This window comes from Rhamphochromis longiceps, linkage group LG7 (genome assembly GCF_057381845.1).
Source record: "Rhamphochromis longiceps isolate RC_006_pf linkage group LG7, R_longiceps_female_GT1.1, whole genome shotgun sequence".
Taxonomy (NCBI): domain Eukaryota; kingdom Metazoa; phylum Chordata; class Actinopteri; order Cichliformes; family Cichlidae; genus Rhamphochromis; species Rhamphochromis longiceps.
Window position 1 is genome coordinate 44,072,661 of NC_140563.1, and position 226,556 is coordinate 44,299,216.

The 226,556-nt window shown below is 40.6% G+C and overlaps 8 protein-coding genes and 1 pseudogene across 11 annotated transcripts; 4 read left to right on the top strand and 5 right to left on the bottom strand.

Moving 5' to 3' along the window:
* Nucleotides 1-24,784: 24,784 nt before the first annotated feature.
* On the bottom strand, nucleotides 24,785-80,382 carry rai14 (retinoic acid induced 14). Of its 2 annotated transcripts, XM_085413784.1 has the most exons (21): nucleotides 80,090-80,382; nucleotides 78,777-78,858; nucleotides 53,149-53,279; nucleotides 50,709-50,797; nucleotides 50,449-50,513; nucleotides 49,079-49,136; nucleotides 48,765-48,835; nucleotides 36,698-36,804; nucleotides 36,360-36,544; nucleotides 35,848-35,873; nucleotides 35,398-35,484; nucleotides 33,681-33,770; nucleotides 33,376-33,501; nucleotides 32,759-32,860; nucleotides 28,412-29,119; nucleotides 27,718-28,196; nucleotides 26,915-27,083; nucleotides 26,637-26,804; nucleotides 26,403-26,561; nucleotides 25,972-26,037; nucleotides 24,785-25,734 (listed from the first exon to the last, which is right to left on the bottom strand). In XM_085413784.1, the coding sequence occupies exons 2-21, from the start codon at nucleotides 78,810-78,812 to the stop codon at nucleotides 25,648-25,650; spliced, it is 3,009 nt and encodes a 1,002-aa protein (XP_085269910.1). In that variant the 5' UTR covers nucleotides 78,813-78,858; nucleotides 80,090-80,382; the 3' UTR covers nucleotides 24,785-25,647. The 2 variants fall into 2 exon arrangements, with proteins under 2 accessions (XP_085269910.1, XP_085269911.1); XM_085413785.1 differs by lacking the exon at nucleotides 35,398-35,484.
* A 4,063-nt stretch (nucleotides 80,383-84,445) lies between these two features.
* Nucleotides 84,446-104,498, top strand: scarb2c (scavenger receptor class B, member 2c). Its single transcript, XM_085413786.1, has 12 exons — nucleotides 84,446-84,655; nucleotides 86,758-86,915; nucleotides 89,540-89,684; nucleotides 90,818-91,015; nucleotides 91,125-91,216; nucleotides 91,985-92,104; nucleotides 93,157-93,335; nucleotides 94,121-94,239; nucleotides 96,269-96,342; nucleotides 99,164-99,215; nucleotides 100,007-100,159; nucleotides 102,415-104,498. The coding sequence occupies exons 1-12, from the start codon at nucleotides 84,533-84,535 to the stop codon at nucleotides 102,451-102,453; spliced, it is 1,452 nt and encodes a 483-aa protein (XP_085269912.1). The 5' UTR covers nucleotides 84,446-84,532; the 3' UTR covers nucleotides 102,454-104,498.
* Nucleotides 104,499-105,965: 1,467 nt separating this feature from the next.
* LOC146665977 (liver-expressed antimicrobial peptide 2) lies at nucleotides 105,966-108,294 on the top strand. The gene is made up of 3 exons (XM_085411256.1): nucleotides 105,966-107,300; nucleotides 107,400-107,539; nucleotides 107,813-108,294. Exons 1-3 carry the CDS (start codon nucleotides 107,235-107,237, stop codon nucleotides 107,844-107,846), a joined length of 240 nt encoding a protein of 79 aa, XP_085267382.1. The 5' UTR covers nucleotides 105,966-107,234; the 3' UTR covers nucleotides 107,847-108,294.
* Nucleotides 108,295-109,810: 1,516 nt separating this feature from the next.
* On the top strand, nucleotides 109,811-127,490 carry LOC146665978 (AP-4 complex accessory subunit RUSC2). Of its 3 annotated transcripts, none has more exons than XM_085413789.1 (10): nucleotides 109,811-110,085; nucleotides 116,915-118,313; nucleotides 118,611-118,827; nucleotides 118,918-119,925; nucleotides 122,195-122,271; nucleotides 122,379-122,553; nucleotides 122,635-122,740; nucleotides 122,831-122,877; nucleotides 123,527-124,200; nucleotides 124,323-127,490. In XM_085413789.1, the coding sequence occupies exons 2-9, from the start codon at nucleotides 116,970-116,972 to the stop codon at nucleotides 124,192-124,194; spliced, it is 3,642 nt and encodes a 1,213-aa protein (XP_085269915.1). In that variant the 5' UTR covers nucleotides 109,811-110,085; nucleotides 116,915-116,969; the 3' UTR covers nucleotides 124,195-124,200; nucleotides 124,323-127,490. The 3 variants fall into 3 exon arrangements, with proteins under 3 accessions (XP_085269915.1, XP_085269913.1, XP_085269914.1); XM_085413787.1 differs by having other exon boundaries at nucleotides 123,527-124,190; XM_085413788.1 differs by having other exon boundaries at nucleotides 118,918-119,826; nucleotides 123,527-124,190.
* A 10,983-nt stretch (nucleotides 127,491-138,473) lies between these two features.
* LOC146665979 (uncharacterized) lies at nucleotides 138,474-143,054 on the top strand. The gene is made up of 6 exons (XM_085413790.1): nucleotides 138,474-139,899; nucleotides 141,424-141,585; nucleotides 141,827-142,001; nucleotides 142,133-142,215; nucleotides 142,326-142,414; nucleotides 142,626-143,054. Exons 1-6 carry the CDS (start codon nucleotides 139,291-139,293, stop codon nucleotides 142,705-142,707), a joined length of 1,200 nt encoding a protein of 399 aa, XP_085269916.1. The 5' UTR covers nucleotides 138,474-139,290; the 3' UTR covers nucleotides 142,708-143,054.
* A 1,537-nt stretch (nucleotides 143,055-144,591) lies between these two features.
* rnf208 (ring finger protein 208) lies at nucleotides 144,592-153,020 on the bottom strand. The gene is made up of 2 exons (XM_085413791.1): nucleotides 152,140-153,020; nucleotides 144,592-146,740 (listed from the first exon to the last, which is right to left on the bottom strand). Exon 2 carries the CDS (start codon nucleotides 145,723-145,725, stop codon nucleotides 144,949-144,951), a length of 777 nt encoding a protein of 258 aa, XP_085269917.1. The 5' UTR covers nucleotides 145,726-146,740; nucleotides 152,140-153,020; the 3' UTR covers nucleotides 144,592-144,948.
* A 3,485-nt stretch (nucleotides 153,021-156,505) lies between these two features.
* Nucleotides 156,506-166,984, bottom strand: LOC146665981 (sodium/glucose cotransporter 1-like). The gene is made up of 15 exons (XM_085411257.1): nucleotides 166,804-166,984; nucleotides 165,870-165,941; nucleotides 165,488-165,592; nucleotides 165,256-165,315; nucleotides 165,008-165,112; nucleotides 164,813-164,918; nucleotides 164,284-164,364; nucleotides 163,998-164,206; nucleotides 161,615-161,750; nucleotides 161,034-161,141; nucleotides 160,794-160,944; nucleotides 160,542-160,710; nucleotides 159,615-159,830; nucleotides 158,279-158,384; nucleotides 156,506-158,182 (listed from the first exon to the last, which is right to left on the bottom strand). The coding sequence occupies exons 1-15, from the start codon at nucleotides 166,948-166,950 to the stop codon at nucleotides 157,974-157,976; spliced, it is 1,980 nt and encodes a 659-aa protein (XP_085267383.1). The 5' UTR covers nucleotides 166,951-166,984; the 3' UTR covers nucleotides 156,506-157,973.
* Nucleotides 166,985-168,867: 1,883 nt separating this feature from the next.
* LOC146665982 (sodium/glucose cotransporter 1-like) lies at nucleotides 168,868-190,063 on the bottom strand. The gene is made up of 15 exons (XM_085413792.1): nucleotides 189,888-190,063; nucleotides 189,057-189,128; nucleotides 185,766-185,870; nucleotides 185,521-185,580; nucleotides 185,308-185,412; nucleotides 185,109-185,214; nucleotides 184,533-184,613; nucleotides 184,232-184,440; nucleotides 178,269-178,404; nucleotides 178,044-178,151; nucleotides 177,810-177,960; nucleotides 177,556-177,724; nucleotides 176,297-176,512; nucleotides 170,923-171,028; nucleotides 168,868-169,609 (listed from the first exon to the last, which is right to left on the bottom strand). The coding sequence occupies exons 1-15, from the start codon at nucleotides 190,032-190,034 to the stop codon at nucleotides 169,401-169,403; spliced, it is 1,980 nt and encodes a 659-aa protein (XP_085269918.1). The 5' UTR covers nucleotides 190,035-190,063; the 3' UTR covers nucleotides 168,868-169,400.
* Nucleotides 190,064-201,165: 11,102 nt separating this feature from the next.
* On the bottom strand, nucleotides 201,166-224,110 carry LOC146665983 (sodium/glucose cotransporter 1-like; annotated as a pseudogene).
* Between the last annotated feature and the right edge of the window lie 2,446 nt (nucleotides 224,111-226,556).

Genomic DNA, 226,556 nt, shown 5'->3' on the forward strand with positions numbered 1-226,556 from the left:
TTTTTGCCTTCATGGCTGATTTAATTGTTCATGGCACAGATTCAATAAAGTGCTGGAAACATTCCTCTGAGATTTTGCTTCATATTGAGATAATATTGCAGCTGTTGTTGCAGCTTTGTGACATTCTGCATTCTCCTACTCAAAGCAACCAGTAGAAGATGGGTACACTGTGGTCATAAATGGTCACTAACAATAATCAGGTGTTCCCTGTTAGCTTGTAGCTGTCTGGCCATTCTCCTCTGACCTCTGACCAAGGCGTTACTGTGCAATTGAACACGTCCTGATGAATTTATGCCTCAAGTAACCTAAAGGCATTAGCTTTCAAGTCACGGGCATTGCAGACAATTCCCATGAGCCAACACTACTTCAGGATAATGGTCATCTGAAACAATCGTGTTTTTGCACATAGCACCTTGAACTGACAGCCTGACAACCACTCAGCCATTCTCCAATTGTGGACTTTATAGCTCTGTTGAGTTTGTTCCAATATTTCATATATATTGGAACAAACAACCAATGTGACCGTTTACACAGAAATATCAGATATATATATATATATATATATATATATATATATATATATATATATATATATAATTTCATATATATCATTTCATACTTTGGATTCTTTTTTACATATTTGATGTATACATGTGAGATTTACTTGTTTAAAGGGCAACAGGGTAATCATAGAAAGTACATTATTGGAGTCCTTAGTCGCTCTCCCACTGAGCCTAAAACAAACACACGTGATTTCATGACTACTCAACCTTTCAGTGGTGGAGACTACAGTGCGCTGTCCCAGTGGGCTGCTGGTTTGAAACCTCATTATATTGTGTCTGGTTATGGATTTAATCTCAGACCTGACATTGACTGGTCCACTGCACCGAGACAAGACTTCCGCTGTCTCAACAGGAGGGGCATGAATATTAGTCTCACATTCAGACATTTTTTCACCTCTTTCCACCAGATGATAGGCAGCTGTTCTTCTGATTTATCAAAGTAACACTTTTACCTAACAAGGACATGTAAAAAATTTTAATGGCATAGTTTAAAAAAAGAAAAAAGAAATTAAATTTATTATAAAAACGATGCCCATGTCTGTTTAGAAAGTCAAATGCCAAGGAGGTTTGCAGTGAACCCAAGTGTGACATTGGTAAATCAGGCATTCATGGAAGGAGGTTAAAGCAGAACAGTAGAGTCAGTGGAGGAGGAGAAAATGTTCAGAGCTTTTCCTCTGCAGAAAAAACTTTCACATAAACACAAAAAAGTAACAAAATGCATCTAAAAGCCTTGATGGGCATCTCTTGGTGTTTTAAAGAATATGGCCATCATATGTTTTCTCCTGAGTCTAAACTGTGCAATGCTCTTAAAGCAAGGATTGTTACTGAAAGTTTGATTGCTAATCCTGAAAAGTCACCTGAGCTCTCAATGGCAGCATCAGTTGTGAATTTTTTGTTTCCACCCAAAGGACTCAGCCTACTAATGCCTGCATCACATGTCATACATCATCTCTCTACTGAATAATTAGTAATCAGTGAAAAAAAGGAAAGACTGAGAAAATACTGTATTTTGCAAGAAAGATATGCAACACAATCAAAGTCATGGACAAATCATTTTGTCTTGCTTGTCTTGAACATGAAGTCATATGGGTCCTCTACACAAATAATGGAATTCTTTGGTTAACTAACAAACAGTGCAGGTGTTTCTTTGCTCAGATCGAATGCATACACACAATTTCACATTACCAAACTTGTATTGTGAGTCTGAGACTGAGCTTTTTTTCATCTTACTGTCACTCTCCAGTTTTCCATCCTCCCTAAAAGGGTCTGTTTTTCCACTCTTAAGAACTTTTTGTTTTCCTTGCTGGCAGTGAATTTTATCCATTTTTCTGTATTACTCTAGCAGACAGAATTGAAAATGCTTGTCAGGGGCAAGTCATGAATTATGTTCCCCTCTGGTGAGTGGTTGAGGTAAATTTCTGTCTATGTGCACGTGTTTACCAATCAGGATTGTTGTGGGTCTTCAGTGATTTGGTCACGTCTCTGCAACCTGCAGACAGAGGGAGCCCGGACCCTGTGTTTTGTGGACATCTGTGGCACAGGGCTGGAAATGCTCATTTGGAAAAATGCAAAATAAGTTAGATAACGCTTTTTGACTGAAATCAGACTTATCGCTCAGATGCATTGTTATACAGCTGCACCCCATTTATTTTGATACTAAAATGTAAAACAGCAAGTGCATATTTGAAATGAGCTTCAAAGTTATCTGGATTAATAATAGCCTAGTATGTTGCTTTTGTTTCTTTTCTATATACATATTTTTCATGTCCCTAAAAGGTTACAACAGCATTGTTTGGAAGTGGTGTCAAACTGCCAGCCTTAGTGAATTCAAAGATACTGGCGTACACACCTGTTCCACTGTAACCCCAGCAGATGCGGTGGCCAGTGTGGTGGTAAATCTGTCAGTGCGTCTGGCATCATATACGTCTGTCCGAAACTTCTAGCATATCCAGCCACTAGCGTGAAATCAAGAGGAGTCTGCTTGATTTGGGGAAGTGGGAAAATGATGCAGATGATAGAGAATTCGCAATCTTGTGAATTTTTATTTTAATCTACAAAGTTACCGTTAGTGAACTCAGATCCAAAAGTAGGAAGCAACTGTTTGATCTCAGGTGTAAGTGAATACAATGGGTTATTCATGCTGAAACATGGCATTATTATTATAATCATTACTATTATTTCTCATTTAATCACTTGATTGACACTGCAACTTTTATACAGTGTTTACAGATGCATCTATGAGCATATAAGGATCTACAGGCAATTTTTTATGGAGTTCCCCAGTTTCAGAGGTTGGAATTCACAATTGCCTGACAAACCAAATGCAGCCTGGTGAGGCTAGTTCCCCAATGACTGTGGGGAAATAATTATTTGATCCCATGCTGAATTTGTAAGTTTGCTGACTTGCAAAAAAATAAACTAGACTAAGTCTGTTGTTATAGGGTAGTTTCATTTTAATGGCAAGAGAGCAAAAAAAAAGATTACATAAAAGTTATAAATTGGTTCATTTCTTTGTAAGTGAGGAAACTTGGAAATTCAGTGGGAGATCAAATACTTTATCCGTCCACTGTATTCCATGACAAATTAAGAAGATAAAAAGATCTGGAGCTGATTCCAAGTACTGAACTTGCATTTGGTTTCTGTTCACTGGAAATCTCAGTATGAGGTCCACATAGATGTTGATGCAAGTGAAGGAGGCAATCATTAGGCTGAAAAAATAAACCTATCTGAGAGATAACAAAAATGTTAAGAGTGGCCAAATCAACAATCTGGTACATTCTTAAAAAGAAGGAAGGCACTGGCGAGCTCAACAACACCAAAAAGATCTGCAAGTGTGATCACACAGTGCAGTTTATAGCAAGATGTGAAGACACTACTGAGGGTTGTACTCTCTGGTCAGATTTAGTCAAATGCTGCAAAACTGACCTCACAGTGAAAATGAGTAGCGAGCCAAAAGCAACCCAAGAGTTCCTCAAGTTAAGTCAGTCACAACTCAACAGAGCATGCTTTTGAGTTACTGAGGAGAAATGACCAGTCACAGTCACATTTATGGGTAATTTACAATCTCAAATTAATCTAACCCCACTAACTGCATGTCTTTGGAGGAAGTAAGAGTACTCAGAAGTACAGGGTCAAAACTATAAGAACTGTATTTCTGCACATAACACATGTGCACATCTGGCTTGCCCTTTTCTGTGCCAGATCATTGTATTTGACACCACACACAGAGAATGTCATTTGAAAACAACTTATTTGTGTAATAATACTGTAGTAGTCTCTTTTCTTATTTGAAAGGTAGAGGCTGAATATTGTTTTGGCAATATGTGGCATTTGATGTAGACGGTGATGTCACATTTCATCACATACTGACCATAAATACAGGTGTATGGTCCCTTCTTTACCTGCTAGGAAGATGAAGTCACCCTGCTGCTATTTTTCTTTCTTTCATCTTTTACTTTAGTCACTCAACAAGATACGTTTGTGCTCAGGTAGCTATTTGATGAGTGCTTTTTAGTTGTGACTGCGCACATATTTTCACAAACACGAACTAACAAGGATGAGAAGTGATACTGGGCAATGAGCTGAAGCTTTGGGGATGTCAGCTCTCGGGGCTATTTGTGCTAAGAGGGGGAGTATCGAGATGAGTGGGTGGGCTGTGATATATGAAACAGCGAATGATGTCATGGCAGCAATTTGTCTGGGAGATAAAGACAAGTGGTGAAGCTGTTACCAAAGAAAGATGGGGGAAGAGAGAGAGAGAGGTTAAATGACAAATACATCACCACTGAGATACATTGTAAGAAAACCTCAAGTCAATACTTTATGGGCCGAGAGGAAAAATCCATGTTTTAGAAAACCCGATACAAAGATGGTTTTGGTTTTCTGGGTTAATTTTTCTGCTTATAATCCGTGTGTTTGTTAATAACGTCATCGCTATTAATAACTTTTGTCCTCCAGTGTTGTATATGGAGACATGTCATCAGTGCTCTGCAGATAATGCCGCTGCCCAAGTGCTTTTCAAACTGTTGCAACACTACAGCACGCTCCTGCATTTCTTCGTTTGCAGAGCAGAGAGTTCTTGTAAAAGTCCAGCTGTGAAGACAAATTCCAAAGCTTCCAGGAAAAATGCTATCAGACAGCATAAGCCGAAATAACACTGCTGATTAATCATTTACTAACAGACTCTGACGTCGCCTCATAAGAGAGACATCCAAAGGCTAAGGCATTACTCACACCGCCTGGTGTTTCTGGTAACACACACATACACGCACACATACATGCATGACATCCATGAAGGAGCGCACAGAGCAACAATAACACCACTTTCGAGCTTGTAGGTGTGTGCGCGCCGCTCTCAGGCTCTTTTGGCCTGTTACCTGACTGCAGCTCGCACACCAAGTTTGGTTTGTAATTCAAACCTAAGCAAATCTCCAGCAGGTGACAGAGACAGAGAGCGCAACGTGGACAAGACGCTGATTTGAGGTGGGCTTTTGTTTTTTTCCCCCGGTGAGAAATAAACTTCAGCCAGATAAACGGTGATTAATTTAACTGATCAGAAACACATGCTTAAGCTGCTGTAAGCCTCTGATGAGAAGTGAAACTAAGGGCCAGATACTCTAGATCCAATTCATTACTGTATATACATCTAAATTCATTCCCTCATTGACATGAGCGGATCAAAGCAGCGCCGTATCTGCAGATTGGATTACCTGATTTACATTAATGATGATTGTTTTTTACAGCAAGACAAAGGGGAAAAGGTAGGAGCTAATAAACAGCAGAATTTGATATCTCTGCCTCAGTAATCCTTTGTCTGATGACATTATTTTCATGCTGGTGTTTCCCACATTACAGTAAACCAGAACATATGTACGTGGTGTCGTTTGTTTGTGCTTGTAATTAAAGACCTGTCACTTAGCGACTTATAGGCCAAGACACACACAAAGGGAGATGTCTGTTAAATAATAAAACTAAATGAATCATTGTAATTATTGTCAGACGGGGGCTGGAAGGAAGCACCTCAGAGGCCAAGACTGTACTGTCATAAAGCCATTGGCACTGCTTTAGTATCAAAGCTCACTCCAGTAGTGGAGTGTGAATGTGTGTGGAGAAGCGCAGGTACCAAGCAAATACAATCAAGTTTTGAAATACTTGTATAAAATAAAGACATAGTGCAAAAAACTCAATATTTAGGTTAATAAAAATAATTTGCCATGAAAAGAAAATCTGAGACAAGCTGAGTCATTCTGAAGGAAAGATCAGGATCAGGTCAGCACACTGAGGAAAACAGTAGTGGAGACCATGGTGTTGACCAAAAGTGTACAATGAACTTGTAATCTTGTTGCCTTTGCAATGGTTGCTTTAGACATGGAGACCAGGTTTGCTACCACTCACAGCAATCTTCAAAGCAACTTTGGTATGCCATGATGGTAATAAAACAGCAATAAGATGAAGTCATTGGGGAGACCCAAACATGTGGAGAAGATCTGTCGAGAGCAAAGTGAAGGCCGCTGGAATGATGTGGACCCAGCTGAAGAGAACGGCCCAGAACAGAGTCCGTTGGCGTGGTGTTGTTGCGGACTTATGCTCCACCAGGAGTCTACAGGAAAATTGATTGATTGAAGATGAAGTCATCTGCTCTCTGCTTGCAGTTGAATGGGGTCAGACTGGCAATTGGAATGCAATCTATTTACAGTAATACAGTAATTAACGGATAAACTGGCAAAAGACAAAAATCTCTTTTCCTCTAGATACACAGAAATTCACATTAACTACTTAAATTCAGAGTCCAGCCACAACTTCATAAATCTGAATTCCTCCGTGAACAGTGATGTAGTTACGGCCTTGCTTTTATATCGAAGGATAACAGAATACAACCAGCCGAGTCGAGTCTTCTACCACAAAGAGACACCTCACAGATTTCACTCACCAGCACACACTGACTCAGACTCATTCCCAGTCTGTCTGTGTTGATAATTTAGATGGCAGTTACCTGCAAACCTTTACCAGTCTGACAGAGTCAGACAAGTCGCAGGTTGAAAAGTTGTGAAAGCTTGTTGTGCACTTAATCTCTGGGTAACCAGTTGATGGTCTGGTCAGTGGAACTACTTGCTATTGGACCAAAAATAAATTCTGTCCAATCACCCCGAAACCACCAGTTTTTCCTAGTAACACGGAGATTGCTGTCCTATTTTTACTCTGATGTGACTGAGCGATTAAGGACTGTGTGGGCAAAACTGTAAACAGTTGGAGGTTTTAATTATCTACATGAAAACATAATCAATGATTACAGTCAGTAATAAAATAAACAATGGCAATGGCCCAAGCTAAAAGCCATGATTAAATGGCAGTGATCTTCAGTGCCTCAGGTCACACTGCATAAAGCACATCAAACTATCTAACTATCTATCATGCAAATAAAAAATGAAATTAAATATTAAATTACAAGTCTCTGAATACCTTATTAATAATCAGTGATATACATATGCAGGTTCTAGACCAAGCTCCATTAGCTTTCATTTCAGCAAGACAATACCAAAGCACATTCTGCTCACATCCCAACAGCATGGCTTCATGGTGGTGAACTGGCCTACCTATAGTCCAGTTCTACTAGCTATTAGAAATATTTTGAGCATTATGTAACAGGAAACAAGGAACGGGGGAGGGGGGGATGCGACATGATTGTAAAGGTTTATGTCTATCCTCACATTTCTTGTGATTGTGGCACTTTCAGTTAAAAATAGTGTTTAAATATCCTACATACTGTATTTATTTACATTTTAAAATGTTTCGCAAGTCATTTGGAAAAGCATTTTCAGCTGAATACTTTGAACTCCGTGCTCTGCGTTGTCTTCACATACCCTGCTAGCATGTCATTACACAAAACAAATAGTTTAAAGAGCAATGAAATATGTTTTTTAACTGTGGGGGGAAAAGAAAAGACCAAAGGGCCGTGGGCCAAGTTGATTCAGCTACAAATTACATTTTCATTTTTTGGTGCTGCGGTTGGGTAAAATCCTCAGTGCAACTGCTGCAAAGCCATCTGTCCAACAGGAGTGTAATCAGTGTCAGGTGAAATAACATGGATGGACTATGAATCAGTGGAAATTCTAAAGCTGATTAAAAATCTGTTCGGGAAGTATAAGCAATGTTTTGGACTTTCTTCTTGGACAAGTGTTTTATTTTTTTCCAGGGTTCTAACATCGCTTTTCTGTGTGATCTGACTCCAGCTATTGTCCACCTGTCGCTGTGTGCAGCTCTCTGCATGTGGCTTAAACACCGGGAGTTACCTGAGGTCATGCGTTTGCCGTCACAAGGTTTTCCATTTACATACAGCACATTTATGGATATAAACTACACATTTACACTGTTATAGTTGAGTTTAGGTGGTGCAAACCTCCAGTGCTTTATTACTGCCAGAAGCTTGATCTGTAACTAACACTGGAGACCAAAAAGGTTTTTTTACCTGACAGCAGCAGTATCAGAAAATATGAATCTGTCTCCTCTGGGTCTGGAGTGTTTAGTCTGAGAGCTGCAATCTGCCATCTGCTTTACAGCTGCCTGTCAGAAGACCTAATTGCAACCATGATAATGTCCAATTGTCTATGTTATATTAAATTAACATCTAACACAACCAATCAGAAGGTCAGTTTAAAACTCACCAGAGAATCAATTACTGTCATGTTTTAAATGAACAGTTTTGGATACTGATATAAACTTCTGAAAACTTTTTCTTTTGTTTTTGTCATTTTATTGGCGACTAAGTATTATTTTTACTTTTGCTAATGTGAGAAGTACATAGGTGACATGTCTAATGCTCTTTAAGTGTCCGTAAAGTAAGGTAAGGTCAAAACTACTCATTCTAAAATTATTAGATTATTAATTGTCTGGCTCTTTGATTAACTCCTGATATTCTAGGCCATCTAGTAGATTAGATACAAGGACAGACAATGTAGTGTTGGGCTAAAGGATCACCAAATCCATTATACAGAGAAATCTTGGGTGCACGTTTTTGTGGGAATTTGGATAAAAGATCAAAACACTGACCTGCTGGTTGCATTAAAAAAAATAGAAAGACTCCAAAAATCACTGGGATTATGAATGTCACATTTCATGCCAATCCACCTATTAGTTGTTGGGACAGTTCTCTTATCTAATGTTCATCCATCAAATATTTACTTTTAGCAATCCCATTACCCAAAAAATACACCAGGATCAGCTACAATGCGTTACCGCTTTTACGCAGCCGTTGGAGCTGATAGCAGCTGCCTACAACAATGCTGTACTACAATGCAGTTCCACCAAATGAGCTGCTATTTGTCCGCATCACTCAAAAAAGCACCGGGTCTACTTTTGACAAAAGCCATGCTGGTCCAGGGCTCTGTTTGAATTACCCATCCATCCATTTTCTTCACCACCTCTGACTCTGAACTGGAGAAGCTGTGACAATCATGTCTTTGAAGGTTCTCAGTCATCCAGGTCATCGTAGTCTAAGGAGCTTGGAAAGAAAAGCGTCTGGACTTCTTTAAGTTGCTTGAAGACGTTTCACCTCTCATCCGAGAAGCTTCTTCAGTTCCAGGGTCACATGGTGGAGAGTCCCAGATTTAAGCCCTATGGGAGTATATCCCCAAGAGGGACATGGACCCCCTGTTGATCCTATTGTACGATCTACTGTAAAATATAAAGCGCCTTGAGGCGACTGTTGTGATTTGGCGCTATTAAAAATAAAATAAAATTGAATTGAATTCTACCTAATCACACGAGACAAGGAGTGAAAACGGGTGTGGGTCCCAATCAGCCAGGGTTTCGGATGAACCCACTGTGAAACCTGGCCCCGCCCTATCATGTGATTTCCTGAGGTCAGTAGGCCCAGGATGTGAGTGGGCGTTAAGGCGTCTGGGAAGGGATCTCAAAACTGGATTATAGATGGCAGAGAGTTGGTGTCGTAAACCCCCGCCTCTGTTCAAAGATGGTCGCTCACAGTGGACATAGATGGCTTCTTTCACTCCTCTTTCAAACCATCTGTCCTCTCTGTCCAAAATGTGAACAATGGCATCCTCGAAAGAGTGACCTTTATCCTTAAGATGCAGATAGACAGCTGAATCTTGACCCGTCGAGGTGGCTTTTCTATGTTGTGCCATACGTTTATGAAGTGGCTGTTTGGTCTCTCCAATGTAGAGGTCTGAGCATTCCTAGCTACACTGTACAGCATACACAACGTTGCTAAGTATGTGTTTAGGAGTTCTGTCTTTTGGATGAGCCAGTTTTTGTCTGAGTGTGTGGCTGTGTCCGAAGTACACTGGGATGTCATGCCTGGAGAAGACTCTCCTGTATAAGCTTCTCAGATGAAAGCTGAAACGTCTTCAAGCAACTTAAAGAAATCCAGATGCTTTTCTTTCCAAGCTCCTTAGACTGTCATGATCCTTGGTCATCTGACCCAGTGTTTTGAGTTTTAATATATTTTGATGTTTATGGTTTATATTTAAGTTCTTTAGGTTATCTAAGTTCATTTCTATTACGCCGAGGTTGCCATCATAGTTCTTAGGTTTATTAGATTCCCCTTGTGTCCTCACTCCCCTGTGTTTAAGTCTCCCTCGCCCTTCATGTGTTTCATGTCTGCGTGTACCTGCATTGTCAAGCTCGTGTTGTCATGTCTGCGTCTCCTGTTTCCTGTTTTATTTTGAAGAGGTCTGGCGTACCATGTTCACTGTTTTTAGTTTCAGTTCCCCTGCGACGTCATTATGTTCATTCATATCAGCTGTTTCCCCATCTGTTTCTACTTCCCCTGATCGCCTCCTGTGTTTATTTAGTCGGTGTGTTTTCATTCATTCCTTGTCCGATTGTTATCCTACCTTGTTTCCGCTTCATGCCATGTCTCCAGGGTTATGAATTCATGTCAGGTTTCTATGTCTATGTTCTTGTTCTAGGGTTTTGTTATGTTTAGATCACCCAGTTTTGGTTATGGTTTAGTTTTGCCTTTGCCTTTTCTGTTTCACCAGCCTTGAATAAACGGCTCCTTTTGTTGCACTCAGGTTTTGTCTATTTTATGTGTCCGCACTTGGGTTCACCTCCTCACTCCACACAGCCAGCCTGTGACAGAAGCTGAACAACATGGATAGATGGATGAATTGTGCTTGAATTGTCACACACCAACAAGCAGTGTACAGAAGCTGTAAACTGCATCCATCAACAAAGCCCATCATGCATTACAGCCCGTCTTTCTGTCTTCTGCAGAATGGCAGCTAGATATGGAGCTAATGGGATTTTGTTACTGGTGAGTCTCAGTCTCAGTCGGACACTGGCTCGTCTTTTGAAAAGGAAAAAAATACAAATAATTAGTTGTTCTGTCCCATATGCACTTTTAAGTTGCATATGGGAAACAAAAGTTGAACATTACACCTGAAAGAAACTTAACTGGAGAAGATAACAAATGTGCAAATGTGTCAAACGTGCTTTAGCCAATAATCTGACATGTTTAAAAAAAACAACAACATTTAATCACTAATGTGTGATGATGTTTTGTGCAAAGTTTTGCTCACATTGGCCCACCCATTAAGGAGGAGGTAGGTACCCTACCTCCTCCTTAATGGGTGGGCCAATGTGAGCAAAACTTTGTGTAATCCATAGTGACAGCTATGACAGCTGCAGTCAGAATTAAAAAATCTGTTCCGACATATAGTTTTACAAAAATGGCAAATGTGGCCATAAATGTGCCACAGCCATCAGTTTTAGTGGCAGACAGTTTCGAGCAGCCAGAAATAATTGTGCAGGAGTGGCACATCCCAGTAGATGTACCAGTGGTTCGTACTTGTTTTGGACTTGCAGAAACTATTTGGTGAGTGAGTGAACAAGAAGACAGAGCCCTAGTCTTCAACAAGTGATGAAAGCACAGCAAGCCCTCCATCTGAGCAGTGGGTCTCTAAATTTTTCTAACATGCAAATTGATGATATAGATTCAAAAGAAAATCAGGATTTTGAACTTAAAAAAGCTAGCTTAAATATTCAACTCTATGTTTTTACCTAAACATTCACACTCACCTGCAGTGGCTCTTTCCCCGAGTTTAAGAACCAGTAAGTGTCATGGTGCTGGGTCGTTGACCCAGCGTTTTGTGTTTTATGATTATTTTCCTCTGTTCGGGTTCTAGATTTCCTGTTTTATTCTGAAGGTCTCTGTCTGTTGTCATTGTGTTCAGCTTGTGTCCTCCAGTCATCATGTGTATTAGGATCAGCTGTTCTTCCCTCCTGTGTGTGATTACCCGATTACCTTGTGTGTGTATATTTAGTGGGTGTCGGTCTGTGTTTGTTGTTGGCTCGTCTGTGTTTCTAGGTATCCTGTGTTTCATGGTGTCCTCGGCCTCGTCTCGCTGCCTCTCACCCCGTTCATATGATCTCCGGTTTGTTATTTAGCTTTCCCAGTTTAGGTTTGTTCTGTAAATTCTCTTCCCTCACTGCCTGATTTTGCCACTCCACCACTTGTAAATAAACGTCACTCGAATCATCAGTCACTGCCTGCATTTTGGGTCCTCCTTTTCCTCCAACACCACACGGCTCGCCCCGGCAGCTTTGACAGTAAGCTTAAGAATGATATCTCAAAACTACTGTCAACATTGACCTGGGAGACCTTTTATTGACTGCATATAAATGACAGAAGTAGCAGCCATGATGTAACATTTCTGGTCAACTAGAATCCTCAAGTATGGCACTTTGGCTTTTCCATCTTGATTTTTCGGTTAATTAATCAGAACATATTTGAATGGGTGGGCAGCTAATGAGTTATCAGCTAAATGTAGGTCTGGGTGTTAATCTGTGCTAATTTTGGCTAGGAAAAAAAACAGCCTTAAATGAAACATACTTACTAGAGAAACTGATCAGCTGAGTGAGTTTCTATAATATCAAAATGCTGAGGAAGCCCCGCTGCGCCTGTCTTCAACCAAACAACAGGTTACTTCAAAGCGTTGAATGCTAATTTTTCTTCTCATTGCTCCTGTTTCTTGATGGAAACATCTCCTCTTTACATTCTTTCCTCTGATTTTCCAAAGAGCCTCCAAACATATCTGAAAATCGTGTCTAAAAACATCTAAGAGAGGTAACACTGAGCAGAGATTGATTTTTTTATTGGTTTTTTTAATTAACTGTGACTTTAAGGGGTTTTTTGTCCTCAGGGAATTTCAAAATGATTGGTATAACCTCTGTCCTACGAATTCCCCTAAACCTCCAACATCAGTTACTTTTTCTTTTTTTTTCCTTCCTCCTCTTCATCTTCATCCTCTCACTCCTCTGCCCCTCAGCTCTGACACCAGCCTCGCTTTGAAGTCCTCTTTTAAGAGCACAATTAACCCCCTCCTCCAGACACCGAACTCACTTCTCACCTTCTTAATAAGGCACTCATAGACAAGTGTTGGACCTTTTTATTCTTGCTCGCTGTCTCAGACGCTGTCACACACACACGTGCACATTTACGGCCACAGGTTCATACAACGCGCCTGTAAATTTTTGGTCACTTGGCCACAAACTAAGAGACCCCTTCCTGTGTGCATGCAGAGGTACTGTAAGCATGTGAGTGTGTTTGTGAGAGAGTAGGCAAATGAAAGAGAGACAGAGGTGGTTCCTGGAGGTTTGACTCAGCGTTAATGTAGTTTCCGGTGCTTTGATACAAAGTGAATCAGAAGTGACCGGGGGTGAAATAAGTCATTAAGGCAGTGGACCACCTAATTGCCTCTCAGCATGTGCCCTTTATTTTTGTGCATAATTTGTGTGGAGTTCTGTTCAAGACAGATCATTTGTCTGTTTATTGCACAAACATACACAAAAGTATGTGGATACCCAAACATTATTCCAAATCGAAATCAAGCTACCCCCACTCTCGCAATTTGCCCCCCACACCACCACCACAATCTGTACTTGCTCAGTGTTTCCTGCTCTGGTGAGACACACAGCCTTGGGCTGCTTGAGTAATTTGGTGCAGGTGAATCTGGACTGTGTGACTCAGCTTCTAACAGAGCTCAGCTTGTTTCCTTTGTAATCCAAAATCAGGGCACTGAAGTGATGCACTGCGTTTTAGCCACTTCTTCTCGATTGTGCAGAACTAACAGTGAAAAGTGTGATCAGTAGGTTTTTTATTTTCTTTCAATTTACAGTACTTTGCCTTATGTTTGAAAGCTTCCTCTGTTTACTTGTGGTGCCTCCATTTTTCCCACAGTAATATGCATCACCTGATAGTTTGAGACATAGTCAAACAATATCAAAATGACCTATTCTTTATCCTCTTTTTGTTTTCTGGCTTTCATTGTTGTGTCTCCAGTTTGTTCAGGAAACTGAATGGACAAAGATAGGGATGCATCAAAAACCACCAGCACTGGGAAACAACACTTTTGTTCCAGCACCTTTGTTCCTCGGGCATACAGTCCGGAGGCAGTTTCACAGAGATCCAAGCTAATCTCTGTGAAACTACCTTTTAGCCACACAATATTAATATTATTATTGTTCTTTAAATGCATTTTCTTTCTTTCTTTTTTTGTAAGGCTATGGTGGCTAAATGCGCTCACCTCAATAAACTAAACACCTGACTCCTTTAATGGCTCAGTCACAATTGACGGAAACTTCTTTGTGACTGAAAAATGTGCGGTTGCTCAGTGATTGCACTGATTTATTTTGCTTTGCAGTTAGTTGTAGCAACAAAGTGGTGATCCAGAAGTCAAGCCAGCAACACCGTCAACCTCTGTTTGACCATTCACCAGGTGACTGCAAGGTGATTTCCACAATTTACCTGGTGGGAGGCAAACAATTGCTGTCTATCTTGAACTAATTGCAATCACTCTCAGACAGTTTGGTGAATTTTTGCAAATAACTGTCATCTAATTTATAAGTCTCCTTGCAATGAGGGACTCAACTAATTATTTTATAAAAGCAGGGTTGCTGAGCAAGGTTTGCAGTTAAATTGCCATCCTGCAGCAACTACATCACTATTTATTGAGGAATTTTTTTTGAATTTCTGCTGCAAATCTATCAAACTCTGACTGTTAATGTGAATTTCTGTATATATGTAAAAAGCGAGAGATTAGAGATTTTCACCAGTTTGTCACAGTTAATCACTAGCAGACTGCATATAATTGCCTACGCATTTAAACTCAAACTGATAGCAGCATGACTCCATCTTATTGTTGTTGTATTGCTGTCCTAGCACATTGCACATTCGAAGACGGCTGCAAGCGGTTGCCAACCTGATTCCTGTCTTTGAAGCAACCATATCAGAGGCAACAAGACTGGAAAGTCATTATACTGCTGTCTCCATTTACCAAGTCCTCTAGTGCGACTGCAGAATGATTGCCTGTGAGTGCAACCAGAAGGCGAACAAGACAAAGGTTTTGAGTGAAAATGGCCAAGCCTCTAATTATGCATAAAATAACAAATTTTTTGTTTTTGTTTTTGCTTTTTTGTTGTTTCTTCTTAAAATTTGGATATTGTAACACTGGAGTCTGAAAAATAGCCCCTTTTGGAGCCAAATTCAAGTGGCCAATCGAGGAACTGCAGGTTTTAAATGTTTTTTTGTCTTTAATTTGCAGCACAGAAAGTTGTCACTGACAGTCCTTTTATTGAATCCTTCCAAAGTCACTCTCTGAAGCATCAGCTAAAAGATGTCCATGTTACGGGCCAATAGAGCATGTGCATTAGCTGCCTCCTCAGCTAAGCCATCTGACAGCATCCGTGCGCTCTGCTGGCCGTGTGTGCTCACTTTCTGTTGCTTTCCCCACCCACTTGAAAGAGATCAAATAAAGTGACCCTTTGAATTTACAAAGTGGATACAGAACGATTTGTATTCAAGTGTCATTTCTCTCAGGCACACACGTAATTTCACTGAAAAATAGATGAGCTCTACAACAAAAGTTCAAAGAAGGCTACATATATTTGAAACACACACATTTTCCCAAGTCAGTGCATGAACCAGGGTCCATCCAGAGTTCAGCTGCTTTATAATGAGTGACACGGGGCTAAGCCTGGTGAGCACTGAGTTAAATTGAGAGGATATTCCATATGCAAACACAGAGGTGCTCTTTTCCTATAATAACTTCCTCAGAAGCGTCAGCAGCTCAGCGTTGAGCTATTTAAGACCAGAAAGCCTTTGAGGAGGGTGGATTTTCCTCCTCCACTCCCCCCACCCTGAACACCACCCCACCCCACCCTACCTCTCTTCCTCTCTCTCTCTCTCTCTCTCTCTCTCTCTCTTTCTCTGTGTCATTAATAATATGATTATTGTCCCATCTGTCGGGGGAGCCAGCGTGGAGCACGTGTTTCCAGTTAGACTCATCAGAACCTGATGTGTGGAGGCTGGAGTGAGCGAGAGGACCTGAAACTGGGAAGCCTGGTCTAGAGTGAGAATGGCGGGGCAGAGCATGACAATTAAATCACCAGGCATCCAGAATGTCAGTGCATAGGTGAACACTAAAGGGACACGTACAAGCTGACAGTCCCGTTGGAGAAAAGCAGCCGATGGGCTTCAAAAGGTGATTCTCCTGCTTTCAATTAATAGTTGTTACAGAAATGTTGTAATTGTGTCCTCTTTTACAATTTGAAACAGCATGCTGCACTTTTTTTCCCCTTTTTTTTGCTGTTGTTGTGGCTCCTTACCAAAGTTTATTTGCACACATTTTTCATGACATACACACGATCATGTGATACTCTTGTAGGATTTGTTTGGTTTTAAAGTGTAGGTGCCCTGGGACACACTCACTATTAACATATTTGTAAGATGCTTTAATGTTCTTGGCTGCTGCCTCAAAGCACACTGTGCGCTGTCTATCTTGCGTGCTGCACAATATCGTTTATTATTTAGTAAATATTGATATCTATGACTAGCTAGTTTATTGTGATGGTGCTTTGTTTTCTCTATTATTATGTTGCTCTTTGTTGTTTGCTGTCTCCTCTGTTTGTTTTTTTTGTTTGTTTGTTTTTTTTTCTCCATACAGGTGACCCAGGAGTTCTTTTTTTTTTTCTCTCTCTTCCCCCCCCTTCTCACCGTCTCTTCTCCCCTTTGGTTTTCTTTCTTTCTCTCCCCCTCTTTCTCTCATTCATTCCCCCTGTCCTATTTATTAAAAAAAAAAAAAAAAAAAAAATGACAAAGGATGAACTGAAGCTCTGCCATCACGTAATGTCGCATACTGCTGTTTCTGATGTCATTTAGAAAAAAAAAAAAAAAAAAAAGAAAAAAAAAGATGCTTTAATGTAAAACATAAACATGAAAATGGTCTGATCAAAGGCCTTGTTCTGCCCGCTGCTATTACCCCACCTCCAGACTGTATTGCTGCAATCATTCTGTGCTAAATCAGATGCAGAAATAAATATCTCGAGGGGTTGCATCTGTAGCCAAAACTTGCTCAGATCAGGGAACTCATCCAACTATCCCACATCTATTTCAGAGGAAAACAACATGTTTAATCTGTGATGCAGCACAACGATTATGGCTTAAATACTATCAATATTTGAATATTTACTGTGCATACACAAACTGGTAGCTGACTTATGTTTTCCTGAAACACAGCGCAGTAAATGGTATCTTCTTCCTTCTCATGTAACTTCAGTGCTAAATCAGAACAGGCACCTTATCAGTAGCTCTTCTTGTGTTTGCAGTAACTTAACCATGGCTTCTATAACCACTCGCAATGCACTGCTTGCAGTGTTTCCGTGGTGGACCCTCCTGCTGAACTTCTCTGTGTCTGCTGTGTTGCGGTCTCCCATAGTGGTGAGTGTAATTGTACCTCAGTGACCTGGGTTGCCACCGCAGTGAGCGCTATGATGTCAGGGAACATCATCGACGTGCCCAGAGATGGTGTAGCATTGTAAAATCCTCTTTTAAGGGACCCAACTTGCTTTTCTCCGAGAGCAAGAAACCAAAGAGTCAAGGACGTAATTTGTGATGTCATTCTAGCGTGCGGCCTGGAGCAACAATCGAGATGATGTTTTTCAAGTCTTCAAATGTACGTTTTTTGTTTGTTTGTTTTTCTCCTCCCCATAGGAAATGTTCCAGTGAACAGCTTTTCCAACTTTCCCAATTGATTCTTTATGGAACTACATGATGGTCACACATTCTTTATCGTTTTTCATCGGCGTGGGACAGCACTAAATGTTCACATGCTGCACCGTATCAGCTGTCCTGGAAATGTTATATTGTAATGGCTTAATTTAGAGGGGATCCCTGTGGTTTTTAAAACTGCTAAAGATCAAATCAGGCCTCTTTCCTGCCTCAATCCCCTCCCATACTGGTCAGCGTTTCTACTCAGTAATGCTTTGTGGGCTTTTATGAAGAGCCAAAAGGAGACTACTCCAAAGAATCTTTGCATTAATATCATCTTTTATCCATTAAACATGGCCGTAAGGAAATGCACGACGTAGATTTTGGATGGGTTTGGTTTGGTTTCAGAGAGAAGTGCTTTTGAGTGTTCCCCATCAAAGGATGGCCTCTTGTTGAATTAAAACCTTGCTTTTCCACAAAAAAAAGAAAGCATGTGAACCCCCTCCTCCGTTGCCATGCTGTCACTTGGTAACACACTTAGACCAGTTTGTGTTTCCTTCAGTGTGTTTTCTACTTGCACACATGCTTGTGTGTTTGTGCTGGCTTTCACATGCATAAATGTGTGCGAGTGTGTTTGTAGGCCGCGGGCTGCAGGCGAGGTTACATCTTGCAGCAATTAAGCTGCATGCGTCTCTTACGCCCCTCCATTCGTCTGCTGCGGGGTCTTATTTCAAGGCCAGCCTGTGTTAGACAAACTGAGAACATTTGATGGCTTGGTGGCTGAACACAGCAAACATGTTCCACACATCACTTAATTATATGACAATAAAATGCGGTTGTATTAGATGGAATGCAAGTTGGCGCACAGCAGTGACAAACCGTGGAGATGTACAGCAGGGCTCAGGGGTGCAAATGTGAAAAATGAGGAGGTTGGAGATAAATGAGATAAAAAATTAGGTGAAGGATGTAAAGTGAAGACAGAAAAATTGGGACTGGAACCGAAAAAGCAGATTGAAATGCATAAAAATGTCAGACGTGTTTTATTTCACTACCATCAGACCTCCCATTAAAATACACATGTAAACACCCCTGTGGTCTCCATGTTCTTCCAAAAAGAGAGAGAGCGAGAGAGAGAGAGCTACAGATCAGTGAGAATTACTCTGGGGGGTTTTCACCGAGGCCGCTGATGACTTGAAAACATGCAAGTAGTTATCATGGCCGAAATTACTGACATACCGAAACCTTTAACTGTTGATAACAGGCCGGATGCCAAAAGCCAATTGTGCCTAGCATTTCTGAGAGGCACTTAACACAACTACATGTCACAATAGAATGGCTGGTCACTGAACTCAGCAGATGAACAACAGATAAACAATCTGTTGGAGGTGTAGAGTCGCATAAGTTGTTTACGGAGACAATGCATCCACCGAGAAGATAGCTCTATTTTTTCCCCCGGAAACTAGTATATTTAGCAAGCTCTGCTAGGCCTGTAGAAGATGGCTGTAAGATATTCAGTCAGGAGATTCTAATAAAAGTAAATGTAGCAAATCATAAACTACAATTAGAACCTGGAATAGGTGGACAACAGTGCCACATGTATAGACAGTACAAATAATGAATGTAGCCATCACCGTAGCCCCACCCTCGTTAGTTTTTGACCCCATCTGAAACTTTACATCAGCCAGCTTTAGCAGCAAATTAAAATCCCCTGTTCGTGTTATGTTTTTGCAAGCTTTTTTTTAAAGCTGAATGCCAGTTGGTGACAATCACTAAAATTACTCCTAGGAGATTGAGAGAGACACAAGATATGATCGGTGTTCTCTATGCCTGGCACCACTTATTCATTTTCATTGTTCTGGTTGCATATATAAAAATATATTCTTTGTTAGGAGTAAAATAATCTGTCCATGGAGACTGCAGTCAATGAGAAATTGTAAGGGCTATTGGGGCCTGTTAGTGAGCCAAACCATGTAGCAGGAGGCACACAAGCAAATAATGAAGTTAGGAGTCAGAATTTGCTTGTCAAGCTAAAGTTCAGTTTTTCTTTTCACTCAGTAGAGTTTAGAACAGTTGAGGACCAATCCAGACATAAAAGTATCCCCATACTGTTGATCAGATACCTTTAACCTTTGCCTTTAAATATCAGGGGAGCAAATCAATATGCTTTCAGATGTGTGGCTACATGTTGGTGACCTTTTCCTGGATTATTATTTACTCGTTCGTTTTTTTTTTTAATTATTACTATTTCTCTGCTAATATACAGTACATGCTGATAAATATGTACCAAGCTAAACATAAGAGCCTGCTTAATCCCATTTAATCACCCTTAATTGTTGCTTTCAGGGTCACAGGAAGGCTGGAGCCTATCCCAGCTGCCATAGGGCAAGAGGCAGGATACACCCTGAACAGTTCTCCAGTGTGTCATAGGGCTAACACAGAGCAACAGCGAACCATTCACACTCACATTCACACCTACAGGCAATTTAGAATCACCAGTTAACCTAACCCCACTAACTGCATGTCTTTGAACTGTGGGAGGAAGTCGGAGTACCAACAGAGAACCCATGTAAACATGAGGAGAGCAAGAAGACACAGAAAGGCCTCAGCCAGATGATGGATTCAAACCCAGACCTTCTTGCTGTGAGGCAACAGTGCTGCTTACACACACATTACTGACCAAAATATTTTGAGCCCTGTAAAATTACAGATATATACAGCAATGTTGCTCTGCACACACTTTTACATGTACAGACGACAAACTGTGTGCATCCTGTCTCTTTAACACTGCATTTTCACAAAGCAGAGAGGTTGATAGCAGACAGAAGAACCTCTAAGCACTCACGGCATCAGATTTGATTAGGGCAGACTGTTTTGCACCTGGCGAGCAGACACAACAATGCCTGTAAATAAATCTTTCTGTAAACTCACAGCAGTTCAAAGACAGGCAAAAAGAGTCCCGGTCCAGATGTCATTATTACCAGCCGAAAATATTCGGAAATAATTAAGTAGGAGAACAACAGAAACAAATACACGACACTTACGCTGACATTACAGGCCAGCTCTCTTAGAGCAAGCATGCGAGTTATGACGCACGTTAGCAAAAAGCCATTCAACAATATTTACTAAGAACACAAATCCTGATTAGCCGGAAATACAGAGTTTAAACAAACAGCAAAAAAATCAACAAAAAAACAGAGGACATTTTAAAAAATGTGACAAGGTGGAAGATCAAAATACACGACTTTATTGCTGCCATTTTTAATCACTAGTAAGTTATGGTTGTCAAGAAAACTAACAAGAGGGCTGACCTCTTCATCAGCAGCTTCCTCTCCTTAGCCTGCTCCTCTCATGCCTTTGGCAGCTGAGTCGAGTTTGTACGCTACTTCAGAAGAGAGTCTCAGTGGTGGATTAGTCATCCTCCTGGTGATTCAACATATACACTTGTCCCTCTTGATCTGCTGCTCTTGCTTCTCCTTGGGTTTTTTTGGTATTTTTTTGGCCACAAACTCGCCTCATTTCCTCCCTGAATGGGCTCCTTCAGCAACGGCCTTCCTCTCCTGGGCTTTGACCTTCTGGTATGATTTCTTCCCTTTTGCTTTACTCTGTCTCCTCACTTCTGAACTCTTTTTCACAAAACAGAGTTGTTATTTATTTGTTTGTTTTAGGAAATCTAGATAGTTAGGAACACTATGTTGTAAACACATGCTCAAAATATATCCAGGCTTGGTTTGGAGTTCCCCACGGTTCACCCCTGGGTCCCCAGAGATTTACTGTGTCATGGCTGAATCTTTCAACCTCTTAAATTTTAGTGTGACAGTGGTGTGTTTTTATTGTCAAAGAGTGAGTTTTAGGCATGGAAACATAACTGACAAAATTAACGTCCATGATCACACTTTGATATCTTTTTTTTTTTTTCACAAAAATACAGCTTCTGGTTTTGAGTATTTAAATAAAGATAGTATTGCAGATTAACAGATTATTTCCTAAATAAACCAACTATTAAAAAGGATGAAACTCAAAGTTTTTTTCAGTTTTAGCATATGAGATAAGTAATAATAAATGGCAAATTTTCATACTTAAACAGCTGCAACCATTAGCAGCAATAACATTGGCAGGATTTCACATTTGGCAGTAAAATACCTGAAATATATCTAATTATTTCATGTTTTATTTCCTGCTTTACCTACACTTGAGTCTTTGGAATAAGCAGATAAAGAAAAATCTACCTTTGTGGTGTCTTTATTCAAAGTTAAAGCTTCAGGAAAACTGAAAAATCTGTTGAACTGTAGTCAAGTAACCAAACACAAACTCGTAAAAGTTGGGCTCTACTCATCATAAACCATAGCCTCGAACTTTTAGCCAAGTTCATCCTGCCACTCACAGACTCCAGACTTGGAGAGTTTTCTGCAGCTGTGATGCTTGACAAACATGAGTCCTAACTGGATTAGGGCCCACTAACACCCAAGGCCTGAGGACAGAACGTGTGTGAAAGCAAGATTGAGAGGAAGTTGTCGTGTAAAGGCAGAGGTGTGTGTGTTTTTGCATCCTTATGTGGAAGTGTGTCTTTGCCTGCGGGCAGAACACAGGGCCAGGGCAGGAAACGAAGTAGTTGTGCCACCGGTTAGAGGAAACAGAATGGCAGATACATTACTCAAGAGTCAGACTGGCAGGACTTCTGAGAGCCAAAGCTGAGAGGACATTGAAGGAGGACAGAGTGTTGACATGGAGGCTGGTGGGCCTAAACCAACAGAAAAACAAACAATACATCCTAGATTATTTTTTTTAATTCCCTTGATATATTAAACTCTGAAGTGGAGATTTGTGGATATTTATTTTTAGGAAAAAACAATCTAATGGTGATTCAAAATGGCCTCACTATATCACATACATACACTAGATGCTCTTTAAAACTCTACTGAAGTTATATAACACCAAAAGACATTCCCTTTTGTTTCTTGATGGTGTTGTTTGAAAGTCTTTTCCATACAAAGTGGTCAGTTTGGTTGAGATCTCAGCCTGCTTTGCAGGGTATCATTGTAAATTTTATCTCACTTGGTTGTCCCCTGTTAGATAAAGATATCTTTGTAAAAACCACCTATTAGGATATGAAAGATCTAGTGTTAGTGATGGCCGCCATCTAGTGGTCATACATTACCTGTCCAGTAATTGTTGGCTGGTGATCTTTGCCAAGCATATGTGTGAGTTCATGTTTTAATGACTCTGAGATGAATGAAGAAACCTTGTGGCTGATTCTCTCAAAGTTGGATCCAAAACGTGTGTTAAATCTAATTTTGCTAGAATGACTTGGTGTTTGCAGAGGAGTATTGTGGCCTGCGAATATTGAAGTTGGTCAATACTGGTAAATACTTATGAGGCCAGTGCATCCTGTTAGTCGAGTCACATATACAGAGGTTTTTTGTTTGTTTTTGTTTGTTTTGTTTTTTTTGGGGGGGGGGGGATTCTACCAGAGGTGCTTGCTGACTAAAGTGCCAGATCCTTAAAGTGTTCTGGTGTACAAGTTCACTACTTCTTCTACGCAAACCAACTATTGAAGAAGGTGCAACTCAACAACCACTTCATTAGGTACACCTTGCTAATAGAATATTCACATGACAGAATCACACAGTAGCAGCACTGTGGCATGATGGTTAGCATTGTTGTCTCACAGTAAGAAGGTCATGAGTTTGAGACCTTTCTGTGGAGCTTGCGTGTTCTCCCGTGTCTGCATGGGTTCTCTGGGTACGTAGTGGGGTTAGGTAAATAAGTGATCCCCCCATACCATTAAACCACAACCAGCACCCTGAATTGTTGATACAAGCCAGGATCGATCCATCTTTCCATGTTGTTTACGCCAAATTACGACATTGCTTTGCAAATTTTATAGCAGAAATTAAGACTCCTCAGACCAGGCAATGATTTTTTTTAATCTTCTGTTGTCCAGTGTTGGCAAGTCTGTGCAAATTGTAGGAGTCCATTTCAATAAAGGTTACTTTTCTCTATAAACCCTAGAGATGGTTGTGTGGGAAATCCCAGTAGATCAGCATCAGTCACCATACTACATTCAAAATCACTTAAATCACCTTTCTTCCTCATTCGGACTCTCTGAACTTCAGGGGGTCGTCTCGGACATTTCTACATGCCTGTTGAGCAGTTGAACGTGTGTACCTAATAAATAAACCAATTATGTATTGTGTTATGTAGTGTTCATGTATGATCCCCAATCATATGATTTACTGTTACCTTCCTATTAGCTATAAGCACTCAGTCATCACTCATTTTCTGGTTAAATGCTACTCTTTCTTAATCATAACAGAAAACAGATAAATGTGCAGTATCTTCAAAATTTATTATGTGGATAAAATACAGTTGTCAAACAAGTTTCTCTTTTTACTACAAAAGTGTTAGAAAAGAAACAACCAACAGGACAAGCTGCTTCTTTGTTTCCCTTTCTTGGTAAAAACGTTTCAGTCAAGGCTTAGAGAAAACGAGAAGAACTGAAGACAGGCATACGATCAAACAATTCTCAGACGGGCGATAAAGACCTGGTCAGTGAGAAACAAAGGTCAGTCACTTAGATACAATTTAATTCAGTATGACTCCAGTTAAACAGTGAACGGGTTGTGCATTTTAAAAGTGTCCAATAGAGTACACTGTACAGTGTTTTCCTGCACACACACAAAGGAGCACTGAGAGAAAGAACAGTATTACAAACTGAGGGAAAGGGGAGAAAAATGCAATTTCTGGTAAAGATAAATAAATTAAAAGATGGTACAAAGAATCCTGTTGAAGCTGCTGTAGAACCAAAAAAAAAATACTGTGTGATTACAGGCACATGATAGGAGAACTTGTGTTTTGTTTTTACACAACTCAACCATCTGATATCAAGCAATATATTTTACATGCTTTTCATGTAAGAGATTGCAACTCTTAGAAGAGTAGAGGGAATATAAAAAGTAAAACTCTTATCCCCCTCTGTGTCAGAAAGACAAAAATATTCAGCCCACTGCTGGACTTTTGTTACAATTCAGATTTGTTACTTTTTTACTACAGTAAACAGTTAACCCCTCATATGTAAAAATAATAATAATAATAATATTAAGAGGAAAATGTTCTAATTCAGGTGCCACTGGAACAATAGTGCGTTGTTATATTCGAGGAAAAACATTGACACAAAACAAGGACATCTAAGATATCAACCCTTATCATTTAAGTACAGTTATTTAAAAAAAAAAAACAAAAAACACGACAGGGTAAAACGGCTCAATAATTATTATTTTTTTTACATTTTTTTTTTTTAACTGATAGGAAAAAATCAAACAGCATTTTGCTTTTTCTACATACAAGTCCAGCAATTTTTGAGCTGCTGTAGAGCAAAGACTCATGCAATTGTTAACACAGCACAAATGATTTTAATTCTATCGGGAAATTGTGGACAGTTAACATTTTACAGCAAACTCAGATAATACTAACACTGCTGTATTATAAAATAGACACTTGAACAGAAACGGACTCACTGTTTTCACTGGGCTGATGGGTGCATGTGTGGAACTGCATGTGATTTAGGGTTACTGCACATCTTCAGTGTAGTGTTAACATGTACACACTTTAAATTTGGCTGGTACACACACGATAAACACCTGGTTCCTCTGTTTATCTGAATTATCAGTGAGCTGATGAGCACAACCCTGACCTGACAAACATGCTAACATTAACGCCCCAATTCCACCTGGTATGAACATGCACACTATATCTAGATCCTGACAGCCGGTCCATGAATGTTTGCATTCATCCTGGTATTAAAACAGCCTCTCATTGTCTTGATTGTGCATGCAATGTGATTAACAAGAAGATGAGCTGGGAGGACACGGCCGACTTCAACTACATGTGCGTTCACATTACAGTAAGCTACCTAGACATGTTGATACCAGGTGTAGGTTAGGTAACTGGGTCAAAATGACATTAGGTAAAGGCAATGAACACCTGATTGTAAACCAGTTCCTTATAAACAAATCCTCAAGCTTCATCCAGAGGCACCGTGTGTCTGACAACATGCTTTTGGTAAAGCACTCCCTGCTTGTCTCAGGAGGCTTCGTTGGCTTGGCTTGGCATCTTGCACATCATCAGGATCTGCTTCAAGGCTTTCTGGACGTCCTCGTCCATCTGACCCTAAAGGTCCAAGACAGACGGTCAGTTAGTCAACTGACTAAAAATAAAGAAAACAACTGCTAAAGTGATTACTAGGTGGATAATATTAAGTGACATTCATTTGAAAAACCTTCCAACGAATCACAAACAAAAGTATCTGAATGCCTGACTTAAAGTTAGTTAGGGTGACCTGATCCCTTAAAAGTGAACATCATTAAGCTGTAGTCCAAGAAGACATAAACAAATGGATGGACTTACCTGAACAGCATAGAGGAGGTGCATTCTGTAAACTGACACTACTTCACTGTGTTGCTTCTTTGACTCCTAAAAAGACATGAGGCAAACCCAAACTTAACAACTGTACTTTATTTATATCAAAGCTAGTGTAAGTAATTTACAGAGCCCCCAGAAGGTTGCACTGTTGTGACTCCAGTAAGGAATAAGCTCATCAGATCTCTCTGATTATAACTGAAGCCTGGGGGTGGCAAACCTGGGAATGTGGCTGTTTCCATGGCTGTTATACGTGCGTGTGTGTGTGTGTGTGTGTGTGTGTGTGTGTGTGTGTGTGTGTGTGTGTGTGTGGTGACAGATTGTGCTGTAACTTATTACAAAAGCAGTTTAAGGGAACATTTCTGTGACCTTTGTGGAGCTTTTAAACCGATTCGCTAATTATTAATGAGAAATCTTACAGCAAGCTGGTACTGCAGTTGTTTGATTTGCTGCTGCATCGTCTCGAGTTGCTGATTTTGCTGCTGTCGTTTGGAGGGGGAGCAGGAGCTGTAGGAGAGCTGTGATAGGCTGTTTAAGGCATCCTTCAGTTTCACCACCTCTCGAGACAGGTCATCTATCTACAACAAGATAGAACAAGTTGAACAAGTTCACCGTGAAATGAAAATACTTTTAGCTGCCATTTCCTTACTGACCCTCTTGTTCTTTTCTCTCTCTGATGCAGTGTGATTCTCCACCAGCTGTTTGAGCTGACACACAGCATCCTGGGACTCGGCCAGTTTGGAGGTCAGCGTCTGGTTCTCCTTCTCCTTTGACATAACTAGCTCCTGCAGGGCTTCTCGCTCTGCACCATTATCCCGTGCCTGATGGATGGATGAGCGGTTAAGATAAGTGTTAAGAATAGATAGTACTAAATGTTAGAGAGAAAAGAGCCTTTGGAAAGTGGATATGTTGTTTTTGCCTATCCTCCCACCTTCTGCCAGGCATCAGCAGCCTCCAGGGCCATCTCATCCTGCTTCCTGAGGGCCTCCTGGAGGAGGTGTGTCAGATGGTTCACTTCACCTTCCAGCTGCTCCCGCACTGTGTCATGCTCCACGCGGGAGACTGAGTCATCTGGGGTGACATCCTTCTCAGCTGTCAGCCTGTTTGTGAAGGGGACACATGGTAGTAAATAGAAGTACATTTTATTCTAGCAGGGAGGAACATTTAATGGAAATGGATAAACCCAGTAACCCTGTAATTGATGTGAATATATTTTAATATCTTTTATTTTTTTCATTTTCATATTTTAAAAAAAATGAGATAAATGTATTTCTCTAACAATCAAGATTAGTCAGCTTGTTTTTTTCTTTCATTAACTTGCCATTCTACAGATATACATTCCTAAACAAGCCAATTAGTATTAGCTGATAACACTAATACTAGCACTCTATTACCTCATTATGATCACTTTTGGCATCATTATGCTAAACTTGAGGCTGCTACACCACAAGACCTATCGGTGATTTTGTGGTACACTATGTGCATCCTTCTTTTATATATAGTCTGTGCCTTAATTTTATACTCATTTACTGATAATCATTAGTACAATATTAGGTTCTTTTACTTGTTATCATTTCACATTATCCAAAAGGTTATTTATACAGGTGCGTCAATGTATAAGTAAGATTTTTGTTGTAGCCAACCAAGGTGGAGCTCAGTAAAAAATAGGAAACATGTTCATCATCAAAATTTGACATATTTAGTTTTGTGTTTGTGTTGCTATTTTTCACTCACCTGTGTTGAAGAGCCTCCACCTGCGTGGTCTTTTGATGTAGCTCCTCTTTCAAGGCTTCCACCTCATTTTCCAGCTCTTTGATCGCATTACCCAGAGACGACATCACCTGCATTTGATCAGCAAGAGCCACGGAGCTCTGTGCCTGAACCTCTGCCGCCTTCCTCAGTAGTGAAATCTCCTCTTGAGCAGATGAATATTTCTTCTCAGCCTCAGCTAGCAGCCTCTGCAGCTCCTCCACCTTACTGTTTAACACCTGCACCTGTTGTTCCAAAGTTGGAGAGGGGGAGGTACTCTTCTCAGCTTGAGCTTCAGCCAGCTGTTTCTGAGTGGCATTGAGCTGATTTTTGGTTTCACTGTAGGAGCGTGAAAGTTCCCTGCAGCGGAGCTGCAGTCCAGTGATTTCCTCATCTCGGGCAGCCTTCATCTCTTCAAAGTCTTTGGCTGCAGATTCAACAGGCACTGTGCCCTTTAGAGCCTCCTAAGCAACAGAAAGGGGATAAATTGCAGGCCATAAAGATGAATGATATGTGGCGAACTGCATTTTAAAAAGCAGTCTAAAGAAAAAAAAAAAAAAAAAAACTCTGCTCCTCTGATATCAGCTAAATCTTGAATTGTCAGCCTCAAGCAGAGATGAAACAGACTACAAAGGTTGGACAAATCAATTTTGTTCATATAGAAGAACCCTGCATTTACCTGGAGCACCCTGACTTCCTCCTGTGCCTCCTTGTACAGCTCCTCAAGTTGTGCTGCCCTCTGTTCTTTCTCTTTAGCGCTCTCTCTATCATCCTCCGTCTTCTTCAGTGCCTCTTCCAGACGTTTGATATGTTGTGTTGCTTTATCTACCTCTGACTCTGATTGGGCGAGCTGGGCCTTTAGCTGCGTTACTTCATGTTCAAGTGTGGATGATGTAAGCCTCTGGCTCTCTCGTTCTCTCGTTCCCACCTGTACTCTCAGATTCTCCACTTCCTCCACAGCTTGGTGGTATCTCTCCTGAGTGTCAGTCAGCTTGGCTTGCAGCTCTGCTAGACTCTCCATCAGCTCTCTCTCTCTTCCTCTCTCGCTTTCATTGTCCTCTCTTTCCCTGCTTCGCTCTGGCTTCAGCTGAGCCTGAAGCGACTGGTTTTCCTTCCTGGTTTCAAGCAGTTTTATCTGAACTTTCTCTAATGTCTGCCTTAACAATCTGATCTCCTCTTCGCCTCCTCCTCGTAGTTTCTCCCTCTCGTCTTCCTCCAGTATCACAGAGTCAGCTCCTGGATCTTCCCCTTCTACTTGAGTGGTGGAGGGGACTTGAGGCAATGACTCAAACTCATCCTGGGTAGAGTGGAAAGATGAGTTGGAGGCAATGCTGTTTGGACGACTCCTCTCCTTCAGGTTTTCATTTCCTTGGAGGGATGGATGTTTCTGTGGGATGAGGGAACAGGCAAAAGTGAATGAAAGTGAGTGAGGCTGGAAATACAAAAAGCTCAGTAATGAAACTGCAGCTATGTTTTTCTCTCACATTCGCTTGGATTGATTAATTACAAAGAAAAAAACAGAGGTATTTATTAGACATGACACGATACCACTTTTTATGTCTGATATCGATATCATAAATGTGGATATCTGCCGATACTGATATGAATCCGATATAGTGTATTTTGTAATCAATAAAACTGTTTTTTAATATCTTGCTGCATTTTTTATAAGTTCATACTCAAGTTTAAATAAACAACAACACTAAAGCTATTCTGTTATACCTGTATGCAAAAAATACACTGCACCCAAAATATTTCATAGTTCAGCAACACTGATCAATCTAATGCACTTAAACCTGCTCCATCCTCCCTATTCTGGTGTTTTAAAGAGTACTTAGCAGAAATATTAAACAACCTAACTAGCAGGGTTGCCAACTCCCAGCAAAAATATTAGGGAACCACCCCCCACCTCACGATGCTTAATCGACGTAATCAACTTTAATTTAATGTAAGTGTAAAACAAATGCACAGAAATCAGTTATTTTTCTGCAATAATTAAATAGATTCAACATCTTTCTTCAATTCTTCAATTGCAGACTGCACAGATGGTACCTTCCCAAATGAAAAAGTACTATAGCTTACTAGGGTATATATTAGGGGCGACCGTGGCTCAGGGGGTTGGGAATCGCATCTGTAACCGGAAGGTCGCCGGTTCGATCCCTGGGCTCTCTGTCCTGGTCGTTGTGTCCTTGGACAAGACCCTACCGCCTACTGGTGTTGGCCAGAGGGGCCGATGGCGCGATATGGCAGCCTCGCTTCTGTCAGTCTGCCCCAGGGCAGCTGTGGCTACAACTGTAGCTTGCCTCCACCAGTGTGTGAATGTGAGAGTGAATGAATAGTGGCATTGTAAAGCGCTTTGAGGGCCCCGAAAAGCGCTATATAAATCCAATCCATTATTATTATTAGACTTGTATACAATTATGGATTTCTAGACATTTAATCAGATGACCACTTTGGTTGTAAGATTCAGATAATTATTTATTAAAAGTTAGTCATTTTAAATGAAATAACAAAGAAAAGTATTTTTTGTGCCCCCCTCTCCCTGTTAATGCCCTGCCTAGCCCCCCTGGCAAAACTTTGCTAGACCCGCCCCTGCACAGTTACCAGCTGTCAGCTACATAAAAAAGGATCCTGGTGTTATTTGTCTCTCAGAAACAGTTCATAACTTCCCTTCAACTCATTCTTGTCACCTAAAAGGTAAACCTGTTTCTCCATCACTGTTCAGCTTTGATGATTCAGTAACATCAGGACATCTCCTGGTTTCATCTTCATGTTTCCCTCTCACCACATATCCAAACCGATATAATGAGCAGTAGCTTTTACAGCCGTGGCTCCAGCAAACACCAGCGAATACTAGAAAGTAATATTAAATCAATTCTAACAACAGCTGACCACGCTTAAACGTGCTACTGTTGTTTATCCGCTGGTCTCCTCTTTCTGGCGCAAAGTGGGCGATAAACAAACAAGAAAAACGGGACTTGCGACAGAAAAGCCGACCAGCTGATCATTGATCAGTTTCATGGTTGAAGTAGCAACAGGGGAGGAAGGGGGAGAGAATGAGAGAAGAAGAGGCAGCTGTGCAGCAAAAACAGAATAACTCCAGCTTTGTGTCTTTTTTCCATTCTAGCTGAAGTACGAGACAAATCGATTCCTTTTCTCCTCAATATGAAACTCCGATGGCCAGTCCAGCTGTGGCTCCAAATATCAGTTGTTTAGCTTAACGCGGAAATACTATTCAAACATTCAGAGATGAACTTATACACATTTGCTTTACTTCTCTGGGATAGTTTTCTTCGAAATTAAATGCCGCGGTTTGGAAGCATGTAGTGAGGCTCCAAACGCTCCACCAGACCGCCGACAGGTCTCGAAGAGACAGCCGCTCTATCACGTGACACATATGATACATAATATCGGATTGGTCCATCTCTAGTATTTATATAGCTGTGGGTGTCTTAAGAATAGGAGTCAAATTTTTCATATAAAATATTTTTTCCAATTTATATTTATAAAAAAAATTATATGAATATGAAAATACACTATAAACTTTCACTTTTCTATTCTTACTGAACACTTAGGGCACTTCTTACTACAACCCACAGCCAGTGGCCATGTTTTCTTTTTATCACACAATCTGGTGGATTCAATCTCAGCCACATTTACACAATTTTAGGGCACAGTCACTTTATGAAAATACCACAAAGCTGGGTCAACTGTTTAATTTGATCAGGATTGGCAGATTAATTAATAATGCACACACCCACTAAATTAACAATTAAATATAAGATATTACACAAATGGATTATTGCTCATTTACTCAAGTGTACTGAGCAACACTTAGCAGCATTAAGGGAGGACAGGAGGGATAATTAGAGTGTCAGCTTTATTTATTTAACCTCCTAGGACCTGGCGTCCACATATGTGAACATCACATTTTGAGTTATTTAGACCAAAATATTTAATTTTGCTCTACTAGGGCCTGATATCCACTTATGAGGACATTATACTGCTACTGTTTTATCAAAATTTTAAACGAATATCCTCATATGTGGCTCTCGTTTTTCTTAGGAACAAAAAATCAGGTAAAAAAAAAAAAAAAAAAAATCTGGTGATTCTTTGTTTTTACACTCATTGGGTCCCAATCAGCCCAAATATCAAAGAGAAGGTTAGAAGGTTAAACAGAAACCAGTGTTGAGTAATATTACGTTTAAAAGTAACATTAAATTAAAACATGTAAAAGTTGGACTACGTTTTGGTTACCAGAAATAAACACACACCGTTGCACGTGACACATAAGCCAGTAAGGTCATTGCACTGATGCATATGCACACTATAGGTTGCCTTCTTTTAAGAATGTGCAGTTTGCTGGTAATCCTGTTGTTGTTGTTGTTGTTAGGCTGAGTTTTTCTGCAGTTTTCGTAGTGCTCCCAGGCATTCAGCTAACCATAAAGAGTACACAAGTTATTACCTTTTTAATATGCTTTAAATAAGCTCTAGGACAAAACTTAGAATGGAAACACAAACAAAAGTGTAATTATTCTGTGTGTTTATTAATGTGAAAAACGGAACAAAACAATAGTATACTTGTAAACTGAATCCTGTTGTTCGAAGTCTTAAACGCTTTCAAAAACAACCGCAATCGTCTTCGTAAGCTTTTCAGGCTCCGGCTTAAATCACAAACAAATGTCACGTAATCTGTAGTTAAACTGACACATTCCTATTTCCTAAGTGTAACGAGCACGCTCAGTAAAGAGGCATTCATCATCTTCATGATTTCCCGCCGGGCATAAAAGGATCAAACACCGAAATACTGTAAGCCGACTTCTTCTGTGCTTCTGTTTTTCTCTACTTCTACTACATTATTTGTGGTTTGTTAAAAAACAGAAAACATTTTTTTAAAAATCTATCACTTTAAACAATCTGCAGTAGTAACCTGGCTTAAACAAGCAGTTTACTGTTGTTTCGTTGATTGTTTTTGGTTGTTTATTTCATAGCTAAACTCCTGAGCATGAATGAATGGGTTACATACCTTAAGTTTGCTTGCAAGTTGCTGGTTTTCCAAAGTGAGAGCCATAATCTTGGCTTGCAGAACAGAAACCAGAGCAGCAGACGCTGTGAAACTTTGCTCGGCCTGCCAGGACATACGCACACATACATTCACATACCAGACTGAGGCATAAAGACAACGCTAAGGACCACTACCTGCCTACTGAAAAACAACACGAGTCGTGGCACGTCTTAAGCTTAGTATAGACCTCCTTCAAGAATGCTGAAAAGCTGTTGTGTTTGTTTAGCACTAAACTACAAAAGCAGGCTGGCTTCTTTGTAAACATATTATACGTAGAAAACTGTTTAAGATTAATCTAAAGTTAAAATATTCAGTTAAAAATATGCACAACACAAACATCTCTGATTCAAGTTTTTCCTAAATGCATGAAAAGAGATTAACTTTCATATAAAATACATATAAATGCAGTATATTGACTCTATGTGGGGTACTCACATGAACAAGGCATGCTAATACTTATTATTAATTTAATTATTTTTCTCCCGATAATTTGGTCTAGTCAATACACCCGGTTTAAAAACCTGCATATATGGAATTTAAATAAAGCACCAAAGTGTTGTCAACTATATATTAGTCACCTTTGTATCCAGCTCAGGACCCGTCACCGTCTCCACCGTTTGCTTCAGGTCTTCGATTGTTTCCAGCAGCATGTTTCTCTCCTTGTCAACCTCCTCTTTCAATGCTGTTCCTCTGATCTCATCTTCCTGTGAAAAAAAAGGGGAGGAGAAAGGAGTGACGAGTGGCAGAAAAAACTGGGAGGAAAAAAAACATCATATGAAGGCTGATGGAAAGAATTTACCCAAGTACTTAAAATGGAAGCCTAAAGGCTAATGCAGCTTTTACTTTCATATTTCTTTTTTAATACCTTGTGTTTTTCTGTTACCTTGTAGTTGAATCTTTTAGGAGTGTCACTTTTGTTGGATGCTGGAGTGCCAGTAGATGTAACAATTGAAGGGGAAGAGGGTCCAGAGCTCTAAAGGAAGATTGTTGCATTAATTTTCCTGATAAATTACTATCATTGATTTGTCCACTTTTAATGTCGCTACCATCTCTCAGACATTTTACAATCCCTAAGGATGTCCTGTACTGCACTGACTGTTTATAGAAACAGCTTGCAAATGCAAACGCCACACTTTCCACAATTTTTTCCTTTGGCCTCTTAATAAAAAAAAAAATAAAAAAAAAGAGAGAGAGAGATATTAAATGCTAAAAGAGTTGTAATCGCTAAACTTTTAATTGAATTTGGATACAAAAACCTTACAATTAAAGCTGATGGTGTGCACTTTGAACCCATATGTATAACATAACTTACTTGAAATGTTTTACTAAACAACTAAAATAACATAAATTATGTCAGTGCATAAAATATACACACTGGCCACGTTAATAGGTTACCTGTTAAACTGCTCAGTATACCTAATACTAAATACCTAATCAGCGAATCACATGACATCAACTCAATACATATAAGCATGTATACTTGGTCAAGACAACCTGCTGAAGTTCAAACTGAGTAACAGAATTTCTGATTATTAAAGAAACTGCTGATCTAATGGGTTTTCCTACAAAAAACATCTCTAGGGTTTACAGAAAATGGTCAGAAAGGGATAAAATATCCAGTGAGCAGTAGTTCTCTGGGTGAAAATTACTTGCTGATGCTAGATAACTGAGAAGCATTGCTGGACTGCGTTAAGCCAATAGGAAGACAGCAGTAACTCAAATAACCACTTGATACGATCGAGGCTTGCAGAAGAACATCTCCAAATCCTCCAAGAACAGGAACGCGAGGCTTTTGATTGGCACAGACTCATCAAAATTAGACAATAGAAGACTGGAAAAAATGTGGCCTTGTCTAATGAGTATTGATTTCTGCTGCAAGATTCAGATAGCAGGGTCAAAATTGTGAGTAAGCATGATGAAAGCATGGATCCATCCTGCCTTGTGTCCAGACAGTCCGCATGTGTAATAAGTTCAAACTGAACATGAGAATGGAGAATCTGATGCTTGGCATATATTCTTTTTTTACTTTGCACCTATTACTAACAACTTAGCATCACTTAATACCTGGGTATTGTTGCTAACCATGTCCTCTAGCATAACATGCCACACCACAAAGCTGAAACAATCTCAAACTGGTTTCTTGAACATGACAAGGAATACAGGGTACTCAAATGACCTCCAATGTCACCAGCTCTTCAGGATGTGGTGAAATGGGAGACTTGCATTATGGACATCTGATGCTAACATGCCAATATGGACCAAAATCTCTGAGGAATGTTTCCAGCCCCTAATTAAATCTGCCATGGAGACTTGTGGCAGTTCTGAAGTCAAAAGAGGCTCCAACCCAGTACTAGAAAGCTGTACCTAATAATGTGGCCAGTGATTATACATGCACATCAACAGAAACATTTGGCTGATATTTTCTCACCAGAAATCAGTTAATAGTTTGTCGAAGAGACCTTTACAGATAGTATGTAAATAAGCAATCGCTGATTTTGTTCTTATATTACTTTGTATGAATACACTACAAACATGCATTAATATTAATATGGAGAGTGGCACACTGGTACAAGCTGCCAGACATAGACACATGCATTTACCTGAGGTGGGCTAATGGGAGGTGGAGGTGCTTTTCGTTTTTTGGGAGTTATGATCCGTTCATCACTTATCTTAGCTACTTGATCATGCTGAAGAGCCAGCAAAAGAGGCAGAGAGGGAAGGTGACCAAAAAAAGAGAAAGAAAAGTGGGATTCAGTGCTGGTTAGTAAGAGGAGTCAATCGGTGGGTGCTACAGTAAGAATTAAGGTTTCTTTTTCAAAAACAGCAATTAAAGTTTTTTTTTTTCAAAGCTCGGAATTATGACACTAACACATGAGAGAAACTGAACTATATTATTTGTAGCTATGAAACTGAAATTAGTCTGAAGTTGGTTTTATTCCTTATTTTACTTCCTAATTCTATAAATCAGTTGGCAGTGCTAAAATGTTTATTCACTGTCATCCGCTGTGGAATTTCACATGTTTTAGTACTTTTGATGGTCGATATCTTACCTGGGGACTTTTAGGAGACTTCGTATCTGCCAAAAAAGATGGACAGGTATTGTTAGGTACAACACACTAAACATCTAAGAAAAATTCAACAGTAACAGGAAACCAACTGCAGGTGGCAGTGTTAACTTGTGTTGAACCCAGAGCAGTATGGATCTCTGTCTCACAGGGGCAGTATGTGTGTTTTTATTGGCACTGATCAGGTTTTGGGAGGGCAAAAAAACCCTGAAAGCATTAAGACTGGATCTCACATTGTTTTTGGTTAGGGTTAAGACTGAGATTAGGTACAGAGTAAGTTTCCCTGGAAATGTACTGGTTCACTGCAATGCCCTTAAGGGGGGAGGGGGAAAAAACTAAAAACAAATATGCCTGCCTACCGCAGCCTGAGTGACATTGTCCGCAAAATTTACATACAAACCTTTACTGAATACTTCCTCAACACTTGCATAAAGCCACCTGCACTCACTTCCTATCTTTCTCTGAACTGTAGGTTTGTGTTTATGCACAACTCTTACCTGAGACCTGATGCTTGTTTAGTGCAGCTGAAAGGGCAGTTTTGGTTTCAGAGCTGCCTGAGACCTTAGCGTAATGTAAAACCTCATGGCCTTCTGCATCTACAGCTGACAAGTCTGCTCCTCTCTGAACCAACACTTCAACAACAGATACTGCGTTGGACTCGGTTGCGAGCATCAAGGCCGTCCTACAACACAGACAACACAGCATACTGATCACCACTTCAACATCAATCAAATATCCTACAATGAGCAACAATTTATTTGTAATTTTTTCCCTGTGTCTTATTGTGTGTCGACTTTGTTGGGGTCTTTTTTTGTTGTTTTTTTGTTTTGTATACCTGCCACTGTTGTCAGAAGTGTTGATTTCAGAACCAAAGTCGAGCAAAGTGCTGCATACTTCTGCATGACTGTGTTTGGCTGCCAACAGCAAGGAAGTGAGGCCATCCTATAGGAGAAACAAACATAAAAACGAGAAAACAAAATGACTAAAATCATCCTATAGAGAAAAATAAAAGACAAGACAACATGACACAGATTTAAATGGACGCACACCCACAGCAATATAACTAGTCACAGCGTGGGCCTTGACAGACTATGGTAACTGTGTGTAAGGTGAGAAAAATCTCAGGCCTGTGTGAAAAATGAGTGAATGTCTGCTGCTCTAAATGAATTCCCCAGCAGATAAACAGAAAAAATTCAGATGGTATGTTTAAGATGAAAGAAATAAGAGCATGGGAAAATCCCCCAAATCATATTACTGATTGAGCTCAGCAGGTTGCAGAGAGTTGGTGGATGACTGCAGTATTTCATAAGACAGGCTATCCCATTTTTCTCCAGGACTGTCAGGGTCTGACCCCAAGTGTAACCCTTCACTTAACCTCAGTCTTGTAATGCTCAAGCATAAATATTTGACTGCCTAAGATGGATAAGGGAAATTCCCAGTCTAGAGAGAGCTACTTCATCACAGGCATAAGGGTATACAGTGGCTTGCAAAAGTATTCGGCGCCCTTGAACTTTTCCACATTTTGTCACATTACAGCCACAAACATGAATCAATTTTATTGGAATTCCACGTGAAAGACCAACACAAAGTGGTGCACACGTGAGAAGTGGAACGAAAATCATACATGATTCCAAACATTTTTTACAAATAAATAACTGAAAAGTGGGGTGTGCGTAATTATTCAACCCCCTGAGTCAATACTTTGTAGAATCACCTTTTGCTGCAATTACAGCTGCCAGTCTTTTAGGGTATGTCTCTACCAGCTTTGCACATCTAGAGACTGAAATCCTTGCCCATTCTTCTTTGCAAAACAGCTCCAGCTCAGTCAGGTTAGATGGACAGCGTTTGTGAACAGCAGTTTTCAGATCTTGCCACAGATTCTCGATTGGATTTAGACACCAGACAGGTCAGGGATAGTTATTGAGAAATTTAAAGCAGGCTTAGGCTACAAAAAGATTTCCCAAGCCTTGAACATCCCACGGAGCACTGTTCAAGCGATCATTCAGAAATGGAAGGAGTATGGCACAACTGTAAACCTACCAAGACAAGGCCGTCCACCTAAACTCACAGACCGAACAAGGAGAGCGCTGATCAGAAATGCAGCCAAGAGGCCCATGGTGACTCTGGACAAGCTGCAGAGATCTACAGCTCAGGTGGGGGAATCTGTCCATAGGACAACTATTAGTCGTGCACTGCACAAAGTTGGCCTTTATGGAAGAGTGGCAAGAAGAAAGTCATTGTTAACAGAAAACCATAAGAAGTCCCATTTGCAGTTTGCAACAAGCCATGTGGGGGACACAGCAAACATGTGGAAGAAGGTGCTCTGGTCAGATGAGACCAAAATGGAACTTTCTGGTGGCCAAAATGCAAAGCGCTATTTGTGGCGGAAAAATAACACTACACATCACTCTGAACACACCATCCCCACTGTCAAATATGGTGGTGGCAGCATCATGCTCTGGGGGTGCTTCTCTTCAGCAGGGACAGGGAAGCTGGTCAGAGTTGATGGGAAGATGGATGGAGCCAAATACAGGGCAATCTTGGAAGAAAACATCTTGGAATCTGCAAAAGACTTGAGACTGGGGCGGAGGTTCACCTTCCAGCAGGACAACGACCCTAAACATGAAGCCAGGGCAACAATGGAATGGTTTAAAACAAAACATATCCATGTGTTAGAATGACCCAGTCAAAGTCCAGATCTAAATCCAATCGAGAATCTGTGGCAAGATCTGAAAACTACTGTTCACAAACGCTGTCCATCTAACCTGACTGAGCTGGAGCTGTTTTGCAAAGAAGAATGGGCAAGGATTTCAGTCTCTAGATGTGCAAAGCTGGTAGAGACATGCCCTAAAAGACTGGCAGCTGTAATTGCAGCAAAAGGTGGTTCTACAAAGTATTGACTCAGGGAGCTGAATAATTACGCACACCCCGCTTTGCAGTTATTTATTTGTAACAAATGTTTGGAATCATGTATGATTTTCGTTGCACTTCTCACGTGTGCACCACTTTGTGTTGGTCTTTCACGTGGAATTCCAATAAAATTGATTCATGTTTGTGGCTGTAATGTGACAAAATGTGGAAAAGTTCAAGGGGGCCGAATACTTTTGCAAGCCACTGTAGTTTCTAAAAACTATGAGGAGCAATAGATAATACTCTTCAGCACTGAGTTGTTTAACAGACATTTCCACTGTGAAACATGTTTGGGGGAGGGGGATCCAAGTCTTTCCTGAAAAAAAAAAAAAAAAGTAGGAAAACGAACTTCAAGAAGCACTAACGTCTGTCAGCATAGTTTTGTGTGTGTTTTATATTACAAGGCTGCTGCTTTCACACACCACAGAGAACAGAACTATGCTCTGGGTTCCTCTGAGCTCTGCTAAACACTTTAACAGGCATGTGTCTGTGTTTGCCCTGTCTGTGTTTTATATTTCTCTGGAATCTAAAAGACAGAAGTAATTTTGTTCTTCTCTGGGTAATAGGTTCAATGCGTGTGTATAAAGGCATGTGGGCGCACAGGTGTATTACTGCTAGTTTGCTGGCATGTGTTACTCGCTGTGTTTCTAACTTGCTGTCATCGTGTCTGACATTTAAAGCCATATTACCCAAATATGGGCAACAGTGTAAACGCTGGGCAGAGGTGATGCATGACAAGTTAACTGTTAGGACAAGGTGTTACAGTCAGAGAGGCCTGTCAATCAAGACAACTAAAATAAAAACACAGCTCTGCTTAAACCTGAATACACTCACCATGCAACAGTATTCTCAGCATTACCATTATATGTTCATTTGCCACCTGAAAACTGGTTTAAATCCAAATAGTGTCTTTGTTTGTATGAACAGGATCCTAAAACCGTCAGTCTGCTGGTTGCATGTACAGTCAATGGCTACTTAATTAGTTACACATTGCTAGCACTGGGTTAGACCTCCTTTTGCTTTCAGGCCCACCATAATACTTCATGGCACAGATTCAACAAGGTGCTGAAAATATTTCTTTAAAACATTTGGTCCATATTGACATGACAGCATCACATAGTTCCTGAAGACTTGTCAGATGACACATCCATGATGACAATCTCCTGTTTCACCACACCACAAAGGTGCTCTGTTGGACTGAGATCTGGTGGCAATTCGAGTACAGTGAACATATTGTCATGCTCAAGAAACCAGTTTGAAATATGAGTTTGGTGAAATGGGGCTTTATCCTGCTGGAAGCAGTTAACAGAAGTTGTCACAAAGGGATACACATGGTCAGTAACAATGCTCAGGTAGGTTGTGGTGTTTTTTTTAACAATGCTCAGTTGGTACTAAGGGACCAAAGTGTGCCAAAAAAATATGCCCCCCAAATATTACACTGCCACCACAAGCCTGAACTGTTGATACTAGGCAGGATAGATCAATGTTTTCATGTTGTTTCCACTAAATTCTCATCCAACCGTCTAAATATTGCAGCAGAAATTAAGTCTTGTCAGATGAGGCAAACATTTTTCCAATTTGTCCAATTTTAAACTGCAATCTCAGTTTTCTGTTCTTTACTGACAGGACTCGCTTCCAGTGTGGTCTTCTCATGCTTTTTATATTTATAATGTAATAAAACTGAGACACACAGTTGAAACTGCGCTTCTTTTTCTGAGCTATTTCTGAACTATAATAAAGGTTTAATTAAATTTCTTTACACTGACTGAAGGGGCACTTTCACTGGTCCGGCCCACTTAAACTCAAAATGTGCTATATGTGACCCAGAATATAAAATTTGACAGTTTAACTGTTCTATAGTGGTGGTTGTGCAGGAAAATCCCAGTAAATCAGCAGTTTTTAATATACTGAGACCAGCCCATCTAACATCAACAAACATGCTAAATTCAGTCACTTAAATCACCTTTCTTCCCCATGCTGTTTGAACTTCATTGTAATTTTAATATGTTTGTCTGAAACAGGTCTTGCTAGTAAATGAGACATTGAGACTCAGTGGGGCTACCTCTATAAATTAACCTCTATAATTAAAATAATAATAATAATAATAATAATAATCAGGTAATCTATATCTTAAAGGCACTGAGTTTCACAACAAGCAGCTGACCAGCTATACCTAATGAAGTTGTTGATTTTGGTCATTAAACATAGAAGATAATGGACCAGACATCTTGGAGCCTAACAAAACCAGATCATTTACAAGTAGCTGCATACTTTCATTTTCTTGTTTCATGTACACACTGATACTGCACATACATGCAGGCCTCTGCATGTGACTATTAAATGTAAGAACAACACCTCTTACTCATGAAAAATGGCAGGAAAATGAATCAGTGGGAAGAGTCTCAGTTCTCAGGTAGTTGAGCGCCATTAAAGACAACAATCATTTTATGTTGTAGAAATATTTATCTTTGTTTCCAATCTTGCACTCACCCAGCTACTTCCTTGTATACTGTATATGGATGTTCTCCACTATACGAGCCAAAATTTGACTCATGCTTTAATTTTAGCCATGCTGCCAGGAATGCACACAAATGCTGTAATTTTGCCATGTAGAAATGTTTGAGCTATGACTCGAAAGCAGGGTACACGTATTACCCCAACGCAGATCACAAACTGTGTTTAACATAAGGAAAATGAGCAGTTACACAGAGCCAGTCATTATAAAGACAGGACAGCTGAGCACCTTGTGATGTGAGCTTTCAAAAGGACAGTTCACTTCAAAATAAAATATAAAATTTTTTTCCTCAGTTTGGTATAATTGAAATGGATCCTAACTGCGCCCACCAACCAAATGAAGGACACAGTTATAGTCAATTTCTACAATTCAAATTCAAATTCAAATTTTATTTGTCACGTACACAGTCATACACAGTACGATATGTAGTGAAATGCTTGGACAACTGCTCGTGACCTAAAGAAAACAAAAAAGGAAAAGGCTATGAATAAGATAGGAAATAAATATGCAAAATTAAAAAGGGTAAATTTAACTAAGAAGGAATAAAATATAAATTAAGGTTAAAAATGAAATAACTGTACAACACAAATTAGAATGAAGGGTAAATTTAACTGGGAGAATAAGATAAAATATATAAATTAAAGTTGAAAATAAAATAACTGTACAACAAAATACACAATATAGAACTATATAAGAATGTATGAAGAAATATAAATAAATATATACACAATAACAGCAGCGTGATTTAAGTAATGAAGTGAAACAATGTCCAGAATGTCCAGTGTGTGTAAGAACTGTATGTGTGGGTCAGTACTGTGTGGTGGTGTGATTGAGAGACCGTATCGCCTGCGGGAAGAAGCTCCTCCTCAGTCTCTCTGTGTTGGTCTTCAGGGAGCGGAATCGCTTTCCTGACCTCAACAGAGAGAACAGTCTGTTGTTGGGATGGCTGAGGTCCTTCACGATCTTCCTGGCCTTGGTCCAGCACCGCCTGCTGTAGATTGAGTGCAGGTCAGGGAGCTCGGAGCGGATGGTGCGCTCAGCTGACTGCACAACCCTCTGTAGAGCTCGTCTGTCCTGCATGGTGCTGTTCCCGAACCAGGTTAAGATGTTTCCCGTCAGGATGCTCTCTATGGTGCAGGAGTAAAAGTTCCTGAGCACCTTGGAGGGCAGTTGGAAGTCTCTCAAGCGTCTGAGGTGGTAGAGACGCTGACGGGCCTTTTTCACCACGGTGTTGATGTGACAGGACCATGACAGGTCCTGCGTGATGTGAACTCCGAGGTATTTGAAGCTGTCCACTCTCTCCACTGGGCACTCGTTGATGACAGGGGTCTGGTAGTTCCTCTCCTGCTTAGTGCTGAAGTCCACTATCAGCTCCTTTGTCTTACTGACGTTTAGAAGGAGGTTGTTCCTCTGGCACCAGTTCTCCAGATTCCTAATCTCCTTCAGGTAGGCCGTCTCGTTGTTATCAGAGATCAGGCCCACCACGACGGTGTCGTCAGCAAACTTGATGATGGTGGTGGAGCTGGTAGTGGCCACACAGTCATATGTGTACAAAGAGTACAGCAGGGGGCTCAGAACACACCCCTGGGGGGCTCCAGTGCTGAGAGTGGTGGAGGCTGAGACATGTCCGCCCATCCTTACTGCCTGTGGTCTGCCAGTTAGGAAGTTGGAGATCCACAGACACATAGATGAGCTGAGTCCCAGATGCTCCAGCTTGGTGGTGAGTGTGGAGGGAATTATGGTGTTAAATGCAGAGCTGTAGTCTATGAAGAGCATTTTAACATAATTCCCCCTTCTAGTGTCCAAGTGAGTGAGTGATGTGTGGAGGAGATGAGAGATGGCATCGTCTGTGGAACGATTTGGACGGTAAGCAAACTGTAGTGGGTCCAGTGTGTCTGGTAGTGAAGAAATGATGAAGTCTCTGACCAGGCGTTCAAAGCACTTCATCACTACTGAGGTGAGGGCTACAGGGCGATAGTCATTGAGAGAAGCAGGGGTTTCTTCGGGACAGGAACAATGATGGACTCTTTGAAGCATGTGGGGATCACCGACTGAGATAGAGAGATGTTGAATATCTCAGTGAACACAGGAGCTAGCTGGTATGCGCAGTCTCTTAGGATACGACCTGGGATGCCGTCTGGTCCTGCTGCTTTCCTGGTGTTCACTCTCTTGAAGGCTCTCCTTACTTCATGCTCGGAGATGACGAGCATGTTTCCGGTGCTGGCAGTATCTTCCTGTCTGCAGCCGTTAGCGCCGCTAACACTAGCATTGTTGGAGTCCTTAGCTGCAGCCTCGAAGCGAGCATAGAAAGTGTTCAGCTTGTCTGCCAGAGTCACGGCCGCGTTCGTCATACCGGTTGTTGGTGCTTTATAGTCCGTTATTGTCCTTAGTCCCCGCCACAGGCTCCTAGAGTCACTCTGTTGGAGTTGTGACTCTAGTTTCCTCCCGTAGCGCTGCTTCGCCTCTTTCACCGCCCTCCGCACGTTATATGACGCGGCTTTGTACGGGTCCATGTCCCCCGTCATGAGTCCCGTGTTGTAGGCAGCGGTGCGGGATCTCAGAGCGTTGCGGATGGTTTTATCCACCCACGGCTTCTGGTTGGGAAACGTTGTGATAGTCTTTGTCTCCACGGTATCATCCGCTAGTTTCCCGATGAATCCCACAACCGCTTCCGTAAACACGTTGACATCATCATCGGAGCTGTTTCTGAACATGCCCCAGTCTGCGTCATCGAGTGCGTCCTGTAACGCGGCCACCGATTGATCCGTCCAGCGCGCGACCTTCCTCTGAACCAGAACTTCCTGTTTCAGCCTTTGTTTGTATTTTGGGATGAGGAAGATGGCGGCGTGATCAGATTTGCCAAAAGGAGGGCGGGATTGTGCCTTGTAGCCGTCCTTGACTGTAGTGTAGCAGTGGTCCAGTGTCCTTTCACCTCTGGTGGGGCAGGAGATGTGTTGATAAAAGTTCAGCGCTGCGCGTTTGAGGTTGGCGCTATTAAAGTCCCCCGTCACAATAAGCGCAGCGTCCCGGTGTTGTGTCTGGTGCTGTGTGAGTGCCTCATGCAGCTCGCATAAGGCGGTGACCGTGTCCGCTTGTGGTGGAATATAAACGGCACTTATAATGACCGATGTAAATTCCCGAGGTAGATAAAAAGGACGACACATGATGGACAGCAGTTCCAGATTTGGTGTGCAGGAGCGTGTGAGAGGAACAACGTTCGCACTGTTGCACCAGTTGTTGTTCACCATTAAACACACGCCGCCTCCCCTTGACTTCCCCGAGTCCCGTGTCCTGTCCATGCGGTGAACCGAGAAGAACTCGGCCGGCTGGATGGCGTGGTCCGGCACCGCTGGGTTCAGCCATGTCTCGGTGAAGCAGAGGAGATTGCAGTCCCGAATGTCTCTCTGGAACTTTACCCTGGCCCTGAGGTCGTCAAGCTTGTTCTCCAGTGACTGGACGTTGGCGAGCAGGATGCTAGGCAGAGGTGTGCGGTGTGCACGAGCTCTCAGCCTGTTCCTGACGCCGGCTCGCTTCCCTCTAGGCCGCCGCCGCTTCCCTTTGTTCTCCCTCAAGATCTCACTCGGCCAGCTCGGATCCGGAGTTAAAAACTTCGAATTGTGAGTACATTGTAAACCAATAGAAACAAGAGTGTCACTGTCATACCTAATGTACCCAATGGTGGTGATTTTGCCGATTTAGAAACGCTGAAAACTAACTTAAAAAACAAAGACAAAGAAAAAGTGGTCGGAGCAGTCGTGACGGCAGCCGACCTCACCGGCGCCATCTTTAAAAATTTATGATTATTTCACAAGCAAGACTCTACGATTATGCCCTCCTTCACATTTTTTAAAGCCTTCCTGCAGTGATAAAGTTGGCAAGTATATCACAGCTCAAAGGGCAACAGTTCCTACATGAAGCGGCTAACAACTAGCAACCAGTTCATGATTTCTGTAAAGAGACACCGCTTTTTCTGACTTTTTCAATGCATTTTCTTTTCTTTTGCTTTGAGCACCACACCTCTGTCTTCAGCAGGTAGCTCCAACATTTAGCAACTGAATCCTAAGCAATCTAGATGAATAAACAACACTACAGCTCAGGGGAACTTGTACGTTTATGGTATACTACAACCTCAGATGAAGCTTAATTGTGTTTGCAGCATTTCTGCAGTCTTAGACTATTTCAAACATATCTTACTACAACACTGTATTGCAGTAGTTGCTTGTGTATGATCAAGTTTATTCCCAGTTGCTCCGTTTAAAGGGGCTCCTTCAGTTATGTAAAAGTAGTGCAGAAATATTACTTTACAAGTAAAATGTAAACATACTTCATTACTCAGGTAAAAGTAACTTAGTTAAGATTTTAAGTGACCACAGTGAGCATACTCTATCCACAGTTGCTCTCTCACTGTGTGATAATTATACATCAGTGTGTAAACAATTTACTGCACTACTTGCTCAACCTAACTGTTTAATAGATAACAGCTGAATGTGTAATACTACATCATATGAATATATGAGCACATCATATCAATGTCAAATTATAACAGGCAATAAAAAAGTATCTAGAAATGCCAAGAAACGGAGAGTAAATAGTAGAGTAAAAAATCTCAACCCACTCAAATCCAAATACACGGATGCTGAAGAATTATGAGGGCATAACAATGAATTGCGCCAAAGCTGAGCTTTAAATATTATGCTAATTTTCAGCTCCACAGTTTTATTCTTGGACTCTTCTACAGCTTTGCAGAGTTCAAAAATAATCCTTATTATATTTTAGTCATGTCTTAATCTATGAATATTTTGGGAAGAGATATTAAAGGCACTTAAAGAGGTATTCCACCAAATGATCTGAAGATGCCACTTCTTCAGATGGGTCAAATATTAGAGGAATACTGATGAAAGAGCTAAATGTAGGCACTAATCAAGTGTAGCACAGTTAGAGAGCTTAAACCTGAGCCCTTCATAGTATACCAATTAGATCAAGAAATAGATATCAGGTGGAACCAACAACATGCTCCCTTAGACTTCAAAAAGATGTCTATCAAATGGAGGTGTCTGACCATGGTGATCATGACTTGGTGATTAGATCTGAATTCAAAACAATACAAGTATTGTTTAGTCCATCTTCTCATGCATACACACAACAGCAGGATTTTCGTTTCTTTCTTCTTTCCCTCTCTTACCATTACTTTTGTTTTTGCTGTTATTTATGTATATTTATTTTAATTTAGTTTATCTATTTAATTTTATACCCATTTCCACAATCTGTGTATTTACTTTACCAGTTTTGTTAAGATTTCAAGCTATGGCACACATGGCTCCAAAACAGAAAAGCATGAATTTGTATTGCACACACTTTAGTGCAGTCCTTCAGTTCATCTTCTGAAATAAGTCGTTTCAGCTATTCTAAGTTAGCCTGCCCTTTAAGTTAGCTTTCTTCTGATTGGCTGCTGCTCTGAAACACTTTTTTTTTTTTTTTTTTTTTTTTTTTTTAAAAACAGCAGGTAGATGGGACTGCTGCACTCACAGCCGGAACTGTGTGCCTGAGACGACCATACAAGGACATCCACTGTCAATGACATCATAGAAGAATCAAGAGTAGGAAAAAACTTTGGCTCACAGAGATTACTTGTACATATCCTGGCCTCTTTATCTGAAACTTTAAAAATAAATGACAGAAATCAAGCAAAGGTTTCTCCTCCCCTTTCGTCCAACAGCAGTAAGGTTTCATATTACAGTTTACATTTACCTCTTCTCCTCTATACACATTCTTTGACACATGTCAGGCCTAGCAGCTGTCCCTCTGTTTCTTTCAAGATATTCCTGAGGTCATCTGGATCCGGTCTTTTATCAGTTCCCAGAGTCAGAACCAGACACGGAGAAGCTGCATTCAGCTTTTATGCTCCTTATATCTGGAACAAACTCCCAGAAAGCCTCAGATCAGCTGAAACACTCAGTTTATTTAAATCCAGGTTGAAGACTCACCTATTCTCAGCTGCATTTGAATAAAGCACCAAATCCACACTTTTAAGCTTAAATTTCAAAACTTACATTTAACTACTGATTTTATCTATTGTTGATTTTATATACTGTTTTGTTTGTTTGTTAATTAGTTTGTTTGCTTGTTTTAATCAATTTTAAATCATGCTTTTTATTTGTTTTTGTTTCTAATGTCTCTGTAAAGCACTTTGAATCACCTTGTTGTTGAATTGTGCTATACAAATAAACTTGCCTTGCCTTGCCTGAGTGTTTGTTTAAGTCACAAATATATAATCAGGTACAGAGTTACTCCATAGTGTATTGCAAAGCAAAACATCCCTGGTTAAATCCCAGGAGGAAACATCCCATAAGGCATCCGGCATTTAAAAAAGTAAATAAATACACGCACACACGTGCATGGAGCTACCTGCTGTGGTGACCTCTTGTGAATAAGAGAACAGCTGAAAGTAACTTATATAACCAGGTACAGATATATATTACAGCGTATGCCCGAGGCTAACAAGCCGGCCTGCATTCATGCATTCACAGTCTACATGTCCACAAAACAAAGAAAGAGCTTTGCAAACCTCACATACAGATTTTCAGATTTCGCTGGCTGGACCACTTTCATTCAACAAGAAAATATGAATACCAAAATTCAAATTGCACCACTATTTACAGTTAGATTCTCACCAGTCCAATATGCATCAAGAAAAATGTTTTGTCTATTATTTATTGTCTATTATTGTCTTACTATTTTATGAAGAATACAAGTAAAAGTCACAAGAAACTGGCAGGGCCAGGATTTGAAACTACACTTAAGCTACAACTCCAAAAAGCACACGGTACAAAGTGGTCACAAGAACCAGTTTAAGAAGCTTGAACATACAAACTGCCATTGATTTAAACATGAAAAATTGCTAAAATTAATTTTAATCGGAAACAACAGAACATCTTTTCATATAGGCTGACAGACCATCAGTTTCTGTTGTACACAAATGCACACACACAAAATTTCATGCTCACACAACCCCAGCCAGACAGAAACCACAGGCATGGTGCGTCACTGCAATGGAGACCACATGTCTGCGGCTTGCATTCCCACAGTACGCTGATTTTTTTACCCCACACACACACACACACACACACACACACACACACACACACACACACACACACACACACACACACACACACACACACACACACACACACACACACACACACACACACACACACACACACACACACACACCAATATTAATCCTCAAGCAGTCAGTTAATGAGGAGCCTTTATAATGTGGATTAACAACTATTTGACATAAAACAATCAGAGTCAATAAACGGACAATGATTCCTCAAACAAATTCAATACATTCCTCCCTGGAAATGGACTCATTGAAGCATTTTTGTGGTCTTTCTTCTGTTTCAGAGCCCCCCAATCTATTGAGCCAGGAAAAATAAGTCTGGGGAATGGACGAAAGAATGGAAGTACATACTGTGTCTTTAAGGTTGATGGGGCTTTTGAGTTCACACAGCAGTTGGACAATCTGGATGTTCCCGCTAGCAGCTGGAAGGGGGTGAAACAAAACAAGAGAAATTAAAACAAGAGAGTGAGGAAAAATAGGATTGTGTTTAACAGAAACTAACTGGGCTAAAATGCATTTTAGTCACTTACGACCAAATATGATGATTTTATTCAAATAAAATTAGAGCTTAAAACTAGTAGATATTATTCCACATCCCCAAAGCATAGCAGCCTTTTTTTTTTTTTTTTTAATATCAGTGACTCTCAAGATCTTGATATACTTACCAGCGTGATGCAGAGCAGTCTTTCCTGATCCATCTACAGCATCGATAGGACATTTACTCTGGATAAAGTGGGAAAGTTATTAGTAACAATAGCATACAGTATACGCATACAGCATATGCAATGACTATTGTTAATCAAGTGAAATCATGAAAGGCCCCAAACAACTCAAAATATACGTTTTAAATTTGGTTTGAAGTATCTGTGTGTTGCTTGCTTAATTTCAATTTTTTTTATAAACTGTGTATACACACTGGAGTTTATTATCTGAGGAACTGATGCCACAATCTGTTTGCCAGTGGTGCTTCAGGCAAATGCAATTTCATGTAATATTAGGTTATACCATAAATTCATACATCTGCAGTAAACAATTGTGGCGCGGGTGTGGTCTCTGGCCCGCTGCAGAGGAGGGCTGGCATGATGAGCTCCCGGGCTGGTGTTGGGGTCCAACGTCACAACAATATATGACTGAATGTTTTTGGTTCTTCTCTTTTTCACAGTACTGTGTTTTGCTATATACAAAAAGACTTGAATGACTATTTGATCAGCCAGGTGCATGTTGCAGAGATGCTGCCGACTATCACGAGGAAGTGAGGTCAGCAGATCAGAGCTGGATGTGTGTGTGTGTGTGTCTCTGCTAAGATCTGCTGACCAAAACCCAAACACGCACACACAAGAATCAGCAGATTGAAGAAATGAAGCAATAACATTTTTTGGTTTCAGGCATCTTCACTGAACAGTAAGATGATTCAAGATGTGGGTTTCACACACTGTTATTCATAAACAAGAACAAGTGGTCCTGCTGGGTGACACTGACAGTCACAATCAAAACAATCTTAAGTTAATATTTATATCAGTTCTTTGTTGTATAACACATCTTGAAGTCATGTTGCCTAATCATTTATACCCAACATAATTTATAGCCCTTATATTAAGAACTATGTCAGCGGTCCCCAACCTTTTTTGCGCCATGGACCAGTTTATGTCCGACAATATTTTCACAGGCTGGCCTTTAAGGTGTCGTGGATAAATACAACAAAATAACACCAGTACCAGTACAAAAAAGGGAAGATTTATTCATAACACACAGGAAAAGACCCAGGGAAATTGAGTTAACGTTAAAAATGCTTAAAAAACAAACAAAAAACGATAAAAACCCTGAAAACCATAAATTTCACACCCAAGCCTCAACTCTCGCGGCCCAGGGTTGGGGACCACTATGTCTCATCTTAACACTGAGAGACCAGGGTATATGTATTTTAAATATCTGGCTTGACAGACTGAATCAATTTCTTTTTAATTCAAAGGCATTTGGGGAGGGAAATTAAATCGTTTTAACTTAATAAAACCCAACTTCACTTCATGAGCTTTACCTGAATGAGTTTTCTGCAGCATTCGGTGTGGTTGTTTTTGGCAGCCAGGTGTAAAGGACTAAAACCTACACAAAGGGGAAAAAAAGAGAAAAACATGCACGCAGCAAGAAGACAGGCAAGTTGAGATAACGTATGTGAAATCTTATGTATCAGTCCAGACAGTACATTACACCTGTTCATGTTACAGTATTTATAGAGGGAAACTCTCAAATTTATGCAGAAACTATTTTTTAAGTTATAGTGAATATAGCTATACATACCAGCAGCATCAGTGACTGACAGGTCAGCTCCATGAGCCAAGATGAAAGAGAGGCAGTCTATCTGACCACGAGCAGCAGCTACATGAAGACTACACACACACACACACACACACACACACACACACACACACACACACACACACACACACACACACACACACACACACACAATTAAAAGAACAAATTACACACACAGTACTTTGTTGCCAGTAGTTTTACAGCAACACAGATGCTTTTAACAGTTTTACAAATATTATAAAACATGGTGCAGCTCTGGTGAGAACCTTATGCTGCAGCAGTGAGTGCAAATAAAAGATTAAAAAAATAAATAAATAAAACGTTCATCTACTTTTCTGATTGCTCGGCCACACTAGTCCTCCATCTACGACTCTAAATTACACTGAAGAGTGATTTCTTAGTCTCCAATTAAAAGTTTTCACATTTTAGGAAATAAAGTTATTTGCTCACTCGCCTAAGTTTAGATGAGAAGATTAAACTACTCCCATATCTGTTAAATGCGACGCTCTGGTCCTTATAATGTAATACGCTTATGCTTAGTTTCTTTAATCCCTCTCAGCAACTTAGCCGACTCAGCGTCTTCCTAGAGCCTCCTCTTGATTTTCGTTTCTTTTTTCTTTTTTTTTTAAGCATGTGTGTTAATTAGAGGCTGTTGTATTTAGAATTCATAAACTTTGGACAGACCCAGTCTAGCTGTTTCCTTCTGCCTCTGGTCTTTATGCTCAACCAACTTTATATTTAGCAGAAAGGCATGGGAGCACCTCTTCTGCTCCAACTCAACATGAAACAAAATACGTGCACTTCCCAAAGGGTCAAACTATTTTTTTTAAAACCGTGTAACGAGTATGAGATTTGATCTTGTTGATACAAAAGCCAGTATTAATTATGCTTACAGATCAGATCCTTTATTGAAAGTAAAATATCGATTTCTTAATTAATATTCACCATGAAGAAGAAAAAAGTAGGTCTTCAGAGCTTTTTGACTGTCAGTGTTTCAGCCAGTCTTACAGTAGAAGAAGGTATTCACGTGACCCAGATATGCAAAAGCTCCACTGCCACTGTTTTGCAATATGCAACTGCCAGAAAAACATGTCAGCACTGATAAAAGCAATGGATAAGCTTGGAAGTGATAGTATTTTAGGGAAGCTTTAGCTATAGCAAAACTAAATAAGTAAAAGAAGTTATTGGGCACAGCTTCAGTTCTTGCAATAAATACCCATTTACTGACCATTTCTAGAAAATCTGGTAAAGCGCTGACTTGTGAGCAGGAATGCTGTAAGTCGATATGACTGCGTATGCAAAAAAAAATTGCCCTGTGTATGCACTGTGTGCGCAGGTTTGTGCATATGCATGCAGCAAATGATCAATACGACCTCTTTCCACCTCAGTAAGATGAACGGGGGGAGGGCAAGCTCAGCCTTCCATCAGTGTGTGCGTAGGATACACATTCACACACACACAAACACACAAGTATGTCTACATGCCTTTCAGTCAGGTTTTATCACCATAGAGATACTGTAGACTCCCCCTTCGTGCGTGCTGAAAAGATCGGAGCATTGCGATTCCAAGCCCACACATTTGCCATGACTTACAAAGGCTTTGCATGCATTTGGATGTGTGTTTCTGTGTTCTAGCAGCACACAGAGGAAAAGGCCAAGGATGTGAACTACAGGTGAATGGGAAAATAAATGAAAACCTACATATTTGTTTTTCACTGCATTTATTCCTGAGATTTGATTTTCCTGGCTTTGTGAGAGCTGCTCTACAAATCAAGGTCAGAGGTGTTGAGTTTCAGAAAAAAAGAAAAGGGTCAAATATTAACACAAGCCTCTGCGTTATCACTAATACTAAGCGGTGACGCAACAGTAACCTCCACTGGCTCTGCGGAAGTGAACTTGCTTTCAAAACATAGAATCTCAGAGAGGCTGAATGAATGTCACCGTTTCAAGAAAAAGTAAGAGACATATTTTTAGATTGGCCATTCATTTTTAAAACTGTGCTGTGGAGCATGAAAGCAGTTATATAAGGCCATTACTTGAGAATCTGAGCATATAGTATAGACATATGTTTAATCTTTGAATTGAAAGGAAATGAGAAAATTCACTGTGCTTTGCTGGATATTTATTTTAAAACATGTGCAAGCTTGCCAGACAAAACCATGTTGGTGTCAACACTTAATGCATTTCTCTGGTTTGCAGCCTCAAGTCAGTTTGCTTCCCCCATGTCATCCTCATTCTACAAAAAGCACTGCAGACTGTGATCTCTGTGTGTCTATATCAACAAATTAGTTTTTATTTTAAGCAAAAGTTATGCTTTGACTTTATCGTCACCTCAGGAAAATCAAATGGAATTCTTGCACTGGAAACATAAACATTTAAATACCATCAGAAAAAAGTAAGTGGATAAGTCCAAGACCACTTACGCTGATTTGCCTTCACTGTCCAGCTTTACAGGATTGGCACCTTTCTTGGCAAGAAGGGATGAGACTTTCTCAACCTCGCCATGCTCCACTGCAGCAAGCAAGCGTTCATCGTTTTTGTTCCACTCATTTGTCTAAAGACAGAGGACAAAGAAGGAGAATAAAAGGTGGTGAAGAATATACGAAGACTACACAAAATATAAATATACAAATATATAACCCCATAAGGTTACAGTTAGGTGAGACGCTGTTAAATGGCAAGAATTTCATGTCAGCAACACATCTCAAAAAAGTAGGGACAGGGCCATGTTTACCACTGTGGAGATGTAGCGTTGACGTTGCCTTTCCACAGGCAATGATGCACTCCTGTACCATCAGAGATGGATGGTCCCTCTCCTCTTTAGCCCAGAGGACATTCTGTCCAGGTTTTCCAAAAAGAATTTTAAATTTCTGACGATAAAACTATGTTTCTGGAAGTGAACCCAAACAGTGACTTCCATGAAAGAATCATGCCTGTTTTTAATGCAGGGCCACCTGAGAGCCTAAATAATATAGACATCAGATACTGATTTTTGGCATTGTCACTTGCACACATAGATTTTTCCAAATTCATAGGATTTATTGAAATTATGTACTGTAGATGATGAGATATTCAAATTTTGCACATTTTTCCACCATTTGTAAATGCAGCTTTTCAGACTGGTGAACCTCTGCCTATCTTTAATTCTTTAAATCTCTGCCTCTAAGATGTTCTTGTCATACCCAATCATGTTACTAACCTGTTGACAATTAACCTAATTAGACAGAAACTATTCTGCCAGCTTTTTCGTCTTAGTACCGCTTACTTTCCAGCTTTTTGTTGCCCCATGTAAACTTTTGAGATGTGTTACTGCCACCACCTTTTTTTTTTTTTTTTTTTTTTAAAATGCTACACTATCCCAGTTTAAATATTTTCTTATTTTGTTGTGAATAAACTATGGGTTTTATGATATTTGCAAATCAGTGTGTACTATTTTTATTGTATTGCATACACTGTCCCATATTTTTTATATTATCAAAGACTTTTACTGACTTTAAGACTTATCTCCTATCTACTAACTTATCAAATAATATCAATAATAATGTGAACAAATGGTATGCTCCATTTGTTAACACTCATATCAGCATGTTTACTTTGCAGTCAAAGTCACCGTGATGCCCAAAATGTGAGTAATGTTTCTCACAGGGAGGAATGTTTCTCGGCTCTGCTGTGGCCCACACAAAACATTTGTTATCATATGTGTACAAGAGCACACACTCACAGTATCCAGTCTAGACACACTCACCAAAGAACGCATACACAAACCAAATCGTCCTTTATACCACTGATAGGCTGCTCACACAGAAAGAAGTCAGCTATTGGAAAGCTTCTAGCCTGATCTCATTCAAACACCATCTTGCTACAGAGCAGTTTGATAGTACAAGATACAGCACAGCAAGCTTTAATTGCAGGATACAGCTATGAAATGAGCAAGATTTGGCATAGCTGAAACACTTCTATAATGACCTACTTTATTAACAGGAAATGTATTTAAGGAAACCTTTACTGGGGAATATTGGAAGAGGTTCCTTAAATCTAATAGCAGAATCAGGGAGAGAACTGAATCCATGACCCCAAACATAACAGCAAACAAGTTCATGCGTCAGCTATTCCTACAAACACCTGTGCATATTAGGATGCAGTACAGTATTAGATCTTGACCTGATAGCCCACTGACCTACACGTGACAAGGAGGTGAACTCTCTGACTCTAGAAATACCTGTGGTGGTAGACTGGATGCTATTTTAGGAGCGCAATAAGCAGGCAAAGCAACACCGAGTGTAAGTAACCTCTGTGGCAAACACCCAAATGCAACCACTGCAATACATTTTGCACAACTGGTGGAAAAATGCTGGGCTATAAAAATCCTGTCACTCCTGTCACCGAAAGAGCAAAGATGACCACTGAGCTCTGCAGCCTAATAAGCCACAAGGTAATTAACAGATTATTGAGTATGAAAAAATATTAAAATGTGTTTGTGTTTTCAAATGTAATGTGTAAGATGGCTGAGAACAGAGGAGTATTCCTGCTATTTTTTAAAAGCTAACTCTGGAAAAGCAATTCTTATCCAGCTGTAACTTAATACCACCCCCACGCACACATGATATCCATGTGGTAGCACGAGAAGGTTCTCTGACAGACTGGAAATAACAGATTGGTTAGAAAAACATTCAGCTAGACATTGAGAAGACACAGGAAAAAAAAATGGGGGGGGGGGGGGTAAGATTTGAGGTGTGCAAGTTGAAGATGGGCTCTATCAGGCACATGTAATACATCCAAGAACCATTACAGATTTGATTTTAAATAAATTACAGAGAAACACTCCCTTAACACACATGGTGTTAAAATATAGCAACGTAACAAACAAGACTGGAAAACACCTGCACACATGCTGTACATGTGACAAAACATTTAATAAAGGGCTTTTAAATGTTTTATTAATCTCACCACACCACATACAATTATTAGTTCTTTCATTTAACCAAGAAGCCCCACTGAGAGCCAACTTCTTTTAAAAGGGAGAACTGTTTAAGGTGGGAGCCATATAAACTCAAAACATGCACAAAAACAAAAGTGCACATTATATGTTAATAGAAAAAATACATGCAAATATAACTTCTGTTTGTTTACAAGAATACACAGGAACCTTTAAATTAACAGGTTTTTACAGCTTTCGGGTTTTATTTCCACCAGAGGACTAAGATTTACAACTAAACCCAAAATTTTGGGAGGAAAAAGCAAAACAAGGCTATTTTCACACATTAACTGCCATATATGTCACATGTTGGAAATTATCTGAGACATGATATTAATTAATTATTAGTTAATTAACTAAAATTGCTTTTTACTTTTACATTATTGTAAGTCTGGTGATTTCCTACATGCAGAATGTACTTCAATCACTCATACAACATAGTTGTGCTTGGGATTGGAATAGAAATGACAAAAATGAGGTTAGAAAATAGAAATTAATACCAACTCTGTGCTTGTTTCCCCAAAACTTTGACTAATATAAACAAACAAATATAGTTTATTTACACAATTCAAGACATTTAATTAAACAGGGACAGTACTTGTTTAGTGTGGCCAGTGCTTTCCTTATCTTGTTTTGTGGAAACCAGGAAGGGCAGAACCTACTGTGGTAATTGAGTGCCTTTGTAATCCAGAAATAGTAGCAAAACAAACCCACCCCCTTGGATGACAGACTGAATATCAAAGCAGTCAGAGACACTTATTACTTAATTATAAATACTTGCAAAAACCCACCCTATGTGCTCTCTGGGCACTTTTTCAAATTCTTCATTTCACATTTACTGGAGAGTTGAACAAATTCCAGTATGAATGCAAATTTGGGTGAGTGTTAAAGTTACATTTGGTTGACATACGCTGAACATGTGACATGAATCAAATGCAAATGGAAAATGTAACAATGCATTTGCAGGGTTATGATGAAATGAACGTAATGTATAGGAAACTCAAAAGAGTTGGTATTTATAATAAACATGAAAACATATAGATGTATGGAAGCCCCAAACGCAATTTCATTGTTCTTGACAATGACAATAAATAAATAAATACTAAATACTAAAGTACATAATTGCTATATGCATGGCGATGTTTGTGCAAAGTTTCATTCAGATTGGCCCACCCATTAAGGAGATAGACTAGGCTATTTAATACAAGCTGAAATTAAACTAATGCCTTTTCCTTGAAATGTGATCACACCCAAGGAGGAATAAAGCTCCCCTTAAAGATGGTCGGTCATACAAGCCTAAGGATCGGTGAGCTGAAGTGATGTATTTTTTTCAGTCAGGAGTTTTACTCCGCTATAATAAACGCCACTAGTACAAGCGTAGCAGCACCCTGCATATTTGCTTCAGTGGACATTTTTTCATGCTTTTGTTGGTTGTCAGTTACTTTGTTTCAAAGAACTTCAGAATATTTAGGTCAAAAGAACAGAGTAGAATGGCCCACTATCCCCATCTTTTAATTACTGCCTACTTCACAACATCTTTCACTTTTAGTACACTTCATCTAAAAGCCTACAATGTCTACAGTGTAGGGCGACACTTTAAATCATTTTTACCACTTCGCACTATTTTCAAGCAAGTCTTCCTTCCTGTGCAATAAAGTACTATGCTGGTTCTTAAACACCTACACAACAGGTGATGATATAGTTGGGATACAGTGGGATAGTGAATGCTGTGGTCCCATTAACAAGAACTGCATGTTGGGATAAAAATTGCCACTAGCACTGATGTCTATTATAACATGATCGCTCCTAATGGCCTACAGTATGTGGCTTTGCAAAGCCGAAGAAAGAATGAAGGGCAGTCGGATCAGAGCAGCATGACAGCAATAGCGTTAGACTACATTGTATTGGACAGATTTAAGTGGAGCGGAATGCACTGCTCCACTTTCAGCCACATACACAACCAGTGTCATCAACGGGAGGCTGATGAAATAATCATGTAGTGGCAGAGGTGATGTAATATCAGCAAAGATGTAAGCTCCAACAAAAAGGTTGAACAAGAAGTGTATTTTCAAGTTTTTCTACAACAAAAAAAAATGTATACAAATGTAAGACAGGCTTGGGGCATCGGGGGATTCCCCAAGAGCATCTTTCTCGGAGGGCTCAACCTGGGGTTGCGGTCATGGCCTATTAAGGGCTCTGTTGGCTCTTAGGTGACGGTTTTCTCGTGGCTGCGTGCAGCGGGGCCAGGGGAGGGTCTGTGCTGACGGTTACTGACCTGGTAGCCTGGCTGCCCCTGGGTGGGTCCGGGACGGGCGTGGGGTTCTGTGGGTGCTCCGTCTCTGGGCTGGGGCCCTGGCTGGGCCTTGGGGGCTTGGGTCCTGGTTGGTGTGTCGCCGGGATTGTGGGCGGGTGGGTGTATGGGGGCCCAGCCCTGGCGCAGGGTTCCGCCAGTGCATCGAGCCACCTGGGGGGCTCTTCAACTGGTGGGGGAGGCTGTTACATCATGCAGGAGGTCTCCTCTCTTCAGGAACTCACTCTGCAGGAGGGGGAGATATAGGAGAGGTGGAGGAAGATCTCAGCCTGGGCGTCTATTGTCTTGTGTAGTCTGGAAGCTGAGTGGATGACGGGGTGGGTGCAGTTTTCTCTGTGGTGGGGCCGGGCGGCGCTACTGAACTGGGCCCCGGTCCGAATGGGCCTGGGCCCCCTTTCCCTGGCGGGTTGCGAAGTATGGGGATGCCTACTGGGGTCAGTGGGGGAGCTGGCCCCAGGGAGGGGTCACTTGCCCCTCCCTTCCTTCCCTCCTCATCTCTACAGGGAGTGCAGAATTATTAGGCAAGTTGTATTTTTGAGGAATAATTTTATTATTGAACAACAACCATGTTCTCAATGAACCCAAAAAACTCATTAATATCAAAGCTGAATGTTTTTGGAAGTAGTTTTTAGTTTTAGCTATTTTAGGGGGATATCTGTGTGTGCAGGTGACTATTACTGTGCATAATTATTAGGCAACTTAACAAAAAACAAATATATACCCATTTCAATTATTTATTTTTACCAGTGACACCAATATAACATCTCCACATTGACAAATATACATTTCTGACATTCAAAAACAAAACAAAAACAAATCAGCGACCAATATAGCCACCTTTCTTTGCAAGGACACTCAAAAGCCTGCCATCCATGGATTCTGTCAGTGTTTTGATCTGTTCACCATCAACATTGCGTGCAGCAGCAACCACAGCCTCCCAGACACTGTTCAGAGAGGTGTACTGTTTTCCCTCCTTGTAAATCTCACATTTGATGATGGACCACAGGTTCTCAATGGGGTTCAGATCAGGTGAACAAGGAGGCCATGTCATTAGTTTTTCTTCTTTTATACCCTTTCTTGCCAGCCACGCTGTGGAGTACTTGGACGCGTGTGATGGAGCATTGTCCTGCATGGAAATCATGTTTTTCTTGAAGGATGCAGACTTCTTCCTGTACCACTGCTTGAAGAAGGTGTCTTCCAGAAACTGGCAGTAGGACTGGGAGTTGAGCTTGACTCCACCCTCAACCCGAAAAGGCCCCACAAGCTCATCTTTGATGATACCAGCCCAAACCAGTACTCCACCTCCACCTTGCTGGCGTCTGAGTCGGACTGGAGCTCTCTGCCCTTTATCAATCCAGCCACGGGCCCATCCATCTGGCCCATCAAGACTCACTCTCATTTCATCAGTCCATAAAACCTTAGAAAAACCAGTCTTGAGATATTTCTTGGCCCAGTCTTGACGTTTCAGCTTGTGTGTCTTGTTCAGTGGTGGTCGTCTTTCAGCCTTTCTTACCTTGGCCATGTCTCTGAGTATTGCACACCTTGTGCTTTTGGGCACTCCAGTGATGTTGCAGCTCTGAAATATGGCCAAACTGGTGGCAAGTGGCATCTTGGCAGCTGCACGCTTGACTTTTCTCAGTTCATGGGCAGTTATTTTGCGCATTGGTTTTTCCACACGCTTCTTGCGACCCTGTTGACCATTTTGAATGAAACGCTTGATTGTTCGATGATCACGCTTCAGAAGCTTTGCAATTTTGAGACTGCTGCATCCCTCTGCAAGATATCTCACTATTTTTGACTTTTCTGAGCCTGTCAAGTCCTTCTTTTGACTCATTTTGCCAAAGGAAAGGACGTTGCCTAATAATTATGCACACCTGATATAGGGTGTTGATATCATTAGACCACACCCCTTCTCATTACAGAGATGCACATCACCTAATATGCTTAATTGGTAGTAGGCTTTCGAGCCTATACAGGTTGGAGTAAGAAAACATGCATGAAGAGGTTGATGTGGACAAAATACTCATTTGCCTAATAATTCTGCACTCCCTGTAGCTGCCTCCCTCGTCCTGCTCCACCACAATCACCCACACATGCAGGGCCTTGGGGTAAAGGTGTGTCACCAGGGTGCAGGGGAGGCATCCCCCCCTCTGTCCCCTTCTGGCTGCCTGTGCCTCAATTTTATCCCACAACTTAAAGACATTCACATTATTCACACTCTCATAACACATACATATACGATCTTGGGGGTGGGCACGCTACACCGAATCCAAAAGACCATCAGGGTGTACAACCTCACCCCTGGCGTTGTCGCCCTCCTCTCAATTTTAAATACACGTAGACATTGAGGGCTATCAGGAGGGGCTGTGCGCTTACCAGCTGCTCTCTGGCAGGTAGCTCCATGCCCTCCTGGGTTTTTAATGCACCTTAGAACACACATGCATCAACACTACATATGAGCGGGCGGAGGGAGGTTTGGAGTCTTCACACACCCCTGTTCTCTATTGCCTGTTGGAGCGGGGGGTCTGTGAGGAGGAGTTGGCTGTCCGATTGGGGTCTGGAATGTGGGGCCTCCCTGCTGCTGCCGAGGCACCTTGCCTCTACTCTCCTTATGTATGGCCTTATATAATCGCTATTACATTAACTGTGAGTCTGATCTCTCCCTTTCTGTTCCCACCAGCCAGCCAAACGTCTTTCATGTGGGTTGTTTGTTGTCTCTATGCTAATCTTTTTCCTCTATGCTCACCCTGCCCCAACCAGTCATGGCAGATGGCCAACCCGTCTCACAGCCTGGCTTAGGCCTATAATGCCTGAGGTCTTCCTGTTAAAATGGAGTTCTTCCTCACCACCACATCCAAGTGTTTGCTCACAGGGGATTGCTGGATCACAGGGGCTCTTTCTCTAATATTGTAGGACCTTGACCCTACACTATATGAATGTTTTTATCTACACCAAAAGGCAGACCAGTCCAAGTTTTTCTCATTAACCTTGAAGTGCTCATTAGAGCTGAAACAATTAGTTAACAGATTAGTCAACAAATATGATTTTACAGTGTTTTAACATAAACAATTATTAATCTGATCAAAGTAAAACTTGGCAGATTAATTATCACTGAAAAACAATAGATTAGCAGAAGTTTTGTTCCTTGTTATGTGTAAGCTGGACACAATGAAGCAAAAAGCAAAACAGATTTGAAAAACACTGACATAAGTGAGTGCACAACACATGAACCCTGAATAACTCTGAATAATATACACGTGCTTTGCCTAAGCAACATGTCACAGGTCACTTATTCTGAGATTATTAACTAGTAAGACCCCGCCATACTGCTTCTACTATGGGTTGTTACTTCCTCTCTCTCTTGGTTTCAGTCAGTTTCCCCTGCCTTTGGCTGTTTGCCGGTGTTAGTTTTAAGATCCCCCTTCTTTCTATTTCTAAGTCTGCATCAAGTGTTTACACTGCACTCAGAGTGTGTGTTCCCTCTCTGTCTTTGCCCTGACGCTCATTAAGACACACAAAGACTGTGCTGATAACACTAAGCGATTCCTGTTTGTCCAAGCCTGAAGCAGGCAGAAAGGGCAAGAACAAGAGAGCAAGAAGCCAGCATTTAACAGTAGTAAAGACCCAAGAAAAAGGAACTACCGGTACTGTGTTAGAAAAGATACTGAGGGACAGAAATACTAAAGTGGCATAACTCTGACTTCTGTTAACTTGTACTCTTTTCAAAGACTCACTCTTTTTCTACATGTGTTTCACAGGTATACATTTCTCTGTCAAGCTCTGAAACTCCTCTGCCCTTCTAAAGTAAATAGCAAACAGATGCCTATCGGTTGTGTGTGTGTTTGTGTGCCTGTTTGTTAACCTAAAGATCTGTGCATAAACAATTTGTGTTTTCCCTTCTTAGTTCTCAGAAGGAAAAATAAACTAATATCAGGAAGTAGTAATTCCTACATCAGATTCTGTATGTTTGTAGAGTTGCACTGCTAAGAGCAGATGTAGTTTAACACATAAACATTTACTTTCGGAAACCCAATAGTATTACCCTCAAATGACATTCATGTTGATCTAGGAATGAAAAGGTGTTTGTTCTACTTTCACTTTTCATGTAGTTCTGTTTACTTTCAATATGCTCTAAATCACTCAACCAAAAGAAAAAAAAAAAAAAAAAAAAAAAAAAAAAAAAAAAAAAAAAAAAAAAAAAAAAAAAGAGAACAGGACATCAACTTCTCTGAGCCAGCTGGTTAAGATTGACCCAAGAATCAGAAACACCAGAAGGCATCTGAGACGCTATTGTTCAACAGATCTATGCAAAACTTTTCCCAGGAATTCTAATGTATATCCATGGTAAATTTCATTGAAATACAACAATTGCTTTGCCAGATGTCCTGTCAAGGATTAGGGAGTCATACAAGGAAAACTCATAAAAAGCAACATCTGTGTCTGTATAAGTAGGTAACAGACAAGATAAAAAAAACTAGACATTAGAATTTAAAAAAAAGAAACACTGTGCCAGACAGGTAAATTTATTTAGTCACACACACACTACACTACTCGATTTGAAACTTGCACCAGTTAACTCACCTACATTTATCTTCATTATGTTTACTGGAGATAGAATCTTTTTAGCTTTACTCACATTAAAAGTAGGTCAGACACAGATACAACAAGGTTTAACTGCAGTGGGGAAAAACACATCTATACAAGAAAGGGTATTTTCAGCTTGAGAACAGTTGAGATTCAGAAGAAGGCAGGACATACAGGAAGTGGTCAAGAGGATGTAAGAAAGAACAGTGTACAAAATAAAAGGAAAAGAAGCAGAAGAAAATACAGAGATTGGTGCATCAACAATATCTCTGCCCTTTGATCAAGCTGTGGACGTTAACTTCAAACCCCTTATCTGTAACAAAACAGATCCTCAAATGTCCTCAGACAATACATCCTTTCTCTAAGGCCACAGCTGAAACTGCTTACTGCCCTCTGTAGTACAAAAACACACAAGCACAAGTCCACACATACACATCACAATGGTTTAATAGACTCTGAAAGCAAGAATAGAAAGGGTTAGCATAGAACTGTCAAACAAAGACCAGATGGTTGCTTTTGTAAGGAAAGATGCTGCCACATATTTCACAACACTGCCGAATGTGGGCCGCACGTTTAGATAATCAGACAAATTTACATCATGAGAGTATTTTCTAGTTTAACGCTCTTGTTTATAAATCTCCAGCAACATTTAGCACCACCCTTTCTTTACAAAAGATATTCCGCTCTAAAACTAGAGCATGCTGTAGTGCCCAACATAACATGTTTTGTGCACTGGACCATCAGGAGAGAGATCAGCACAAAAAAGCTCATGTAATTACTTTTTATGCTTCCATCTTAATCCATAGAAGCATAATTTATTAGACTTATATTTTCTATTACCAATCCTAATATGCAAATTAATTAGTAACCTAAGCTTTAAAATGTTATATAGACTCAGCTCTGCTGCAGGGATCACCAAATCAGCAGTGGGCAGGAGCAAGTGAAAAGATGTCTTTCATTCCCATTTAAATGGTTCGATGAAAAACTTTTATTCAATTATATTCCATTTTTATTAATATAGTGCCAATTTACACCAACAGTTGCCTTGAGGTGCTTTATATTACCAAGTAGAGAACATATAATATTAGAGAGAAAACCCAAACAATCAGACGATCCCCTGTGAGCAAGCACTTGGCGATGGTGGGAAGGAGAAAACTTCCTTTTAACAGGAAGAAACCTCTAGCAGAACCACGCTTAGGGTGGGGCAGCTGCCTGCCTGGTCCAGCTCGGGGTGGTGGGGGAGTATATAGAGATGAGGACAAAACACAAACTGGTAGACACTAGAGCAGGGTGATATGACCAAAAATATTTATCACGATATACACTTGAAAATTTGCGATAATGATACATATATACACACACACACACACACACACACACACACACACACACACACACACACACACACACACAAATATAAAAGACACACTAGACAAAATACTTTACAACTCCACAACTTTATTAGTGCAAAAAACCCCATCAATGTATTTTCACTTAAACAAGCAGCTGTTTTTTTATGTGCATTAAAGTTATATAAAAAGTTTACAGTGCAAATGCAAATTCCTTGCTGACAGTTAAACCAAAAGGCATTTTCAGTGGAAATTGGCCGACATATCCTCAGCATAACCATGTATAATATCCACAAAACTTGAGTTATACACATACAATACCGTAATATTATGTTGAAGCACAGTATGTATCACTCAGCGAGGCTCCTGCCTACGATAGCCGTAATGCTCCGACAATCCATCAAGCGGTGCGGGTTCGTAGCTTAGCAAAGTCATACTAAAACATTTGACAGATTTTTGAGCGCCGTGTACGACATAAAATCATTTCGAGGTCAGTAAACACAACTAGAATTCATACATAAGGCACACAGGATTATAAGGGGCACTGTCGATTTTCAGAAAAATCAAAGGATTGATTTTAGGTGTGCCGTATTTTCCAAAAAACATGGTAATAATGACGGCCGGCTAGCATGCTCTACCAAAAATAGTACTTTGTTGTGTATCTGACGGACGAAAGCTAAACCAGTTCCACACCACTGAAGTTGCAGCATTTTTACAAACCAATTCTGGTTCATCCATTTCATTCAACGATCGGCTTTCGCCCTTCTCATTCTCCGCCATGCTTTTTCCGCCATGTGCGTATGAAAATAAAAGGCACTGCACATGCGCATTTTACCCATATTCTATTGTGAGATTTTATTTTCTTATCGTTGCCCAACATTATACCGGTATTACTGTGAACGGTATGATATGGCCCAGCCCTAGCAGACACATTTTTGTTGAAAAATAAATAAATAAATAAATAAATAAATAAATAAATAAATAAATGTAAGTGAGCACTCAGCCAGCTTGCTTCACAGGTGACTGTGAAAAACTGCCTGACATACTTTACTACTGACCGTTAACTAACATTAGTTAGCTGTGTAGTTACAAAGACTACAAGATTCACTATAGTATATCTATAATACTGTCCAATTCCTGGTGGACAGTTTTTGGAGAATTAGAATACAAACTAAAGAAACGAACAGAAAACACGAGGTCTTCTTTCTTGTTCAAACCTGGACCTCACACTACAAGTCAACCGCTAATAGTTGCATCACAGATTTGGGTGTATTACACTAGTGGTGGTGACTAAAGTGGTCAGAAGCCAACAAAAACAATGACCTAGAGATTTTCTTTAATATGTTGAACCTACCCATGCTTATTTAATGGATTACTTACATCAATTTATCAGACTCATCAGCTCCCTCTGACGCAACAAAAAGATTACACAACTTCCTTCCCCCAAACGTATACAATATTCACCATGACCTGTAAATAGACTCCATTGTATAAAAATAGTGAACTTAGTTAAATGGTGCTCTCATTAACACCTGATGTCGGCCAATGAAGATGATTTATTTATTAATTTGTGCCAACGTACCCAAAAACCAACACTGCCATGCAGAATATCTGTCTTGGATTCAGTGACCAAACATACATTTCAAATGCATTACATCTGCATGACTATGTTGGCCTGCCTCACTGTTATATTTCCAGCATTTTAGTACATTTCTGTTTCAGTCATAGAAGTCATTAAATTTCCACAGTAAGTAGTGAATGCTCTGTTCTTTGCATTGTGTTTTACTGCATAACTTTTTGTTAATCAGAGGGAAGTAAATAAAGTAGCTGACTTGTGTTAAAACAAGACATGACAATGGTTGACATGTTTGCTTTTCTTTCCATCTTTCCCAGTTTTTTTAAAATCACTAGCCAATAGGGCTGGGCCATATTATACCGTTCACGGTAATACCGGTATAATGTTAGGCAACGATAGGAAAATGAAATATCGCGATAGAATGGGAGTAAAACGCGCATGCGCAGTGCCTTTGTTTTCATACGCACATGGCCGATTGTTGAGTGAAACAGATGAACCAGAATTGGTTTGTAAAAATGGTGCAACTTCAGTGATGTGGAACTGGTTTGGTGTTTGTCCGTCAGATACACAACAAAGCACATTTTTTTGCAGAACATGCAAGCGGCCGTTGTTATTGTCGTATTTGTCGGACTAAGATGCTCTTAAATCTGGGAGTAATCTGGGTCCTAAACTCCGTATGCTTCAGGTCAAACAACACTGCAGCATCACTTAGAGTTAAAAAACTGTCTAAATTCTTTCATCTTTAATAAAACGATCAGCATTGCTGCTTTACCAGGTGTAACTATAAAGTTTAACTTCCAGGCATCCATGAAAACAAAAGTTATTACATTTAACGGAGTTAGAAGTTAGCAGGAAGCTAGCGGAAGTTAGCTCGCTAGTTTCGCTAGTTACCTAAGCATGATATTGCATGTTCTGACTGAGAGATTTCTGAAAAAAATCAAAGGTACAGCTCTGCTATCACTTCCAACATAAATGAAGACAGGAAACTAAACAGCAGTGACGTTTGTAGGGTTACTGAAGTTGGGCTAGCTGGTATATAATGATGTGCTACGTGATCGCTAGCGACACAGCTATGTTAACATAACATAAACAGTGAAGCTGGAGGACGAACACTAACACTTTTCCACTTATAAAAGTTAACGTGAAGGTTCTTCATGGTTAGAAACAAATGCAATCGCATGGCAGGATGCTGTAAACGGACCAAACTTCAGTCAGGAGAACAACTGAGATAATCCATCCACAATACGAGGTTAGTCATTACTATACTGCAACAACATGGGAATAGAGCAGCTGCCAGAGAATTCAACATTAATGAATCAATGGTACAGAAGTGGAGGAAGCAAGAAGAATGAGTTTAATAAAGTTTGATTTATCTGACTGCTTTGTTTCGCTTAATGTGCCTTATAATCCCGTGCACCTTATGGTCCGAAAAATGCGTACTGCACACTGCAGTTTAATGTTGCAAAGCACCTCTTTTTAACTTCAGTGGATATTATACATGGTTATGCTCAGGATATGTCAGCCCATTTCTACTGGAAATGCCTTTTGGTTAAACTTTCAGCAAGGAATTTGCATTTGCACTGTTACATTTTTATAAAGCTTTAATGTACATAAAAACCAGCTTCTTGTTTAAGTGAATATAAATGGAAGGTTGTCTTTTTGCGCTAGTAATGTTGTGGAGTTGTATTTTGTCTCGCATCAATTATATCGTCGGTTATATCGTTATCGCAAATTTTCAAATATATATCGTGATAAATATTTTTGGCCATATCGCCCTGCTCTACTAGCCAACACTGCAGTACACATAAAGACAGGAAAAAAAACTAAACAAAAAACAAAACTGTGAGCACATCCATAAAATCCCTCCATTCTTTTCACTTCATCACTAAGCGCTGTCTTATTAAAACACACACACAAATTAACAACACAAATTAGTTAACCTTCCTAATTGCCTCTGCTTTTATAGCTTTAATTGTGCTCCTGTCATAAACAACTTGTGCAGTTACAGGAACAATAAGACCAACTGTTGAGCAAAGCCCACTGTAACTATGTGCTCATTCACATCTGCTGTGAATACAAGGATCAGCTAATTGTGTACAACCTAAAGCTTTAATGAACCAACTGTATTACAGACTGCAACCTCCTTAGACTATAAACAGGCAGTAGATCACTTGAAACCCATTAACAATTTTTTTTTCAATAAAATACACTACTTCGAATCAATTTTAAAGCCAAAGGACTGCATAGGATGTCCAGCATGGGGGCTTTGTGTGTGCAAGGGGACCTCCAGTTAAAAAATAGTTCTCGTACAACACTTCCTCCTGACACAAATAGCTTTTCCTGCCCTATAAATAAACACTGCTAGACTTGGAAAGCGACCAGCCTCATTACACTAGAGGGCTGCTCATAAAGTTGAGGGAGTATAAAAAAAATACACAGTTCCACTTCAGTCAAGATAGGAGCCAGTTTAAACACACTCAACTGTAGACTCGCATGTGTATCAAGTTTTGGGGGTTTTTTTGTTTGTTTTTTTAAAAAAGACATTGTGTTGAGCTAAAAGCTAGAACTCTTTGCGCCAATCTTATACATAAACCTGTCTGTTGCTTCACTTAATTTTAAACCACTACACAGAACAAGAAACACGTCTCGCAAACTGTTCTCAGAAGTACAATGCCAAAAGTCTCTTAAAAAGGAAAGTCTCAGTTTTTTCAGATGAACTGTGTCTAACCCTCCCTCCATCCATCTCCTAGCATGAACATTGTTCCAGTTGTTCAGAGAAGGCCAAACTAAACAACCCGTCTGAACTGAACTGGGGGCAGGGAGCCTAAGTACCCTTCTCAGAGAAATAGGCTTTTTCTTACACACTTTCATCCTTTCCTCATCATTTACAATCACTATTTCTTTGCTCTTGTAATATCATCTTTTTGTCACATTTTGCTCAGGATGACTTCATCGCAGTATTCATTCCCTACTCCCCATTAACTGAACTCCTTTCACTCACTTTATCGGTTTCTGTCTGTTTTAAAGGTTCCGCCATTTTTATCAGTGATTTGTTGGGTCTTACTTACTTCATTACTTCATCTACATGTAGTGCAGTCATGCTATGCTGGATGTAACACATGCTTTTTCCTAAACCCAGTCTGATAAATGTCCTTTCTCTCAGACATGATTACATCAATACTCACACAAGGGAGCCAACAGGCTAACCTTACATCACCACTGATGTCTTCACACCCACATGAGACAACAAACTAGCCCATGCACAAACATACACCCACACATAAATGAGCATGCAAACACATGCAGGCACCAGGTTCGTCATACCCGGCTCTTCTTTACACGCTCTGCGTTTCATGTATTTGCTGACGAGCAGGTTTTCTAGCAGTGTGTCTGCAGTTCATGTGCACAGGCGATAAGAAATAAAGGGATCCCATGGGAAAGTCCTGTTTTAATTGGATCCATGTTTAAGCAGACCCTAAGCTATTTTCTTCTGCCTTTCCTTGGATTAATTGAAACTAGTTCAAGGCTGTATTCTTTAATATTCTTGTGGAGTAAATCTGGAATGATGAGAGCATTGCAAGTGCTGTCAGCAGTTGACTAACTCCAGCCTATAAAGAACCAATACTGGTATACTAAACATGCATCTCAAAGGCTCACTATCCAGCTAGATGACCAATTTTCAATCAATTAAATGGTTAAGTGATGAAAGCTTTTAGCTCCATTTCATTGTTCATGCTGGTGAGCCGTACCAGGTTTCTAAAGCTCCTGTGACTATATGGCAAGTGTTTTGAACCTATAATCACCATTACATGTGCGTTTTGACATTTTGGAATATTCTCTCAACTGATTCTAAGATACAATATTTTCAGATTGTATGCAGCAAGTGTCATAATTATCTGTTAGAGTTGTGTACTCCCTAATCTCCTGCTGACAATTGACACACACACAGACAGATGCAAACCCTTCCTCCTAGTCTCCCAGATTAATGCCCGCCTGTCCCTAAGGGTTTACTGTCACTCTCAGTACTAATACCCTTTTCACTACACCCAGCCAGAACAAACCATTAAATGCCAAACCAACTTAGACTGGGCCTAATCAAACACTGCCAAGTGCAGTCTATGGCTTACTTACAAGGAAAACTTCTTTAATTGAAGAACAAATATATTACAGTGATTCTTACACTTTACAGGGGGGAAAATAGAATGTAATGTTTTTCTAAGATTTTCCTTGATGTTCTGCATTTATAACCCAGTAAATTCTTTTGGTTCAATGTTTAACCACCCAGTGCAAAAGGCATTCTTTTATAAATGTTTTCAGATGATCAGCATGTGATTATGATTGCATTGTTGCACCAGTTAACACAGTGGACACATTTCATCACTCCTGATAAGGACTGATGAAATGGACATCCATTCCTCCCGTTTTTGCACAACCACATACAGACGCTACATATTCTGAATATGGCAAAAATACAGCAAAAGCTACGTGTACAGTTTAGATTCTAGCAGCTCCGTTAAATTTATGCTATGGAACAGCTGTGCCAAGTGAGAGGAGACCGCATAATCCACACATGAATTAGACACAGAGAGGCTGGATGATAAGGCATGGGTATGTGTGTGTCTGATAGTGGTCTTTGCGCATGAATGTGAATATATGCATGTGTTTGAATGTGTGTGAGTGTGTAAGCCTTGAGTAATCCTGCTTAGTCCAGCAGCTGGGGGAGCAGGTTTAAGCAGTCTGGCAGTTTGAAGGGCTGGAAGAGGATATAACACCAGGACCACTGTCAACAATAATTGAATACACAGACAATAACATGCAGTCAATCAGTGTGTGTTTAAGTATGTGTCTGCATCTCAGTCCACAACTGTCCAGCTTGTGAAAATGTGCTTGGGGGAGGGTAGTAAGACGCTGAGAGTCAGATAACAGCTAAAGCAAGGTAACTCATTTATAGAAGCTTTGCTCAAACCGCAGGGACCAAGCTGTTAATGCGGCCTCAAAAGGTCGAAGCACACGAGAGTCAGTGAAGATTTCTCAAACTATTGACACAATCAAGAAAAAGTATGCTACAAAAATGTTACATGACACTGTAAAAAGAAAATTACGCTGTTTTGGTGAAAGGTTAAATAATTAAAAGAATGCCTTTGAGGAAGAAACAATACTGACAGTATGCTACTGTAACTTTTAATGCCATATAATACAATAGTTTCTTTCTTTTCCAAGCTTTAAAACTGATGGAAACACTGTTCTTAGAAACCATCAAAACGGTTTCTAAAAAGAGTGTTAAGGTTTAGCTAGTAATAGGCAACCAGACTGGCCAGCAGCTGTCTTCAGGATGTTTGTTAAAACAGCAGCATTATCATAACTCTGCAGTGCAGGAAATAGGCCAACTAGAACAAAGACGATTTCTTGGACAGTACACCAGTAAACAAGCTAACTGTGCTAAAACGGTTGTTTTAGATTACAGATTACAATAGACAGAGTGTAAAATGAAAGTGAAAAGCTATCAAATCTAGCTGCCTGTAATTTACAGTTTAACAGGGAAATTGTGTAGATTACCTGGTGCACAATAGACGTGATAGGCACTTTTTATACAACAACCCAATGCTGCGTTCAATTATATTTCTGTTGTGCATATGCCATGTACATCGAGTATTTTTATGCAAGTTGTTTTTTTGATATGTGGTTATGGTAGATACAATAGATAATGAGTGACATTGTAACACTCAGGAAAGTGACTACAAAAATGTACTTTTCTAATGCTAATTTAACAGTAACAGTTTTGATCAAGCACTGCCAATTCCTACTGTGTTTGCAGTAGCTTCAGAGTTTACAGCAGGAATACTGTAATTTTATTTTTACAACAGCAACAAAGCTGAGAGTATTAGACTGTAAAGTCTATATTCTAGAGCAAAGTACTACTTTTTTATAGTAAGAATCTGTTGCCATAGATTTGAATAGGTACGCTGTAAAATAACAGTTAAAACCTTGTAAATGTAACCGTGTGTACTGACAGTTTTTAACTGTGACATTAGTTAGAGTGTACATGTTTTTAGAATAGTGTTCATATCATATCACTGTAACTATGTATTATACTGTAGTAGCATTTGGGAGGTGTTCTGAAATCTCAATTATTTCTGTTATCAACCAAAAAGTGTTTGCACGACCAAGAACTGAAAGAAGCTACTCAGTGCTGGAATTAAATACTTGTTCTCTTCCAAATTAAAAGCCAAAAGGCTGCTTTCTACACAAAATATTTAAATCCAAAAAACAGTACATAGTTTAAGCTTAGTTAAAGAGAAAACAGACTTGCACGAAACAATCATATTAAACACACAGTAAGGAAAGCTTACTATTGGTATGGGTGGAGAAATTCAAATGTGATTTTGCAATACTCCCATATTGAGTACTTCCATATTCATCTACACTAATACAGAACTAAGATAATACTTGCCAACACATTATTTCAACACAATATATAACACATGTATTAAATATACAGATTATATGTAACATATGATAGAAGTGTTACCACATATGGTTCTGAGCATTGGCCTATATTCTACACTTAATTAATCTTCGACAGTTCAGCTTAGATTTAAATTAATTAAAAGTACATTAATATTACATTGCAAAGCTGGTTATTAATAAACTGAAAGGCGTTTACATCCTTAGGGTACCTTACTTTAAAGAAGGTTTTGGGCTTCAGTTTTTTGGTTTTTTTTACATGTTTAAATAAAGTAACATTGACCTAACTGAACTTAAATTAAATTAAATTAAATTATGTTTTAATTCATTTTAACAAGACAGTTAAAATATTTTTTAATAACACTGCCAATGCACAGTTTTTGAAAGCTGACTGTTCAGACATGGCTGAAGCAGAATGCTTTAAATCTCACTGTGGCTATTTGCCAAACTCATTCCCAGAAACCAGATTACACCGTCTGCTTTTCTTAAACACAAGTCTCTCTCCAACACACACACACACACACGCACGCACCCTCATTATACTGGTTGTTTGGGTAAATAGGCTTAGCTGAAATGATCCATAAATTCCAAAATGTCAGTAGCATAGTCCAAAGAGATGCTCAGGCACAAGGACTACAAGGCAGACACAAAGTCTAGCAGACAAGCTTACAGCTACAAACATAGTTATTGTGATATTTCTCCATTTAACAGTAAAGAGAAATTCTTCTGATTCACTGACCTTGCATAACTGCACACCTGCTCGCAGATTCTGATAAAGCAAAAATGGCACCACTCCCTCTATATCAAGCATTGGTATGCACTGAATTTGTGTCAAAAGACAGAGCACAGCTCAGCCATGATGACCCCAGTGCAGAAAAACCCATGTTATTATCGCTGCTGTATAATCTGTGACAAAAATCACACATTTAGCTGTGTTCGCAGTCAATTCTTTGTACAGCATTAACGCTGTTTAATATTAAACTTGGAAATGCATGATCACCTCAAGCGTAGGAGGCATTTTCACACTACTCAGCCTCACAGTGCATTCACAGCGCAGCATTTGAGGAAGCTGATCTACTTAACCTGCCTGCATATTCTGCTGAGTGTGCCTGGCTGTACAGTTTTGAGCTGGTTTCTACATTCATGTCTATTATTTCATCAAACCTGTTGTTACATGCTGTAAAATAATTCAAGTAAATGATACTGGATTTGCTAAACATAATGGGGAAAGAAAGCCCTGGTTTCTGTCATGGATAATAGAGATGATGACGCCAGTTTAGTAAAGCCATAGTGGAAAATGGCAAATGTTGACTTATGATAGAGGTGACATTTCACTCAAACAGTTTTATATGCCACAATATCAGATTTTAGCTGCATTAGTAACCAATTACAATGTCTGGGCTCTATACCCACTGTTTCAGTGAGTCTATATAGCACAAGGATGGCAAAAAAAAAAAAAAAATCCTATCACACAGGGGCAATGGTTTTTTCCTGTGTGGTTAAAAACTGATCAATTAACCCCAATGGCTTCTTCCCATCTTCTCTTTCACAAATAATCACACTTAAGCCTGAAGGTGACACACCCTGCCACAGCAGCCTAAACATTAAAGCAACACACCACAAAGACAGAGGTGTTTTAACTATTCGTGCCAAGTTTGACGTCATCAAAACTGTTAACTTTTTATTCAAGTAAACACAAGGTCAAAGAAAGATCACACTATACACTGGTCCCTCGCTATAACGCAGTTCACCTTTCGCAGCCTTGCTGTTTCGCAGAATTTTTTTTTGTGTGTGCAATTTTGCATGCTTTTTTTGTAAAAACAGCATGTTGTGTTCTGCGTCCTGATTGTCTGTAGACCATTGTCAATCAATCCTGTGCCGTGTCTCCTGTACAGCACAGAATGCATTCAGCTTGTCAAATTTACATAAATCTTCGATCGCTAGCAGTGTGACTCTGAAGTGCTGTAGCGTATGTTTGTAAGTTTTCTCCCCAACAAACACAAAAATGTCCACAAAACGTTTTGCACCGTCAAAGGCGCCTGCGGTAGCACCCAAAAGGCAGATGAAGATGCTAACCATCGCACAAAAAGTTGGACTTCTGGACATGCTAAAGGAAGGTAAAGTTACCGTATTTTTCGCACCATAAGGAGCACTGGATTATAAGGCGCGAATCAAATCCGTCCGTTTGACTTATCCGTCAGATAAGTCAAACGTTACTCAACTTGCTTCCTCTACTTCCGTACCATTGATTCATTAATGTTGAATTCTCTCACAGCTGCTGTATTCCCATGTTTTGGACCTGAAAACAAGGTTTGATCTTTGGTTTCATTCTATAATACTGGACTTATTTTTCTACAAAGGTTTGAACTTTGAGAATGTTTAAACAAGAGAGAAAAGTGTGAAAATGTTCGTGCCTGTCTGAGAAAAGTGTATAAAGTGTGTAGTGAGGGGTTTTAAAGCCTTAAAACATCTATAATAATTGTAAAAAATAAAGCTGGGTACTTCGCGGATTTCACCTATCGCAGGTTATTTTTAGAACGTAACTCCCATGATAAACACATTTAATATTCACTATTCATGCAAAGTGTTTGTGTCCGTGTCTTTATCGCAGATTAAGTTGTGCAGGGGCAACTGGCAAAAAGGGAGTGTAAAGGGTGATCAGGTGTTATGTCATATAAACATATTAGTGTTACTGTATACTAGGTTTAAATATTAAACTTTAAGATTACACTTCTAGTTGTTATGCTGCACTAAATGGAAAATTCTGCATGTCACATTTGCACAATTTCTGCAAGTAAGCATGAGAAGAAGGAAGAGTAGCATAAAAGGGTTTCACTTATTGATACAAATTACTTAGCTTTTTTTAAATGGGGTTTAATTTGTTTATAAAATACAATTTTGTATATAAAATAGCCAGAAATAATAGGAAAAAGCACAGCTTTCTCTCAAGTGAAAGCCTATTTTGAACATTCAAATTCTCTCCTCTCTGTAGATACAGTTGGTGAGAAAGAAACAAATAAGTTTATTGCCCCAATCCAGATATCATGTGAAACAACACATGAAACAGCTTGAGAGCATAGCATTTGAATGCATTCTTTTTTTCCACTTCTTCACTTGTTTGAGCAGTTATATATAGTTAATAGTAACTTTAATAGTAATAGCAAGTTTCATTATTATTATTATTATTATTATGACGGTAAGGAGGACAGGACGTCAGAAAAAAGCAGAGTGCAATCCAGTAAATATTCAAAATAAATGACCCCAGTTTCTAACAATGCAATGGTTAGAACAAAACTGAGTGGGAGACGTGGCATTAAAGACACGAAAAGGGTGTTTTCCTGGTTTTAAATAGAAGTTTAATTTTGGTAAAGTAATCTGTTTCACGTGCTTTTCCTTATGTGAATAAAATGTGTCATTACAAAGTTTACAGGTCATATACAGCTACGCTACGGCTTGAATAAATTTTCATCATGAACCCTTCTCAAACTGGAAAAAAACATGTATTCAATGTGTTATAATTGACCTTCTATAGCTCATAAATCACACTGTGACATTAACACAGGCTGGTCTTTTCCTGTTAAGCCTCGTGTTGTAGGCTTGTTTGGCTGAGCTGGAGAAGGATCGTTAAAGTGAAGCATTTATTTAAGATTTGACACTGAACCACAGTTTCCATTGCACATTGTCTGGAAATACCTTAATGTCATAAAAAAGCTATTTATAAACTTTCTGTTACTATTGTTTTTTGATTTTCTCTTTTAAAGGAGCCTCTGTTTTTCAGGGAGACATTCCTGAGCATCTGTCACTGCCAGACTGAAATAGTACTAATGGCTGTTAAGGGTTTCTGTAAAAAGCAATGGAATGACTATAGGCTAAGGTAAACACAGCAGCCTGTGAAACTTTGGTGCCGCATATCCTAATCACGACCAGTAGGTTTTATCACTCTGTGTGGACTGAAGTCCTGGTACTGTTTCAACCAGTTTTCTACAGCATAAAAACAAGTGTGTGCTTTACTGAAAGTTTCTTGCTTTTAAAATAAAAAATTAAGTAAGCTTCTTTTAAGCATCTGTTCTTAATTAAATGGTGAAAAAAAATCTAACATTTTAGAAAAAAAAATGTTGGCTACTGTACTTTTCAAGCAGCCAGTAAGACAGAAACTGTTTTTCTGAATATAGTAAAATCAATACAAGACACACTGAGGGTGTTATACTGACTGATGGTGAGGAACGTGTACCATAAAGAAACAGACACTTTTGCAGGGAGATCAATGAGGTTATTAAATTATTTAAAAATATGGCCTACTTTACAGCAAAACATTGCCTGAATATAGTCAATTTGACATGGAATTTTACAAGAGAGACAGCTATTATCAAAAGACTGTCTATGACTTATGCATGGCACAGAAGTGCAGGTCCAAACATCAAATTACAAATACGAAAATGGGGACCAATTACATAAAGTAGGAGACAAACCAATGAATTGTCCAAGCAATCAAAAGTGCAATAGTGTACTGTATGTGGGTGGCAGGTCTGCAAAGGCATGCATGACAGCAAACGGCATCGGTTCTGTTTCTAAGCAACGCTCACATCCACAGCTCTCTCTTTCCTCTCTCATTCCACCTACGACTGGCTATTTTAGTGAGGATGGGCATTTCACTGTAAAAGCATCTCGAACAATTTGCAACTGCTACTGCTATAACAGGGGCTTAGACAGGAAAACACCTGGCAAAGGTGACGCAGACACCATCCATTACACGCACTGTGAAGGAGCTGTTTGACCTTGGAGCCCAGTGCTGGACTCCACATTTTCAAGAACAATTGACACTATTGTACTCCTCCCACATAAATGAATGAATTTGCAATAATTTACTGATATTCGGCAGTAGGGACAAAACAGAGAAAACTGGGTCATTTTTGTGAGAAATCAGCACGTGCTAAGACCAGCCCACATGGTGGTGTGACACTTTAAAGGTTTACCCAAAATCACTTAGGTATTTTGATGTTTTCGTCAGTTAATTATCAGAAAACAAAGCAAAAATCCAGGGTACCAATGCTTCTTTCTGTTACTTTCTATCACAGATGCTAATTCGGTGCAGGCTTGCTACTGAAACTATAATGTATGCTCAATGTCGCTTGCAGGAAAAAAAATTTAGCTGAATAATTGTGATTTAGGGTTTCAAGAGTAGGTGTAAAATTGATTTCCATTCTGACAAACCTTTCAGCGGTGTACCTAAAAAGTTATGAAGGCTCAAAATGCTTGAAAAAAATAACTCAAATTAAAAAGCACCAGACTTTGGGAACCATTAACTGACAAAATATTCATAATAACAACCATTTATTTTTAATGGTTTTGTTAAATATTCTGATGTTATTGTACAAAAACAGAAAATGTATTCCAAGGGGGGGACCTTATCTAAGATTTGATTGATTTTGACTACACGTTTCTTTTCCAGCTATTTATTTATGAGTGACTTATGTATGTATGTATATATATATATATATATATATATATATATATATATATATATATATATATATATATATATAGTACTATTCTTAGTTAGCGTATTGTCTGTCTTGTCTTAATGTTGGTTTATAATGGAGCACTGTAACAAAAAATAATTTCCCCCAGGGATCAATAAAGTATTCTGATTCTGATTTTATATGCAATGATGCAGCTTTAAAAAAAATGGAATCAAACATTAGGAATAAATTGCTGATAGTTTTGTTGTTCCCAGAATAATTTTAAGTGCACATTTGATTGTTTTCCTTGATGTTTTACGTGTGGATCTCGAGGGGGGTTTCATTTTCTCCATACTAGCACACATCTAGCCCACTACACAATAATCCCGAGTCGTGTTATGCCTTGCAGCTCATGTTGTGGGTATAATTGAATAAAAGGGTGCATGTACTTCACCTAATTCCTCCTCTGCAGATCAGTCTCTCTCCCTCTCCCTCAGCAGAGCATGCCATTAAATCAGAGCTCACCATCCTGCCCCACCACACACTTGATCACATGGAAACTGTTTACATAAACCAAGCGTCTCATTTAGATACCATTCCTCACTACAGCTGCCAACGTCTCCACTTCTGACACACCCTCCTTAAATCCAGTAAACTCTGCAGACCTTTCCTGTCTTGCCGTTTGGCTCTGTGTCATTAGGGTCACTGTGACAAAAGATGAGTCAGACGCTGTGGAGACGCCTAACTTCCTGTGAGTGTGGAGCATCTCAGACTGTGACCGAACAAATGACTGAACTACCTTGGAGCAATTCCTCCCAAAAGAATGATTCATAGTCAGCAGGATCAAATTCTCATTCGGAGCAATGCAGAGTCAGACGTATCTGTGGTTTTTGTAGGATTCATTTAAAAAGTTTCCAAAGTGACTCAAAGAGAAACGCATATAGCTTCTACGTTGTCAAGCAGGGTAAAAAAAAGCAAAAAGCTACCACAATAAATAGTTCTGCATCCTTTTTTGGGCCCTTAAAATCCCATGACATGCCAAGCGAAATCAAGTATGTTTATAAAGAGCTCCAAAATGGATTACACGGGCATCATGATTTGTTTTAGTTCTCTAAACCCATTTATTTTTTTCTACAGAAAATATCAAAATATCAACAAGCCACAGGCTTCTGCTGCAGAGTCCAAAAACTGAGGAATTCTGCCAAAAATCATTGCCGACTGTTCAAGACATACATGCACAGACAGTGACTCATCCATGCAGACATGCACATGTGCACACACGGTTGCATGTACAAAACATACATAGCCAGAAGCACATGTTACATTACTTACATCAGTTTTTCTAAACTTGGCTTTGAGGCTCTTCATGTTCAGTCCGACCCATGCAGTCGCTCACTCAATCGCTCAGTCGAGACTGCGAAGAAGAAGGGAGGGGAAAAAAAGCCACACAGATGTTTAAACTTAGCCTCTGTGATGTTAGTTCCCATTTTAAATGTGACTCAGTGTTTCTGAAGACTTGATTTTTGGGCTTTTTGTAACATTATATTCGCATAGGTTAGCCTTGGTGAGCTGTAAACACAGAGCACAGAAGCAGAGACAAAAAGTAGTCTGTAAAAACTAAAGAGCAGTGTTTGCTAAAGCCTCATCAATGAGTTGTAGTGTAGCGCTAAGGGACAAAAAGAGTCCTACATTTGTTATATGTCAGAAGCACTTTTTCATTTAATTTCTCCTCTTTTATAGTACCACATGCAATTCTCTTTTAAACCTGTTGCTGATTACGATGCCTCGCTTTCTATCGTTTCCTACAAGGATGTTATAAATCACAGCAGAACCCTTGGGGATGTCTGGCGACTGTATTTTTGCAGCCTGACTGCCTCAAGTAATTTTCAGTTCCTCAAGTCTGAAATGACCTTGTCAGTGATTTAACCCCCAAATATCCTTTGGCACATTCCTGCCGAAATTGGGCATCTAACTTACTTCATTATTTCCAAGGTCTGCTTGTATTACAACTCAGAGCACAGTGTAAGCAATTTGAGATTCTTTGCAAACATTACTGGCAGTCTGGGGTGCAGGAATAAACATATTTTAAATGTGTAGAAAGCACAGAAGCATAAGTTAAAATCTGATTAACTCTTTCTAAGTCTTATTAGAGAAGTGGGAGGGTGCAAAATAACCCCTGCAATATCTAGCCAACATTCAAGCTATTTGCCAACCGCATTCATAAGGCAACCTTAATCCTGCTTTGCGTACAATGAAACTGGCGTGTGCTGTTATAATTTCTCAGCAGAAAACACGGGAGTAGAATAAAAAAATAATTGTCCAGGATGTCCCGCTGAAAAGCAAACTTCACTACTGACTGCTGTCAACAAGCATCTCTGACCCGAGCGTCTCAAGCAACTAACCTTTGCATATTTGCCTCACTGCACATCAAACAACCACATTTCTTTTTTCTTCTTCTTCTTTTTTTTGTACACGGATATTATGGATACGCGGAGAGACACGGTTAAAGCTTGGATATCAGATTGGACTTACACGAGAGCGGTGCTCCGTTTAAATTCACCAACGGGACTCACACAGAGTTCAACTCTTAAGCATCATTTCGACCTAAACTGCTTACATGATGTGAAATTACCGGACACACTTACCCTAGTCCTTGTGCCGAGAGTCGCGGGGAGCGCGAGACACATAAAAGAAGAGACGAGCGCTTTTTAAAAATAGCTAAAACCAGATTAGCCGCTGAACAAGTGTGAACACAGCGAGTCTTTGTGGAGCTATGTCGACCAGGAGGGAGCATACGGAAGGCGAAACCGGCGCGACCCTTCACGGCGGCTCTCCTCGGCCCGCATTCATTAAAAGTTGAGCTGTTAGTGGACTCCTGCTCGTCTCTGGTTTGGGACTCAACTCAACGGCCGCTGCCCGGTTTAGGAAAGTGACGTCACTCCCCTGGAGCTCTCGTGACCGCGGCGAGCGAGCCCTGTTCTGTTCTCTATTGTACCCCCCCATTCATGTTGTGGTTAAAGGGGCATTTCCCACAAAACCCCACCGGAGGGGTGCACATTTGAGAACATTTGGACCCTCGCCCACTGAACACGCGTTTTCATGCATTAAACTTCTGCTTCAGCTATTAATTCAACTACATAATAATAATATTAATGCAAAAAAATATGTCTCGAGCTTTTATAGTGATATTACACTTGAAAAACACTTTAGGGTTACAATTTATTTATTTGTTAAAACAAAATAAAATAAAATGTATTTTGAACAATTACAGCTTCCTTTGCCATCAGTGCCACAGGCAGGTATCATGCGTAAGAGCTGTGCTTTTATCAGGTCAAAAATATGTTTTGGTTTTTTGACATTTAAAATGGTGTAATTATATAAAACTATCAAATATATTATAAACATGACATAGCATGTTTTTGCTTAAGCATTTATACAACATGTCTCATTTCTTCCATTCACACACACATTCACTCTCTTCTACATCTATGTGCTTTCACATTCCAATGAATGCATCAGAGGCAAGTCAAGGTTAGGTATCTTGCCCAAGGACACTTTGGCATGCAGATTGGAGCACCCAGGGACTGAACCTCCAACCTTCTAACTACAGGTTACCACCTCAATCTCCTGAGCCACAGCGACAAATGTTTTATGTATGTATGTAAGCTAAATGTTGTAAAATAATGGTCCCCTGGAGATGTGCCACTGATGTTACATTCTAAGAAAAGTCTATTATTTAGAAAGGACACATCACAGTGATGAAACCCTATAAAGCTTTCCTGAAACTCGAAAAGCATTGTTTATGGTAAGTCCAGTGTCTCTTTTCTTTTTCTTTTGTTTCTCTTTTTTTTTTTTGGAACATAACTCAGGAAATTTACTCAAATGCTTTAAGGGGATGTGCTTTATTTAAGTAATTCTATGTAATGTTTCACTATATTTTAGATGCAAATGTTGTACTTTGTACTGAAAGAAAAACATTGATGTATGGATAAATCCTGAGTAAAACCCAAAGATGATTACCAGACAGAAAAGCAACAGAAATAAAACTTTGATTGTATTTTATGTTGGATGGTGAAGATCAGCACAGCAGGACTTAATATATCATAACATTTCTGCCCTAATATTATTCAACCTCCACAAATCTGGACTCTGCACTTCAGTGCCCCAAAGATTGTGAATGGGTGTTTGTTTAAGTTGTGCACAGGGTGTCACCTGGTCTCCAGGCTGTAAATTCAGTGTGCATCATCTCTGAAGTTGAGAAATGCTCCTAGCTGAACAAGTCATGTTGATGTTATGGGTCTATGTTGCAACAGGACTGCGGTGAAACGTAATAATACAGGTGTGAACCTGTCTGAGCTGTAAGGGTTTGACGTTTATGTCATTTGTTAAGATGTGATAATGTATGCTAGGATACAGTGGGGCAAAAAAGTATTTAGTCAGCCACCGATTGTGCAAGTTCCCCCACCTAAAATGATGACAGAGGTCAGTAATTTGCACCAGAGGTACACTTCAACTGTGAGAGACAGAATGTGAAAAAAAAAAAAAATCCATGAATCCACATGGTAGGATTTGTAAAGAATTTATTCGTAAATCAGGGTGGAAAATAAGTATTTGGTCAATAACAAAAATACAACTCAATACTTTGTAACATAACCTTTGTTGGCAATAACAGAGGTCAAACGTTTACTATAGGTCTTTACCAGGTTTGCACACACAGTAGCTGGTATTTTGGCCCATTCCTCCATGCAGATCTTCTCGAGAGCAGTGATGTTTTGGGGCTGTCGCCGAGCAACACGGACTTTCAACTCCCGCCACAGATTTTCTATGGGGCTGAGGTCTGGAGACTGGCTAGGCCACTCCAGGACTTTCAAATGCTTCTTACGGAGCCACTCCTTTGTTGCCCGGGCGGTGTGTTTTGGATCATTGTCATGTTGGAAGACCCAGCCTCGTTTCATCTTCAAAGTTCTCACTGATGGAAGGAGGTTTTGGCTCAAAATCTCACGATACATGGCCCCATTCATTCTGTCCTTAACACGGATCAGTCGTCCTGTCCCCTTGGCAGAAAAACAGCCCCATAGCATGATGTTTCCACCCCCATGCTTCACAGTAGGTATGGTGTTCTTGGGATGCAACTCAGTATTCTTCTTCCTCCAAACACGACGAGTTGAGTTTATACCAAAAAGTTCTACTTTGGTTTCATCTGACCACATGACATTCTCCCAATCCTCTGCTGTATCATCCATGTGCTCTCTGGCAAACTTCAGACGGGCCTGGACATGCACTGGCTTCAGCAGCGGAACACGTCTGGCACTGCGGGATTTGATTCCCTGCCGTTGTAGTGTGTTACTGATGGTGACCTTTGTTACTTTGGTCCCAGCTCTCTGCAGGTCATTCACCAGGTCCCCCCGTGTGGTTCTGGGATCTTTGCTCACCGTTCTCATGATCATTTTGACCCCACGGGATGAGATCTTGCGTGGAGCCCCAGATCGAGGGAGATTATCAGTGGTCTTGTATGTCTTCCATTTTCTGATGATTGCTCCCACAGTTGATTTTTTCACACCAAGCTGCTTGCCTATTGTAGATTCACTCTTCCCAGTCTGGTGCAGGTCTACAATACTTTTCCTGGTGTCCTTCGAAAGCTCTTTGGTCTTGGCCATGGCGGCGTTTGGAGTCTGACTGTTTGAGGCTGTGGACAGGTGTCTTTTATACAGATGATGAGTTCAAACAGGTGCCATTCATACAGGTAACGAGTGGGGGACAGAAAAGCTTCTTACAGAAGACGTTACAGGTCTGTGAGAGCCAGAGATTTTCCTTGTTTGAGGTGACCAAATACTTATTTTCCACCCTGATTTACGAATAAATTCTTTACAAATCCTACCATGTGAATTCATGGATTTTTTTTTCACATTCTGTCTCTCACAGTTGAAGTGTACCTCTGGTGCAAATTACTGACCTCTGTCATCATTTTAAGTGGGGGAACTTGCACAATCGGTGGCTGACTAAATACTTTTTTGCCCCACTGTAGCTCACTGTGTCATATAGTAGCCATTCTTTCAAAGTTTTTTTTTTCCTTATTTTAGGGTTTTTGTGCTTGTAAACTATACATTTTTACTAAATTATTGGTATTTTTTTTTTTATAATAAACTAATATAAAGTGTGTTCTGATCTGCTTCTCAGATGAAAATGAGCAGCATTTTTTTTTAATGAAGCGGTCTAATTTGGGAATTTCTGATCAGAGAAGAAAAAAAAAACAGAAAACAAAGTGAGACAAAGACTGACACACGTTGTTACTCATAGTTTAGTCTGGTTAGACGAATGACAACCCCGGTATACGGTCCGCTATAATTTCAGGTTAGAGGCAGCAAAGAGAACCAAAAATCTTAGTAAATGGTAAGACAGGGACATCTAGTGGAGAAGCTGTTTACTGCTATGCCACTTCCTAAAACGTAGCGCCTGGTGTTGTGTGAATAAAGAACTGTAATTTGTGATTCGCAGACTGAACCTGTCCGTCCTGCCCCTCGTGACAGTTGGCTTGTCTTGGTTCTTTTGTCTTTTTCTCTTGTCTCTTTATTGCAGTTTGTTGTTTTTAAAAAAAGCTTAGTCCGAGTCGCACTGAAATGAATGACACAATTTTATACTCATATTTAACAAATATGTTTTTTTTTTTTTTTTAAGTCCGTAACAAAAGGTTTAAACTGCTACTGCTTTAGATTAAAAAAAACAAAGAATGTTTGCCTTCAAGATAGATAGCCTACTCGTTCTGCGGTTCAGCTATAATAACGACCAGCTCTTGTGGAGGGAGTTTAATTTGTTATGTTTTTCATACATCATATTTCACCATTGAGCCCCATAACAAAGGTTAAACAGATTATTTAAAATCACTGTAGCTTCTTTTTTACGGCTGAATGCTCACTGACCCTATCGACTGTCTATGAAACCGGATGTGGTAGGAGCGAAGTGTCTTATTCCGGAAGTGAGTCTTTGCTCTACCGAGCAAGTTCCTGGCTTCTCAAAACAAAAACAGCAAACAGTGGGTACCTGCTGTCAGTGAAAGCTGAGAGACGTGTTTAGCCTTCTACTGCCTCGTCATGGTGCTAAAGTCATGTTGCGTTTACAGCGTCGGAGTTGTTTCTGTACTGATGCTGATTCTCGGCATTTCGTTGGTTTTGACCAGCGTGTTTCCACATTTAGTACAGTCGATGGTTAAAAAGGTAAGCATCTAATTTAGGCTAGCCTTTGCAGTAGGCGTTAACCTCAGATAAGCTAATATGAGACATTGTCATAGTAGCTAAAGTTAGCTCATTTAGCGTCTAAGAAATACAGCGTGGAATTATTTATGGAAGTGTTTTTAACAGTTTTAAGCGTTTCAGGTTTGAATGTTTTACAAATGGCTCGCCTTAGGATACAATTTCAGATCTGTTCTGTCACCCATTTACTTAAGTAGCAGTGTTTATTTCTAGGGTTGAAAAGATGAGATCACACAATGTGTACATTTTGTATCCTAAACATGCGGAAATCTTTTGGTAGCACAGCTAAAATTAACACGGCTTGAAATAGTTTAAATAAATAGAATAATATATCAATAAACGCTCAGTAAAAGCAAACATAATTTGACAAAACCCAAATCTCAGTATGGTTCAGACCTATTAAGTAATTGTAAAAAAAAAAAAAAAGCGAAATGGCGCAAATTCAACAAAGTATTACAGAATGTAACACGTCTTACTAAATGTAATAAAAAACCAGGATAGTAAATCAGATGATTTTAAATGGGCACAGACAGTGCTGTGCAGTAAGAGCTTTGAGTTTGTCTTAACTGTTTTGATTGTAGAGGGTCTAAAAATATTTACATGAGAGAACAGGTGATTATCCGCTAGACAGATCTGTTGTATTGTAGACCGTTGAATTAAATTAAATTTTGTGTGGATCAGTTGAAAAAAAAGTTCTCCACTGCTTATTCGACAATTGGCACAGAGAGTATTGTATGCTTTTATAACATTCATTGCTAAATATAGTTTAACATGTGACATAGATGCCATCTCAGTATTTCGCATTTGATCATTTTGCCTTTTATTTGTGCTTTGTGATTGTCACCAAATATTGTGTATCATATGTGGCATAAACACTCACTGGACACTTTATTAGGTACACATTACTAGTATCAGATTGGATATCCTTTTGCTTTCAGAATTGCCTTAATTCACATGGTCAAAAAAGGTGCTGGAAACATTCCTCTGAAATTTTGGTCCATATTTACATGATAGCATCACACAGCTGCTGCAGATTTATCGGCTGCACATTTATAATGTGAATCTCATGTTTAACCACATCTCAAAGGTGCTCTACTAGATTGAGGTCTGGTGACTGTGGAGGCCCTTTGAGTACAGCGAAATCATTGTTATGTTCAAGGAACCAGTTTGAGATGATTTGTGACATACTGCGTTATCTTGCTGAAGCAATAGCCATGGTCACCAACAATAATCAGATAGGCTGTAGTATTTACATGATGCTCAACTGGTACTAAGCATTGACTGTAGAAAACTGTTTTCTACAGTCAATGGTACTAAGAGGTCAAAGAACATATCTAAACACCATTACACCATCAGCTCCAGCCTAATCCTGCCCCTGCCACCTGTATGTTGTAGCAGAAATCAAGACTCCTCAGACTGGGCAATAGTTTTTCAATCTTCTATTGTCCAATTATGGTGAGTCTGTGTGAATTGTAGCCTAAGTTTCCAATTTTATAGGTTGTGTTGATGTGTTATGGGTTTAGAGATGCTCTTTATCATACCTTGGTTGTAACACGTAATTACTGTTACTGTTGCCTTTCTATCAGCTTGAAGTGGTCTAGTTATTCTCCTCTAACCTTCACAATCACCAAGAGAACTGCCTTTCACTACATATTCTTTCTATTTTCACACAGTTTTCTGTAAAATCTAGTTGTTTGGGGAAAATCCCAGTAAAACAGCATTTCCTGAAATACTCAAACCAGCCCATCTGGCACCAGCAGTCATGTTCAGAGTCACTTAAATCACGTCTCTTTCCCATTACGATACTCAGTTTGAACTTCAGCAGGTCCTCTTGAGAATGGCTACGTTGCTAAATTCAATGAGTTGATTATGTATTTGTGCCGAAAAGCAGTGGCCTGTGAGTGTGTGTGTGTGTGTGTGTGTGTGTGTGTGTCATGACACCAAATGATGATTTCATCTGTTTCAGCAGGTTCATACCGTGTAACGTGAAGTGAAACTGCATATCATCAGCACAGTAGTCATCTAAAATAACATTTTTAACCCCACCGCCCTTTGTCCCCCATTAGCAAGTCATTCTGAAAAACGATACAGATGCGTTTGAGGCCTGGAAGGATCCACCGGCACATATCTACATGCAGTTTTACTTCTTCAATCTCACAAATCCCCAAGAGGTGTTGGATGGGGAGAGGCCAGCTGTGGTGGAGATTGGACCGTATACATACAGGTGAGGGAGGGAAAGGAGAAACGCTTAACATTTGTTTCTCCATTCATCTCTTGATTTAAAGAAAACAAAACAACAAAAAAAACTAAGTGTCAAGTTACTGGAACATTTTAAGAGGTGGAGGCAAAGCAATGATGTATCAGCACCCATAATGGGAGCTTTTAAGATTCAGTGGTGCCAGTCTTACGATGTATATTAAGAATAAATGTGATACAAATTTATTGACTAGTAATAAATTTGACTAGTGAAGGTGTTGAGTTAGATGAAAAAGGTTTATAAAAGCACAATACATCTGATTTGGAAAATCAACAACCTGATAAAAGTAACAAAGCCAACGCTGCTGCACGCAAACTGTGGAGCAGTTAAAAAGATCAGAAAAAGACACTGCAATAGTAATTAAGCAGGTAAATAGCAGCCAGGTCCGGCTAATCAGATGGCATTAGTTAGCATCTAAATATTACACTTCATGACAGTTGGAAAAAGACTGAACAAGCGTGGCTTGTTCAGCAGGATTCCCTGGCAGAAGTCTCTTCACTCTAAAAAAAAGAACAAGACAGCACAGCTTATGTTTGCAAAGTTGCATCTGAGCAAACCACAAGATTTCTTGAACACTGTGCTTTTTTTCAGATGGACCAAAGAGATGATTGGCCACAATGCACAGCCCTACTTTTAGGAGAAAGCCCAACACAGTGTATCAGCACAAACGCCTCATACAAATTTTCAGCCAGTTTTGGAGGAGTGATGATTTGTTCTTGTTTTGCAGTCATTGATTAGATCATGAACTGCTCTGTATACCAAAGTATTTTAGAGCCAAATGTGAGGCCATCTGTCTGACAGTTAGCTTCAGCTGAAACTGGGTCGTGCAGCAGGACAATGATCTCAACCACAGCAGCAAATCTACAACAGAATGGTTGAAAACAGAAAATGATCAAAGTGTTGCAATGACCCAGTCAAAGTCCAGACATCGACCTGACTGAAATGCTGTTTCAGGGCCTTAAGAGAGCTGAGCCTGTAAATCTCAATGAATGGAAACAATGCTGTGAAAAGAGCAGGCCAAAATTCCTCGACAACAATATGACGAAGTGATAAAGTCAATACAGAAAATTGTTACATCAAGTCATTTCTGCTCAAGCTTTTGAATCCCAGGGTGTGCTTAGCTCTCACAGGACACTGTCGTCGCACAGTGTCCTTGATCCAACACAGCTGATTTAAATGGCTAAATTACCTCCCAACATGTCTTGAAGTCTCTGGACACATGTCTCCAGAGGCCTGGTAAGGAACTAATTATTTGATTCAGGTGTGCTGATCCAGGGTGATATCTAAAACCTGCAGGACACTGGCCCTTGAGGCCTGGAGTTCCCCACCCCTGGTCTATAGTGTGTTTAAGAAAAAAACATGTGAATGTTGTTAGAGATAAATTTAAAGAGATGCAGAGCAATCCTGTGCTTGGATACCTGTAAGCACCTGAGAGACAGCATTTTTGTACTAGTTTTGGTGCTGAGACTTACGAACTGTGACACGGAGATGTTTATTTTTCCGAAAGCACATTTTATTGTTTTTTTTATTGTGTACATTCAGTGTTATTGTGCCATGAAAGGTCAATGTGCAGTTTATTTTCTACCCAGTCCACACCCACAGGATCTCGACATTCATAAAACTGGCTTTTGATTAAACGTGCTTTACATATATTACTTACTTTGTTTTACATTTTTAACTTACTGTTTGACTTGATGTTATTTCATTGTTTTCCCTTTTCAGATCTTTTTATTTTTATTCGCTGATAGGTTAATTTATTGGTTTAATCATTTGACAGTTTGGTTTTCCTGTTTTATGTAGCATTACGTTTTTAAAATGAATTTTTATTGGCCTTATTTTGTTCACTTGGTGTATACATGTTCTAAAGTTTATTCTGTTTAATTTTCTTTTAATATATGCCAATTTTAATTTGCCTTTTTTTTTTTTTTTTTTTTTACCTGTAAAGCACTTTGAACTAGATATACGTGTAAGGTGAAAAGAAAGTTTATTTGATTCATATTATCCATATACCCAGTGATAGTATAATATATCGCTGCACACAGCTGATAACCATCTTATCTCTTTTGGCACTGACTTGTTTTCAGTAGCACTGAAAGCTAACGTAAATACTTACATACGTTATCTGGGTCACCAAATCAGTTAAAATAAAGCAGTTTTAGGAAATTGTTATTGAGTTATTAAGAAACAACTCACCATTGACACGTTTTATGGTTTAAAAAAAAAAAGCTTCTTCTTTTTTTTCCAATAATTGCATCACAGTCACATGTCACAAACACAGTCACAAACTGCACAGATGTGTGTCAAGGGAAATTGAGCCACAATAGACGAACAATCTTCAACCCACTTTTCATGTAGAGTAAATGTGACATTATCAGTCATGTGAAGAACTGCATGTCTTAATATCCCCACACTTTTTTCATGTATTGTGCTTTATATAACATGGCGTGTTAAAGAGTGCAGATGCAAAGTAGGGAGTTACGCTATAGCTTTTTTTTTTAAATCACAAACAAAGCTAGTTGTTATATTTGGCTGCAGCTCTGTAACAAAGAATCTTTTCTCTTGTCTAAAAATGTTTTGCTTTTCCTCCACAGAGAGTACCGGCCTATGGAGCAAATTGACTTTCAGGATAATGGCACTAAAGTAACAGCTGTCAACACTAAAACCTACATTTTTCAGCGTAACATGTCCCGAGGTCCAGAGAGTGACCTCATCAGGACAGTTAATATCCCTGCCATGGTGAGCAATAGTCTACAGCACCGATCTGATCTGCCACTCACAGTATTATAGTTTTCTCACATTAGGACGAATATTAAGGTTTCTCACATGTGGGCATTGCTCATGTATATTCCTCAACTGGTTGTTGAGTGGTTCACAGGAGTTGCTGGTTGTCGGTTGCATGTTGGTTGCAAAGAAAGTGCTGCAGAAAAGACCTCTTAGGGGTCTTGCTCTGGTTGCTAGTAGGTTGCCCAGTGCCTATAGCATTTCCTGTGGAGCATTTCCTATATGGAGAAGGTTTGTCTTCAAAGTAATGTTTTGCCTCAGCGCTACAGTCAACATGTTTCAAAGGGGGTGGATTTCTGGTTTGTGCTGCACTTTCTACGGTTTCACTACAGTTTGGAGAGTAGTTGGGTAGTATTTGTTGACAAGTCTATCACTTCCATTCAGACTCTAAATGGAGGTTAAATGGTGATTCCAAATGGCCCACGGGTGTGAATATGAGTGCGAATGGTTCTGTCTTTCTGTGTTAGCCCTGCAACATATTGGCGACCTGTCCAGGGTGTACCCCACCTCTCGCCCTATGGCAGCGGGATAGGCTCCATCCACCTGTTGACCCTTAATTGGGTAGGCAGAAGAGGATTGATGGATAGCAGTCAAATGGAGGTTTTTGCTTGGAGATGAGATGTTTTTCCCTAGCAAGTGGTGGTTGCCAGAGGGTCAATATCTAGGTCTGTGTGACTGGGGGCTTAGTCACTTGATCCTACATTGTCACCATGATTGTCACTTGTCCAAAATTGTGGAGAAGTTCACGTAACATGGTTAATGGGCACATGGGCATGTGGTTTGTGTTCACATGTCTGCAAAACCTCAGTCAATCAGCAAGATTAAATAAGGAAGTTGTTCTCTTAATATGTTTATATATATATATATATATATATATATATATATATATATATATATATATATATATATATGTGTGTGTGTGTGTATACATACATACATACATACATACATACATACATACATACATACATACATACATACATACACGTATGTACTTACTTACTTACATGGCCTGCTTTATGTTTATTCAAACTAATAATCCTGTAACGGCGTTCTTCTCCCTTTTTTGTTTCTTTTTGTCCTGGTAGACAGTGATGGAAAGACTCAAGGATAAATTCATTGAAGCCAACTTGATCTCTGCCTACATGAAGGGCACCGGGCAAGGCCTTTTTACCACTCGTTCAGTGGGAGAGCTGCTGTGGGGATATGAAGATGGACTTCTTAAAGCCTTGAAAACCATTACACATGATCTGGATCTGGATGATGTTTTTGGACTTTTCTATAAGGTCTCTTTAATGCACATAAATGTGTAATTGTGTTCTTTGTGTAAACCATATATATATATTTTTTTTAATATTTAAAAAAAAACAAAAACTTTTTCCCCCCATCTTACAGAACAATGCTTCCAATGATGGAGAATATGTGTTTTTCACTGGTCAGCAGAACTATAGGGACTTTTCCAGAGTGGACACGTGGAAAGGTGAAAGGTAATTGTCTCCTCTCACCTGTAGCACATGTTGGATTTACAGTTTAATTGTAAAATTGTTCATCAGTGAGTTTTGTTGGTGACATGAAGTTAATGGATGCACACCAAGTGATTTGTGTCATATGATCAAGGTGGGTTTAACTGTGTTCCTGTTGAGTTTTCGTTCTCTTTCTTATATCACCGCCGATAGGACACTGAAACTGAGTCTGTTTACAGACATGTGACCAAAATAACCACTGGCTGCTAGTTTGGCTTATATACCTTTTATAATTATCATTTCATTTCATAGCCATTAAATGAGGAAAGTCAAATCATGTTAGCCAAATCCCCCCAACAGCAAAACAGAATCACTCACTGCAGGGATCAAACGCTGATGTTTCTCCCTTTAACATCATTTTAAAAAATGTAATCAATAATGAAATAACTACTTAGGTAAAGCACCAAACTCTCTTATCTTTGTCACAGAGAAGAACAGCCAACCATCGGCTCTGCATCTGTACTCACTAAACCCCCAAAATATGATCATCTTTCTTGCACTGCCTTTTATCTCTGCCTGTCTTACAAACCTAATTGTTTTAAGACTAGGCTGTTGTACCTTGAGCAGCAGTTTTGGGAAACACCCTTATTTTATAGTGTGCTTCCTAACCTACAAATATATCCAGTCCTCTTTGCCCAGCAAATGGCTTTCCATGGCTTTTAGCTGGGCGTGCTAAATGTCTGAAACATTTTTAAACCTTCGAACTTTGTAACATTTTGAATATCTGTGCAGCTCCTTGAATTGGTGGACGTCTGATGAGTGCAACATGATTAATGGAACCATTGGAACAGGCTTCCATCCTGTAATCACCAAGAATGATATGCTCTACATTTTCTCGTCTGACCTGTGCAGGTGAGTAGAGCAGAAAAGCTGTACCAGTGAAAGATGCAATCTTTTGATTGCATATACAGTACTGTGCAAAAGTGTTGAGCCACCCCTCATCTCTTACTGGTGTGCTAGTAAATTGGGAAATAATTGCAGTAATTTAATGAAACACATGGTGGTATGACCACCTTTATTCTTGAACACAGCCTTGTAATTTCTTGAAGTAGTCTTCAGGAAAAGTTCTCCAAGCTTTTTGAAAGACATGCAAAGCTCTTCTTTGGATGCCGGTTGCCTTTTGTTCCATTCTCTGTCAAGACGATCCCACACTGCTTCAGTAATGTTGAGGCCAACCTCCAAAACCTTCAAATTTGGATTGAAGCCGTGCGACTCAAAATGTAATCTTTATTGAAGAAAGACACATTTAATACGTCACTTGAATTTAAAAGGTTGTGTATTTAAAAAAAAACCCCCAAAAAACTTAAATGTAAATTTAAACTATTTGAATTTAGAAATGTATAAAACATTCATTGTAAATGTTTGTTTCTATTTTAGTCATTGTAGCTGAATGTGTTTTTCAGCTGAGCATCTGGACTTTTGTAGTTTCATATGAAGGTTATTTCAGTTCAGTTTCAAGCCATATTCTGCTGACTCATGCAGCATTTGCTGTATTTTCCCTCTTGGCTTGAGCTAGTGAAATGGCTCCCCCCACAGCCTTCCTGAGCCTTTCCCTGGTCTGAATATTGGATTAAGGATCCTAATTTAGTTTGGCTGGTTTCAAGGCTGGTCAGTGTTAGCCTCCTAAATGAGGCCACAGCCTATTTAATGCTGCTTAAAACAACAAATGTCAGTCCTCTGTGATTGTTAATATATTAGAAACAGAAGTCACATTTACAGGTCATCTAACAGCTTGGTTAATAAGAGGTGTCAACACAACCGTTGAAAAACTGGTATAACCAGTTTGTTCAATGCAGGTTTTCTGTAAATCAGTTTATCGCTGAGCTCATGAATTCAAACCATGTGTCATTGTCCAGTAACGCAGTGCATCCAGAGATTAACAAGCATGTAACTCTCTTTCTAAGGTCTCTGTACACAGTGTATGAGGAGGATGTGACAGTGAAGGGGATCACTGGGTATCGATTTGTTCCTCCCAGCTCAGTGTTCGCCAATCTGACTGTGAACCCAGACAACGCAGGCTTTTGTGTGCCTGCTGGTAATTGCCTGGGGTCTGGCCTGCTGAATGTGTCTGTATGTAAAGAAGGTAAGACAATGTTTTACTGTGTTAAACATAGCCAAATGATCTTTGATATGCTGCTTTTTAAGTTACATTAGTTCAGACTCATTTCTTTCCCCCATGGTGTGATTTGTGTGGACAGGTGAGAACAAAGAAATTGTGTTTCAATTGTGTTTAAAACAAAATAACTCAACCAATGAACTCTGGAAATGTTTATTTGCGGCAAAAACATGATCTGACCGAGTTGTATCAGTTTGTACCAAGTTTCAGCTAACCGCGCCTTTTGTCAGGCGTGTGTCGTCCCCCCCCCCCACACACACACACACACAAAAGGAGTAATGCTTGCTAGCCAGAGACCGTCTCCATTACAAACGCATCCACTAGTCGAAAGCACGAGAACTTGTTCCCATATTTACTTTCTGGCTCCTCAGACACGGTAGAATAAGTGAAGTGAAAGTTCTCTTGTGGTTTGTTGTGATGTGCTCTGGTGCATCTGATTTAAAGCAAACAAACTATGGTTGTTAGTGCTGAGTAATAACTTGTATCAATTCCTCATTGCACTGTAAAGAATATGGAGTCAACACTTAGCAAAAGACTCCCTGAAATTAATTCACTGACTGTCATTTCTGGGGCCTACTTTAGCAGTGTCCCTGACAAGTGTACGCTGTGTTTATTACAAGCCATAGCATTATTAGAATATTGATGTTTTACATTTACAGGTATATTTTACACATGGCATATTTTCCTCAGGTCGAGTAAGATGTTGTCCCTGCTTTGTTAATATCTTCTGTAATGTTTTTTCTGCTGTTTAGGGGCTCCTATCATAATGTCTTCACCACACTTCTACCAGGCAGATGAGAAATTTGCTCAGGATGTATTCGGAATGACGCCAAACAAGGAAGAGCACCAGACTGCCATTGATATCAATCCGGTAGGAATCACAACTTTAAAGCTTAAATGTTTAATTCGTTCTCGTGTTGTTGTGAATCTCTCTTCAATTTATAATACATATTTTGTCTAATACAATTATGATTTATATAGTATTAAATCTTCAACACTAGATGGAGTAGTGTCTCAGCTTTTTTTTTTGTCATGACTAGCCAATAGTTGAGCTTCTGTTTAAAATAGTGGTTAAAAATTAAATCAGAGGTACGTGGTACGGGGCTGTCACGAAAGATAAGCTCTAACTGCTCTTATCATGATAATAATACTCTAATTACCTGGTTGAACTTGTAGTAAAGTCTTGATAGCGAGAGACAGACTGAAAAAAACACCTCCAGCAGCACAACGTGTAGCTGAACATACTGTGTAGTGCTTAACAAATGTATTAGACCACCATCCAATGAAAGATTTATGCCACAGCAGCCAAAAATTAACAATTGCTATATGATCTAATTTTCTGATTTTATTTATTTATTTATTTTTACAAATTTTACATGATACACTTTCAGAGAAAACAAAAAAAACGATGAATGATTCTGTAATAGTTAAAAGTTTAAAAAAAAGTGCAATTCCCAAAAATAAATAAACTGTATTACATTCACAGTAAAAGACAGAAAGCATTCTTCTTCTTCATGATGCTCCAGATGTTTTCAGTGGGTTTACAGCTGTTGTGATAGATGCAGTATGGAGTTTAGCATTGTCTTGAAGAAATATGGCAGTTCTTCCCAGACAAGATTAGAGCATATGTTAATGTAAAGCCTGTGTATAGCTTTATATATGGCTTCCATGGGCACTGATGCACTCCCATACCATCAGAGATGCAGGCTTCTGAACTGAACACTAATTTACAAGCCAGATGATCCCTCTCCACTTGAATCTGGAGGATGCAGCAACCATGTTTTCAAAATTTAAGAGAAAATACTTTTTTTTTCTTCTTTTTTTGTTACACCAAAGAGATTTCTCCAGATTTTCTGAGTCTTTTGATCATGTTATTAGATGCTGAGATACTTGAAGTCTTAGCATTTTTACATTGTGCAGTATTTTTCGGATTTTTGTTCACAATTTGCAGATGCGATATTTTGCAGATTGGTGTACCTCTGCTTGTCTTTACTGCTACGCCACTCTTAAGATGCTCTTTGTACACCAGTCTGACCAGTCTAACACAGAACTCCTTCTTACAGTCGCTCTCACGCTTTCGTACAAAAGTACACTTAATTATTTCACACATCCACATATAAAGTGGTGGTTTTACAGTTACAAAAGTATTGAATCCAATAAACAAGCTACCATTTTTTTGTGTTTATCCTCCTTGATCACTCTGCCACGGCATGATATCATTAAGATTGATCAAAGTCCTGTGAATTTTATCATAACTGCTGAGTTGTGATGCCCTCAGCCATCTTCCCTGCTTGCCCAGAGCTGTGAAGTTATTTTTGCCTACAGTAAAGATATTAAAACTACAGGCAGTACTATGCAAACAGTTTGGGGTAACTTTAGATAAATACATGATACATCCTGAGATTTTTTTTCTCTCTTTTAAGTTTTTCAAAATGCAGAAAACTGAAGAAAGAAACGACTAAACTCCCAATTAGGTTTATTTGACAGCTGCCATGTCTCACCGTCTTCCGTTTTTTCACATAATCTCAGATTAACTCAGTTTATTTCTTTTCTTTTCACTGAAGTTACCTTTTTATCACTCCAGCTGTATGTTTGAGGTCATTCTCAAGCTGCATGAGGAATCTGGGCCAGAGCACATGCCTCCCTGATGGTATTATGTAATGGATGGAAAATCTGCTGTACCTAACTAAAAACCTTTGCATAGTTCTGTGTTTTTCTATCCAGTGGTTTGTTGGTTTACAAATAATGTCAACATGTTACTATAAAGATTATGGCCATAATACAGTGTGGGCAGAAAACAATTATTTAGGTGTTTAGGTATACGTGTTCATACATCAGGAGTGACAGGAGTTTTTCCCACATTCTCTGTGTCCCTAACAAAATGAATTTGTGTTTTACAGCTGACAGGAGTGGTTCTCCAAACAGCCAAGCGACTCCAGATTAACGTCTATGTAGAGCAAATTCCCACCTTCAGGTAATCAGCAGCTCTTTCCATCAGTTCAAGCAGCTGAATAACCTGATTTTTCATGAATTTCACTTTCACTATATTAGTATGAAGAGTGAAGCCGCAATAGCTGCATGAGTACCCATGTCTGTGAAGGGCTGCCAGTAAGCTAATTGTAAAGCAATAATGCCACCATCATCATTATGGGTGGACTTTTGCACAGACCTGGCTCACTTGTTACGTGTTTATCTGAATTCAGAAGGAACTAGCAGCAAGATAATGAGACTGTATGTGTTTAGATAGTTACATATTACTGTTATTTTTATTTGAAATAAGATAAAATAACAAAAGCTATATTAAAGTGGCAAGTCAGCTTTAATGTGAGTAGTAATATTTTGAAATGTATAAGGTTGGAGCCCTCAAGACAACATTAGTGGCCAGAATTTATTATACTGAATAATGTTAACAATGTCTCTTAAACGTACTGACATCAGTAGATAATTGGCTCTGGTTATGAGGTTTGGCTTTTTTTTTATGTACAAGGAAACACATTGGCCTACATCCTGGAGAATATTTGTAATTTGCCATAGAGTCATGAAGGGGCCTTTCTTTCCCATGCAAATCATTTTGCTTTCATCTACAAGATTTGTGCTCTTCTGTCCACCAGGCTATTTTGGATCTGTCCTGTGCATGCCTTCTGCTTTTAGAATATACCTCTTTATTTTTGGCAAACTAACTTTTGCGAATCCATCCATTTTGTTCCGCTTATCTGGCGCCAGGTCATGGGGGCAGGAGCCTAAGCAGAGAAGGCTAGACCTCCCTCTCCCTGGCTACCTCCTCCAGCTTATTTGGGGTAAAACCAAGGCGTTTCCAGGCCAACTGAGAGATCTAATCTCTCCAGCGTGTACTGGGTCCGGACATGCCATGAACACCTCACCCAGGGGGGGGTCTTTGTCAGATACCCGAAACACCTCAACTGCCTCCTTCCAGTGTGGGGGAGTAGCAGCTCTACTCTGAGCCCCTCTTGGATGGCCGAACTCCTCACACTATGTCTAAGGGAGAGGGCAGCCACCCTTTGGAGAAAGCAAATTTCTGCTGCTTGTATTTACGGCCTCGTTCTTTCAGTCACTACCTAAAACTTGTGACCATAGGAGAAGGTGGGGACGTAGATGGACCAGGAAGGAGGAGTTTCCCTTTTATGCTCAGCTCTCTCTTCACCACGATGGATCGGTACAGCGTCCGCATCACTGCAGCCGCAACATGAACTTTTGTATCATTCTAATAGATTTTTATTCTCATTTTCATTTGCACAGTCACTTTATTTATGACTCGGAATGACAGAAAACTCTTAACTTCAAGTAAGCTAACTGTAGGTACTGTAGTCTCGAATGGGTGCTACACAGTCCACACTTACTTTTGTGAATGCAACAACCACAGTGTTGTGCATTACAAAGAAAATGATGCCAGTCAGTGAAGAAAACCTCTTTATACTCTCTTTCTTCACTGTAGTTAAACTCAGATAATAAAAGTATTTATGCTGTTGGTAAAAAACTGTTCAAATCTACTTTTTTCCCATGGAACAAATGCTCATAACCCCCCAGTAACTGAGGCTTAGAAACCAGTCTCTGGTCATTAGGGAAAAATGTGTTTTTCCTGCTTGGATGACGAGCAGTTCCTGGAGGTTGCTCGTGGTTGCTGTGAACTAGATTGCAAAATCTTTAGACAAGTAAAGGTTGTGCCTTACTGCAACACACCAGCATGTTTCAAAAGGTGAAGCTTTTACTTTAAAGTAGTGCTGCCAGCGTTAATCTTGTTAAAATGACGTTAACACCATAACTGCAATAACGTGGCAAATCTCAGTTTGCGAGTTAGCGCGGATCGCCCCGTGCACGGGGCTATACAGTACTAACGCGTAGATGAGCTAACCGCGCTAACTCACACTGTTTCTAATTTCACTACCACTTAGCAAGTATTTGGTGAGTGTTTTGCACACGAGTGCAAACTACAGGCAACTGCTGCTATCTGCTAGCAGCAAAAGCACTCACAATGGTGAATACTTTGGTCAGAGAGAGGCTGCCCCCTGTCTCTGGGGCCTAAGGGAGTAAATATAGAATCCAACTTATAAACAGAACTGATGTTGGGGCTGATATCAGTAAAATCTTATCAAATTGAATCCCTAGCCAAGCGTCGGCTCTTTTGTGCAATATTGAACTTTGAAAGGAAAGTTTGTGCAGTTCTTTTGATGCCAACAAGCCCAGATATGGCACTTTTATGTTATATCTGTTATTCCGTTTCAAATTAAAGGTGCTAGAGACAGAGCTTGAAGTCCAAAAATAAATTATGTAACTCTCCACATAATTTATGGTGTGAGATTAATACGTAATCAAGCTTTATTTATGGGGCTCAGGGGGTTGGGAAGCGTATCTGTAACCAGAAGGTCGCCGGTTCGATCCCCGGGCTCTCTGTCCTGGTCGTTGTGTCCTTGGGCAAGACACTTTACCCTACCGCCTACTGGTGTTGGCCAGAGGGGCCGATGGCACGATATGGCAGCCTCACTTCTGTCAATCTACCCCAGGGCAGCTGTGGCTACAACTGTAGCTGCCTCCACCAGTGTGTGAATGTGAGAGTGAATGAATAGTGGCATTGTAAAGCGCTTTGGGTGCCTTGAAAAGCGCTATATAAATCCAATCCATTATTATTATTATTATACAGATAGTATGAATTTACAGAACATGCCCGGGAAGACATTGTATAAGTATATTTATATTACACAAGTATATTATATTGTGTTTTCCAAGTTGCTATTTTTCATTACATCATAGTTAAAGATTATCATGTCATTCTCTTTCAGTCAAACGGGAAATGTAAGGACAGTAGTCTTCCCTGTGGCTTATCTGAATGAGGTACAAACTCTCTCTTTCTCTCTCTCACTCACTCTCCCACACACACACACACACACACACGTACGTACGTGTGGTTTCCCTAGCAACTTACCCTAATCCTAACCATCAAAAATGAATGCCTAACTCTGACCCTTAGCCTAAACCTAACCATAACCTAATTGTAACCCTGACACTAAACCCACATTTTGAGTCTCAAAAATGCCTTCAAACTCGTGGGGACCGGGATTTTGGTCCCCACAAGGGCTGTCGGTCCCCACAAGTAAAGTAAACTTCCAATTTTTGGTCCCCACAATGATGTTAATACCCGTACACACACACACCACAGCTCTGGTTTATATACATTTTCTGTTATAACTCTCAGTTAAATACAAATGATTCAAAGGGAAAAGACTCCCTTGAGTACCCTGTAGTTAAAGGAGGCATTTTTGTTTTCAGTATGTACCTCGTGTTTTTCTCTTTTATGTATTAAAGCATTGTGTAATCCTGCTCAGACAGACTATAAATTAGTAAATCTAACTTGTGTGGAGGCAAAAAAAGAAAAATACAGAGGTAGATACTATGATTCCACAGAATCAAAGCTACAGAAGACTAATCTAATATAAATCACTAATTAGTAAATTTAATATTACTTGTTTATAGAATTCTTATGGTCTCAGTTTCTTCATAAACTTGAACACCAAGATGAACAGACGGTAAATGAAAGGGCCGTAAATGTACCATTTACTTTTGTAGGGGCTGTGTTTGTGTTCTTATGTGCTATAACACAATATTTTCTCTTACCGTCTTAACAGAGCGCCACCATTGATGACACAGCAGCCAAGAAGCTAAAGGCGATTGGTGTTCAGCAGAACGTTGTGGAGAACATTCCCTTCATGCTGATTGGCCTAGCCATCATTGTGGGAGGAATCTTCATGTTCTTGGTGTGTCAACAGAAAGTCCCCGAGGTGAGCTTGTGCAATAAGCAACTGTGTGATGTCATTATGTTGGGACAGATGGCCTGAGCCTGGTTCTGCCAAGTGCTTGCACATACAGGATGGCTCAATTTTTTTCATTCAGATTTATGATGGTGTATGTGGTCAATTTAAAATAATCTAAAAAATAGTTCAAATAAATTGATTTATTTTTCATTATGAAGCACCTTAGATTAGTCCACAGCATGCCCCAAAAGCCCTATAAATGCTCAAGAAAAATAACTTAGAAAATACAAATCGAACCTGTTTAATTAATGCCATGCTGCGCTCCACTCTAAAGAACTACAAACTACAACTAAAAAAAACGAATTAACTGAAATAAGTTAATGGGTGAGTCTATTCAAATTAGGGCTGCCACGATTAGTCAACTAGTCACGATTACATCGACTATCAGAATCGTCGACGACTAATTTAATAGTCGACGCGTCGTTTGAAGCTTTGTAAGATCCCAAAAGACGCAGGAATAAGTAGCAGGATTTAAGAGTGTAATAACGGACTGAAACAGAAGATGGCAGCACTGCATGTACAAGGATGCCAGCTGCCGTTAAACCCCGAAGAAGAAGAAGCAGCTGTGTCCCAGAATTCGTAGCGCGGCCCTGCTCAGTTGTCAACAATGGCAGCAGCTAGTTAGTTTTAATGTTACTCTTATTATTCTTTCTGGGTCACAAAATAAACGTTTAACATATTTTCAGGCGAGAATGTAGCTGTGTAAACCTCAAATATCTGCTCAGTTTATCAAGACACCACATATTTTCAAAAGCGCTCCCACGTTTTCAAAGATGTCTGTTACCCACCAGCTCCAGTGTTAGCTAGGCGGGGGCAAGGCTCACTAGAGCCCGTGGGAACAGCGGACTCCCGGCAAATCGTTTTCAAATCCACCACCGTCTTTCGCTACTCAGGTTAAACATGATATATAAGTCACTTAGATAACTTAAAATGTTATTGTTTGGCTTTTTTTTAGTATTTTATTTGTTCCTGAGTAAATCGGTTTGGCTGAGATTAAAGTTATAGTTTTTATACAGCTGAATAAACATCAAGCAGACAGCTGATTATCAGAAGTGTGAAATGGTAGAGAGTTTACTCCGGTGTCCTGTTATATTTTAGATAGCAAGGAGCAGACGGCTGAGTTTATTAAAATTTCACCAAAACAATCTGCAAATTTCATTAAAATTTAATAAACTATCATCTTGTCTTTCTTGTTAGTTAGCACATACCTTAAACATGCATGCTGGTGCAATAAGCTTTACGTCCAATGGATGCATGATCTGATTGTCGACTAATAGCAAAAATAATCGGTGACTAGTCGACTATCAAAATAATCATTTGGGGCAGCCCTAATTCAAATATTGTAGTAGATTTTAAGACTATTCAGAGCAGATACTGTTGCCTTCCTATGAGCTAGCAGCAGTCTGGCCATTTTTTTGGCAATCCTCTGGCATCAACAAGCCACGTGCACCCAGAGAACTGCTGCTTACTGGATATTTTTCTGAAATGCCCAGCCCAGCCCCACTGGCACCAACAATCATGCAATGTTCAAAGTCACTCGAATCAACTTTTGCCCCCCTTTTGATGTTCAGTTTGAACATGAGCAGCATCAGCAGCTAATCAATTGCTGCCGTGTGATTGTGTGAATGTGTAAAGCGCTTTGGGGTCCTTAGGGACAAGTAAAGCGCTATACAAATACAGGCCATTGTCTGATCAGATATTTAGGTATTTGGATCATCTGCCTCCATCTGACCTTATCCTTAGCATTCTCTCCTGTCACACCAATCCTCTGCATGTCCCTCCTCCATTATATCCTTGTGTGAGGTTTCCCTCTTTTCCTCCTGCCTGGCAGCTCCATCTTCAGAATCCTTTGTCCAATATCTCCACTACCCTTCCCCTTTAAATGTCCAAATCATCTCAGCCTCGCCTCTCTAACTTACCTTAAACCCATTCCCCCTAATTAGCTCTACTTCTTGCATCTTTATCGATCTATATGCATCTGTCTCATTCATACACATGCATTTTGTCCTCTGTGAATTTAAATCCCTCTTCTCTCCGTTGCATATTTCCACCACTCCAGGATCTCTTCCATCTACTCCTTACATGCATGTCCTGAACAACCCTCACATACTTCACTGCCTTTCCTGACTTACTCATGCAGCATCACAGTTCCTCTCTCAGTACTTTAAATTGTAATATATTTGCATTTTATATATATATTTTTTTATATTTTTCTTTTTCAGAGCACTGCTGCCGAACGACAGCCCCTGCTCTCATCGTAACAGCAAACAGAACGTGGAAAGAGGAAGATTGCCTTGGTTGCAATACAATTCAAGGGGTTCACCCATTAATTCTCAAGTAACACTAATACAGTGGTTTTCATATTTTAATCTACTTTCGCATTCATGGTTGTAAGAAAGTGGTAAAAACTGTCTTTTTGTTGTGTTTGTTGCTGGGTTTGGAGGATAATGTCTTCATTTCAAGTTGTAATGATGCTGGAATCCAGATTTTCCAGTCAATCTTAAATTGAGCTTGTTTTTATTTTAACTCCTAACTATGGGATTTTTGAATTGGATTAACACGGGGTTAGTTAACCCCCTTAAACAACCCAGCTTTGAATTAATCAAACATCCTGGAAGTGGGAAAAACACTGTACTGCAAAGTGGCCATATATGTGTGAGCTGTTGCTGCGTTTCTGAATATAAAAGACGTTGTGTCTATCTACAAGGCAACTGGCTAGAGCTTGAACAGTTACTAGATTCCCAGACTAGTTTGGGAGTCAGAGTTAGTTTTAAAAAGCAAGAAAAAACAGTATTAAGAAGCCAGGTTGGTTGTATGTTATAATGAAGTGGATGTAAAAAGTCAGGCTAGTAGTGCAGCCTGTTCGAAGTGCAGATTACTTTGGGCTTGTCTTTCAGCCTTTTGGCTTCAGATGCTATGGCGATGTGGTCTTGTTCATTTTAAAATGATGTTCTGTGTTGTAGCCAAGCTCAGTAATCTACAGTGTATATTAGGGCTGCCACGATTAGTCGACTAGTCACGACTAATTTAATAGTCGATGCGTCGTTTGAAGCTTTGTAAGATCCCAAAAGACGCAGGAATGAGTACCGTAATTGTCGGGCTATAAGCCGCTACTTTTTGCACAAGCTTTGAACCCTGCGGCTTTTAGTCAGGTGCGGCTTTTCTATGGATTGTCCATGATTTTTGTCATATCGTAAGCGGATTTGTTTTGTTTGTTCTGCTGTTGTACGGCACTACGTTGCCTGGCGGAAGGATCGGGGTTCAAGAGTGGTATGTTGGTCACATGTCCGTCTGCCAGGCAACGTAGTGCCGTACGAAGTAGCGCGAAAAACAAACTTCAAAGTAGCGCTATGTGTTCAGTTGGAGGCGTGGATGATGAGCGGCGAAAAGCAAGTTATGCTCAACTCCACCAGTGGATTCTGACAGCGTGGAAAAGTGTGAAAACATCCACGATCACCAACGGATTTCGAAGGGCTGGACTGCTGCATGATGGAGAGGAGGACACCGCCACGGCCCTTCTGAGGGTGTTCGACTCTGACACTGACAACGAGGATTTGTTTGGTTTTGAAAGTGACAACAAAGGAGAGAAGCGGAGAGTGGATGACGAAGCCATCATGAGCCTGTTCGTATCCGACACTGGAGGAGAGGACTTTGGTGGTTTTAGTGCACAAGAAGAAGAGAAAGATGGTGTGCTGTAGGTTATTATGTACTACATTTGTTACTCATTTATGAAGCACAGTACATGTTTCGTACTTGTAATTACCGCTACTTGTACATATACCTAAAAAGTTATGCAAATATGTACCCATAACTTGTTTTTCAAAATATCGTTTCAAAACCCTGAAGAAGAAGAAGTAGCTGTGTCCCAGAATTCATAGCGCGGCCCAGCTCAGTTTCCAACAATGGCGGTAGCTAGTTAGTTTTAATATTACTCTTATTATTCTTTTTGGGCCACAAAATAAACGTTTAACATATTTTCAGGCAAGAATGTAGCTGTGTAAACCTCAAATATCTGCTCAGTTTATCAAGACATCTCATATTTTCAAAAGCGCTCCGACGTTTTCGGAGACGTCTGTTACCCACCAGCTCCAGTGTTAGCCGGGGTTCAAGGCTCACTAGAGCCGGTGAGAACACCGGACTCCCCGCAAATCGTTTTCAAACCCACCGCCGTCTTTCGCCACTCAGGTTAAACATATATAAGTCACTTAGATAACTTAAAAATGTTATTGTTTGGCTTTTTTTTTTTTTAGTATTTTATTTGTTCCTGAGTAAATCAGTTTGTCTGAGATTAAAGTTATAGTTTTTACACATCTGAATAAACGTCAAGCAGACAGCTGATTATCAGAAGTGTGAGATGCTCGAGAATATACTCCGGTGTCCTGTTATATTTTAGATAGCAAGGAGCAGACGGCTGAGTTTATTAAACTGCACTGAAACGATCTGCAAATTTCATTAAAATTTAATAAACTACCATCTTGTCTTTATTTTTAGTTACCACATACCTTAAACACTTAAAGCTGTAAGCTAATGATAGTTATATAAGAGCAGATTCATGCTGGTGCAATAAGCTGTACGTTTTATGTCCAGTGGATGATGATCTGATTAGTCGACTGATCGCAAAAATAATCGGTGACTAGTCGACTATCAAAATAATCGTTTGTGGCAGCCCTAGTGTATATATACATGTGTGTCCTCCTTGTGATCCAATCAGTATTAACCCAACAATGACAGGATGGCTTTCTTCCTGTTGTGAATGTCTAATACAATATTATTTCATTTAATTCCAGTACTGTCATAAATATGTTAATATAAATTATACTGATTTACATTGCTGAAACCGGAATATGAAGCTTTGTGGTAGTGACACTGACAAACACACAAAAACTTTTGAAGCACTTAGACTGATTTTGTTTTTTCCCCAGTTTAACTTCTGTGGCATTTTATAACTTTATTGAAGCATTTTTAATAATAAAAAACAACAACCCCACATTGTTTTCCTATTGGCCTATGAATTTTTAGAGCACATATGACTAAATGTTATTTTTCTATCCAACGTTGCACACAGTTTCACTATAATATAGATGTTTTTGCTATTTCAGTCACTATTTTTTGCTGACAAAATCTTTTGTGTTCAATTTCTTTTTTTGAGTGTGTGTGTTTGTTTTGTGCCTAAAAGAGAACATTGTTTACACTACTACTACTCCCTGGCAAAATCAGTACTTAACTATAATCACGATTTATACGCAAATCTCTCATTAGGGTCACATGTATGACAGTTTGCACGTTGTCGTTTGCTATGCTATTCCCTGAAGGTGTGTTTGTAGTTCCTGTCTGACATTGCAAAAGTATTGAATCATTGCTCTGCAGATGACCAATAAAGCAAGACGGGCTTTATGACAAACTAAGGTCTGACTAACTACGGTGCACTGCTTTTTCCCTTCTTTAATATAGCGCTGTATGTAGGTTGATAACCAAAACATCTTTTTTGGTTGTAACAACAATATAAAGATATATTCAGTCATTGTCTTTGCAAGCTTTTGAGAAAAGCTGATTAGTTTTTAAGGAGAAAAAAACTTAACCTGTAAACCTTGGGTTTTAATGTTTACGTGGAAAACCGTAATACCATAATGTTGGTGTGACCGGTAGTAATCATTAAAAACACACACACACACACACACACACACACACACACACACACACACACACACACACACACACACACACACACACACACAACCCAATGCTGCCTTCACTGTCTTTCATCTATATTTTAAATCGGTATATGCTACATGCAGAACAGACATGTGTAATATAGGAATGAATAACAACAATTAAAGGTTTACATAAAACTTAGCAGTACTTGCCGTAGCATTCACGCAAGTCCTGATGGTCATCGTAAACATATTCAGTATCGACAGAATTTGAATTTTTGTCTGTTATGTATCTGTGATATTTAAAGACTTTATTTCTAATTCTTCAAACAAAATTCGTCATGAATACAAATATTAGTGACCATTGTTACATATGGGCAACACGTGAAACAATAAATCTTTTTTTTTTTTTAAACACATAGATGTTAATAATCAATGTGTGGTGATGGTCATGAAGACTTTTGTTCAGAATGGCCCAACCATTAAGGAGGATGTAGTAGTAATAATAATAATAACTTGTAATATTTATGATGCATAAAGACATGCATACGCTTTAAATACGCTTGCTATATCATAGCAAGAAGATATTTATGAAATCATTTTTATATATTGCCCCAAGTGGTCTGTCAGTGAACTGCAGTTTAACCCCTGATATTTACGGGTGCATATGGTGTAATTAATTTTTTTTCCATTAGAAATGGTTGTTTATATCTGCATTAACTGTTAGTTTCTTTTTGCCAGCTTCATGTAAACTTCAGTGCACAAAATCCTAAATTCTTGAATATTTTGATAATTTGTGGGAATTGCATATTCATATCTGAATGATTTTTAAGTTATGTTATTAGTTAGCTTAGCTTAAAGTCTGGAAGCGGTCTCTCTGTTCGAAGTTTTGTTTGGGCAGAAACTAAACTGATTGTAGGGAAAGGGGGGAATTCAGGGAATCTTCGGGAAGTCACTTCATCAGATCTTGGACATCTGATGAAGCAACTTCATTTAATTTTTTAAGTTCCTTCCGGCAAGACTCCATGGGTGGAGCAAATGGCTAAATGCATAGTGGTCTAAAGTCACATTAGGGTTTCACTTAGAAACCTCCGACGTGGAGTTGGCCTCATTTAGTAGGTTGAGGTCCAAAGTGTACTTTGGAGTCACATAGATAAACTTTGTCTTCAGCTGTGTGATAACTACCACTGTGCAACAGATTCCCATCAGTGACTTTGACTTGACTTGCTCAGTCTGCCAAACCTTACGCCTTAGTCAACAAAGTAACAAATTAATGAATTATTCAGAAGGTAACTCCTCCCCAACCCAATTAAAGCCTTTAATACAGGCGTAGCTCACAAACCAAGCCTGCAGCAAAACAGCCCCTGTCTTGAACGTCATCTGTAAGCAGCATGAGGACTCTCCAGGAAAAAATTATCATCCTTTCTGTTTTTCTGTCTTTGTTATGTGTCGTTCAGGTAAGTTATTTATTGTTTGTTGAACTTTCATGGAAATATTTTTTTTCTAATCAGTGTTTTATATGACAAAGCTAAAGGATCAAGTATTTGCCTTTACAGGTTCATTCAATGCCTGTACCTGACGAGTGGCATGGCTTAATTCAGCGAACCAAACGTTCACTGTTGTGGCGCTGGAACAGTCTGAAGCCAGTCGGTGCCAGCTGCAGGGATCACCTAGAGTGTGGCACAAAATACTGCAGGTACAGCTGAAGCTTAAATATTTCATGACAGTCCATCGGTTTACCTGTCTTCCTGATACTCCTGATCATTTTTTGACTATTTTACATTAACTCTGTGTAGCTCTTAAATGTCAAACTCAGCATCATATTCTTTAAAAAAAAAAACAGTTTTCACAGTGTGTTCATTACTATGCTGTACATAGGCAGTGTGAAGGTGTGTACACGTGTATTTTGCATGCATGGTCTGGATAAAGTCAAAGGGTAATAATGGTGCAATCATTCTTATCTTTACAGGAAAAATATCTGTTCTTTCTGGATCACCACCTGAAAAAGAGATGCACAAACACCATCAGAATCTACAACAGACATCTGCTTTATGGACCACAACTGCCTGTTTTGTTTTGTTTTCAAAAACCTGCCCGCTCCTTTATTCTGGCTCCAACATTCATTCTGAGCAATCAGATCTTTTTCCACCGCGCTGTATCAAAAACAAAGCTGTAAAATCCAGGCATGCATAACCAATCAAATGGCACCACCTTAAGTGATTTGTCTAAAACGCTGCTGCAACATCACACAAGCTGTGTAATCTGAATGTGTTTTATAAGAAAATATAAATATCCATGCAAAGTTTGAGCCGCTCTGGGTTTATTGGTTCAAGGTTGTTGCTGTTGTTTTTTTGTTTTTTTTTTAAAGAGATTTTTTTAATGTATTTATTTGTAAATATTGTAAATAATGTAAAAATTCAAATATACTATACATTTTTTTTGAAGAGGTTGTACTGCCCACATCTTCATTTTCTTTTTTAGTAGTAAAATAAATTCAAAACACATTTATATATTTCTCACACTTCCTGCTACTCTTTCAGTTGAGGAGCTTGAAAAACAGCTTTCCACCCAGCTAATGCGTAAGCTGCATTACTCATCCAAACCACAGCGCTGGGGATGTTGTTTTAACTTTTCCTGCATTCATAAACCTTATTTTAAGGAAGAATAAGAAAGATTATAAACGCATATTCATAACCACTTCCTGTGTTAAAAGTGCCAGCAAAAAGCTTACAGTAACCCAGACAAAGGCCACTTTTATCCTAAGAGAAGTAGTAGTACTGAATTACAAACCCTGAATGTAGTCGATAACAACAGCAGGGGTGAAAATGGCTGATCTTAGGGCTCAGTAGATGAGAGAAACTCATTTTGCATCTACCTAATCTAAGCTTTGCAGGAAGGATAAACAGTCATAAAACAAGGAGTTGCTGACACTGAGGTCGTCGAACCTTTTCTAAAAAAGAATTTGGGCTGGAACTTTGTGCCAAAATCTACTGTCATTACTCATACCTGCAGTAGTACTTAGTACTTATGCCTCTGTAGTTATTCTGACATGTTTGGCAGCTTTTTAAAAATGCCACAAATACTGCCTGAGCCCATGACCTCACACCAATGAGATTTGAAGATACCTGCCCTAAATGGTTTATATCTCGCATTAATGAGGAGAACTGATTTGCCCTCTGAGGTGGCCTTAAAACTGTAGATTCAGAGCTGCGTCCTCACTCTTATTATGCTTTGATAGATGCCCAATTCTCTCCTTCAAAATCTGGCTTACATATGAAAGCAGAGGTGGCCATATTTCCCACCAGTTGGGTTTACATGGGGTCAGCCAGCAGAGCATCAGCCAGTATTACAGAAGGTCTTGAACATATCACGTCTCTTACTTGGACTGAAGCTGTTATTGATACCCTCACCTAAAAGGGGTTTTAGAGCTGTCAATCACGTGAGAATGGGAAGTGAAACACATCAACAACTGAACCCTAAATCCTCAGTTTCACCGCTAGAGGGCGAGCTGGGGCTGTTTAAGAAGTGAATATGCTATGGCAAAAGCACGTTTGAGACGTACAGGCCTGCTATCCGCCAAATAATACTCTATTATTAGAGCAGCAAGGGCGTATAGTTTTGAGAACCAATGGATCATGCCTTCACTGTTTACTACACCCACCACTTATATTGTTTATTATGAGTGTGGATAACAATAATAATAATAATATTTATTCTTGAGTAAGAAAAATAGATGTCAGCAATCAGACGAGGCACTGAACAGCATGTTTATTTTTATCGTTTCCACCCCCGCCAAAAACAAAACAAGACAAAACAAAAAACAACAATAACAAAATAAGAAAAATCGAAGTATATTAGGTTTTACTTGCTTCCTACCGGGTGTCTTGGATACTTGAGTAACAGGAACTTCTCCCTCCTCATTGGCTAACCTGGTCGTGACGCAACAACCCATCCATCCTGAGCGGTGGAGAAGCGGCCGCTGTGTCTGTGGGGGACTTCAATGCCGGAGCGGTTTCATATTACCCTAGTGTTTATTAATAGTTATGAATAAGAGGTTTTAACCGGAGATATCTGACAACATAGATGAAAACATTAGCTTTCATAATACGCCTTTGACGGCTCTAGTGCGTCGAATAGTCTCGTCCGTAATAATAAAAAAAAGTGCATGTTTTTGGACCAAACCACATCCACATGAAGCACCTGCTCGGATGGAGATCACCTTTAACTGACGGCTGTTTTCAAGTAGGTGCTGCTTTGAATGCGTTTTGCGCTCCTGCTATGTTGCCTTTCATTAAGTGCTTCAGCTCATATCTTGTTCTCGTATTTGGTCACTTCACATTTTCTTGTGTGTGGGTTTGCTATTTCTAGAAGCTGTGTGCCCTGCCTCTTGTTGTCTAACGTGTCCCACTTAAGCCACTTTGAATATTTCTTTGCCATTGTGTAGATGCACACAAACACCTGGCCGCAAGGTAAGATGCAGGTCAGACATCATCTCTGATTCTCGAGATCCTCGTGAAACTTTCCCTTCACATTAACTGGAGACCACGATGAGCAGTCACTGATGTTGTCTAGTTACAGGGCATCGTCGCTCTTAACAAGCACTGTCTGGGCCTCTTTGCTTTCATGTAACCACAACATCCATCCTTCAGGTTGATGCTAACTAGACCTGACAGATATTTCTAGAGAAGCAGCTCAGTTAATCAGAACCATGTCCATGCGCTCCAGTACGCAGAGGGCCGGTTTGATTGGCTTAGATATTTGAGATGCAAGGTAGGAGGACTACCGGCAAAGATGAGGAGTTGTATCCACTTTGCAGTGATGTTGTTGCAGACAAGTAGTCTGAGGTTCTGGCCTACATTCCTGTTATATTATAATACTGAAAATAGGGTGACTCAAGGGAAACTAAACTAAAGGACTGATATTCGTGTAAGGTTCCTAAATGTTGACCAAATAACTTAAACTGATTTGTTTATTACGAGTATGGATAATACTTTAAATAATAAACATAACTATAGTTACATTTTATGAGCAAATTCCTTCATAATATAAGGTAGACAAGGGTTAGAAGTCAGAAGCAGCATGTGCTGAGGTTTGGGATACTGACACTTGATGTATAGATGTGACTCGTGATAATTCAGGGGTTCAGTGGGATTCTGAGACCTTCCACCATACATACCTGGACTGAAATTCATAAATGCCTTTATTTTCAGTATAGCTGTTGATACTAATGTCAAATGTAGCTATAATATCTTACATGTTCCAAGACCATCAGGGAATGATGCCCATGAACAAGGCTGTTATGCAGTTGGGAAGTGGAAAAGCTTTCATTTCTAAATTAATCATGTCCTCGTATTTAAGGAGCCAAAAATGATCTGCAACAAATGAAATGAAGAAATAAAGACAAACACAGAAAAACATATTCAGGTTCATAACATGTTGGACAAACATTGTTGAAATTTGCCTCTGTACACCACCACAGTTGGTTTCAAATCAGACAGTCAATGTGTGACTGAAGCGCAGACTTTAAGCTTTAATTCAAGGGGTTTACTTTTTTAATACACAGTCCTCATCTCCAGAGGCTCAAAATTAATTGGACAAACTAACATCATTTTAAAAAAATAAGCATTATTTTTAAAAGTTTGAAAATCCTCTGCAGTCAGCGACTGCCTGAAGTCCCCACAAAAACAGTTTCCTCCCACGAGATGCTCTGCCAGGCTTTTACAGCAGCCACCTTCAGCTGCTGCTTGTCTGTGGATCTCTCTCTTTTAAAAATGCCACAAATACTGCCTGAGCCCATGACCTCACACCAATGAGATTTGAAGATACCTGCCCTAAATGGTTTATATCTCGCATTAATGAGGAGAACTGATTTGCCCTCTGAGGTGGCCTTAAAACTGTAGATTCAGAGCTGCGTCCTCACTCTTATTATGCTTTGATAGATGCCCAATTCTCTCCTTCAAAATCTGGCTTACATATGAAAGCAGAGGTGGCCATATTTCCCACCAGTTGGGTTTACATGGGGTCAGCCAGCAGAGCGTCAGCCAGTATTACAGTATTACATTATAACTGAAAAGCTGAGATCAGGTTAAAGACTTGGCCATTGAAGAATATCTCGTTTCTTTGCCTTGACAAATTCTTGGGTTGCTTTTGGAGCATGTATTGGGTTTTTATCCATGTGCACAATCAAGCTCTGTCTTATCAGTTTTGCAGCATTTAGTTGAATCTGAGCAGAGAGTGTAGCCCTACGCACTTCACAATTCATGCTCCTGCTTCTATCAGCAGTCACATCATCAATAAACACCAGTGACCCAGTTCCACTGGGAGCCATATATGTCCATGCAATAACATTGACTCCACAAAAATTAGACAGGTGATGTGGTACGTTTCAGATAATGAGCTGTTTCACTTCTTCTCCAGACTTTTCTCTTACTATTATCATTCTGCTGAAAAATTCATCTTGGTCTGTCTAAAATGCTTTTTCCAAACCTGGCACTTTCAGATGTTTTCTGGCCGTCTAATCTGGCCTGCTAGTTCTTGAGTGTAGCCAGTGGTTTGTGCCTTGTTGTGAACTCTGTATTTACATTCATGCAGGCATTTCTTGATTGCACACTTGGACCAATTCCTTAAGTTGTTGCTGTCTCTCAAAGCTTCAATTGCATGATTTTTACACCCCCCCCCCCCCCCCCCCTTACTGCCCCTGACACCTCTTTTTGTCAACATGAGGTGAAATATATAAAATATGAGTACAGAATTTCAATCAACTTTATTTGTCATGATATAACAAGGGAGCAGGCCTCACCTGGCCATTAAACTGTCAGTCAATTGAAACGGTCAATCTTGAAAACCAGGTTTATTACAAAGAGTTGAAGTGTGACATGCACTAAACAATGTTATATAATCATTCAAAAATATTTACCAGAAACAGGATTTTGTGTCATATGATGTGATTATATGTTATGTGCAATAACCCACAGAAATACACAGAATGTGCTTTAATCAAAGATAACTCGTCTATATGATGGTGATAACTGTATGCCTTTTACTTTATGGCCAGGCGTGACATGCATATTTTAATAATATATATTTTATATTACCTGAATTATGATAATTGTAAACTGTGTAATGTTGTTTTATGAGCACTGCTGTCCTGCAACTGTTATTTCAGTCCCCTAAGTGAATTTTTGCCATAATATAAAAAATTAGCTGTCAAAAAATTAGCAAAACTCCTACAAGAAACAAAAAAGCGTACAATTGTTATTTTAGTATGTATGTGTTGAATTACATTACAGTTACATTACAGTGTTTTTAAAAAAGCGTCTGCGAAATCCAAATCTGCGTAATCTGTCCCAATGGATGGTTTTGGAAAATGTAAAAATTGTAACGAACTCATTAATCGCTTACATTTTTCAGTAATATGAACTCCTGTTCCTCTTGTGGATTATACAGGAGTGAAAATGGTTGGAAAATTGAAAGTATTTCTGGATGTAGACAAGATGCTTGACTATAAAACATTAATGTGCAGTTACTAAATATCCACATTATCCCTTCTTACTGGGATTCCACTGTGTGTTCGTGTGTGTGTGTGTTCACCTATCTCTGGTTGTTAATCAGGTTTTGTTAATAGATCACACACTAAATGACACAAATATATTAAGAAGATTTCGCTGAGGGACATCTTTCACCGTTCTTATCGTTCTTATGGTGTCAGCTATTTCAAAATTTTGACTGTGGTAAATTGAGTTTGACACCTCTGATATATAAAGCCTGTATCTGAGCCAGAATCATAAAAATGGTATTTTAAATATATTTTTCTGTGAACCTGTGCAATCAAATTTCAAATAAAGAAAATAAGAGATCTAAAAAAAACCTTAATAGTTAATCAGTAACACATTACACATTTAAATTTGAAACAATCATATCTGTAAGTTCTTGACTCTTGAAAGTTTTCACTGCGCGTGTTATACGAGTCAGGGTAGGAATATAAACTGCAGGCTTTATGGGTCAGTGAAGGCCTATAACTGCAAGACGGTAATCATAGCCACTCATCCATCAACATAATCTCCATTACTGACTGAGCTAATGTGGGTGAGGAAAATCAGACACTTGTTTTGTTTTCAGGAAGCTACTTCACTTGTTCCTAAACCTCTATTCTACTTTGTTCTTTATTTTTCCAATTTCAGTCTGGTTTAAAGTCATAAAACAACACTACAACAACACACTTTTCTTCTGTGACTGAACATCATTAGCGCTCACCACTGGATGAATATTTTATATGTAGTTTGCACTTGCTTTGTATTTATCTTTTTTTCTTGTCCTCATTATTTTATTGCATGAAGGGGAGATGTTTTTATTTTAAACGAGTGTGTGCAAAGTCAGCAGCACTACACGTGAACATGATGGAACACTTTCAATTAACTAAAGTGATGTGAAAGTGTATTTACTCTTAGGAGTGCCAGTGGAGCAACTCTGCAGTGCAGCTGCCCTAGTTACAGAGCAGCCAGATGACTGTGAGTGACTGTGGTTGGCCCAGGCTGAGAGAGGAGGAGTTTGTTATGGTTGACTGAATTATGGAGTGTAGGCTGCTAGAAGCAGACTTGGATGGCAGGACCGGCGGGGTAAATTGAGGGAGAAGACTGTGACAGCAGTAGCTTGCAGATGTGTTTTAGGTTTTTATCTTCTTCTTTTTTTCTTCTTTTTTTACTCCAGATTTGAAAATGCATTTTTTTAAATCTAACACTAAAATGTTTAAGTAGGCCCCTGAGCTGCATATACAGTTGGAAAATCCACTTGATAAACTGTACACTCTCGCTTTTCTCTTTAATCTGTTCACGTCATAAAACATTGAGCTGCAGTAATCACTGAGGTAAGAAAACAGAAAAATGAGAAGCACGTATGCAGTAATAGACAAATCCTCATGCAAATGGCAACAGCAAATATATTTTTTAAAAAGATGTAATTGTGCTTTGCACAAAACTCTAAACGTTTTCAGTTATGATTAATGCTTGTCAGTGTTAGCTGATGGCTGTACATAGAGACTGAGCATTCCATCAATGTAGTGTACTTAATACCAGTGTTGGGTAAGTTACTTTAAAATAGTAACTTAGTTACATTACTAGTTACTTCTCTCAAAAGTAACTCAGTTACTTCAAGTTACTCGTTACTTTCAAAGTAACTAGTTACTAGGGAAAGTAACTTTGGTTTTACTCAGAATTCTCTTGTTAATGTGTTTCTTCCATAACTTTGCCAGTCTTCTAGCTTGCTTACTTGCCACAAGTGCACTGTGCCGCCTACCAATAGAAAGGATATGATAACGTGCATATTTCCACGAGAGAAATCCCACGCCTGGACCGTCATTGACTGCTGCCATGATTCTAGCCTACGTCACAGAGTCATGTGCGCCTTTTACATCCAACACAAAAACTGCAGTCGTGGTGCTTTCGATTGTACTCAGAACTCGGAAATTCTGCCTTCTGAATAGGAAGATGTGGGCAACACCAGACTGCAGATGAGCTGCATACAGGGCTGGACTGGGACAGAAAATCAGCCCGGGCATTTTGACTAGAGACCGGCCCACCATTATAGGAAAAATCTTAAAGCCTTTGAATGAAAACAAACACTGTTGTGACAGTGATGTACACTGTTTTGATGGTATATATGCATCAATCTATCAATCGTTTGTTGTAAGATTCAGATAATTATTTTTTAAAAGCTAGACATTTTAAATGAGAATAAGAAAGAAAAGTATTTCTTTGTGCCCCCCTTTCCCTGTTAATGCCCTACCTGGCCCCCTGGCAATACTTTGCTAGACCCGCCCCTGCACAGTTACCAGCTGTCAGCTACCTAAAAAAGGATCCTGGTGTTATTTGTCTCTCAGAAACAGTTCATAACTTCCCTTCAACTCATCCATGTCACCTAAAAGGTAAACCTGTTTCTCCATCACCTGTTCAGCTCTGATGATTCAGTAAGGACATCTCCTGGTTTCATCTTCATGTTTCCCTCTCACCAGATAACCAAACCGACATCATGACCAGCAGCTTTTTTGCAGCTGTGGCTCCAGCAAACATCAGCTGATACTAGAAATTAATATTAAATAAATTCTAACAACAGCTGATCAAGCTTAAACGTGCTGCTGTTGTTTAGCACGACATCCGCTGGTTTCCTCTTTCGGCGCAAAGTGAGCGATAAACAAACAAGAGAGCCGATCAGCTGATCATTGATCAGTTTCATGATTGAAGTAGAAACGGGAGAGGGAGGGGGGAGAATGAGAGGAGAAGAGGCAGCTGTGCAGCAAAGACACAGAATAACTCCAGCTTTGTGCCTTTTTCATTGTAGCTGAATTACGGGACAAACTGTTCCTTTTCACCTCAATAAGAAGCGTTTAATATTTTCTCTGAATACCAGACGGGACGGTTGGCAACTCTAATAACTTATGAACAAAATAAAGTTCAACATCATTAACTTCATAGCACCACCCAGCTGTATACAAACTCCGTCATGCTAGCTAGCACGCAGTACGGAAAAAGTCAGAATAACGAAAATAAACTCCACCTAAACTTGGTTTATATCTGACCCAGAGAGACTGCAGGTCATAACTTCTTACCTGAAGTTCAGTTCACACTTGGACCGGCGGCTGCCTCGGGTCTCTTTTCCTTCTGCGTCCCTTTTCCTTCATCCACCTGCTGCCCTCCACCACTTGCTAATGTTACTGAATCTGTGGAAACTCCGCGATAGCCACCACACGAAGTAACGAGTAACGACCCTATCTAAATCCCAGTAACGAGTAACGCGTTCCTGATTTTGGCATAATAACTAGTTACCGTGCTCGTTACCACAATCAGAATCAGAATCAGAATCAGAATCAGAATACTTTATTGATCCCTGGGGGAAATTATTTTATTACAGTAACTACAATAATAACGTAGTTACTGTAACGCGTTACTTAATAACGCGTTAGTCCCAACACTGCTTAATACTGATTTTATCTTCGCTTGTACAAGCTTCCTGTTGTATAATTCTGAATGAATTTCTGCAGAATCCCCAAAATTTAATCTATTCTGTGTTACTCTTCCAGGATTAAATTATAGGAACATGGAGACAGCTTTCGTTGTCCAGCCCTATCCAGAAGTATGATTGGAGCATCCAGTCTCTCTGGGGACACCTTGATAGCCTGCCACTTCCCCGTGGTGCAGCTTTCCACTTGGCAGCTTCCTGTCCAGGCCCTGTGCAGCTCTGCCAAGAGGCCCGGCCGGCTGTGCTCAGCAGGCCTGACTCGGGCCGTGTCCCTCCCAGAGCAAGAGTCGATAAACTGTGAGCATGCCTTCACCGGTGACCGGAGACATTTTTCCAGCAGCTACAGCAGCCTCAACGAGGACCGGACAGAAGAGGAGGGAGGCAGCGACGGAAGCTGGAAGTACGAATCCACCTCGTCGCCCGAAGAGACGAGTTCCCACCAGAAGAAGGAAAGCTCCGTGCCTAGAAGCAATGTCCGGTCACGCAACTCCTTCCTTCCCTGTACAGAGCTAAATGAGGACGAAGAGGATGAAGACAGCGACGGAGATAATCTGCACAGATATCACGAGGACTCTTCGTTCGTGCTGCATGGAAATTCCAATTGGCCGCTAAGTAATGTCGCCACAAACTACCCAATATACCCAAAGCCCCACGGGAACCTGGACAGTGAATGGGGCAATGAGGGAACTATGCTGGTTAGTGAGAGCGATCAGGAGTGGCTCTCTAACCAGTCCAACCAGATGGACTCACTGCCACCTGAATGCCAGTGCTGTCACATGAGCAGATCTAGCATCACGATGTTGGCTTGTTTGGAGAAGGACTCAGACAGACTGGAGGATAACATGTCCTGCTGCCTCCACGGCCAACACAAATGTTCCCCAGAGCTTCTTTCCAACAACCACACGGAGTATGTCAGTGACTCTTCCTGTAACAGTTCTGATGGCGTCTTGGTTAACTTCTGCACTATGTACAACAGGAGCAACAATCCTGCCACACCTCATGATCTCAGCAGTCCTGCAGCTCACCCCTCTGGGTCATCAGAGGGATGTGTATTCCTCAACCTCCAACCTGTCCCCCAAAGTCAGAATGAAGAAGTCAAACTTGATAGCATGACGGTTTACTCTCCTCCGAAAGAGGAGGTTGACATGCTGCTTTCTGCTTCCCGCCTGTCCCCTCGGGGCCTTGACTCTAACTGCAATCTGTACTCACTAGAGGAGCTACCCGCGGGTCTCTCCTCTCTAGAGGTATCAGACCTGACTGCCTGTCTTCAAAGCCAGGCCACACTGGCCATGGGGACCAACCAGAAGTACTACAAGCTTGTGACTTGTGACCTCTCTTCCCAGTCACCCAGCCCGGCCTGGTCCAGTGTCACCGGCTGCCCCGAAGGTCAGAGCAGAGGCAGCCCCTTCCTTCTCAGTTTTGATCAGAAGAAAGAAGGACAGCAGAATGAAATTGAGAAGGTAAAAAAAAAAACTTTATAGTGTTTGGATGATTAAAAAAAAGATTTAGAAGTACTGTTTTTAGATCTATAATTTTAATGTGATTTGCAAATAGAAGAAATGGCAAATGACTCAATTAAATTATGTACTAATGTTTTATATATCAGTTACACAGCTTTGATAAGAGTAATGAACTTTGCTGCTGCACACATTGTTCCCTTTTGACAATCTGACCACCTTTTGGGAACAGCATTTATAAACTTGATAGAGGACCAGCAAAAGGAGACGGGTGTTCAGTTTTGCTGTTCTCATTTTCAGATCCAAGATTACCAGGTTGCAACCACCTCCACTGACAAAGCCCTCTGCAGAAAGAAACAGGCAGATAGCATCCAGAACCTCTCCCACACGCCTTGCTCGCTGTGCCCCAGCCAGTGTGGCCCACATAGCAGTAAATGCCAAGACGCAAGAGTGGCAACCACACAGCCATCTGTGATGCAGGACCAGGAGCACAACTATCCTTGTGATACTGAGAAGGGTAAAGCAGTGGCTAATAGAAAAATCCAGTTCTTTTGCTTTGTGTCTGTGATTTTGAGTGAAAAATCTTTATCTTACATGTCCTTCTCAGGACCAAGTCCAGATGTGGTGCGCTACAGTAAAGCCCAGAGGCCAACCTCGCTGCCCATCCAGCCCTTTGTTCTGGTTCCTGCAGGAAAGCCGCAGCCGCCGTCCCAGCCCCTTGGCTGCCTGCTAGAGCAGTATCTAAATAAAAAGAGCAGTAAGACTGCTAACATGCAGCCGGCCTTCAGTTTCAAAGGCAAAAGCAGCCAAAGTTTTTCAGATTTTCACCCATCACCGACAGACAACCACTGCTCCATCTTCCTAGAGGCTCCTTCTAGCTCTGATACCTGCTCCACCTGCACACCAAGCCCAGAGTGCTTCATCCGCACGCGTTCATGGAATCAGTTGGGTGAAAGCCAAGACTGCACCGGTCCATGCACGTCAAACAGCAGCCTGGATTCACATCATACTAGTTGTCCCACAGAGGCCCAAGAGCAAGACAAAGCAGGCCCACATTCAGGCCAAACTCAGACTAACACTTTGCTTAGTCTTGTCTCGGCTCCGAGTCGATCCAGTCTCATTAGGATTCCCACCTACCAGGACTTGATCAGTCTCACCTTTGAGCAAAGCCAAGTGCGCGCCGAGCCTAAAAGTGCTAATCATTCCCTTAACTGCACCACCTATCATTCAATATTGTCTCAAAACCCACCCACTTTAACCATCACCACTGACACCCACCACCCAAACTCGCAGGTGTCTGTTTCTCCTCCCAAAACCTCACTGCCACAGGAAAAGCTCCCACAGTGTGGAGCGGCACCTGCAGCTGACTCAGGCTTTTTTCACTCTAGTTTCACAGCTGCCCTCTCCTCAGTGGCTCCTCTCTCCTCTCTGAGTTCTCTCCTCTCCTTGGCCGCTTCAGGGCTGCAAATCCAGGACTCTGCTGGACACAGTTTGAAGCCAAATCAGAGTCATCACAGTGAGTCTCTGATCCTGAGCGACAGGCCGCCCACAGAGTTCAACCTCTCACCCGATACGTCTTATGAGTCCATGTCTATCAGCCATCTTCAGAGGAGAAGTGAGCCTCAGTTGACTGCTGATAAATGATGTGAAATACTGCCAATATATTATAATTGAAATGTAGTAAAAAGTGACTGGATTGTCTAGCCGGTGATGAGTTGTTAAGAGCAGCAATAAAAACTCACAGTGCTGCAGCAGTGCTTTGAATACCCTGAAGGGGCTTCCTCTCAAACATGACCTATTTTTAACTCTCCCAGCACAGGATTGGCTGAGCCGTCCTCTCTGTAGCCTATGTGTGCGCGACTGCGGGACAAAAGAGAGAAGGATGCAGTAGAAACAGTGTTAATGATTTATATCGCAATCACTTTGTTTTAGTGCTACCATATAAGTCGCTTGGTGTAAATATAGTTATATAAATGTAAACCATTTCCAATAAGGTAAAGATTAGTAATAGAGGAGGCATTTGCACAACTGCAAAAAGTCTATGTGGTGCAGCACTGCAGGCAGCATCAACATGCATAAAGAATTTACTGTGACATTTGCAGAGGCTAGCCAGTATGAGAGATGAAGAAGAGAGACAGGGTGAAGCGAGTCATTGAAGACCGCTGCTGAAATGGAAAAAACGACTCTTTCATCTTTGGTTCCCTTCGACATTTGCATTCCTGAAATATGATAATGAACCCCGAAACCCTGCTCTCCTATGACTGTGTATTGACCCAGTTAGTGAACACTTTCTTGAAACACACGCTGATAGTCTAGTGCAGTGGTTCTTAACCTTGTTGGAGGTACTGAACCCCACCAGTTTCATATGCGCATTCACTGAACCCCTCTTTAGTGAAAAATAAAATATGATTTTATTTTTCAAATTCAAGACATAGATATGTTTTTTATTGGTGCACAAAATGAGCCGTGCATGTCACGGTGGAGACTCTGCCGAACCCCTAGGGTTCGATTGAACCCAGGTTAAGAACCACTGGTCTAGTGTCATGATTTTAAACTGATAGTACAAGGAAAGTCCCAAAACAAGCTGACTTATACCAAAACCTACCTAGAACTATCCATCTCCAGAGTTTTAATTCATCATTAAAAGAAGATATGGCTTTTTGGGAAATAATCTACATAGAGAGACAGCAATGCAGCAAATCAGTCGCACTAGGGGGAAACAGTTGGCCAGTATAAAATCTGAAATTGAGGACTGAAATAAAAAAAAACTCCAGCCATCCATTTTTCTTTTCCTTATCCAATTCAGGATTGTGGAGGGGTTGGAGCCTGTTCCAGCTAAGAGGCAGAGGTCACCCTGGACAGGTTGCCAGTCTCTCCGGGCCAGTCCCAGTCTTACAGGGCTAAAGTGGAGTTGTGTCTAGCAGTTAGAAAGCTTAAGCTTCCTGAATTAGTTTTTGAATTTCATTTAATACATTTTGAACACTGTCAGAATCCTTAACTTACACAAATACGCTCACTGGCCACCTTATTAGTTACAGCTTGTCAGTACAAGGTTTGATCGCTTTTGCCATCAGACTGCCTTTAATTCTTCGTCTCATAGATTCGACAAGGTGCTGGAAAAATTCCTCTGAGATTTTGATCAACATTGCTATGATAGCACATGCATTTACTGCAGAATTGTTGGCTGCACATCCATGATGTGAATCTCCAGTTCTACCACATGCCAAACATCTATTGGACTGAGATCAGGTGACTGTGGAGGCCATTTGAGTACAGTGAACTTACTGTCATGTTAAAGAAACCAGTTTGAGATGATATAGGCTTTGTGACATGATGGCGTCATGGTCAGCAACAGCGTGTGCCAAGAAAATACCTCCCATACATTGCACAACCAGCATCAGCCTGAATTGTTGATACAAGGCAGGCCAAAGTTTTGGCCAAATACCTTCTGAATGTCGCAGCAGATCAGGCAACATTTTTCCAATTTTCTGTTGTCCAATTTTGGTGAGTTTGTGTGAATTGTAGGCTCCCTTTCCTGTTAGAAACGGCTATTAAAGTTGCTATTTAAGTTACTGACATTATCCATTTCCACATGTCTGAATGCATTGTTGCTGCCATGGAACTGGCTGATTGGATGGCAGTCAAAAAGTTGCACCAAAGTGTCCAGTGAGTGTATATCAGCCTAAAACTGACAGTTTCTGGGTGTTACTCATTGGTTGGTCATGCATCACACCACACATAAGCTTTAACTAGCAATGAAATCAACAGAGACACCTTAACACCACACCAGTTCATGCTCTTGAACAAGTATAAAGTATAAAGTTGTCAGATATTGTATCTGAATAAAATTCATCCTGTCCAACTTGCTTGTTTGGTGTCTCCAGGGTTGCTGAGGTCTGTGAGCAGGGCGGTGGATCTGATTATGGCTCATTTTGGCAGCAGCAGAGATCCTGAAGAAAAGGTATTTTGCTGACCTTAGCATTGTTATTGACATATCACAATATAAATGTGCCAGCAGGTATATTGTGTAAGCAAAAAATATAATGTATAACATTTCCTCTGGCTCAGATGCGCCTGGGGAACAGTTCTTACAGTCCTACAATCGCTGGTCTGGTCCTGGAACACTTGTGTCCAACGATCCAGGATATTCTAGAGGACGGTCTTAGGGATCACAAACTGGATTTTATAATCGGACAACGCCGCAATCATGCCTGGAGTGTGGTCGAAACCTCTACTAGGATTGGTAGGCTAAAGGGTCTCATCAGTTTGCCCAAGCAGGATTCTGTGGTCTTTGATATAGTTTTATAATCTCTGTTTAACACAGGTCCATCCACCAGAGTTCTTCACAGTCTTGCTTCCAAAATCAGACGCTGTCCCCAGCTCACCAGCCACTGCATGAAACTGAGAGCCTTCATCATGGGCCTGCTTAAGTAAATACCTTTGATGTTACTAATGAGGCAAATAAAGATGTGCGAAGAACATAACCTTTGATGTTCTCTTGGTTGTTTCTTTTCTTACAGCTTGAGAGCTTTGGAGTTCTGGCTCAGTCATCTTCAGAGTCAAAAAGGTGAGGCGACAGGCAATTTATAGTTCTTTATTTCTGCCTCCAGGGAGCCATAACTCAGCTTGTGCACCACTTTCGCTGACACTCAGTGAGCTTAACAACTAAATGGATTGCAACGACTCTTGAAATAACATAATCTCCCACCTGTATCCTGCTTTTTTTTACTCCTCAATACTTTCAGTCTGTTGGCTGTCTTCTTTGGATTTAGCACCAATTAGGGAATGCTATCAGTCTAACAACCTAAAGTCAGGTTAACCAGCTAAACAGCTGTAAGCTTATCAAAAACTTGTCAGTAGTTATCTATAGTACAGGAGCTGGAAATCTTAGCTCCTGTCGCTTTAAGGCTGTCTCCCTAGAAGTTCAATTTTTCTGACTGGTTGTCCCTCGCCAGGAATGTCGGGTCAGTAGAAAAAATGTTGGAGAATTTGTGTTTGGAGTCTTTCTGAAGCATACCAGGACTAGATTTATCTTATTAATTGAACATTTATCCATGAAAAATACGAGCATCCAACTTTAAATAAGATAAGACATAATACAGCTTTTTAAATGCTCTAGTCCAAAGTACCCATGATAAAAACTGAACCGAAGCTATCAAAATATTATTGCTTATGTGTGGATCTGTGTGTGATCACTTCCTTTACTTTCTTCCTAGATGTTGTGAAAACCTACTACCATTCTTGGGGGTTCCTGTCTATGTCCCTGGGTCGCTGTCATCCTTTGTTTCAGGAGCTGCTTCTTCTCCTGCAACCACTCTCTGTGTTGCCCTTTGACCTCAACTTGCTTCTGGAGCCCCGACTGTTACGCCACAGACAGCTGTGGTCAGAGGAGCAGGCTCTCTCCCCACCTCAACCGTGCTCAGCGCTTTTAGCAACCAGCTGGCCAAGACTGCAAGGCGACAAAAAGGAAGGCATCAGCTACTACAGTCAGATTTCACACCAGATTGATTTGCACCGCCAAGAGTCTCTCAGCTCTCACAGTTCAAGCTGCAACAAGCAACAGTGTGGTTGTATGCAGACCAGCAGGAGTCCAGTGTTAGCTCCTATTCCAGAGTGGTGTCCTAAGGAGCCTGACGTTGTGGATGGAATGGAGGACTGTAGCCAAAATCATACAGATACTTGGTTTCAAATAAGTATGGACAACAAGAAAGAAGAAACAAAGGTGGAAAAAGACTGTGGCATCTCAAATCCACCTACTACCGAACAGGCACAAAGTCCTTGTTGGGGTGGGCTTCGCTGGGCTAAACTGTTTGGAGCAACTGGTACTTCATCCACACTGGGAGCAATTTCTCAGAGTCACACAGGAGCACACACCACAAAGTAAGAACCAGTGAGTGAATGAGCGAGTAATCCTGAGTAGTAGTTGTTGTAGTTGTTGTCTTTGTGAGGATGCTATCCAGACAGTGTGTTACTCTACTCATGAGCATTATCTCTTTATCATTTGTTTTGAAGCCACAGGCGACCATCACAGTGGCTACGTTTGGACCGATCACAGCTTGGACTCTTGGCTCAATCCATCAGGTCCATGAAGCTAGGAGGAGCTCAAACAGACAAGGACTGCTGAAAACTAAACCCTCCATGGGGGAGAGCCAGACTGCAGATTATTTACTGTAAGAACAAAAGTCTTAACTGGATGAAAGTGCAGCGCTTAGCCATGCTGCTGCAGAACTGAGAAGAAAGCACAAAAACGCAAGATTAACAGCTTTGGCTCTTACTCAGCAAGCTTTGCATTACACCAAATGTTGTGAATCAAAGCAATGTTTTTGTGTTCTTGCTGAGTACCTGTTAAATATCAGCTTATCACCATGTTGTGCTTTTAAAACAAATTAGCGCTATGGACAGGGGAGGGTGTAGCATCACAAAGTGTAGCATAACAGCAAAAAAAGACTAGTTTAAGTGGCAGATCTTCACATCAGACTAATAATGTGTCAATGTATAAATTAATTGTCTATGTATGCAGAAACATGTGTTACATATAGTATTCATGAAATTATAAATGTCAGGAAAAGACCTAGTGATACTGATATAATAGCTCTCTAACTAGTCACTCAAATTGGATTAGATATGCACTCACTTCATAAGCTAGACCTGTTCAACTGCTTGTTGATGCACATCTAATCAGTTAGTCACATGGTAGCAATCCAATGCATTTAGGCAAGTATACAAGGTCAAGATGACCTGCTGAAGTTCAAACTGAGCATGAAAATAGTTGCTTAATGGGCTAAGCTGGGTAATTTAGGAACCAGTTTACAGTTTCTAAAATACAGAGAATGGTCAAAAAAAGGCCAGGTGAGCATGGCCATACTACTTTGAGCTGATAGGAAAGTAACAGTGACTCAAATAAGCATTCGTCACAATCAAGGTTTGCAGAAGAGCATGAACGCACAGCACATCAAACCTGGGACCTTGACACTCCTGTCCGCAAAATTGGAAAACGAGATCTGAAAAACACTGCCTTGTCTAATGAGTGTCGATTTCTGTAGGGTCAGAACTTGGCGTAAATAACATGAAGCATGGATTCATGCTGCCTTGAATCAACAGTTCAGGTTGTTGTTGTTGTGATGGTGTGGGGGATATTTTCTTAGCACACTTTGGGCTCAGGAGTAACCGAGCATCATTTAAACACCACAGCCCACCTGAGTGTTGTTGCTGATGACGCCCATCCCTTTATGACCTCGTTATGATTCAAATCATGGATGTGCAGCTGAAAAATCTGCATCCGTAGTCATGTTGATATGAACTAAAATTTCCAAGCAATGTTTACAGCAACTTGTTGAATCTATGCCATAAAGAATAAAGGCTGTTCTGAAGTCCAGGTTCAACCCAGTGTAGCAAGGTGTCTGCATGTGCAGTGACAAACCTTCTAAGAGCCAGTTAGTGTGTTTATAACCTGCAGATGGTTGCTCAGTAGGTTGCTTAGTCTGAGGTTTCAAAAAGGGAGTACAGCAATTGGTTCTTTTTTTTCTGTGGAGTTTTGTAATTTGTGCCATAAGTTGTCAGATATGACTTGATAAATATGATCAGGCTAACAAAAATACAAATCTATTTAAAAAAAGATGGGAAGCCATATAAAATCTTAAAAAAAAACCCCAATAACAAACAAACAAACAAACAAACAAACAAACAAAAAACAGGAATAAAATTACCTGCAAACAATTTAGCCCATCATTTACCAAAAAGTAGAAAAAGACAGCATCAAATATTGAAAATGGTAAGTAATTGGTTTTAAGCAAATTTTTTAATTTGATGCCAGTAACACTTTTCAGAAAATAGGGGACAAAACAAAACAAAAATAAGCACTTTGTGAACCATCTTTGCAGTCTAACGTGATTAAATGATAAAAAAGAGCATCATAGAGGCGCTGTCTGTCCGAAGTAAAGATGGTACTGGTGATCTTTGGGCCCTTGAGGGGCAGCATTCGCTTTCAAGAACATCTCGACCATCATTTTCTCGGAAGATTAAACTGATATCAGGACGTCAGCACCTGATATGCACATGTTCCAGCATCATGGCTGTAGTAGAGACTGGGAGGTTTCTGTGTAAATACAACATATGACACAGGGTGCCACACACAGGGTTCTCCTGCAAGGCGATGTCATTCATACAATGTGAATCTGTTGTAGACAGATGTTCAAAACTTCCCGTTTCTCACATTACTTTCCGTCATTGTCATTTTATTGATGAAAAAAAGAAAAAAGAAAGAAATAGGTGCTTATCAGTGCCAGATACGCCACACACACACTCACACACACCAGCCTCCTGTAGTAGATTGTCAGTGATGGTTTTATTCCCAGTAACTTGCCTTTCTTCTCCATATTCACAGCATGGATTTATTGTAAATGCATGTCGAGTCAGCAAAAGTACAGAAGGTCGTCCTGTCTTCATTGGATCTCTCAACTTCCTTTCGCTGCTTTTCTCCCCTTTGACATTTTTACAGGTGCAGATTTTGTTCTGGACATTTTCTGGCATGGAACTTTTAAATGTGTAGAGCTGTTTGGTTAATACTGTAGCATGCCTTCAGGTCTTCCAGTGATGTTAACCACATAAGCCACCTTGTGGCCGTTTCAGGTATTTAACTGTGTGTCAGGTATACTTTGATTGACTGGTATTGATATAAGATGGAAGAAAATGGAGGTAAATGTGACTTTCATTGAATAGTATGAGGTCTGTTAAGTTTTTCCTTCTTCCTATAGTTTCTCTTTTCCCCCGAATGCTTCCTCTAATGCCCAGTGACAATCAACCTGTTAATAAAGACTTGACATCTTCACATGTATTCACCTTTTTCTTTTTTGTGTCTTTACATTTAACTGCTTGTGATTTGAAAGGATTTGACAAATTTTACAACTTCATCATGCTGGTTACGATCATTTTATTGGGATGTGTGGTATTTTTTTGACTTGCTGCTCTTTTCCAGTGCAGTCTGGGAAGGTTTACCAAAGGTATGTCCACACAGGAAAAGGTACCCTGTAGGATGGTGTAGGAATAGACATATCCCACTTGTGGGAGCTGCCATGTTGCACTTTTGGAGACAGAAGGGGGGGTGTCCAAATTCATAGGCTGCATCCTCCTGAGGTCACATTTGTAGGCCGATTATGTCACAGGGCGGTCCAAATTCATAGACTCAGCCAACAAATGCACCCTCCTTTTCCCTAGATTTGAAGGATGGGTCAGGTGTATCCTTCGTGGCCCACAATATAACAGAATTCATAGCGCGGCCCAGTCAATTCCAGTTTCCAACAATGGCAGCAGCTACTTATATATATATATATATATATATATATATATATATATATATATATATATATATATATATATATATATATATTGTGTTCTGCTTACTGCCTCGTCTGTTTTTAACAGTAGACAGTGATTCAGTTTGCGTCTCCTTTTATTGTCTTCATTCTGTGTTTATGGTTTGGTCCTTTTGTCTTTACTCGTCATGTTTGACTTTATGCCTTTCTGTATAGTGCCTGGGATGCCCAGAACTCAAATTGCACTGTTGGAAGTTTAAATTGGTGTATTGCAAAAATAAAACTATGAAGACACTCAAAATAAACACATCGCTGTCACTGAAGCTAGTTGCTTGCAGGTGCCCACCTCAGAGTTATGGGAAAACAGTCAGAATTCTGACTGTTTTCTCAGAATTCTGGAAAAGAAAAAAAAAAGATCTGTCCACTTCTTTTATTTTTGGCGGGGGGGTATTTCTCCATGTGGAAGCACACACAGGAAGCAGCGCTCGGCCTCCTGGTTGCACTGTGGTGTTTACCAGTTGCTACAGAGAATTAAATTGAAACAAACTGATGGAGCTCAAAGTCCTAATGGAACCAACAAGAGCACCGAAACCTCTCCCGATAGAAGACTTTAAAATGTCTGCTAGGAAGTGCACAGTCTGTGGTCTGGTGATTTTATTGTGCTCGCTAACAGAGCTGAGACGTTTCTGTTCAGTCCCGTTAACAGATTATCGGCTCCATTTATTCCCCCACCAAAAAATATTTGTAGTCGAGTAAGCAGCATTTCATCTCAGAGAGAATTTCAAGTGATAGTTTTCTTCATATAAGTAATATTTTATACAAATACACACACCAAAAACAATAATAAAATAAAATTCTGGGAAAACGCTCAAGGGCGACCCCTAGCGACTGTCAGCAGGAAGGACACGTGATATGACGAAGATGGGTGTGAGAACGTTTCACAAATTGTTTTCAATGGAAAGAAGATGAACTGTGGATATCTTATTCTGGGAAGAAACGAAATACCATTAACTAAAACTCTTTAGAGGAATTTTTCGAAAGACTTACTGAAAAGGGATCATAAATTATAGATTAACACTTTATAATATGACCAAGGCTGTAAATCCCCCTGTAATTAAATAGAATGTCAAAGTATTTTATTTCAGATTAGAATTTAATTATATTTGCCTACAAATGCTTAAAAACAAGCTAGAATAAGGGAGCAACAAGTCTATGGGAAAAAAGAATTATACTGTAAGTACATTTTAAGTAATGTCTAAGTAATTTTACTTAGTGCACGAGTAATTCTAAATATTATAAGTATTGCATAACTTTACAGGAAAGGAAGCACACAGTATTGTGTAAGTAACTGTAAGTACTGCATAATTTTTATGGTTCTTTTGCAAAAAAACAAACATTCTTTCCTCATGTCTTAAATTGTTAATGTGTACTTCTCAGGGTGCGGTTCATGTTATGGAGTGCATTAATCTTGCCTTTTTTTACATCTGTATTTAATAATCATTATGTTAATGTGCACGATGGATGTTCTATTATTGAGTTTCCCCCACTTTATATTAGGCATTTAGCAGGAATTTGGAACAGTTTATTGTTAATTCTGATAAGTTAAGTTTTGGGTTCGATTATAAGTAAAAGTAAATATAAGTATTACTTAGAATGACTTACGCTGTACTTAATTTACTTTAATCTAGTCTACCTACCTTTAAATAATTGTAGGTAAATATTATTTACTTTTGAATTTCAAATAAAACAAAATTCAACCCTATTACAGCAGAATTACATGCTTAGTCACAGGCTGTATTATAAAGTGTTACATTCAGTGTCTTACCAGAGGATACTTAATCTTTGGAAAATGGGAAATAGTTGCAGTGATTTATTGAAACATGCACACATACATGGAAATACAATATGCAGGGTAAAATGAGAGTTTGTACAATTAAAATAAGCCTAAAAGTCAACATGTGTATATGGCAAACTTTATTCTTCAACACAACCTGTTAGGGTACCTGGGTCGTTGAGCCAGTGGTTTCAGTTTTGTACCTTTATTTGTGTTCTCATCTTAGTTATTATTGTGAAGGTTTTGGTTTCTGTTTTGCATTTCTATTTTCCCCAGTTCTTCTTGTTGTGTGATTATGTAGTTCTTAAGTTTTAGTTTCCATACTCCCTCTATTCTATCTGTGTCACTGTCTGTGTCTCAACACGTTCTCACTCCCAAAGCGTAACATTTTACGCTAGGTGACAAATCGTCAACATATTACACTTTCGGCTACCCACCACGTTCCTAAATGACGACCTCGGAAAAAAGAGGAAATATGAGAACCGTCTGGACTGAATCTACACGTTTGCTCTTTTTCTTCAAATCGCTTAGAAACACGCTATTTAACATCATTAAAGTCCTGGTTAAGGTCAGGAATAAGGTTATGGTCAGGGCTACGGATAAGGTTAGGTTTAGGGCTGGAATACAGGGCTGGAATGTCTATTACGCGGGAGCGTCATTGCACTGGATTCCAGCCATAACCCGCCGCGTACCATAAGAACGCCGAAGGTCTCCTTTCGCGTTCCTCAGGAACGCCGCGGGACGTGACAAAACGTCGACATGTTACGCCTCGGGAGTGAGAATGGGCTGCCTGGTCCCACGTCTCTGTTCCCTCTGTTGCAGTGCCTGCTTGTGAGTCTGTGACTGTAAGTTCAGTCTGTGGTTCCTCTTTTACTTTGAAAGTCCGTGTCTCATGTTAATGCCTCTGGTTTTGCTTCCTTTGTCTCGTCAGCCCTGATTTGCCCCAGCTGTGTTTCCCTCCTGTCTCCTGTGTCGCAATCTACCTTCATCTTGCTGTGTTCTGTCTGTCTGTATAAGTTTATTTTGGATTCTTAGTTTTGTTACTTTTGAGTTCAGCATTAAAGCAGTTTTGAGTTCACGTTTTGCCCCCGAGTGTCTGCACTTTGGGTCCTCTATATCACCACTCCTGCCTGCACACAGCCTTCACATGACACAACCTGAAGACACACACACTTTTACTGGATTGGCAGTGTGTTCAGCATCATGGGCCCAAAAAATGAAACTGCTGCTAATCTGACACTTTCAGGTGATACATAGAGGATCAAAATCTGATACATTTTTGTGCAACCCAAACCATGACAGAGCCTCCACCATGTTTTACAGATAGCTATACATACTCACTCCTGTACTTCTTTGAACTGAAAATTTAAAGTTTAGATTAACCCTCTGGGGTCGCCGGACTATGGAACGCCAGGACTGCCATAATGAATTAATTAAATACACCATTAAATAATTAATTAAATGTGGCAATAATTAATTAAAATTGGAATTAATTAATTAAATAAATAGTTATGACACATGTAATTAATTAATTATTGACACATTTAATTAATTATTTAATGATATATTTATTTATTTCATTTTGGCAGTCCTGGCGCCTGGCTCTCATCATGAAATAATTTTATCTGTCAGCCTCACCCATCAAACTCAGGGGGCGGGGTTAACGCTGATCGAGTCAAAACCATTGCTTTGGCCTGGTGGCCATTGTTTCTAGCACACAACAACCGGCATGTGGAAGCTAACAGAACTGAGCTTTGAAAAACCCTGTTTGTGTGTCACCAAATACCGTTTTAATATTTTTTTAGCCGAGAATGTAGTGGTTTAATCTTCATGTGTCTGGTCGGTTTGTCAAGATACAGCCTCTTTGCAAAAGTGCTTCGATGATTTCGGAGATGTCTGCCCAGTCTCACGGCAAAGCGTGGGATAGACCCGCTCGCCTCGCAAGCAATCCCACCGACAAAGCGCAGGCCCCAGTACACAGCTGTAGTAACCCCCGCTGACTTCTTTTACTGAGGTTATATTTATCGGTGTTTTATTTCCTGATGTTCTTATGTGTCCTACGTGTTTCAGTCGCCAATTCTGAATTATAACTAACATTAAAAACATGTTTAAGGAGGAGAGAGAGCAAATAAATCTGTTTAACATCTGATCTTTGGGTTTTTGTTCAGTAATCAGCGTGACCTGTGTATAAACACATAAAAGAGATAACGTTGGTGTTTCCGTCATGTAGTAACTGCTGGCTTTAACTGTACAAAGGTTGTTCGACACTATGAAACACATACAGACTTCATGATGTTCGGCTAATATTTTTATTGTGAATATTAATCATGAGGGTAAACGGCCCTGTACACCACGGAGCGAGATCAGCATATCCACGATATCCACGATATCCTCAGCTCCATGAGTTAACACAAAGTTTCCCAGCTGACTATCTAACTTCCAACTATTCCAGAGACGTGAAAATATACAGCATAAAGAAAAGTGCAAGAGACTCAGCAGCAGATTAGAATAACAGTTATACATTTAATAAATCACCAAATGAATCCAAGAAACGAGCAAACCTGTTCCGACAATTTGAGTTTGTATTCCCTCAGCTGCAGACTCGCTGCTGTTTAAATGTTTGAAAAGGAAGATTAGATATAAAAAACGTCAAACATAGACTCAGTCTGCCTTCACATTTGATATGAGGCCAGCACGTATAGTGGCCTAAGCAGGCTATTACTGAAATACACGTGCTATATCATAAACTATGATATAAACAGGGAGGTCCTATTAACATGTTTAGTTTTAAAGGACACCTTCCTGCCTTTAGTCTCATTCATGAGCAGTATTCGTTTTCTTCTAACATCCAGAAGTCTGCACGATGCGTTTCATAGTTTGTAACAAGCCTTTGACAGGTAAACATAACATGACCGAAAAAGCAAAAAAAAAAGAAAAAAAAAAGAGAGAGAGAGAGAGAGAGAGAGAGTGTTGACATAAGAAGAGAAAATGCTCTCAATTATGGAGACAGACAAATGGTTCATTTATGTTTGATGTGTGTTTATTCCTCCCTAAATATCGTCGGTGAAGTTTGCCATGCACGTCAGATTTTCCTGCGCATTTTTATACCTCTGCCAACAGAGAGAGAAAAAAAAATCACATTCTAACAGACAGCTGGTGCTTAGAATACAGTTGAATAACTATTAAAAAACAGATATTTAGATGATAGTTCAGTCTAACACATGTGCCAGTGAACCATTAAACGTCTGTGAAACTATGCAGTTATGAAACGTAACTTTAACCTCAGCCAAACCGATTTGCTCAGTTGTAAATAAAACAGCGAAGTAAACGTGACCCGACAGACAGAACCTGAGTGAATGAAGTCCAGCGTTTAACCACTGAGAGCTAAAATTCAGCTGAGGTTTCAAAGCTGTGTGCCGGTGATTGGACATCAGCCGCTGATGAAGCTGTTGGCCTATAAAGTGCTCTGTAAGGAAACAAGCTCCAGCAGCTCTGCGCTCGGGGAAAACACTATATTTACTTATCTTGTGCAGAAAAATGCGCTGACATTGCGTTATATCGAGCACCGGCTGCCCAGTTAAACTGTGACTATCACCAGGTAACTAGGCGTGTTTCTTGAATTAGCAGCAGGTGTTAAACAGCTGACAGATGAGGAGGAGGATGCATGCAGGTAAACTGAGGGTCTGTTGAGCTGATCGCTGGTTTCGTGAGAAAAATGTCAGCTCGTTCTTTATGTTACAGAAGCACAGAGACACAAGACCAGGCGGAAAGAGACGATCGTTCGGTGAAAATGAGAATCTGCGAATGCAACATGTGGAACACGGAGAGTGGAATATGTAAACAAACCGGTTAACGTAACCCCCTGGGTGCACTCTGCATGCTAACTGTTAGCAGAGCTAGTGAAATCTCTGAAAACATCTGAGCACTTTTGCAAACATGTTCTATGTTGACAACCTGACCAGACATACGGCGCGACATTCACGGCTAAAACACTGTTAAAAGTGTAGCTGGTGACAGAAAAACGGGGTATTTTAAAACTACACCACCACCATTGCTGCCTGTGATTTGATCTGCATTCTGGGATACCTGGCTGCCCCAAGTCTACACAAGCAATCGATTTTCTAGGATCGACCTGTTTTGACTTACTTTGCACGGCAACCAATCAAATGTTAGAGAAGCTGCATGGGCAGCGTTAACCCCGCCCCCTGAGTTTGATGGGTGAGGCTGACAGATAAAATTATTTCATGATGAGAGCCAGGCGCCAGGACTGCCAAAATGAAATAAATAAATATATCATTAAATAATTAATTAAATGTGTCAATAATTAATTAAATGTGTCAATAATTAATTAAATGTGTCAATAATTAATTAAAATGTGAAATACATAAATAATTAATTAAATGTGTCAATAATTAATTAATTACATGTGTCAATAATTAATTAAAATGTGAAATACATAAATAATTAATTAAATGTGTCAATAATTAATTAATTACATGTGTCATAACTATTTATTTAATTAATTAATTCCAATTTTAATTAATTATTGCCACATTTAATTAATTATTTAATGGTGTATTTAATTAATTCATTATGGCAGTCCTGGCGTTCCATACCGGACGCGCTGGCGCATCAAAATCACATGACCAATTTAAGACGACACAGCTACAAGATGCAGCACGTCAGAGTCTCCATTTCAACTTGGGTCGAAAGTGCGGACTTCAAACTATATACCAGTTTTTGAATTGTGTCGATGGGCCACGTAAAACCAGAGTTATGATAAAAAATACACGCGATGTTTTTTTTCTGAACAAAACAGTGGTGTTTACAGCGGGAAGAACGGTAAAACTGCATTTTCTACAGACAGCGCTAGCAAACACTCTCCGCTTGCGAGTGAAAAAAGAAAAAGAAAAAACACCCCTTCCCTATTGGTGTTAGAGTTTACCATGTCAGCCAATCAAAAAAATGATATGGCAAACATGTGAGATTTGGTTGTTTAGGGAGAAGGGGAAGTTTTTAGGGGTGACACCTGCAACGGAAAGCGGGCGAGCGAAAGACAGAGAGAGAGAGAGCGCAAGTTTTCATATGTGAGACATTAGTGACGTTTAGCGTGTTTGGAGGCTATAGTTAGTTTGTTGTGTAGTTATTGTCTTGTATTGTGTGTCAGTTAGACTGCTGAATTTCATATTTGCTCTAAAAAAGCCGTCAAAGTTCCCATATGGAAAACTGGACTGATGCACCTCCTGCTGTCAGACCTGCAGGGTTTGGGCCTGTGGTGTTCTCCTCTGTCTTATACTGAACACAAACTATTTTTTTTTGACTGGCACAAATAATTTGTGTGCCTTCTTATTTGATGCAGCACACCTGATTGTTCTGTAAATAGATTTAAATGGTTATATAAAAAAACGCCTGAGGCCTTGGCTGCATTTTTAGGTAAATAAATAGTACCTTATAACTTTGTTGTTTGCAAAACTTGTGCATAATTTTTAGAAATATACAATTTCTATTTGCATTTCAAGTTATGAAAATGATTCGTTAAACATGTTTGTGGGTTTTACAGTAAAAAATATAACTTTTTTCTACTCGGATTTTGAATTTTTTGTTTGAATTTAGATCAACTGTGCTAATATAGTATACCCAAATGAAAAAAGAACTCAAATTTCAGATATTTGAGGTTGTGCTGAAAATAATGATACCAAACAAGGCAAGAAAAACATATTTTAAAGGTGAAATATAGAGGTAAAATCAAAAGTGGTCAAAAACGGCCAATTATACCCTGGACCCCAGAGGGTTAATCACTTCGTAAAACCTGTTGACACTGATTTTCAGTCCAGTTCTGGCATGGGCAGTCAGGAAAAGCTGAAGATAGCTCGGGCCCCGCCAGGTGGGGGAAGAAGCAGAGTTGTCCAGTCCAATGGAAGGCGGGTGGCCACGGCGGGGGGCCTGGGCCGGCACCACCTGATCATCCAGAAGAACATGTGCCGGTTTAAGTTTGTCATTGGAAACAACCTCCTGCTGACCCCCAAAGTCCAAAAGGAAATGCTTCCAGCCCGGTTGAATAACCCTAAACGGGCCTTCATACAGTGGACGCAGCGGAGGCCTATGAGCGTCATGCCTGACGAAAACAAACTGCAACAACCTCGGAACAAAAGTGACGGGCACACAATGGTGCACTGGGCCAGGAACAGAAAACGAGTCTCTTGGGGGACAGAGAGACAGCACAGAGGGATCGAAGCACGGGGCAGGCTCTCGGGCAAGAATTCCCCGGGGACCCGGAAGGGCTGGCCGAGGACAAGTTCAGCCGGGGAAACTCCGAGGTCTTCTTTAACCGCACAGCGCAACCCCAGTAAAACCCACGGAAGGCGGTCAACCCAGTTGCCATCTGTAAGAGAAGCACGGAGCACGGCCTTAAGCGACTGGTGGAAATGCTTGCACATCCCGTTGGCCTGCGGATGGTACGCAGTGGTTTGGTGGACCTTAACCCCCCAGGCCATCAGCCATGGCAGACCAAAGCTCCGAAAAGAACTGGGGGCCCCTGTCTGAGGTGATGTCGGTGGGGGGACCGAAACGAAACGTCCTTCAGTACAAGGCCCGTTTGCGCAGACCACAGAGCAAGGACGTCCGGGTCGGCACGGTGGTCAGCGGCCATAGCGTCAAAGTCTATGCCGACATAAACAGGAGAAACCAGTGCACGGGACGGACAGTCAGCCACGCATGGATGGACGAGAACTCCTGGTTTCAGCTAGGGGCCAGACACAAGGCTCTGGTCAGCTCCACTCCACTCCAACCAGCGCCATGGACCGTGGCTGAGACGCGTGGTGGCTGCAGAGGGCAGGAGGATCCGTCTCTCGCACCCTCACCCCTCCGGCGCGGTAGTACTGGAGAATAAATTCAATGTCCTGGATCCTGTGGACTTTCCTCCTCTGACCGCTAGCCCTCGCCATCCCGCTGTGTTGCTGAGGTCTGCGCCATCTCCACCACTACGCCCCCGGAGTCAGGGCAGCAGAAAGGAGGTGGAGGAAAAATAAAAATACTATCAACCATCAAATATTTTGCGAGCAACTTAAAATGTACAATAATACATTAAGGAACTCAAGAAATTCATACTTCGCCAAAATAATCAGTAATAACAAAAATAATCCCAAGGTCCTCTTTTCCACCATAGATCATTTATTTAACCCTGATTTTAACAGCTCCCAAAGAACCCCACAGACTCACTCTGTGAGCAGTTTGCAGACCACTTCAGGGGAAAAATCAGCGCCATCAGATCTGATATTTTATCTAATCGCGATATGTTTGTAAACACATCTGATGGCTCGATTGTACCTGAGGAGACACTGGACAGCTTTGTCCTGGTTAATGCTGAGAACCTTCAGGAAGTTTTCTCCACAGTGAGACCCACCACATGTCTTTTAGATCCAATCCCTTCTTCACTCTTTAAAACACTTTATGGATTTTTTGAGGCTGAGCTTTTATACATGATGAATTGCTCTCTTCAGTTGGGTGTCTTCCCTGCTGCCTTTAAAACGGCGGTGGTGAGGCCCCTTCTGAAGAAGAGCAATTTGGATTGTAATGATTTTAATAACTACAGACCTGTATCCAACTTACCATTTTTAAGTAAAGTCTTAGAAAAACTTGTTTTTACTCAGATTACTGATTTTCTCAATGATAGACAGATCCTGGAGATATTCCAGTCTGGATTTAGGGTGAACCACAGCACAGAGACGGCTCTCCTAAAGGTTTTAAATGATCTTAGATGTAACTGGGACTCCCAAAAGCTCTCAGTCCTGGTGCTACTGGATCTAAGCGCAGCCTTTGATACAGTAGACCACGCTATTCTTTTAAACAGACTGAAACACATGGTGGGCCTCTCTGGTGCTGTACATAACTGGTTCACTTCCTATCTCTCTGACAGAACTTTTATGGTGAGTATGGATACATGCTCCTCTAAGATCCATAAAATGACATGTGGTGTGCCTCAAGGGTCGGTTTTAGGCCCTGTACTTTTTAATTTGTATATGTTGCCTCTCGGCAGTGTCATCAGGAGGCATGGAGTGAACTTCCACAGTTACGCTGACGACACACAGCTGTACATCTCCGTGTCTCCTGATGACACCAGACCAATGGATGCCCTTTTTAACTGTATCTTAGATATACGATCTTGGATGGCAGAAAACTTTTTACAGCTTAACCAGGACAAAACTGAAGTTTTAATTGTCGGTCCTGAGGCTCAGAGAGAGAAACTCTTGTCTAAATTAGAGGCATTTTCACTATGTCCTTCGCTACAAGTGAAAAACCTGGGTGTTATTTTTGACTCTGAGCTTGGTTTTATCCCACATGTTAAACATGTAACCAAAATTGGATTTTATCATCTAAAAAATATAGCCAGAGTCCGCCCTATTCTCTCTCGGGCCAACACGGAGATGCTGATGCATGCTTTTATTACCAGTCGCATTGATTACTGTAATGCCCTGCTCTCTGGTCTTCCTAAGAAGAATATTTCAACTTTACAACTTTTGCAAAACTCGGCAGCTCGTGTGCTGACGAAGACCAGAGGGCGGGCCCACATTACACCGGTTTTAGAATCGCTGCATTGGCTCCCCGTGTGTTTCAGGGATATGTGTGTATTCACATCATTTATGTTAATGAGAGTGCGGGGAGTGAGTTGGAGGGTGGGGTGCGCTGCTTTTAACTATGTAAAGCACTTTGTGCTACATTTTTTTTTTTGTATGAAAAGTGCTTTATAAATAAAGATTGATTGATTGATTGATTGCTCAATTGCTAAAAAAAAGGATAAGAAAGTCTGGCTTCATGGAAGCAAAATAAAAAGAAATGAGAGGTGGCTCAATACTTTTGCACAGTACTGCATTTAGATTAAAAAATGTACTAATACAGAATACAATGTGAGAAACACTGATTTTTGAAAACACACACACACACACACACGTGTGTGTGTGTGTGTGTGTGTGTGTGTGTGTGTGTGTGTGTGTGTGTGTGTGTGTGTGTGTGTGTGTAAAATCCTTTGAAAAGACTGAATAAGTATCCTTAAAAGTCATTTACAGAGTGTGATGAAGTTTTGGAGTAAGGAAAATATTTATCAAGATGACAACAAACACCACTGTGAGAACATTATGTCTGTTCAGTGTTTCCAGGATTGCGAAGGAGCCTTTGCATTTGCTCAGATGACCCGTGCTGTCACCGCTCACCTGGGGAATGCAGCAGACATGACCGTCCGTGCTGCACATGCCTACAGGATCAGATAAACCTGAGTTTTGTGAAGTGACGAAGCAGCGTTTATCAGTCAAGCTCTTTTGCTTTTCCCTCTTGGACTCTTTGTATCCACTGAGGAACGTCAGTATGTTTCCACTTTTATCTCGTGGGGGTAACATAAATGGCAGCACTTATACGATTTACCTTAAATATCAGCATTCCTTCGTTTCTACCTCACTTTCTTAGAAGCTCAGCGCATGTTATTATTATTATTATTTCACCTGTAATTACACACGATTCCCAGGTTGAAGATGTGTGGCCATGCTGAGGCTTGCTCATGTCATTTTCTGGACGTTGTTACAGGTGTGAGGACAAATGCAATATTTCAGCTGCATTGCATCTGAGTCACCTTCTTTTCCAAGTAATTAGCGAGGAAGGAGCAGGTATCAACATGCAGCTGCAAGCTGTGACCGGGATGGGCGTGGTGAAGGCGCACAGGCGAATCAGAAGGCATGTTGTGAATTCTAGTTCATCTCTGCAAATGACTGCGTGGGTTGTCTGAGCTGGTGCCTCGCTTATTTTCCTCTTTCAGCCTGGCAGCACAGGTGCAAGGGACGAAACAAGCATGAATCTGTACAAGAGCTTTGGAAACCTCATGGAGACTTGGGTAACTGATGACACAAGTCCTGACTCAGAGTGGTTTCAGCGCAATGCTAAAGACCCTCCAACACCTTCCTCAGAGATGGAAACAAACGGGCGCTCAGAATCAGTGGACTCTGGAGTGGAGACGGCCAGCTGTGACACATGTTTTCGTGCTACATCGTCCTTTGCCTCAACAGAAATAGAAGAAGATCTCACTCCAGCATTAACATCGCAGTCTCCTGTGTTCTCCTCTCCCAAGCCCACCTGCTGCCCTTCTTCATCCCCGCTTCTATGTTCCAGCAGCACTCAGAAAGACTCTACTGCCTCGCACCTTAAATTAGAGCAAGTGTTACAAAGGACTGATTCTATGTATTCAAAGGGCAACTCAAAGCCCCTGACACCAGAAGAAATGCTCAGTCGGCGACCTCAAGCGTCTTTTCCGATCAAACGGCACACATCGGAGTTAGTAAGAGGTCAAAGATCAGACAGACTTGACGAAAGAAGGACAGTCAGTCCACCTGTTTCCATTCAGCCAGTGTCAGAAATGTGCAGACGGACTCAGTCTATGATTAGTAACAGGCGGACATCAGAGGTGAGAAGCTCTTCTATCATGAACCAAGCTTTAAATCTCTTAAGATTTTGTGTTTTTTCCATAGTAATGCTCTATCACTTAAATATTGTTTTTGGTTTCTGTTTGTGCTTTTCTGGGGCCAGTTTCGGGATGACATAATTTAGTCACGGTTACATGTACCATCTTGCACGGCACAAGCCAGACATTAGAGGAACGGTTGATAGACTGTACAAGAGGTTTAACAGGCCCTCCACTTTTTCCTGGAGGGTTGCAACACAGAAAGCTGCTTTCATATTCAAAGTAAGGCTTGCATGTCATTAATCAGACAAGATCTCTTTCAACAAACTTTCACAAGACCGTCGTCTGCGCATGGGCTCATAAACCAGTCTGCCCAGTTAGCAGGCATGTGAAGAATGGATATAGGACATGTGGGGAGAAGTCTGTGGGTCTTTTTTTTTTCAGAATGTGAGACATATTTCGTTAATCAGAGGGCAGAAAAAATGTCTTGTTTTGGAAAATTATTTTGGGTGTACAAGATTGAGATGAATGGATTCAATTCTCAAAAAATGTGAAAACCAGTTCACGCTGACAGTGCACAAAGGTGAAGAAACAACTGGATTACCTGAACCATTTGAAAGCATTTAGTTCACAATGCTTTGTTTTTAGCCACTGGGTGTGTGTCATAAGTTTGTTCTTGTATTCGTTTGGCCAAGGTTAAATTGCTTTGGGTAATGCAATACAAGGAAGCTACTTAATGCCAAGTAGTCACATCTACATAACTATATACTTTTTAAATTACATGCAATCAGATGCGTATGAATGTGTCAGTCAGATGAATGTGGATATTCTAACTAAACAGGTTGTGATTTCCATTGTTAGGTTTTCATCTCAACTCATCTGAACTTAATAACTTGAAAAAGTAATATGATATATTGCTTCATTTAACATGCTAACACACTCAATTAGCTCCAAACACCACAGGCATGGTGAAATTAGGCCCCTAAGAAGGCGCTATGTAAAAACTTTGCAGAGAATCGCATACATTTTGCACAAAAAGTGGGATTTTCGTTAATCGGCAGAACTGCAGGTTAATCAGTTTAACTGTGACAGGAACTGTCAGAGCCAGTTCTGCTGGCAGTTAGCCACTCTGCCTCGTGGCCAAGAGGAAGCATTATAATGTAAAATGAAAAGGTTGATAGTATGACTGCCGCAGCTGTTTCATCTTTTGACACCTGTTTTAATAAAAGGTACTGACTCAAATTTCTGGCATGTGCAAATGTTGGCTTCACAGCTTGTAATCAAGTTTGCAGGGGTTGCGGGACAGAAAATCCAGTTGTTGTTGGAGTTTTTTAAATAAAGTGTTGAGATGTTTTAAACAGGTATGTTTCATAGTGGTGCTAAATTTAAAAAAAGGGGAATCATGGAAGAGTTTCCCACTCCCAGAAGTAATATCTGCACAAAATTTCCTTGCATGTGCGAAGTGTATTTGTAACAAAACAGCAGGATTTTTAAGTTAACATTTGATTTGCTCTTTGACATTTGCAGGGCTTTGGTTGCAATGAGATAAAAGAACTGAGTCCTGGGTTCATCTACCTGGAGCAGGTGTGTCAGAAGCTAGAAGATATTGCAAGACAGCAGATGGAAAACCGAGCGCTACAGATGGAGGCAGACGTCCTCGTGCAACACAAAGTCTTCCAAGTGAGCCAGGTAACGTCATTCATTTCTTAATGTATGAATTCAATTCAGTCCAGTCCAATTCAATTTTATGTATATAGCGCCAAATCACAACAACAGTCCCTTCAAGGCTCTATGATGTCTCACAGTTAAGAACTCGTAACAGTTTCAACAGGTAATAAAACTGACACGAGTTTGTCAGATTAGTGATGACAAATTATCCTGCAATCTGGAGACCTATATGAATTAAAAAGCTCACTTTTTTTTCTTTTAGACTCCTGACATCTGTCAGACTGACTCTGTAACTGCAGAGAAGGACTTAACCACTTGTCAAAGCCTTGAAGATACAGTAAATGTAGAGCATGTTAGCAGCGAACCCAAGCAGAGGAAATACGGACATTTTCGGCAGAGATCAGCTTCAGATACAACTCTTGCCATGATGCATTTAAGTGAGTTATCATCCTACTGTTGTTTTTAAAAAAAAAGCCTGATTACTTCTTGTGGTTGTATTTCTGTCCATTTGTTGAATAGAATGTGTACTTTCTGTGATCATGAAGCCTTATTTGTGTTCCTGCTGCAGAAAAAGTGAATGCAGGCTGGAGAGGGCAGCATATGAGTACACATGACCTGCTGGAGGAGCTTGAGGAAGTCCAAGAAAATCAGGTAGAACATCAGAAGTAAATAAGAAAAAATACATGTGTATATCATGAATTATAAGTGATAAGAAATATGTTATTTTATTAATGTACTCTTAATCTTCTTTTCCTCTTCAGGAATCCACAGAGAAGGAGACAAAAAAACCTATAATGAACTGGAGGAAAAAATTCCTGTCCTTGAGAAGAGATGCTTCATATAAAAGGAGGTGAGTTGTGTTATTTATACACTGATGCAGTGGTCCACAGGTAATGGATCATCGATAAGGAGGCTTTGGTGAGATTTTTGGTGTTGATTTTCAGACGATGCATCTGCTCCTCTTGAACATTTTGTTCTTTTTTTCATGAAACGCAGCACAAACGCAACCTCCACTTTCTGACGTTGACTCGTTTCATCTCTTTCTAATGAATTTTTTAAAGCCAACAGATGCAGCCATCTGAGAAAAGCTCGACCCGTCGAAGGCTGAGCCAACTGTTCAAGAGGAAAGACAAAACTGTATAAATGGACCACAGTGTCTGGCTTGATGTTTTGATGTTAGAGATTCTGAGGAGAAAAGGCTTTTCTGCAAAACTACAAGCACTTTAACTGCTTTCAAAACTACTTCCTATTCATCCCTTTATGCACCAGTGTGCTGCATTATATAAATGTAAAAAGTTTACTTGCTTTTTAAAAATTTATATTGACAAATAAAGGCAATTTCAATACTGTTTATTTGACTGGGAAGTAAATGGTTAAGTGGTTCTCTCATTATTTACAATTAGCACAACAAAAATGTCCTATGTTACTGTTTTTAACAATTAAAGCAGGCTATACTGCAAATGTCAAATAAAGGAATGATGAAAATACTTCACAGAAGTTCCAGAGTTTTGTCTTCTTGTAATTTGACAACACAAAGTTCATGTTGTTCATGTCTAAGAAGAACCATGATTACATAACACAGAGTTTCTGCTTAATGTGAAAACCTACCTTAGACCGTGCAGTTTAAACAATGTTGCTTTTTTCCTTCTTATTATTTAGAATTTTTAATCATCAGGAGTTCAAGGGTTACACTCAGTGACCTTTTCATAGACTCAACTTATTCATTTCTTATCAGTTAATCACATGGCAGCAACGGACTGTATTCAGGCACGTAGACATGGTCAAGACAACCTGATGAAGCTCAAACCAAGCAGCAGAAGAATGGGAACGAAAGGTGATTTAAGTGACTTACGTGCATGGTGTTGTTGTTAGTGCCAGATAGGCTGGTCTGAGTATTTCAGAAAGTGCTGATCTACTAGGATTTTTCAGCACAAACATCTCCAGAGTTTACAAAGAGTAAAGAGAAAATATCCAGTGGTCAGCAGTTCTCTGACCACAGGATATGTCAAACAAGAATGGCCTCATAGGAAGACAACATAAACAACAACATATTAATACCAAGGTGTGCCAAAGAGCATCTCTGAACATACAACATATGGAACCTTGAAGCAAATTTACTACAGACCACTGGAAAAATATTTCCTGGTCTGATGACTCTTGATTTCTTCCGCAACCCTCAGATGGTAGGGTCAGAATTTGGTATAATCAACATGAAAACATGGATCCATCTTCACTTGTATGACTGGTTCAGGCTTTTGGTGTCGGTGTAATAGTGTTTTTTCTGTATTGTTACAGAAATACAATACAACCCATCTGAGTATTATTGCTGTCCATCCCCTTATGACCACGGTGTACCTATCTTTTGATGGCTGCTTCCAGCCGGATAATTAACCATGTCCCAAATCTCACACCACCTCAAGGGACTGGCCTCCAGACTCCTGATCTCATTCCAGTAGAACACTTTTAGAAATAAGAAGCTCGTGGATGTGCAGCTGACAAATTTTTAGCAGCTATGTGATGGTATCATGCTAAATGGAACAAAATCTCAGAGAAATGTTTACACCACTTTGTTGAATCTGTACCACAAAGAATAAAGGGTGGTCCAAACCAGTACTAACATGGTATACCTAATAAACCGTCCAGTAAGTTTTTAGGAAACTCAGAACAGACTTGAACCAACTCATTACAGTATGTGGAAGATTTTAACCAACTGCCAAATGTATTGTTCATCAGTTGCTGTTGGACTGTTGAACTTAATGAATCAGCTATTTCAGATTTGGAGTAAATTGATTTTCACTACTTAGAAACTTTAACTATTCAATTCAAGGGTTTCATGGGCTAAAACTGCCTTTAAAATTTCCTTGCTTATCAAAAAGTTTACACTTTTTAATCCAATTTTGGGGTTTTCATCTGAATGCTGTAAGAAACTGGTTTAGCATTCTTTTTTTTGTACTTAAAAGTCAGTATTGTGAGTACCCTATGATTCCCACCCAACAAGTGCAGGCCACACAGAGGTACTTTTTCTCATTTAGATAATCTTTATTCACCTAGGTTGGGGGAGATGGACCTCCCCAGGCATTCCCATGTAAAGAGATGTCAACAAAGACAAACACGTCCAACCAAACGAGAGAGGGTGAACAGGATTCCAGTCCATACATAAAATACATTTATTTACTATTTATTGAACCACCGGCATCCATTAGTCCCACACAGCATCCATCTGTGCTATTAAATATATATAGATAACATCTATGGAGGGCTTTATTTACTGTATGTGTGAGTGAAGGAGGGAATTGGCAGAACAGGCAGAGCTTATAGACGAGGAGTGGTGGTGGTGGTGGTGGTAGAGCAGCGTCAAGTCATGCCTGCAGTGTCCGTCCTTGTCTACATGATGCCACAGGAAGACAAGGGGTTGGCAATCTGACAGGTGCAGGCTGACTGGCAGTACTGACGCACAGTCTGGTAGCAGCTGCGGTCGGCGTCCCCGCCCCACTGCACGGGCCCGTTGGGGTCAGAGGGCAAGCGGCTCAGGATGCTGGTGTTGATGGCCAGAGCAGCCAGGCCATAGTCAGTGAACAGCACTGTCTCGCGGCGACACGTGGGGCAGGAGATGAACTTGTACTTGGGACACGACTCGTAGAGGATCTGCAGGCATTCCTCGCACACTGAGTGCAGGCAGGAGAGGATGCGCGGCCGCTTCCCGGCGAAGTTGTATGTGTGGCCACAGGTAGGGCAATCCAGGGGCTCGCAGGGCATTACGGGTCCCGAGGAGGAGGAGGAAGAAGAGGAGGAGGAGGTGGAAGAGGAACGTAGCACGTACTGGTTGACTATGACGTCGTCCATCTTGTAGTGGAACTGGTGGTAGCAGATTTCATTGGCACTGGTTTTTCGCTGCGCCAGGAAGCTCTGTTCCCTGCGCATCACGGGGGCCGGGGGGGACACCATCGGCCTGGGAGACCCTGCTATGTCCAGAGTTAGGTCGCTGCAGGCCTGGTTGACGATGATCTCACCCTCACCTCCACCGTCCCACGCCACTCTGGGGGGCGGGGCATAGCGTGGCTGGGTGACGGGCACAGGACACTCTCTGGGAAACTTCTCAGACTGGATGATCTTGACGGTGTCCATCGGGATGGTCACGGGCTGACGCCTGAGGCAGGACATTCGCACGGTTTTGGAGGTGGGAAAGAGAGGAGCAATGGCTCTTATCAGCGCTAGACAACTCTGCCTGGTTCTGTGCGACGGCAAAAAAGATTAGACTCCTTTTTTGAAGTCAGCCATTAGAGGGGACATGGGGACGGATGGTTCCCTCCATGTTTCCCTCAGAGATCCCCCACACCCTCCCCTTGGTGGGCACTGTTGTCAGCCTGAGTCTTTATGAGGTGGAGACAGATAGGAGAGCTTTGCCAGAGCACCACAATCTGTAGCTCTTATTCTGTCACAGCTAATATGTACAGATGACTTAACAGTCCAGCTTACAGTATCGGACCAGTGTTGACTACTTAAAGGTAGTTTTTTTTGTTGTTGCTGTTTTAACTCACTTATGCTGATGGTTCTCTGCTGTCTCTGATGGCTATTCACTCACAAGAACTGCTCAGCACAGAGATAAACACTGATAAATAATCTCATATGCACACAGATTCTCACATGTACACATACAGTACAGGTTTAGTGGAGGGTTGGATTACAGGCAGTTCAGAAAGGTCCACGAGGTATTGTCTGAAACGATATCCTGTGCCCTGCTAAGGCTTTAGATATGTTTCTTGCTCAGCCTTGCTTAGCTTCCTGTTTTTGGCTGCGGATGTGTTACACATCAACTTGAGTGTGTGAGAACGAAAGAATAAATTCTTGGTCCAGGTCAGCTGACCCTGTGTGACCCTTGTAAGCGCCTTGAGGCAACTGTTGTTGTGATTTGGCGCTATATAAATAAAGTTGAATTGAACTGGCTCAGTGATAAGAAGTAGCGAGGAGGCCTTTTATTGGAAGGTGCCATAAAAAAAAAGAAAAGGAAAAAAAGCTGTTGCAATGACTCCTTAAATCTCCAAGGCTCCTGAATTCCTCGGAGGTGGGAGTGAAGGGTGGTTTATTTGGACTTTCAGATAGTCGTCCCAGCTAAGCAGAAAGAGTGGTAACAGTTTGGTGCCTCAGTCCAATAACCGGATTCCTTTTGTCCATCCACCTGTGATCAGAAAGAAAAAGAAAATAGTTTTAGCATTGGTTCTCGAAAAATCCACGGTTGCTTTCTCTAAAATGGTGCCAAATATGTGCGTGTGACAGACCGGAATTTGTTCCGCTCTATCTGTATACTGATTGTTTTTCATTCTGATGACAGAGGATATCACAACAGTTCATTAAGGGGTAAAAAAAATGGTCCTACTTCCTTCTGCATCTTGACATTTGGCTCAGGTGAGTCTCTACAAAGACAGATAAATATCATGTTTCCAGACGCTCTGGGGCACAGCACAGGGAGCATGCCTTCCTGTGACTAAACACAATCAGCACGCTGCCAGGTCTGAAGATCGTGCTGATATCTAATGTGCAATGGCGAAAGAATCACAAACACAGGGCCTGGAATGAGCCTAACAAAGTTACCACTCAGTGTATGCCTTTCTTTATTCTTTTGAGCCTCTATCATTCAGTGTAGTAGACTGCACTAATGTTCTGGTAACACTGCAGCAAGGATTGAAGAAGCACTGAGTCATGAAGTGCCTCAACATAGTAGCAGCCTTCAAAAACACTAGTGTGTACCTATATCTTCTACATAAAGTAAACGGTGCTGGGAACTGGGTGCACCCCCCCCCAGTAAATGTAACTGACATGTATTTTAAGTCATAGCTTGCTACACCGTGTGGTTAGAGCAGGTGATTGTGCCACAAGTTTCAGGCCTACTCTTGTCACTCCTCCTGCTTCCTGTCAACACCCAGCCATCATCTGAGCTGCGTCAGTCCGACTCCAACACGCGTGGGAACAGGTTACAATCAAGCAATGGGGAGCTTGTGTCATACCGCGTGTGGGTTTTTTGCGAGAAAGAACAAATGCACAGATGAATTTTTTTTTAGCTTGACCAAAACAAAAGCTGTCGAAAAGCAGAAGAGGGAGGATGACACATCTTTCATTCTCCGCGTGGCTGTCAGCGGTGATGATTCATTAGAGAGAGAGGGGAAAAAATGAGCAGAGGAGGTGACCTACATGGCGAGGAGGAAAAAAAAAGACAGAGAGAGAGAGAGAGAGAGCACAGCACAGGTCCTGGTTTCTATTTCTGGGTTGTTTATCTATTCACTTCTCAGTGGTTTCCTGCCCCCAACCCCTGCTGCAGATTCACACTGAATGAGGAAGATGTACGCAGACGGCGGAAGTCTTTAGCTCATTACTCTGCAGCGAGCCATTTTAGGCTTTGTTTCTCCCATTTATCTGCTCTCTATTAATCTCTTGTCATACTTGCACACAGGCATAGGTGTGGGGAAACATCATTCACAATTACACCATCATCCAACACCGCAATGCCACAACACTCCTCCCAAAAACAGCCTTTCTCATCCTCTTGCGCACACAATCAACATTAATAAAATTTGTGCATTTCACAAGGCTCGGTGGTGTTGGCAGTTAAGACAAAGTGCCATCTCATTTTCATTTAAAATCCTTGATTCTTTCAAAAAATATTTACGTGGGAATTCTCAAAGAGATAAACAACAAGAATGTACATGATATAGTTTACAGACTTTTATTTGCGCCTTCTTTTAGACAATGTTAATGCTGTGGGACACGTTTAACCGATTTCACAATTCGTTTAATAATTGGCATAAAACTTTTGTTAAAGACAAAATATTTGTACAATTTTTCTACTAGATATCAAACTTATTTCATGGATTCAGTATATTTAAGGTCAGGTGCAAAGACCAACTTTTTTGCTTTCTATACTTTATTCTTCGATCGTGTCTCTGATGCTTTGTTAATTTCCAGCTTCATGTTTTAATGTTTGGATGTTGTGACAGTAGCTTTACATGATTCAAAGTGTAAAATAATCCTTCTTTATATTATACCAGGCCTTCATGGAACTCTTCCACTGATCCTCTGTCTCTCTCTGTGCTCTTACCCACCCACCCCAGTTAAAGAGGATGTACCTCCATGAGCTAGCTTCTATCAGATATCATTCCTGCTAAAAAACAGGTCTTTCCTCCCTACTGTCACCAAGTTAGTGGGACTCTTTCTCTAATACTGCAGCGTCTTCGTCTTATAATACAAAGCACCTTGGAATGAGTGTTGTTGTGCGGAGGCATTATATACATATATTTATCAAAAGAAAGCAAAAAAGAAGGTGCCGAAATGAACCATTTGGGCTTCACTTTAATGCCACTGTCACTTTAGGCCCTTCTTTTGACTGGTGGCCCCTCTGCCCCTCTCCAGCAGCAGGTGGGTGGAGCTGATTTGCTAACAGTGAAAGCAGTGTGCTTAACATGACCATATTTAGAATGTGCCCTTTCTTTGACATTATACAGAGCCACTAACAGAAAAACAACCTGAAACAAAAGTTTACAGCAGCCTGAGCCCTGAGCTCATCATTCACAGGGATCCTTTGTACTTATTATTTAAAACTTCAGCTATGTTTGACATGAATAGACACTAATGTAGCATATATACTGTATGAGCGAAAGTAAATAATTTAATAGGTCTACTTTAAATCTCGTTTTGTCCATTTTAGACTGCATTTTACTTAGACAAGTTTTTTCCCTCTAATCTTATAGTCTTATCTACGTTTTCACCAAATGTAGCTTAAAACACAAAATCTGTAGTAGAGCCTTAAAAAGATGAAAACAACAACAACAACAACAACTATTACTATGCACCACAGCAGCACAAATAAACTTTGTCATATGTTCATATAGATAACACAGAAAATATCATTATCTAAAAGTCTGAAATTTCTATTTGGATCAAATGATTATTAATCAAAAAAGATCTTTCATGTCTAGACGGAGCTTGTAAAAATAACTCTGACAATGGCAAGGGTCAATTTGATAAAGTATCTAGACTGCATGAGGATCCTTTGAGCCTGGGGGAGTAGAAGAAGCTAAAATTACCCTCTAATTTGGTGACAGTGTTACAAAAAGGGCTGATAACGGATGCAGATTGCTTGCTGATGGGCCAGCCTTGGCGCAGCCTCCTCCTAACCAACGGAGCCCTCTGCGGTTATGTAAGGAGCTCATCTTCTACCAAGACACCATATTAACAGTGCAAACTGCCCTACACAGCTTTGACACTGTTTGTGTGTGTTTGTGTGTGTACATAGCTGGATCTTCCTGCACAGGAATTATTACACTAATGAAATCATGGCAGGCATTTGACCTCATCATCACAAGCACGAGGAGGAAAAGCAGAGCTGACCACAGAGATGTTAGAGGAGGCTGCCTCAGCTGCACATTCCTCATACCATTAGAAGACACACAGAGCTGCATTCACATTTCTGACACACACACACACACACACACACACACACACACACACACACACACACACACACACACACACACACACACACACACACACACACACACAGCACATTCTCACCAGCATACTCCCCATCACGTACAGGGCACCACCCTTTACATTCCTGGACACACAAACAAACCAGATAACCGGCTGATAACTGCCGCTAAAATTAGGATTTTTAAACGTCTCGTATACTTAGTGGTGGATTTATTAACACACATTTACGTAGCGCTCTGCTCTGGTCCTCCTGATCACAGTGGATAGATTCCACCTGTGCACATCGGAGTGCAGGAGAAGGGCACCATGTTCTGAATGAGTCATAGAGACGATGCGCGAGTCTCCATGTCTGTCTGTCTCATTTTCTCAGTGAAAATCTGCCCGCCACCGTTTCTGTCTCCCATATATCTGTCCGGATGGAGAGAGCAGAGGATTGGGTCATCATGCCCCGATACCTCATACCAGTAGTATGTCAAGTATGCCAGCTATGTTGAAATTTGCATCTACATTCGTACCCCGGCTGGTAAAAAAAGCCAAACAAACAAACTTTCCAGTCGGACCCGTGTGAAATATTATGCTCTATTTTGATTGCATAACGTGTGGTGACCTTAGCGGGCACTGAGGGCAAATCCCCAGATTTACTGTATGTTTGCTGGCTGCAGCTTTTCTCTGCAAATTATGGAGTTGCTGATTCGAAAGTATGAGTTACTCCTGTGGTTAATTGTGGTTGCTAATTTATAAAGACAACAGAGCTTTTCTCCTGTTTACATTCCTGTTTTTCTTAATATTTTTAACCCCATTATATGCGACATATAGATGTCTAATTTCCTGGCTTTGGACACTCATTCACTCATAATCCAATAAAGTGCTGTCAAGCTAATAAAATTTAAATGACAGCATTTAAATACATCTCACTGTTATTTGCTGGATTTTTAGGCACATGTTTGTAACCATCCATCTGTCATGTTTACAGTCAGCTGACTGACTGGCTGAATGCAGGCTGATGTTTGTGTTTTTAGATGGGCACAGAGTGCTCCGTGCATGAGCGGCGAGGTGTTGTTTTTAATAATTAAGCACGCTGCCATTCATGGCAGACATCGGCCATTTTCCCTCACAATTTATTACAGCCAAGTGCTCTTTGTTCTCATCTGTGTAGCTCCCACAGCAACATGGCAGAGCCGCACACAGGCAGTAAAATAAAAGCAACAACCTGAATGTCTCATGCCTCACACAGACCTCATACAAGAATTATGGGGGGGTGAGCTCTTCAACAACAGTGGCTCGATTGACTGAGGCAATTGATTTTTTTTCTCTTTAAAGAGGCTGTCTCGGCACATGTTTAAGGCTGATGGCACTGATGATGCTCCGGAGGGACTAATGTGCGTTGGCCAAAATGTTCGGACTGTGTGAGATGAGCTCGCTTCAGTGTGCTGGTTGCATGTGGGAGGGGTGCGTTCGGGAGCAGCAGTTATGCAATCACAGCATGGTGGTGTACCGCTTTCTCACTGCGGCGCCAATGTATGGCCAATACGGAGATGCTGACAGCTACAGAACAGCGCGTTCCTGCCCCATCCCTGCTACCACTACCCTTCCTCCTCCTGCCCCTGTTGTCCATCCACGCAGAGGTCTGTCAAATGTCAAAACCAGAGACAGGAAAACCTGAATATACTGTTAACACGCAAACTCACACATGCTCAGGCTCTGTTCACAGTTTCCAGACAATGTTTGTTTGTGCTCCGTGCAGATAAATACGCAGGCAGGTGCAGGTCCCATTCTGCAGACGCGCACATGTGTCTCCATTCATACATCCAGGTGGGTGTGTGTGTCTGCAGAACGGATGGCCATGATGCAACACTCACACAAATCCCAGCTTAATGCAACAAAGCAAAAAAATAAATAAAAAAATAAAGCAAAGCCTGTCTATTTCATTCAAGCACAAAGACAAAAAACAAAAAGTGTGTATGTTGCTATGAACGCAACATACACGAGCCACACCTCTCAGAGCCTAAATGTACAGGTCACACAGATAATCCAAGGAGCAACACAGAGCAAAAACCTGAGCGTCTTCACCATGAAGCATACACCGAGCCTCACCTGCCTGTCTACGCAGTTGTCTTGTTTCAGTCCTGTCTCGCGCCACGTTCCTGTCTTTCTGTTTTTGCTGTGATATCTTTCGTTCTGTGAAGGTAAAACCAAACCGTGTGGTCTCTTTGTTCGAGGGAGGACGCTCTCTCTCCTCTCAGTCTTCTTCTTGAAGCATCAGCGACTAGCAGCAGCGAAGGGAGGCATCAACGGGGAAGTAAGATGGAGGAAGCTGCTGCTAGGTGGATACATCACGTCTCTGGGCTGCTTTCATCGACCTCCACATCCCTTGTTTCGTTTCTCTGGAGCCTTTCGTCCTTCACTCCACTAACCCTGTTTCTTCTCCTCTGAGCTGTGGCTGAACGTCTGCCTCCGGTATCCTTTTCTCCATCCCTTTTTTCCTCTTCCTCCTTCAGATGATACAGCTCATTCTGTGCACTGATATGAGCTTCTGTGCTGTGACTCTCATATGTCTCCTTCCCTTTCTTCCTTCCTTTCTTCCTTCCTTTCTTCTGGTTTTCAGGTAAACCTCACTTCTCCTCCCTTCCGTCTCCCCTGCTGTTCTCTCTCCTCTTGGCTCCACTGCCGTTCATCGCTGCTCTTTCTCCTCCTCCGTCTGCTCCCGTCAGTGCACCTCACAGTCACACATGCGCGGTGTTTTCACACATATACACTCTCTCTCTGTGCTTCTGGCTCCCTCCTTATGCATGTGGCTTATTTTGCCTGCCTGCCCCCTTCTCTCTCTCTCTCTCTCTCTCTCTCTCTCTCTCTCTCTCTCTCTCTCTCTCTCTCGCAGACACACACACACACACACACACACACACACACACACACACACACACACACACACACACACACACACACACACAGGCCTCTCTTTTCCTCTTGTTCACTCTCTCGCTGCAGCACACACTGCAGTGCCTCTGCAGCCAGCATCACGTTTTCTGGTTGTCAGAGAGAAAAAAAATCAGCCAATGAGGAGCAGAACCACACTCCCACCCCCACTCTCATACCCCCATCTAAGCACACAAACGCATATTTACACACAGGCGCACACGCGGCCTTTTCAGATATGAAAGCACCAGAAGCTATGAATCATACTTTACATGCACAGACTGAAATGAATGGTTCAGTGCACCAGCTGGGCACAGGAAGCTGGTATAAACAGATCTGTAATCTACAGAGTACAGCTGATACACGAGATGAGAAAACAAAAGACAAACTGACCCACTGATGTACTGCATACCTGACTGGAAACTCTGGAAAAACAAATCAGTCACTGCACGTCAGTTTACAGGCTCTATAAACACAAACTGGAGCAGGGTGATGTTATTTGTATTAATTCTTCTTTAAGACTTTTAATTAGATTTTTTCAAAGCTAAATCTGAGACTGCAGACTTTTCTGTAAATTCACTCAAAAACTTAAATGCACTATCCTAAGCCCTGGACCCACATAAGCAGGGATGTTGCATAATAAGTTTCTATCTGCTCAAGCTTTCATGCTGACCAATAGATAATCCTCAGATCAAAGTAGGAAAAGACAGCATGTGAATTTTCTATTAAAGCAATAGGGGTTTGCTTACATAATGTGGGAATCAAATGCATAATATATTTGACAACTCTGCATACCAATTAGCTCCCTCTTAGCATATTTTTTAGCATTTGCCTCAGGTAACGATTCATGTTTGAAATCATGCAGAATGTCCAACATTCATGGTGCCTGCTATAGATACAGGACTACACCATTCACAAAGACAGTCACATTTAATAGCTGGATTTTAAAAGTCTAAAAACTGCAGTACAACTGCAGAATAAAATAACTCTTCAACTGCTGACTACAGTAAATCAATGCTGCTGCATAAATCTGACCCAAATGTGAATCGAAACAGTTCAGTGACTAACTCGAAGATATTTTCAGCAGAATTTTTCATGTAGCATTGTCTCCCTGAAGGCAGCATGCTGTAGGGAAAAAAAAGGAGGCCCACTCCCCGTACCTTACCTTACCTTAGAGGCCATGAATCACCTGGCTTTATACGGAGCTGGAGGGAGTGCATGTGAAATCTGTGGCTTTCTGCTGAGGGCTAGACAGGATGTCTGGAGAGCGCTCAAGGCTAAAGTTAAACTATCTGCTCATTAATATCTGAAGCTGAAGGTAAGCTGGCTGCTTGATGAAATGTCTGATTTCCCATTACACACGTGTCAAAAAATATTGCGCAATACACGCTGTTACCAGCACCAATGAGAGGTAATTTATTTTAATAGCTACTAAGTAATTATATCTTATCAATTAATTAGCACCTCGGTTATTTTTATTTACTGGTGCATGCCCATGCTACAGTAATGATTGTTATAAGGCATAGGTGCACAAATACAAAAAAGTAGGTCATTTGAGACCATGGCTAGGTGGTTGCTATGCAACATGATGAGGTTAAGTAACACAGGGCCTGTAATTCGGCTTTTCTGGTTATAGATGAAGTGTTGCTGTCTTGAAATTAAAGTGACAGGATGCTTTCATAAGGTGCCGGAGGTGCAAAAAGGAGAAAACAGGTAATTTTTGCTGTTGCCAGGTGGCTGCCAAGTACCTGCTGGTGTTATGTATAATCAGAGGTGGCCCATAAAAAACAAAGCGTTTTTTTAAGAGTATCATACTAATATCAGGTTTAAAACAATATTAATTGGAAGGAATATAAACTTTATTTCATCCCAGAGAAAGCAGAGAAAAGCAAAGGGCGTAAAAGAAATCTAGCTGTATTTGCTGTTACCTGCATTGTAAAAGAGTGACTTAGCCTTAGCACCCACAGAGAAAAATGAGTAAAATCAATTACTAAAGTTAAAGTGGGATTTGGCAGGTAGGGGGCAACATGGGGAACAGAATTATTTAGAAATAAGTCACAATAATTTGCATTGTGGGTGCAAGTACAGTTTCTGTACTGAGTGGTGCCTATATAAAGCTTGTATGAAGTTGATATTCAGTGGATGAATTTAATCAGTATCATCACCTTAATAAAATTATGTCTGCTAAACTTAACGTAGCCTCACACAGACCATGAACACCACAGCTCATCTACATCTGTCCAATATAGCAGCTATAAACAGCACTGCACACCATCCAGTGTAGCCAGGAATAAACTGCCTGGTATTTTTAAGTAACCCTTTAATAACACAAAGTCAGTATAACTTTTATATGTTTCACACTATGAAAAAAACATAACTTTAGGAACATATAATGCATAGGTCCATCATCTGTCCATCATGTGTATTTGTATTGATGTTAAAATTCTCCTCCCTCTTTAATTTCATTGTGTCAGATGAAACTAATTTGTTTGTGACAGGAAAGAAGTAATAACTCCTTTTGAAGAAAGGAGAAAGAAAAACCTTTGAAGCATTTTTAAACTGACTTGATTGTTGGTTCTGTACATGCAGGTTTTGACCATTGAAATTCACAGTTAAATTTAATAATACTTGTTTTTCAAATGCATAAGAAGAGGTGGGCGTGAAATGATGTCGTTCCTGGTACAACAGCTCTGATTTGTTTGGGAACACAGAACTGAAATAATTTTATATAAGCATGAAAGATGAAAATTGTTTCTCCTGATGATTTTGTAGTTTTGTTTAGAAAGTAGGATATCATCCAGCACACACATCAAACTCATTAGAAAGCACTTCCACTGGTGTCAGTTTACAGTCAAATGAGTGCTGGGTGCGAATACAGCCAGTGCCACACCAATTACACAATTAAACTGGACGTGTAATATCACATGTCATGTTAAACCCCAACCCCAATCTTCTGCCACTAGATGGCGCCTGTGTCTAAGCCACCTTTGTCTTCTCCTGCGTTCTTCCTCCTGTGTCAAACGCTGATTGGGATCTTTACAGAACAACAAATATGTGCCGTTTTCACTCAGTATCATTTGAGTGTTGGTCACAGATATAGCTTCCTGTTATAAATCTGTAAAGATTCCATAACCAGACGTAATCATTTAGTAGCTTTGTGAAGCTTATTGGGAGACATTTTGTCGTCCTCAGTATCAGTTAGGAACTGATTTATAGAGAGTCATAACCAGTGCCTTTTATTGCATAAAGGTGGCACGGTGAGGGACCTTTAGGCTCACGTCTCATCAAACTCACTGCATTCTTAATCACACAACTTGTGTAAGTCTTGTGCTGCACATTCAGTCCTCAAGTGCTCACAGTGCTATTAAGCATTTGTTATCACAAGCCCTTTCCCCTTATTTTAAATGGACATTAGGCTGAACACACTGAAGATAATTTATTTCATTTTCATTTCTTCTTTTCCTTAAACAGAGGCACAGTGTCATACAATGCTGCATATCACAATACACTCAATCTTTTGTTTGCAGCTTCGAAATAATGTCAAACACTTCCAGTTCCTCGTCACAGACAGGCTGATCTACAGACAGTGTTTGCACACTAGCAATAAAATGAAAAAAAAAAGAAGGGAAAAAACCTCTTCTGCCCAGGGGGAGTGAGATAAGCATATATTTTGTCTCAGGTTGTTGGTTTGTTTTAGGTTTTTTTTAGGCTTAGTTACCGTTTGGATCTGCCAGAGATTAGTTGCAGGGAGCTATAAAGTAATATACACCTGGTGAAGAGTAAGCTGGAGGTAAAAGATATAAAAGTTAAGGGAACAGAGCCTGAAGGTCCAAGCAATCATAAATGATTCAACTGTTCATATGCTGGTGATCTGCAATCAGTGCACATTAACCACAGAGTTACTGATAAGATAGAGTTAATGGGAATGACTCACAGGCCTCCTAGTAAATTCAAAAATAGTACTACATGTTTGTTTGAAATTTAACATTTGTTTACCGAGCAATACGAATGAAATTCATCCTCAGTTAGAGAAGAAAAATTTAGCCAAATGACAATCAATCAGAAAACAAATATTTTACATTTAGTTTAACAGAAACAAGAATAAACCATTAGAGGGCAGTAGAGTTAGTCAGCCATGACTATTGAGTGATTCTCAGCACTTCATCCCTGAGATGCTTTTATTCATTAACACCTAAAACAACACAGAGTAAGGTGTGTGGATTTAAGAAGTGACAGCACTAATGGACTTTGAGCACACATAATCAGGAAACAGAGCTTAAGTGGAATGAGGTAGCACACACTGTAATTCGAGGAATTTTAAAGTGTCTCCCATGCTGTGCTTTGTTGGTTTTATATAACAGATCACTTGCTGGTGTATTGCATATTATTTTGTCTCCCTTCTTCACTGACAAAAGACAGAATCCTGAATTTTAAAACAGACATGCTCTATTCCCCTTCTCCCCACTCATGTGTAAACTCGAAAGTACAAAAGACACTCATGACGTTTTTACAATTCCTTTAGTTGGAGATTGGCTTTGAACAGATTAATCATTAATTAAATAGATTACAAGCGTGTGCTGCAGCTCATTTTATCGTGTTGTGGTTAATATGTGTTGCAAATAAAACCACACATTTACATAACGCTTACTGCGTGAGAGTGGTCTCTACAGGTGGATGCACACCTGCAGCTCCTGTCGTGAGCTGTTTGAATGTTTCTGTTAAGACGACAAAGAAAACTCATAGGGACAATGGGTAGCATGCAAATATGAATATACACAACTTTAACATGTTTTACAGTAAGTGCAATATGTGTTCATATATTACAGTGCGATCTACCAGGACAAGTTCATGAAAAGCACAGTGCTTTACAAAAATATATTTTACATCAAAGGCTAAACATTGTAATATAGTTGCAAGTGCATGGTTGTGTTTTAGAGTGTTGAGGGCTACTGAGTGGTGTGTTATATTTGTATAAATTAGAGAGTCAGAGAGCACTTGAAATCAGCTGACTCTTAGCCAAAATAGCCATGACAGAACACGCACACACACAGAAGGATGATGGCGTTGGCATTGACCACGTTCCTCCACAGAGGCACCTCTGAGGTGTCTGTCAGCTTCCTTTGCAGCTCTTCCTCTTCTTCTTTAGTCAGCTTGGGGGCTTTCTTGGTTTCCAGGCCACAGAAGCACATCACCGCCTTCTTACAGAAGCCAGGCTCATCATCTGCAAAAGAAGAAACAAGAAAAATGAAAGTTTGCATGTATCTGTGCATGAATGCATATTTACTCTGTATGTATGCTGGGTACGTGAGCTCCTTACCGTCTGAGTCCTCACTGCTGGAATCTTGGTTATCAGCCCAATCATCCATCTCAAGGTCAACCCTCTCCTCCGTGCGGTTTCTCAGGCTCCAGCACAGTCGGTACAGCTAGTCAAATGACAAAGCATGTGGTGAGAAATAGATTATTTGTCATTTTATTTTGGGGTGCTTCTTAATAGCTTACTAAATGTTGGTTCATGCAAAGACTTGACTAGATGGCTATGTGGTTGTAGAGACTGGTGATGACTCACTTTGTTATTACGAAATTACTATTCAGACTGCAGTAAGTTTTTGCGCTGTAGAAACATCAAAGATGCTGCATAGATCACATGTTTAGTTTGTTTGCATTGAAGTAATAATATAGTCACTAAATATTAATATAATAAGATACAAAATGGGAATTTGCACATATCTTTTTACCATCAGCCAAACATACAATTTTTGCGTAATGCCTAAGTGATGTCAACAACAATACTTTTGTCCTCTACAGTTAGGCGTGGCAGCTTGAGGAGATGTGAAGGCCACCAGTAAAGACTTAAGCAGTTTTTCATGTGTAGATGCTGCCGTTTAAATAGCTAGCTGCCTGTGGTTATTAGCTGCACTCCTCTTTTTACTCCTCAGTTGTTGTTATGTTGCTGTTGTATGGCATTAACCTTTGTCTGCTCTTTCTTGTAGTTTGTATTTTATCCTGGTTGTACATTCTTCTTTTATGCCTTTCTGTCCTCTTATCCCTGAGCTGCTGACTGCCACTCCCTGATCTTGGTTCTGCTGGGAGTTCTTCCTCCACATCATTGCCAAGTCCTCACTCATCTGATCATTGGGGTTCTCAATTTAATATTGTGTCTTCTTCTTTCAGCTGCTCCCTTTAAGGGGTTAATGCAAAGTTCTGTAATCGTTTTGAGTGAGTAAATGCACTGACACGAAAGATTTACAGAACACAAATGTTCTGTAAAACATTTCTTGTGACATGTGAGTGCCTAGAATTAGACAATTAGCCTTCTTGCTCTTATACAAGCTTCTTGGTGTTTGTTACAGCACATTAAGAATAGTTACTGTTTTTACTGGTGTTTTTAGTAGCGATGACGTGTGTATGTGTAAGAATATGAGGGTTTAATTTTTATTCTCACAGATTTATTCTCACTATAATAATAGTGAACTCGAAGCAAACCAAAATGTGTCACTGCAAACCAAGTGACTGCTTATTGGCTGATCTATGGCTGCCTAAAGTGCTGTGGGCAGGTGAGCTTTGGCGACAATCATCAAAAACTTGACAGTTATGTTGGAGTAAATGCTCTCCCCTAATTTACATAATAATAATAATAATAATTTATCACTTACATGTTTGTCATCGATGGGTTTGGTCACGAGAGACACTGTCAGAATGATGACGCAGGAGATGACAAACAGGAGGATCCCAAAGTAAAGGTAGTGAACGCCACATATGATAGTGGGACAGTTACTGGGGGAAGCACAGCTACCTGTCCCATAAACAAACTCAGCAATCATCCTAATCAAGCCAATAACCAGTCCAATTACCAGTCCAAAAAAGGCCCCCTGGAGAAAGAAAGAAACAGGACAAAGGTCAGTCTAAATCAAGTAAAGTGAGTGATATTACCACAATATTGTATTTAAGGGAATAATTTTTGATGGATCCTTCTTGCTGTACATTTGATCACGTCAACACCACTCTTTGCTGCACAAAAATTAGGAAGCTATCACCATGACATGCTCCTACTAGCATTTGCAACACTTTTGGACTAAAGTAGGACCAGGCAGAAAATTACTGACCTAAAACTGATTCTCCCCCAAAATGCTGGTATTCTTAAGGTCTCCACACACCAGAAGTGACAATTGGATGACCTCAGAACTCAGTAATTTAGTTGTGAATGAGCATCAAAGTTTGGCCTCACAAGCTTTCTGACTTTCAGGTTTTTAAGCAGGAAATTTCCGAAATGATACACAGGGATAACTGGCTTGTGTGTAGAGCGGCTCTGACAAAAAGCACTCTAAAGGCTTTCCTTTATTTCCAGTCCATATACTAAGCTAACATAAGCTAACCAGCTCTTGGCTCCAGCTAATTTCCTGTACAGACATGAGACTTGTACCAATCATCTCATTTAACCCACAGCAAGAATGGAAACAAATGTCATTTTTCAATAAATCTCAGAGGTATGGGAAAAATAATGTCAGTGCACAAAACCACACTGGAAATCTGATTTAGAAAAGAAAAAAAAAAAGAACATTGAATCAAAGGAGGCAACTCACAGTCTCATTGACACGTTTGCAGAAGATGGCAAGCAAGAAAACAGCTGCAACAGGTGGAGTTAGGAAGCTGGTGATGGACTGGATGTAGTCGAAGAGCTGACCACTTTGGGCTGCCTGCACCACAGGAATCCATGCTATGCTCACACCAATCAGGACCAAGATAAAAACTCTAGACATTTGAAACAAATCCAGTCAGTATTCAACAATTTAGACGATGATTGTATCAGACACAGCGACGAAAATGTGTTTTACCTGCCAGCAATCATGAGTTCCTTCTCACTAGCAGAGCGACGGATTTTAGTGTAGATGTCCATGGTGAAGAGAGTACTGGCACTGTTGAAGATAGAGGTAAGGGAGCTCATCAAAGAGGCCAGCATCACAGACAGCATAAGACCTCGCAAGCCTGAAATAGAGTAACAGATCAAGAAAAGGAAAGATAAGCAAAGAAGCCTGTAGTTATTATTAACAGCTCATAAGACAAAGGTCACCAACCATCAGGCATGAGTTCCACGACCAGTTTCGGATAAGCGATATTGCTGCAGCCCACCTTGGTCCCACAGTATTTTTCACATTCGGTTGGATCCACACATGCTACCACATCTAGATTAAAGGCAAGAAAATCCACAGTGTGTGAGGTCAGCACTGAATAATTTTGTGCATGAACTACAAATATAATGTTAACCAATAAGCTTGCTACATAAGTTGCATGTAAATGGTAAATGGCCTGCATTTGTATAGCGCTTTTCTAGTCCATAGGACCCCAAAGCGCTTTACACTACATTCAGTCATCCACCCATTCACACACACATTCATACACTGGCGATAGCAAGCTACATTGTAGCCACAGCTGCCCTGGGGCGCACTGACAGAGGCGAGGCTGCCGGACACAGGCGCCACCGGGCCCTCTGACCACCACCAGTAGGCAAACACGGGGTTAGTATCTTGCCCAAGGATATTTGGCATGCAGCCAGGATGCAGCCTGGGATCGAACCACCGACCTTCTGATTAGTGGCTGACCTGCTCTGCCACCTGAGCTACAGCCACCCATGTCACACACATGTAACCACACTCACCTGTGTACAGGATCCTGCTAATCATCCCGGGGAAAACCATGAGGAACATGGGCAGCAGCTTCAGGTAACCACATAGGATACAACCTGCTTTAACGTGAGAGAGACTCTTGGCAGAGAGGCAGCGCTGCACAATCACCTACAATTAGGAAACAATGGGAGTACAATTCAGTGGTCATAAGCAACTAAATACATTTACTCAGGTATCACAATTTTACCCACATTTACTGTACTTTTAAACTTGGTGGTAGTTGTTATTTCTAGTTCATTGAGATTCGATGCAAAATATTATACTTGTAGAATAGTAATGTCTTTTACATTCAAACTAAGATTTCACAAATCATATGATATGTTTCCAAATTATAAAGTATAGTTTATACATGTAGAGGAACATCTATGAACGTTCAAGAGCAAAAGCTTCAACAAGACTCGTTTTTAGAAAATAATATGTAGAATATGTGGTCATGGAAAATACTTTGGGTACTAGAAGCTTTTATCTGCTTTCTAGAGTTCTCTTGTCCAGTCACATTGGAGCAGGCTTTGTGCGCATGGTGTTAAATAAAAGCTTATAAATTCGAAATCATCAACTATCATGAAAACATGGGCTTTTATGGGCTTGTTTAATATATCTGTATCCACACAGGATACACCTTTCAGAGACACGAAACATAAATCAATTTCTCTAGCATTTGTTATGTATTGCTATTTACTTGTTTAATTTGTATTGCCAGCAGGGATGTCACAGAGTGCACTGTGATGTTCTTTACTTTTTGAAATTTAATTCATCAGCCTTATAAATGCTGAAGCTGTTGGAGCGCTGACCTTAAAGATGCTAAAAGTTTAATTTAAGATCCAACCACTTTGGGTCACCAGTGTATTGTTCTTTTTCTCTTGAAGTCATTGGCTCTCTATTGATGCATGTTGCTTCCTGTTTGGAAGCAGTTTGCTTGCATATATTCCAGGGTCCTGTTGTCTGGCTAACACTCTTGTGTATAAAACAACAGTAGTATAATCACTAAATCCAGACATAAATTAAGAACCCTTTTCTCAAAACACAATACAGTATTGATTCAAAAAGTCCAAAACACCAGGAAACAGATCCAGAGATCCCAACAGACAGTTAACTTGGGTCGCTGCAGGTATTGCAGTGTAGTGGTTCTTGCATTTGTGCAACATCTCCAAAATCAGAAAAATATGGTCTCAGAGTGATGTTAGTGATGCTTATTACTTCTAGGTGGCATTATTATCAGCTTGTCCTAAAAGCCCCCTGATAAGCCTTCAGCTGACCTGCTTGCATTGCCAATGGTTAGTTTACTCATTGTTGCTTGAGAATACTGAATTTCATTGACTTGTTACAGTCTCTGGTTGCCACGTTGCCAGTCTCTTCTGTGTGTACACCTGTTCCTAGCCCTGCATTAATTGACCGCAAAGCCTATACAAGTGGCTGACACTACATTTTTACATTTGCACTTATGAGCTGATGTGAAAAAAAAACAAAAAACAACTACATTTGGAACGATCATGGCTTTTACTTAACCTTGAAACACGAATTGTCAGAGCCATGAAAATTAAAAACACAACATATGTTGTTCGTGTTAGGATACAAACTAGATACAATTGCAGTCTCTTTGGTTTAGCAGATGTATTATCCTTATGCTAATTGATATACCCTGTTTACATAGTTGTTTTTGTCTGCATTGGTGCAACATGTATGAACATTTCTAGAAAGCTGAACGTCAGGCTGTAGTAATACAGTACTATAAATCAAGCTTAAATCAACAGCCTGGCCAATTGATTCTGAGCATAAGGGGGACTTGGCTGAATGATAGACTGGGTGGGTAAGTGGTTGTCATGGATTTCAAACCACTTTCAGTCTTTGTGGTTGAATTCAAAATGTTTGCTGAGTAAACCAAAGAAGCAAATCATCTTCTTCTGTAATGGAAAATAGATATACCATAGTGTTTTGTTCGCGTGTGCTCTATGTCACATGAATTGGTGTCAGGCTCTCGCTGAGATCCAGCGTCTAAACTAAAAGCATGGTTATCCTCTCACTGCAGACTGTTTTTTGAATATTGTTTTTTTTTTTTAAATCTGTATGAACGGGCATGAATGTGCATGTGAGTAAATCAGTTGGCTGAGTCAGTGTTTATGACCACCCATTTGTTGTGAATGATTGCTAAAAACTATTGACGTGCCCAGCTCGATCCAAGACTCCATCTGCATTTTCAACACCTTGAACATAAATTTCTTCCAAATTATCTCTCCGTATAGAAATTGAGTCTAGTGAACACACCGAGGCAATCAGTTGAACGTGTCTCAGTTTTTCACTACAGACTGGTTGCTGAAAACTGCAGTTGAGCTGCCCAGTGCTCATTTCTTTGCTCACCTGATCAGTACACCAGTACCAGGTAGCTTGAATGGTGAGTCCAAACACGAGACCAGGCCATGGGAGGTCTCCTGTAACTGCATTTCTGAAGATATGGAAGGAGTCTGCCCGGGGCTCATAGCAGTTTGCACTGATGTTACCCGTGATTGAGGGGATAGCTTGCATGTAGAGTTTCTCAAAGTTTACATAGCCTCCCACCTCATGGAAAGCTGAGGAAAATCATATGGAAATTAGACTTTTTAAACCTTTCAAACAGATATGTGATATATGATAAGTGTCATATTACCAAAGCCCATGAGAATGAATGATCCAATAACCATGATGATGGTCTGTAAAGTGTCTGTGTAGATCACTGCTGCCAGTCCACCTGAGATAAAATAGGATTATCAATGTTATGTCAATGTTATCAATCTGTAAACATTTTCACCTAAAATCTTGACATCTTATCACAACTAACAGACTACACTTGTTTGAAAGAACAAAAATCAACTCATCATGTCATTATGTAACTACTCATTCTGTAAGACTTGTAATTGTGGATGTGTTGTTACAAAACAGCAACAGAAGGCCAATTCAGGCTTATCATAGTCCATGGGCAATTAACCACAGCAACTCAGCAAAGATAAACCAGCAATGAGGAACGAAAGAGATTGTGTGTATGTGGTGTGTGTCTACATCACCACATATGGGCTTGGGAAGACTTTACCCCGGTCATAATATAATTTTTGTAGATAACACTTCTTGGGTAGTTTCTGAGGAAAATGTCAATCTATAAGTTCCGTAGAAAAGGAAGTGTATTTCTTCCGCGTACAAACCTGTGACAGTGTACAGTGCCGTAATCGCTAGAAGTGCAATAACAGCGAGGTAGATGTTCAACCCAAGTGCCTGCTGGATGAAAATTGCACCCGAGAACATGTCTGCCTATATGGGGAAGGGTAAAAAATGCAGGATTTTATTCACGATCATCCACAAATGGAACAGTGTGTTCTGCATCTCTTGGAGGGACTCACTGAGATTTTGGTGAAGACATACAAGAAGAGGGAGAGAACAGAGAGATAAATGCGAATGCGCTGTCCTCCAAACCTCTTCTTCAAGTACTCAGGCATGGTGACGATCTAAATACATCGACAACAGATGAGATTTTACTCATTACTCACACTGTAGATAAACACGGTGGTTATGAATGCACATTTGGATAGGAGAATTAATACATATAAGGAGCTTTCAGGCCAGTGTGTAGCAGTAGTATTCTGTTTACCCCAGCTTTAATGTAGATGGGCACAAAGAGCCATCCCAGAATGACAACCACAACAAGAGCCTGAAAAACACGAACATAGAAGAAATAATCAGATATCCTGTTTCATTTCATCCTCTTCAGGCCGGAGCTCTCGTAACAATCTATCAGTTGACATGACAAAGATAACTGATAGAGTATCAGGGACAAGAACTACATGAGAAGTGGTATAACTGACTCAAGAACAGTTACTCACATTCCATTCAAATCCACCAATGGCTATTCCTGCAGCTGCGCCAGTACCAGCGATTCCTACAAAGTGGCCACTGCCAATATTGCTGGCAAACAGCGATGCTCCGATCTGTGGAGAGCACAGTTAAATCTGTCAGTAGCTCCTTTTAAAATTCAATTAGAATCCATTATGGGTTTTTTTGAAAGGTCATATACTCAGCATACTAAATAAGTACTAAATGGTTTTACACACTTGATTGCTCTAATAAAAATATGACAATTCATAAAATTCTTCTATTATGACACCCTTAATCACATTACATTCCATCTATTTGAACAAAGCAATAAGAACTAATTACTTTGCATGGATTATAAAGTAAAGGAGTCTTCCAAGGAAAGATACTCACCGGCCACCAAACCATACTCCTCCCTGCAAGGAAGAAGCCACCTACAGTGGATCGGTTGGTGCGGATCATAGCCTGTGATAGAACAATTTTTGAAAATGATTAAATCTGTGCAAAATAGCAACACACTACTCTGATAATCTGTTCATAAGCATCACATACAATATATGGACAAAAGTATCTGGCCACACCGCTTAAGTTTTCAGTTCCATTGCCACAGGTGTATGAAATCAAGCACCTAGCCACTGTGCTTTAAAAATATTAGTGGAAGAATGAGTCATTTAAAAATAATAGAACTCCAGTCTAATAGAATACCACTGTTGCAACTAGTCCCTTAAGTGTCTTCCCTCCTAGATATTACATTTACCAACAACTCAGCAACAAAATAGCCGACGATGTAAAGTTACAGAGTTTGGGTTACAGTTTGAGTCCTGATGAATAACCCTCCTGTGGCACTAACATCAGAGTAAACTGGGCGCTTCATAGGATGTATTTCAATGGCCTGCCAGCTCTTGTAGGTGTGATGGCTACGTGGCTCAGTAATTTTGTTCGTATGGTATAATTCTTATGTTTAAAATTGTGGGTGATTTCACACAACTTAAAGATATCACAGTAAAAGATAGATAAACATTATGAAATGCGAAATATGTGTCTGCGATCTGCTGTGGAAAGCTATTGTGTACCAGGTTGCTGAGAAAAATGACTGTGTCAATTGTGCAAAATGATTATTAGTAAAGAATGACACCTTTGTTATTTAGTAAGTTGCCTCTCAAATTAACATAAAAAGAAATGCTATTTTTTTCTTTGGCAATGTAATTCATTATTACTATTAACAGAAAATGTAATAACTCAAAACAACTTAAAGCTATAAAAATGTCAGGGAGCTGCAGAGACAGGGGATTTAAAGAATGATCAGGTGAAGGATTGTAAAACTTACCAATACTCCGACCCCCAGGACAACCAGAAAGTAGACCACAATAACGGAGATATCTGCCGCATTTCTAAGGGCCACCGTGTTGATTGTGTTGTTTTCTGCATTTCTGTTTATGTAGGAAAATCCATGATACGAATAATCTTGTGACATTTTGGCTGTGATGGACAACGGCAGTGTTGCTCGAGCTGCCCGTGTTTGTCTGAAGCATTTACACAAAGCGATTACCTTTATAACCTTTGGTGTGTGTGTGTGTGTGTGTGTGTGTGTGTGTGTGTGTGTGTGTGTGTGTGTGTGTGTGTGTGTGTGTGTGTGTGTGTGTGTGTGTGTGTGTGTGTTGGAGAGATAGTGTGTCAAAGAAGGAGGCATAGATGTAAAGGAGGGTAATAAAGAGTGGATTTAATCATTGATCATGATTTAATCATCTAAATCGTTAAAGCACATACTAGTTGAAAGTGGATGCATGTACAGATTGGCATGTAAATCTTACGGTTTCACAAATGTTGGTTTAAAAATGAATGTGTTAAAATATGTAACTGTTTAGCAAATAATATTGTTAATTATAAACCTACAAGGAAATACCTCAAGTGAAGATACTTGAGATACAAAAACCTAACAGGTAGTATTTGTATCGCAGTGGGTTATAGCTCAAATTTAATAAAGTATAATCCAGTTTAGGTTGCTGCAAGTGTGTACATGACAGCTCTGTTAAACTGTAACCATTTGCTGTGTCACTGATAAACTGATTGTGACAGCTTTGTTGATAAGTAAAACAAGAATAGCCGTCAAACACTGCCACTGATAACTTGTCTCACTCATGTCAAGGAAATAAGGAAATATTTTTTTCTCACTTACTGCAAGTCTATGACAACTAATACTCACAGGAAATAATATTGATAAAAGATGTTTTATTTCCCCTTTCTAGGTTATTTATTAGTCTCACTGCTGTTTGAGGAGGTCTGTAACAGACTGAAAAATACACGAGAACCAATGTCAGAATAAAAAATGTTACCTGTGATATTCAGCCAAACCAAACAGCACCAAAACAACAAAGGAAACACATCAGAGGGCGATATGTATGATTTTTATGTATGTATGTTAAAGTCAATGGACAGATACAGTTGATGTTGTGAACCTTTGCATGTTAATATCATTTGGATAAGACAGTCTTTGTTGTTCCAGCAGTTGGGAAATTCACAATATTACAGTATCAGAGTGGACAGAGCGGGAATAAATAGATGCAGCACAAGCAAACAATATTATGAGGTGACTAAAGACGCAAGTACTATCAGCTGCCACTAGGTGTCCCTACAGTAACAGCTTTATGAGCCAGATGTCACTGAGCTCTGACAGGTGAAGAACAGGTTGTGTTAAAGTTTCTTTCCTTATGCTTTGCTTCCAGTTACTTTGCTTGACACCTGATAAACAAACCACATGATAGTGTTCAAGGCTCTGTTCTCACGTGTAATGCGCAAAGCTTGCAGTAATTATTTGGTTGTGAAGACACAGGTGTGGTGTAGGTGTGGTTCCCAAAAAGCAACGCCCTGCATTCCATGATCGTATGATTCACCACACTCAGCGACCTTTTTTATGGCATCAGCATAATAAAATTATTATTGTAGTTACTATCTGGTCAGTTAAGGTTTTATTGCTTTTATATTGTCTTTTTTATATTGCCTGAAGGCCAGAGAAGATATAAGAAAAAGATATGGCATTAGAGTGTTACTCTATGAGTGAGTTCTACAACGGAAAAGATGGAGGTAGAAGAAACGTTATGATACGTTATTCTAGGATAAACTTTTGGAGTGTTTTTGTCTGATGTGAATAGTGATTTTATATACGTGGTGATCGTGGCTCATGAGTTGGGAGTTCGTCTTGTAATCGGAAAGTTGCTGGTTCAAACCCCGGCTCCGACAGTCTCGGTCGTTTTCTCCTTGGGCAAGACACTTCACCCGTTGCCTACTGGTGGTGGTCAGAGGGCCCGGTGGCGGCAGTGTCCGGCAGCCTCGCCTCTGTCAGTGCGTCCCAGGGTGGCTGTGGCTACAATGTAGCTTGCCATCGTGAATGTGTGGATGACTGGATGTATAAAGGGCTTTGGGGTCCTTCGGGACTAGTAAGGTGCTATACAAAATACAGGCCATTGCAAGGTTTTTATGTCCTGGTGACCACTGCAATGAAAGTTAAATGTAATAATGGTTCAGAATACACAAACAAGAGCCCAAAGATGATCACAGATCACAGTGCTGGATTGTTCTTTACAAGTGAAGGCTAACCTGCAGCTTCATTCACAAAATATTTCAAATTTACCATTAAGATAAAGAAGAAAATTCATACTTCTCCCAAATGATCTTCAGACATTTTAGAATGACAAATAGCATACAAATGTGTAAATATTTATGCACTTCAACATTTTTTAAGTCTAATATGTATTAATATATTACAGTCTACTGGTTCACTTAAACTTTTAAATACCAGGAAGCAATAAAGAAAAGCACAGTGCTCTAAACATAAGGTTTAAACAGGGTTTTAGGGCTGAGGCCTACTGAGCAGTCTGTTAAATTTGTATAAATTAGACTCTGTGAGCAGTTGAAATCAGCTGACTTTTAGCCAAAATAGGCATGACAGAACACAGCCACACACAGAAGGATGACGGCATTGACATTGACTACGTTCCTCCACAGAGGCACCTCTGAGGTGTCTGTCAGCTTCCTTTGCAGCTCTTCCTCCTCTTCTTTAGTCAGCTTGGGGGCTTTTTTGGTTTCCAGGCCGCAGAAGCACATCACCGCTTTCTTCAAGAAGCCAGGCTCATCATCTGCAAAAGAAGAAACAAGACAAACGAAAGTTTGCATGTATTTGTTTATATGTATGCATAACATGTGTTAAATATGGTAAATGGCCTGTATTTATATAGTGCTTTACTAGTCCCTAAGGACCCCAAAGCGCTTTACATATCCAGTCATCCACCCATTCACACACACATTCAAATACTTGTCAGTTTCACACAAAACACCCCTTTTTTCAATTAAATATTTCATTTTGCATCTCAATCTCCTACCTGTGTGATCTGAGTCTGTGTGCGTTCGTGTGTGTGCGCTGCGTGGTGACGTAGGCGCGTGCATTTGTGCCCCGGTCTCAGCTCCTTTCAGCATGGCCGGAGGTAAGTCACTGCCACGTTGCTCTCAGCTAATTAAAGTTTGCTCAGACCCCAAGCTGCAATTTGAATACAGCCGAACCGCCGCGTTTTTGTTTGTCATTAAGAGACTCATTCGGGATAAGTTAGTCTGATCGCTAGCGGCTTGTGGGCGTATTCGCTGCAGTTTTTTTTTTTAACAGTGTGCACTCTTTTCTCCTTCGTCAGGAGAGGTGTACTGGCAGGTGTGTGACACACACAGATTCCCCCCCCCCCCAATTTTTTTGCACATGTCGAGGAGCGTGTCAGGCTACATTTCACTGTGTGTTATACTTGTATAACTATGCATGTGACAAATAAAGAACCTTGAACCTTGATCAGACCCTTATTTCTGTGTTGCAGGTATGGAGATGTTCTCTTGTTTTGGAGATGCGGTCTTTCATTCAGTGTTTTTAATGGTACAGTGTTGTATTGCCTGTTGGATGGCGGTTGTTAATATGATTGTACTGAAGTATAATGTTTGAACTATAAGCACTAGAATATTGGGTCCTGGTTATTAAATTGTATTTGTCTGACTGTTTATTTGTTTTTGAATTATTTTGTTTATTGTTCTTATAAGTTCTTTTGATGATTTTTCAGTAACATATTATTTATTTTGTGCTTTTTGTTTTTGAGAGCTTAAGTTACTGTTTTAAAACAATTTGTTGTATTTGATTTATTATATTATTGTAGCATTAATAAAGCTGCAGGCACAGCTCCTTTCAGCCTGGCCGGAGGAGAGGTGTACTGGCAGGTGCGTGACACACACAGATCAGACACTTATTTCTGTGTTACAGATGTGCAGTAAAGAGCCAAAGACCCAGTGCTGTCTTGTGCCTCTTACTTTCATGCCAGAACACAATGCAACAACAACAGGCGTAACACATGAACGGGTTACATATGGATGCATATTTACTGTGCTATATTTTACTCTGCTGCGTATGTCAGCTCATTACCGTCTGAGTCCACACTGTTGGAATCTTGGTTATCAGTCCAATCATCCATCTCAAGATCGACCCTCTCCTCTGTACAGTTCCTCAGGCTCCAGCACAGTCGATACAACTAGTCAAACGGCACAAAATGTGGTAAAAAATATTATCAGAAAATTTATCATTTTATTTTACTTCTTAATAACTGATTAAACACAGTTTAACAAGGAGACTCAGCAGATATGAAGGTTAAAGCAAGTTAAATCTCCATACTAGATCAGTCTGGTGGAAGCTGGAGGATGAGGATAGAGGGAAGGTGTGTTAGGAGGCAGCAAGATAGAAGAAAAAAGCAGGAGTGTAGAGGCAACATTAAATGTAGGCTGGTTACAACTATGGCTGGTAAAGGGAGAGAGCTGGAGGATATAATGAAGAAGGTAGATGCAATGTGTGCAAAATAGTAGATGGAATAGAAGCAAGGCCAAGAGCACTGGAGATGGATTCAAACTCTAGAGTGCGACCAATTTCAATGGTGCGACTAAAAAAAATCTTAGGTCGCACTGGTGTGACCAACTGTTCGAGTGGAAAAAAAAAAAAGACTCCACAACTCTGAAAGTCTCTGTGGTCAACAACAGACACACATTATGCCTCTGTCGTGGTCTAAACCAATCAGGGATAGTCAGGGGTGGGACCTCTCTGATTGGTCTAGATATTCCTGTAGCCTTTCACAAGTACGTTTGAAAGTGCAGGCGGATAGAGAGAGGTGAGCTGTAGTGATGGGATTTCCGGCTCTTTTTAGAGATCCGGCTCTTTCGGTTCGGCTCACTAAAAAGAGCCGGCTCTTTCGGCTCCGAACTGGCTCTTCAGGTTGTTTTGTTGCTTTAATTAATTTATTATTAACAATAATATAAAATTATGCACAAAAGGAATTACTAAGGTAAAAACAAGTGGTTTTATTTATATATGTTTATATATAAATATATGCGGTGGCCCCTAGAGACAAAACACGTACAAACTCCAAAACACATTTCTAGCATGAACTGAACTTCCAAAGCAGAGCTACTAGATCACTTAAATTACACAATTGAAAGCATGTGTGTATTGTTTGTGTATTTATACACAGGCACTCATATATATATTCAAATAATTAAAAAAAAAAGTTCATTTACCTGTTATTACCACACACCAAATCCGGTCGTTGGTACTTGCTGGCTTGTGTAGGCTCAACACTGCGCCCAGCATCCTGGAGCACTTCTGTTGTCTTTTGTACGTGTTTTGAGTTTTTATGTGCTTCTGAGTTTTTATGTGCTTCTGAGTTTTTATATGCTTCTGAGTTTTTACGTGCTTCGGAGTTTGTACGTGTTTTTACATGTTTTGGAGTTTTTACGTGTTTTGGAGTTTGTACGTGTTTTTACGTGTTTTGGAGTTTGTACATGCTTCAGAGTTCGTACGTGATTTGAAGTTTGTATGTGCTTTGTCTCTAGGGGCCACCGTAAATATACTTTTATTTATTCACTCCACATAAAATGTAATAAATAAATCATATAATACAAAAATCAACTATTCACATTTCAAGTTTTAACTATTTAAATTTTCAGCTTTTTCCTTTCACAAATTTAAAGTGAAAAGAACACAAAACACTGCAAACCACAACACAATTAAATATAAATTATAATATGAAAACAAAAAGAACATGCATATTCTCTGTCATATGGACCTGCATGAATAAACTTTCTCAATCCTTTATCATCTGCAACCGAAAATAGTTGTGGATGATTACTATACCTTTCTAATGTTGTTGTCCCTGCCTCTCTTTCTCTCTCTCTGGCTCTGTTCCTGTGCTACTGAGTGTAACTACCGCCCCTCCCCCCTCTGCCCAGCGTAAAGCACAAGGCCCGCGTGCAGAGTGAAGCGGGAAAAAAGTGCGAGAGAGAGGCTGAGAGAAAGAAAAAAAAAACAAAAAACCCACGTGACGGCTCGCGATAAAAAGTCGGCTCGCGTCGTTCACGTCAAAGAGCCGGCTCTAAGAGCCATTTCGTTCGCGAACGACCCATCACTAGTGAGCTGCTTGAATAAAGCGCTATCGATTTATTAAATCTGAATCGACTTTTAAATATAAACGTATTTTGCCAGAAATGCCAGAATCTCAGGTTAAAGCTCACAAAACTATTTCAACAACCACCAAACAGCAAATGAGAGCAGGTACACAGAGCTGCAGGTTTTGTCTCTCTCCAACCAAAATTCACTGAACCAGCAGCAAAAGATGATCCAAACTACGATTCACATTTGATAAATGTCGTCATTAATTCCCTCTTACTTTTGCTGTTTTTTTTCCTTCCACCATGATAAAAATCACACTTCATGCACAGCTCTCTCTCTCTCTCTCTGTGTACTTCAAGAACAGTTTCTCATCTCAAGTCTCTGTTTTCGGTATTATTCATTCGCTTATTACCAGTGTTGGGACTAACGCGTTATTAAGTAACGCGTTACAGTAACTACGTTATTATTGTGGTAACGAGCACGGTAACTAGTTATTATGCCAAAATCAGGAACGCGTTACTCGTTACTGGGATTTAGATAGGCTCGTTACTCGATACTTCGTGTGGTGGCTATCGCGGAGCTTCCACAGATTCAGTAACATTAGCAAGTGGTGGAGGCCAGCAGGTGGAAGAAGGAAAAGAGACCCGAGGCGGCCGCCGGTCCAAGTGTGAACTGAACTTCAGGTAAGAAGTTATGACCTGCAGTCTCTCTGGGTCAGATATGAACCAAGTTTAGGTGTAGTTTATTTTCGTTATTCTGACTTTTTCCGTACTGCGTACTAGCTAGCATGACGGAGTTTCTATACAGCTGGGTGGGTGCTATGAAGTTAATGATGTTGAACTTTATTTTGTTCATAAGTTATTAGAGTTGCCAACCGTCCCGTCTGGTATTCAGAGAAAATATTAAACGCTTCTTATTGAGGTGAAAAGGAACAGTTTGTCCCGTAATTCAGCTACAATGAAAAAGGCACAAAGCTGGAGTTATTCTGTCTTTGCTGCACAGCTGCCTCTTCTTCTCTCATTCTCTCCCCCTCCCTCTCCCGTTTCTACTTCAATCATGAAACTGATCAATGATCAGCTGATCGGCTCTCTTGTTTGTTTATCGCTCACTTTGCGCCGAAAGAGGAAACCAGCGGATGTCGCGCTAAACAACAGCAGCACGTTTAAGCTTGATCAGCTGTTGTTAGAATTTATTTAATATTAATTTCTAGTATCAGCTGATGTTTGCTGGAGCCACAGCTGTAAACCTGCTGGTCATGATATGGTTTGGTTATCTGGTGAGAGGGAAACATGAAGATGAAACCAGGAGATGTCCTTACTGAATCATCAGAGCTGAACAGGTGATGGAGAAACAGGTTTACCTTTTAGGTGACATGGATGAGTTGAAGGGAAGTTATGAACTGTTTCTGAGAGACAAATAACACCAGGATCCTTTTTTAGGTAGCTGACAGCTGGTAACTGTGCAGGGGCGGGTCTAGCAAAGTATTGCCAGGGGGCATGTAGGGCATTAACAGGGAAAGGGGGGCACAAAGAAATACTTTTCTTTCTTATTCTCATTTAAAATGTCTAGCTTTTAAAAAATAATTATCTGAATCTTACAACAAACGATTGATAGATTGATACATATATACCATCAAAACAGTGTACATCACTGTCACAACAGTGTTTGTTTTCATTCAAAGGCTTTATGATTTTTCCTATAATGGTGGGCCGGTCTCTAGTCAAAATGCCCGGGACGATTTTTTTGTCCCAGTCCAGCCCTGTATGCAGCTCATCTGCAGTCTGGTGTTGCCTACATCTTCCTATTCAGAAGGCAGAATTTCCGAGTTCTGAGTACAATCGAAAGCACCACGACTACAGTTTTTGTGTTGCATGTAAAAGGCGCACATGACTCTGTGACGTAGGCTAGAATCATGGCAGCAGTCAATGACGGTCCAGGCGTGGGATTTCTCTCGTGGAAATATGCACATTATCTTTTCCTTTCTATTGGTAGGTGGCACAGTGCACTTGTGGCAAGTAAGCAAGCTAGAAGACTGGCAAAGTTATGGAAGAAACACATTAACAAGAGAATTCTGAGTAAAACCAAAGTTACTTTCCCTAGTAACTAGTTACTTTGAAAGTAACGAGTAACTTGAAGTAACTGAGTTACTTTTGAGAGAAGTAACTAGTAATGTAACTAAGTTACTATTTTAAAGTAACTTACCCAACACTGCTTATTACCCACCAGTCTACCGTAGTTTACAGTGCTGTCGGCCGCTGTCTTTTTAAAAATTTTTTACTTTACTTAAATGACCTCGGACAAAGCCTAATTTCTGCTGGTCAATACTGAAGAAATTTAAACTTTTTGAAATTATGTAAAATTGCAGAATAATTTTAAATTTAAGTTTTCTTTTAAGTTTTCTGTTATAAAAAGCCAGGAAAACCTCCTTCATGTTTTTTTGTGTTTTATTCTCAGTTACTTTGACACAAAGGCTGTGATGCTCACAATTCTGACGAAGTCATACATGTATCAGCACTGATAAATGATCAGAATTATAATATTTCTGACTGTCTGCGGCAAAGTTGAATCGAATTGAATGGATTATAGAAAACGGTGATGATACCCAGCCCTAGTGAGTAGCCTAGGCCCGACAGAAGTGGATGTAGCTGTGGGTAATAAGAAAAGATGAAAAGAACGATTGACAACTTTTTTGTTAAGGCCTGATCCGTCTGAAATTCATAGTCAGTGCTCTGACACGGAGCCATCAGTATCTAAACGCTGAAAAAATACATATATCCAGAAAACACATTATATGCTGTGATAAATGCACTGCCCAAGTGTCCCCTCTCCCCACTGCCTTTCAGCGGCAGGCAGCAGCAAACAGGTCGTCAGAGGAGGCCGATGTGATGATTAAGTTTAATTTTGTCAACAATATTACCAAAGAATGCCAATGCACTTTAAGCACAAGCACTTTTTCAGTAACTTATCTTTCTTGTACAACTGTGCTCCAAATAAAGAACTTTGTGTTGACAAGATTGTTAGTTAATCATTTACAAATCAATATTGTCTGTATGGACTGCAATTCCCCCCCCCAAAAAAGTGCACATCTAAAACTGTGGTGTTAAGCAATGCGGTTGAAAAATTTGGGTGTGCCTAACTTTGGCGCTGGTGCAATTGGCAAAAAGCAAAAAGTTAGTGTAGAGCCCTGTAAGAGTATGTGTATACTGTTGTAGAGGTGAAGAGAGTGTCAGACAGGATCATGAGAGGTCAGGAGGTGTTGTAGATGTGGAGAAAGTATATGGTAGGGTGTCATCAGCATGAATGGAGCAACAGAGAAAAATATATGGGTGCATTGGTATTTTGGTGTCTTAAATTAAAAACTTACATGTTTGTCGTCAATAGGTTTGGTCATGAGAGACACTGCCAGCATGACGATGCCGGAGATGACAAACAGAATGAGCCCAAAGTAAAGGTAGTGAACTCCACATATGATAGTGGGACAGTTACTGGGGATAGCACAGCTACCTGTCCCATAAATAAACTCTGTAATCATCCTGCTCAAGCCCATACACAGCCCAATTATGAGGCCATAAAATGCACCCTGTGGAAAGAAAGAAAAAAGGACAAATATTACTTTATATCAAAATACTTTTAAAAAGTTTAAAGGTTTAAAAATGGTAAATAAATACAATATAGTAAAATATTAATAGATAGCAACATATATATGTATATATAATATTGTGTTTGAAGAAATAGTTTTGGATAAATGCTTCTTGCTAAAAGTGAGATTGAATCAGCGCTACATTTGGATGCATATTGAACAGGAAGCTGGAATCATGATTCTTACAGTATATTAACATACCAGCATTTGTAACTCTTGTTGCATCCTGTGTTTAATATGTACAGATCCAAAATATAAAAAATGTGTCTACAAAAAGTAGTTTGACAGTTCATGAAGGAATATTTACCACTTTTGCCCAAGTGTAATACTATTTTGTGGTCAGGACCTACTGGGATGTTACGCAAGCTGATTGTCAACACATAGAAAGTGACTATTTATATGGAATCCAGAGATAACTATAAGACAATTAAATTTTGCAATTCAATTATGAATACAGACTTTGAAAGCAGGGGCTCACAATCCTTCTGACTTGCTGAGTTTTAAGTAGTAAGTGTCTGCCAAGACACCACGGGGATGAATAGTTCGTGGTGGCCTAGCGCTTATCGCAATGTTGCATTTTAATCTGTTGGTTTTACATTTCAATCATGATGTGGACATTTTGTAATAATTAGACAACTTATTAATTATTGAACCTTTTCAGTGGTTGTGGGTGGAAATAACTACTTTTGCCAAGAAGCACTCTGACAGCTCTATTTTATTCCCAGTCCATCTACTGAGCTAAGCTATGAACTACTTGGCTTATTTTTCTCTACAGACTTACAGATTGGTTTAATCATTTATCCCTAAAACTCAGCAAAGATGTAAACTGTTTTTCTTAAAGTGTCAAATGACAAAAGCTTTGCTCTTGATAACATTTTCCTGACTAAATCCCAGAGGTATGTGAAGGATTCTTTCACTGTGCAAAACCACAGTGAAGAACAGATTTCTTTCTTATTTCATGAAAAAGTCAAGCAAACACTTACAGTCTCATTGACACGTTTGCAAAAAATGGCAAGCAAGAAGACAGCTGCAACAGGTGGGGCAAGGTAACTGGTGATGGATTGAGTGTAGACAAAAAGCTGACCACTTTGGGCTGCCTGCACCACAGGAATCCATGCTATGCTCACACCAATCAGGGCCAAGATAAAAACTCTGTACATAGTTGAAAAAAATGCAATCAGTATTTAACACTTTAGACAATCATTGTATCAGACACAACAACAAAAATGTGTTTTACCTGCCAGCAATCATGAGTTCCTTCTCACTAGCAGAGCGACGAATTCTAGTGTAGATGTCCATGGTGAAGAGAGTACTGGCACTGTTGAAGATAGAGGTAAGGGAGCTCATCAAAGAGGCCAGCATCACAGACAGCATAAGACCTCGCAAGCCTGAAATAGAGTAACAGATTAAAAAGTAGAAATATAAAAAAAATCTGCAATAATTAAAAGTTAATAAGACAAAGGTCACCAACCTTTAGGCATGAGTTCCACGACCAGTTTCGGATAAGCAATGTTGCTGCAGCCCACCCTGGTCCCACAGTGTTTTTCACATTCATCTGGATCCACACATGCTACCACATCTAGATTAAAGGCAAGAAAATCCACAGTATTTCAGTTTATCACAACTTTAAATATACCAGTAAGCTTGCTACATAAGTTGCATACAACAGGCTCTTAAAACCACACACCACACTCACCTGTGTACAGGATCCTGCTAATCATCCCGGGGAAAACCATGAGGAACATGGGCAGTATCTTCAGGTATCCACATAGGATACAACCTCCTTTCACGTGAGAGAGACTCTTGGCAGAGAGGCAGCGCTGCACAATCACCTACAATTAGGAAACAATTGTAGTACAATTCAGTGGTGGTAAGCAACAAAATACATTTACTCATAGAGCCAGATTCAATGTGAAGTATTGCAACAAGCTGAGAAATCAGACAGCAAGAAACTCACAAGGAGGCACTGAATCTTCAAATACTGCTGTAAACCCTACAACTCCAAAGGCTGTGCTCTTTTATTCTGCATTTATTTTTTTTATTATTATTATTATTTTTTTGCCTGTCCCATTTGGTTCTTTAGCCGTCAGAATTGTTGTCTGAAGACCAACAAGGATACCCAATGGATTTATTTTGCCAAATGGATCATTGTGGCATTGCCGTATTGGTCCATTTGATCGACCTTTGTTTTTATTATTTATTTTATTTTATTTTCAGTTGTTACAGGCGGGACAGACATGAGTGAGGGATAGGAAAGGGAGAAAGAAAGATGAAGGAAAAGAAAAACAGAAGGTGAGAGGGACAGTGAGAAAAGGGGGGGGGGGGGGGGGGGAATCTCCTGGATCACCTGTTGAGAGAAAAAGGATAGAAAACAAGCAACAAAAACCAAAGCAACATACTAAACACAACATCATCGCATTAATCTAGCTAAGTGTAGACAGCAGTAAATACTAAATATTCAATGTTGTTGTGCAGCACGCAGGACTGACAGCGCACAATGTGCTTTGAAGTAGTAGCCAAGAAAGGTGTAATTTAAGTCTACGAACAGTGAACACCCATGTGCACACCTGTGTGGATCAGCGCGCTTGTATTCAAATGGTTTCCACATGTAATGGTCTGCAAGAGGATGTAGCGAGCCATAGCCCGGTCCCCCAGGGCATGAAGCAGGCATGGAGGAGATCCAGGCCCCAGACATCCAGAGGCCCCAGAGTGCGAGAGCATTTGCATTTAAAAAGCATATTAACACTGTGCTTCCAGCAGGTTACTATCACTGTGCATAACTTATAACATATGCATCTCTTTTCCATCATAAAGAACACGTATAAGTCTAAACAGACCTGCAGCATGGAACATACTATTACAGCTACATAACCATAACAGTAAACATAAATTTCTTAAATTAAGTATGAAACACAGTGTTCCAGAGGCATGATGGGAAATTACATTTAGACACTCCCACACTCCACACAGCCCTCACCTAGGTGATTAGCTGTCCCCAACAACCCACATGTCTGTGTCAAAATCTTTGAGATGTTGGGGGAGGTGACACTGTCGTTGAGTCAGATTAGAAGATTCCTCAGTGGTCTCTCAAGTTGGGTTGAGAGTCTAGGGTTAGTGCTGGAGCCCTGAGTGCATGACAGTCACGATGGAGCACAACCACCCTTTTTATTTTGACCAGCCACACCATGTAAACCACATCTGACAGTCTGTCATACACATTGCAGAGTCCAACGCACTGGCTCATCAGTTTAGGAGAAATGCTTATCTTTCTCTCCGGGTTGAAGGCCCACACCTGCTCCCCAGGTACAAGACCTTTCACCCTGAATCATACAGTAAGCATGTTTCTGCTGGGAACTTGCATCAACGAGGGCCTACCTCATCAGCTTATGAGATCCCCCAACTAGGTGGTTAGCTGTCTCCAAAACCCCACATGTCCATGTCAAAATCGTTGAATTGTTGGGGGAGGTGACACTGTCGTTGAGTTGGCTTTGAAGATTCCTCGGTGGTCTCTCAAGTTGGGTTTAGGGTCTACGGTTGATGATGGGGCCCTGAGTGCAAGACAAGGAGTGCTCATCATGGAGCAAAACCACCCTATTCTATTTGACCAGCCGCACCACTCTTTCCGCTCTGAGTAAGGTTGCTACCTCTAGGCTAGGCAGGTGGCGCTTCAGCAGCTTCACAAGGCTTTGTTCCTTGTCTTGTTATGATCAGCAGTAGCCTATTCTTCTTAAATTCCAGCATCATGCTATATGGTAAATGGTAAATGGCCTGTATTTATATAGCGCTTTACTAGTCCCTAAGGACCCCAAAGCGCTTCATCCACCCATTCACACACACATTCACACACTGGTGATGGCAAGCTACATTGTAGCCACAGCCACCCTGGGGCGCACTGACAGAGGCGAGGCTGCCGGACACTGGCGCCACCGGGCCCTCTGACCACCACCAGTAGGCAACGGGTGAAGTGTCTTGCCCAAGGACACAACAACCGAGACTGTCCAAGCCGGGGCTCGAACCGGCAACCTTCCGGTTACAAGACGGACTCCCAACTCTTGAGCCACGATTGCCCCGATCGTCCATGTGTTTTCTCTCTTCATCCATGTCTTCTTTATCTGTGGTTTCTGCTCCTCGTGTTAAAGTCACTCAAAAGTTAAATTCTTGGTAAGAAGACATACAGCGAGTTTTAGCCTTTTTCCACCTTTATTCAAATTTCTATTACTGTTTACAAGTACTTTGTTCTCTGGTCTTCATTAGTCTACAATCTCTTTTGTAGGCTCTCTCTCTGCTCTCCTTGCCTCAAATGGTTTTCCAGCATTATTGCAGACTCTCTTGTATCTCCTGACCATTGTCAATTCTCAGCCTTTTGCAGGTTCTGTGCTCTTCCTCCTGGCCTCTATTGGCCCTTGAGCGATATTGTAGGTTCTGTCTTCTTTCTTGAACTCTCAGCCTTTTGGAGATTTTCTGCTTTCCATCCTGGCCTCTGATGGCCCTTAAGTCTTATCTCAGGCTCACACTCTCTTCTGGCCTCTGACAGGCCTTGAGCCAAAATTCTCTCTCTCCTCCTTTCCTGGCCCCTGTAACATTGCAGCCTTAATGCAGGCTCTGGCCTGGCCTCCAACAGCTTTCCAGCCTTATTACAGGCCTTTTTCTTCCTACTCACCTCTGTCAACCCACAAATCTTATTGCAGGTTCATATCACTCTCTGCTGGCCTCTGATGGCCCTTGAGCTTTTATCGCAGGCTCATTTTCTGTCCTGCTTCCCTTTTTCCTGTTTGCTATCTGGACCTTTTCATCAGTTGACTATATTCTGTTCCTTTGGTCATGTCTCCTATGGCATTATTTTTGTGCCACTATTCTGAGCGCACGTAAAAAATATTTGCAGGTGCAAGTGTTGCATTTTGAGGAGAAATTTATTTTGAGCAGTGTGCAAACACTGAAATGTATTTCAGTGTTTGCTATTATCCACACACACACACACACAGACGCGCACACACGCACACACGCACGCACACACACACGCACACACACACACACACTTGCATTTGCGCTTGCTCGCAACATGTTGCTTGCGCTCTCAACATTTCTGCCCGTGCGCGTTCAACTCTTTCTGTACACCGTTATATTTGTGCCACAAAACCAGCCAATCACAGACTTGACTCACAAAAATTCTGATTGGCTGTTTTGGTCTCCAATCAGCTTGAAATGACGAAATGCAATATCCCAGAATCTATTTTGTCCAAAACTCAAACAAGGCAGTGGCGGAGGAACACAGAGTGGCGGAGTTTGAAATATTACTCTTTCTGATCACAAAATAAACTTTTAAGATATTTTCATGCGAGAATGGTGCTGAGTAAACTCCAAATATCTGCTCGATTTATCAAGACATCACATATTTGCATAAGTTCTCTAATGTTTTCGGAGATGCCTGTTACCCACTAGCTGACGGGGTGGTCACTCGGGTTTAGCATAATGTATAAGGCTGAACTGACAAAAAAAATCAGCCGACTACACCACCAGGTATTATAGGAAAAACCATAAAGCCTTTGAACTAAAACAAACGCTGTTGTGACAGTGATGTACACTGTCTTGTTGGTATATATGTATGATTTGTATCACCTTCATGTTTCCAAACCGATATCATGAGCAGCAACTTTTACAGCTGTGGCTCCAGCAAACATCAGCTGATACTAGAAAAATTAATATTAAATAAATTCTAACAACAGCTGATCAAGCTTGAACGCGCTGCTGTTGTTTAGCGCGACATCCGCTGGTTTCGTCTTTCTGGTGCAAAGTGGGCAATAAACAAACAAGAAAGACGGGACTTGTGGCAGAAAAGCCGATCAGCTGATCATTGATCAGTTTCATGATTGAAGTAGCAACAGGAGAGGGAGGGGGGTGAATGAGGGGAGAACACTCAGTTGTGCAGCAAAAACACTGGATAACTCCAGCTTTGTGTCTTTTTTCATTCTAGTTAAAGGACTTATCTTGTTCCTTTTCCCCTCAATACAGATGTATTGTAATTGGTCCAGCCCAGAGTTGATCATGACCAATTGGCTAATCCACCACCTTTCATTGTTTATACCGTTTTTAAAAAAAACAAACAAACATAAAAATGAAAAATCACCATGGCCCACCAGGCAAATGCCCGGTATTCCCAAAGGCCAGTCCAGCTCTGCGGTCAGCTGGAGGGTAACAGGCATTTCCGAAAACATTAGAGCACTTATGCAAATATGTGATGTCTTGATAAATCGAGCAGATATTTGGAGTTTACTCAGCACCATTCTCACATGAAAATATCTTAAAAGTTTATTTTGTGATCAGAAAGAGTAATATTTCAAACTCCGCCACTCTGTGTTCCTCCGCCACTGCCTTGTTTGAATTTTGGACAAAATAGATTCTGGGATATTGCATTTCGTCATTTCGAGCTGATTGGAGACCAAAACAGCCAATCAGAATTTTTGTGAGTCAAGTCTGTGATTGGCTGGTTTTGTGGCACAAATATAACGGTGTACAGAAAGAGTTGAACGCGCACGGGCAGAAATGTTGAGAGCGCAAGCAACACATTGCGAGCAAGCGCAAATGCAAAAACCGAGCGAGAGGGGCTGCCAGTGTGTGTGTGTGTGTGTGTGTGTGTGTGTGTGTGTGTGTGTGTGTGTGTGTGTGTGTGTGTGTGTGTGTGTGGATAATAGCAAACACTGAAATACATTTTTTGCACACAGCAATGAATTTTGTTCACTCAAATTGAGCTTTTCTTCGCTCAAAATAAATTTCTCCTCAAAATGCATCATCTACACTTGCAAATTTTTTTTACGTGCGCTCAGAATAGTGGCACAAAAATAACGCCATACTGTGCTGGTGTAGTTCTTCTTCCCACCAGCAAGAGTCACTACAGTTCTTTCATGCCAAGATTTGTTTGTTATTAGCTGTAGAGTCAGTAATGCAGCACACTTTGAGAAAAGACTGACTCAGCATGTTGTTCGGATAAACACCTGCATCCATCCTCTTCGTTGTTTTACAGAAAGCATCACTTGTGAGTATTTAAGTTGAACAAGAGTTAATGCAACTCTATTTGCTATTATTTATGCACTTTTATGGTTAAAGGTGTACTGTATTCAGATTTACTTTCTTTCCAATGTTAGCTAGTTTAGTCAACTGATTTGCATTATCGTGTGAATATATAGACTGAATATTGCTTATTTTCTTCTGTTTGTAGTTTCACTCTGTTGATAATTGAAGGCAGCGTCAATAAAAGGGACGATACACCTGTCAGTTGTCGAGGAGTTTATCTATCTGCATAACTGTATCCAGTGTAGCAGTGAGGGCAGAATACATACTATCCTTGCTACTCCCCTCTCTGCATACTTTAAATCTCAGTGCTTGTCTGTCATTCTGCCTTTATGATTCCTATTCATGCAACCCAGGTCCTCCTCATTTCTGCTTCACCCTGTTTACTCATAGATGGATCCAAGACTCCATCTGCATTTTCAACACCTTGAACGTGAATTTCTTTCAATAGATCTGTTCATATAGAAATAGTAGAATTTAGTATGAATATATGAACACACCGAGGCAATCAGTTGAATTTGTCTCGGTTTTTGACTACAGACTGGTTGCTGAAAACTGCAGTTGAGCTGCCCAATACTTATTTGCTTAACTCACCTGATCAGTGCAAAAGTACCAGATGCACTGAATAGTGAGTCCAAACACGAGACCAGGCCATGGGAGGTCTCCTGTAAGTGGATCCCTGAAGAGATGGAAGGAGTCTGGCCGGGGCTCATAACAGTTTGCACTGATGTTACCCGTGATTGAGGGGATAGCTTGCATGTAGAGTTTCTCAAAGTTTTCATATCCCTTCACTTCATTAAAAGCTGAGGAAAATCATATGCAAGTTAGATCAACATTATTATTTATTTTTGTAACTTTCCAACAAATAATTTGTATGTAAAATATTTCATATTACCAAAGCCCATCAGAATGAATGATCCAATAAGCATGATAAAGGTCTGTAAAGTGTCCGTGTAGATCACTGCTGCCAGTCCACCTGGGATAAAATATATGATGTTATCAGTCTGTGAAAATCTTCACTTAATCACTTGAGATTTTATCAGCACTAATATACATAAAAAAGTCCTCTTCAATAAACTCATCATGTCATTATGTAACTACTCATTCTTTAAAACTTGTAATTGTGGATGTGTTGTTACAAAACAGCAACAGAAGGCCAATTCAGGCTTATCATAGTCCATGGCAATCAACCACAGCAACTCAGCAAAGATAAACCAACATTGAAGAAAGAGAGCAATTATGTGTGTGTGTGTGTGTGTGTGTGTGTGTGTGTGTGTGTGTGTGTGTGTGTGTGTGTGTGTGTGTGTGTGTGCGCGCGTGTGTGTGTGTCTACATCTCCACATACGGCCTTGAGAGGACTTTACCCCAGTCATAATATAACTGTAGATATTGCTTCTTGGGTAGTTTATGAGGAAAATGTCTGTTTGTAAGTTCAGTAAAATAGGAAATGATTTTTTCCCCGTGTACAAACCTGTGACAGTGTACAGTGCCGTAATCGCCAGAAGTGCAATAACAGCGAGATAGATATTCAACCCAAAGGCCTGCTGGATGAAAATTGCACCCGAGAAAATGTCTGCCTGAATGGGGAGGAAAGAAAAGTGGGATTTCATTTAGGATCATCCAAAACAGGCACAATAGAAATATTCTCTGCTTTTCTTTCAGGAACTTACTGAAATTTTGGTGAAGACATACAAGACAAGGGAGAGAAGAGAGAGATAAATGCAAATGCGCTGTCCTCCGAACCTCTTCTTCAAGTACTCAGGCATGGTGATGATCTAAATACATCCACATGAGATTTTACTCATTAATCATTGCTTATTTAGAAAGGGTAAATATATGTGCCTCATGTATATATAAATATATATATGAGGGCTTTTGTTTACCCCAGCTCTAATGTAGATGGGCACAAAGATCCATCCCAGGATAACAATCGCAAAAAGAGCCTGAAACACACAGATATGCAATAATCAGGAACTCTGTTTCCTTTCATCCTTTTTTCTCTGCACAATGGAGCGCTCATAAAAATCAGTAAACCAGGAGCTGACATGAACTGATTCAGTATCAGAGGCGAGAAATTCTTCTATATAACAAGTGATAATTGATGAGTGGCTCAGGAACAGTTACTCACATTCCATTCAAATCCACCAATGGCTATTCCTGAAGCTGCGCCAGTACCAGCAATTCCTACAAAATGGACACTGCCAATATTGCTGGCAAACAGCGATGCTCCGATCTGTGGAGAGCACAGTTCAATCTGTCAGTAGGTCCATTTGTAAATTAAGGAGACTTAAGAATTCATTCAAGAATCAACTTGGTTATGCTTTTTATTAGTGGTGGGAATTTAACTTGTGAATTGCGATTAATTAATTTCAAAGTGGAATCAAAGGAGAACTTTTACCAATGCACAATTTCCTTGTGTACCAATTACACTGATGCACACAGTTACAAAAATGGAAGAATCAGAAGAAAGCACAAAAGGGACTTTGCATACCACCGAAGCACTTCAACCTTACGGTACCATCTAAATGCAAAACATGTTGCAGCGAGCACAGAAACCGTGGGAGCTGTTAGTGCTAGCAGTTCGACTACCAACAAAGGGTGTCAGCAGCCCAAATTTGATGAAATGACTGGTTTCGGGACCAAAATTAGTAAGTCAACATCGGACAAACGTACAAATTCTCTCGCAAAATGGATTGCTCTGGACTGTAGACCACTATCAGTGGCGTTAGAAATTGTGCTCCAGATTCAGATGAGGAAGCCCTGTGCAACAGGGCCCTGAGTTTGTACAGAGCAGAAAATCACCATCAGCGAGACAGACTGGTGGTCAGGTCGAGCAGGGATGAACCCAGTCCTGGCCTGCAAGTATTTGATTAGTGCTGCCACTTCTGTCCCATGTGAGAGAATGTTCTCACTTCCAAGTTACATTGTAATAAAAAAGAGAACTGCTTTGAGCTCTGAAAAAGTAAACAGGCTAGTTTTTTCCTAAGTAACTGGCTGATAGAGGTGGACAGTAAATAAGCATGGAGGTATTGTGAGTCCAGTGAGTTTGTTATTTTTTGCACTAAAATGTTCGATGACCACACTGTTTTAGCCTAATGTACAAAATAATGTTGGTTAAGGTTACTCAGAGTTTAAAGGTGAAGCTGGTCAAATAATCCTTATGTTTCTGCCTTATTTTTTTTAAGAATTAAAACTCCACTTTATGTTGAAATTGTTATTATTATTATTATTTAAAGACAATACCTTTTTGAAAAATGTACTTAAAGTACTTAAAATAACTCTACTTTTAAGTGTGTCCAGTTTTGGCCAAGGATATTATTATTTTTTCTGTTTTGCATTTAAATACAGTTTAAATCCTTTTTTCCCATAAATTAAAAGAGCTTCAGTTGACAATATTCATGTCAATGTCTAATATTTCTTCTGTCGTCCACTAAAACCCTTTAAAATTAAAAAACATTTGAACTTCTTGTGCGATTAAATGTGATTAATCAAGATTAATTAATTACGAAGCCTCTAATTAATTAGATAATTTTTTTTAATCGACTCCCACCCCTACTTTTTATGCTAGCCCATATTCTCAGTATATTGTGTAAATATTAAATGATTTAAACATTTGATTACTCAGAAGTAATTAACCCTCTGATGCATGAATTATGAAAGCCTTGGTCAAGATTTTTTTCTTAAGTGCTTTTATTCTTCTCAGGACATGAAAAAAAATGTTCAACTCTTTTTTCCCCAAAAATATGTTTTTTTTATAAAGTTATAAACTTGTCCACTCCAGTGGACTACATGCGCCTGAGCACTTAGCATGAAATACTGTGAATTTACTATAAAAATTAATTACCTTGTGTTCTATTGTAAATATACAAACACTTGTTTGCTTGTATCCTTTGAAAAACATCTCAGCAATTTTTTTTGGAACTTTCAACTCATAAGGCCCCAATGTTTAGACGTAAATAACAAAACCAATCAACAGTCCTAGCTGTGAATCCTACACCTGAATATGGCAAACTATCTCCAACAAGAGAAACATTTTTGAGTCTACACAGTTCTATAACGATGCAGGACAGTATTACCAAGCCCTTAGTAGCATGCTGGAAGAAAACACAAACTGACATCTTAGTCTCTGCATCTCCAAACACTTCTGTGTTCATCACACCTAGGCTGTCCGTAGTTCCTATGTCTCTGTTCTGCTCTGGCAGCCACTCTCATCATCACTGGACTTATCACTGAACTCATCATCACTGCACTCATCAATGAAATCATCATCACTGGAGCTGGATGGAATTTCCTGGACTATTCTGTACGCTGCCTTATTCTTTGCTGCATTTGAAGTCTACAAAATATGATAAAATAATTATTATAGTAACTCAAACTACAGCTGATCTGCACAGAAATATACATTTTAAATGAGTAGCTTATAAATGTAACAATTATATGCTTACTTATAACCAAAACAGTCCCAAAAAACAGTGAGACAATTTATGACTTATGTTAAAAAAAATATAGTGGGTAATGCATGATGTCCACTACAGTGGACACATGGTTAATCGTAGTTTTCTACATATTAGACATAACAATTTCTTATTCCAAACAGATAATATCCTTCCCTAGATGTTACTGCATATCATCATATTTTTTTTACCTGTTGGGCTCTTTTAGCATAGAAGGATTGACAGGATATGCCAGCAGTGGTCGGCAGGGGTGACAGTTTGTCTGCCATCTTTGATTCAGAAGAAATTTACTTGCAGTTGCACTAACTGAACACTGAATTGACCTCAATGGAGCATGGCAGCAGAGAGCACTCTAGAGGCTAATATGCAGTTCCACCATAGAAACCAATGCATTAAAGAGATATGTACGTTTTAGTAGCTGTCCACTCCAGTGACCACTATGCATCAGAGGGTTAAGATAGTTTGTTAATCTCAAATAACTCCATAAATCATATTTATATGGGACGTTACTGTTCTTAATCTCCATTCAAAACTAGACTAGTAACCAAACCCAATCATACATCACATTTATCGACCTCACATCCACGGTCAGTATAGAATCACTAATGAACCTAACATGCATTTTTTAGGTTTATGAGATGAAACCAGGTGCCTGGGAAAAGCCCCTGCATTCAACATGCTTTAGACCTCCAGGCATATTTTAACCACACATTCATACAGCACATTATCTATCTCACATCCATGGTCCATGTAGAAGGATCAGCTATCCTAAATTGCATGTCAAGATTTGAACTTGGGGACGTTTTCGCTGTGACATGACCATGATAACCACCACTGTGCCATAAAATGCTTCTTTTATGATAGCTTACATCACATTTTATTACACAGCAATAAAAAATTGTTAATGGCTCTAAATGCAGGAAGAATATTGTAAAGGATCTAATTCTAAATATAAAGATACTCACCGGCCACCATACCATACTCCTCCCTGCAAGGAAGAAGCCACCTACAGTGGATCTGTTAGTGTGGACCATAGACTGTAACAGGACAAAGGCACGTTTTTAGAAAATCCTTAAATATGTGCAAAACTGTAACAGACTACATTGAAGGAACAAAGACATCCAGACTAAAGAGGAGAAGAAAAACATGGCTTGTTAACAGCACTCAGTCACTCGACGGTATGAGGGTGACTTGCTTCCTATGCCATTGCAGCTTGCAGATCTGTAAAGGAACCTTTAATGCTGCAAGGTGTTGTATGTGCAGATTCTAGAGCAACATATGCTCCCATCCAGACGACATCTTTTTCAGTGAGAGCATTGTATTATCCAGCAAGACAATGCTCATTGCATCTATCACAACAGGATATCTTCATAGTAGAAAAGACTGATCTGCCCTGGCATTAATCCAGACCTTTCACCAACTCCAACCATTTAGGCAAAAATATGAGGAACACCCAAGAGTGTTGAGCAGCTAGAATCCTATATTATTAGACAAAAATGGGACAAAATTCCTCCATCCAATTCATAATTAGGATTTTTTTTAATGGTACATGTTTTTTAGGTTAATTTGAAATTTCCACTAGAAATAAAATATGAATTTATGAGATTTTCAAATCATTGCATTTAGCTTTCATTTACGTTTTACACAGTGTCCTGACTTTTTTAGAATCAGGGGTGTAAGACACATTAGGACACATTAACATACAAACTATACTAAATCTTCTTAGCTGGAAACAGTTTATAAAATTATTGAGGAATTGCAGAGAAATTGGTTTTAAAAGTGATTGCAAAACTTACCCAAACTCCAACTGCCAAGACGACCAGGAAGTACACCACAATAACAGAGATATCTGCAGCATTATTAAGAGCCGTGGTGTTTTTTGCATCATTTTCTGCATTTCTGTTTATGTAAGAGAATCCAAAATAAGAATAATCTTGAGACATTTTAGCTGAGACAGACAACAGCAGTGTTGTTTGAGTCGGCTCTGTTTGAAGCGTTTACAGAAAGCGATTACCTTTATAACCTTTGGTGTGCATGTGAGAGGGAGATGAAAGCAGGAGGCGTAGATAGTGTAGATGTAAAAGAAGGGAAAACAAAGAGTGGGTTTGTCTAAGACATTAACACATACTCCAGTTGGCTGAAGGTGGATGCACATATGAACGTTGCTGATTCAAGTATGTTGACCTGAAAAATGTGTTAAAATGTGTAACTGTTTACCAAATAATATTGTTAATTATTAACCCTACAAGGGTGTTACGCCCCAGTCTAGGGGTACAGGAACGCAACACAAGTTTGAAAAGATTGCCCCGCCCTGGTCCCCAAAACCATACACAGAAGGAAACCAATTTCTTAGTGAATCGTGATTTATTATCTACACTGCAAAAATGAAGCTCTGGGGTGAACAAAGGCCAAAATAACGAACAAAACAAGCTAAGTCAGGAGGAGGTGCTATCTAAAACCCTATGTGAAATCAAACATCAAACAAAAGACAAGCGCTACACCTAACTCCCTAACTTGAAATAAACAGGAGAAAACAGTGCAAGGACAAACAATAAGGCAGCTCACCCCTTCTGTTGCAGTGCTATTTACAATGTGCTATTTACAATGAAAACTAGTGTACACACTATATACAAAACTCAGAAAAGCCACAAAAATCACAGGCACAAAAGTCTCAGGTTTTTGGAGGCCAGGGTCAGGTCTGCTGCTGCTGTCAGTGGCTGCCCCAGGACAACTGCTGGTGAGGGATTTGAAGAAGATCACATGGCCAGGGGACCAATCAGCAGCCGTCAGCTCATCCACTCTGGGACCTGCAAAGACTTAAAGGCACAGACAACAACAGCCACCAAAACAGATTATGGACAGGGCCATAACAAAGGGAATACCTCAAGTAAATACACCAGGGTTTGTAAAAACAAAACTCTACAGGTAATATTTGCATTGCAATGACTTATAGCTAAAATTTAATTCAGTCCAATTGATCCAGTCTAATCTGTTTGGATTTTGACACCTATGCCCATCAGTAAAATAAGCATTGCTATTAAACACATTCACTGATAACTTGTCACACTCATAATTTGCACATCAAGGACAATGTTTGATTATGGATTTAAATTAGTTTCAGTTAGTTATGATATGATCCACAAGCCTAAACTAAGATTTATAAATCTGTACAATGATTTGTGTTTAACTATTGAGCACTCATAAATACATGCTCCAACTCGCACACAAATATGAACCCATGTGAAATTATTTTACAAGTGCAGATAGGAAAACCTGAACAGAGTTGGAGTTCAGCTTCATAAATCTCATTCATTTCGCTTTAAGAAAGCTGTTTTCTGTTTACTGTTTGCTTAGAGATCATTACATGTGTACGCAAAAATCACCTGATACCAATGCTACTGATACTGTGCTACTGTTACATGCTGGACATTTTTCTGCTGCGAAAAATAGTCAGTGTGCAGCTGTAAACGGGAGAACGTTGTAGCCATAAAGTTCTGTTGCACAGCATCTCAAGCGAGCATATGCTAAATAATCTCTTATATTTTTTAAGCATAGATATAATCCAGGCCACCTTTAAAAACATTTGACAAAGAGCTTTTTGTTCTCAAAAGCTCAGTGTCACCGTTGCAATAAATGAAGCTTAAGCTTAAGTTCAATTAGGAAAGATCCGTTATCACTCATTTGTATTCCCGTGTGTTCAGTTGCAGTTGTATTCTTTACATCACTTCCTCTTTCTCACACTGCCAAACTCAATGCTTGTTCCTCTAGTCCATGAATACAAACAGTTATTCTGTTCTGCTGTGTTGGGTCATTGGAGTCCAATTGCCAAATCAAATGGCTTATTAATTGAAATTTTTTATCTCCATAAATCATGTTCAGTTGGTCTATATGATCTCTGCTTATTAAACTAATGTCTTATTTATTTTGAATGTTGATATCATTCAGATAATGTGGGATTGTGGAGGTATGTAATAATGACAGGAGAGGTCTCAGTGTCTCACTCCAACTTTATTAACTGACTCTCAGAACTTCACATATAGTGAGCGCCAAAATCTCCACCCCAACACTTCCCTTCAACTTGGGTGTGAGTGGAGCCACCTGGTGGTCCGCCACACATACCCCCCCCCCCCCCCCGAACACACAGTTAGGTCTCTATTCAGTCCAGGACCCTGGGTCTAAGCAAACGACCCGAACGACTGAACCTGGGAGGGAGAGAACAGGCAGAGGAAGGTCCATCCTGTGAACGAGGCTGGTGAAGGCGAGCAGGAAAGGCAGGAGGAGGCTCAAACGCCGGTGGTCCGGGGGTAGTCCTGGGGGGAAAACCAGAGTCTGTCAACCCCATCGAAGGAGGGTGGCCACGGCGAGGGGCCTGGGCCGGCACTACATTACTGTCCGGAAGAACATGTGCAGGTTTAAGTCTGTCAACACACACAGTCTCCCTTCGACCCCCAAAATCCAAAACAAAATGTTTCTGGCCCGGTTCAATAACCCTGAATGGGCCGCCATACAGCGGCCGCAGCGGTGTCCTGTGGGCATCGTGCCTGACGAAAACAAACTTAGCAGTCTCTAAAGTCTTTGGAACAGGAACCCGAAGCGAGTGCAAAAGAGGGTAGAGAGTTAGCACCGATGGATCGAAGCAGGGAGGAGGATTTTCGGGCAAGAATTCTCCAGGCACGCGGAGGGGCTGACCAAACACTAGCTCAGCTGGGGAAGCGCCGAGATCCTCCTTAACCGCAGAGCGCAGCCCAAGCAAAACCCACGGGAGGCGGTCAACCCAATTGCCATCCTTTAAGGAGGCGCGAAAAGCAGCCTTAAGCGACCGGTGGAACTGTTCAGACATCCCATTAGCTTGTGGGTTGTATGCGGTTGTGCGGTGGACTTTAGTCCCCAGTCCATCAGCCATGGCCGACCAAAGCTCGGAAATGAACTGGGGGCCTCTGTCTGACGTAATGTCTGCGGGTGGGCCGAAACACGAGACCCAGCTTGACAAAAACGCCTTGGCCACCACTGCTGCAGTAGTGGACGCCAGGGGGACCGCCTCCGGCCACCTGGTGGCCGGAGGCGGTCCCCCTGGCGGTCCGGTCAACAACAGTCAAAAGGTGCGTAAAACCTTGTGACTGTGGCAGAGGACCCACCAGATCGACATGCACATGATCGAAACGTTTGCCGGGTATGAAGAACGGCTCCAGGGGCGCCTTGGTGTGTTTATGAACCTTTGCACGCTGGCAGGGAATGCACGCCGACGCCCATTCCTTAACAGATTTGCGAAGGCCTGGCCAAACAAATTTAGAGCTGACCAGCTTAACAGAGGCCCGGACCCCTGGATGAGAGAGAGCATGTACCAAGTCAAAAACTTGACGACGCCAGGAAGCGGGAACCACTGGGCGAGGGCGGCCGGTGGAAACGTCACAGACGAGGAGGGGACCACCGTCTTGCACGGGTCTCTCCTCTAGTATGAGGCCCGTCTGGGTGGATTTAAGCGCGAGGATGTCCGGGTCACCGCTCTGATCGGCAGCCATGGTGGAGTAGTCTATGCCGAGAAAGACGGGAGAAACCAGCGCACGGGACAAACAGTCAGCCACATGATTGGATTTACCAGCCACGTGCCGAATGTCCGTGGTAAACTCAGAAATGGCTGCCAACTGGCGCTGCTGGCGTGCACTCCATGGATCAGAAACCTTGGACATGGCAAACGTCAAGGGTTTGTGGTCCACGTATGCGGTAAAGTGATTACCCTCGAGAAAAAATCGGAAGTGACGAGTCGCCAGGTGGAGCGCCAGTAGCTCCCTGTCAAAAACGCTGTAATTGCGTTCGCTGTCATGTAGCGTACGGCTGAAAAAGGCGAGCGGTTGCCATACACCCGAGATTCGCTGTTCCAGCACCGCACCCACCGCTATGTCCGACGCATCGGTGGTCAACGCAATCGGCGCTGAGGGGGATGGGTGGGCCAGAAGGGCAGCATTAGCCAACGCTGACTTAGCATCAGAAAACGCTTGGATGCTTTCCGGAAACCAGTCAACGGAGTCATTAGCTTTCTTACCTTTTAACGCCCCATAAAGGGGCTTTAGCAGATGTGCCGCTCTGGGGAGAAAACGGTTGTAAAAATTCACCATCCCCAAAAATTCCTGCAGTGCCTTAACATTCATGGGACGCGGAAATTCCGAAACAGCTCGGACTTTGTCAGGCAATGGAACCGCGCCCTCGGCGGAAATACGGTGCCCAAGAAAATCGAGAACGGGCAAACCAAACTGGCATTTAGACGGATTAATAATCAGTCCATACTCCGCCAAACGCTGAAAAACCTGACGCAGATGGAACATGTGCTGCTCCTTCGAGCTGCTGGCCACCAGTATATCATCAAGATATACAAAAACAAAGGGCAGCCCACGCAAGACCGAGTCCATCAACCGCTGGAAGGTTTGGGCGGCACCTTTCAGGCCAAACGGCATGCGCAGAAACTCGAAAAGGCCAAAAGGTGTAATTACGGCGGTTTTGGGGACGTCCTCCGCGTGCACGGGAACCTGGTGATATCCCCGTATCAAATCGATCTTCGAAAAAACCGAGGTCCCCGCAAGATGGGCGGAAAAATCTTGGATGTGGGGAATGGGATAACAATCGTTCTCTGTGACATTATTAAGACGGCGGAAATCACCACAAGGTCGCCACCGACCATCAGATTTAGGCACCATGTGTAACGGAGAAGCCCAGGCACTGTTCGAACGCTGCACGATGCCCAGACGCTCCATGGTGGCAAATTCTTCCCGAGCGACAGCCAGTTTGGCAGGGTCGAGGCGGGGGCCCTACTGTAGTTATGTAATGCTCCACCCCATGCTTCGTCACCGTGCTCGAGAAAGTGGAGACAGAGAGTGAGGGAAACTCAGAAAGCAAACACTGAAAAACGTCACCCGAATCTATTGAGTTAGCATGCACCACGGGCTGAGCACCCCGAGTCAAACAGGGTAATGAGGAAAATGACACAGCATCAATTAAACGTCTGTTAGCAACATCAACCAGCAGTCCATGAGCACAAAGAAAATCAGCGCCTATTATAGGCACAGAGCTAGCAGCAACAACAAAGTTCCACTGAAAGTCACGGTCGTGAAAGCAAACAGTCACCAACCTTTCACCGAAGGTTTTGATGGGAGAGCCATTAGCCGCTGTTAGCAATGGCCCGCAGCCCTCAGCTAGCCTGTCCGAGCCAGCCGGGGGAAGAAGGCTCTTCTGTGAGCCGGAGTCCACCAGGAAACGCCTCCCCGAGCCGGAGTCCTCTAAGAAAAGCAGCCTTTCCTTGTTGCCAGCGGTCGCGGCTGCTACAGAGCGCTGACATGCCCGTTTCCCTGGGTCTGGAAACTGCAAGGCGGGAGACAGCGCCGTGCCTTCGCTCCAAAACGCTGGTGATAAAAACAAAGCCCCTTTCCGTGGTGCCGCCGTGCCGCCGTGCAGCGATTCCGGCCACCGTGGACGAGTCGGAGGGCCCCTGGAGCATCGGTGAGGGGGTGGGGGAAAACGCTGGTGAGTCCTGAACAATCGCCTGGACGCTGAAAGTCCTGGTAGCCAGGAGGATGCGATCCGCCTCTTCCGCAAGGGAGTGGTAATCCTTCGTGGCCAATAGCGGGGAGTTGGCAAGGCCAGCGCGCACTGGAGCCGGCAGCTGTCGGAGAAAGAGGTGGGTGAAGAGAAATCCTCCGTCATCCGCGCCCAGCAAGGACAGCATGCTCTCCATGAGCTCGAGAGCGGTGCCGTCGCCCAGGCCCGCGAGGGAAAGGAGTTTCTCGGCCCGCTCAGCATCAGAGAGGGAGTAACGCCGCAGCAGCAGCGCCTTGAGGGCGGCGTACTTGCCTTGGGCTGGGGGGTCCCGGAGGAGAGTCATCACGCAGCGGGTTGACAGCGGGTCAAGTGAGGCTACCACATGGTGGTATTTAGTATCGTCGGCTGAAACTCCACGAAGAGCAAACTGAGCTTCTACGTGCACGAACCATGAAGGAGGATCGTGAAGCCAAAAATCCGGCAATTTAAGCGCCACAGCAAACGCAGCCATCGGCGGAGGTGAAAGTCCGGCGGCAGCCGATGCTTCCAGGCCGGAGCTGGCTTCGTCGTCGAGCCTTAGCATGTTCGCTACAGGGGTCACCAATGTGGAGGTATGTAATAACGACAGGAGAGGTCTCAGTGTCTCACTCCAACTTTATTAACTGACTCTCAGAACTTCACATATAGTGAGCGCCAAAATCTCCACCCCAACACTTCCCTTCAACTTGGGTGTGAGTGGAGCCACCTGGTGGTCCGCCACAGGATAACACATTGTTGGAGGTATTTCCCCTCTTTGCTATGATCGGTGTTGGGAAAAATGAGAAGTACTTCATTACACTACTCGCTACATTACTTTCATGTTACTCTGTAAAATAACTGAAACACATTGTCTCATAATTATCATTTAAAAATATATAACCCTGAGGCTACAGTCTCACACCACACACTCCCAAGTGTGTGGCGTGAGACTGTAGCTGTGGTGGTGATTATACAGTGGAAACATGAATAGGTAGAAATGGAGGCACCAGCCTGACTGCTCATCAGTGTTTTACACATCCTGTAAAAAACAGCAGATGTTTGCAAAGAACCAAAGTTGTGTTAGGAGTATAATGCAACTGTTTCTTTCTTGATTCCCATCCCTAGTGTACACTGTTAAATGCCAATTTACAAATCTTGTAAATTATACATCAGGGAAACAAAACAACTTGTGTTGAAGAGGGTTACAAACACAGAAGAGCTACCTCGTAGGCTCAAGTGAACAAAAACAAGAAACAGAGCACTGCAAAGTCAAACACTGGTGAGGTGCAAGGCTGTAGAACAGTTATGGGGCCTGGACAGCGTCAGAGATGGAACTTGACTACGGGTCAACTTCGGCGGTGATGGACCACCTCAGGAGGATTGGCTGTAAGCCGGCAATGTCTGCCGTGTCTCTACAGTAACAGCCTGGTGGCTTGTGGCTAGTGTGGATAGAGATGGTGGGACAGCTCAGAAGGTTTTTGTGTAATCAGCTCTCAGTTTGGATTCAGGAGACAGACACCCTCCCTACTTTCAAAATTAGACTTGAAACTTTTCTTTTTGATAAAGTTTATAGTTAGAGCTAGATCTGGTGAATAGACTGTGGATTAATTCCTGCTGTAAATAGTTTATCTGCTAAATAGCTTAATTTACCCTGTTGTCAGAGTCCTGCCTTTGAGTCCCGCCTGCCAATTGACAGACTGATAGATGTCAGTTACTGTGCTTCTGATCTGTTTTTCAGTTTCTTTAGGTCATGGCGTGATGTTTGAGATCTTTTAGACTGCTTCATTTTGACAGACGGGTTCTGTTTCAGTGATTTCTTGATTCAGAATGTGTAGGAGGTGTAATGAGGCCTGGTTGTGGCTTGTGATATTGAACTTGGATGTTTAATAAATGTGGTTAATGAATTAAAAATAACAGTTTTATGTTTATTTGTATTTGAATATAAAAAAATGTGTTTAATGATCTGAAATATGAGAGTCTGATAAATATTACAATAAGAAAATCAGGAAGGGTCTTTGGTCACAACATTGTTTACCTACAGGTGTTTTACCTTGTGATAAGTGCAATAAAACAGTCAAGTAAAGCATACAAATCCTTCATCTTATCATTGTCTGATAACAGCAGGCTAACATAAAGCTGTAGCAGCAAAAAAAAGTTTCTTATTTAAGTGTAAATGTGTATGTTAGGATGCCTGGGTCGTTGACCCAGGGTTTTGAGTTTATTATATTACTTATCATCTCTAGTCTTTGGTTTCTTTGTTAGAGTTCTGTCTTATGGTTTATGTCTCTTTGTTCTCTAGTTGCTCTGTCCAGTGTTGCCAACTCCTCAGTAAGGAAAATCGCTATTGGTTGTCCTATAAGTCGCTAGAAGTCGCTAAATGACGTCATCGCCTAATTTGCATAATTGGTCATGCTAATCTAATTGTAACCTATGTTGTTGGAGAGAGAAATAACATTGTGGAAGAGACATAAAGTGAGTAAAAAACGTCCTAAATGCATTTAGAGTTTATTTAGAACTACAAATTAAATTTATTTTAGCAATTATTGTTTTTTTAATGTCACAATTCCAACCCTGCTCCTTTACCCGGGCTTGGACCGGCAAAAGTGACCCGAAATAGGCACTCTGGTGGAGTTACTTTGTGTGTGTGTGTTTATAAGTAGTTTTAAACCTTGTGATCCACAAAACAGCATAAGAGTAAAGCTACGTTCACACTGCAGGCAAAAGCGCATCAAATCCGATTTTTTTTTATCCTATGCGACCCGTATCCGATCATGGTATGACAGTGTGAACGGCACAAATCCAATATTTTCAAATCCGATCTGGGTCACTTTCGTATGTGGTCCTGAATCCGATACATATCCGATGTTTCAGAAAGCGACTGCTGTGTGAACGGTCAAGTCGCATTAAATCCGTCTTTTACGTCACTGACACAAGACAGACGCCAATTATCAGCACCGGAGAAGCGCCCGATAAGACATCGCGAACGCTTCCTGGCCATCCGGTGAAACTGCTGGGAAGACAACGTTGGAGAAACGTGAACATTTTATTTGTACTGCATAATCTGCAGATTCTGACAGAAATCTGCAACTATCCTTTGAAGCACCGCTCCTCTCTAAAACAGCAATAAGGATAATTATTAGGTTATCTACATTATTATGTAAATAACAAAATAACTTAAAGCAAAAATTGGGAAACGTGAAGTCCGAAGTCTTTATATTAAGGGCCATCAGTCAAACAATATTGTTTGCTCTGTGTCTAAACAGAGCGCGTTGTGTGACATCTTCTTTTGCGCATGCGGGCCGCTTTGAGCGTTCACACTAGAGCTCGTTTGCTGTCGCATTTTATTTGTAGTGTGAACGAGCAGACAAAAAAATCGGATTTGATCAAAAAATCGGAATTGAGCATTAAGACCTGCAGTGTGAACGTAGCCTAAAAGAGTAAAAGAAGAACTGACTGCATTACAGCACCCGCTGCTTGTTGAGAGTAAAAGCGATACGCGCTTTCACATCTTTTTTTAGCAACTTTTTTTTAGAAAAAAAAGTCACTAAGGGGTCTGAAAACTCGCTAAATATAGCGACGAAGTCGCTAAGTTGGCAACACTGGCTCTGTCTTCCCTGTCAGCTGTATCCCCTTGTCAAGTTCGCGTCTCTGTGTTATGTTTCCTGTTTTACTTTGAAAGTCCGTGTGTCATGTAAATGCGTCTGGTTTTGCTTCCTTTGTCTCGTTAGGCCTCATTTGCCCCAGCTGTGTTTCTCTCCTTTTACCTATTCCCTGATTGCTCCCTCTGTGTATTTAAGCCCTGTGTGTGTCTGTGTTGCAATCTACTCTTATTTACCCTCACCCATGCTGTGTGTCTTGGTTTTTCCTGCCTGCATTAATGTTTGTATTTTGGAAGTTTGTTACTTTGAGTTCAGCATTAAAGCTGTTTTGAGTTCACGTTGTGCCTCCGAGCGTCTGCATTTTGGGTCCACCATTTCTGCCTGCACACAGCCTTCACATAACAGTGTAACCATCCATCTATTTGTTTTCTAATATTTTACCAATTCCAAAAATGTTTTTATAAATTGAGTAATAGATCTATCGATCTCTCTCAAAACATCAAAGACAGATCTTCATCTTTTTCCATTAAAAGAACATAAATATACATTTGTAAGTAAAAATAAAGCCCTAAAAAAGAGGGAGACTTATGCAGAACAAAATAAATATCTCTTACTTTGTAGTTTTGTGCTGATCTCCATCACAAAGTCAACTTAGGGATATGATCTATGAAGTGAACCTCTGTAAAAAGGAGCAAGTACCATCAGCAAGCAACAGGTGTCTCTAAAGTAACAGCTTCACGAGCCACATGGCACTAAGCTCACACAGATCGTGTTAAAAATGTTTGTTTCCTTAGTTTTTAAGTAAAAGAAACTTTATGAAAGTTTATTTTGGGATAAACTTTTGAACCATTTTTGTGGTGAATAGTAAATCTAAACATGCACAGATTGCTGTGGAGTGGAGAGACCTTCTTTAGAGTGGCTAAATATAAAGCTCCATTTAAAGTTATGTAACAATTCCTTTTACACACGAGCAATAATGAAGCATTTAAACACAAAACTTTCAATTAAATTATGTCTGAAAATGTTAAGTCTCATCCATTATAATTCATGAAAAATAAAATCGTAGATTTCCACTAATTGTTTTGGAGTGAAGACAAACCTGCAGCTCCATTTAAGATCTTTTGTAAAGTTACCGTTAATATAGATAACATATAAATGTGCAAATATTTATATATTACCTAAACTTGTTTGAGGTCTAATATGTGTTATTATGTTACAGCACAGTTTACTTCACTTAAGCTTTCAAATACCTCAAAGAGTTAAAAAAAAAAAAGGAGAGTGCTTTTCAAATATAATAATTGCAACACTGATACAGTAGTAATGATACAGAATACATAAGTGCAAGAGTGTAGAGCCGTTTGAATTAGCTGACAGAGAAGGGAATGGATCACATGAACATTAGCAGTAATACATGACACAGGGCAAGGTATCAAGGCACTCTTGATAATTTTCATGATTTTCCTTCATAAATCAACTTCATTTAACTTCTCAAATATCATTGTGTTCATCTCCTACATGATATATTTAAATGAAATTGCTGATCCAAACAACCAATAATTTATGAAGGAAAATCATGAAAATTATCAAGGGTCCCCAAACTTTTGCATACCACTGTATTATTACAGTACTGTCTACTGGTTCACTTAAACATTTAAATATCAAGAAGCGATAAAGACAAGCACAGTGCTCTAAACATATAAGGTTTAAACAGGGTTTTAGGGCTGAGGCCTATTGAGCAGTCTGTTAAATTTGTATAAATTAATTGATTGATATACCTTTATTAGTCCCACAAGGGGAAATTTCATAAGGCACGCAATGGCGGCGCCATCTTACCCTTCGACCATACATACATTACACAAAACATCACATGGGGAAGACAGGTCAGAGAGGTATAAATTAGAGAGTCAGAGAGCAGTTGAAAAAAGCTCTCTTAGCCAAAATAGGCATGACAGAACACAGCCACACACAGAAGGATGACGGCGTTGACATTGACTACGTTCCTCCACAGAGGCACCTCTGAGGTGTCTGTCAGCTTCCTTTGCAGCGCTTCCTCCTCTTCTTTAGTCAGCTTGGGGGCTTTTTTGGTTTCCAGGCCGCAGAAGCACATCACCGCTTTCTTCAAGAAGCCAGGCTCATCATCTGCAAAAGAAGAAACAAGACAAACGAAAGTCTGCATGTATTTGTTTATATGTATGGATGCATATTTACTGTGCTATATTTTACTCTGCTGCGTATGTCAGCTCATTACCGTCTGAGTCCACACTGTTGGAATCTTGGTTATCAGTCCAATCATCCATCTCAAGATCGACCCTCTCCTCTGTACAGTTCCTCAGGCTCCAGCACAGTCGATACAACTAGTCAAACGACACAAAATGTGGTGAAAAATATTATCAGAAAATTTATCATTTTATTTTACTTCTTAATAACTGATTAAACACAGTTTAACAAGGAGACTCAGCAGATATGAAGGTTAAAGCAAGTTAAATCTCCATACTAGATCAGTCTGGTGGAAGCTGGAGGATGAGGATAGAGGGAAGGTGTGTTAGGAGGCAGCAAGATAGAAGAAAAAAGCAGGAGTGTAGAGGCAACATTAAATGTAGGCTGGTTACAACTATGGCTGGTAAAGGGAGAGAGCTGGAGGATATAATGAAGAAGATAGATGTATTGTGTGCAAAAGAGTAGATGGAATAGAAGCAAGGCCAAGAGCACTGGAGATGGATTCAAACTAAGAGTATGTGTATACTGTTGTAGAAGTGAAGAGAGTGTCAGACAGGATCATGAGAGGTCGGGAGGTGTTGTAGATGTGGAGAAAGTATATGGTAGGGTATCAAGAGAGGAACTGTTGTATCGCGTGAAGAAGTCATGAGTGGCAGAGAAGTATGTAAGATTAATATGTAAGAGAGCAGTGAAACTACAGTGTCGCGTGCGGTAGAAGTAACAGATGGATGCAAGATGGGGTGGGATTAAGTCGGGGATCAGCTATGAGCCCCTCCTTGTTTGCAATGATGGGGTATTTTCAAGAATGCTGACAGTTTTTCCTCACTATTCTGATTGGATCTGAGAAATGCTGCAAACAACACTTCTCTACAACACTAAATTGCTTATATTAATTGAAGCTGATTAATATAAGCAGTGGGTAGGGAGTTCATACCAAGAAGCTTAACAACTTCTGCAACTGGACTGAGCAACCTTCAAAGTATTTACTCATCTTTTGTTCATCATTATAAAGGTAATCACGAAGAAGGAGATCTACTTGAGTCTGTCATGCTTCATAGTCTACCTCACCAGTGGGAGAGGGAGTGTGGCCAGCAAAGGTGCGTGATTTGGTTTGTGTTGACCAAGAGCTTCTAGATCTGAGTTGGGTTTAGTAGAGTGAGATCAATACTATCAAGTTCCACCACAGCACTGGAAGGTGCACTGTAGGTAGGTTCACCATGATCAATTGATCAATAGTTACAGTGTTGGGGGGATGTGCCACTATTCTTAGTTGGGTGTCATTGTGAGTGTTGGGGTTATGTTGAGCTTTTTGGACCTTACTCTGAATAACACTCAATAAACTTGCTTCACCACTACCTCGCACCTAGTTCTTTTAAGTATCTCTGAACCAACTCATTACCGATGTCTTCCTGAGCCACGGCTTGAATGGTTGTAACAGACAAGCAAACAGCAGCATCATCAGGGCTTGGTAGGTCACCAAAGATCTGGATCAGCACTTGACCACATCTGGCTAGTTTGGTTCATCCGAAATCTTTACTGTTAGCTGATGAATATTATCAATGTGCTCCTCTGTGTAAATATCTTCAGTGTCAATCACATAAACTGAGCATTGGCTATCTTACAAATATGTCACAAATATCTGTTTTCCAATCAGAACCTAGATTAACAAAGGCGACTGGAAGTTGCTGCTCTGGGATACCAAGACAAAAAAACAAACAAATAAATAATGGAGTTCATGTGATGGTGGATGTCTGTCAGACTTCATAGGAGAGCAGTATGTTCCTCATCATCATGACAGGAGCAACAAAGAGAAGAAAGTTTCAAGGCTGCGCTAGGCTACAGACATAATACCTCTATGTCATTGATGTGCAGTGTTGGGACTAACGCGTTATTAAGTAACGCTTTACAGTAACTACGTTATTATTGTGGTAACGAGCACGGTAACTAGTTATTATGCCAAAATCAGGAACGCGTTACTCGTTACTGGGATTTAGATAGGGTCGTTACTCGTTACTTCGTGTGGTGGCATCGCGGAGCTTCCACAGATTCAGTAACATTAGCAAGTGGTGGAGGCCAGCAGGTGGATGAAGGAAAGGGGACGCAGAAGGAAAAGAGACCCGAGGCGGCCGCCGGTCCAAGTGTGAACTGAACTTCAGGTAAGAAGTTATGACCTGCAGTCTCTCTGGGTCAGATATAAACCAAGTTTAGGTGTAGTTTATTTTCGTTATTCTGACTTTTTCCGTACTGCGTGCTAGCTAGCATGACGGAGTTTCTATACAGCTGGGTGGTGCTATGAAGTTAATGATGTTGAACTTTATTTTGTTCATAAGTTATTAGAGTTGCCAACCGTCCTGTCTGGTATTCAGAGAAAATATTAAACGTTTCTTATTGAGGTGAAAAGGAACAGTTTGTCCCGTAATTCAGCTACAATGGAAAAGGCACAAAGCTGGAGTTATTCTGTCTTTGCTGCACAGCTGCCTCTTCTTCTCTCATTCTCCCCCCTCCCTCTCCCGTTTCTACTTCAATCATGAAACTGATCAATGATCAGCTGATCGGCTCTCTTGTTTGTTTATCGCTCACTTTGTGCCGAAAGAGGAAACCAGCGGATGTCGCGCTAAACAACAGCAGCACGTTTAAGCTTGATCAGCTATCGTTAGAATTTATTTAATATTAATTTCTAGTATCAGCTGATGTTTGCTGGAGCCACAGCTGTAAAAAAAAGCTGCTGGTCATGATATGGTTTGGTTATCTGGTGAGAGGGAAACATGAAGATGAAACCAGGAGATGTCCTTACTGAATCATCAGAGCTGAACAGGTGATGGAGAAACAGGTTTACCTTTTAGGTGACATGAATGAGTTGAAGGGAAGTTATGAACTGTTTCTGAGAGACAAATAACACCAGGATCCTTTTTTAGGTAGCTGACAGCTGGTAACTGTGCAGGGGCGGATCTAGCAAAGTGTTGCCAGGGGGCCAGGTAGGGCATTAACAGGGAAAGGGGGGCACAAAGAAATACTTTTCTTTCTTATTCTCATTTAAAATGTCTAGCTTTTAAAAAATAATTATCTGAATCTTACAACAAACGATTGATAGATTGATGCATATATACCATCAAAACAGTGTACATCACAACAGTGTTTGTTTTCATTCAAAGGCTTTATGATTTTTCCTATAATGGTGGGCAGGTCTCTAGTCAAAATGCCCGGGACGATTTTTTTGTCCCAGTCCAGCCCTGTATGCAGCTCATCTGCAGTCTGGCGTTACCTACATCTTCCTATTCAGAAGGCAGAATTTCCGAGTTCTGAGTACAATCGAAAGCACCACGACTGCAGTTTTTGTGTTGCATGTAAAAAGCGCACATGACGCTGTGACGTAGGCTAGAATCATGGCAGCAGTCAATGATGGTCCAGGCGTGGGATTTCTCTCGTGGAAATATGCACATTATCTTTTCCTTTCTATTGGTAGGTGGCACAGTGCACTTGTGGCAAGTAAGCAAGCTAGAAGACTGGCAACGTTATGGAAGAAACACATTAACAAGAGAATTCTGAGTAAAACCAAAGTTACTTTCTCTAGTAACTAGTTACTTTGAAAGTAACGAGTAACTTGAAGTAACTGAGTTACTTTTGAGAGAAGTAACTAGTAATGTAACTAAGTTACTATTTTAAAGTAACTTACCCAACACTGTTGATGTGTGATCAATGACCATGAAATCTCATGCTCTATACAACAATTTATAGGTGCATTGGTATTTTGGTGTCTTAAATTAAAAACTTACATGTTTGTCGTCAATAGGTTTGGTCATGAGAGACACTGCCAGCATGACGATGCCGGAGATGACAAACAGAATGAGCCCAAAGTAAAGGTAGTGAACTCCACATATGATAGTGGGACAGTTACTGGGGATAGCACAGCTACCTGTCCCATAAATAAACTCTGTAATCATCCTGCTCAAGCCCATACACAGCCCAATTATGAGGCCATAAAATGCACCCTGTGGAAAGAAAGAAAAAAGGACAAATATTACTTTTTATCGAAATAGTTTTAAAAAGTTTAAAGGTTTTAAAAATGGTAAATAAATACAATATAGTAAAATAGTAATAGATAGCAACATATATATGTATATATAATATTGTGTTTGAAGAAATAGTTTTGGATAAATGCTTCTTGCTAAAAGTGAGATTGAATCAGCGCTACATTTGGATGCATATTGAACAGGAAGCTGGAATCATGATTCTTACAGTATATTAACATACCAGCATTTGTAACTCTTGTTAGCTAACATGCATCCTGTGTACATGTACAGATCCAAAATATAAAAAATGTGTCTACAAAAAGTAGTTGGACAGTTCATGAAGGAATATTTACCACTTTTGCCAAAGTGTAATACTATTTTTTGGTCAGGACCTACTGGGATGTCTGGAATGATTAAACAACTTATTAATTGAACTTTTTCAGTGGTTGTGGGTGGAAATAACTACTTTTGCCAAGAAGCACTCTGACAGCTCTATTTTATTCCCAGTCCATCTACTGAGCCGAGCTATGAACTATTTGTCTTATTTTTCCTCTACAGACTTACAGATTGGTTTAATCATTTATCCCTAACACTCGGCATAAAAACAGTTTTTCCCCAAGCGACAAATGACAAAAGCTTTGCTCTTGATAACATTTTCCTGACTAAATCCCAGAGGTATGTGAAGGATTCTTTCACTGCACAAAACGACAGTGAAGAACAGATTTCTTTCTTATTTCATGAAAAAGTCAAGCAAACACTGAAGGAGGCAACTCACAGTCTCATTGACACGTTTGCAAAAAATGGCAAGCAAGAAGACAGCTGCAACAGGTGGGGCAAGGTAACTGGTGATGGATTCAGTGTAGACAAAGAGTTGACCACTTTGGGATCCCTGCACCATAGGAATCCATGCTATGCTCACACCAATCAGGGCCAAGATAAAAACTCTGTACAAAAAATGCAATCAGTCATGCAATGCAATCATTTTTCTCATTGCAATCAATGGCAAAAATGTGTTTTACCTGCCAGCAATCATGAGTTCCTTCTCACTAGCAGAGCGACGGATTCTAGTGTAGATGTCCATGGTGAAGAGAGTACTGGCACTGTTGAAGATAGAGGTAAGGGAGCTCATCAAAGAGGCCAGCATCACAGACAGCATAAGACCTCGCAAGCCTGAAATAGAGTAACAGATTAAAAAGTAGAAATATAAAAAAAATCTGCAATTATTAAAAGTTAATAAGACAAAGGTCACCAACCTTTAGGCATGAGTTCCACGACCAGTTTCGGATAAGCAATGTTGCTGCAGCCCACCCTGGTCCCACAGTGTTTTTCACATTCATCTGGATCCACACATGCTACCACATCTAGATTAAAGGCAGAAATCCACAGTATTTCAGTTTATCACAACTTTAAATATACCAGTAAGCTTGCTACATAAGTTACATACAACAGACTCTTAAAACCACACACCACACTCACCTGTGTACAGGATCCTGCTAATCATCCCGGGGAAAACCATGAGGAACATGGGCAGTATCTTCAGGTATCCACATAGGATACAACCTCCTTTCACGTGAGAGAGACTCTTGGCAGAGAGGCAGCGCTGCACAATCACCTACAATTAGGAAACAATTGTAGTACAATTCAGTGGTGGTAAGCAACAAAATACATTTACTCATAGAGCCAGATTCAATGTGAAGTATTGCAACAAGCTGAGAAATCAGACAGCAAGAAACTCACAAGGAGGCACTGAATCTTCAAATACTGCTGTAAACCCTACAACTCCAAAGGCTGTGCTCTTTTATTCTGCATTTAAAAAGCATACTAACACTGTACTTCCAGCAGGTTACATAACAGTAAACATAAATTTCTTAAATTCAATATGAAACACAGTGTTTCAGAGGCATGATGGGAAATTACATTTAGACACTCCCACACTCCACACAGCCCTCACCTAGGTGGTTAGCTGTCCCCAACAACCCACATGTCTGTGTCAAAATCTTTGAGATGTTGGGGGAGGTGACACTGTCGTTAAGTCAGATTAGAAGATTTCTCAGTGGTCTCTCAAGTTGGGTTGAGAGTCTAGGGTTAGTGCTGGAGCCCTGAGTGCATGACAGTCACGATGGAGCACAACTACCCTTTTCTATTCGACCAGCCACACCATGTAAACCACATCTGACAGTCTGTCATACACATTGCAGAGTCCAACGCACTGGCTCATCAGTTTAGGAGAATGGCTTATCTTTCTCTCTAGGCTGAAGGCTCACACCTGCTCCCCAGGTACAAGACCTTTCACCCTGAATCATACAGTGAGCATGTTTCTGCTGGGAACTTGCACCTGGTCAACTTATGAGGTGAAACCTGTGACTGAATCAGAATGCAGTTCAATGGGTTGAAGCTGAACATCACTGGATGCATTATCTACACTGCAAGTGAAAAGAGATCCATTTCACTCTCAAGTGATTTTAAGTCCTCAGATCACCTTTAAAACTCAAGGGCTCCTAACACGGAAGAGCATCAGTGGAGGTGATCGCTTGATGCTATGGTTTCTTTCACTGATGGCATCTGAGTAAGAATGCTGGTCTTCAGTTGGCTTGAGACCTACTGCATATTTCCTCCTATCAAAATGTTCACTGGGATCCTGGCCTTATAGTTTTCTATTAGATTCATTCATTCATGAACATTAATAGCAAATTCAAGACTGGCTTTCCACTCGACATCTGTAGGACACAGTTGCAGCAGGGAAGCCAGTTGAAATTGGAGACTCCAGTGAGAGAAGTTAACATTTTAAAGGAAATAGTTTTAGCCTGGAAGGTTGCTTTTAAAATAATCAAAAGACACTGGAGGGAGGATCCATTTTAATCTGTTTGATGTGGATTTATTGTGATAAAAAGACTGGTATGGAAATTGTTGATGTCCTGACTTTAAGAAGGAAATGCCTACTCTGCAATTAGCAGGTAACCAATGAGACAAAATTGTTCAAGACTTGGAGGGGAAGGGCTTGAGGGTGCGAGCAGCTGGGTGTGACCTGTGTGGTTCCCTGCCTCTTCCAATTAATGGAGGGTATTAATCGCCAGCTTCACTGTCCTTGTATGCTTGCCTAGTCATCTTCTCTCCTAGCTCTACCAGCCTGCTACACCACGACACCAACACTAAGGTTCACCTTTATGGATTCTGGACACAAAACCTCTCAGGATTCTCAGCCACACTCCAGGGAGTACCACCAACCGCACTACCTGCCTGCTCTGCTGCTATCACCATCCCACACAGGGGCCTAGAAAGCTCAGGTCATTCCTCTGCCAGCCACTCGGACCTCTGCCTCCCCCTCTGAGCCTAAACGTCTTTCTGCCCAAGTAAGCCACTCCGACACTCCATTTCAGTAGTCACTATAACCTCTGGCCCAAACTATGCACCCACCAACACCTTTTCTCTCTCTCTCACTCTAGTGCGCACCGCAAGCACCACAACACCAGTCACTGCTTATGAAATGTTCTGTTATGTTCTTCAGGCTGCCACGCAGGATTCTCGGCCTTGTAGTGTACTTTGTATCAAGCCAAGTTTCTAGGTTTTTATTTTGCCACCACACTAGAGCCCAACCTTATACACAGTACATTGGCACAATGACAGAAACTAGCCCACTGAATGAACAATGGGCTGTGAGGTTAGTTTCTTGATCATTAATATGCAAATTGTTATGACCATTGATCAAAGACCATTGATTAAAGACCATTGATCAATAGCCTAATTGCCAAATAACTTAATTGAATTCTGTATCTTTGTAAATTATGTTCAGTTCTTTCAAATAATCTTTTGTTATTGAAATGACTTTACACGTAAGATTAATGAGGAAGATCTATAATCACTCATCTACCTGCTTTCCCGGGCATTCGGTCTATTCTTTACATCCACTTCCCACATCAGACTGAGTCCTGACATCCTTGTTCTAGTCCAATCATTTTCCCCTGCCCTCTCCTTGCTACTCTCCTCTCTGCATACTTTTAAATCTCAGTGCTTGTCTGTCATTCTGCCTTTATGATTCCTATTCATGCAGCCCAGGTCCTCCTCATCTCTGCTTCACCCTGTTTACTCATAGCTGGATCCAAGACTCCATCTGCATTTTCTTCACCACCTCTAGGTTACATAACTTAACTGAATTTCTTCCAATTGTTCTCTCCTTATTTAAATTCAGTCTAGCATGAATATATGAACACACCGAGGCAATCAGCTGAATTTGTCTCGGTTTTTGACTACAGACTGGTTGCTGAAAACTGCAGTTGAGCTGCCCAATGCTTATTTGCTTAACTCACCTGATCAGTACAAAAGTACCAGATAGCCTGAATAGTGAGTCCAAACACGAGACCAGGCCATGGGATGTCTGCTGTAAGTGGATCCCTGAAGAGATGGAAGGAGTCTGGCCGGGGCTCATAGCAGTTTGCACTGATGTTACCCGTGATTGAGGGGACAGCTTACATGTAGAGTTTCTCAAAGTTTTCATATCCCTTTACTTCATTAAAAGCTGAGGAAAATCATGTGCAAGTTAGATCAACATTATTATTTATTTTTGTAACTTTCCAACAAATAATTTGTATGTAAAATTTTTCATATTACCAAAGCCCATCAGAATGAATGATCCAATAAGCATGATAAAGGTCTGTAAAGTGTCCGTGTAGATCACTGCTGCCAGTCCACCTTGGATAAAATATATGATGTTATCAGTCTGTGAAAATCTTCACTTAATCACTTGAGATTTTATCAGCACTAATATACATAAAAAAGTCCTCTTCAATAAACTCATCATGTCATTATGTAACTATGGTGGCCCCTAGAGACAAAGCACGTACAAACTCCAAAACACTTGCAAACTCCAAAACACTTGCAAACTCCAAAACACATGCAAACTCCAAAACACTTGAAAACTCCAAAACACTTGCAAACTCCAAAACACATGCAAACTCCAAAACACATGCAAACCCCAAAACACATGCAAATTCCAAAACACAACGGAAGTGCTCCAGGACGCTAGGGGCAGTGTTGAGCTATTGTTACCTAGTAACTACACAAGCCAGGACGTACCAATGGCTGTATCCCAATTCAGGGTCTGCAGCCTTAAAGTACGCAGCCTCAACGATCCTCAAGGGCCGCATACTCAAAGACCGCTAAGGCCGGAAGTGCGAGGCTTGTGAAATGGGACGGTCTAGCCTCAGTTGCGCTGCCCAGGTTGCCTAGCAACCATGATACTAACAGCTGGAAACGTGTCATACAGCTTTGTTTGACAGAAATGAAGGAGAAAATCTTTTGTTCATTTGTTTGTTTGTTTCTACATGAGCTTTGATCATTCTCTGTAAGATTAAGCTCAGCTATTGAACGCCGTATATTTTAAAGTAAAGGCTTTAAAACCAAGCTAGTACAAACGTCACTAATGTCACATAACTTTGCCGACATGTGGCCAACAGTAATGTTTTAATGTTCTTCGTTATTAAACATTTGCACATAAATAAGTGACATAATATTCAGTACTTGCTTAAAGTTTACTCTTCGGCCGCCCCTCATCCGCCGTTTTTTTTCGGCAAAATTATCCACACCCACCGCTGCGCTATGCATTCTGGGATATGTTGGGCCACGAAGTCTACACTGCCACAGCCTTAAAATTCAGGGAAATGAAGGACGCATTTCAGGGCCGCATTTCGAGCAGCCTTTGAATTGGGACAGCCTTCGGCGTGCCGCTGTGACGTAATCGGCCTTGAAATGCGTACTTTAAGGCTGCAGACCCTGAATTGGGATACAGCCAATGACCGGATTTGGGCTGTATCCCAATTCAGGGTCTGCAGCCTTAAAGGCCACATTTTAAGGCCGATTACGTCACAGCTAGTGATAGTAAATTTTATTCTTTTTACTGAATCCAGTTTTAATGAGTCACTCACCAAAGTGAATCGGATTTTTTGAGTCATTTGGGTCACTGAGTCAGTCGACCAGAGAGTGCAAAAAATGTACATTTTCACTAAAACTTAATTTGTTTCTCTTTTCATGTAAATCCTACTGCTAAGATGAATGATTCTAAAAGAAAACAACTATTTTAGAGAGCAAAAAAGAGCAAAACATTTCTAAAATTAAGCAATTTCCTATCAAAATTGCTTAATAAACATTTATTCATTTTTATTTTATTTTAATATATTTTTATTTTTTATTTCATTAGTATTTTCCTTAAATGTGTTAAATATATATTTTCTCATCTAAATGTCCACTGAGCTGTGAGCCAGGGGGTGGTAATGCGCCTTAACATTGGTTGCCAACCAAGAAGAAGAGGAAGCTGTGAGCCAGGAGGGAGGGGGTGAGTGAGGCTGTGTCCCAATTCAGGGTCTGCACGCTTGAAGTACGCATTTTAAGTGCGGTTACGTCACCGCCATGCGACGACGGCTGTCCCAATTCGAAGTGTACTTCAAATGCATACTCCAAATGCGCTGTCGATTTCCCCAAATATCAAGCGTGGTCCGGTGCGCGCTTCGTGGTCCCATATATCCCACAATTCATAGCGCGGCGGTGGATGTGGATAATTTTGCCGCAAAATACGGCAGAAGGGAGCGGCCGAAGAGGTTTTTTTTTTTTTTCAAAACTTTATTGAAATTATAAAGCGAACAGTCAGTCATTCCAGTTCACTTTGTACAGTAGACATACAAGGCAAATAAGAGTAACAATATACAGTACAATGAAATAAGAAGGATAAATAAATAAAGGATAAAAAAGAAAAAAAGAAAAAAAAGGGGGGGGGGGGGGGGGGAATGTGACAGACTTCATAACAACTGTGTACTTGAAAGTTGTGACAGCTCATTCGTTAAACATTTCTGAATGAATTTCAATCAATGATAAACCTTTTTTATTGGAAGTTAATTTAAGAGAGTTTAAATAATATTCAATTTCAATCAAAAACAAATTAAATGATGGGGTTGAGTTTTTAAATTTACATTTATGTATGTGGAATTTCCCTAATAAGATGGAGCGGCCGAAGAGTGAACTGTCAAAAGTACTGAAAATGACGTCACTTATTTATGTGCGAATGTTTAATAATTAAAGTCAGTCATATATCCACAAACACAACAAGCTGAAAGTCAGTGATTTATATATATATATAAAAATCACTGACAGCAGCTGGATAGCGTAGTGGTTAGACTACATGCCTTTGCAACACAGGATCACAAGTTCGATTCCTGCCTGGGGCGTCTGTATCCAGTAAGGGTCCTAAGGCTAGACCCCCTATGCTAAGCAAGCCTACCGCAAACATGAGCGAGACAGATAAATATGAAGGCATGCCGGCTCGGACGTTGCCTGGATCAACAAGGTCTGCGTCAGGTGTTGAGGAACCAGGGCACCCTGACGAAAAGTGGGCTACTGGAACAAGAAGGCATCAGTGGTCAAGAGATAAAAACAGAGCGTTGTTGGAATGCTACTACGCAAGTAACCCCAGCGGAAGGGGCTACATGAATAGGATGAGGGACCTATGGATTCTTTGATACCCAACATCCACAATGACGGCGAAACAACTAGTAGCTCAGTGTTCCAACATTCAAAAGAAGGTGACGAGGTGCAACACAAATGCTACGGCAAGGAGGAGTCAGGATGCCAGGTGGGGGGGGGAAAGATATCATCACCCCCACCCGAGATTGGGTACATCGCCCCAAGTGCGATAGGAGAAGGATCGTTGAGTGCGAGAGGAACTGACCTGAAAAATAGGATCATGGCCAAGCTTGAAACCTGGATCCCCCGTAGCCGGTTACCAAGATTACGTGAAGTACCCTCTGAAGGTCTGCTAGATGATGTTAATGCAGCACTACGGACAATACCTACAACCACGATTACCGACACTAACAAGCTGATCTACAATACAGGCACATGGGTCAATACATGAGCGGGACACAGAAAGGAATTGGCAAGAATACCAGAGGCGCAAAACACTAGCTACTGGTAGAAAGAACAGTCAGCCGAGACTGCAAGACCAGACTGACCAACCTGTGCACTGCCTGGATTGATTACAAGAAGGCCTATGACTCAGTGCCCCACAGCTGGATACTGGAATGCCTAGAATTGTACAAGATCAATGGGACCCTAAGAGCCTTCATCAGGAACTCAATGGGGATATGGCGTACAACACTAGAGGCCAACTCCAAGCCCATAGCACAAGTCACCATCAAGTGCGGGATCTACCAAGGAGATGCTCTGTCCCAACTGCTGTTCTGCATAGGCCTGAACCCCCTCAGTGAGATCATTAACAAGACTGGCTACGGATACCGACTACCTGCTCAACATTTGGCAATAAAACCCTTTCTGATTCTGATACGGAACGGAGCAGTTGTCAGCCACCTCCTGTACATGGATGACATCAAGCTGTATGCCAAGAGTGAACGAGACATCGATTCACTGATCCACACTACCAGGCTATACAGCAATGACATTGGAATGTCGTTCGGACTGGAGAAGTGTAGTCGGATGGTAACAAAGACAGGGAAGGTAGTCAGAACTGAGGGGATTGAACTACCAGAAGGCAACATTGCAGACATAGAGGACAGTTACAAGTACCTGGGGATCCCGCAGGCAAATGGGAAAAGCTGCAACCACCAAGTACCTGCAGTGGGTCAGGCAAGTCCTGAGGAGTCAGCTGACTGGTAAGAACAAGATCCGGGCCATCAACACGTACCAGCAGGGTACCGTGATCAGGTACCCTGCTGGGGTAATAGGCTGGCCAAAGGAGGAGATAGAAGCCACTGACATAAAGACAAGAAAGCTCCTTACCATGCATGGAGGGTTTCACCCCAAGTCCAGCACCCTGAGGCTGTACGCTAAGCGGAAGGAAGGGGGCCGGGGACTGGTGAGTGTCAGCACCACAGTCCAGGATGAGACAACGAACATCCAAGAATACATTGGGAAGATGGCCCCAACTGACCGAGTGCTCAGTGAATACCTCAGGCAGCAGAAACCCAAGAAAGAGGAGGGAGATGAGGAACCATCATGGAAGGACAGGCCCCCGCACGGTATGTACCACCGGCAGATAGAGGAGGTGGCTGATATCCAGAAATCCTACCAGTGGCTGGACAAAGCTGGACTGAAAGACAGCACAGAGGCACTAATCATGGCAGCACAAGAACAAGCTCTGAGTACAAGATCCATAGAGGCTGGGGTCTATCACACCAGGCAAGACCCCAGGTGCAGGCTGTGTAAAGATGCCCCAGAGACAATCCAGCACATAACAGCAGGGTGCAAGATGCTAGCAGGCAAGGCATACATGGAACGCCATAAGCAAGTGGCCGGCATAGTGTACAGGAACATCTGTGCTGAGTATAACCTGGAAGTTCTGAGGTCAAAATGGGAGATGCCCCCAAGGGTGGTGGTGAATGACTGAGCTAAGATCCTGTGGGACTTCCAGATACAGACGGACAAAATGGTGGTGGCTAACCAACCGGAAATAGTGGTGGTAGACAAACAGAAGAAGACGGCCGTAGTGATCGATGTAGCGGTTCTGAATGGCAGCAATATCAGGAAGAAGGAACACGAGAAGCTGGAGAAATATCAAGGGCTCAGAGAAGAGCTCGAGAGGATGTGGAGGGTGAAGGTAACGGTGGTCCCCGTGGTAATCGGAGCACTAGGTGCGGTGACTCCCAAGCTAGGCGAGTGGCTCCAGCAGATCCATCGGAGATCTCTGTCCAGAAGAGCGCAGTCCTGGGAACAGCTAAGATACTGCGCAGGACCCTCAAGCTCCCAGGCCTCTGGTAGAGGACCCAAGCTTGAAGGATAAACCGCCCGCAGGGGCGTGCTGGGTGTTTTTTTTATATATATATATCATAATAATCTGACAATACTATAATATTGGCCATATTATATTTACATTACCACAGTGAGATGACTTTAGTCTCATGAACAACATTAACTAATTGTTATTTACTAACTAATCTTAAATGACTGTTCAGCACAGAAATAAAGCCCAACAATCATGTTTACAGTCCTGTGGTCTCAGCCTCAGATACTCAACTAATCAAAGTGATGTCATGACAAAAATGAATGACCAACAAAACATTTTTTCTCCTTCATTTCTGTCAAACAATGCTGTATGTAACGTGTCTCGCGGTTAGTATCATGGTTGCTAGGCAACCTGAACAGCGCGACGAAGCGTATACCGTCCCATTTCACAAGCCTCTCACTTCCGCACTTCTCGTACTTATAGTACGCACCGTACGTAGTACGTGTAGTGCGCGTACTTCAAGCGTGCAGACCCTGAATTGGGACACAGCCTGAGTGAGTGATTCGTTCGCTCTATGATTCAGCACAGGAGGGAGGGGGTGAGCGAGTCCTGAGTGATTCGTTTACGCTTACGATTCAGCACAGGAGGGAGGCGGTTAGTGAGTCCTGAGTGATTCGCTTAGGCTTACGATTCAGCACAGGAAGGAGGGGGTTAGTGAGTGAGTGAGTGATTCGTTGGCTCTATGATTCAGCACAAGAGGGAGGGGGTGAGCGAGTCCTGAGTGATTCGCTTACGATTCAGTACAGGAAGGGAGGGGTGAGTAGCTCAAATTACAAAGTACTGAATATTATGTCACTTATTTATGCGCAAATGTTTTTATAATGAACATTAAAACATGTTGGCCACATGTCGGGAAAGTTATGTGGCATTAGCGATGTTTGTACTAACTTGGTTTTAAAGCCTTTACTTCAAAATATACGCCGTTCAATAATTGACTTTAATCTTACAGAGAATGTGATGATTTTGTGGATAATTAAAGTCAGTCATATATCCACAAACACAACAAGCTGAAAGTCAGTGATGCTGCTCGGTTTGCAGTCCTGAATATCACGGCACAAGCAGGATCCACTGCACTGTTAATGTTAGCTATGTTATATTGCTGCCTCTGTTCGGTGGTGTCGAGCCAAACGGACTTTAACATGTGTTTGAATGAGCTGATGGTTCACTCGTTAAGCTGAAAGAAAGATGCTTTAATCACAGCAGTCACACATGTGTCCACTGTACCATCTGGGAACTCTTCTTGTTTCGTAATATCACAAACACTAAATCCTTCTTCTTTTGTGCTGTTTTGTAGCAGTGTATACACCTGAGACTGTCACCTGTCTGTCTGTCCTGCACTCTCTCTCTTTTTCTTTCTCTCTGATTGTGTAATGTATTTATGCATTTATAAGTCACAGAGGTGGGACCAAGTCATTGTTTTGCAAGTCTCAAGTAAGTCTCAAGTCTTTATCTTCAAGTCTCAAGTCAAGTCTCAAGTAATGTCAGGCAAGTCAGAGTCGAGTCTCAAGTCACTGGTGTAAAAGTCCAAGTAAAGTCACAAGTCTGAAATTTTGAATTTCAAGTCCTTTCGAGTCTTTAAAAAAAAACGAAAAAAGCATGTTGCAGTTATGCTAAATGTAAATATTAGACCATGTAATTTTTAAATCTGTGTTTTTCTCAACACATAACAAAATAGTGAACTTAGAAAATATACACAAATTGTGAAATTGCACCTCTTTAAAATGCAGCTCAATTAAACCTAGCTCCAAGAATAATTTTCACCGACAGTTCTGAGATAAGCTGCATGTTATTCTTGGATGCGGTTGTAGGACCGGCTTTAAAATCGCATGACAAAAATATCATACACATTAAAAAAAACTGCATCACCAACGTAGCCTGGACAACATTTGCTAGTTAGATGAAGTCAGCTATCTCATCTTAGCATATTTATATGCATATTTATAATTATACGCTTCTTGGAGTGAGTGCATACACTCATGAAGTTTAGTAACTTCCGGTCACTGCAACAAGCCTAGGTACAGTTTACCGACGGATGGGTGCAGGACCTTGAAATGTACCGTGTAGAACGAAAGACCATTGTACGTATCATAAGTTTACCAGTCTCACAAATCGTCTTCATAAATACACATTCATTAACCGTTTATTAATAGGACCTTTGAGCGCAACGGTAATTAATTAGCAGTGGAAATAATTTCTGGTAGCATCACAGAAATGTAGCAGTGACAATAATACTGTATGCTGTAATCGTACTGGGCAATTAGTGATACAAAAAACCTGTTTTATCCTGTGAATAAAAGTATGTGTTTTTGTCAATGTACCATAATAACAGAGGAGAAACGCAATATTGTGTCAGGACAATTCACTATTTATGCACAATAAATAAAGGAGCATAGCGCGACAATTTCTGTTCAGCGCCAGACTTGCTTGTAACCTATATCACCAATTATGTTAAGAAAATGACGTATTAACTACTAAAAAACACTGACCTTCGTGTAAATGCTTGGAGCAGACTAACCTGTGAGCTGGAGTGTTCTGGGACGTTATATTTGGTCTTTGAATGGCTGCAATCCAGGCCACCCGTCGCCTCTTTGTTACTTCGGAAACATGGCTCGAACAATTTCTCTTCAACGAGGTAATCCGATAACAACCGATCTCTTTACCCGTCGGCTTCCCGTGGCTGTCATGCGACCGGCTATTGCAGTTAATAATACAACGGCTTCTTGACATTTTTGTGTTTCTTTTTATCGCTGTGTGACTGATTTCAATTGAAAGCCTGCGTGCGCTAGTACCTCTTGCCACGAGTTCCCAGAATCCTTTGCGGTTCTACCCGTGAATGACGTCACATTTTCAATCTCTATATAATATGCATGTTAAATTTTATATTTGGGGTAAAATATCAAGTCTTTTCAAGTAAACGGGTTCAAGTCCAATTCAAGTCCCAGGTCATTGGTGTAAAAGTCCAAGTCAAGTCACAAGTCTTAGAACATTTTTTCAAGTCAAGTCTAAAGTCATAAAATTAATGACTCGAGTCTGACTCGAGTCCAAGTCATGTGACTCGAGTCCACACCTCTGATAAGTCACACTTGTGTTTGAATCCTGCAGCTTATCACACATTTGATTTCCATGTGTGACAACTGCAAGTGTCCAGAGTGAGGACAGACTGAGAGACCCACTGCTGCACGTCATCTGTGAGGCTTTGCACCCCTGATGATCCACCAGGACAAACTCAGCAGTGTGTGAGGAAGATGAGGAGGAAGAGCCAGCAGCAGCTGACAGATGGAGAGAATAGACAGACCGTTCCCTGTTTGTGAAGAACTGCTAGAAAAGTTTAGAATCACTAATTGTCTGTCCTGAATCAGTCTTATTAGGTAATGTTCAAATAATTTTATCATTCCAGTGTTTTCAGTGTGGGAGAAAGTACTCAGGGCCTTCAAGTTACACACTATGAAAGGCAGCAACAAGTTTAATATTCAGAAACCTAAAGTATGTATCAGCAGCAGAATGGACCTAAAAATAAATGTTTGTTCCAGTTCTATGAAGCTTTTAGTATTTTGGATCAGTAGCACTGCTGTGTTTGTTGCATCATATTGCTGTAATTGTTTATATGCTTTATATATTCTGAGGTAAGTTGATCTATAGTGTTACATCATATTCTATAAGGATGTTATGTGTTTGTATACTTTCTGCCCAGTTTGACCCATTTAGCAGAAGCCAGCCTGTTTAAGGCTCTGATATCTATTCTGTATGACTGAAAGCAGTTATGACATGGTCTGATTTTCTCACCCAATAAAGGAATATTTCATATATCAGTCTACTCTTCATTTTATCAGAAACAGTTATCACAGCTTGTACATTTTCTTTTTATAAATATATGTAAGCAATGAGCCAAATTTAGTAATGCCAACATACTGAAGGAACAACATTTGTCTCTTATATATGATACACCTATATATGCACTGTCAAAGATACTTGTCTTTGAGTGAAGATTTAAGGTGATAAGACATATAAATAACTGCAACTTGAATCTGTACTGAAGCTCAGTATTTGACACAGAGTTCATGTTCACTGCTGTAATAGCTAATAATGATTAATATAATAACTATAATATTGGCCATATTATATTTACATTACCAAAGTGATATGACTTTAGTCTCATGAACAACATCAGCTAATTCTTATTTACTAACTAATCTTAAATGACTGTTCAGTACAGAAATGAAGCCCAAAAATCATGTTTTACTGTCCTGTGGCCTCAGCCTCAGATACTTATCAAATCACACAAAGCTCTTGTAGAAACAAACAAACAAATGAACAAAATATGTTCTCCTTCATTTCTGTCAAACAAAGCTGTATGACACGTTTCCAGCGGTTAGTATCATGGTTGCTAGGCAACCTGGGAAGCGCGACGGAAACTAGACCGTCCCATACAGACAAACTTGCCGTTTATTTTGCAAATCGAGCTCAACACTGCCCCTAGCGTTCTGGAGCACTTCCGTTGTGTTTTGGGGTTTGCATGTGCTTTGTCTGTAGGGGCCACTGTATGTAACTACTCATTCTTTAAAACTTGTAATTGTGGATGTGTTGTTACAAAACAGCAACAGAAGGCCAATTCAGGCTTATCCTAGTTCATGGCAATCAACCACAGCAACTCAGCAAAGATAAATCAACATTGAAGAAAGAGAGCAATTGTGTGTGTGTGTGTGTGTGTGCGCGTGTGCGTGTGCGTGTGTGTGTGTGTGTGTGTGTGTGTGTGTGTGTGTGTGCGTGTGTGTGTGTGTGTGTGTGTGGCGTGTGTCTACATCTCCACGTACGGCTTTGAGAAGTCTTTACCCCCAGTCATAATATAACTGTAGATATTGCTTCTTGGGTAGTTTATGAGGAAAATGTCTGTTTGTAAGTTCAGTAAAATAGGAAATGATTTTTTCCCCGTGTACAAACCTGTGACAGTGTACAGTGCCGTAATCGCCAGAAGTGCAATAACAGCGAGATAGATATTCAACCCAAGTGCCTGTTGGATAAAAATTGCACCAGACAAAATGTCTGCCTGAATGGGGAGAAAAAAAAGTAGGATTTCATTTAGGATCATCCAAAACAGGCACAATAGAAATATTCTCTGCTTTTCTTTCAGGAACTTACTGAGATTTTGGTGAAGACATACAAGACAAGGGAGAGAAGAGAGAGATAAATGCGAATGCGCTGTCCTCCGAACCTCTTCTTCAAGTACTCAGGCATGGTGATGATCTAAATACATCCACAAAACATGAGATTTTACTCATTAATCATTGCTTATTTATAAAGGGTAAATAAATATATATATATGAGGGCTTTTGTTTACCCCAGCTCTAATGTAGATGGGCACAAAGATCCATCCCAGGATAACAATCACAAAAACAGACTGAAACACACAAGAAATATGCAATAATCAGGAACCCTGTTTCCTTTCATCCTTTTTTCCTCTGCACAATGGAGCGCTCATAAAAATCAATAAACTATGAGCTGACATGAACTTATTCAGTATCAGAGGCGAGGAAATTATTTTAAATAAAAACTGATAATGAATCAGTGGCTCAGGAACAGTTACTCACATTCCATTCAAATCCACCAATGGCTATTCCTGAAGCTGCGCCAGTACCAGCCATTCCTACGAAATGGACACTGCCAATATTGCTGGCAAACAGCGATGCTCCGATCTGTGGAGAGCACAGTTCAATCTGTCAGTAGGTCCATTTGTAAATTAAGGAGACTTAAGAATTCATTCAAGAATCAACTTGGTTATGCTTTTTATGCTAGCCCACATCTCAGTATATTGTATAAATTGTAAATGATTTACACATTTGATTACTCAGAAGTAATGATGATGATTTGTTAATCTCATATAACCTCATAAATCATATTTATATGGGACTTTACTAGTCTTAATCTCTGTTCAAAACTAGACTCTTTGTAGCCCATCCATCGCCACAGTTGGCGAGGGGCTATTGCCAAGCACATGCACTGTCATGCAGAACTCTGTCACATCTTTTGCAAGGTCATTGTCACAGTACCAGAGAAAGTGTAAGTAATTTCGGTGATCGTCCCTTACAGTAAAGCAGTAGAACATCTGTTTCACATCTGCAGTTATTGCTATGGGCTCTTTTAGAAACTGCAGTAGCACACCAACCAAAGTGTTGTTCAAGTCTGGACCAAAAGGACATCATTCAATGACTCCCCCTCATGTTTGGCACTTGAGTCAAAAACAACCCTTACTTGTCCAGGCTTTTGCAGATGGTATACTCCAAACAATGGAAGATACCAGCACTCTTCCTCAGGCTTCAAAACAGTCTTCATGGCCAAAGGTTTCACCTCTACTGGGCACTTGTATCAAACCATCAAGTGAGAGCCAGCACCCCACTTTTTTTTAACAAGGTTTTTTGCATTGCTACAGTATTTAACTGTCTTCCCACACACATTGCACACAGCATAATTTATATGCTGAACATAAACGCAGGTATAATCTGTGAACAAAGTCAAGACTGAGTGTTTTGTGGTCTGTTTTGTGCCTTGGGTATCTCACTGACTCACATTCTTGTGGAGCCTTAGCACGCACTTGAATGAGAGGCGGAAGGCGATTGTAGTTCCTATCCAAAGGGTATTGCCAAATGTCCCGCTAATTGTGGAGTTTACTTTTGTCTGTAAGTCATATTTAAATTAAAAATGTAAAAAATTTAAAATTAGAAAAGTGTAATCAAATTAGTTATTGATATTTTCATATGGGAATTGATCCTGCAACATGAAACGCTGGTAATGGAAGCATTGATAGTTCAGGACCGCTCCACACATCACTACCCCTCAGTCAGTCAGTGAGATGATATACAGCGGTGAATATGACTGACACCCATAAACAAAGCAGCATCTGGCTGCAGTTTAAAGAAGCAGACACTAACTAAGTGGAGAAACCGCATCAGCCCATCCAAGCTGAGGCATTTGATTTTTCTGAATGTCAACCTGCACTGAGGACAAACTGTTTGGCTACTGAACAGCTACCTTGGCTCTGTTTCTGTTCTGTGGATTTGTTTGCAGCGTTTTGTTTTTGTGTGAACAAATGCACAAAATTATGCAATTACAAGGTTTCTCATAAAAACACTCAATGCAAAAGGGTTTGTCAACACACAAAGCATTCATATTTGCCAAATAAGGCTAAAATGTGAGGCTACAGATGATAATAAATGAAGAGCCATTTGGGAGCCAAAAGAGCCAGCTCTTCTTTGGGAGACAAGCCACAAGAGCAGGACTCTGAAAAGGTCTGAAAACGAACTTCCCACCACTACTAGCTGGGCATAACAAGCTTCCCAAGTGCCAACTGTGGCCCCAAGAGGGTGCCAAATCATACAAAACAAAATCTTAATAACACATTCCAGCTATAAGAACACAATCACTAATTAACCTAACATGCATTTTTTAGGATTATAAGATGAAACTAGGCACCTGGGAAAACCCTGTGCATTCAACATGCTTTATGTGTAGTCATAATTTGACCACGCATTCATACAGCACATTATCTATCTCACATCCATGGTCCATGTAGAATGATCAGCTAACCTTAAATGCATGTCTTTAGACTAAAGGTGGAAGCTGGATACCTGGAGGCAGAGGGAGAACATGCAAACTCACACAGAATGGCACAGCTAGGATTTGAACCTGGGGGACACTCTTGCTATGACGTGACTATGATAACCACCACTGTACCATAAAATGCTTATTTTATGATAGCTTACATCACATTGTTTTCCATTTGAACACAGCAATAAAAAATTGTTAATGGCTCTAAATGCAGGAAGAATACTGTAAAGGATCTAATTCTAAATATAAAGATACTCACCGGCCACCATACCATACTCCTCCCTGCAAGGAAGAAGCCACCTACAGTGGATCTGTTAGTGTGGACCATAGACTGTAACAGGACAAAGGCACGTTTTTAGAAAATCCTTAAATATGTGCAAAACTGTAACAGACTACATTGAAGGAACAAAGACATCCAGACTAAAGAGGAGAAGAAAAACATGGCTTGTTAACAGCATTCAGTCACTCGACGGTATGAGGGTGACTTGCTTCCTATGCCGTTGCAGCTTGCACATCTGTAAAGGAACCTTTAATGCTGCAAGGTGTTGTATGTGCAGATTCTAGAGCAACATATGCTCCCATCCAGACGACATCTTTTTCAGTGAGAGCATTGTATTATCCAGCAAGACAATGCTCATTGCATCTATCACAACAGGATATCTTCATAGTAGAAAAGACTGATCTGCCCTGGCATTAATCCAGACCTTTCACCAACTCCAACCATTTAGGCAAAAAATATGAGGAACACCCAAGAGTGTTGAGCAGCTAGAATCCTATATTATTAGACAAAAATGGGACAAAATTCCTCCATCCAATTCATAATTAGGATTTTTTTTAATGGTACATGTTTTTTTAGGTTAATTTGAAATTTCCACTAGAGATAAAATATGAATTTATGAGATTTTCAAATCATTGCATTTAGCTTTCATTTACGTTTTACACAGTGTCCTGACTTTTTTAGAATCAGGGGTGTAAGACACATTAGGACACATTAACATACAAACTATACTAAATCTTCTTAGCTGGAAACAGTTTATAAAATTATTGAGGAATTGCAGAGAAATTGGTTTTAAAAGTGATTGCAAAACTTACCCAAACTCCAACTGCCAAGACGACCAGGAAGTACACCACAATAACAGAGATATCTGCAGCATTATTAAGAGCCGTGGTGTTTTTTGCATCATTTTCTGCATTTCTGTTTATGTAAGAGAATCCAAAATAAGAATAATCTTGAGACATTTTAGCTGAGACAGACAACAGCAGTGTTGTTTGAGTCGGCTCTGTTTGAAGCGTTTACAGAAAGCGATTACCTTTATAACCTTTGGTGTGCATGTGAGAGGGAGATGAAAGCAGGAGGCGTAGATAGTGTAGATGTAAAAGAAGGGAAAACAAAGAGTGGGTTTGTCTAAGACATTAACACATACTCCAGTTGGCTGAAGGTGGATGCACATATGAACGTTGCTGATTCAAGAATGTTGACCTGAAAAATGTGTTAAAATGTGTAACTGTCATGATCCTGGGTCATTTGACAAAGTGTTTTTGAGTTCTTTTGTTTTGGTGTCAATTTTGTATTCTGGTTGGTTGGTCTTTATTCAGGTTTATTTAGTCATTTTGAGTTTATTCTATGTTTTAGTTTCTTGTCTATTTAGGTTGCCCTTGTGTCTTTGTCTTCTGTGTGTTTTTTGTTTATGTGTGTCCTTGTGTCTTGTTTTCCTTTCCTGTTGTCAAGTTCCCCCTCCTTGTGTTCATTCCATGTCTCCCCTGTCTGGCATGTTTACCCATGTTTCCCCAGCCCATCAGCTCTCCCTCGCCCTCTCTCGCTCGCTCGACCTCTGTCTTGTGTTTTCTCTACCTCTCTGTTGCCCTTGCAGTCTTAGAGGTGTCTCTGTTTTGTCTCCCTTACCTGTTCCAGAGTTTCTCTCCTTTTTCCCCATCTCGTCTCCCCAGTCTGTTCTAAGTTTTCATGTTTGTTCCATGTCCTGTTGTCAAGCTCGTGTCAGTCTACGTCTCAGTGTTTCCTGTTTTATTGTGACAGCTATCTGTCTGGTTAGTTAGATCATGTTCAGTTGTGTTCCCTCCCGTGGTTTGTTCGCTCGTTTTCCCTCATGCTCATTCATGTCTGCGTCTCACTCTGTCCTGTGTTGCCATCTCCCTCATGGCTATGTGTTTCTCTGTGTGTTTGGTTTAGGTTTCTGTATTCCAGTTCGGTTTCGTTTTGTATTTCTGGCATCCCAGCGATTAAGGTCAGCACCCTGAGGCTCCTCCCCGTTACTGCCTTCCAGGTTTCCAGTCATCACCCAGCCGCAGCAGCAGGTTTGCCCGGCCATGTTTCTGGCCAGAATGTGAGCTGGGAATGAGGAGTCGGCTACCCAGCGGCTTCCTCTGCACCACGCTGCCGGATCAAACAGCGGGGATGAGTAATGGCGGCTTCTTGCCACCAGCTCTCTTGAGAACCGAGAGAGCTGAGACTAAAATAGTACTGACTATAGGTTCCATATCAGTTCCATGTACCGCCAATCCAGCAGAGCTGAATTAGGAGGCTTTTGTTTCCAATTTGCCTAGTAAAAGAGACTATTATTGTTCTACTGACTCTGTTTCTAAAGACTTAAGTCCAGTGATTATAACCCCTGTGCCTGAAAGAACTGTAGCTATGTGTTTAGAGGTGTTTAACAATGGGAATAGGACTGCATGTAGCATGGCCAAATCTGCCATAATTAAGGATTCTCTGGGACAACTGAAAATAACATTCATTTCTGCTAATGGGAGTTATAAGAAAATGTTTAATGTTTCTAAACCTAAAGCTGGCTGCAGTATTTAGTTTCAGGCCTGTTATTGGAAAGATCCATGTACCTTGTTCATGAACCAGCTTTTCAGCAATGTGTTCTTCAAACTGTGCTTACTGTAAGGTGAGCACAGTTTATCTGTCTGTTTTTGGACCTGGTCGATACTGTTCACTATTCATGAACAGTCCAAGCCATGTGTTTCACAGCTGGGTTCTAAGCTGTCTGTAAATACAAATGTCACAAACTGTAACTTAGGCCTCTTCTTGGCACCTGCAAAGACTGAGGCCTCCCCTATGGACTGTTATGCACCCAAGCCAGTTTATTCAGAGTGAGCACACTCTGCAGAGACTGCACCTTCCACGTTGGCCGGAGGCTCTGGAGAGCCCATCCAGCTGGGGTTCATGGGAGCCCAACCAGCAATTCCCTGTGTATGAATATAAAGCTCCATTTGAAGTTATGTAAGTTGTGAGTGAGCAATAATAAAGCATTTAAACACATATATACATCTTATACAGCAAAAATTTCAATTAAATTGTCTGAAAACGTTACCATCCATCTCATCCATTCTAATTCATCACTGTACGACAGACCCGACCATGGTTTCATGCTTTTCAGCATACTTTATTTGTCACTTGAACATACAACCCTTAATGTCTAAATCGCTGGCAACATAAATGAGTACACCTTTAAGTGGAAATGTTCAAACTGTGCCCAAAGTGTCAATATTTTGTATGGCAATCATTATTTCCAACACTGGCTTAACTCTGTTGGGCATGGAGTTCACCAGAGCTTCACAGGTTGCCATTACAATGCTCTTTCACTCCTCAATGATGACATCATGGAGCTGGTGGATGTTAGAGACCTTGCGCTCCTCCAACTTCCATTTGTGGATGCCCCAGAGATGCTGAAAAGGGTTTAAGTCTGAAGACAT

Coding starts and splice junctions, on each gene's coding strand:
- LOC146665982 (XM_085413792.1), bottom strand. CDS start 190,034: ATGTCTCAAGATTATTCTTATTTTGGATTCTCTTACATAAACAGAAAT. Junction 185,581..185,765: donor TTGGTGGATTTGAATGGAAT/GTGAGTAACTGT, acceptor TGTGTGTTTCAG/GCTCTTTTTGCGATTGTTAT. Junction 177,961..178,043: donor CGTGGAACTCATGCCTAAAG/GTTGGTGACCTT, acceptor ACTCTATTTCAG/GCTTGCGAGGTCTTATGCTG.
- scarb2c (XM_085413786.1), top strand. CDS start 84,533: ATGGTGCTAAAGTCATGTTGCGTTTACAGCGTCGGAGTTGTTTCTGTA. Junction 92,105..93,156: donor TTCTCGTCTGACCTGTGCAG/GTGAGTAGAGCA, acceptor TCTCTTTCTAAG/GTCTCTGTACACAGTGTATG. Junction 100,160..102,414: donor GTCAACAGAAAGTCCCCGAG/GTGAGCTTGTGC, acceptor TTTCTTTTTCAG/AGCACTGCTGCCGAACGACA.
- LOC146665977 (XM_085411256.1), top strand. CDS start 107,235: ATGAGGACTCTCCAGGAAAAAATTATCATCCTTTCTGTTTTTCTGTCT. Junction 107,301..107,399: donor CTTTGTTATGTGTCGTTCAG/GTAAGTTATTTA, acceptor TTGCCTTTACAG/GTTCATTCAATGCCTGTACC. Junction 107,540..107,812: donor TGTGGCACAAAATACTGCAG/GTACAGCTGAAG, acceptor TTATCTTTACAG/GAAAAATATCTGTTCTTTCT.
- LOC146665979 (XM_085413790.1), top strand. CDS start 139,291: ATGAATCTGTACAAGAGCTTTGGAAACCTCATGGAGACTTGGGTAACT. Junction 141,586..141,826: donor AAGTCTTCCAAGTGAGCCAG/GTAACGTCATTC, acceptor TTTTTCTTTTAG/ACTCCTGACATCTGTCAGAC. Junction 142,002..142,132: donor TCTTGCCATGATGCATTTAA/GTGAGTTATCAT, acceptor TTCCTGCTGCAG/AAAAAGTGAATGCAGGCTGG.
- rnf208 (XM_085413791.1), bottom strand. CDS start 145,725: ATGTCCTGCCTCAGGCGTCAGCCCGTGACCATCCCGATGGACACCGTC.
- LOC146665978 (XM_085413787.1), top strand. CDS start 116,970: ATGATTGGAGCATCCAGTCTCTCTGGGGACACCTTGATAGCCTGCCAC. Junction 118,314..118,610: donor AGCAGAATGAAATTGAGAAG/GTAAAAAAAAAA, acceptor TCTCATTTTCAG/ATCCAAGATTACCAGGTTGC. Junction 119,926..122,194: donor CAGCCATCTTCAGAGGAGAA/GTGAGCCTCAGT, acceptor TGGTGTCTCCAG/GGTTGCTGAGGTCTGTGAGC.
- rai14 (XM_085413784.1), bottom strand. CDS start 78,812: ATGAAGAGCCTCAAAGCCAAGTTTAGAAAAACTGAT. Junction 33,502..33,680: donor CTAAAAGATTCAACTACAAG/GTAACAGAAAAA, acceptor TTTTTTTCACAG/GAAGATGAGATCAGAGGAAC. Junction 27,084..27,717: donor GTGGAGGCTCTTCAACACAG/GTGAGTGAAAAA, acceptor CTTCACAAACAG/GCTGACAGCTGAGAAGGATG.
- LOC146665981 (XM_085411257.1), bottom strand. CDS start 166,950: ATGTCACAAGATTATTCGTATCATGGATTTTCCTACATAAACAGAAAT. Junction 164,919..165,007: donor ATGTCTTCACCAAAATCTCA/GTGAGTCCCTCC, acceptor TTCCCCATATAG/GCAGACATGTTCTCGGGTGC. Junction 161,751..163,997: donor GGTACTGGTGTACTGATCAG/GTGAGCAAAGAA, acceptor TCCTAATTGTAG/GTGATTGTGCAGCGCTGCCT.